The sequence below is a fragment of the Vanessa atalanta genome, chromosome 2 (genome assembly GCF_905147765.1).
Source record: "Vanessa atalanta chromosome 2, ilVanAtal1.2, whole genome shotgun sequence".
Taxonomy (NCBI): Eukaryota; Metazoa; Arthropoda; class Insecta; order Lepidoptera; family Nymphalidae; genus Vanessa; species Vanessa atalanta.
The window spans coordinates 10,873,135-11,161,492 of NC_061872.1; the positions used below are offsets into that span (position 1 = coordinate 10,873,135).

General features: G+C 32.0%; 11 protein-coding genes across 14 annotated transcripts; 4 read left to right on the forward strand and 7 right to left on the reverse strand.

Moving 5' to 3' along the window:
* The first annotated feature begins 5,650 nt into the window (after positions 1 to 5,650).
* Positions 5,651 to 87,803, forward strand: LOC125073417 (GTPase-activating Rap/Ran-GAP domain-like protein 3). Its single transcript, XM_047684241.1, has 24 exons — positions 5,651 to 6,017; positions 48,460 to 48,529; positions 60,409 to 60,501; positions 63,845 to 63,926; positions 70,320 to 70,423; positions 73,526 to 73,657; positions 73,952 to 74,078; positions 75,569 to 75,667; positions 76,486 to 76,589; positions 78,942 to 79,047; positions 80,906 to 81,048; positions 82,431 to 82,553; positions 82,723 to 82,882; positions 83,188 to 83,328; positions 83,502 to 83,768; positions 83,860 to 83,969; positions 84,051 to 84,164; positions 84,235 to 84,346; positions 85,108 to 85,197; positions 86,065 to 86,186; positions 86,465 to 86,613; positions 86,761 to 86,900; positions 87,215 to 87,341; positions 87,654 to 87,803. The coding sequence occupies exons 1-24, from the start codon at positions 5,854 to 5,856 to the stop codon at positions 87,763 to 87,765; spliced, it is 2,991 nt and encodes a 996-aa protein (XP_047540197.1). The 5' UTR covers positions 5,651 to 5,853; the 3' UTR covers positions 87,766 to 87,803.
* Positions 87,804 to 90,925: 3,122 nt separating this feature from the next.
* Positions 90,926 to 94,323, reverse strand: LOC125072648. Its single transcript, XM_047683299.1, has 5 exons — positions 92,625 to 94,323; positions 92,445 to 92,502; positions 92,238 to 92,362; positions 91,671 to 91,888; positions 90,926 to 91,170 (listed from the first exon to the last, which is right to left on the reverse strand). The coding sequence occupies exons 1-5, from the start codon at positions 94,205 to 94,207 to the stop codon at positions 91,079 to 91,081; spliced, it is 2,076 nt and encodes a 691-aa protein (XP_047539255.1). The 5' UTR covers positions 94,208 to 94,323; the 3' UTR covers positions 90,926 to 91,078.
* A 533-nt stretch (positions 94,324 to 94,856) lies between these two features.
* LOC125071118 (39S ribosomal protein L30, mitochondrial) lies at positions 94,857 to 96,142 on the forward strand. Its single transcript, XM_047681213.1, has 3 exons — positions 94,857 to 95,112; positions 95,341 to 95,467; positions 95,792 to 96,142. Exons 1-3 carry the CDS (start codon positions 95,000 to 95,002, stop codon positions 96,086 to 96,088), a joined length of 537 nt encoding a protein of 178 aa, XP_047537169.1. The 5' UTR covers positions 94,857 to 94,999; the 3' UTR covers positions 96,089 to 96,142.
* Positions 96,143 to 96,186: 44 nt separating this feature from the next.
* LOC125071107 lies at positions 96,187 to 97,003 on the reverse strand. The gene has a single exon (XM_047681201.1). It carries the CDS (start codon positions 96,841 to 96,843, stop codon positions 96,211 to 96,213), a length of 633 nt encoding a protein of 210 aa, XP_047537157.1. The 5' UTR covers positions 96,844 to 97,003; the 3' UTR covers positions 96,187 to 96,210.
* Positions 97,004 to 98,309: 1,306 nt separating this feature from the next.
* On the reverse strand, positions 98,310 to 104,730 carry LOC125075262 (cyclic AMP-dependent transcription factor ATF-6 beta). Its single transcript, XM_047686963.1, has 13 exons — positions 104,577 to 104,730; positions 104,109 to 104,292; positions 103,513 to 103,631; positions 102,894 to 102,988; positions 102,746 to 102,809; positions 102,394 to 102,656; positions 102,022 to 102,194; positions 101,761 to 101,911; positions 101,278 to 101,375; positions 101,073 to 101,167; positions 100,757 to 100,957; positions 99,919 to 100,305; positions 98,310 to 99,751 (listed from the first exon to the last, which is right to left on the reverse strand). Exons 1-13 carry the CDS (start codon positions 104,617 to 104,619, stop codon positions 99,372 to 99,374), a joined length of 2,253 nt encoding a protein of 750 aa, XP_047542919.1. The 5' UTR covers positions 104,620 to 104,730; the 3' UTR covers positions 98,310 to 99,371.
* Positions 104,731 to 105,060: 330 nt separating this feature from the next.
* On the forward strand, positions 105,061 to 145,590 carry LOC125075252 (probable E3 ubiquitin-protein ligase HERC2). The gene is made up of 89 exons (XM_047686953.1): positions 105,061 to 105,433; positions 105,519 to 105,693; positions 105,893 to 106,037; positions 106,179 to 106,346; positions 106,785 to 107,054; positions 107,130 to 107,285; positions 107,441 to 107,569; positions 107,755 to 107,875; positions 108,167 to 108,335; positions 108,676 to 108,886; positions 109,817 to 109,965; positions 110,057 to 110,216; positions 110,305 to 110,402; positions 110,498 to 110,653; positions 110,856 to 110,961; positions 111,036 to 111,141; positions 111,554 to 111,776; positions 112,415 to 112,559; positions 112,637 to 112,719; positions 113,051 to 113,130; positions 113,205 to 113,347; positions 113,579 to 113,775; positions 114,084 to 114,300; positions 114,377 to 114,614; positions 115,048 to 115,218; positions 115,391 to 115,624; positions 115,927 to 116,089; positions 116,171 to 116,289; positions 116,389 to 116,561; positions 116,674 to 117,260; positions 117,471 to 117,595; positions 117,671 to 118,038; positions 118,114 to 118,280; positions 118,371 to 118,510; positions 118,586 to 118,769; positions 119,916 to 120,143; positions 120,226 to 120,344; positions 120,525 to 120,723; positions 121,027 to 121,178; positions 121,365 to 121,458; positions 121,566 to 121,717; positions 122,013 to 122,154; positions 122,414 to 122,539; positions 122,711 to 122,881; positions 123,035 to 123,136; positions 123,235 to 123,336; positions 123,487 to 123,719; positions 123,804 to 123,872; positions 123,957 to 124,128; positions 124,407 to 124,502; positions 124,587 to 124,741; positions 124,844 to 125,071; positions 125,182 to 125,301; positions 125,382 to 125,483; positions 125,623 to 125,778; positions 126,013 to 126,174; positions 126,526 to 126,756; positions 126,943 to 127,072; positions 127,153 to 127,271; positions 127,409 to 127,564; positions 127,906 to 128,140; positions 128,439 to 128,578; positions 128,957 to 129,109; positions 129,391 to 129,510; positions 130,485 to 130,620; positions 130,845 to 130,997; positions 131,315 to 131,482; positions 132,115 to 132,212; positions 132,283 to 132,439; positions 132,595 to 132,800; positions 133,183 to 133,472; positions 133,750 to 133,997; positions 134,298 to 134,392; positions 134,686 to 134,792; positions 135,064 to 135,241; positions 135,727 to 135,850; positions 135,920 to 136,049; positions 136,445 to 136,551; positions 136,637 to 136,764; positions 137,262 to 137,411; positions 138,013 to 138,135; positions 139,237 to 139,447; positions 139,980 to 140,174; positions 140,464 to 140,636; positions 141,401 to 141,531; positions 141,869 to 142,032; positions 142,831 to 142,985; positions 143,263 to 143,375; positions 143,460 to 145,590. The coding sequence occupies exons 1-89, from the start codon at positions 105,197 to 105,199 to the stop codon at positions 143,635 to 143,637; spliced, it is 14,595 nt and encodes a 4,864-aa protein (XP_047542909.1). The 5' UTR covers positions 105,061 to 105,196; the 3' UTR covers positions 143,638 to 145,590.
* Positions 145,591 to 145,644: 54 nt separating this feature from the next.
* On the reverse strand, positions 145,645 to 146,492 carry LOC125075266 (ATP synthase membrane subunit K, mitochondrial-like). Its single transcript, XM_047686978.1, has 3 exons — positions 146,338 to 146,492; positions 146,149 to 146,236; positions 145,645 to 145,828 (listed from the first exon to the last, which is right to left on the reverse strand). The coding sequence occupies exons 2-3, from the start codon at positions 146,233 to 146,235 to the stop codon at positions 145,754 to 145,756; spliced, it is 162 nt and encodes a 53-aa protein (XP_047542934.1). The 5' UTR covers position 146,236; positions 146,338 to 146,492; the 3' UTR covers positions 145,645 to 145,753.
* Positions 146,493 to 148,207: 1,715 nt separating this feature from the next.
* Positions 148,208 to 157,363, reverse strand: LOC125072673 (leucine-rich repeat-containing protein 40). Of its 2 annotated transcripts, none has more exons than XM_047683345.1 (4): positions 150,061 to 150,295; positions 149,678 to 149,821; positions 149,187 to 149,354; positions 148,208 to 148,913 (listed from the first exon to the last, which is right to left on the reverse strand). In XM_047683345.1, exons 1-4 carry the CDS (start codon positions 150,122 to 150,124, stop codon positions 148,747 to 148,749), a joined length of 543 nt encoding a protein of 180 aa, XP_047539301.1. In that variant the 5' UTR covers positions 150,125 to 150,295; the 3' UTR covers positions 148,208 to 148,746. The 2 variants fall into 2 exon arrangements, with proteins under 2 accessions (XP_047539301.1, XP_047539292.1); XM_047683336.1 differs by lacking the exon at positions 150,061 to 150,295 and adding an exon at positions 157,037 to 157,363 and having other exon boundaries at positions 148,275 to 148,913.
* Positions 157,364 to 161,187: 3,824 nt separating this feature from the next.
* LOC125071279 (PDZ domain-containing protein 8) lies at positions 161,188 to 180,238 on the reverse strand. Of its 3 annotated transcripts, none has more exons than XM_047681462.1 (15): positions 180,067 to 180,238; positions 177,246 to 177,416; positions 171,680 to 171,862; positions 170,888 to 171,080; positions 169,537 to 169,747; positions 169,234 to 169,399; positions 168,648 to 168,848; positions 168,088 to 168,225; positions 167,278 to 167,906; positions 166,849 to 167,086; positions 166,523 to 166,631; positions 163,812 to 163,940; positions 161,937 to 162,060; positions 161,441 to 161,630; positions 161,188 to 161,367 (listed from the first exon to the last, which is right to left on the reverse strand). In XM_047681462.1, exons 2-15 carry the CDS (start codon positions 177,396 to 177,398, stop codon positions 161,215 to 161,217), a joined length of 2,817 nt encoding a protein of 938 aa, XP_047537418.1. In that variant the 5' UTR covers positions 177,399 to 177,416; positions 180,067 to 180,238; the 3' UTR covers positions 161,188 to 161,214. The 3 variants fall into 3 exon arrangements, 2 of the variants coding, with proteins under 2 accessions (XP_047537418.1, XP_047537409.1); XM_047681453.1 differs by having other exon boundaries at positions 168,028 to 168,225; XR_007119911.1 differs by lacking the exons at positions 161,188 to 161,367; positions 161,441 to 161,630 and adding an exon at positions 163,404 to 163,482 and having other exon boundaries at positions 161,953 to 162,060; positions 168,028 to 168,225.
* A 1,750-nt stretch (positions 180,239 to 181,988) lies between these two features.
* Positions 181,989 to 190,793, reverse strand: LOC125072663 (phosphoglycerate kinase). Its single transcript, XM_047683325.1, has 10 exons — positions 190,632 to 190,793; positions 190,349 to 190,552; positions 189,931 to 190,157; positions 189,569 to 189,686; positions 188,870 to 189,008; positions 188,511 to 188,645; positions 187,978 to 188,099; positions 186,142 to 186,242; positions 185,556 to 185,654; positions 181,989 to 182,041 (listed from the first exon to the last, which is right to left on the reverse strand). Exons 1-10 carry the CDS (start codon positions 190,691 to 190,693, stop codon positions 182,001 to 182,003), a joined length of 1,248 nt encoding a protein of 415 aa, XP_047539281.1. The 5' UTR covers positions 190,694 to 190,793; the 3' UTR covers positions 181,989 to 182,000.
* Positions 190,794 to 191,201: 408 nt separating this feature from the next.
* On the forward strand, positions 191,202 to 199,143 carry LOC125070196 (WD repeat-containing protein 5). Its single transcript, XM_047679946.1, has 8 exons — positions 191,202 to 191,569; positions 191,695 to 191,791; positions 192,605 to 192,750; positions 195,649 to 195,793; positions 197,068 to 197,170; positions 197,640 to 197,871; positions 198,148 to 198,347; positions 198,810 to 199,143. Exons 1-7 carry the CDS (start codon positions 191,441 to 191,443, stop codon positions 198,334 to 198,336), a joined length of 1,041 nt encoding a protein of 346 aa, XP_047535902.1. The 5' UTR covers positions 191,202 to 191,440; the 3' UTR covers positions 198,337 to 198,347; positions 198,810 to 199,143.
* The last annotated feature ends 89,215 nt before the right edge of the window (positions 199,144 to 288,358 follow it).

Genomic DNA, 288,358 nt, shown 5'->3' on the forward strand with positions numbered 1-288,358 from the left:
CATGGTCCGCCCTGACGCCGATCAGGGACGTACCAGGTGCAGTTCCGCGGCATTCTTAGCCGTGGCCAACGAGCAAGCTCAAGCCGGCCCCGTTGCCCAGGGTACACCACGAGGAGGTGACTGACATGTACCCCTTTGTATGAGAGCCTCCCTTAAGTATTTATTTTATTATTTATTATTAAAGTAAAATTACAACTGAGTATTTAATGAATATTTCAAGTATAACAGGTAGGCTGTTGCCACTATTGATATCGAGCAACAAAAAGGCGAAAAAATCGCGTTTTTTGTATCCCCCTCCCCCCTTAAATAGTTATTTTATTTTTAGTATTTGTTGTTATAGCGGCTACAGAAATGCATAATTTGTAAAAATTTCACGTGTGTCTAGCTATCGCGGTTCTTGAGATACAGCCTGGTGACAGATAGCGAAGTTTTAGTAATAGGGTCCCGTTTTTACCCTTTGTGTACGGAACCCTAAAAATGGATGGATGGATGCTTGTTACTCAATCACGCTAAAACGACTAAAGAGATCTGAATGTAATTTGGCACAGAGATTATAGCCTGGAATAGCACTTAGGTTCATTTTATATCTGATGCGCCCGCAAAACCCCCCTTTTCTTTCTCCCTACAAACGCAACACAGGGCGCATAACAGTGTAAAATAAATACATGTGTAAATTAATTCCGTTTAATAGACTTGTCATATAAAATGCAATAATTTAATGATGATATGTAAAGTAAAAAGAAAGTAATTTAATCTGCACCTTCGTGGTTTTTTCTCGTATAGTTTTATATCTTTTGGTATAAATATACAAAGGGCACTGTGGTTTCAATGTGGTCACGTATACTTGTCGCGTTGTCGTTTTCTTGAAGGATATTATTTTTCAAATAATATTTAACAAAATTATTTTCCTTATTTTATTTGAATAATTAAAGTCAAACACTTTTTTTTCTACTTCCTAAATACAAATCTTTAGATTACTATATTTGACTATCTATTATCTTCGTGAAGCGATATTTATAAAATTATTATAAATGCGAAAGTAAAATGCTGCTATCAGTCCGTCCGTATGTCTGTCTGTTATGCAAGACATTGGGTACTTTTTTATACGAAAGACCCACGACCGCATTTCATGGGACAGAAGCATGAAATTTTCAAAAACCACATGAAGTTTAAATAATAATTATTTATGCTACATCGTCCATTTTTTTTTTTCATTTTATTCAGAAAATTAGGTTATGAAATGAACTATATAATAGTTAAGCAGCCTCACAGGGACTAGTAACTCAATGGGAATTACATGCAACTCTTTAAACCATCAATCAATACGGCGACCTACGATGTCAATGTAAATGTCCCTTATGTCTGTAATTACACTGTAATCGAATTCCAATATAAACTTTTGTTGTCATTATATTATAATTAATAATTATCACTATTGAGCTCTTAGTGTTGTTAGTTACTATTTACAATGTATACCTTTTGATTATTACTTTAGTATCCCCAGCATAGACCCTACTCTAACATATCCTTCTAGGCTAATAAACTAATCAAAGACAATGAGATTTTTTTTTTTACTTTTTACTAATCTGATACATTCCTAACAGTTTACGCAACTAAGCAAAGATTTTCTCTTAAAGAGAAAGTAATTAGTTTATTTCAAAATGTTGTTCTAGTGCAAGTTGGTAAAAACAAAAATGGCAGAATTTTACATGATAAATGCAAGTTCCTACAAGAGCCCGAGATGAATCATAAACACAAATGTATGTGAATCGAAATCATCATTCATTCATCTTGGATCTTATATACTTTTAACCACTGATGAATTTGGGCTCTATAAACTATGGCCGAATAAATGTAATAATTGTTGATAACTATGTTTTATTTTCCCTATAAACATGGTTCTATTTGTATTTTTTCTATTTATTATATAATTCTTACACATATCAAAACATTAAATACAATTTAGTGTAAAATAAAACAAAATATTTTTTAGGCATTCGAGTTATCGCATGAAAATGTTCGTGCAAGGTTTTGGCACAAACAAAGCCCATAAAGCGGGCATCGACTTGACCTACGGCTCTACATTCATAGAAGTTTTTATTGAAACTTTTTTGTATCCACATACTTTTAGTATTATGACCGAATCCATGACCGTCTGAGTATAATTCCCGTAGTTAGAAAATTGAAATGTGGTAACGAAATTATTTCTTGCTAATGTTAGTATTATTATTTTTAAATACCTAATTATATAAAAAGTAACACTAGCAATTAATTGACATAACGTTATCTCAGATTTATGTGAATTAGTGGCGAGAATGCTAGAATTACTCAAATTATGTTAATTGATATATTTATTCAAAAACTTTTACATGCTAATTTAAATATCAATTTTAACATAATACAGCATACAGGGAAATTAAAACAAAACGATCACCAAATAGTTTTAAATAGTTTTCATTTAATGTCAAAAATTAATAAATACTTTACCTACCACCACGCTCGTGCAACCCTGTCTGAGTAGGTATTCCAGTATATAGGTATTCTACCGCTAAGCAAAAATACTTATTACTACAACGTAATGTCGTGTTTCTGTTTGAAGGGCGAGTAAGCTATTGTAACTACAGGCACAAGGGACATAACATCTTAGTTTCGAAGGTTAGTGGCGCATTGACGATGTAAGGAATGACTCATACTTCAGACTGCACAATAGTCTATGGACCACCATGACCACTTACCACCAGGCCTATTTGCTTAAAAATAATTATTATTATGAAATATATAATTCATAATATTTTTTTGAGACCTCATTGATGTTAATATTGGTGTTATATGTATATAACGAAGGGTTGGGTATTAATTCGTTATCAGACATATTTATTTCCAAAAAAATAAGTGTCGTCGTTTTTGTTCGTACCTACCTTTGTTTCTTAATGTTCAATCAATCCTGACACTTTTCGATTCTTTTCTTATTAACGTCATACTGACGTTGCCAGCATGTACAATAAAAACAAATAAATCTTAATTAAACTTTTTGATGCTTCGACATATATATAACCGTGACATTGTTGCTACCATCGTTACGGATAATGAGGTTTTAACAAATTTTTCCACATAGGTTAAAATTTACACGCGGTACAATTAATTTGTTTTAACTTCTTATTACTCTAACAAAACCAATTTTTCCCTTTTATTGTACGACATAAATTGATGATTAGAGATAACTCTCGAAGCTGAAAATAGCTCCAAGCGACGAATGAAGTGTCACGTATTTCATTTACGAACCAGTTCCCTTTGAATCACAACAAACACAAATTTATAACAAAGAAAAAAGTAAGGAAACTAATTAAAAGAATAAATAATTATACCAACTCTTTTTTGAAATTATAAAACGTATAAACGCGTCAATGGACTTAATAAAATTTGGAATGATATATTTATCCGATGCGGCATATTCTTCTCTAGATTTTATTTATATTTTACACACTATACGACAAAATTGGCTTAATTCTATTTACTTATCAAGGAAAGAAATTAAGATCTTGCTAATTTAACACTGGTATTATGGTTATAGGTACATGTTAACAATATCGAAAGGGTATTTTCCAATAGGTACAACGTTTTTTATCCCAGCGTCACATTAAGATGGTATCGCGTAAAGTGGACTGAAACAAAATTACAAACTTTGTCTAATAAATAAAAATATATGTTTGTATAGGGTTTAAGAATCCTCTATGCATTCTTTAATGCTTCAACTAATTGACATTAATCTTTAGTGAGTTGTTTAGCGTACGCCCACGAAGGTTCTTAGACAAAAAAAGGGTTGTATTTAGACTGTTTGACTCTTGCTTAGCCCTAACGGCGGCTAGTATATTTTAAAAACGACCCAGCAAAGTTAGGAGTTATATATGTATTGAGATAGTGGCCGTGCATTCCAAATGTTATAAAAGTATTGTCGTCGTGTTGAACATGTAAATAGGTATACTCATAATACCAGTTCATAATCAAAATAAGTAATGCTAGAAATCTCCTTATATGAACGCTGTGTTTTTGTACCGATAAATTTCACTCACTTAGCTCACTAGCTGATTTTAAGGGATGAAATATTTACCTACTTTGGCACTTACTTAGTATAAAATATTCTCGAGTGAAACATCCATATTGTTGTTAAAGTGTTGAGTCCAAACAACATCAACACTATTTCAATAAGAAAATATTTTGGTCACACAACATATAAATGAATATGTAACAGACAAGGATAAAAAAAAACATCCTGAAATTATTCATTAAAGCAGTACATGTTATAAGAATAAATGACAATGTTTTCACTTTTATATATATTTATATTACTATCTTATGTACATCTCTACCTTTCTTAACTCTGTTTCTTTCCTTTACCTTAAGGTTCCTGGAAGATATTGCGATAAGGCCTCTTGTGCGTCTATCTTGAATGTAATTTATGTATGTGTTTATTGGTGTACAATAAAAAGTGATTTACAACTAGTTTCACGAGATATAAGTCTATTACAATTATTGCTGGTAGGCTATTGTGCTACCAGGATTTCGTTTTATTTTAATACTCTATGAGGAAACTTGCTACTAAACTATTTGTTATCTTAATTAATAAATCTGATGTAAAGAGTGCTTAAGGAGCGGCAATGCAATAACAACTTCCTTTAAAATGTTTATGGGAAACAATAACCATTTAGTTTCAGATAGATCGCCTATCCACTTGTTATCCTATAGTAAAAAAACAAATAGACACGATTCACATTTCCTTTCAATAATCGAACTCCACACCAAACCATTGTATTAAAATAATATAAATGTCAAATTAGCCTCTCGTACTATGCAATTATTAATCGTATTAGTAAAATCGTGTAGTTAAAAGTGTTGTGTATTCTTAAATATAAAGCCAGATAAAACATCCTACATTTACAAAGATTGTAGGTCATTGGATAAAGAATACTCATCCTTATATTTTTCTTAACAAGCTCAAATATTTCAATATCTTGTATCTCAAAGATAATACTTATGTATGAATATATATAACACATCGCTGACAAGAGGATGTATTACAATAGCAGTCTTCTAACAAGGCTTAGTCGACTCCATCTATCATACGAAGTTCAAAGAAACCTGACATTGACGTGAAAGTGCGCGCATAATAATACGGTGTAGTAAGGGCAGCTTGAAGGGTGTCATAAGGTTAGGTGTTTGTAGCGCTGACGATACGGCGGGTTTCAGTCGCGAAGTAGCAGTCGGTTCGATCACATCTCGGCGCCGACTCGCCGTAACTCGGAAACGCGGGAAACTAACTACATAAACTCTAACAAACTATATCTTTCGAAATCTTCTCTAGTATTTAATCTTTATCAGGAAACACAAAAAGGATTATTGACGTTGTTTATTCGATCGTCATGCTTTAGGTTCAGATGTGATGTAATGAGTTTGCCCTATTTTCAAATGGGATTGTTTCTAACAGTGGTTTATCAAACTTAACTCGTTACGAGAGTGTCGCATATTTAAGTGTCACGCGATTTGTCAGTGGCTTCTTTTTAAGCTTTTTTTTAAATATTTTTTTTATGTGTAACGAAATAATTAAAGTATATGTTATAGCCTCGAATTAAATTTTCAAAAAATTATTTAAAATATTACATGTGATATTGTTGAATGCAATAATAATGCCCCAGTAAAAAGAAAGATCATTTACTACTGTCTCCAAATATTCTTGAGAGACTAAGTAATCAATGACGAACTTGGTAAAAGTGTAACGGCTGGTCCTCAAATAGGAGTAAGATCTCATCTTTACAAGTGTTACTACCAACATACTAAGATTCCGGTGAAGTCGATCGGATGGTGTGCGATGGTGGCGCCATGCTTTGCTTGGAGTCGCTGATGACGCGGTGGCGCGAGCGAGGGGAGCGCGATGGTCGGCGCGCGCGCTCCCGGAGCCTCTGCTCCTCTGCTGCTGAAGGTAGTCTCTTGCAACTGCTACACAGAAGAGCTAGCAGCGCGATGTAAGTAAAGCAGTCGCAAACTTAGTATCTATACATGAATCTTTTTTCTTTAGGAAAAACATCAAAGGATTTTTGGCGCACTTAAATATTTGTCAAGATATCGACTTTTGAAAGTAATTTCTTCGCACAGCCGAGTATATGCATGAATATTGTATAATTTGGGTACTCTTCAGTGTCCAGATACTCGACGGGAGGATTGAGAGATGGCGAGGGGGCAAGGGGAGTGTTCCCTTATTCCTCTACCGGTTCCGTTGCGTGGCAATGCCCCGTTCTTGAAATATTACAACAAACATAATTACATCGTAATTCAAACTTAACTAAAAGTAGGTTTTATCAACATTTTCGAAATGAAATTGCCTCAGATGCTGCGGGAAGCGCAGACCGTTTGCCTTGCGTAAAATAACAGCATTGCTACAACAGGAGAGAGCTACCCTCTCTCAGTGCCTATGGATTCATAAAAAAATACTCCAGGCGTAAGTAAGTCTTGTAAGACTGATAAGACCACATAAAATCTTTCTTAACTTCTTAGATAATTTTCCTAATAAACATACGCAACATACAGACAGCTAGACATATATATTTTAATTTACTTTCATGTTCAATTAATATTACTCAAACCTCACAAACACGTATGCGTTTTGACATAATTTATCTTAATTTTCGGTACGTTCACTTACTATAAGAGTGGTATTGTTGGGATCAGTAACTAAACCTCTACAATAAACGAACAAACTTTTCCCAAAACACGTGAGCATGTGTATCGTGGGACAAAGTTGAGATATAACACACACGAAAAAAAAAACCGATTTTAGGATTGTGCGAGAAAACTATTTTTAAAATTCAATATCTCGGATGATATTGAAGTGCACCAAAAATCCTATGGAAGAAAGTCTTATAACATCAAAACGAAACTGTGTAAAATTTCAGCTGAAATTTGATATCTAGCTTGTGGAAGTACCTACACCCTTTCGTTATGATATAGATTTATATGATTTTTTATCTCAAAGAAATTTATCCGCCTCGTATTACTTCACTGGATCTCCTTTCTTTATTATTCAAGGAGCATGAAAATAAAATAAATATTTAATTAAAATAACGCGACTAAAATAAAAGACGTCAACTTTCATATGTATATATGACTTATAATTGTGCTTTAATATTACAATCATTCAATAAGTATAGAGAGTCTACTAAAAAATCTGCCACACACAAACATATGGGTAAACTCAAACCATCTTTTTAAACAAACTTTTTATATTCAGTGTAGAATTAGACACGTAAAGTTATATGCATGTTGAGCTTAATTCACAACAAATAATATTTAAGCATGAAACATAATTTAACCAAGCTCATGTTATTCACATCCATCAAATAACATATCACGAAACTTTGAACTTTTTATAGAAGAGAAGCAATAAAACAAAAGCATAGCTATGAACAAATGAAACAAGTATTGTGCACACAAACTGCATTTTCGGATCGATGCGGTCTCGGTGCTGCAACGCATCAGTCTTTGCCATTTTATGAGCTGACCGTAAAACGATATTATACGTGGCATATACCCCCAATGCTATTCAGGGTTGAAACTGCAATGAACATTAACGACCCGATACTTTGCGCTTTGCAGATTTTGTATGCAACATTTCCAAACAAAGTTGATAAAGCTTTATGTAATAGACAAGGGACTGCTTAGACTTCTGCGACGACTCCAACTTCATTAACATTTTATCGTAAAAACATTTAGAGTATTCGCTATTGTCTCAACGTCAAAATCATTTTTTTCTTTATCTAAGTAGGCTCAAAAAAGCACTTTTAAATCGTCATGTTAGTGTTGAATTAAATATAAAGCTACCACCGGTTTGGTAGATAGATTCTACCGAGAAAAATCGGCAATAAACTCAGTAGTTACTCTTTTCGATCATTTTAATTACAGAGTATGTCAGTAAAGAAGAAATAAATGTTTACATATCCTGTCCAGAAATCATTAAATAACTAAGTCCAAGTCCTGTAACAAATACATATAAATGTTCGACCTCTAGAACCTCCCTTATCGTGTATATTTGCTAATTGAAAAGCAACTAACACATTATCATAATTTATACGCTGCTAGTATTTTTGCAAGTGTGAATGAAAATATGTATTTACTGTAGTTTTTTTTTTATATATAGGGTTACTGGCACATGAGGCACCTCATAGTAATTGGCCACCACCGTCCAAAGACATCGTTATCGTTAGAAATATTTACTATTTCTTACATCACCAATACCTTGAGAATTAATGATAGTATAGTGTGTCCCTTATGCCTGTCACACTGGTTCACTCGCCTTTCAAACTGCAATTCAACAACAAAGTATCACCAAACGGTGATAGAATATCTGATAAGTGGGTGGTACCTACCTAGACGGATTTGCACAACGCCCTACCAGCAAATAAATTGATACTGTACATGGTTGAATATAACTCACTATCCTTGCACGCAGACAGCGTGGCACTAAGGGCCTTTGCTTGATTTATGATGGTTATAATTTAGAATAAGCTCGGCAGTCGTGTTTTATTAATCATCAACATGCAGCCGCTATGGAAGCATCTGTTGAAATCGTGGAAAATTTACACGCCGTAAACATGTAAATATACAATAACAAGAAAATATTTTTTAGTAAACCAACTGAAACTTGTGTATACTATATGTATATATCTAAATATTGTGTATGTGTAGGTTAAATAATCATGTATATTGAAATACTTCAATCCTTTAACGTACATATACTATGAATCCGTTGTAAGCAGTAATTATGATCGTTTTAACACGTAGCGATTACGATCTGACCTCTGCAGCTACTCAAAGGCAAAATTGAAACGAAAAACAAACTAAAGATTTAATAGCTTGTCTAATATTGGTATTTTTCATGACTTCGCCAGGTCATTACATTTAAAATAAAAAAATATAATATAAAATATACATAAACTTTTATAACGCCTGGCTTAAAGTAAAACAAAATCATCACAAACATTTTAGAATACTTATTAACAGTTTTGTAACTACCAGAACTGATGTATTCTCCAGATAGACTCACACTCCGGTTTTTAATAAGTGCTTGACCTACGAAAGAATTGAAAGTATTTGCTCACAGGGTATTTTAATACGATCTAATGAAGGTATTTTTTTTTTACATTCGGCTTTTAAAAACTTTTCGTATATTGAATTCAGAATATTTTTTCTGTAATAAATGTGTTTCAAATAATAATAACATTTTCCTTCGATAATATTATTTTCCTACGTTACATTTTTCATATAAGTTCGTAAGCCGTTTAAGAAATATGTAATACCGAGTGTTAGTATAATTATGAGAATAATATTAACATTTATTACATTCATACGTATACAGCAACCCAAACCGCGACCAAAAACAAAAGAACATAATGACATGTCACAATTGTGGCCTACTTTTGAAATAAGGACAAATTGGGTCGTTCCAAAGAGATAGCCAATGAGATGCAACGGACGCTGAACCCTATAGAACGGGAAAATTCTCTTGTAAGAACCATTCGGGTCGTTAATGCTAAGTTATTGTTTTTGAACTGCACGGTTTAAGTGTAAAAGAGTATTATTTGTGATATTATTATTAACATTATATATAATCTATATCTCTTAGATACTATTTCGTACAATATACGTATATAAATACGTATAAATACGTATATATGGAAAATAATGGAATATGTCTGATGGACATTGAAGCATTGAAAATATTGATAATAATAGCTCGAAAATGGCTCTTAATATATTCTTTTTATACTTTCAAACCTTCTGAGATTCTTCTACCGGTTCTTCCCCGGTCATAGTTTTTCTTTTCCGAAACGGTGGTAGTTTTTAATTTGACTCAAATTATAATTTGGGTTTTGATTTGATTTGATTTTCGACTGAATATTTGTCATAATTATAACAGTCAAATGGGTTCTGCAGATATTCCGTAGCTAAAATTGATAATTATTTCTATTACGTTTATAAATTTACTTGTAAAAATTAATTTCGAGATCTACGCGTCATTAGACGCAATTAGTATAGAGAAAAGAGTCTCGATCGTTTTCGCGATATAGAAATAGAAATTTAGTTATCTGAAATTTAATTTCAAGTTCTTTACTTAACTTTTATATTTAATTTCATCTGCTGATTCAATCATAAATCATATTTTGCAACTTTTTACTGATAATTAAATTTAGTTAGAACTGCAATTTTGCACACATTTAATGTCTACTATAATCTCGTATCATGTAGAAAATAACGTAGAGACCTATTATTTAATTATAAGATTTTGAAATTTTCCTTACTTTATTTAGTTTTGTTATTGAAACGTCATTCTTAATTAAGGACTACGATATTTTTTTCTTATTTTAAATTAAAGCGTGTTCTAATTTAACCCCTTTCCACTCTGGCTTGCACTTGACTGGTTTTTAGTGTAATTCTTGAATTTTAAGAACGTATTAACATCGTTTTATCGATGTTTCTTTGACAACAGCTCGTGTTATAGTGCGTCGTATAACGGAGACACCACGATGGGGTAACTATTGAATAGGGCACAAACAGTGACTACCGAGGAGATTCTACGCTATAACTGATGTAGTGGCGATCCATAATATCTGTCACCTAATATATGTTACTCGCATAATAAATGTGCCTCTAAAATATTAGTTTGCCAAAATTACTAGCGTTATGCTTAAATATCTGAGAAATTGTTGTATTGGCATGACGTAATTATTTCTGTTATTACTTTCTGATTTTCCCCTTCGTGTTTTAATTCTAATCGCCAATAATATAAAATATGATTCACTATAAATTCAAATTTTAAATTAAAAGTTAACAAAAAAGATTTGTTAATAATTAAACTTTAATGTTTTGTAAAAAAAAAAAACATTTTATTTAAAAAAGTGTTTGAAATGATATAATAAAATCTAATATATGTTTTGCGAAGAAGAACGTTGGCTGTGAAGTTGGATTTTATAATTTTTACAAATTTTGATATTATAATATTTATCTCTGGTGCGATACTGTATTGCCATTTCCACTTTCATATAACTATAGATATACCTTACCAGTATATCGTATTTTTAAAATAAAAACTAAACTTTGTTTTGTTTAAACTTTGTTTAATAATTATTTTAATGAAATTTTTTAATTGAAGGGCACGATTTATAACTTAATAAATTATTATTACTAAGTGGTATTTGAAAAAAAAACAAAGGACACACAAAAAAAATCTCTATGGCAAAAATACTACATCCGTGTAGCTTTAGAGATAGATTCCTAACTTCTTCAATACATTCAATACCTTCAACTACTTTAGCATATGAATAAATTTACTAAACCGTAACATAAAAACCATATAATCTTTAATTAAACGCTAGTTAAATATTACCAAAATCTTTCTTGTATCGTGGCCTTATTTGACAGGCAGTTTTACACAGCGATTTCCATCTGACCTTTGATATTGAAGGACGCACTTTTTACAAGCAATATGTTAGGGTAGATTAATTGTTCAGCTAATGTTGCAATCTTTCTTTAAGACGTGCCCCAATTCGACTTACCTGTAAAAAAAATTCTTATTGCGAGTCAAGTTACATGGGTAGAATAAGGGTTTACTTAAAACTTTTATATTGAAGGACAAACATACAAAGAAAATTTCTAGTCTTTTTGAGGCCGGAACCTTCCAGAACTTATACTCCAAATTTTCATAACAATAGGATCTTGTTTTGGGAACATTGATGACAATACAAACATTCGGTTTTATTTTTATAAATAGATATAGAATAACAAAACCCTAGTTACTTTTTCAAATTATAATTCGTAAATTTATTTTTATTTTTATTTGTGCAGGCGAACTGTCAAGCAATTCCACCATAGACAATGGTGCTGTAAAAAATATACAATTCCTTTCGACAATGTCTCTTATGCCTGTACTGGCTTTGGCCTTCAAACCGAGACACAACAATACTTAGTACTACTGTCTGGCGGTAGAACATCTGATGAGTGAAGCTTGCACTTGCAGTAAAATACCACTAAGTAATAACTAAAACCAATTTTGATGTCAACTAAAACGTTATAATTTGTTTTTTTTTTTTTCAAGAATATATTTTCAAAAAAGTTATTACTATTTTATTAATATCGTTATTTCATTTCGTTGGTCGTAATGAAATGTCAAAATGAAGGCTACTCTGTCTACTTTGTGTACCGTCATATATGAGAACGCTTTAGATTTATTACACGACGTAACAAGAAAATTGTGTTTGTAAGTTACAACGTACCTATATGAAAATATTATTATTATTATAACAACTCAGTTATTCCTTGATGATATAAAGTTTTCTACATTCATAATCATGAAAAGATTGAAAAGGAAGAATGCTATTAGATAAATCTTTTAAATAGGCAGAGGAGACGCTGTCCTCTTCGTATTCGTCTATGTATAAGATATTTTTCTTATTTTTGGTTGAGCTTGACAAATCAAATAAACTATGTTGTGATTCTCTGTAAACAGGCTTGATTTCATTTGTTATAAATAATATTACCGAACTATAGCATACTAGTACGAGTATCATTGAGGAAAACAGACGCGCAAGCTTCTTACAATAAGCGCGTTAAAAGTAAGACATCATAAAATATTATAAATGACAGCGTAACTTTAGCTCGATGTAACAATAAATACATCTTGAGATTGACGAAAACTCTTTGTTATAAACAGATATCCACGATCTAAACTTTTTTAAATGTATTCAGCGTATTATATGACTGCAGTATCAACCACGTACACTTCTTTTATTTATTTTTGTCTCTTATATATGTTTTAGGCTTCTTTACAGCTATTTCGTATTCTATAGAATAACATAATACGCTACCTCTTGCTTTTTATCTTATTCGAGTTAAGGCTCAAGCAACTGTTTTAAAAAAAATCCTTGCTTCTCTTTGATATTAATATCTGACGTTACCATTGGCTGTTAGTTTAGGTTTAAATTTTCCAATATGTTGAAAGTGTTACAAGGGTTTCATTCGTATTTTTCCTCTGAGTAATTTCCTCATAAAGATTTTGGAAAAGGCCTTAATGCATTCAATACTCCAAAGAAAATAAAATTATTACTTCTTCCGTTTTCTCGCATAGCCTTCACCCATCTCTTCGTTTCATAACATTAACATTCATTTTATGTAACTTTTTGTTTATGCCTTTATTATTAATGAAAATATCTTCTTTTTTAACCTATTCAACCAAGTCGATCACGGTAATTATCATTCACTTTACAATCCGCGTTACTTAAACAAATATGTAAGTCCACTATGAACAATAAATATGTTTTTAATATTGATAACGAATTTTTTATTTTATTTTGATGTTCACTCGGAAACTGTATTTAATCGCGGTAATCAATGGCAACTATAATACCCGAAACTAGCTAAATAGTAACCAAAACCCTCAAATTTACTAAAATTTACTAGAGAAAGTAAGCACGTAGGTACACGGGTGCGTAGCACTGCGATTCGACGACAGAGCGTTGGCGCTCCGTCAATGTCAAACGAATTTCCATGATATGCCACGGTGCGCTGCGTTGTCGGATGGCTTAGGTTATAAATTTATTAACATGTTCACATGTATGCATCATACGTGGATCTAAAAATTTAAGAAAGACATTTTTTTTATGAATATTTCTAATTTAACTCACGGATAAAATTAGAATCCGCTAAATGGTGATGAGATTACAGGACGATAAGTAACGTTTAGTTTAAGTATGCGTTAGGTTATTACGCATACACAGTTAGATTCTCTCTGCGGACCTCAATCCTAACCTAAATCTCTAAACATGAAGTTTCTTAATTATTATGCTTATAAACTACACTAAAGTGAACACGAATTTATCAATAACTATAAATATATTAAAAAAATGTAACATTATTTTCCTCCTAATTCCCAATGGGAATTATTTCCATGAAGACCTTAATTATATACAAATAAAAAATCAAAACAATTATTTGTACAGACAAATCATGACCGTGTCGAATGGTGGTAAGATGGTGGTAAGCTAGCAGCATTTCCACGATGAATCGCAATTCTGAACTACAGGTCCTCCTGTCACAGGACTGGGTTGTTTTTAGATTAGTGAAAGCAATTAGACAATGTTATACTTTTAACAAAGAATTTCAGTGAAAGTTTTTAACGTTTGATTACTAATTATTAATTACTATACTTACTAAAATTTAGGATAAAATTGTATTTTCACCACCACTTTATGCTAGATAAAGATGGCGTTATAATAAAATATTATCACATTAAAACTGTACTCATAACTTTGACCAAGATTGAAATGTCAATCGAAATGATTACTTACACCTAAGGGTATCATTCCGTATAAAACGTCGGGCATGTATAATCGTAAGATCAACTGTAACGGACGATTCGTTTTTTTTGATTTCGGTTGCTGTAGATATACAAAATAACAGAAGCTGAATATATATTTGATTAAATTACGTGACCTGAAGGATCTCTCAATTGATAAAAAAGTAATGTTACCGATTAGTGCGTGAATCAGATGACATTAAGAAAAGTTTAATCGCGACTATGGAGTATGTAAACGCCGTCAAAAGATTTTAAGCATCCACAGCATTAAATATAGACAAAAAGGTGTATTGGAGGTAGACCAGCAAAATTCGTTCACTGGATGGACAAGACTTCATGCACCTAGGTTTCTGCTAAAGACGATTGTTGTCCCAATCAATTCAAGTGATGGCATATCATCACTCTTCTTGTCCGATCTTTCCCAGGTATTCATATCGAAAACTGTGACAATGTTAACTTGTCTCCTTCCTTCTGATGTATCTACGAACGGCACCTTCTAATTCCGGGGTATTATAATGTACAAACATTTGAAGGTAGAAGGTAAACAACAATGTTGTTCAAATGTACCCGACAGCATGCCACGGAAAACTTTTCAAATGATAATGTTAATCCCAAATTCTATATATTAAAGACGAATATTGCTAGTATATTGTTGGGTATCACAATATCATGTTACACGTGGCACTCGCTCAATTGCTTACAGGCGACCTATAAATTGGAATGTTGCATATTTGATACTGGCTTAGATCCACTGACCAATTCCACTCCTAACGCAAGCTAATATCGTAAATTTAAAAGTCGTTCTATATTATATATATATATATATATATATATATATATATATATATATATTCGTTGTATATTATAAGGTGATTTACAATGTAAGAAAAATAACCGAAATAATAAAAAAGTTTACTGAGTGTAAAGTCCTATATCGGTAAATTTTATGAAAGCTCATCTAAAAAAATATAAGAGTGTCATAATATTTCAGAGGTAATCTCTTCGAAACTGGGTTTATTGAAGTAAGTATATGGCCCAAAACCTGGATTTATGAACATTGCAGCGTAAATTGAAATTTCGTAGCGCAGTGTATAAGCTTCATAATAAGGTTTACATAATTAGGAAATTCTTCTAAAATCTGAATGGTTATTAGGGTAATGCAATGTTCCTTGGGATTACCTTACCTAAATTTTATAACAAAGTAATTCATAATACATATTAACGTGCTAGTTAATTATTAAGAAATATAAAATTTATAAGATATCAATCTCTTGATCTTCCTGATTTTGATAAATTATACATCGAAATCGAGAACACTTTCAAAACAATTGCAACACGAAACTAGATTTATTATGACTTTTCAAACGCAAATGGACATATGACCGTAACAGTATTCCGATTTTTTGGATACGTCAAATCTTACTAAAATATTGGACTGATCTTCTTCCAATCTATCTTGCCACATTTTAATACTAACAATTACATCGAAAATTTTAGTAACATTATTTTGACGTTCAATAACATTGTAAGTTAACAATTCAGTTGTACAGATAAAATTGTATAAGTCTTTTGTTTGAAATACATTGTATAAAATCCGATCCTTACATTGTAGCCATTCTTAAGTTTAAATGTAGCTCTTCTTATTTATAACGTTTGTTACATAAAAGAGACAGGTATAGAATTCGTGTTGTTGACCTAAATATTTAAGCGGTTAGACCGTAGAACAACAAAGGTGATTCTATATTAATTCCTACCTCATGCCATTTCTTTGATTATATATTTTGGTAATAGGTCTTAAAAAAAAATTAATTATTTTTACGTTATTTTTTATTTTTTACACGACTACTTGGTAGCAAATGGGCTTGACATTTGTGACAGCTTAATGAAATGCAAGGAGTTGAAAAAAATTAACGACTGTAATAAATGTCCTAGCAAATTTGTATTCCTAGCGGGGAAAGCCACAATTAACACAAGCATTATAAATTCTAAGACAAAACTAGGTTAATGATACTTCTATATGAAGCCTTAGCCTCAGTTTGATTTTTTGTTTTGCTTGTAACCATTTAGTTTTACGACTTTAGTAAGCTAATGTGTCGCAAATTTGACAGAAATTCATATCAGTCATAAATTTAATTAGGCTAATTAATACATTACCTGATTATATTATATAAGCCACAATATTGTTCAATATATTAAAAACTAGCGACCCGCCCCGACTTCGCACGGGTGCAATGCTGATATTAAATATACTACACGATGTCTTCTGTCAGCGTTCACAATTTTTCTGTCGTTAGACGATACAATTGCTGTGTCTCTGCATTTTAAATCTGTAATATCTTCGAAAATATTCATTTAAATTACATTCTGCAAACGGCCATATTGATCTATATTGAATACACAATGTATTTAAGGTACTTAGTTGGATAAGGATTAATGCTGTATCGCTTAAAATTGCTTCGAAAACAAGACCTTATTTCTCGTAAAGAGTAAAGGTAACAAAATAGTTATTGTGGCTTATCCCTAAGATATAAGACCTTTTTAAGGTGTACAATATTGTAGGTACATTATTTTGATCTATCTCTTAGGGTTCAGCTACCGTTAGCAATGTAAGCGCAACAAAATGTGTTTATTTTCAACATCACTTTAGAGACCTCTAAAATTATCAGTTTTCCTCTACTATATTGTGCATGGATTATTATTGAATCAATCTATCTATTTAAAAAAAACGCATCAAAATCCGTTGTGTAATTTTAAAGATCTAAGCATACATAGGGACAGACAGCGGTAAGTGAGTTTGTTTTATACTATGTAATGAATTAACAAGCGGTTCTGTACCAACCAAGTTTGAAAGGCACGATCTTGTTATCTATTTACATATTCTATTTACATTGTATCCTTATTTAGCTAAAGACGCTAAATAGAATTAGTATTACCTTTGTGCTAAAGTCATATAGAGATATTAATGTTTAATACTCAGATTTTTAAAGATATAGTAATGTATAAGACACTGTAACCCTTGCTAGGTTAAAAAAATAAACGGTAAGATTCATTCAATTTTTTGTCGTGCAAAATTAGCTCTTATCGAAATAATTAACGTATTTATTTTAAACGTTTTATCTAATAAAAATTGCATCTAACATTTTTCAATTTGTATATAGGTATTTATATAAAAGCAAAAAGGGGCTAATGAGATAAGGTTAATAATCAGTTCTCTGGACATGTTTGTAATTTATTTTCGATATGTATAATAGAGTGTTCAATTAATAATATTGTCTGTCGGCAAAAGATTGTCTCGTTTGACTTGATACTGACAATATCATATTTATTTAAATGTCATTATTTAAATGAAAATAACGGATGAACATCTATTCTTTTAAGTACAAAGCTGGTACCGTTAGTAGAGTACAATGATAAATATAATTGATATTTATGAAAGCATTTTCACTTAATAGTATGCGATACTATTAAGTGAAAATGCTTTGATATACCATAATATGTGAAAAATTGTACTCATTTTTATAGCCTAATAACTAGTAATAATTCTTTAATCCACCCCAAGTTCAAATCTGGGCTCTGGCAACTACAAAGATTGTCTGTTATCCTGTCAAAAAACGCCAAAGCCGAAATCACAGGAATATCATCTAATTCTCGTATTTATAATAATTTCAAACAAAAATGTTCACTTATTACCAATAATTACTTACTGCAACAAACAAAAGCAATGCTTAATGTAATGCTATATATATCATAATTATTTGTATAATTTTAGAACTAGTAACTCTTTTAGGATACGACTGTTATCGTCTACCTGCAATGCAGATCCTGCAGCTCATACAAAGAGATCTTCGGCAAAAGATAATACATTTATACATTGAAACTAATTCAAATAATCTGTATCTTAAAAGAAGCACTTAGTTAAATAAGATAACATTTAAATTTTATTCCGATAACGGTAAAAGTTTCATTGGTAATACTCGTATAATATTACTGGAAATTCGTATAAATGTATCTCGACCATTCTTTCTTTTTAATAATTGAAAATTATTACTTATGTTGACGGGCAACTGCAATGGGATCAATTGGTGATAACTGGTCACCACCACCACAAATATGCCACAACTGGCAATCATCCTTCTAACCAGAACACAACAATGCTAAGTATTGCTCTTTGGCTTGCAAATCCTTTCAATCTAGTTTCGTAACAGCTATGTTTATAACTATATTGTATTTCTCGATCTTGCATTGCATGTCTCTGAATTTAGTTTCAGAAATAAAAGGAGTTGCAGCAATTAGTTCAAGGCATCGCATGTTTAATTGAAACCACAGTCTAACTTATGACGTTCCTAGAAATGGCACGATTTCAGAATACATCCTGTCAAACGAAAAGAGGAAATAGCACCGGTGATATATAATTTTACTATTGAAATTACGTAACGTAACGTAAAATATGCGTAATCCTACTTCCATCTTTGTTATTAAAGAAGAAATAGGTAGATATTACTTTAGAATGAGAGCAGGTCTTCGCCCAGCAATAATATGGGCTGGTTATGTATTGAAATATAATCTTAAATCAACGTTATGTTGCAGAATAAACTAACCCAACCGGGGGGCTTTGCACAAAGTCCACCAATATTTATTATTTATTAATTAGATAATAGTTATAAGACGACACGAGTGTTTTATTTACATCGTTATATTGATATCACATAAAGTATGGTATGTATATGATGCGAACGTTAGTAATTTTATAAATTGACTCTCTGATCTCACTCTCAGCTTCAAAAAAAAATATCGCCTCTGTAGTTTGCCTTAACTCTTTTTGACGAAGTATACTCACAACACGTATATAGAATAAAATACGATTACACTTGTTCGTGCATAACTTTAATCTTAATGAAAGTAATTTAAAGCTTCTGTTAAATAATATTATAATTACATTTTATTAATCAAGTTAAGAAATTCTGACAACACGGTAAGCAGTCAGCTCTTTATCCAGTTGTTGAATGTCGATAGGATTGAAATGCATTTTATAATAATAGACTAACTAACTAACTAATAAGTAACTGCAAATAAAAAAAATACTGAAGGAAATCTAATTCAACATATCTGTATTTCTTTTAAACTTATTTGATTCAAACCTTTTTTAGATGTTGTCACGTGTAATTAAGCTCACAATAAATAAGTAATGAGGAATCTAGTGCAGATCCGTTTAGGAATCATCATTTGGGCGTTAATTGGGTCTTCTGCTGCTGAATTCCAAAGCCTTTATTTCGTGTTCTCCTATTAAGCTTAAGAATATCAGTGCATAAGCATAATTTATAAATAAATAGTTCTCACTATTTACGTAAGGAATAGCTAAGGTCATTCATAATACTATGTAAGTATGCTGATGGTACATGCGCGTTCTTATTCTATGAATAAATGAATTAAGGTTATGTATTATTTTCTAAATAAATTAAATTCGAAATATCCTTTAACAGAATCATATAAACAGCCTAAGGCCAGCCACATTGTTATAATATTTACAATGAAAGGGTGGCATCGTGACAACGCCCTGAAATTTGATGCCGGCAATTTGACGCCGCGCGACAAAATGACAAATTTGTTCGACCCGCTTGTTGATTCGACATATGAGACGTGGTCAGTTAGGTGAACACGTGTTTATTTTCCAGATTATCAATTGGCTTGAATTGTCAAATTAAAGGGAATCTATAAACTGTAACCTTAGATGTAGTATTTAGTGCTTAATTGTGTAAGTCACTCATGTATACATATTACACATACATAAGTACGTAACCGTATTTAATTATAGGTTAGGAGCAAAACGTTCCATCAAAGATATCTTTATTTTAAATTAAACTAAATTAAGTACATATGTACGCTAGCTACACAAAATAACTCTTCATTGAATTCTAACTAATTTCGTCTAAGGAGAACTTACTAACATATAAAAATTTAAGGAAAAGGCAATTTTGCTACTTCCGACTAACGTCGTCAGTTCAAAAGAAAGTGCAAAACACTTATGCAATAACTTAACGAGTTCACAAGACTCTTGTGTAGTACTTTGTTTATGTAGGAATACTGGATCCATTTCACGTTAATAATATTAAATATTTTAATAAAATATTGAATGTATTTTAAAATTGGTACGAAATATGATCCATAAATATAAGCACGGTCGACGGTATTTGATAGATTTCATTTTAAGAATGTTTATTACACGCAATTCGATCTCTCTTATTCGTTATCTGAAATTGGGAAACTTGGCTTCTCTTGTGAACAGAATAACAACGAAAATTGGACAGATTGAAGATTTAATTGGGGAATTAAGAATAATTTATTATTTTGTTTTCGATATTGAAATTGTGAATTTGATAACAGGATAACACGATAACACGATTTACCAATATTTATATAAATAAAGCAAATATTTTTTTAATAAATAAAATGTAATTGATTCATAATGATAACAATAATTATTGTGAATCAAATAAAAATTTGATTGCGTAATATTCTCATAAATTACAGAGTACATTTAATATCGTTGATTAATTGTAGATGTGTAATCTTATTTACAAACTACAAGTATACATATAATATACTCGTAGTTTGTTAATAAGAAGTCAAGGGTTAATGATATATGCCGCAGTGGCTTTGCTTAACTGCTTAACTTGCTAACTAACCAGATGATATGATATGATGATAGATGATGTACAAGCATGAATGCGTACTTTCTCATTTTATAATCCGTTTTGATGGCATTTCGACACGACTAGGTAGTTCACGCAAAGGATTTCTTTACGTGTTTTCTGTGGCATAGGAGCTCAAACACTGCTGACATCTGAATTTTGTGTTGCTGTTGATAGATTAATTCTTCACAGAAAAGCCCCTACAAAAACACTGAATCATAGGATCTGCAGCCTAAAAAGTAATTACAACGAGACAGGCTAAACAAGCAAAACAATACTATGAGTATTGTGTATTAAACCATCTATATATATAAAAACATAGTTTGATGTACTCGTATAATATATAATTTTGATCGAATAAATGAAACCATGACTGATTATAGTATGCTATGTATATAGTATATGTAGTATGATGATTGTTAAGATATTGTCTTGTACTGCATTTACATGCAGGTGTATTCCACCAACCCGCATTGGAGCAGCGTGGTGGAATATGCTCCAAACCTTCTCCTCAAAGGGAGAGGAGGCCTTAAGCCCAGCAGTGGGAAATTTACAGGCTGCTAATGCTAAAAAAAAAATGCATTTACTAATTAAAAAATTTAACTTATTCAAAATATGTATGCTATAAATACGTATATATATGAGAATAGTGTAAAAAAATACTACCTATTCTTTAGAATAATATGATATTTTGTTTAATCACAACCATTTCATACAAACTGACTTAATAGACATTGAAAGTAATTATTATAAATCCTAATCGATGTAAAATGAATTTAATAACGGTTTTTATTACGATTCCCTGTAATTTATTACCGTGACCTCGCAATTACCAAAAGCAACGCACAAAAGTGAATTGTAAACGAAACGGAAATTAGTACAATGCACGATCACGCACGTCTTGATAATAAACTTAAGGAGTTCCTACGAGTGAATTTCGCGTTCATTAAATTTTTCCAACGAACCACTCCATCCAATTACTTGTTTTAATAAATCTCGCTATCCACCGGACGTGACAGCTTAGTCACGTCGACGTAACATCATTGACAATGCAAATAAAATACTCTTAGACTTGTCTCGTATCACCTTTATTGTCAGCTATTTTTACAAGCTTTTATTTAAACTGCAATGTTTGCTTGATAGTTTATTTAGGTCAAATATTGCAAGCCGAATTAGCCACTTTCTTTTATTCTACGTAGTTGAAATTTTACATTATTTTTTGTGATGATGTTTGTTGTCGTAATTATAATCTGATTCTTTACTTACCGTATTGCTTCCAGTCGATGGAACTCCTCTATAGTTCACAGCATAGAACCGAAATTAAGTAAGGGTTCTTAACTGTTAATTTATTATACAATTGATGCTAAGGTACGCCTCATAATTTTAATTGGATCGCGTAATTTGTGCGTTTAATATCCGATGTAAATGTTATGTTATGTAATTATAAATTACTTTGATTCGTTTCCAGCACATTGTCTTAAAGCTAATTTTATTACGCTTCAGTAAATTAATCAGTTTATGTAAACACCCACATGGCTCCGAAATAGAAAGAGGCATTTCAACTTAGTTAATGGTTCATTGGCGTCGGCTCAGGTCAGTACCGTTTTTACTAGGAGATAGGCGTAGTTTCCATAAATCCTCCTCGGTGCTGACTGCGCACATAAAGACGGAATAGGTATTCTATAAATTGAATTCCGATAACAATTGTAGATTATATGCGTTGCTTTTGTTCTAATCAGAAATATAAAAACTTAATATATTCGTGTCTTGTTAGATGTCATGTAATATATTATATTCCAAAACCAAACCAAACCGACCAAAGGAACCAAACTATGAACATAACTATAACCTAATTATTCCATTCAAAGAAATTAAAAAAAGCGGTATATAATATAATGAATACGTTTTTTATTAATAAACTATTATTAAGTAAACTATGATGATAATCTGATAATCGAAGCGGTAATGAAGGAAAAATCACAAAAAAAAAGGATTAGACGCTTAAAATATCCACGAAACAATTAGTTTTGCTAAGGAATAGTACACTTGTCTACGAGGCATTATTCAAATAACGGTTAGTAGCGTTTATAAAGATAGCAGATTTGCTTATATTCATTTTAATGACAATTCGTTTCTAGAAACATCTCGGTTAATTTAAATAAGAGCGCTTTTTAACCACTCGTATGTATGTACATATAGATGGGTCCAAGTTACAACGAACACAACTTGCGCATATTTAAATTTCAGACCCGTTTAAATATAGTACATAGTTTGTCATTTACTACGTCGTAAAGCGTGGATATACAACTCATATATAAAGTTTACTCTCAACAGGAGAGGTCGGATATGTAGGTCAGTTGAGGAAGTACAAATAGATGTCAAACCCGTCACCGACTCTTTTTTGTGAAATTACTCGAACCTGATTTTAGTCAATTTCATGTGGGCTCTCTCTTTACCGAGATGTACGAGCATCAATTTAATTTAGTTACACCAAAGGCTGTTCGTTTTTATTTAAGAAGAAACATAAATTGTCTATTTTTATTTCTATCAGCAGAATTAGAAAAGAAAACGGAAAATACTACTTCAGTACAATTCAGAGTGAGTTCTACTCTGAATTGCACTGTTAATCGTGTTTGCCATTAGTAACTAACAAGTTTTAAGATGGAAGTTACAATAAAAAGAAACCATATTACTGCTTCCATAATTAAAGCATTTCAAATAAATGAAATATATTTTAATCCGAAACAGTTAATTGTCCCTAAAAAATTTCAATTTCGAATGCTAAATAATATTATAAACGCGAAAGTGAGTTTTTTTTATTCTTAATTTTGCACATACGGTCTAAAAATATAGAAAAGGACATAGGGAACCAAAAAAACGCTGTCCCTTTTTAAACAGAGGTGAAGGCGCGGGTGAAACATAATTTTCAGTTATAAATATATTTTTCTGCAAAAGTTTGCTTTTATTCATATGTACTAAGTTATACACGCTGTTTTTCAAATAGCTATTTTGTACAGTTCATTTTAAAATGCAATTTCCTTTAAAAAATAAAACAACCGATCGCAGAGGTTCGAATAGTTATCATTAGATCTAGGTTGAATGGAATCACTGATTGAGTGCTTTGATCTGTCCGTTGCACACATTATGAGGGCGATATGTTTGTATTGATTCGATTTGTCACTGTATCGATTTTATAAGCCGATTTATGTCAAAACAGACCTTCATAACCATCAACAAAGGTCGTCATTTTAGACACCCTTCAATGCCCTTCGTAACTCTAGAACAAGAAATCTCTTTACTATCATAATCGTATTTTTCTAACTTTTTCATTTTATTATGGCATTTCCTAAACATATATACGTGACTACAATGTTGAGCGAGCTTACTTCTTAAAAGTTTTAACTAAATAATATGTCGTGCCAAATTCTATTTGGTGCCGCGCGAATAGTTCGACAGAATTGCTTATCGTCTGAAGTTCACTTATGCCACGACTTATATCACGTTATGTTTAATTAAAACTACGTGAGGCAAATTTTTGAAGTAAATTTCATATTTTACTTTTCAGAATAACACTTACATCAATTTACAAGTAAAAATGTACTTTTTTGAATATACCAGCCTATTTATGTACCATCGCTGGGCTACACTGACAGGTTTTCTTCCGACGTATTCCCTTGCAGTCGACCACTGATGATGAATTTAAAACGAAAAATATAAACACAATTTAATAAATAAAAAAAGTGTTGCATTCTTAGACTTGAACAGGTTCAATTTCAGATTGCAGGCAATCTTCTGGAGTAACGAAATGTTCTTATTACTTAACCAATCTTTAACTATTCAAAAATAATATAGAACACCAAATATAAATCTTATAAAAAGTAAATAATTGAAACCTAAATAAAACGGAAGTCGGTCAAATTTACGATGACTTCCTTTTATAAAGTTCCATAGTAATTGTGTTTGAAACAATTTATGCAATAGAGAACCGTATCCGTTATCTGTGAGGTAGTCTCCGAACTAACTTCAAGTTGTTCTTAACTCAATAAGGCAGCACTCCGCTGGAACAACAGTGCTGGGAGACGTCGATTGAAACAGAATTCTTTGATTCAATACAAGCTTTTAAAATCTTAAACCATTGTACACTCTATACATCCTTTAGATTGTATTAAATTTATCTACAAAATAAACCAACAAATACTACGAACGAGATTTAAAGTAAACATGCATCAGATAGAAATTAATGTTATCAATGTCAATAATAATCTTGTCACCATTCCACGCGGTCATAGTCGAGACCTTAATGTTAATAATTCTTATTTAAATAAAATTATCTCTACAAATATGTAGTTAAAAATAAATGTTTGTAAATATATATTTTTCAATACAAGCACATAAATACGACAGTCTATAGTCTAAATTTAAAGCGGATGAAACTGCAAAGAACAGCTACTAATAATAGTAAAACGCGGTGTATCTTCCGGCATAAGTTTTATGGATATTGGTATAGTAGATTTTTCAGGGAGGCATTACAATAAAACGCTTCCTAATTTATTAATAAAGATATTTTAAGTAAATTAATGTTATTAACATCATAATCTATCTTCTAAGACAGGACAGTTCATTTTTTACCAAGAATATCAAAATTGCGATTTCAAGGAGAACTGCAGCTGGCGTTCATGCCATCATTCCTTGCGGTCATGATTTGAATAGAACTATTTTGAACTTAATTTTTTAATAACAGTATTTACATAAGTAAATAAATATTGTTTTTTTACTTAATGAGTTATTCACTCAATGAAATAAACTCAATGAAAACCCGTCTGAGTGTGAGGGATTTTTTATTTGCCTCAGACTGCATAGAATCCATTAAGAACTTATGTCCTTGCAATTCATCCTGCACTTAGAGACTTGAATAGGGGAAACTTTCAAAGTTGAAATGTCAGGTATACCGCTACTTATTCATCCAATAAGAACTTATTTCACATGAATACATTTGACAGAGTAGGAGGCGTAGGTAAGTGAATTAATAAACATATAGTTAAGGATAACATTTGTTCTAATGATATAATTTCTTAAACAAAATCAAAATATCCATAACTATAAGACCAACAAATTCGAAAGATATAATTATTTGATTTGACTGTAATGATTCCTGTTCGTGACTAGAAAGCATCCACTTAGCTAAAATAGATGTGGCCTCATTTTGTCTGGAGCAAATTACCTCTCGTTCACTTACCTGGTTAATTATGCTTTAGATCATTTATAAAATTGTGCTATAAAAACATTATAAAAATATCCAAATATATATGGACATTTTCACATTTTTCAATAATTTACATTACTTTTCGACAATTTTTTACCTGAATTATGTGGTCAGGGCTAAGGCAAACGAGGATTTTATCAATGACTAGCTGCCTGTCTTGACTTCGTACGGATAAGTAACATATTGCTTAATAAAGATTTCCTGGAACAGGAACGCAACGCCACCTACTGGATCCAATCTATACCCTCCAGCCACTCAAATACTCATAAAAATCGAAGATACAAGTTAGAATTTAAGAAATATTTAACAAAACAATAATAACATTAATTTATATTATCAATAGATATATTTGAAAAAAAAAAAACAATTATATTAATTGAATTAATTAATATTCTTTATTAATAATTAATGTAATTCTTTGAATCCCAAACCACGAGGATAAATCAATCGGCAACATTTTTATTGATGACTAATCTCGTGAAGGTGACTTTTGTGGATTTTTATACACTTTGTAAGCTTTTCGTTTACATTAAAATATGAATATCTGAAGTTAAACGAAAACACGTTTAATAAAAGATTCTAAAGTATTCAAAATAAATTGATTTAGGAATAGGAAAATGTAAAAATCGCAAATCTTTTGTTAAACGGATGCTTTAACAAGGGCACCATCTCGAAGTTAGCTTTATAATTCTAAAATACTTCAAACACACAAACCACCAGTCGTCATCAACTTAAAATTTTACTGAGCGGGACTAAATTAAATTAAGCTAGCTATAGATATTTATTTCTTTTCTACAAATATCTTTGTTTCTCCTTGCGTCTCCTCACGCGATACCTATTTCGTGTATAAACAAAAAGTATAACTAAACTATTTTTCTAACATAACAGTGAATTTTTACTGAAAATTTTAGCAATTCTTCTTTGTCTACGCTGATTCTTTAGCAAGTCAATACGAATTACACAACATCGTTTTAAATTTTGTTGCTAATATGAGGTGATTACTTTTATTTTATCAAAGATTTTACCCAACTAAAAATTCGAGTTATCCAATGGGGTCTGCCATATCTACTAATGAAATCGTTTTCGCTCCACTGAATAAAAACAAAATTCACAACTAAAAACTACAAATAAATGGGTATACACCGAGAGACCAAGTGTAAAACGTTTAAAAATATCCTTCTGTCCGGATAATCTTCTAATGATCCTTGGCCCAGGCTTGAACTCAGAATGATCGGGTAAGATTCACGTCTTGTAAACACTGGCCTATTGTCTGCTATAAAGAAAATTAACTTAACATTTCTTCGCTAATTTAAAATATGATTCATATTTATGATTTTATACGTTAAACTGTGTTTAATAAGCGTATAGCGCAAATCATAATAAAAATGTTGAACGTTTATGTTCATTTTAAAATACCGTGGTGGAGGATATTTTTAGAAAAACAAGTATTTTCGAGTTATTGTGGAAATGTTTTTTCTAAATCGTTCTACTTATAGGTGTGGCTCCGTTTTTCGTATTGTTGATTTGCGTGTTTGTCATACATGCTAGAACTTGCAGAGTAATACAAGCTTTGCCTGTTTTAGAAACATTTTAGTCTCGAATAACAATGTAACCAAACTTTTATGCAATATAATTCCACGCTATACATTTTAAACGTCGAATATTTTTCGATTGCATCAATTCTCTATTATTTAATTATATTATAAAAAAGGTAATTCGGATGTAAACCCTTATTCATATCATCATCAATATAACTAGTTTTCACTTACTAAGTTAAGTATCGTATGTCCTTGTCCTTGTCTTTACCTACAACGTGTGCAAAATTGCACAGGAGTCGGCTAAATAGTTAATACGTGAAACAATAATAATATCGTCCTGAGCGATTTCAGCCAAAGCGGTTGTCTCATCTCGAGGGAGAACCAACCAGGCAGGACATATTATAGTACACAGGTTGTTTACGCAAACACAGGTGCACTCTCTTTAGCCGCACTCTCACAATCCGATGGGACGTTAAATCCAACATGACCGGAAATATTTTAGGCGCAGGGCCAAAGAACAGAATTGTCTGTACCCAGACAACAAGACTTCCAGACCCAGACAACAAGAACAGACGTCTGTCTGTCAGTCTACAGACTAAGAATTGTTCTATAACAAAACCCGATAACATTTTTATCGGCCTGACTTGGGGTTTGCAACCAGGACCTGAATATGTGCGGCCTTATATCTAGCCACTAGACCTGTGAAATATTATCAAAGAAATAAATGAACTTACTTATCAGATTTATAATATCAATGAGGATATTTATTGAATGTTAATGTAAGGTAAAGCTAAGTAAAAATTAGTTAACGTACGATGTATTATTGGTTTTATTTAGAAATAACATTTTGTTATTTTGCATTGTGTTGAAAGAGTTGTCTCAGGTTGACATTTTATTTATAATAGTTTGCTATAACTAGGTCATGGTCTCAGTTGTCCCCAAGGCTTAGTGACCCACAGAAATATTACTCAATATTCTGAACTTATAAACCACGAACCCAGCCACATGAAATTTAATTACCGGTTTTATTCAGTACCCAACACTTTCATTTATCACTTTGAAACGGGCAGTTAATTATTTTGGACTCTCGCATATATCATTCCTTTGAAATATATTTACTTTTTCAATAAATTAAAGTATGAATACAAAAAGACCATATTGTATATTTTATTTTAAACTTTAGTAATTGGTACTGAATCCCTACTTACGATATCAGTTTACTAAAAACACATATTAAAATTTTCAAGAATTAAATTTTTTACTCTAAAATTACCGACATTTTTTTTTCTTATTCGTACTTTTGGTCACTGCTTATGTTAGACAAATATAATAGAGGACGATCTGCCCCGGACAAATTTTGTCTACAACAGCTTTTTTCAAGGAAGATCAGCAAACTGTATAAGACATAATATCATAGTGCACAAATGTATGCTCAAACAAGTGCACGGATAATCCGACTGGATTAAATTCAAGCGCTTGACCAGCAGCTTTACAGGCACGGGTCTGTAAGTACTGCCAACTTTCAGATTTCGGGCCGCTGATCAGAATTACTTAATGTATCAACCCAGGATTTTGGAATCTGCGACCTACTACACCAATGAGGTAGTTTAAAAAAAGATTAAAGTAATAAGAGACGAAAACATGGAACATTGATAGAACACGTAAATCTTTACCGAAGTAAAATCGGTTAAAATACTCGTTTATATATAAAATACTAGTTGCTGTGTCCGCGACAACGTTCACATTGCGCTTGAATAAAAAGGTAGTTTTTTCGTTGCTCCCGAAGGCCTATTCATTTCCCGAGATAAAAAGTCCTATATGTCGCGGCCTACAATGTTAAATTTAGTGCCACGTGTAAGCATGTACATACGTGCAATGGATTTTATATTTTGAAAATATATGTATTATTATTGAGAAGACCGACAATGTCAACAAATATTATGAGTGTGAGGAAATAGGGAGCTGCACCTGTGCACACATTTGTGCTCGAAATTTGGCACCGTGGCCGAAATCGACCAGACTGACCGATTAAATTAAAAAAAACAATACAAACTCATTTTTATTACATTTTTATACTGATAGGGTTGTCGTTCTACTTTTATATAATGCAGTAATTAGTTTCCGCTAAATTACATCGCAACATGATGTATTTTTATTAGTCTGCTCCGGAGATGATCACGAACACTTAGTGTACACTGATACTAGGTATCGCCCTCGATTTCATCTGCAGGAGATTTGTTTCACTGTATAATAACTGGTATACATTTTATATATTAAATCTTGTTTTTGTTTACTTGTGCGGTGTTCTTGGTTTTATAATTATTTTTTATAGCATCGGTAGGCGGTCTCTTGCTTTGGCAAATAATGTAACGTAATAAAAGATCGAGTACATTTCAACGGAATTATTTTTTAATTTCAAATATAAGCCCTCTCTTCTTTTTTAACTGAAATTAACTGTAAACTGGTTATACATTTCGAGATATTTTATTCTCAGTCGTTCAGCCATGAAATGAGGAAATCACTGAAATATACTAAATATTTATACCACTGGCTGTTAATTTTTCAGAAATAAACATTATCGTGTGAGATTTCGCTTCTTTGTTTTTATAACGTACGTAGCTGGAGACGCAAATGGGCTTCCTGATGGTAAGTGGTTATTATAGTTATAGTATTGGCCTTAGCCATTGGTACGATATAATGTTATGTCCTTTGTGTCTGTTGTTATAGTAGATTACTCGCCCTTCAACCGAAACACAACAATACTTAGTATTAAAGATTGACGGTAGAATATATAATGAGTGACTGGTTTCTTTCCAGACGGGCTTGCACTAAGCTCTACCACCAAGTAATAACGTGCCTTCATAAGTAATCTTCATAAAATCACGTTCCGCCGTTTTAGTGAGAAAAGGAAATTACAGAATTATGCTAAATAGATACCCGACAGCTAATCGCGCACTTTTTCGTGTTATACCATAATCAAAGACTCTTTTTACAGAATAACATTCGAATCCGTTTTAGGAAAAAGGTGTAATTACATAATAATGTCGTGGAATTGTCTCACAAGAACCGTAAATTTTCCGTGATAATCTTTCTATGTAACCCTTCGGTCTGTAAGCTATTCGCAAAAAATCAGGTCGATAGTTGCGTGAAAGAAATACAAACTAACAAACACACTTTCATATGTATAATACTAGTAAGGAGATACATATATGTATGTCATAAACTAATAACATATTTACGGCTGTAAATAAAAATTGCTGTTTATAAGGTGGTTATTTAAACAAATGCTTGATAATGATTAAAGTAACGCTATCTTCTTCTTTCAAAGGTCCACTGAATAATGACGGAAAGAGACAAATCAATCTTTAACAATGCACCGCTAAACAACGTTTATAAGTTAAATCGTTAATATTTTGTAGTTTTAATACTAATAAATTCTTCAACAATGTATACATTTCTTGTTTTTCTTTATATATATAACTGTACTTCTCCCACGAATCTCTAAGATACCTTACGATATTCATATGTCTAAAGGTAAAACAAACCAAAAGTCGTATTCCTCTTAAAATGTTCTTTACCTTGAGAATCGGCTCCGTAGACGAAAAAGTCCTAACATAAATATTTACATAGAAAATGCATTGACATATAAATTGCTCTATTACGTAGAGTGACCTCAATTTGTGGTATAAATACGTCCCTACGCATATAAATGACAATAACTGTATCGCTGTTATGACATAAACTTCTGTGGGTCAAATCTCTGCACGGTTAGTGTTAAGAAGATTAACCCATATCACTGTAGACGCGGATAATGCAGTATCGTATCGAAATAATTTACTTGGTAATAGAGCTCTATGCAAGCTCATCTGGATATACACCATAAATTTATTCTACCGTCAAGCAGTATTACAAAGTATTGTTGTTATTCAATTTGAAGGGTGGTCCAGTCTCACTACAGGCACGAAAATGTAAGGATTGATGACTTTTATTTTTGCCAGCTGTAGTGACCATTGGCCACCATTCATGTGGTCTATTTGTCAGACCGTCCTTAAATAAAAAAAAATTAAACAAGAAATGATATGGTAAATTAAGATTTTAATTTTTCATAACAACTTCAGTTAACATAGATAGAATACACCAATGTTAACCGAGGAACGCGAATTCAACTCCAAATATGCACTCAGTGATACTTTAACATAAATTAAATATCTAGTAACTCAGTAATTTTCAAGAGTTTTGTTTGAGTTTATGATTAATCCCATCAAAAACATAAATGTAAAAATGAGAGCCAAGTTAAATATTATGATATATACCTTGGTTGTTGTCTTCAACGACAAAAGAAGTGAGATCTAAATTTGTGCCAAGTTAAATAGTCCTTTCTGAAATTTATTTATAACTACATAAAATATCATTTCTTCTTATAACTTGAGATAATATATTATTACCTAAGGTCTGCCTTGGCTTAGAACACATATGTGTCTTGCGAGTCTCAATATATGAGCCAAATTTGACACATTTATGTCAAATAGTTTTCGAGTTATGAGGAGGTCAAAAGTGGCTCCAAATGGTTCGTGTAATATTACACACGGTGCTGCTCGCCAGTTCTGTTACTAGAACTTGGCTAGATCTCGTGTTTGATGAAGAAAAACATCAGGTCATAACATGAATGTGTCAAATTAAATTCTCCCACGCGAGTAGCCAACCCACACTGGAGCAGCGTGGTGGAATAAGGTCTCAACATTCTTACGAAAAGTAAACTTTACACAAGGTTTACGGGCTGTTTCTTTAAGTTAATATAAAGCTTTTATTGAACATATTACGGATGCTTAAAATCACTTGTCTATTTTTCTTTATCGCTAGTTATTAATTTTCATAAAAGCCTAAAAACCGTGATGCGTTTTATGATCATTTAAATCTTATGGGAATTTATATTTTTTTTATGTTATTAGGGCAAACGAGCCGGAGGCTCACCTCATGGAAAGTGATTACCACCGCCCATGGACATCTGCAACACCAGGGGGGTTACAGGTGCGTTGCCGGCCTTTGAGAAATAAGTACGCTCTTTTCTTGAAGGTTCCTAAGTCGTATCGGTTCGGAAAAACCGTCGGCGATAGCTGGTTCCACAGAGTGGTTGTGCGAGGCAGAAAATGTCTTAAAAATCGCGCTGTTGTGGATTTTCGGACATCTAGGTGGTGCGGGTGATATTTGGAGTTTTGACGAGATGTCCGAAGGTGAAATTCAGCAGCCAGGATCAATCCGAACATCTCTAGCGATCCAACATCTCTACGCAGAGCCAAAGGATCAAGCAGATTGGAAAGGGCTTGATCGTCGATATTTCGAGCCGCTCTACGTTCGATACGATACTGGGGAGCACCCGCCTAGAGGTGAGAGCAGTATTCCATGTGAGGCCGAATTTGCGCCTTGTATAGTCTTAGACGATGGGCCGACATGAAATACTGTCTTGCCTTGCTGAGCACACCGAGCTTTTTAGATCTTAACTAATTAATATAATAAAATGTTTATAATTAAAGATGAATATTAATATATAGTATGTTTTCTGCAATTTTCAAATTGCTTTTTATCTATTTATAGTTTTAGTGATTTAGTTTTATCTTAAATTCATAAAATATGAACTAAACGCATTTTCATTAAACTTCAATTAATTGAAAGCTCGAAAGCAGACGAAAATTTAACTGTGAAATTCATTACTTAATATTACGATCACGCTTTTGCAAAAACTAAAAATCAATATGACACAGTTTTTATTTTAATTTTATATTATGTAGATACATTAACAATATTAACATACTTTATATGTTAACGAACCGAACTTAAAGCGCACTGGAATTGTATCATGGAATTTTGTTACGCTTGAAAACTGAAATTAAGTATTTAACTCCAATCTATTTTATCCATACGCTTAACAGCGTATATATCGGATATTTGATAGCACCGTTAGTTGGTGTATTTGTAAGCACCAAATTACTTGGTGGTATAATTTTAACAAGCGAGTGAGCCAATCAATTAAAAACAAGGGATATTAGATTAGATAATCGATTATAGATAAGTATATATAACTTCTAAATTCCCTAAGTCCCTAAGACGATGCATTCTTAATATAAGGTCATCATCATCCTCCTGCCCTTATCCCAATTTTACTTGGGGTCGGCGCAGCATGTCTTCTTCTTCCATACTTCTCTGTCAGACGTCATCTCACAAGTAACATTCTTTCTAACCATATCGTCTTTCACACAATCCATCCATCGTTTCTTGGGTCGTCCCCTACCTCTATATCCATCCACATCCATACTCAAAACCTTTCTCACAGCATGGTCCTCATTCCTCCGCATAACATGCCCATACCAAGACAGCCGGTTTCCAGATAGCTTCTCGGTTACCGGTGCCACTTTCAAACTTCCTCTTATGTACTCATTCCTTACTCTATCCATTCGCGTAACACCACACATTGCTCTCAGCATTCTCATCTCCGCCACATGCAATTGTCTCTCAGTCATCCCTTTTATAGCCCAACACTCTGATCCATATAGAATAGCAGGTCTGATAGATCTTCCCCTTAAGTCTAAGGGGAATACGGGGGTCACAAATTGTTCCCGTAACCTGCCGCCATTTCATCCACCCTGTGTTAATCCTGTGCTTTACCGTTCGATCTATTTCGCCATCGCCTTGAATGAGTGAACCGAGATACCGGAAGTCGGAGCAGACTGGAAGGGCTACGCCATCAAGCGCTATGGCTTCAGGACCGGAGAGACCGCCGCATTCTTAATATAAGGAATGGTTGATATTTCTTTCTTCGCCATATGCGGTGACGCCTGATTTGAAATAATCATACTTAACCAGGTTTAAGATTTATAGCCATAATTAGGTAGGTCGAGCAATATGTTGCCTTTTGTTTCGCCTTTCTTATTATGAATTTGAAAAAAAGGTTATTATAAACCTGGCGAGATTGTTAATTGTGAACGGAGTATTAAATTTGCAATATCACTACCAGTTTCAGCCAAATAAAGCTATTTACAATATTTCCTCATATTTTATTAAGATTATTTTTGGCATGGCTGCGTGTTTTGTTTCTAGACAAAATCGCAATCAAAACATACTAACTCAATCCATTCTAAAGGACTATGAATTACCGACAAATATTGCTTATATTGTAATACCACTAAGATCCACTCAAGTAAGTGTTCACTTACGTGTTTGATTTATTGTAGTCAAACGGTATTTTTAATAATTCATAAAATAAATATATTTTTATAGATAAGACAAATTTGTAATTTAATATTGTATGTGCACTTATCAGGAACTATTGAAAGGATTTCAATTAATCTCACTGCGGGACGATAGCTCACGCCCTTAGTCTTTGTCCAACTCTCCAGCTTGGTTATTACAATATCACTTCGATATCCTCGAAGAAGACCAATAAAAATTAAATTTAAATTACGTAATTTTTTAATAAGTGATTTAATAAAATAAAAATAACTAGAGCTGACTGAATCGTGATTTCAATTTTGTCAATAATGGAACACTAACATACTACTTCACATTCAAGCAAGAGATTTTAAGGATTTTAAAATCTCTTGCTTTTTAATTTGATAAGCAGTTTTAACGCTTACAACAACAATTACAAAATAAAAGTTGAAACAAATTCGAATGAAATACGACATTAACGTTTATTTAAAACTTTCCTGTTTTTACGTTCGCATAGAGCACATAATTTGAATAATATATTTGGGTTTTGTGGATGACCTATTTTGATACGTCCAAGTGAGACAGCATAATTTTGTTTTAACGTATTACGGTTAAATATGACTTTAGTTTCTTTTAACGCTGTTACTTTAATTAAAATTCAAGTGCCTTTCTGAACATATAGTAATAACACGTTCCGAAAAACAGTATAAGTAACGTAACAGCTTGTCATTGACCCACAGTTGGGCTAAGGGCTTTCCCTTTGAGAAGAAGGCTTAGAGCGATTTCAACAACGCTGCTCCAATGCGGGTTTTGGATACACATGTACTTGCATTTATTTACAGATAATACGAAATAATTTTGTTATCACTGATATACAAAGATTTTTACCCGAATTATAATTAACTTATGAAATACGCTAGTAGCGTAAGTAGTGAGCTTCCCTTACTATTGTATTATAAATGATCACGTAGACAATATTCAAATGTTTGAATTTGTTTCGAAATGTGAACAGTTGAACGAGGGAAACAATAGGGGAAAATATCGGAAAAGTTAAGAACAATTTACGGAATTATAAATTTTGTTGATATTCCATGTCCTTTTCTGTACCTCTGTAAAAGTGTATGCAAAATTTTATGATGTACGAGAGAAACCAGACAATCTGTCCCCTTATAATATTAATTAGTACATATTTCTATTTTTTTTGTTTCAAAGATTGCCCTGTACTATAGAATCATATTTCAGTTTAACATTTCATAGGAATCATTTTTTGAGATGTAATGTAAACATAGCTGTATTTTCACTGTACCAAATATCTTAAATATAAAAAGTCTTTGTATACGTCGCCGTTAGTAACCAGTAATATTTTTTGTAATCATATATTTTTATAACAAAAGAACATTTCGGTTTTAAATTTAAAATAGTTATAATTAACATATAACATGTGTTTAATTTAAGCTGATTACAGTAACTTATAACAATCAAAAGGCTTAATTTATAATTAAGGCACTCAATTCAAACCTCAAAGCAAATCCTTGATTATATAATACTTCTCTCCCCAGAACTCCCAACAGAATATGCTCCATATATTTGCTTTAACATTAATCTGCGACATAGTCAAGGTTCAGAGGTAATCAACAGTTTCCGTTCGTTGAACAACGAGCTCGTTAACAGCTATAATTCGAGCTATGATTTAGACTGGCGAGTGTGTCAAACATTTGGGTTCAAACAGTGATGCGGTTGTACGCACTGACTGCTCCAACGGTTCGGAATAGAAGCGAATGAAAGCAAACGAACCCCTTTCAAACAAAATATTCGATTAAATGAATCGACAAGAGACGTATAAATTGTAGAATCGATATTAAAACTTCACCAATAGAGTTGATTCATAAAGAGAAACGGCTTAGTAAAATAAACTAAAATAAGCATGACATTAAATTAAACATTTATTTAAATAAGCCATTTTATATGATTACTTTACAAAAGCAAAATCATAATGTACTTGTATCATAGCAGGATATACTGGTATGGAGGCTCTGGAGTGTCTATCATCGCCAATTCGAATCTCGATGGATCGATCTAAAACTTCGTCCAATGTGCCTCTAATTATACAAGCTCGTTACCTTTCAAGTCAGTTGCTCCGATATAATTGATGAATGGACGGTACCTACCCAAAGGTTGGCACAAAGCCCTACTACCAATTACGTGTATTGAACAAAAAAAACGTCCTGTCATTATTTTGTACAAAAAGATAGATAATCGAGATTTTTCAAAAATAACATTTTATCGTAATTGACATTTTTTATTTATGAAAATGGTTTTGTATTTTTTATTATTACGTATGTTTTATTTACACGGACATGCCATTGTTTATATCTATTGAAATTATTATATACAAAGATATCTATTAGGTTGTACTCCCTTTTCTCGGTAAGCATATTTACTAACAAAAATATCAACAGAAGTCTCGAGGCCACAAAACACAAACTACAAAACTCGAACATAACAAACTATCGTATAACTTTAAATTAACGATTTAAAGTAATTTATACGCTCATGAACACATTATTAATACAAATTCTAGATGAACTCGGTTTTGTGTAGTAATTTTAGTACTGAAACAAAGATAATTCAATTGATTTAATCTTTTTTCAGAAACAGTAATCTTATGAAACTTAAAGAAAAAAAGTGTCGATACCTAGTTCTCGATTCAACCTTCGAGGTTTAACATATACCCAAAAATTACAACTCATCCCTGCTTTCCACTCCAATGTCTTAAGTTAGGTTTCAATAGTTCTATAAATTATCAACAACATTGTTTACAATCAGCGAAGATCGAGACTAATATAACATAGTGATCAAGCCCATTCACTACTAGATTTTTTTTCTTAAAATTAAAATATAACTATATACTCGAAACCTTCTCCTCAAGGGAGAGGAGGCCTTAGCCCATCAGTGGGAAATTTACAGGCTGCTAATGTAAAAAAAAAAAAATATTCAATACAAAAAAAATATCTTAAATATTGATTTATATGTGGAATATATACACACCAAAAAAATAAAGCCGAATTGAAAACGTATTTTGCAACTGAATAAATACATAAAATTAAGTCGAGTTGAAAACCTTTTTTGCAGACGGATAAATACTTACAAGTTCTGGACCATAGATAAATTATTATCTTTATAAATTAGATTTAATAAAGTGTTTACTTTTGTGATCTTTTACTCATCGTCCAATAAAAACTAAAGGTCCAAAGCATGAAAAAATTATTTAAAAAATTAGTATGTCAAATTGCTTAAATATTTTATTTTGAATACGATGACAATTGTGTGATGCAAACAGATACCGTAGTATTTTTAAATTTAATATTGGTAACCTAACTGTAAATTTTTGATCTGACTCTACTAAGAGTTTCTATTCTATTTCATTTATAAGATGGAGACGTTATTAAAATCTATAATTTGCCGATACAAAGTAAAGCTGTTATCTGAAAAACACTCGGCACAACGATTTTCTCGCCCCTCTTGTCCCATCGTTGGTATAATAAACCTCAGGCTTAAATCGAAAAAAAAAATCTGAATGAATTTCTCCCACTCTGGTCAACCTAATAATGAATTGAAAATGTTCACTAAAATAGGTGTATCCAGTGAGGGAACTCACTTATAATCTGATTAGATGGCAATCAGAAATGACTGTACAGTGATCAGACGTAGAGCTAACATATTTCATGCTTGCCTCGGCACAGGATGTAACACTTCCAATTTCGTAACGTCAGTCTTAACAAAAAAACTTTTTCATTTGCTCGATCTGGAAATGGGATCTGGGATCTAAAAAAATACAACATACTTGATAGTCCATGAACAACTAGCTCAGTCGATCCTAAGGATGCTCCACAACACTAACGTTTTACTAATAAAACTATTAGGTGCCACTGGTAACCATGTTTAATCAAAAAATTTATAAATGCTATATGCAAACAATTAGCGAATCTTGCCATCGCGATTCAGAATTATCTACAATTTGACATAACGCCATCTAGTATTTACAAGATGAAATATGTACATTAATTACGTATACATACATCGCCCCCCAAGGGCAAAGTGCAACTTTGTCCTTTAACATAACATATATTAATAATAATATTTGATAATAAAACAAACAGAACTAATAAAAAATAATAATGTTAGAATTTTAGTTCTTTGTTACAGGCAAGAAACACAACTTAGATATTGGTCTTTCTAATGTTCCATTTTTAGTTTTAAGACTAACTACTCTGACAATATTGTCTGCACCAGAATGAGTAGCTATGACTCTACCATAGAGCCAGCGACATGGAGGTAAATTATCCTCCTTTACTAAAACGATGTTCCCGATATTAGTTTGAGGATTGTTATTAACAGCCCATTTATAGTGTTGTAAAAACCGATTAAAATACTCTTTTGTCCACTTTCGCCAAAAGGTGTGCAACATTATTTGAGTGTGTTGCCATCTTCTCAGAGTGCTTATAGATATTTCTTATCACACTTTACACTTTTACAGTTTCTAATTCAGTTTAAAAATCTTTTGGCTTATAATTAATGGGTTCACAAGAAATGAATTTCGGCACACGAAACCATAACTCATTATTCACCAGATCAGGTGGTTTAATTTCTCGAGATTCATAATCAGCTGGATTTTCATTCAAAGTCACATGACACCACGTCTGCGGATCTAAGCTACTTAATATTTCAGACACTCGATTTGCTACAAAAACATTCCATCTGCTTGGGTGACTATTTAGCCACGCAAGTACAATTGTGGAGTCGGTCCACGCATGAAGATTGTGTTTTTCAATTTTCAAAACTCTTGCAACTTCGATTATCAACCTTGTAAGCAAAACAGCTCCACACAATTCTAAACGAGGTATTGAGACCTGCTTTACTGGTGCCACCTTTGTTTTAGCAGTAACCAAAGATGTGTTGACCTTTCCTTTAGAATCAATCACACGGACGTACACCGCTGCTGCATATGCTGTTTTGGATGCGTCGCAAAATCCGTGTAATTCAACTAGATTATCATTTGACTTTGTCCCAACCCACCTTGGTAAGCGAATATTACCTAATACAATCTGTTCTTCACGGTAAGTTAACCATTCTTGTAATAAATTTTCTGGAATTTCCTCATCCCAATTAAATCCTGCCAACCACAGCTTTTGTATCATTACCTTTGCTATGATAATGCTTGACCCTACCCACCCAAGTGGATCGTAGAGTCGTGAAATATCAGATATAATTTTTCTTTTCGTTATAGGTTGCTGCAAATGAGGAAGGCTTACTGCATAGCGGAAGGTGTCATCACTGCGGTTCCAAGTAAGTCCCAAAATTTTTGTTATTTCATTTTCTTTTATTTTTATTTCTTCCTTTATATCATTTTCCCTATTTTCCTTTTGATTCATCTCCATTACTAGGCTATCATCATTGCTATTCCACTTTTGTAATGAAAACCCTGCTTTTCCCAATAGTTCGTTCATTTCCACAAATACTTGTTTACCTTCTTCGCAGGTTTGAACTCCCGTCATAAGATCATCTACATAAAAATCGTTGAACACTCTTTCGACTGCCAACGGATAATCAGTACTATGATCATCAGCAACTTGTTGAAGAGCCTTTACTGCTAGATATGGAGCCGAAGATGTGCCAAAAGTAACTCGAGTATGCCTATAATATTTTATAGGTTCGTTTTTAATATTTCTCCACAGTATTCTCTGACAATCTGCATCTTGCCTTTCCACTTTAACTTGCCGATACATCTTTACGATGTCAGCTGACATACAAATTGGTGAACACCTCCACTGCATGATTATATGCCGCAACTCTGGCTGCAAGGTAGGTCCAACCAACAACTGATCATTGAGTGATAGGTTGTTTTTGCCTTTGCAGGATGCATCGTAAACAATTCTGACCTTCGTAGTTTCTTTATCATTTCTGACAACGGCGTGATGTGGTAAGTATATAGCCCTCGGATTATTTATATCTTCTGGTGGTACTTCTTCCATGTGATCCAGTTTAAGATATTCACTTATTACCTCCTGATATTTTGTTTTCAGAATCGGGTCTTTGCTGAACTTGACTTCTAACGATTTAAGACGTTTTTCGGCTATGTCTCTAGATCCTGTGACTTCGGGATATCCATTTTTGAAAGGAAGCCGAACTATATACCGCCCATTGGGATCTCTTTTGGTGGTTTGAGTGAAAATTTGTTCGCAAAGCCTTTCTTCCTCTGAAAACATGCTGGATTTTTGTTTTGGAACGTCTGATTCAAGTTCCCAAAATTTCTTCAATAAATCCTCACTTTCGCAGCAATGCATTACACTTATACGAGATGAGGGCTTGATGTTGCAGCTTACAGTACCGGACAGAATCCAGCCGAGACTGGTTGCTTGTGCTATCAGCGTTCCTTCAGGATTTTTCTTCATACCTTCCTGCAGAATTACTCCATATACGTCCGCACCCAAGAGAAGATCGATATGATTTGAATTGAAGTACTCCGGATCAGCTAGCACTAAACCTTCAAGTTCCTGCCATTCTTTGGCTTCCACTCTTCTAGTTGGCAAGAGAGAGGTTATATTCTTTACCACGTGTGCTTTTATTAAAATTTTAAAATCAGGTTTGTACCGAGACTTTATTTCCACGGTGACCATAGTCTTAGAGACTATTGCCTTATTTCCTCCCAGCCCTGCTATCTGACTGGTGAAAACAGTTTTCTTTAAACCCAAATATTGTACCGTAGATTCGGTTACAAATGAAGCCTGCGACCCCTGGTCTAGGAGCGCCCGAATGCTGTACTCATTACCATTCCTGCATATAGCCTTGACTAAAGCCGTGGCAAGTAGCACTTGTTGTTGTTTCTTACCGGCTGCAACACAAGACATCATAAAGGATGATGGAGAGGCATTCGAAGATGAGGTTGTGGCACCTTCTGAAGAATTAACAACACACTCAGTCTTGTTTTCCTCAGATGAATTAGCATCCTTAGGATGCAATAGCGAATGATGAGTCCGCTTGCAAATACTACACCTAACAGGTGTCCGACACTCCTTGGCAGAGTGATTGCTTCCCAAACAATTGAAGCAAACATTATTGTCATAAACAAATTTACGACGAGATTCAACAGTTTCACTATGGAACATTTTACATTTACTTAATTTATGACCTTCCGGACATAACGGACATGTTACAGAACTTGCAACATGAAGTGTTTTTACTTTACAATTATTTTGAAATTTGTTTTCTGGTTTTGAAACCGGGCCCAAAAACTCGATAGCGCGAAATCTATTTGTTAAAAAATCTTTAAATTGGGTATAGGTGGGAAGTTCGTCTGACGAAATATTTGATGATACACTAAACTCCCACTGACGTCGAGACTCTGAATCCAGTTTCAAAGTAAGGATATGAATTATTAAAACATCCCAGCTATTTACATCTATACCTAGATTTTTGAGAGTAACTAAACAATCATTAGTGGTGTTAACTAGATCTTTTAATGCATTCGCCGACTCGAATGACATATTCTTTTGGCTAAAGAGTCGTTTTAAAACGTGGTGGCAGATGTATTTTTTATTGTTATACCTTTCCTCTAGTAACTGCCAGCACCTTTCAAAATTTGACTCTTGAATTGGCATATGCCTCAAGAGTTGCTCCGCTTCACCCGCAAGATGTCCCTTCAAATAATGTAACTTTTGTACATTGTCTAAAGATACATTTTGAATTATTAAGGATTTGAAAAGATCTTTAAAAGAAGCCCATTCTGAGTAAACTCCTGAAAAGGTAGGAATATAAATTTTGGGTAATTTTACCTGAGCAGCTCTTGTGCTTACATTGTCAGCTCCACTTCCACATTGTGTCATATTAAACTCTACCAACTTAGACTTTAATTCACATTTGTATTCCAAATAAATTTCCTCAGTTTCATTATATTTATCAGACGTTACATAATTTGAAGAATTTAAAATTTTAGGTTCGTAATTTCTCATTAAATCCTTATGACCACATAAGAATTCAAGCCACAATTGATCAATAGCCTCTAACCTTCCTTCTATATAAGCCTTTGTTAACCGGTCTTTAGGGCTTTTCTTAAAATTCAACCTTGATTTACACATACGCAAATATAAATCATATTGAAAGTTGATTAGAGACTCAATTTTAATAAGCTAAAAATAAATTATTTCTAAATGTTTTAGTAATAGCTCAAACTGAAATCGAACATGGATTCCCCGTACTTTCAATTTTTGTAAAATTATTCTAAGTCAAATATACAATTTTTCTAAATTTATTAAATACTAAGAATACTAAAAATACTAAGTAAATTAATAAAATATAATATCTTCTTTTTTCAAATTAATGTAATTTTAAATGTACTCACAGTTTCACTTTTTATATTTACGTCACTCTATCCACAATACATTGGTGTGAATTCCAAACTTCCTGCTTCCCCTTGGAGTAGTAGGGCTCCGATGACCACCACTCACTCCCGGTAGCTAAAATATCTTAACTTACCACCTTGAATCACTGTTCGCAATATTACGACTATTTATAATCTCGCGAGATAGGTATAGGTAGATTTTTACTGTGACAATTACATTAGTACAAACACTAATGGATTCGATTCAATCATATAAACTCATATTAAAATCAAGTTCAGTGTAGAAGTCAGCGTTTGTAAATAATATTATTACTCCAGAACCACAATGGAATAATATGAAATCTGTTAAAGATCTTGATGCACTCCATTATGTTTCTTTCCGCTTGGGCTTGCTTACTAATATATTGTTATGAATGCTGCTATTTATGGATTATGTTATATATATAGATATATATACGAAAAAATTAAAATTCAAATAGGAATAGAAAAAGTTTTAACAATTTTTACATACAAATGAATATCCAGACCTAACTTTAACATCGGTACTTAGACGGCTACTAGCTACTACTGAAATTAAATAACCAAGCGTTGAAGCGTTTTTACGATTTTCGGAAAGAATAATTCATTCCCTTCGGTTGAAGCCGCCCTGACCTGAATAAAGTATGTCAAAACAAAATTCGAAATTTTATCCGAAGTTCATATGAAAAATTTGTTGAGCTATGAAACGTAAAACATCGAGAACCGTACAAAAAGTTACCTACAGACGAGAAACGACGAGTGGTGTTCATATTGAATTGAGTAGTGTCGAGAGCTCCGGCAACTAAGGGCCGCATTGAACGATATCTCAAAAGCGCCACACTCGAAAAGGTCACAGGGGACTTTAATATTAATGGATTTTTTAATAATACGCTCATAAGAAATATATAATATTAAAAACGCACTTATGACATTTATATATTCTTAAAGGCTCAAAACTTGACGAATCAAAGAATTTCCGCTAAATCATTCTCGTTCTTGTATAATAAAATTCTAAATTCTCAATCACTTATGTTGTTAACATTCAATCGCTCACCGGTTCGGTTACGCATGTTCGTTATGGGCACATAGTTTGCTTACAATGTGTGATACCTACATGGCTGTTAGCAATACAATCAAAAGTATCGATTTTTTACCGTGGGTTCAAGGTTCTACTAAATCAAATCGATCGATTACGTCGCTACACTTCTTTGTAATTTATATACTTAAACATTCTTGTAAAACTAACAATTATGAAAATCATTTTAGTTATTAAGAAAAAATCACAATAATTTGTTATAAATACATACATATGTATCTATACATACGAGCACATAACTGTACGATAATATTACTCATTCAATAGTTTGAAATCTATTTTGCTTTATTTTTCGATTTATATGTATATTATTACGAGTAAAGTAACCATTAAATCATTCTTTTCATTCTGTGGAAACCTTCAGAAAGTACCGGGCCTCTTTTGGTAAGCTGAACTACGTGTTGTTTAACTATTGCGTTGGCCTTCTTTAGCAAGAATCCGAGAGACTATGGAATCGCGTCGATATAATTCATCAGCGGCCTCTCTCGTGATGTGTTCCTCTCGAACCTCTTCTCAAGGGCCCTTAAATCATTCAACTGATATTTTCAATTACACCCTGTTTTTTTTTATTAAAAAGTTATCTTTTAATAAGCAATTGTCGTAATTGTAAACGTATATAGATGTTTCAATAAAATGTTATTACTTATTATTTAGTATCGAATGAACGTGACATGAATAATGAATAAGTCGAATTTGTTGACATGACAATATAAACAATTGTATTTACTTTGTTTATATAACGATTTCCTGTATTTATATAAAGAACCTACAACACGCATGGTTTTAATCTTATTAAGCAGTTAATTCAAGTAAAACAAGTTACCGTAAAGTAACTAGCTCTCACGATAATTACGATAAAATAATAAATCATATTACAACATTTTTCATGTTCACTGCTTCATTATGTTACTCATATATAAAGGAAAATCTCCATCTCTATTAGGATAAGCCATTTGTTTTTCTTTTCTTAAGAAGTTACAATAACACAATATAAAAATTATGAGGAACTAAAGCGATACGTCGCAGACGTGGTAACGCTTGCAGTTGACTACCCCACAATAATGGCGGTGTTCAACATTCGCGCCAACCATCGATACGACGCTTCACCAGATTGACTGTCAAATCTTTTTTCCTCCTAATTCAAAAGATGGCGCTAGCGATGCGCCCTCATATACATGTATTATAGAGGAACATGAAGTTCACGCTTGACAGGTCAATAGTCTAAATTTAAAACGGACGAAACTGCGAAGCGTAGATTCTTATAAAATAATATTATATACTAAAACCTCAGTCAGTCAGTTTTATGTGTATTGAATTAATAGTTTTTTCAGTTTCTGGTAATACATAATAAACGTCTCCTATTTTATATATTGCATGCTACCCCGGATTTGCAATATATAAATGATTCAAGGATGTAATTTATTAATAAAGATATTGTTATGATGTAAATATAATTTATACCTAGGGTAGGTATAGCACTCAGGATTAATGTAGTTTTCTACTAGTAATTTTTTTTGCTACCTTTACATAAAAAATAACAAATTTTTAAGAGTAGCATTGATAGATTCAAGATAAGTTAAGATTAATGTAATTTTTATTTATAATTAAGACAATATTTTTACTATTTTCTACCCGTGACTATCCTTCATATGACAAAGACATAGATATGTTTGAAAAATCTATTGAAAAGTCCAACACACTATATTTATTTTTATATGTTCCATATTTATTTATAGAAAAATCTTCAACGATAATTACGCGCTTCAGCCCTCCCTTAAATCGCCAGAATGTTACAATATAAGTATATAGTAAAATGACCTTATTTACGTAACCTTGCTTATGAATAGACATTTTGATTGAATTACCTTCCTGAAATGTTAATTGGGGCCTTTATGAGGTTCTTAGACATAAAAATGTGAGGGAGTAAAGTTGCTGAATTCTCATGATTGGCTTTTAAATGTTTAAAGCGAATGTAAGAAACGTAAAATGATATAATAAATCCATTTATGAAGATAGAAAGTTTTTTTTTTTTTTAAACTATAAACATTTCGTTATCTTTGTCAGCTTGAGCCGAGATAGCTCAGAGGCCTATTTTAGCATACGTGAATTTTAACATTATTGAAGATGTCAGTTCGAATCCGAGCCACTGAAAATTCATGTGCTCATTTTGTGTTTATAATTCATATCATGCTCAACGATGAAGGAATACTTCGTGAGGATGTGTCGAATGAAATTTTTCCACATATGTACATCCACTAACAAGCCATGAAACAGCGAGGTGGAATGAGCTCCAAGCATTCTCCTTATAAACCAGAGAATGGTTTATATTATTCTCGGTGACGATGCCAGCAAAAAGTGAAGTTTACATTTACAGTATGTAAACTTTACTTTTCGCTGGCGTCGTCACCGAGCAAAGGAAAAATCACAACATACTATGTAACTTTAATTTAAAACCGCCATTATCGAAAACACAAAGTAATCAAGGTTCGTTAAATAAATGGCACCCGAAATAAATAAGCACGCAAACGTGTACAAAGGTCACCCGTGGCTTTAGGACGGACAACGAGGCAACCACTAATTTAAATCAATCTGTAAATCTTAATTAGTGAAGCGAAGTTTATGTTACACAGAATGACAGCACTGGTAGAACATCAGTTTTTACAAAAAGAAAAAAGGGAGAATTTTTCGTAAGTTTTCGCGAACTATGGAAGCGTTTTTATTAAATATTAAAACCTATACATTCTTAATGGTACAAAATCACCTCATTGACAAAAAATGAGAGAGAGCCTAACTTCATTTTTCTAGTATAAAACTTCTAAGTTTAAAAGTCATTATTCCTAAAGAAAGTAATGAATTATATATTATTTATTTGATAATTTTAACACTTTGGTTAACTCTGTTTCGTTTTAAAGATTTAACCAGTTTGTTTAGTTTAAAATAGGCAGGCAGACTAGCAAATAGGCCAACTGATGGTAAGTGGTCACCACTGCCAATAACATTGGCACTATAATATCACTAATGGTTCACCAACCCTGAGAACTAAGATGTTTTATCGCTTGTGCTTGTAGTAACACTAGCTCACTTATCCTTCAAACCAGAACACAGCAACACTAAATACTGTTATTTGGCTGTAGAATATGAAATGAATTAGTGGTACCTACCCAAACGGGCTTGCCCAACACCAGCCCAACAACCGAGAGTCTCATCGTAAATACAATCACATTCTTAAATCCCATGGTTAGAGGCGCATTAATGATGTAAGAGGTGGTTTATAGTTATTACACTGTCTTTATTTTTGATGTTATCACCTCTTCATCAAATGACCCATTTGCTCTTTTACCTTTCCAATCTACAAAGGTATATCTATATATATATAAAAGCGAAATACCACTCATTGATTAATCACGAAATCTCATAAATTATAACACCTACGACCTTGTAATTTGGCAGATAGATTCCTTATAGAGTCTTGATATCCACTAAGAACGAATTTTACGAAACTCCACACCCAAGTGGGTAAAACGGATGTTTGAATTTTGTTAAGTCCTATGTTTTTTTAAGTAAGAGACTTGTAATTTAAAATATATGCTCTATAGATGGTGTGGAGGTGTTCTAATAATGTATCTTTAGAAATCCACAACCTTTTGGGGTTAAAACCGGGAATGCTAGTATAAATATATTTTCATGAAATTCTTTCAAGTAATTTTTGTAATAGATTTATTTTGAGCAACTTTATTCTTGAAACCGAAACGCTTAGGATATATTTTTAACTTTTTCATTATACAAAGCCTATGTATATGTAATCGTAAAGTGATTTCTTGGTATAAACTTAATAAATTGCTTTTCTTTTCTTTCGCAGCTCGTCAGCGAGTGAGCTTATATCGAGGCGAGGCGTGTTCTCCCGCAGACAGTATGGCTCCGTTGAACAGGTAAATGTTGAGACGTATTCGTGCTTTGTATACAATTTTATTCCAGATATATTTAAATGTGAAATTATGTTAAAAAAAATTACTTTAACGTTTTACGTTGAATTTAAATGTGATATACATATATCAAAGGATGTTTGAGTAAATGATGGTATAAGCTGAATAAATAATAATGTTGATAAATAATGCTGCTGAATAAAGAGGTCATTTTTATTATTAGAAGTGTATCACAGCCTTAGGTAACTTGATGACCAGTAACTTTTTAGGTGCATCGTTCAATGTTTTAAGGCTCAGTTTTAATTATCTAAGGCGGTCTGGCGATCAAGAGCTTAGCTTATGTACTCGTAGCTGTGGAGGTTTTGCAAATTGATGGTTCAGCTTAACTATTCCACGTTAACTACCAAAATAAGTCAGTTTATAGCAGTCCGACATAACGCAAGCTAACCTAATCCATTCACATTTCATGTTTAGCTTTGGCTTAGTTTTTACTAAGCATTTCAAAAATCTAGCTTAACCATGTTAATTTAATTATCTCAACTTAGTCGTAACGTACCTAAGTTCATGGTTAATGACTCGCTAAAATAAAAAACATAAAATTAAAAATAATTGTATAATAAACACTTGTTATTCTAATTTTTAAATAAGAAATCATAGTATTTACTTTTAAGATCTTGAATAATTGTAGAAAAAAATATTTTTTCTTTTGTTTGTTCCGTTTTCACACAACTAATAATCAATCGAGATAGAGGTCAATACCAATGTTGTGTAAAGAAACTTTTTCGTTCGAGTGCTATCGACGTGATCGCTGTCCAAACTATTACCGATTCAGACAATGTAATTTGTAAATCTCTAAAGTGATGATATGTTGTAATTATTATTATTCGCATAAAAAACTGTAAATCTTTATAAACATAAAGGAACAATTTGAAACGTTTTTTACATACAAACTTTGACAAATTGCAATTTGAACCAGTAGTTTTAGAATAATTGCGAAGCTATAAAAAAAACGCATGAATAAATACGCGAAGCGCATTGTATAGCGTACGAGCGCGGGTGAATAGGTCGGTTGTCGAATGTTTATATCTCATTGGTTAAAAAATAACGAAGGATAAAATCCATATTTCACTCGTGCAAACTCGAGATGTAAGATTAAATATTACAATGAAACTTATGGAATGACTACTTATCCCCGTGGACTCGTCTGATTAAATTTTAATTAATTACTGAGTGCTCACGATGAAAAGATCTTTTCATTAATTTTACCAGCCATCGAGTACTTTTCAGAAGTAGTTTTGTTATTATATTTCAAACTACCATCATCGTAACGAGATAAAATGCACACCCGTTTTTATGAACATCTTTAATATTAAAGTAAAGTAAAAGCCAGTATCTTATTAACAGTAACAGTAAAGTATATGACCCACTGTTGGGATAAGACCTTTCTCCTTTTTTGAGTAGGTGGCTTGGAGCTTTTGAACCACGCTGCTTCAATGCGGGTTTCTCATCCACCAACTACAGTTTTCCTTCTCATGGAAATTCAGTGGCGTTTGTCCGGGTTTGAATTAATAATCATTGGTTTAGATTTGGTCTTCTAACCACTGGGCCGTCATTGCTCATGCTTCATAATTTCGAGTTAGAAAGGGCCTAAGTGCTATTTTAGACTATAATCTCTGTCCCAAATTTCATTCAGATCCGTTCAACCGTTCCGTCATTAGTAACATCCATCCATCCAAACTATTGCATTTATAATATTAGTAATATCAAATAAATATTTTGCTTTTAGGGTAATTAAATAAATATTATTATCATAAATCATTTCATTTTAATTCACAATAGCTCAAATATCACAAAGCCGTTCCCTTTTCCATGAATAATGGCGGCCCATATTTCTATAGAAAGGAAATTATTTATATGGCATGCCATTGGAGTAATGTATTGCAACGTTAAGCAATTTTTTACATAAATTCGTATATTTTAGTTTAGTTTACATAATTTGACATACACCAAGCTACATTTTACTTGATAAAAATAATGCTTATACATAATAATGCTTATATAAAAAAACAAGTGTGAAAATAGCTTGTAAATGTAATATATAATAGTAACACATACATATGTGTATATACATCTAGATGTTGTTAATATAGTATCAGTTAGTAAAAACAATCTAATTGTTTGTAAAACTAAATACTCGAAATTAGAGTTTAGGTATTTATCATATATTTGTTTCTTCGCAAAACTGAGAATACATCACTTTAAGAAAAGAGAAACAATCATGCATGATTTGCGCTTATAATTCTTCTCGTTGAGATGACATCTCGTTGTCATCGGTGCAGGAATCGGTGCGTGAGGAAATCTGTATGTGTGTATCCATATCGAGCATATTGGGAAAGCTCCAAAAGTCTTTAAATGGAGATGAAGCCTTAGCCCGAACGTGGGACATTTAAACACTTCACTTTATTTAACAACATTTTAATATTCATTAATACATATTCTTAATTTTATTGATCGAACCTATCACAAACTATTACACATTACATAAGCATTATTTACATTCTGGACTTAAAAACATCTACACAAAATAAAAAAAATATATAGACGACTAATTTATTATACTTGTTGAAGTATTTCATTAAGAGTTCTCAATCATGGACTTATTGGAATCTGTAAGCTTCGTAAAGAGTGATAATTAAAATTTTTATCGAATCCTAAACTTCTAAGGACTTGAATTAATATTCTGCCACGGATATTAATTCAATCAGTTTCGTATAATTAAAAAACACTCTGAGTTATTCACGGTTTGTAATAGACATCAACTTTACTGATGATATTGTTATTAATATGCTAAAAAAATTATACATGCTCACATAAGTAGCTATATATCTTGGTTTTCATTTCGTTTATGCGAATTATATTCACATTGCTACTTGATTTGTTCTAGTGATATAATAATTGTACAATCATACAACTAATTCTAACATTTTTTACAACCAATTAGATCAAGGAACTTATAAATATATCAAGGAGTTTGTATTAATAAAAAAATGGGACGGTTTTAAATTTGCTCCAAAGTAATACTTGTCCAAGATCAGCTTTCTTGTAATTTAAATGTATAATCTTTGATATATGTATTTGGGCCAAAAATTTCCATTATTCATCACATCGTCTACTGCATATTCAACCTTTTATATACATAAAGAGAGCATTGTTGTTAATTTTCTCTACACTCATGATCCGGGTTTAATGAGAATCAGTAGGAGGATTCTTACTAATAGTTCTTATATTAGAAAATAAACCCTACACACTACGTTTTAAGTTAGAGCATATTAAAAATAAATTTTATCTTCGTTTATTAATTAAGTATAATTCAAATGTCAATTAACAATATAATGTTATTTACAGTAGGTCACTCTCCATTACGTATACGGTATAAAAGATTTCATCCACTCCTCGTACAAAGGAATCATTGTAATCTCCTGAATATGACAGTGGAGAACAATGTCGGAGTACACTTTTATATAAACCTAGACGATGTTTATTATTTCAAACAACATCATGAAATGAAATGTCGCTGACAGTTTAGTGATATCCATACAAACTGACAAAATAATAGAATTTTACGTAACGCTTCCAACGTGGACGTATTTCTGTTTTTGGAAATAATAATATTATGATGGAATAAGTTTAGTTTGTTTCCAGTTTCATGGCGGATATGGACTGTACGACTATGTTTAAATGTTACAATGTCCGAGCGAACGTTACCAAACTAGAACAGAGCCATGAATACATTGTACCTAGAGTTTGTAAATTTCTAAAATTACTACGAAGCAGTAGCAGGAATATTAGCATAGCATAGCATAGCATAGGGGAATAGATGTTGATAATATTATAGCATTTACCTTTTTACTAAATTTTAATTCAAATGATTTGTCATTTACAAGTAAATATAATAGTAACACAGTAAAACCTTTCCATGCAGTTGATAAACACACTGCGCCGTTGCCAAATAAATGTAATAAAAGTAACCTAATATAGTATAATAATTTAATAAATTGAGCGTATATGGAATTCACGAACTAATCACACAGTGAAAAAGAACGTAATTGTGTATGAGAATATAAAACTACAATCTAAGTGTACCTCAAAGTAGTATATTAAGGCCTCTTTTCTTTCTCAGTTATATAAATGAAATACGAGTATAAATCTATAAAACATTAAGTGGCACGTATTGCTTACGATATATCTGTTTTAATGTGTGTGAAATATTTAAACTGCGTTAAGATATTATAATCATCCATTCATCCCAGTCTGAGTATTATAAAGACAAAAACTTGTATTAGTTTTTATCTAATGATTAAATAGTTGTGGAGTCAAGGAATTATATAAATGGTTATGGGTACATTATACGTTTAATTTTATACAGAATTTCATCAATATTTATTTTATTTCATATTTAGAGGGGTCTTTATTGACAAATAATCATGTCTTTTAATTATATTCATCAGTCTAATATAATTAACTCACCAGTAAACTAATATAGATACCGTATATAATCTTAATTTTGATCACTATTAATAAGGAACAAATTGGAAATTAAAAATTTAGAAAACTTAATTAAGTACAATCTGTACGATCCGATAGCACACAATGGTGATACTGCATCGGGTTCACGATATTATTTTCTAGTGGCACTTTACAAACTAGGAAAAGTTTTTAAAAGTCGAAAGAGCTGAGTAAGAGCAGTATATTGTGATGAATCTGATAATATCCGTTAGCTTAAATTACTCAATTTATCAAGTTTCTCATTTTAAACGCTTAGTTTGTGAACATTTTTCCGATCTTTTTTAGAGAAAGGGTGCATACAAGAAATTCAAGATTAAGAATTACAAAACACTATCATCATCCGTTATACAACTTTCTTTTGTTTAAAGATACCTTAACAATATCAAATATATTCACGAAACTGCCAGGTCATTTTAAATTGGTTTTAAAGACACATTTAAACTCTATCCTTATAGCAATCATATTAGAAAACTCCTGACCTTTGCAATAACGCTTTAAATGACAGGTTATAATAATAAATTTAGTTTTAATTTTTTTATTATTATATTAATAATACGTAGCATCCTATTATGTTTACTTATGTAACCAACACGAAAGGTAATGTCTATAATTTAAAATATGTTTCAAATTTTAATATTAATTTATTGGGATTACTTAGTAAGGTAGTAAAGGTGTTTTATTTAACAAATAATATAGGTTTATTTTTTTTTAAATTAAAATTCATATAGTTCTATCTTATACATTAAATCTTATTACGATTTATAAGCAGCATAATTATTTTTTCTAAGAAATACAAATAAATATAAATTTTTGAATACTTTGAGTATCAAGTTTTCCGTCCAAATTAATTATTCGTGCATGTGTCATGTTAAACAAGGCGTGAAGACAGAGAGTATACTAATTGCTTCATTAGCGAATATATCAATCAACGGAGAGGCACACCTCGGCTGACAACAATGGAACACCACAATTCTGTGGGCCGACACACGTAGACATTAATGTGTTGACAATCAATCACGGGTTAGAGTGGCAAGTGCGATACTTATATTAAAATATAGGTTAATTGACCTTAAACTAGATTTATGGACTTCTGTCATTTTTTTCTTTTTCATAGAAACGTCGTGTTTAATAATATTGATAAAACTTAAGTTGATTTATTCATAAACAACATCTTCCTGGAATAATCGAGTCTTGAATAGGTTTAAAAAAAAAAACTTTGCTTTTAATGTAGAAAATTAATTTTAATGTTTTATTCAATGTTTGTAATAATTTAAATATTCTTATTGAGTTTTTACGTCCTACTGATAATACATATTCAAGAAAATTGTTATTCATAAGTTCTTATTGGCCAGTGATGGAATTAAGTTATTCAAGATAGACGATATCGCCTAATAGATAAGTATATCTAATAAAACTTAAACGGAGGCGCGGTTTGAAGTCCGGTCAAGGGTCATTAAGATTTTCCAAGTCACAATAATCAGGGATATTATGGAGCTCCGTAACCGTACCGAAACTATCAAATTTCCTAAATAAAAAATCTATCCGTAATCCAAACCTACAAAAAAATATGTTTATTATATATTATTTTTGATACTTATTTATACTTAAAGAGAGTAGTTATTGTATTTTAAAGCTGTTTATTTTTTTCTGGAATTATATTTAATACTAAATGGCCTACAAATAAAGTCAAATTAATAACTTGTAATTTTTTCTTTTACGATTTCTAAATAATCCAATATCCGTAATTGAAACTATCCGAAACAATCGGATAAACCGAAATAATTTCAAGCAGCAATACTTATTGTTAGTATTGTCCGGGTTTGAAGGGTGAGTGAATCAGAGTAGCACAACAGACATCTTAGTTCCCATACCATCAATGTCTATAGTCATCACTTATTACCAGGTAGCTCATTTGCTCGTCTGCCTAATAATTTTTTTAAAAAAAATTTATTATACCGTGTCTATCACAATCACCGAATTGATTTTAAACTCAACTCTAATACAAATCTTGTACCTGTATTTCACACAATAATAGGTTATTTTTTCTTCAATATTCAAACTCCGCCACCCTTACGGAAAACAACTTCTAGCGAGAAATAACGGTAAGAAAATTAGTTCCGCTTAGTTTCTCTTCTACAATGAGATTAGTATCCTCAATTATAATAAAATCCAAGCATCCTTAGCCAAAAAGTATTTTCTTAGTGAGTGATACCATTTTTTGGCACATTAATTATATTTTATTAAATATGCGTTGTTAACATAGAATATCATAGAAATCTATATAGAAACGTTATCTGTATCTTAAGCAAACGTAAACTAAGTTATACGTTTTTTTTTAATAAATAAAGGGTAATAAAAAAAGCTACTTTTAATAATTTTTGCTCCTTATAGCAATAAATAATAAATGATGTGCTTTCCAACTGGCCTTGTATACGGTCTTTTAATCTTTAACCATCAGAGTTTAGTTGTTTCTAACTTTCCAAACTAGGGTAGAGAAACTGTTACCTACAGCTATAAACTTACAAATTGTACGATTGGCTTTACTTTTTTCCACAATCGATTTTATTTTTCAAGCCCGCTTATTTACTATATATACATTACTTTATACTTTTGTATGTGTATCTAAGTGGTGGTGGAATGGCTTAGATGGCAGCGGCAGATGGTGCCGTGATAAATTTTAAGGATTTTTTTTTAACAAAAACAACTTATTTTGCAACACTTAATCTCACTTTGCCAAAAGCTACATTAACATGATATCCTCCCGATACATGAGTTGGTACCATATGACAGCCAACTCTGGCTAACACCGAGAAGCTCATTGGTCAAAATAAATCGACAGGTCATATTTCCGTCCCATTTCAAGAAAAGCAGTAGTAGTAAGTGAGAGGAAAGATGTTAGACATTAATATTTTTATTTTATATATAATATATATATATACTACTTATGTAAAATTATAAATCACTGCACAATATTTAAACTAATCTACATAATTAATTGCTACCCTAAATGTTAACGATGCATGCATAGTAATGTATATATTCTATTTGGTGAATCGTGATAAATATTATAAATTCCATTAATTAACGAGAATTAAGTAATCTTTTCATATTTCGGTAATATGTTTGTTGTACCGTAATAATTACAGTTAATGATTATTTATTTGTATTTTAATATTAAACTAAGCCTAGTAAATACAATCTTTCACGTTTAAATTGGCTTTAAATATAGACTTTAAATCCACAAACTTCGGTTAAGATTTACGTGGTCTAATCATTATTATTCTCTATATTAAAATGATTCATATAATATATTATATCGAGTTGTCTTAATAATGAATGTCTGAATAGGTCTTGTAAATATATGAATAATAATTATTTGTATTTATCATTATAATGTTTTATTTAATATAATCAAAGTTATTAATCTAAAGGCTTTTGGTTGATTGTGTTTCGACGGAAGTGTTTTCTTTTTCTACTTAGCAATTCACTAGTTCCTAATCCTCATTTCCCAGCGGAAATTAGGTTAATGAACAGTTTGGATCTGTTTCTGAATTATGGAAGTGAAAATTCCATCTGAACGTTTAAATGAGATGAGTTTGAATTCCAGATATTGGAGTACAATTTATTTGTACCGAAAGTAAACAACATATTTAGAATTGAATATAAATTATTAACTTAAGCGTTATATTTATAATGTAATACAAATTTATTATATTATGTAAAAATACCAAAATATTCGAATATTTTTTTGTGAACGACTAGACCGATTCTCATGAAATTTTGTAAAGAAGTCGATTAAGTTATTCAATATGGCACCCTTTGTTTACTTTCATTAATAATCAAAAAAAAGGTCTTGAATAATTAAAACTATTGTCTATGGCTGTCAATAATTTCGAAAAACCCACTCCGATTTCTATTCTAATCTATTTAAAAACCTACAAAACCAAAACCTACACAAAAAATTTTAAAAACCATTCCGACCGTTTAGGAGTTCAGTGACACACCTACATAAAAATGATATATGTATATTACAATTAGTAAAACACAAACACTTTGATAATCTTACTTTAATAACATATAACATAACATATAATCCGCTTATGTGAACGTAGTATCAATCTTTTGGCTGCGGTTACGGATTTTAATATCGCTGTCTATAACAAAGCATTAAACGACGAAATCTTCTGTTGAACATTAATTTTGCAGCTTAATGACTTAAGGAACTGCTGTAATAAAGATCTCTAGCGTGCGATACCATTTTGAAGTTAACTATTAAGCCGTGTCATACTCTTACAAGACAGTCATTCGATTGTAGGTCATCATCCTCAGTCTAACTTGACCTATTTATGTCGAGTCTAGGCATCTTGGAGATTTTAGAATAGAACTTACTGTAGTCTAGTGCTAGGCTCACAGTTTGATCCACGACCATGACTACATTTTCAACCTCGCTGTAAACTTTTCTCACTCTATAATACGATGATCATTAAAAATATTTCAGTGTCCCAACGAACTATACTTCCATGATTTTAGTGTTTTCTTTTATTGAGAATTACGTGTGTTTGTGGCTATTCTTTTATTTTTCTCCTTAGTTATTTTTAATTTATATATATATATATATATCGTTCAATTTATTTTTGCCTTTGCATACGATGTGTCATTGTTAGGTTTCATTTATAAATATTTATTAAAACATTGTATCTCCAAAACTACGTGCTAAATTACTTACCTAAATAAGAAGATAAAAACAGCACCCACCCGCGTAGTAAGCAATAAAATGATATATGTATTTTTCTGTTGAAGCGGCCCACTAAATATAACAAGTGAAACTTTATCAAAAGATTTGGGGCTTAAAATCGGGCAAGCAGCACTGATTTTTCGTGAACTGATATTATGTCACTGATATTATGTCATGTGGACTGCTTCTTTGATCTAGTGCCTAGATCTCAAGAAAAAGGCCGCAGATTCCGAGATCCCGTGTATAAAGCATAGGTCGGTCCGATATAAAATTATGGTGTTTTTCTATCCAAATATCTCAGTAACAGCCCGGAGTCTGGAAAATTATACACTCTCGTTCCTCAAAAAACTATAAATCTTTTGGTCCTGCGCCTGAACTCATTCCAGTCGTGTCGGATTTGCCGCCCCATCGGATTATGAAGGAATAGAGAGTGCGCATGTATTGTACACACACTTGTGCACTTTAGTATATTTTTCGTAGACGGCTGGTGACCCTTGAGATTAGCCACCGTAGATCATCATCATCATCAAAGCTCGCAGGTGAAGGTAAAAAACATCGTAAGAAAACAATCGCCGGATTAAAACTGCAGCCAAGCAATGTCGAATAAGCTTCAACTCGCCACTGCCCAACAGTGGGACGTTGACGGGTCTTTTGCTATACCATGTAACCACAAATATTAGTTCAGTTTAAAAGCTTTTTTTTTTTGATTGATACATATATTACCTTTTCACTCAAATTATAACCTATTTTCAAACACCAACATAAAATAGAGGAACACGAATGAATTTGCTTTCCATGTTCATATATATATTAAAACTTAAAACACTCGTAACATTTTTTTCTATTTCTTAACATTACTACGATAAAATACGTCCCTTTGTTATTTACAAACCTTTGCTGGAATCATTTCCCGCGAACTAAAAGGATTTTCTCGAAGTCCAGACCCTGATATTTGGATTTCTTTTGCTTATATTAGATACAAAGAAATCGAAAAACAGAATACAATACTAACATAATTGTAATAACGAAATAAATCAACAACTTTTAAACTAACAAATTATTAATTACTACGATATTTCCTCGTCTATTTTAACTACCATTACTCGCACTTTATCAACATTATACAGAACTCTAAGTGCTTTCTTGCTCGACTCGCATTAGATCTTTTTTATTATGTGAGGATAACGACTCTCAGAAATTTACTAAACATTTAAAGTGAATTTATAACGAATATTTTATTCAGATAATAATTTTATTTCAGTGATTTTAATATCATTTTAAGTCCTTTATTCGGATAAACGACGTAACGTCGCGTCGCCGTCAATCAAAAAAATTGGATTTCATTCAATATACAAATATCATAAGATGATATTTTCTATATATTTTATTTATAATTTGAACGTTTTTAATAGTAAATTAAACTAAAAATAGTATTAATACAGTACATTACGTTAAGTTACGTTATATATAAAATAAACATAGTACGCAATTTAATCCGTAAAGCGTATTTTCCGAAGAAATAAAACATTTCGCCAATATTACGGAGGCAAATTGAATTTCAGTTCAGGAAATGAGATCTGGTAACAACTTTATTTTTGACAAGCACAACTTAAGTTGAAAATTCATGTAATCTCAATAACCCGAAAATACATATTACGTGGCTGTCATGTCATGTCATGTCAAGATATTATAATATTTTGTATTATGATATATATCCATAGAAAGTTTTATTGGTCGTTCGTGTATTTATTATAAGTTATAAAAATGTATTATATCTTTCTAATTAAGAATCTAATGTAATATCGTTTTGTAACTATGTACTTTTTTATTATAATATAAAATCTTATGATTAATTTTTTAAGGTTTGTATTTGTTTCCAATTAAAAATTATTAAGATAGTTTTCGTGTGAGTACTCATTGCCACGAGACTTCATCGTCATAATATCGCGGATTTATCTTGGATTAACTCCGAAGAGTCCGCTCTACTACTCTGCCGACCTTTTACTTTTCTCTTTTTAATGCAATATAATCCAGCCATTTTTACTATTTATTTTACTAATCTAGCAACTTAGACATTTTATTTACATAATACGTTATAATTATTTGGTCTCAATATTTTTATTTCTATATAGGATTAATGAATGTTATTTAAAGATTCTTTAAAAATATCAATCAATTTACATATTAAGAATTGTCATTATACAACAATTGCAACATAAAGTAATTTTAATAAACTGTTGCGAAAAGATTGAATGATGATTGATGAGAATGATTAAGCTCACGTCTGCTGTTGTAAATTTGCTGAGAACCAACAGTTTCAAAGCTGCTAATGATAGAACTGCTAATTTCTAGACAGCACAAGTAAAGGAACAAAACAATAAGGTCACAACAAAAAGTTCTTAAAGACTTCTTTGTGCAATGCAACAGAGGGAAATCGCGATGTTTATGCAATCTTTGACAAACGAGATTAAAAGTATACCGTCCCTAAATCAACTGCCCCAGTCTGAAGTCTAATCACGGTGTTTATGAATCTACCTCAGCTTATAAAATTAAGATTGTTAGTATAATAAGGTATTTTTTTCAGTTGTCCGCATCGGTTGAGGGAGGCGGTACAGCGGATACGATTATCCGTCGCTATCGTCTCGAAAACGGCAATTCACTTGGTGAAAAAGATGAAGTAAGTCTATAGTATTATATAATTTCATTTTTATTAAGTTACACTTGTATACGAAGACTACTATTTAAGCGTCAGTAGCGCAATGGATTACGATGGCGATGTAAAAAGTCGCAGGATCGATCCTGATCCCTTGGGCTATTGTCGTACCCACTTCACACACAGTTGATAAACTTAAAAGGAGGGGTAAATAGGAATATTATTAATTCCTTAATTAATATGGGGCATTTCTTCTATTCTTTTAAAAAAATTACGATACCAGATATACCTATGAAGAAGCGTCTTATATTTTATATCGTTTTCGTAGCTAGGGACAATTTTAAATCCAATTAAAATAAATGAATAGGATTATTACGAAGCTATTCGAAATAATGCAACATTCGTATATCATTAAGAGTAAACATACATACGTTTTGCCTTGTGGTTAAAAATTAATCCATTCTAGTAATGAATTAGACGAAAAATATATCATGGAAATAAAAAAAATACATGTAGTAATATTGTTTTACTATAAGAATGGCACGATTACCGTTTCAAATTTAATACAATGTTAATTAATCTTCTTGTTATTATTTTATCAAAACAATCTCTCTAAACAGCGCTTTATAACAAGTAAAAAAACAATGAGAAAAAGCATCTTCAAATAACATCTTCTTTACTTCGCGGAACTGTTATGAAATTGATAATTGCGTTATTTCTCTTAGGAAGATCTTGCGTAATAATTATTAAAACACAAATAAAAAGCAATATTAAACAATACAGAAAATGTAGAAAGCATTTTCAATTAATTTCAGTTGCTACTGTGACAGAAATTTCCCGCGAAACAGCTTGAAAAAAAAATATGATTGCATACTTTTATAAAATATTTCAAATAACAGCATTCATCGTTCGCATTTTTCAATATGAATAAAAAAACTAACGTTAAATTTAATAAAAACATGCTTATTTTAAATGCAAACGCGAAAAATAGCTGGCATTGTCCCTCGAGCGCATTAATAAAATCATGACATTTGTGTATATTAAACACTGCATCTGTCAATGGTATTCGTAATGTCTACTTAATAAAATACATAATATATATCACATTCATAGCATAAATACGAAGTTGGGATCTACTATATCAGTTCAAACCGATGCCACAATTTAACTACTAGGTAGATTATAGAATCAACAATTAATATCACAAATGTTATTTTAAGTAAAATATTTGATTTGGAATTTCAGTTATGAAAAACAAGGAATTAATATGAATAAAATCGAATACAGATTCTTCTTACAATGTTTGTTCCCGGAAGAACAGCAGCAGCCAGTCCCACCTTCAAGTTACAAGCCTTTCATTGTTATCCGCAACAAACATACGAACGACATCATAAAACACTCAAGCGAATTGATGGCGCTGTGTCATGAAACGTTTCAAAATATTTAAATTTAAGAAATATGAGTTTATAAAACAATATTCTAAAATCAAATATTTTAAACTCTATCTTAATTGTGTTAATTAAAATGAGGTCGTAGTAATAATGACCTAATTAATATTATGGCGCAATCAACTTTATGTCAAAAGAATGAATAGTTGAATCTACGTTAACCTTTTTACGTAGAATTAAACAATATAAAAAACATATATAACAGTAACGGTATATATGTACCTATATAACCTAAATGTGTATTTGTATATAGACCCAAAAGTTTTTAAATTATAATAAAACTAAGTAGTTTATAACATATATTCAATATCCTACTTAGCGATGTGACCAGCCGGCCTACCCATGTTATCTTACGACACCTCACACGTCTTTCCTTTTATGATATGTTCTTTGAAACCTTAAAGATAAAAATAAAAAATTATAAGATATTATCTATGTATAATATTATAAAATTATATTGAGTATTATTTTAAAGATAAATAACATCAATCATACGCTGTCGTTCGCTTAAATGCTTTCCATGAAATGAGTTTTATGGGTTAGTACATAATAAATTATACAACATATATACATATATAACATATAGTAAATGCAATATGTCTGGGTTATAGTTTATGTCTGCCCAGAAGCTATAAACCATCAAACGTAAAAGTCACATATAAATTGTTATATGGACTCAGGTACTGGGTATCTGTAAATACACAGGTTTTATAGAATTTGTACTAAAAGAATATTGTCAGTAGTTGGGGTAGAAATTTTGGCTACCCAACTAGTTACATGTGTCAGATTAGTCCGTCTGGGTATCTACCCTAAGGATACATGACAAGTGGTTTGTATCTACAGCCCACTCCTCATAAATCCTGACAAGTGGTTTGTATCTACAGCCAACTCCTCATAAATCCTTCCGCCAAACAGCAATATTTGTATTTAACGCTTAGTCGTGTTATACTCCAATTTGAAGGGTGACTGAGTCAATGTAACGTCAGGCTTAGTTTCCAACTTTGATGACACATTGCTGATGTAAGTAATGGTTAATATTTCTTACAGCGCCTATTTCTATGGGCGATAATAACCACATACCATCAGGTGGCCCATTTGCACGTACGCCTACCTATATCGTAAAAATGCTAACTGTCATTTGTGATAAAGGCGTTGCGGTCTGGCTTTGTATATGTTCAAAGCGATATCGTTTTTTTCATAAGCCATACATAAATTTAACATTAACGGTTCAAAGGTAGAATAAAACGTACATCAATTTTAACGGATGTTCAAGCAACACTCTTTTTTTCACGTTCTTAACTGGTTAAAATAATCTTCGTGCTTGATGATGAAGGAAAACATTGTAAGGAAACAAAGTGTCAAAAGCAACCTTATATACATCACTTGTAAATGTGTACACGTCAAATATTGTTATTGTATTCATGTAATGACGTATGTAAAAATAGTATGCTTTATTTCTATATATTTAACCCTTATAATATTCACAATTTCCCCTTACTATTTCTGTAGAAACGAATGTTTAAAATTACTCTTAAGAGTTTAAATGTTTAAATATATGTTCATATCATATCATATGAAAGAGGGGTACAACATGACTCAAAATTATGTAAAAATATTTAAGTGACGAATAAATACATATTTATTTTATTTGTTATGATTAATTTTATCAAACTAAATAAATAAAAAATGTTTATATAAAAATAAATGATTACGAGCTTTTGTAGTTTTCAATTGGGACTTAATTATTTCGTTACGTCCTTTTAACCTAAATAAAGAATTTTCCGGAAATAATGAAAAACTTTTTGTCCAATACTAAAACATTTTCGGATTTTTATTATCTTTACTATATTTAGTAGCGAATAGTTATTAAGTTTTATTTTTTACTTTAATTATCGTTTAAAGTGTGATATCGTTTTCAGTTATTTGGACCGCCCAGCGCACCGGTACTTGAAAATCCGGAATTCCAAACACGATGGTACTTCAAGTATTTCTTAGGAAAAAGTAAGTATTTTTATATAAATAATTCGTTCGGTATCTTTTTCTCCTCCGTTTGTGAACTTGATTTTTTTTTGTTTCGAGACGAGCTTAAGTGTTATCAATTAAACATTTTAGAAACAGCACGTTTATTATTTATTATGTTTGCGTTTAAAACAATCGAGAGAAGTTCATCAATCCTGTAATTTTACTTATGTCGAATTTAATTCAATGAGCGTCAGCCAGTTTAAAATAATCTTAACTTTTTTTTAGAAATTTTGGTTAACTTAAGATCTAGGTCACATGTGTATTGTAGCGATTATACGTTAACTAAATTTAACTTCTACGAATATTATCATTAAATTCAAGGATAGTATATTTTTTTATACAGATAAAATGAAGGAAGCTAAGATTTAATTAATACATCCTACATAAATCTTTTGTTTTATATATCTGTGTCCAGTCTGTGTGGGTAGTGGTTATTTTTATATTATATTAAGTATAGAGCTAAATCTGTAAAGTATTTTATTCAGCGTTTAGAAGCCAGTTCTGTTGTGTGGTTTCCCTAGTTATTCATTATTATTATTCCGACCTATAACGACAACACGCGACCCATTTATTCGACGATGAATGATTTCATTGTTAGATTATATTGACAGATTTCTTTTGCACAGTTACGGCAAAAATAACATATTTGAAATATCTACAACAAACCAACGAAATTATCGTATCGTAAAATAAAACATTGAAAACACATTGTATTCTTACGGATGCTAATTAACAATGCGGGATAAAAATACGTGACTTAATTAAACAATTACTTTTCAATTCAATTATGAGTATTAATTATACGCGTATGCTTCACCAATAAATGTAGCAATGAAATGATATTATTTCCAAAGCTCATATCTATGGAAATAATGTCTATTTTATCAGAAAATGTTTTCGTCGGAGTGCAATCTCTTGTAAACGATTTCCTTTATCGTCACTGAATATTTCGTGTACCTATTGTTACTACTTATTTTCTATGTTATCTTTAATACATATGATACTTGCGTAATAAGGCGATCGGTTTTGGCGTAACATTTAAGATACTTCAGTTCCGTTTCATTTGTTTTTTTAATAGACAAAGTTTATAAATATTGAAAATATGAAACTTTAAAATAGAATGGGAAATTTGAATTAGGAATATATTTTAATATTTTTAAAATAAATAATCACTTAAAGGTTTAATAACTTTTGCAGAAATTTATCATAAAAATTGAAGTTCGATCTTTGTTCATACTATATTCCAATCAAAGGTTTTCTTTACTTATATAATTATTCTGTACGTGTTTATTTTTCTGAACTCCTAAATGGCTGGACCGATTTTGATAAAGTGGATTAGTTTACACACGGCAGGTGGCGCTACGTTCGGATTCAATCCGTCCGGGTATTTTTAACAAGAAAAAATATATAATTAAAATAATGTTTCCCCGTACGACGTCGGGACGAGCAGATAGTAAATACAATATTTTTGTTTGGTAACGTACTATATACGGATTTGTCAGTTTAAATACATATAAAATATACAAGCTAATTATGAATATAATTACATTTACATTCTGAAATTGATTGCGTTTAAAAATAACATTTGATATTTATTAAATTTTCGGCTACACTCTATAACATTGATGATTTCAAATACCAAAGTATAGTACGACACAAACGAGAGGTAGCATCGACAAAATTTAACTTTCATAACACATAAATTTAACAGAGTTTAATTATTACTTAATTACAATTCATACTCGCCCCAGCTTGTTATATTCAGCCAACCATATTGTAATGCACTTGGGAACTCGATGGGTGTTGACAACGTAATTGCCTTTAGGGACAATAGTTTTGTTTGCAAAATGTCTGTTCTAGACAACGAGCTTTACTATATCCGGTGAACGGATAAGTGAATTTTCGTAGCTTACGTCCGACCAGAATACATTTTTTCACTATTCGTATACCTTTATTTTTAACATAAGCTACTTTAAAACCATACAAAATCTAATGTGTTGGTTTTTTAAACAATTTAATTGAAATTAAGTTTATATATAATCATTTTTATGAATTATTCTTACTGCTAAATGTAATATAACTGCTTGTATAATTTATACATTACCTATTATTGATGAATACTATTTTAAGTTTTGGGTCCGAAAGTCTAATCATCGCAATTGTCTAAATCCAGTCTTTCAGAAACATTTCGAGAAAACCTCAATAAATAAAAAAATCGAAACACATTTACTAATAATAAGAACAATGAAAAATTAAACTGAACACAATAAAAATATATTTTAAACCCTCTTATACTATGTGAGATGGCAGTTTTTCCAATAACAAGATACCTTTTCCTTCATATTATCTATGATATTTACCTTTCGTAATAGATATCACGATTGTATAATAATACAACATCAAATTTCTCTATTTTATAAAATATTACTTCAAATAAATCGGCAATGCTTCAAAATTTTCACGAAATGTAGGTTAAATCTTTTCTAATTAAATTTCGAGCGCTTAATAACTAGCGCTCCTTCAACATCACTCTCGAAGTAAAAGATAAGTTAAGTGGTAATATTGCGGAATTTTTGTGTTACTTGAGTGAACTTCACTGCGGAAATTGCTTACACGACTTTTTCTAAACAGCCTCTAAACAGCCTACGCAATTTTGCTTGACGCTTAAAACGTTTACACAGTGAATATATAATTGTATTTTTCATTTTATTATCGATAAAATATTTATGAATGTTAGCTTAGCTGTATGTTATAGGACAATAACCGATAAATAATGATGTAAGTCGATATTTTCAACGTGTTTTCCTTTGTGACCATAACAAAGATAACGACCCTTATGTATACTGTCTGATACTCTTACTCTTCTTCTATAAATATAATATAAAGCGAAGAATAAGACTTACAAATTAAGAATAAACTGTCCTTTTTGTCTAACCGTGAATTTATTTTAATGCCGAATTTCTTGAAATAAATAGTAATATGAAATATATAAGTTCATTAAATGTAAAATATTCTTAAATATTTTTATAAATTAAACTTAATAACTTACGAATTTAATATCGCTGACGCTTGGTAGTAAATTCCACGAATATAACGTACTATTGGTATTTCACGGCGAAACGAAAATTATTCTGCTTATTACTACTTGTCTTATTTCTTCGTGACATTTCTCGGCTTCATTTGTTATAGATACTTACCTGCCTTCATCGTTTCTCTACGTCTATTATGTAATACATCCATTTGTTTTAAAATGTCATGCTTTATATTTCGAAGATTAGACAAACAGCGAATAATAGACAAACATAATGATGTTCATCAATGCACATTTGGGTAGAAATTTTTATTATTTTTAGTATATTTATTATACTTTAAATAGTGTTAACTTCACTCAGACATATATAAATAAAATGACAAAATAAAACTAATTCTCTTTTTATATTTCATACTTTATTATCCCTATTAGCATAATAATTTTTATATAATCTCTTAAAATTTTGTTAATGTTGCGAAAACTTAAGTGACTTTTTATATAAATCTCTCATAAGTAAATCCGTCATCCCCCAGCACAAGAGAAGTTAAGCGTTTTTATTTCAAAGTCAAACAGATTGAATATTCTCATCAGTACTTTGATGTCTTTACGAGAAACAATATCAAATAATTTCTAAAAATTGGAATACTTAAAAGTCTTTGGTTGAGTTCGAGAGAATATTTCATTTTAATTACATGTATTTCAAAAATCGAGTTTCTCATCTTTTCAAATAATTATAAATCTTATTAACATTTAAGTATCGAAGATGCTATAATTTTAATTATTAATTATATTGTGAAAACCCAGCTTCAAATAAACGGGAACACAAAATAATTAATAATATTCAACATAGTTTACAATATTTATATTTTCCAATTTATGGTACAATCATACATTATTTTTTTTTTTTTAGGGAAACAAACAATGACATGACACTTATGGCATAAAAATATACAATATTACATACCTTCCGTTTTTCAACCCAGATTAACAATTCCCATGTCAAATTCAAAAATTTTCTTTTTCTACTTTTATTTATAAAAATGTCAAACCATAAAGTATCCATTAGATTTATAGAATTCTGTGATTGAATATAGCTCAATAGCTAGAAGCTATACAACCTTCAATGATTATTTATAAATAAATTTTATTTAAAATAATTTATAGGCTTACAATTATTATCTAGATTGCAGACACATCAAACTATTTAACTCAGTCAAATAAAAGAAAAATACAAAGCAAAGGCACGAACAACACGTCTTTCAAGAAAACACTTTGCGATTATGCTGCTTATATAAGCCACTTTAAGTGTATGCTTTTAAACAATTTCTTAAATTGTAATATAGTAATAATATTTCGACCATAATATCTCCGCAGCTCATCTCATCAATTCTATCTTACTCTGTTCTGATATCAATAGCAATCGAGTTAGTATAAATATACAGATACATGTCATAGATATCATGGTTGGCAATGCATTTTATAAGGAGTAGCCTATACAATACTGCAAAAAGCATTGGCTTATTCAGAAGATGATGATGATGATGATGCGGATAAATACATGTATTGTGTTACAATAACAATGTATTTTAATTAGAAAATTGTTCATCACTTCTGTTAGATATTCGTATAATAAATATCTCCTTATCTCGTAACTTCGTGTTAATCTGAGCGATGGCACTCGCATGTTCATTGTTAGGCTCAAACTTCCACGACCGGATTTAATAAGAGCGTCGAAGCGAATATTAAATAAGGACGGGTAAATAATGATAGCACTCTAACGTCTACATATATTTCGTGATGTTTTTCGCGTTCATTTTATATATATTTAATACTGATAAAGAGCAATTTTTTCAGGAAACCATGTTTGATTTAATCTTAAAAACATAACGATGCTAAAAATCAAATTAAAAAAAAAAATTATGCAAAGGTTCTATTCATATTATCTATAAAGTAAAATTACCGATATAAGTCACGAAATAAAAAGCTTTATATAGAATTCAACCACACTGGTTAATAAGTCCAACAAAGGCAAGCGAAGAAGCAAAATTGAAAAAAATCTATTAATAACAGTCGAAGGTTTAAAAAAAAACAATTTCCTTAGACGTGCAATGAGAGCTTGAAGTCGCTTCTTATTATCGTGATTGGTACTCGTTTAACGTTACCGATCTTTATGTCATAGCTGTTACCTTGCTAATAGCCTTCTTTCAAGTCACCCAGAACTGCTTACATTTGAATACATTTATAATATACATTTATTTTGTTATTATAATTAATTTTTAAATTGAGAATGAATGCAGAATTAATTATTATATCAAGAAATAGAATAATAAAATTAGTGTTTATACGAACCTTATAGAAGTTTATCTTGAATATAATTTATTCAGTATACCAAATGTAATTCGTCGAATTAAACCTATTTCTAATGATGGTCGTATTAATTTGATGCTTTGTAATTATGTAATTCGGATGAGACAACAATTTAATCAAACTGATCTAATGATGGAGTCAAGAGATGGAAGGTTGAACTCTTCAATAACCCTTGAATTTGCATTTGATTTGCTTCGATGAGTCTAACATATTAATAATCATCAATGGCAATAGATTTTAAACTACAAATATTATTAAAGTATAATAAAACCGTTCTATGTTTATATTTTATGTGTGATTAGTTGTTACATTTAAAAAAAAAACGTACTAGTAATCATGGAAACGATTTTTTCATTATCATTATAATAGTATCGCTTCAGACAAATACATATTTCTTTCTTGTTTTCAGTATAAAAATATTATTTGATTTTAAGTAAATAGATAATATTTTTTCATATTAAATATGTTGTTATATTACTTGTAATATTACATACGTTAATTCATTGAGGAGATACAATTTATTTTTAACTTCGCGTTTTGACGTGTCCGTGCTTTTATTCAGTTTAATTTCTATTGTGCTATTTGATTTCGTAATTTCCTTTTTTACAAGTCGAATTCATAATATGACCAATTTATTATTATTAAAATTAAGTTAAGTCTACACGGGTCAGTCTAATTACAGCATACTAGTTGTCGCTCGCGGCTTCGCTCGGGTTTTAGGGGTAGGTTGTTATGTGTTAGGCAAAAAAACGAAGCCTATGTCCTTCCTTGGAGTTTAAGTTTGCTTTATACTAAATGTAGTCAAATTCGGTTTATTTGTAGGCAATGAAAGATCGACAGACAGACAGACAGACAGAGTTACTTCCACATTTATAATATTATTATTAGTATAGATGAAACTTTTCACAAAACTAAAAAACTCTTAGTCATGAAAATGTATAAGATAACAATTTTAACATGATATGTTATTGTAGTGCATCAAAACTACATCGGGGTGGATGGCGCGAGGGAACCGTACCTCCTCAGCGTTGTGCAAGAGGGTGCGGGACTTTTACGAGCAATTCTCTTCAATAAAATGGTAAGTGCTCGTTATTACAGCTTGTACATTAGTTTTAAAGAAATGTAATACATGGAATCTCGTCTTTAAATAATATACTTGAGTATAACACTTGGAACCGTGCCAACGTAGAAGTATATGACTTCTAGAAGCTCTGACTTTCTTACATAATACCTATTTCTTGGGAGAAGTCACCATTTTTACAATTCACAGTTATTACAGTTTTAGGTAGATTTATTTATGAATTCGTTAAAATAGACTATTAATGACATTTACCTCAAGCCTAGAACATATATGTAATATGCAGTTAAATTAACGAAAATTATATTGTTTTTAGAGGATATTGTGTTTTTTAAAATTACGTAATTTAATTGAGTTACATTAATAATTGAAACTTTAAATGAATGTAATTGCCTATTAATATTTAATATTAAAAAATACACAACAAAACGTATTAAAAGGATAAAAGTAAAAATATACAATACGGCACTTCGCCATTCAACTTTTGCTTAGTAGGTGGTAGTTAGATTAAGTGGAATCTACCCATCGGCGTCTTCTTTGAGCCTCAGCTGCAATAAAATGCGTTTATAGTCGTACAACCCTGTATATTAGCTCAATATAAACTTCACTTGAAAATTGCAATGCCGACAAGAGTATAACAGCTCTTGAACTATAAAGATGATCTTTATAAGTTTATAAAATATGAATATTACGCTTTAAATATATTTTTAATGCTGATGTATTATTAAAACTAGATATAGAAAATATATAGCCAACTGACCTTCTCACAATGACATTATCGCCTACACCATTATTTAAAGATATTTTGAATATAAATAAGGGTAATAGACTATTTTTAACACTGACACATTTTAGCACAAAAGAAAGTTATGTAAATTAATTATACGATAAACTTATAAATAACCTATTATTGATTAGTTACTTTACTAGGATTAGCATTACTTTTTAGAATCTTTTCTAACTTCATTGTATAAAATATGTATAAAAATAAGAACATTTTAAAGACTGTTTTTGAGAAGGAAATTTAGAATTGATTCCACCAGACTGCTTCTATGTCGGTCGGTGTAAACAAATGAGGCAGATCTTTACTTGGTGGTAGAGCTTTGTGCTAGCACGTCTGGGTAGGTACCACCCACTCAACATATATTCTACCGCCAAACAGTAGTACCCAGTGTTGTTGTGTTCCGGTTTGAAGGATGAGTGAGTCAGTATAACTACAGCTACAAGGGACACAACATCTTAGTTCCCAAGGTTGGTGGCACATTGGCGATGTAAGGAATGGTTAATATTTCTTACAGCACCGTTGTCTATGGGTGGTGGTGACCACTTACCATCAGATGGCCCATTTTCTCGTCGGCCTACCTATAATAAACAAAAAAGATTTTCATCCGAAACATGCAGGTTTTCTCACAATTTTTACCCTTAACGTCGAGCACGAGTTGAATGATTGTACAAATGATTGTACGAACAAAAATTGAGCATGAAATTTTAATAGTATTTTTTTATCTTAACTTTAAATGTATACACACGTCACTAACAAATATTTTTCTGATTACTTCTTTGCAAAGAAACACAATGCACGTCTGAGATGTTTACAATCAATTGCACTTCACACTACATTAACTTACAAAAATCGTTCGCTAGTTCAACTCAATGACATTGCACAACGTTAGGTTTTATTTATCTCTAGATATTTTATTTATATTTAATATATGTAAACGAACGTTGAGCTCGAGATCTCTAATACATTTTCTTATTTAAATATGATACTAAGCGGACCTTTTTAATAAGAAAGCCAAATCAAAGAGACCTCCTGATAATGATAAGTGTACACCTGCAGGTATTTAATGGTACTTCAATGTTTAATAACACCTCATACTGCGTATATGTGTCGTCATTTCAATTGTGCATGTTTCACGGGGTCACTCAAACTTCAAACAGGATAACAGGAATACAAAATATTGGTGTTAAGCGATAAATATATAAATGATGACATAGCGATTTGGGCTACCCAGCCTTCAAAATCCCGTTTATCCTTTCTTATTTGAATAAAGAATATTTCATACTAGTTTGTAATATTTACAACGCATTTATCGTGAGAGAAATACTTTATATTACTAAGTAGTACTGATACCTTAAGATGGAATAATTATGTGTGCTATTTTAAATAAATAAAAAAATATATGATAAATGACTGCAAAAAAAGAAGTTTAATATGTCACTAAAAAAGATTATTCTAAAATTTTGTTAAAATATATGAACGCGGAATACGACATGCTATAAAGTAATTAATGATTTTTTGCTACGAGTTTACCGAGCCGGTTCAGAAATTATTCACACATTACAGATACAATATTGTTGTATTTTTATAAAAAACGCAATGACATTAATGACCTCCATCATTAATGTCATTTCGTTCGTTAGCATTAGCAGCCCGTAAATGTCCCACTGCTGGGATAAAGGCCTCCTCTCCCTTTGAGGAGAAGGTTTGGAGCATATTCCACCACGCTGCTCCAATGCGGGTTGGCGGAATACACATGTGGCAGAATTTCGTTGAAATTAGACACATGCAGGTTTCCTCACGATGTTTTCCTTCACCGCCGAGCAAGAGATGAATTATAAACACAAATTAAGCACATGAAATTTCAGCGATGCCTGCCTAGGTTTGAACCCGAAATCATCGGTTAAGATGCACGCGTTCTAACCACTGGGCCATCTCTTGTATCTTGTATCATTTCGTTCGTATCTATATTTTTTAATCTAATTTTTTAATAAACATTTTAGTGAACAAAGAGCTCGTGATATATATGATATATAGATATAATACTTTCTTTGAAGACAAAAAATCTTGGTGCTTAAAACACGGAAATCATACTTTATTACTTTGAAATAAAACTAGCCGATTACTTCAAGAACAGATGCAAAAGTCAAAAGAAAAAAATAAATCATTAGTTACTTTAAAAAAGTGCAATACATAGAGAATTTGTATTAGTTATGTCTTTGTATTAGTTAAATAAAGAAAGAGGTTTATGTACTTTATCTCATCATTGAACCAGTAGAGTTTAATATATCATGCCTTGACAAAATATTGCATTGTTACAGGGAGCTCATAAAATATATCTTCCGGCGAGTGCGTGGAGCGGCAGCGGCGGTCAAGCACCGACCAGACCCACCCTCAAACAGATATTGGCCCAGTTTACAGCCATCGAGCGGATTGACAAAATGCCTAGAGAGGTATTAGTTTCTTTAAATACGTTATGCAGATAAACCTAGTATCACAGCATTTTTTCATACAATTCTGTTTTAATTTAGAAATGAAAGGAACTATTTTATTATATACTAGAAAGCCGCTCGGGCTTCGCATGGATACAATTTATTTTTGTTATAATATAAACAAAAAATATAGATTACTATAATAACATACGATTTTCAAATGAAAACTTAATAACGATTAAATTATTACCATTTATTAAGTTTTTTTTAAGCCTGTCATTATAATTTAATAATATGTCCTTCATATTATTCAAGATAACGTGTCCGGAATTACAAAAGGATGTTTTGCTGCTGGAAGAACAAGAGGGTTCTGTGAATTTCAAAATAGGTGTTATGATAATGAAACCAGGTCAAAGGACGGACGATGAAATGCTTTCAAACGGTAATTATTATTAAATTTTATACAATTTATATAAAATATATAGTATACAATTTAAATATATATATTTGTCGTAGAAGTATCGTATATAAGCCGAAATGATCCAGTGGTTAAAACTCGGGAATCTTAACCGAATATTTAGGGTACAATCCCGCGGAAGCACCAACACAACACGAGTTAAACACATGAGAACTTAATGTTCTCATGTGTTTAACTCGTGTTCAATTTATATCGAAAAACATCGCGATGAAACCTGCATGTGTCGGATATCGGAAATTCTGTCACATGTGTTGTCAACCCGCAATGGTGGCATAAGCTCCAAACCTTCTTCTCAATAGGACAGGAAGCCTTTACGCAGCTATGGGTAAATCTTCTGATTTTCAAGAAAATCATCTACAGATTACATTTTCTGACTCAATATGTAACTTATAGAATAATAGAAATGAAAGTAATATCATTTAATCATTCACCGATTATATAAAACTAAAAGTCAAACTTAAATTAGAATCGTGATTCCTGGTAACTCCTGCGTCAAATTTTGCCGTTCAGGGATTGAAAGCTTCTAAATTCAAAACAACCAATCCAAACATCGTCGTCGACTCTTCACTCATTTATTTTCTGTTATGTAGTATCCTGTTCTCATATGAAAAAATATGTTAAAAGCGAATTGTCAATTTTGCAAATCATCTTCTTTGGCTTGTTTTCAATTATGTGCGAGTTATTTATCTTTACAACTTGTGCCATTAAAAAGGTTGTAAAGACCTACGGTTCGGAAACTTTGGACACAGTTAGTCTACAGCTATTACGACGTGGTCAGCTGCTTTGAAATAAAAGGTCAAACCCAATATCGTGAATGGTTATACCATCGGCAGTTGTTAATGCTCACCAATTGTCAAATTTGAGCCTAGCTAAATCGCACTTAACACTGTTTTCTTAAACGACAATAGTGGAGATTCATAAAGTTCACTTTGTATAGTCCCATAAATATTAGTTTAAACTCGTAGTAAAACACACGACATCTATTCCAAATGCAATATTTACTTACAGTAATGGTTTTAAATGTTTTGCATGTTTATACCCAATTAAAACAGCTTGATTTAGGCTGCATTACAAACTTAAATCATACAAATGCTAATACTTCACTTGGGTTACGAATATGATTAATTATTATTATTATAACATGCATAAGTATTACAGTATTTTTCTTAATCTGTGAAATACAATAATAATATAAAATATATATAATAATATAAAATCCAACTCAGTTGCTATAAATACTAAAATAATAGCTTGTTGGTGGTGGCCAGTCATACGATGCAGAACAATGGTTTCGTCTCCTCTTCAGAATTCTTGAAGCTTTCAACACAAGCAACTTTCCCCAGAATATCTTGTAGAATATATTGTATCAATCAATAAAAAAAGGAATTATCTAAATAGTAACCTTTAAATTGAATTCAAAAAATTTCATTAATTATATAAAGTCTACCTTTCAGAGAAAGGCAACGAGAAATGGGACCGGTTTATTTCACTTTTGGGGGACAAGATTCGATTAAGAGGCTGGAACCGCTTTCGAGGAGGCCTCGACGTTAAAGGTGAGAACTTGAATCTAGAAACTAAACATTTACTTAATTTATTAATAGCCGACTTAAATTTTATTGACTTGCGCAAAAACAGTCTCACGTCTTTGCTTTTGTCGCTTTACACAAATGATTATGGCATTATAACATAGCGAATATTTTACTGAATATTAGATTGATGAACAAATAAATTGATTAATAACTAATAGCACTGGTCATTTAAGATGCCTACATTAGTAAAATACTTATTCAAAAATAGAAATGTATATGTTGTGTTTGTTACTACGTACTGTTCAGAAGTCTCCGAATAGCGGATAGTAAGGAAAATGTATGAAGATGACAGATACTATTGTTACCACTAAACGTTTTTTGGATTAGTGAATCTGAACTGAATATCTAACCTGTAATAAATGTTCGTATAAGCTTGACAGATATCTGACCCGAACAATAATGTAACTCACTATTATGAACGCAGGTGTCATTACCAATAGCAGACCAGTTGTTCGAGAAATCGATACGGAAAAATCATACATTTTCCGTAACGCCTCCAAAGTCTACATAACTTATCAGTATGACTGTCATTCGCTTAATAAATGTTTACATATTTAGTATTTCTAGTTACAATATACAAATAGTTGTATGTAAACATTATTTCTTTAAAAGGTTTTATTTAGCTGAACATGTAGTATGTCTTAATCAAATCTTTTAGGTAGGAACCTAACAGATAGAGCTGAATTTCTTTTTCGTTTCGAAAATATCTGCTGTACTAATTATTATTATTATTGTTAGGTTATGTTATTATAAAGTTTGTTCAATGCTAATATTGTTTACAGGTGACATGACCGGCAGTCATTCTATATACACCATGCACCAAGGACATGAAATAATGTTCCATGTCTCTACAATGTTGCCCTTCTCCAAGGACAACAAACAACAGGTTTGTTTGTAAATATATTTACAACTATTTGCATTTGGTAACATTCAGAGATTGACCTCATTTTAACTGAACGTATTAAAATTTACGGGATTGCCCATTTGAGTCATTCCTCTTTCAAATATTTCTTGTACTTTTTAATATGATTTTAATGTCTTATTTATTGGCGATTATCGGTAATGTTATGTCCACAAAAACTTAGTATATTATAAATAAGAAAGATAACTCAAAATGTATCAAAACATTTAATGTACTATTTCAAAGATTAGTTTTAAAAGAGTCACAGAAAGATGAAAAAACAATTGGAAAACAAAACGAACCATAAACAACTCCATTTTGTTTTTAATCGACGTTGCCTTTTATCTTAGATAAAAATGTTTTCAATTCTAAATGGGACTATACATATATCCAATTTATCTGAACCTTTCGTCGAAAACAACGTCTATCCAAAACAATTTAGTTCATTCACCCATTTCGAAAATAAAAAGACAAATTAAAGGCGTTTTTTACAAGTCACGTCTGATAGAAAATTAAGCCATCCCCGGTGTGAAATTCCCCGTCTGCCTGTTACTAAGGATGTCTTCGTCAACATTATTTACTAAAGTTTCCTATAAGACTTCAATTGCTTTACGTAAATTAAAATATTTTTCAATATATTTTGTATTAAAAACCTATTATGAAATAAGATTATGGTATCAATAAACATTTATAATAAAATTGACTATGACCAGTGAATAAAAGGTGATAAGTAAATTAGTATTCATTGCCATATTAACTGATTCTTTGTAAGGTAGAATAGGCACATCTACACCCAACGTATAAGTGCTGACACTTTAAGATTCAACTAAGAGAAATACTAGTACTATAACAATATATAGGGTAATGGGGAAACAACCCAGCAGCAAAAACATTCCAAGGAGCGCTATCGTCGGCGGTAGAAGTCTGCCAAATCTATTTTTATGTAAATTCAAAGGATAAGGGCAAGTGAATGATAATATTTATGAATAATGTTCAAACTTGATAGCTTTATAAACATGGGTGGTGTTCATCATCACTCCATCCATGTACATCAAGCTATTTTACGTAAACATCAATAGGAGTGGGAGAGGGAATGGGAGTCGGAATGGCAACATTTGTGCTCTTGTCATAATTTAGCAGAAAGTTGAAAGTGCATATTAGTATATCAGTAAATTAAAAAACATTAACAATATTATTGTTATGATGCTCTGAAAATATACACGGAACTAAACCTATAATGGATTCAACTCCAAACTTAATTTAGATAGAATTAGAGTTCTTAATCTAGTTATAATTTCATATTCGTAATATCCTGCGAAACAAGAATCCTGCGAATAAAGATGCACAATAATAATGTCATTTACAATTTTATAGTCAATTTAAAAAAATATATAAAAAAAAAACCGCTACACACAGTTCTGTAACAAAATCATCAAACATATTACAAAAGTTAAAATTGGTTTAATGCAAATTCAAATGAACTGAGCGAAAATTTGCTCTGACTACATAATTCTATAATTTGTGTTTGACCAACTATTTTATAGTGCAAATTTGCTTCTAAAACCCAATCAAACTGGGATTAGTATACAATATGACGTAGTCATCAGGCATTTATGCATTATTTCTTATAATAAAGTTTTCTGAATTGCCAAATTCAAATTCAGGTTAGCTAAAATATGTACTTACAAACAGAGTAACATATATTATACACACATATGGTAAATAGTTTCTTCGATTACTATAGATTCTAAAATTATGTGCAATAGCTATTATACTAACTCATGTTTTAGAAGTAGTACAAATGCGTGTACTTGTCATTACGTTTATGCAATATCTCTTACGATTAAATTAGACTTTTTCCGTTTTTCAATCGCATCATACATATCGAAAAATCAGTCATCTCGGTTCACATGCTTTTTTAAATGTATATAATTACTGTATATATTACCATTTACTTGGCAGATTTTTAAGACCTGCTGTTTTTCTTTTAATATACATTTTTACGTTCTTTGAATAATCAATAAATTCTGACATGATGACGACGTCTGTGGTCGAGTAGTGTATACACTGGTTTTCATGGGTACGCCACTCCGAGGTCCCGGGTTCGATTCCCGGCCAAGTCGATGTAGATAAAGTTCATTAGTTTTCTGTGTTGTCTTGGGTATGGGTGTTTGTGGTACCGTCGTTACTTCTGATATTCCATAATATATGTGTTTTAGCTACTTACATTGGGATTAGCTACTTACATAGAGTTATGTATGTGATGTTGTCCAATTAAATAAAAAAATGATGTTACGATATATCATTACTGCTGACAAATATATAATCTGCAAACAGCTGGAGAGAAAGCGACACATCGGGAACGACATCGTCAACATCGTGTTCACGGAAGACACAGCTCACAACACCTTCAACCCGCAGTGCGTTAAGAGTCATTTCACTCGTATCCTTTACATTGGAAGATAACGCTATGCACCTTGACTTACTAATAATAATTTGCTGTGGTACAACAAGAGATTATCTATTTGCATATTCTTTATTATATCGCAAAATGGTGTTGTATTAATTACAATAAAGATCTATTATTTTAGTATAGTGCAGTTAATTAAGATACCAAAAATCGATTATTCAAGATAACACGTGTATATATATCAAACGGAGTTTCTAAGAAAGCAACTCAATGTTGTTCGAGTTCTTACTCGTAATACGAAACACTTCGTGGTCTTGAGTGCGTTTAACAAAATATCGTAAGGAAACTTGCATTTCTTTAAAGAAGTTCTCCGAGATGTATTCGTATTAGGGCATTCAAATATAGTGGAGAAGTACTGCCACTTTCATTATTATTTATTGATGTATTTATTAACATAAAGTCCCGTCTTTTCACACTAACGAGAATTTATGTTCACTTTTTTTGCTTCATTTTAGTCTTCCGTTCATCCATCTCTCTTTTGTTTTATAATATGAGTCACGATTATATTAAATAACTGAAATAAAAATATTGTGAACTTAAATATTGTGTGAGGTGCTTAAATTAATTTTAGGCTACCTTTAATCAATAGTAATAATAAAATACATGTATTTACATTTTCATTCGAATAGTGATTTATTGGTAAAATATTTTTATGGTTGAAAAAATATGGCCTAACAAAACATTTAAATAATTTAATACTTAATTTTATAAGGAATCTTCCTTTCTTATTCGAAGTCAATCTCTTAAAAAGTAAATAAAAAATCCTGATAGCTGTTTCGACATCTCGACATTTCATATAAGTACTTTCAAAACTTACAACTTAGTAATACGCTACTTATCATAACTCTTAGACGTTGAAGACGCGGACTTCGGAAATAGTTTGACCTTATTCTTTTCCTAAGGATTTAATAGTATGACAATTTAATATACAACATTATAATAAAAATACACTATAAATATATTTCTACAGAATAGTAGATAATAATTCAGTAAAGTCCAGTCGTTTTAATATTGTGTTTATATAAAACAACTAGGTATTACATTTTCCGATACCAAATGAAATGACGTTATAATTCGGAATTGAAATTTCATTAAGCCCTTGTCGAAACGCTGCATAACAGGGAACTGTATGCAAGGCACGTGTAAATGGCAAACGCAAATACTGTGAACGTTACATAATGTTGTGGAAATGAGTGTACCATTTAATTGTACAGGTATACCAATTGTATCCATTTAACAACTTTATGTAATAAAACAACTTATACCGAATTAATAATAATACATATATAATACAGTTTATTTCAGATAAGTAGCATCCATAGTGGGTTAGTAAAAATAATTAATAGGTTACACTCTATGTTAGTAAAATATTTATTATTAATTAATATATCGTCACAAGTTCGTTGCCGGTTATACATAAACGAACAATATGACGCACAATTGGAGAATCATAATATCACTCAGCTACTGTCTTTAGGATGGAGTTAAAAAATTGCGTTGCGATTAAAAAGCAAATCTTTTGTACAATTAGACTTATAGGAAATCTTTGACTTGTAGTTTTTCCTTTCATATTAGTTATAACAACGGCCAGAATGTTGATTCTAAGCGGTGTTATAGAAACTAGAAACCTACTAAATTATAAAGTTAATCTTAGAAACTTACTTAAATTCTATATGAGTAATACGGCGTTACTAATAGTTCTAATTTGACGCCTCCATATCTAAATCTATAAAACATATACATAAAATTATGATCAGAGCTTAAAACATTTGTTGAAATATATTTTTGTTTTGTAAATTAAACGAAAATAAATGTCCTAAGTTTAAATCAGATATATTTGCCGTGGTATCCGAAGTGGAAGGTGAAGGATATAGACTGAGTGTGTACACGGACGACACAGTGCCGCCGTTTGGACCGTCACTACCTTGTCCACCGATTTTTAGTGATCCACAGCTCTTCAGAGAATTTTTGCTTGTAAGTATTATAGCTATAAAGTTCTACAATTATAAATGTATTGTACACTAACGACTGTTCCGTAATAGTTCATGTACATATTGAACCATTTTATTCTTTTAAGTGATACTTAGATACAACGAACACGTACTCATACAAGTATAAAAATGTCTTCTGTCTTGTAAAATAAAAAAATCTTTGTTTATTATTTTTGATTATAGTTATGCGTATTTTTTAATAATCTAATATATAACTTGAGCACATATTTTGACGTATTATAACTCATCATTGATCGCAATAGTAGTTTATAGTCTGCCATAGTAACAGAATCAGAAAACGTCTAAACAGGACAAATATACATTGCAAAGATAAATAGTAAAAAAATTAGTATATGATGTATGTATGTAAAGCGGTACTGTCTTTTTCATTTACTATGTTAGCTATGTTTTCTCGAAATATCCATAAATATGTTTTTATAGTATGTTTAAGGTACATTACAATAAATATTACAACTTCGACGAGTTGGAAATATATAAAGCATTTTATAAAGAGCTCAACAGACCTAACGAAACTCTTTAAGCCTACGGGTCTTTTATAGTTTGCGTGTCTGATGGTCATCGAACTTGCCCGAACTACAAGTTGAATGTTTGAGCCAGGGTATAGTTTTTCCTTAGGGATCGATATAATACAACCCGTTTGAGTTTTTAGTGTTTACTCTCCCTTGCTTTCAAAACACGAGTCTCTACATCAGATCTAACCTTACCTTAAGGCTTACCGTCTCATCGAGTCCTGACCCTATGTCAGGCACAGAGATTGACAGCTTCGGCTGAAATCAGTCACAATGACATAAGCATCATATGTAAACGCATAAATCATAGCTTCTCTTGGCGTTGTTATTTATTTTATCAAATAATTATTTTAACTAGAAAGCAGTTACTGATGCTGCTAATTCTAGGGTAGTATATATAATGATCGATGAAAGCTAAACGTGCTGCAACTTTTGAAATGGCAGTGATTAAAGGGAATAGAACGCTAATGGTTGAACAACTGTTCTAAGGTATAACTTCAGCTTATGAAGTTTCAAAACTTATATACCTGAGTATTGTTATAATTTTATATACGTAGGTACGTCTTTTTATACATCTTCTGAATGCAAAGCGAAATAAAAACCTAAACATTTCTTCACGGCGATTACACAATTATTTTAATGGCTAAGTTCCGTGGAGACTTGGTAACGGTAAGCAAGTTTATTATCGACAGAGGACTTGCTTGCTTTAATAAAATTAGGTCATTAAGGAACGATTGGAAGCGTTGAGTTATTCGTTGAGGGAATTAAAGAGATTTCACTCCATTAGATAAATTGTATGTAGTTCAGTGCAATATATATTTATAATTTTATTTAGGTAAAGCTTATGAATGGTGAAAAAGCTGCATTCCAAACTCCAACATTTGCGCTCAAAAGACAACGAACCCTTGACACGCTCATAAGAGACATATACGCTGAGCATTGCTCCGATCACAAAGTGGTGAGTTTTAAGAAGAATAGTTACAAGTACAATTCTGTAAGCATTAGATGATATTTCATTTAAGTCTACATTTTGGTACATTTCGACTGTATTATGAAATAATTATACATTTATATTTTCATTCTAATTATTATTTTAAATAAAACGTCATTTTCATTGGTTTTTTTAGCCAATGCTGTCACGTCGCGCATTATCAGACGTATGGTCAGGAGGAGCGGGTGCAGGAGGCGCGGGAGCGGCACGCACGGAACGGTTTCTCCACGTAGGTCAAGCGCTAAAGCTTGATGCAGTGCTACGTGGAGACGCACCAACTAGCTTGGTTTCGACTGGTAAAATTAATAAATCTATAAATTAACACTCAGATTTTTATGTGGTTTTTAAATATATAGATAATAAATATTGTTGTTTATCATTATACTTATTACTATATAACATAAAATACCATATGCGTCACCGTTGCTGAAAGTTTAGGGTTACATAAACGAAGGGCGCGGTTTTTTTAATAATATTATAGTGTATACGCTTATTTTCGGGGTTACTTACCTATATAGGATCTACTAAAGACTAGAATATATTATTTATATGAAATAATATTTAAAAAAATGTTAACATATATGTTTACAATCTATTTTAGGTTGTGGTGGATCACGACGCGCTCCTTGGGAAGGACGATTATGGCGCGCTGCGCCACTACCCGCTACACCCATATGTGCAGAACAACTAGCAGAAGGTCGACTGTTACTGTCCACAACATCGAATACATACATTCTAGAAGGTTTGTTTTTGTGTGGAAATCGTTTGTTATAACTTTATTATGACCTTGCTGGTTTAGTGGCTCTATAAAGCCAAAATTCTAAAAATTCTAAAATTCTGGGTCTTCAAACATCTAGTCAAGCCCATAAAAGTTATTCAGTTTAGCTTGCAAAAAACCTCATTTCAAACTTTCAGAGAGCGGGACAACCAAAGTAGTGCTCCGTTGGGAAGGATGCGTTCGTTCAGCTCGTGTGACAGAGCGCGCGGGTCTTTTCCGTGTAGGAGCACGGGTGACGGTAGGCGGCGGGTCGACTACAGGTGGCGCGGGGGGTGCGGGAGTGTACGCGTTGCCACTACCCGCGCTCGCTGCGGGCGCGTGGGCCATGCGTCCGCTGCAAGACTGCAAGCACGCCCGCCTTCCACGCACCAAGACTGCACACTTTTTCGATATACTCGAACAAGGTTTTATAAGAATTCATAGAAAAAATTGATGATAATGATTTTTAAGGCTAGTGTCCTATCAGTTTAAAATTTAATATACCTACAATTTCAGGCGAAAATGGAAAGACATTATTAGCAGTGGCAATTGGTAGAAGAGTTCTTTTACTCTCTGAAGAACTTAATACAGAAAATGAAATGGGCTTCGAATATATGCATATCAAGGTAGAATTTAAACAAATAGCACTTGAAATATTAGTATAATACCTAAATTATATTTACGCTATTAATTTCTCTAAATTTCAGGATATACAACTGAGTGAATCTCCTATATTAATAAAGCTTATGGATGGAGAGTATGGAGTTATGGTTGTGGGCTACAAGCATCACTGGGAGTTACTAGAACTGAGTGCTGGACAGGTAGTAACCAATAATTTATCAAAATAAATCATATTATTTGTCATATTTATAACTGTAAATATGTTTTTAGATTATAAAGAGAGCTGATGGGTCCGAAGATAATGTTCCTCGCCGAGGCGCTCTAGTCAATGCATTACGTATCGGTGACGATAGAGATGGACAAATCATATTATGTTATAATCGTACGTATTGTTTACATCTAATAGGTAATTTGAAGCCGAATCAAAAGCCTAGTCAGTCAGACAGTCAATCTTAGACTGACTGCTTAACAAAATGCAGCCTGCGGCATGTGTAAAAACATGTTTTGCAAAAGATTTTTTTCTTATAGCGTATTTAAGTACAAAAACAAGTTTTTGAAAAGTCATACCCTAAGGGTGTTATTAAATATGGGATGGAAATGCTTGTGGTAGTTCATGATTTCAAAGTTTAGAATATGATAATTGATGCTTATTATTCAGTTTATAAAAAAAAGCAGTTGTGTTAACGTTTTTTTTTTAATGATATCCTCTAAAAAGCCCAATAAAGACTATGAATGTAAGTATGAAATTACGTTATATTTTTAAATTAAAAATAATATGTCAATTAATGGTAAGGTTTGTTCATAGACAAGTAATTTATGACAGTGGATTTAAAAAAATCATTCATTTAGTTAATTTAATAAAAGATGAAAACGCATATGGAAGTTCAGTCTCCATTTGTTTATGTGTTATTATGTATTACCACTGCAACTAGAAACTAAATGAAGGTAAATAAGTAGTAAGGCTCTCTTTTTGGCTCTACCAGAACTCAAAAACTTCTACTATGTGAAAAATGTATTAATGTTGCCCAAGGCTGAAATCTCATCGGCCACTCGGCCGGGCAAAACTTCAATCGAATTATCCTCAAATATGTCAAGATCAGATATTATTTATGATATAGTAAACTTTTATATTATTTCTTTCAGATACGTGCCATTTCGAACGATTAACAAATAAAGGCCTAGAAAGTGACAGTGAATATGACTTTCATTGGACGACTGTTCCCACAGCTGTTGGTGAGAAAACAATATAACAAGCTTTTATAAAATTTATGTACTTAAAACTTAAATTACAATATTTTTTATACTAATTAGTGTTGCCAATAACATCAACAGCCTTTTTTAATCGGTTGATGTTGTCCTACCGAAGGTCAATTATTGGAAGAAGCCGAAGATTTTTTTGCTTTTGCCATAATCTTCGACAAAGCATAGATAACTTTAAAAAATTTAAGTCAAGATTGGCTTAAAGTGATTACAACATAACGAGATTAAAAAATAAAATAAATTCGAAAATAAAAAATCCAATTATAATATTTATTTACTTTAATTTAGCTACGATAAGTTTCAGGTTTCCTCAAGTAGATTGAAACTGTTCTCTACTATTTCTATGCTTTGGTCAATTAAAAAGTTGAGCAAGTTAAAAAAAAATAGTTTTAATACAACTATACATAATTTATCAGTATTTTGCCAACAATAAGTAACAACCATTTAACTTATCATTAGATCACAATTAATGAAGCCGTCTCAAGAACTTTTTGTTTAAAGCTACATTGATTATATAATCAACACTGAAATGTACTGGCGATGGCCAACCTGCGCAACTATGTGTGACTCCCGTCCCCATCTCATCGACTCCTCTTTTGTGATCTCGCGCAATTGTAGCACTTCATTCCATTCCGACGCTTACCAGGAGTTTACTACTTATCCTTCGGCTTTGGCCAATTTTACCAGAAACCCAAGTTTTATCTAAAGCTTGGACGCTATCGATTGGGTAGAACTGGTTTAAAAATCGGTTGCAAGAACCATACTAGCAGATGAATATAAATAAAAACTTGTAAACAACCATTTGCCATTTGATAAATAATATTCTTTATTATTTTTCAGTCTGTGCATTTCCGTACATTATGGCGTTTGCCGAAGACTTGCTAGAAATTAGATTAGTAGCTAATGGATCATTAGTCCACGCTGCTTGTATACCTGGACTAAAAATTCTTTGTGGCCGAAGAGTAAGTAATAATGTCGTTGATACAAGTAGAAAATCATATTAAACATAAACACGTTTGTCTATTACATTAAAAGAATAATTGCAGTTCAAAATCAGACATTTTTTTCATATTAAATTCGACTCTCCGATTTAAAAAAAAATATCATCCATAAATTGTAACATAAATGCGCATACAAAACGTAAACTTATATTACGAAAATTTTGCACGAATATGACAGAAAATTTGCAAATCAACAGCGAAATCACTTTCTCTCATTTAATTTCCCATATTTTCGTCAGGATATATTCTACGTAGCTTGCGCACCCGAATACATCCCACTGAGCCGCGAGATCGACCCGTGCCTCGCATTACACGACAACTACGAGCTCGTGCGCCAAATGAGCAAGTGTGGACCATACTCTATAGATGATGACGATGCGGATAATAAGTAAGAAAAACTTAGGTTATTTCTGACTAATTCTTACCGATTCCATTCCATCTCTACATTCATCTTTTTAAAAAAATATATGGGTATAGATACTATAAAACTCGCAGTATTTTGTAATTGTTTGAGTGTATCGTATCTTTTAACTAGAGCTGAGCCGAGTCAAAATAGCCGAACCCCAGAGAACAATTCGGCATCTAGTCGTAGCAGCTCAATATCATCCGAGCAAGAAAACATCCGCCCTCCTCTGCAGAGAATGACCCCCATCTCGCCGCCGACCTCGCCCCAAGGTAACGGTAGTCTTAGTAAAATATACTGTGTATCATCATAACACCTACATAAAGTAAAAAATGTAGAAATCAAAGGCAAAATCATCTGTTTTCTTACCTTTTATGGAGAAAGCTTTTGAAGATTATTCCAACATGCTTCTCGGCTGGGTGGATATACATTTGGCAGAATTTCATCTAACTTATAAAATTTTCTACGATATGTTTTCCTAGACTAATGAGTACGCGATGAATTATTTCAAAATTTTAATCAACAATCTTCAGCTAAGGTGGCCATGATTCAATTGTACAAAACTAAATGTTTATTTTTATCCCAGTGCTTCCAGAGAACAGCGGGCGCTGTGTACGCATCTACAAAATTCCGCAGAGCAACCTCAGTGCCGCAACCTACCAGAGGCAGTCCGTCTCCGCGGACCAAGTAGTCACCTCTTACTTCTCTGACAGGTATTGTCTTGTCAACACTAATGAGTTTAGTCTTGTTTTAAAGTTCATCTATTAAAAAACTAATAACTAAGATATTTATTACAATTACGATAAAAACGAAGTTTAAAGTCGTTATTTTAATGTCATTATAATTAATAAATGATTGTATGTTTACAAAAGCGATGCTCTGTATCGTCATATATTTTTGGATGAAAGAGGGTCAAAGCTAGATTTTAGATAGATATAGACAATAATACTGTACTACCATTTTTTACATTTTTAAATTATCTTAACAAAGATATCTTAACTTATTTTGGTTTCTTATTTTCACAGACCAAACAGTATTAAGCAAAGACTAGCAGAATTAAGATTAGACAGTAAATCGAGGGGAGGTGGCGAAGAACAATGTTTAGAAAATTCCAATTACTCGTCAACAATGCCATAGATTATATATACGTAAGATACTATCACGTTATAAATGAATTAAAAATATATGTCGTTATGAAAATAATAAATCCAATATTATAATAACACCAAAGTAATTTTCAACGTACTTAGAATACTACAACTAAATATTAGGTAATGTTTATTGCTAAACTCCTTTGACTGAACACATTAAAAAAAACATGTCTACTCTATGTATAGGACAATTAGTTATTCTATTATCACAAATGAAGTTGCTATTTTTTTAAGCGTTTGTTTTAGATTTTCGAAGCGATGTTTTACTTATTTATTTATTTATATTAGCAATATAAAATTAATAACCCCTTAAAAATACAAAAAAATTAAAAGAAAGTCGATTATTTTACAAATGCAACGGTCGGATCTACTAGTAAGGATATTTAGATATTCTGTAACTAAATTACACATTTCTTTCCAAATTAAAGGTAAAGAATCTCAGTCTAAGGATATTATTTCAAAGTATAAATTACCTGAAATCTCCAATTTACTATCTGACGCAATAGGATTACATAAACTACGTTTTTAAATAGTTATAACGAAGATATTTATAAAAGACAAGATAAACTGTATTTATTTTATTAAATGTTGATAAATACTAAAAATTTTATTAAATATTTTATGAAAGAATAATATTATATTTTAAATGTATTTGGTTATTTTAAGGATTATAAGTACAAAGAAAATATTATGAGAATAAAATATTTTATATATTTTAAATATGTCATCGAATCTAATATAAAAAAGAAACATATGCAGATATTAGGTATATACTAAATATTTTGAATACAAAAGACATAAATTCATTTAAACAAAGTAGAAAAATGTTATAATATATGTATATCTGTGAGTAACATGGGTCTAGACAATTTAAAAAAAAAAATGGTTATCACTTTTTATGTATGTATGGGGCCCAGTGTGGGACCGATATGTGAAAACAATTGTTAAATTGTGAACGCATGCATTTAGTAAAGGAATTATATAGTACTTGGATACATAGTGCTAAAAATAATAATTTTAAACGTAAATGTAAGTAATCTTCTATAAATTTTCATTAAAATATATATTAGGCTGTCAACCTTCCCGCATCAATTCTAGATATGATTACAGTTAGTTAATGCTACTTTTTGATGTATTTCATCGACATATATATTAATAACATTTGTTTTTAGCATCGTGTTGTATGTGCTTAATACTTACGTAAATACTTAACTCGATAGTATGAAATCTTCTTTACAATAAACATACGTTTTAAAATGATTATATTATCATTACAATTTTTTCATGATAATAGTCTTATATATCGAAATGTTGACAGCCTTAAAACTTTAGATTAATGATATAATACAGTAGATTATGTATTTGTATACTTTAGAATTATTAATCTAGTCAAACTCGTGGAAACCATGCAAGACATAAAGTGATGTAAAATAGATTTCTTAGATCTAATGATAAAATCATTATGTAATGCATTATTTTATATTTTATTTATGGTTATTGTGCCATCCAATTTCATTGGTTATCATTTTAGATTTAATGTTAAACTAACATTATGCGATGCAAGAGAATTGAAATATTATTTAAGTGATGCAAAGTAACTGTAAATAACATAAATGGTATAGTTTAAGTATTTAATTACATATAACTGTTTAATAACAGACAAAACTTATATTGTGTGTTAGATATTTTAGAAAAAGTGTTTTAGGTGTTGTTGAAAAAAAATCACATTAACCAATGAAGGAACCAAATCTGATAGCTACTAAGTGTGTCAATAGAATAAAAACATAGGCCCACCATAACTTAGTCGACGAAATTATTTCATTTAGTTTTTAGAAAAGAAATAATTGTGTAACCATTATAATACATAGCTATATATAACTAAGGCGAATACTAACTTAAACTTAAATTATTTTTAAGAAAATTTCCATGAATATTTGGTCCTTCAATTGTAATGCCTGAAATATATTTACCATTATAAATAATATAGATATAATGATATTATTTATAACCGTGAGATAAGTGTATATATTATAGGACGTCTTTGGGTGTAAGTATGGATATTTTTTAGATCTAATCGAATGACTTTCATTTGGAATTATATATATATAACTATTTTAATTTGGAATGATTGGTTAGCTGGTTTATTTATTTAATGTTTTAAATGTGATTTAAGTTATGCTTGGTATTTGTTTCATTAAGATTCAGGAATAGATTATACTACATTTATCTTATTCTTATTACCTACGCTTTATTTTGTTAGTTTTCAAACCAAATATCAAGACTGGATTCTTTCAATATTTATAATTTAAAGTACGTAATTATGAAACACTACAAAATAGCGCCGCAGACTGTTGCCAGTGTTTCAAAACATTGTCAAATTTAGTATTTTTCAAACGTAGATCTCACTATTCCGATTACCATTGCGTTGTAATATATTTGTAAACAAAGACACAATAGACATCTAACAGATCTAATCTATTTGGCTGCAAATATGATGGAATAATAGGCAAAGGCCTACGCCTAGGCTGTTATTGTTTCAAAATAGAACAATATTTAATATTTTTTACTAGAGAACTCGACACGTTTGAAGTATTGAGATATAGTCAACATTATTAATTAATCGAGTGTGTATCTTAGGCGAATGCGAAAAACAATTTTTATTAATATATAAATATATGTAGTAATATTTTCAATTTTAAATTATCGGTCGATGTCTTTCGATGTTTATAAAATATAAATGAAATGTTAACCAACACAACGCTCAAAAAAAAATATGTAAATATACATAAATTAAGAATAAAATGCACACCAATAAATAATTATTAAATTTGAAAAATTCGTCTAACTCGTAACTGAAAAGATAAGTCTTAAACATATATGTACCTATAATGATTTTAACACCAGTAGGCTAAGCAAAAATTTAGAATATTTTTGACTAAATATAAACTAATAATAGCATAATATATTTATTAGAAAGTAGTTTGTAAGTTATTTATTATTGCAGAAATATCATATTCACATCAACTGTTCCGAAAATAGATATACAAATATGTTACCAAATATAATAAGGGATTTATCTGTTATTTCCTGTAAAGTTTAAATAAATGTCTGTTCAATAAATAAATGTTTTATTTACAAGTCCGTTACATTATAAAATTCATTTATTCATAATAATAATTAAATACAAAAGTTACACCAAATACAATTAAACAATTATTGTAATTTTCTACAAATATTCAATATAAGATAATATTTTATTAACAAATCCAGATAGTACATGTAGAGTACTAGAAAAACAATTATAAAAATTTTGGCTGTTGCTTCAAAGCTGTTATGTCTAAGAATTTTGGTATCTCCACTTGCCTATGTCCATTTTGATATTTATTATTACCTATAAACAAACCAAACAAAGTAAAAACAATGCAGTATTTTACACAACACAATATTCCTAAAACAGACATACATTATCAGCCTGTAAATTTCCCACTGCTGGGCTAAAGGCCTACTCTCCCTTGAGAAGAAGGTTTGGAGCATATTCCACCACGCTGCACCAAAGCGATTTGGTGGAATACACATGTGGCAGAATTTCATTGAAATTAGACACATGCAGGTTTCCTCACGATGTTTTCCTTCACCGCCGTGCACAAGATTATAAACACAAATTAAGCACATGAAAATTCAGTGGTGCATGCCTGGGTTTGAACCCGAAATCATCGGTTAAGATGAACGCGTTCTAACCACTGGGCCATCTCGGCCTAAAACAGACAAACACGAAATATGGCTTTAGCCAACCACAATTTTTAAACACCCATTGAACAGTGGTTTTTATGCTATTATTTATTTTAAATTCCATACAAAGATCTCACAATAAATTCAGTTTGATCAATTTACCTTGTAAAAGTTTGTGCTTTTCCATGTAGTTCCTTGTTGCTAAAGACATGTCCACAGGAACAGCACCAGGCTTAGGAGATGGACTTTTCAATATCTGTGGTCCATGTCCATTCTTTAAATATTTGGCAGCAAGCTGGTTCATTTTCAAGCTAGTGTCCGTTGTAGGAGCATGTAATTGTGGTTGCTCTATTTGAAAGGGATCATCACCAAATGTTACTCTGAAAATGACCAGTACAATTAAAATTTCAAAATATCTTTATTAATTATATTGTAAATCATTTTCGAAAATGTTTATTCTACAGACAAGATGATACCCTTTATTAACTTGAAATATCAAAATGATTATTATTTAAATTTTTTAGTCAGATTGGATGCAATTCTGGTTTCTACCAAAACAAAACCCTGTGAAATGTCTTAGCATGTTAACATAACATCTGGCTATTTTTGTCTTTGAGTTGCTGAGGGAAATTTTATAAGAGAAATATATACAAGCCACTGAATGTGATAGAGTACAATCTTTAGGTGTGTCAATTAATAATGCAAATGCATAGAAAAATAAAATAATACCTTTTGGCAACACTAATGTTAGTTTTGTCGATTTGCATCTGTAAACACTTTTGTTTATTATTCCTGTATAAAGCACTCGCTGAAGAGGGCATATCAGATTCTTGTAACATGCCATTAACATGTGTCTGCAAAAAAAATACTTTATAAAATAATATATTTATATATATTAAAAAAATATATTTATATTACAATGTACCAACAACTTACCATTACTTTATTATAATATGTCCATCCTACATTGGATTGGTCGTCACTAGTATCAGAACTAAAAAAAAAAAAGTACAATGTTAAACTTTCATATGCTTTTTGATCCAAGCTTTAAGTGTGATTTGAACTAAAACATGGTGCATAAAAAGGCAGGCAGTTTTGTCATCAAATAAAACTCACTCGCTGTAATCTCTCACATCCAAATATAAGCTTTGTTCTGGAGACATTAAAGGTGTAATGGGATTGTCCACTTGCACATTGTATAAACTCATGTCATTCAGTGTTTTATCTACATATCCAGTGTCAGTATTTTTTGTGAGATCACCAATTTCCTGAGCCTGAGTATTCTCATTTATTTTAGGGTCAGACGAATTAGAAACTGGAGCTATGCCGTCAAGGAAATTTAAATTCACTGGATGTGCCTTAGTTACAACCTCCTTTATACTAATTTGGGACCTATTACATTGAATCTGTGCCTCATTTTGCTTGACTATTTCTTTATTAATTATAGTTGAAGTTCTATACATTTCAAAACTTGTCATAACTCCTATTGATATCTTTTCGTCTGTTCCGATAGATTTAACTTCCACATGTTCGGTGACATAATTCTGTAAAGGCTGTGTTACTTTTTGAGGTTCATATGTTTTATTGGCTGATATAAATTTATCTACTTTTTCTTGTAATAACTGTAGTTGCTCATTTTGTAGTTTAATTATTTTAAATAGATCAGCAACAGTAGGTTCTCTTTTCTCTTTGATAATTTTATCCTGTTTCTCAATATCTAAGCAAGTAGGTTTGTTACTTTGTTCATATTTTTCAAGTGTCCAATTTTTTTTAGTCACTCCAGTCTGGGGTGACTTTCCTGGAGTTTTATTGCAGTTACATGAAGGAAAGTATGTGTGGTTCATTGGTGAATAATTATTACATTGGCAATCTGAGGTCCTTTTAAATAAAGGTGAGCTGCAATGGCAGATTTTATAATGATTTTCAGCCATATATTGATGTTTATACTCGTCATTCATTAAATGTTTCATATTGCTTTGTGTATTTAAAATATGAATACAGTGATAACATTTACATAAATGATTCATTTCATTTGATGAGTTAGGCTCAGTAAGTTTAGTATCCAACTTTTTTGAAATAGGAATTCCTAATGTCATTATTTCTGTTTTCTTTAAGAGTGGATTATTTTCTTTATCTAATTGTAAATTATTAAATTGACTTTGTATAGTTTTAAGATCATTTAAGTTATCTCTCCTTAGGAAGAAATCGTCTTTTTTGTTTAAAACATTTGGTGGACTAGCAGCAACATTATTTTCTATGGGAGTCAATATTCGTGTTGATTTATTTTCCATCATAGGATTAACATTAAAATTGCTTTTCAAAGATTGGATTTGGTACGAATTAACAATATTCTGTCTCGGGAGCGTATGTCTCGGTTTATTGTAAGTACTATCAAGCATACTTAAATCTAACTCATTAGATGGAGAACAACTGTGTTTCTCTGTATTTGGATTATGTGTTAAGTAAGTTTTATTAACTACCGGATATGGTGTTGAATCCCCACATTCAAATCTTTGTATAGGATCATTAGTAAAAGGCATTGGTCGATTTTCTAAATAGTTCATTGGAGCTACTGAAGGCGCAGATTGCACTTGCTTCAACATAAAAGGTCGAGGAGAGTGGCATTCTCTCTGAAAGTTTGGATTCATTGCGTTTATTCTTAGAGTTTTAACTGGAGATTCAAAGCGTACCTTCTTCATTAATTAAATTATACACTTCACCAAATAATAATACAATTGATATAAACATTAATCGAAATAATTACAAAAGTTTCGAAACTCTGACTTGAAGTCACTACTAATTTGTTAAAGTGACAGTTTACATTTGAAATATTTGAAATTAAAAAATAGTGATGGTGGTTGGTTTTATATAAATCGTCAAAAATGAGACATGATAAACATTTTAGATATTTTTCTTTTATCTTTCTATAACTTTAAAAATATATCTTGATACTTTATCATAAATAAACATTGATAATTTTTTTATACAACAATTTATGAGAGCACTTAATCTTAAAATAATACCAAATGTATAATTATAAAATGTTATATCTGAGTAAAATAAACATATAAAATGTTGTAAAAAGTTAAAAATAATCGAATTTGTTAACTTTTATCATTAGATCGGGAATAAGGATTGAATTTAAATTAACAATTAACTTTTGTTATTAAACCACTAAAAATATTATTTATATTAAATGCTAAAATGGCGAACAAGTGAAACCATATTTTATTCTAAATACTTAAGAAATTTTTTTTCAGACAATGGTTTATAATAATATGCTTTTGCTATTTCATAAAAACGAAAAAGGTCAAAAATTACATTGACATTTGACAGTCGTCGATTGATTGTCATTGTTGACAAATGACCAAATAACTCGTATTCTGTATAATAATTGATTTGATTTGAATGCAGACTCTCATTTCTAATAAATATAATAATTTTAATACAATTGCATAAACTTATTTTTAAGGTAACCGCTAACCTTCAATATGAACAAACAACTATTAAAATCAAAAACCCCTTTAACATTGTTAGTTCGTTGTAGAGGTTATAAGCATCCAGGAGGAATCCGATACCCAGGGGGAATAACATATTATCCAAGGTACGTTAGTTCACAACATCCCATGGTTGACTATAAATAAAAAAATAACAAATATCAAAAAATCTATTCAGATAATACTCATAACTTTCCCAACTCATATACTATACTTAAAAGCAGTAACCACAACATCGTGTTATCCATAACACAGTTCAGTTCAGTATTTTCTGTACACATAAAATACAAAGGAGAGATGTGTTTTGTATTAAAAATATTTTTTAACCTCTCTAGAAACCCAAATCACAAAGACCCTGAGTACACTCCATCAAAATTATTCAGAGTGGAACAAATTAAAAGTAGTAAACATCACCCATGGTGGGAGAAGAAAGTTTTGAGTGAACTCAAACTTGAAAGAGTTGTAAGTAATATGCCACTATCTATTATACTTTATTGAGTTTTATAGTATACAGCTGATAATCCAAGTACATACTTAATTAGTTTCTAAAACAAACTCTTTTATCTTCCAAAATTTAAATTCCTGTATTTATCCAAACTAAAAAAATATAGTCTTATTATTTTTTTTCGTATTTTATCGAAATAGATTTTATACTTGTTTGTTCTTTCCTATTTATATATCTTATGATTTCTTAATATATCAGATCTCATATGAAACATTTTAGAACTTATTTTTATATAATTATGATCTATATCTATCAGTATTTTAACAAATATTTTATTTTAGAACCAAGTTGCTATTGTGAAGAATATACCTGAAATGAACGCCAAGTTATGGTCTATCAAACATCTGATTAAGGTTACCCCAATAACCTTTCCTTATGGAGAACCAACAGAAGAGGATATTAAACACACAATTCTAAAAGAAAATGGTCAATGTATAGTTACAAAAACTTTACAACCTGAACAAACAAAAATAGAAGCTTTAGAAAAATTTGAAAATGATCCAAAGAAAATGGACTCAACAACAATAAAAAGAGATTCTAGGCTTAAATGGAATAATGCCTTCACTGGAGGCTTCTAAGAAACATTAAGTTATAATGATAGCAATTAGTAATTAAAGATTAAATATAAACTATAGTTTTTTTTAATAATTATTTATTTAGTATTACTAATCAATACAAATTATAAATATCTGTGTAACAACTATTCATTTTTTTTCTTATACATTAAATAATTGAAATATTCTGGTGTTCTAAAATATGTATCAAGTATTATTCCATGTTTCTTTCCAAGTTGAAATCTTGCATCACCCCAAGACACGACAAATGTTGGATTCAACTTCTTAAATTCGTTCAAATGAAATTTATGTTTTAGTATAGAATTAATCCAATGTCCTCTAAAAATAGCTACATATTCATCTCCCTTTTGGTACATACGAACAACAAACTTAGAGATTAGCACCTTGACTGCTACATGCAATAATACAAATGATCCAAGGTAGATTAAACATTCAGATGCATTATTTGCAATGACTAGACTTTCACCTATAATGACTGGATCATTCATTGTATTCACATCAAACACAAATGCAGTATAATAAAGAGTACTAGCAGCGACAATAGCGGTGGATGTCGTTAAATATGCCACAGCATAGTTGAGAGCATTTCCCATTGGAGCTTTATATATTAACTGCCAATTTTTAGACAGGCCGTCCTTTTCTTGCCATTTTTCTTGCTTATCTAAATATTTTAACGGATGCTGTGATACATATTTTACGGAAGTAAAATTAAACGACGGTCGACAACTAATCGGTCTAAGCAAACGCAAACAATTCATATTCTCGCGCTTAATTTGTTATTTTGTTCTCACTTAATTTTACAGTTTTTTAGTTTTCTTGAAGTCCATATAAACTATTTCATGGTATTTAAACAAATATATATATATTGATCATATACTGTTTTTAGGTTAGAAAAAATCCGTCAAAGTCAAAAGTTTATGTCAAATGTCAATTGAACTATGTTAATAAAGAACAGATTATATCAGTCACAGTTCTGTTATTGTATTTAAGTTTTTTATGGTTGATGACTTATGAACTAAAAAGAAATTCAGTCAGCTATCTGACAGCTTGAAGTAATAGACTGCAAAACTTATGGCTTTATTTTTATTTACTTAACACACAAAACTGTTAACGACACGATATTATGATTTACCTGCGCTATGGTTTCAGGAATGGTTTACGGAATATCGGATACAATTAAAAACTTTTTTGGCGATACAATAATTGGCAAATAATATTATAATCTCATTTGGGATAGCAACAATTTAATTGGATTGAACTGCACGTATAGCCCTCTGCAAAACAGCAGCAATAGTCTTCTGCAGCACAAAGATCGTAATGACCTGCATAAAATTAAATAAGTCGGCTGAATTGTGGTATTATTTAATGCAGTCCACTTGTTTTAATTATAAACAGTTCGGTAACGATTATGAAGGAAAAAGGTTTAATGTAACTTCACTGGAGTCTCCATAAATAAACTATAGTAAAAAATGTGCCTGCCACGAGCCGTCAGGTAGGTCATAGGTATGAAACATCCAAAGGAATTAGGGAGCATTGAATCATAAGACAGCGTCATGTCGTTCGCCGTCACGGCCCACGAATAATTTTGCCGTGCTCAAAGATTGGAAACATCAGATCAAAAATCAGGATCTGTAATATTGTACAAAGCGAATCGATTTATTTGACTTATTAGATTGAAGGCTCAGCTCCGCAGCATACGCGATTAGAAAAGTTAGACAACCAACTGATATTGATAGCGCTCATCTAGTATATGTTGGTTATTTTCACAGTATTATGTCATTTGGGGTAAGAAAATGAGTCTGTTTTTATTTTACAAATTTGTATGTGCATAAGGATAAGCTTATAATTTTAAGTTTCCTACTCCGCAAAGTCAATAAATAATTCTTGGGGAAAGGTATCCTTTTCTGTAATAAAATGCCGCAAACTTTTTTAACTTTGCCGTTTCATAAATTCAAATTATTTGTAAAAAAGACATTGGTAAAGAAGGCATATTATTCGATACAGGATTATATAGATGATAAAAAAGCGTAGAGTTATTGCTTGTTGACTTCCAGGCAGGATATATAACATACATACATATATAATTGTATTTAACTAACATGACATTGTATGTTTAGATTTTGAAAAAGAGTAACTCCTGAGTTTTTTGCCGGTTCTTCTCGGTAGAATCTACATTCCGAACCGGTGGTAGCTTAACTTAATTACATTTTTTTTAACACTAATACAATGTTTAAAATACTTTTTAATCCTAGGGAAATGCTTATTTTATAGTAGTACAATTGCATAATAATTTGAAACAAAAACATTACTGATAAGTATAAAATATTTATAAAATAACTTTTGTCACATTTTACCATAATTAACAGAAACAAAACAATAACAAAGCTTTATGGCATAACTACATAATTTTATAATTACATTAACTTTAAATATGCCTTTTTACATGATACAATCTAAATCATATTCAAAGTTGTTCTGCAAGATTTTTTAAATAATTTCATTTAAATTTATAAACATCTGCAAGTAGTGACGGTGGATGTATCAGTATCGTTGCACAACCCCCTTATCATGACTTCAATATAATTCATTAAACCTTATCATAATAATTTGCTTATATTTATAAATACAAATGTGTTGTGTGTATAAATATTATAATAAAATAGACCCTGGTAAAATACTGAAAAATGTTAGAAGTTAACAAAGAGCATACTTGCTTAGCATAATTATTTTTAATTATACCAGAGAGAAATATATGTACTTTTTACGAAAAATATAAATAAATTATGAAAAACGAAAAAATAAAGAAAATATTTTCAAAACTATGTGGATAACATTTTATCTTTCGATATGGTTGGTTTTACATAAACAACACGAAAATTTTTCTTCCTAAAATTAGTCTTTATTATAAAGTCTAATTTTATGAAGGAAAATGTAGTTGAATGTTTAGTGGTTTCATTTAATTTTAATTAATATTGGTGCCGACATCCTTGTACACAATCTCTAAAGTAATTTGACAAGACTAAACTACTTATCGCCAGTTTCTGAAATAATGAGCACAATTTGTAATCTCATCTGTGCTCATTGGTTGCCTATTATGTCTTTTGATGCCATCCATAATGACCATTCATAATAAAGTCAAATTAGGTAATCTGACTTTGATGAGCATTTTAGAAACTGGAACGACGTTCGACTTTAGTAAAATTCGTTTGATTTAAAGAATTTAATATAGCACCAATAAACACGTATATGAAAACTATTATTAATTATACTTGAAACATTTTGTGAATTAATGTGAACTATTAGAAGATTTCTTTACTAGTTCATTACTTAAATTACTTTCATTACCATCACTTGATTTATGAAGCAGGTACTGTGTAAACAAATCATTTTTATTTATTTCATTATCACTACCTACATTAATATTTTTCTTAAAATTATTGGACAAATTATTGCTTGTGTTAAAAACAATTTCGTTTGGACTAGCATCAACTTTAAGTCTCTTTAATCTCCTATTGTCTGGGCTCACACTAACGTGTATTGGTTGACCATCAACATTGGTCTCTCTCAAGCTTTCTGGTAATGTATCTGATTTTAATTTGACTAGAGTTGTATTGACGACAGAGCAATCGATTTGCATGAGTGTTACATGATCATTCATTATAGAATCTGAAAGAAATAAATGTCATAATGTTACTGTTGTCATTATTCAACAAAATTATTAATTGATAAATTTAGTTTAAAATATCTCATCTAACTTTTTAAAAATTCACTAGAATATCTTTGTATTAAGTAGTTTGAACTCATAATTAATATAATTTCGTGTAGTAACTTACCATTGCCGGATCGAGCTGGTAAAATTAGTGCCATTTTTGGTGGTCTCGTTACATTATGTGTTACCGCTGGAAGCAATAAGTGTTGTCCTTTACCAACTCCTACTACATAGAATGTGTCATCCCTCCTGTGAAGAGCTTGAAGTAATGCATTCCATTCTCCAAAATCGTCCATGTTGAACTCATTAGCAGATTTTCTGAGAGGTTTATGATAGAGCCTCTCATAATACATATCACTATCAGGGAATATATCTTTTTCAGTTGGTGCATTCCGTCGTAACCTCCTTCGTGATTTATCTCGAATGTTTTTTACATTCTTATGAGGTATGTCAATAAGGTTACTATCAAGGTTCAATTTATTGAAAAGTCTATAAGTTTCCAATAGTCCACCTGAAACATAATACTGCTGTTTGAACTTTACCCAAATATAGTAAAAATAATAATATGTAGACAGATTTTTTTTGTCATAAATTAGTAACAATCTGCTATTTTTGCAGTTCAATATTTGATATATGGGAGAAATAGCAAGTTTTTACTACTATTTCGTATATATATATATATTCATATATATATTTAATATATTATATATTCGTATATATAAGACGCAGTTGTATTACGAAGTATGTTTTATTTTCTAAACTAATATTATAAATTCAAAATTAACTCTGTCTCTCTGTTACTCTATCACGACCAAACAACTGTACTGAATTTAATGAAATTTAATATGAAGTACTCTTGAACTACAAGGAAGGACATAGGCTACTTCTATGACGACCATATCTAAAAGACGAGCGAAGCCATGGTCGACAACTATCATTTATTATATAAAAAATAAACATACCTGGTAATTGTTTTTCATCCAAATAAACTTTATGCCTTTTTTGTGTGTTTGTCCAATTCAATGTCTTTCCACCGCCAATCCATCGTTTCAGTTCACCTACTATCCTTATACTTTCAGTTTGATTTATGTTGGCAAAATCATTTAATGTTGTGTTCTGACAGTCTATTCCTTCAGCACTGCGATTAGCAAACTGATCATAATCTGTCATATAAAAAGTGGAATATAATAACTAAAAATACAATTATATACTCTTCAATAGCAAAGATAACTCTAGCCTTTTTTATTATTATCAATTCAAATATTAAATAAAAATTACCAGTAGAAAGAACATCTTTATTGTCTTCCGCCCACAAAAGATGTCGCGTGTTTACGTGAGAAGAGGATGGTCCAGAAAATGGTTTGGTGTTCCAGCTGAAATTACAATTCAGTTATATAAATATACATATATATTACTAGTGAATTAGTTGAGATATTTATATTAATAGAAAAAAAACATTCAATTGTTTTTAATTAGAACTTACCCTATAACATTCCAATTTAAAGAAACCATAAAAACCATGGCGAAAATAACAGCAATATTCTTTTTGGGTATCAGTATTGAAGAGTCTAGCCGAGGAATCTGTAAGCACATGCTTTAACTCACTTACATGCATTATAATTGTCACTCAAAAAATACATGAATAAAATATCAACATAATTTATATCGTAGCTGCCATCACCGTCTTACATATTGATTGGCATATGAAAAATAAAAAAATAATATGAAGAAAATATCTTTCTTAAAATAACAAATGTCTTAAGACACCATACAATATCTATATTATGTGAAACCACATACAACCTGACTGTTTTTATTAAGCTCCTCATGATGCTGTCTTAATAATTCATCTAACTTCCTTATGATAAACTAATTGCACAACATAATTAACACAATGATTATCAGCAGGTTAATTAATAACAAGAGGAAAACTTATGTAATATATAACAATATTAATGTAACAAACCTTTCGACTTCGTCCATTTGATTCTAATTGGTCCCTTAATAATCTATTTTCTAATCGGAGTCGCGCAATCTCTTGATGTGCTTCTAACAACTGGTGTTCTAATGCTGTTACATATTCTTTCTTCTTTTGCCGGGACTGACATGCAGATTCCCTTTTAGAGACAAAAAAAGGATCTTTGAATAAAATGTATGTAAAGAAACTTAATGCATAAATTATTGCATAAAATAAAAATAGCACAACATAAATAATTAGGAAACTAACCGATTCTTAATCATTCTCTGTTGCTTTTTCAAAGCTCGTATTTCAGCTTCACTAAACTGAGATATGTCTATGACGGGACTCTTTGGTTCTTCTTTTATACTTTGGTTTATGAGAGCGGTTTGATGTACTTCTGGGTTGGGATTTATCACAATATTATTTATAGGTGGAGGTGTCTGAAATAACATATAAAAATAGATGAACAAATGGTTGTATATCACATTAAATAAACTACACAGTATTTACTATATGAACTTAAGTATTGCTCTATACACATTTAGGATGACATACAGATATAATTTAATTTATATATTATTTAAATTTATATATCATATTTAATTTTTATATAGCTATAATATCAAATTCAATCATCACCTTAACATGGTAACCACTATTATTTGTAACCTGTATTGGCTTGTTCTGAGTGAGTGGGGTGATGGAAATTCTACCATCTTTTGTATTCTCGGCTGGTATCACAATACTTGTTGGTTTTGTTTGTATACTAGTTGTATTTCTTAATATTCTTGGTGTGTTCCTTTCAGCTATCAGATGAATTTGACTATCTTCTTTCTTAACTATATTTTGTGAGTTTTCATTAACAACCTTATAAATGGAATTTTGGCGATGTACACTTGTGACTGAAAGAAAATACATATTATGTATGTTAAATAGCAAACAATAATATTAATAATATGACTAATAAGTAAATCTATTATGCAGTATTTACCTTTTTGATTGTTAAATATTCTATTGATATCATTCTGTTTACATTCATTTTCTTTTTTAACAACCTGAAAAAAGAAACAAATGCTTTGTTTTGTAGAGACAAGGAGTTTATTTTATAAATAGAATAAAATTTTATCATCATACATTACCTTTATCATACCATTTTCGATTGCCATAACAGGACTGCTTTTGTCCGTAATTCTGTAATTGGCTGTTGTTTCTCCAACATTTATTCTAGTTGGAACTACAAACATTTTAAATAACAATATCATTAAAAAATAAGGTACTTATTACTATTTATATAATTATTTAGTATAATCTCTACCGCAAAGGATCTCTGACTTGAAAATAGCCAGTAATTGAATTTAAAAGATATACTCTTTTTGTCTTTTTTAGACATTTTTAACTTTTGTTTCATAGATTCCAGTCATTTATAAAAAATACATTGTTAAAGAAAGCATATTATTTGATACAAGATTATACAGATATATTACATTCAAATATAATTGTATTTTACTAACATGACTGTACTCTTAGATGTTGAAAAACAGTAACTACTGAGTCTCTTGCCAGTTCTTCTCAGTAGAATCTACATTCCGAACCAGTGGTAGCTTTATTTTAAATAGTTTGTTAAATGATGATTCAAAGTGCTTGTAAAAGCCTACATGAATAAAGTATATTTTGATTTTGTTATAGGATGTACTATTAAAAAAAATTGTTCCAAGATGAATAAAATAAATATAAAATTATTAATCATAAATATTTGACCTGATTTTTGAAGGAATAAGTCAACATCTTCTGGCTTTAACTGATTAGTAGGCTCATTGTGGAAAGACCAATCAAGTGGGGACTGTGATGACTGTCTGGCAGATGAAGTATGGGATCCGCTGGAATAAAAAAAATCTCCATATTGTTTTTGCTATAATATATTATTTATATATTACATACAAAATTGATACCTATTGTATCAATTTTATTTCTAATAAATGACAATAATAAAACCTAATGAAAAGTTCATTCTCGTGGTGCACTTAGACATTTTGAAGACAAGGTTTAAATCAACTGCACTGCATGACACTGCTTTACTGGCAGTTGATAGATTGATATGTGGCAATTTTTTTATGAATCGTGCTGGTTTTCTCTCTTGTTATTCTTCACTGCCGAGCATAAGTTTAATAATAAACACAAATTAAGGGGATAAAAATTTTGGGAAAATAGTCAGAAATTAAATGTAAATGCATATGGTGCTGTATTGGTAAATTATAGTTTTACTACTAATTATTTTAAGATTTATGCAAATATGTTCAAATATATATGTTTTACTTTAAAATATATAAATTATGTTCTTTTTAAGTGTTTCTTACTTTTTGGTGTCATCTTCGCTGCCTGAATCTGAGCTGCTACTTTCATTTGGCGAGGACTTAATACTTTGCACTGGTGATATAGCAGGTACGAGCCCCGCATCAGCTAAAATTTCACTAGGAGAAGCATCACTGACATCCAACCATGACAACTCACTGTACTCCTTAGTAAACTGATCTAAGAAATCTAAAACATAAGATAACACACACTTAAAACGTACGCAATATAAATACTAATAACACAATCAGTGGCCTTGTAGGTTGCAATAAAAAAAAGAATGATGACAAACTTAATGAATTAAAATTTACAACAGAAAGTTTATACAAGGATAGCAGATTATAATTTTAGTCTTGCTTCAAAATTGGTAAACAGGAAGGTCAGTAATATCTATTGTTTCGCGATAAATTTGTAAGCATGCACATTGCACTTTGTTTTCGTAATCAGCCGGATCTAATGAAAACGGTACCTACCGTACAAACCCTCCTTATTCTCAACCAGAATGTCCGTATCCATGGAGGTATTTTAAGAAATTATTTGTTAACCATTAAAATTTAAAGTATTATTTATCAAAATACGCCTCATCAAGTCATCAACACGCAGGTTTATTTATGTTTTTTAATAATCTGTGAAGTGTGATCATCATTGTGATTAAGAGATACCGAATTCTATGTTTTTTGTATTTTTTTATTTCACTTGGCAAGGTTAACTTAGTATCATAAAATCGTAACTATGAACTGAATTTTTTTTTTAAATAGTTTAAAGATAATTTGTTCATTAGTTCAATTTAAAAATTAATAATATTTAAATAATTTAAGGTTTTTAATTTCTTGAAAATAAACAACGTGAGTTTGTAAATAGTAATGGAACGCAACTGGTTTTGGTTTGACAAATTGAGTGACACTAGACGGATTGTTTCGGAGTTCGATTGATTGAATCAATCAAGCTTAATTTCTCAAAAATATTCATTCTTAGAAGTGCGACGATGTAATTTGTACAGGTTCCTAAAAGCTAAAGTATGATTTCAAGGTTTTGAAAATATATTTAATGCGGTCATGCTTTTATCACTGTATTAAACTGACCGGTTGCGAAAATGTCTGTCCCTGAAGAACAGGACGACTTCATATTTCGTCCACAACAACATTTAGATTCTAAATGGCTAAACCCTGACTTACAAGAGGCTCTTCATGATCCCGAGGCTCTGTGTTCTATGTTTAATAGCTTGTTACAAGATAGAGAAATACATTTCGATGCTAGAAATGGATTGGTCAATGGTGCTGGAATTACGGCTAAACTTGGCGATAGTGGAAAATATTACTGCGGCCTTAGAGTAAGTCTAAGTAGCTCTGTATCTTGGTTCATTCTATGTTTTTATATACACCTGACTTTTTAGTAACAAGGCACAATTCTTATAGATCTTGACATGTACTTGTTGTGATGGTCTTTGTGGTCCTCATTCGGGTTGTGCATGCGTACCTTGTACCGCTCTTTCTGCTGAAGAAGAACTACGGGCCTCCATTCAATCTAAAATAGTTGCACCATCACCTTCTGTTCAAGTTATAGATGATATTAAATGGAAACTAGATCCAGGTGACCAAAATATTATATTTAATGTAAATAAAATATTTAATTTTATAGACAGCATATTAGTAAAGTAAGGGTAACTATTCAACATTTACTTATTTATTTAACTAAGAAATATGATATATAATGTATTTTCTTTTTTTTTATGTAATCATGTAGGAAATATTAGAATTACAAAGTATTCTGAAAATATTTTTTATGATAGGGCCTGAATGTCTTCAAAGTTTAATGGAAGCACTTGTATGGGAGCAGAGAGTAAGAGCTATTAATACTGCTGTTAGCTGTCCATTTATATCTCAAATAAGGCGTTTGATTGTTCTTTGCCATAGACACCTAGTAGCTGTGATAAGGCAAGTAAAACTAATATAATAATATATTTTTTTAATATTAAAAATATATAAAGAAATAACTGACTACTGGTTATTTTTTTTAATTGTAATATTACAGTAGTAAGGCGTGATCAAACCTTGATAAACAATTTCTCTTTTTAGAGATCAAAATAACCACAAGGAAGTTAAAAAAGTAAAACTTGAGAAAAAGCCTGTTCATGGCGTTAGTAATAGAGCACTTAGTAATGTTGTAAGTGCTTTAAATAAACCAGTTGAACTCTCATCTGATGCTCCAGAAGACAGTGAAGAACAGACTGATGATTCAGAAAGGTAATATATACAAAATATTAGCACTTGAAAAAAGCATTTACAGTCAGTCAATAATGTATAGTGGTTGTTTCGATAAACAACATTTTGTCTTATTTTTATAAATGTCTTCATTTATTGCATTTATATTTATTAGGAAATCCAAAAGCTTTTAGTAAAAATATTTATACTTGTGGAGATGTACAAAAGACAAAATAAGATATACTTTGTGTAACTATTTAATCCTTATTTTTGGTTTATAGCAAGAGTAGTTTAATAATTTGGCTACATAAACATAAATACCTTTGTAGATTTTTACCATATTTTATAGTAAGTTGAGGTTCTTGAATTACTTTCTAATTCCGTGCAGGTAAATAAATAAAGTTGACACTTTAATTGTAGACCATATTTATGTAGTGAAAAAAATAAATTTTATAATATGTTAACATTTATGTTTCTTAGTGCATTCGGTCTAGCCCGAGTAGGCGCTCGTGCGGCCTTACGTCTTGCTCTATCTCTCGTGCGTCGCGCCTGGCGCTGCGGAGAAGATGCAGATGTTTGCTCAGCGTTACTGCGAGACGCGTTAGATGCGGTGCGAGCCTTGCCGGATGCCGCGTTGTATGCTGGAAGTGGGCAAATGAATTCTATTGCACAACAAGCACCACGCTCGCAAAAAATATGGGCAGAGGTTGTTGACAGCGCAGCAAAATTCTTACACCAAGTTGTAGCTGGGTATGAGTGTTATTTTCCTATATTAGAAATATGATATTTGACAAAAAGAACGACATTTAAGTCTTTTAATTACAGGGAAGTAGGTTGTAATGTGCCTCAAGGGGACTGGCGCACATCGTTGTGCGTGTGGGTAGAGCTTTGTGCGCGACGAGCTGAATTACCTGCACTTCTTAAAGCTGCCGACGTACTAGTAACACTACCACCCAAACAGAAGCGACAGCCAGACAACAGGTGTTAATGAATATATATTTTTTAATAGAATATTAATTTTCGTAATGTCTTTGAAGTTAATTTACTATTGGTATAAAATACTTTAGATTGATTATTGATTCCATAAAATCCATTCTTATTAAAATTTAAATTTTTTTGTATTATTGTCATTCCAGAATTGTTTTAGAAGAATGCACTGCACCATTAGGTCCATTTTTGAGACGTATGGCTAAAGTAGCAGCCCCAAACCCGATTGTTAATTCCGAACCAAACACTGAAAGCAATCCAATAGAAACATATCTAAAGTAAGTGGTTTAACAGTAAATTTGATTTCATAATCCAGTGGTAGTAGTTTACATTTATTTCAATATTAACATGACAATTTAAAAGTACTTTTATAAGCCTACTTGAATAAAGAACATTCTAATTTTAACCAAATTACATATTTCAACGAGGAAAATAAAGTCTATTAATTTGTGGGTTGTTGTAGAGAATTGAATATACCAAGTGGTGATGGACTGATGAGTGTGAGAAAGGCCGGTATTGCGTTGCTTTGTCATCTTGACAGACTAGGTGCTCCTTTATTGCCTCCTTTAAAGGGATTTGTTACTGTAAGTATATTTTTATTTTCCATGGAGATTATGAGTGACACATTTTATTATACTAAGTTTAACTTTACTTTGTATATATAAATATTTTTCTGCTGGTGGAAATAAAATGATCTACACCAAACTGTACTAGTACATTGTTGAAATTAAATTTTTTGAAAATAAAGTTAAAAATAAGAGTAAGTATTCTCACATTGTAATCTTATTTTCATGAATGTTTCATAATATGGGTTATTGTGATGGATTATCTCATTCGATTTCCTCATTCATTAAGTATTTGTTATATATTTATAGTGTACAGAATCAGCACAAGAAGTAGTCTCAGTGGGATCTGGACTGTTGCAACTAGGAAGCTTGAGAATTCAACAAATAGCGTGTGCCGAAAAATTAGCTCTTCTATTGACTCATGATGGTGCTGTTTACACTTTGCCTTACGATACTATGACACCGCATCTCGTTCCAGGTACCTAATGTTCTATTTATATACAAATAAGGGCCAAATCTGTTATGAGTTAACAGACAGAAAATTAACTGATCATAATACAATTCGATACGTGTACATTATTTACGGATTTGTAAGACCTTAAATAGTATACATGTGTATTTTGTTTTCAATGATTGAAGATACATGTATGTATGAAGTTAACTTCATAAACTTTAAATTTGTCCACATTTTGGCAGGAGGACTTATTGAAAACGTACAGTTAATGAGTATCAAATAATATCGAATCACACTACCATTCGATTCTTGAAAATCTATCCTCTTTTTCTGCATTTAAACATATAATCGTGATCCATAACAGGTCTAGAGAACAAGATCATAACGCAAGTGTCGTGCCACCCGGCGGGGCGCCACTACCTGTGCCGCTCGTCGTGCGGCGGCGCGTGGTCGTGGGGCGCGGGCGAGGACGGGCGGCTCGGCCACGGCGACACGGCCGCGCGCGACGCGCCGCAGCCGCTGCACCACCTCGCGCACCACGACGCCGTGCGCGTCGCCGCCGGGCCCGCCTGCAGGTGAGCCTCGCCGCGCAGGGCATCGCCCAATCCGGCTAGGTCATAACGCATATCTGGGTTGGGCGATACTGATGAATATCCCCGCGCCGACCTAGACCCCTGTGCCGTGTTAAGAAAAATATAAAGTGAAACAATCGCGATTTGCTTTTATGAATTGCGTAAAAAAATATTATGATAGGTTTATTGCAAAAATAAGCTGAAGGTTCCATTGATGCTGTATTATTCAGTAAACTTACGTCCATAAAAACAGTATTCTAAAAATATCTTCGGAGTAAAAAGTGAATAATAAGTATACAATTTGCGTATTTATTTCTATTAAAAATTTAAAATTACAGCTGAAGCAAATGTTGTAAATGACTTAAACTAACATTTATTTTTAAGATTTTCAATAACAGTTTCCAAGAAAAAAAGTTAATAAGCCAACTCAAATAAGCCCATTTTAGATATACACATATTTTTCATTAAAAACATTATCATATTTGTTATTTACTGTCGCAGCGACTCTCTTACATTATAAATAATATAATATCCTAATATAAATAAAATCGTATAAAATCAGAGTTAAGCAACACTTTCTTGCCACTTAAGTTTAATTTATTTTATATGTATGTATATATATTTTTTTGTATCTATGTAAGTTGAATGTATATATATATTATAGATAATGGTATATATTAATGTATATATTTGTATTTAGTGTGTAATATATTCATTTATCGTTAAGTCTACTTGAATTCTATAATATAAAACTAATTGATATTGTACCTACACCATAAATATGTATTACAAATAATCTCCACTAAATTCAGGGTTTCTGGAAGAGATCTCTTGTTAGAGATAAGTTATCCCTTTGTACACATTTTTCATTTATATAATTTTCTGTATACTCTGTTGGTACATAAATAAATAAATAAATATCCGATGTCGCAGTGCGGTGATCACGTCTCGCGGCGCTCTGTACACGTGGGGTCGCGGCGCTCACGGCCGTCTCGGACACGGTACTATCGAAAACTGCCTAACGCCGCAACCTGTTTCATTTAACGCCCATAACATTGAAAGGATAATTGACGTTGCACTTGGTATGTACTTTTTATATTGAACTACCTTTTTGTCCCTTTTTTGCCAGGTTCTCATAAACCATCCTGATAATGTTGTGTTGTTTTGCTCTAGGCTGGGGTGAGGGTCAAACTCTGTGTTGTACTTGGGAGGGAGCCGTTCAAGTGTTCGGCGATAGTGAGGCGGGGACTCCCCGAGCGTTATCAGCGCTCTCTATGTTCCGAGTGACTCGTGTTTTTACGGGCGAGCATTGGCACGCTGCTCTAACTGACGGGCAAGTTCTTTTGCAATTTTACTTTAGACATGCTTATTTGTATTTATTTTTTTGTTAACATTTAATAGATATATTTATAACACTGTAGGGGGCAAGTCTACACATGGGGTAAGGGTGATGGACATCGATTAGGACATGGGACTGTGGAATCTATTAAAATACCAAAACTCGTCGAAGCGCTTCAAGGTATGCTTTGATTAATTTCATAACACATATAATTTTTAATACCATTACTTCATAGCATTAAAATTAGACTATATGATGTCAAATTATAATTTCAGGAATAAAAATAGTCGATCTATCACTCGGCATATCCCACGGCATCGCACTTTCATCAGAGGGAGTACTCTACGCGTGGGGCACGCAAGAACGTTCGCAAATATCGAATCCTGTTCCACAACCTTTACAAGTGTTTAATCCATCATTTAAAGCTAATGGTAATAGCATTTTTATTACACAAAGAAGTCACATCAATATTGTTTTCCAGTAGACAAAATGAAATTTAAAATATTCGTAATATTTTTGTTAATTGTCAATTTGTGTCAGTTGCGCTCAAAATGTTCGTTGTATAATAAGTGTCAGGTTTGGAAGGATTTTTTTTTTTTAAAAGTAAAGCTATTATTTTTATTGTGATCATAGGCGTGGCAAACGGACCGACTCAAATATTTGCTTGGAGCCAAGAAAACCCAAGAGACCTGCCGTCATCTCTGCCTTTTGTTATAGATTTGTCCGACAACACTTTTAAGTAAGTAGTTCTGCAATTTATATCAAATTAAACTTATTTAACATTCACTATATGTTGAATTTTGTTTGTTTCAGATTTTTAGAAAGACTTTTAAGAATAGTTGTGGAACAAAGCGGTAGTGCTAATATAAACGATAACGAATGTTTAGCAATCTCTTGTTTGAATCTCCTTAGGTTACAAGTAAGTGCTGATGGAATATATTAAAATCTCTCATATTACAAAATGTATTTAACTATGATACTTAGAAGTTATCCTGAAAGCATCTGAAAAGCATGAAAAGCTGATGGTCCCGCACCGGAAGTCTTTTAGGTTATGTCGGACGAGAGTAAGGAATTCAGAGCACTTGTGTTTGAGCATATACTTGAACAGTAATATGTCCTAAGCTGTTGCCTAATCTCCCCTGGACTTTAGTCCATGTGGCTGAAATCGGTCAGAAAGACATCATTATATATTATATTACGTCACTAAGGCAATAATTACAGAAACTCGACATTTAAGATCACTTACTAAGATATTAATTATAATATCCTATTATATTAATTCTAATATAAAAGTTAATATGTATTTTGTTAATTATATTTTCTAATTACAGGTACATGCTTGGCAATGCGCTCGAGGCAATGATATCGTTGAAGCAGACTCTGAAGGTCGATCGTGGTGCAGTGGAGTACACTCTGCGTTGGTGTCGCTCGTGGAGGGCAGGGCGGGGCTGGCCGCGGCGGCCGCCGCCAGGAAGGCGTTGGCCGCCGCTTGGCCCATTTTACTACCCACGCCGCAGATACGGGCTCAGCATCTAATAGCCTTGCTGCCGCAAGGTATTGGATTTAGATATGTACTCTGCTTATCTGAATTTAAGAGAGAATCGTTTTTGCTTAATATCTCGGTATTTTGAATTAAAACTAATTGAGGCTTAAGTTGTTTTAAATTTAATTCTCAACAATTTATCGTCCGATTGATATTAATAAAATTTAACAGAAAAAGCTAACAAATTATAATTATTAAATTATCTCATTATATTATTGATACATAAATATATAAATTTGACTTTAAATTTTTGTGTGTAATTTATTACTCAGTTAATATATTAATTAATATAGTTAATATATGTAAAATAAACTGAATAAAGCTACTTAAATCAAGAATAAATAAAGCCATTTTAAAACATATGTTTTGATTTTTTATATAACATGTGTTGAAGATTATCTAATTAAATCTCAAGATCTCGAGTCGTAGCCTCGTATCGCCTTGGACCGAGCATCATCTGCTCGGCGTTTACTTAGATTGTCAGCGGGGTTACCTATAAGTACAAATTACTCATAAGTAAACACCATCGGAAGAATTTTATTGTCATGAAACGCTATTTGTAGTCTTTATTATCGATACTGATTAATTTAAATTTAGTTTCAAGAGTTTTGTAATTAATTATAGTAAAAATTGTTTTTGTTAAAAATAGGATCAGCACCGGCGAGCACAGGAGCAAGATTTATGACGGAATTGCTCGTTTGGTCGTTATTGGGAGGAGGCGGTCTGCGTGATGCGCTACGAAACGCCCTCCAAACGCACTCTTCCGACTCTTATAATCATTTACAATTGGATGAGTATGTGTTATAATAATGGTTCGATATCTTTTCATTTAATATCAGTACTAAATTTAATTTAAATGATTTTTTTTTAGTGAATATGATCAAATAGATATAGTGACGGGGCAGCGTGGTCCGCCCACAACAACGATGTCTGAAGATAGCGAAAATGTTCAAGGTATTACAAATATTATAAAATTTTATTTATCAATTTATTATAACTTGGTTTAATATTTGACGACCTCCGTGGTCGAGTAGTGTGTTGTACACCGGTTTTCATGGGTACGCCACTCCGAGGTGCCGATTGTTCGATTCCCGGCCGAGTCGATGTAGAAAGAATTCATTAGTTTTCTATGTTGTCTTGTTGTGGGTCTGGGTGTTTGTGGTACCGTTGTTACTTCTGATTTCCATAACACAAGTGCTTTAGCTACTTACATTGGGATCAGAGTAATGTATGTGATGTTGTCCAATATTTAATATTTATATTTATAATAATGGTTTTGTTGCAGCGACTTGTACTGATGAATACCAAATAAGCAATAATGCAAATGTCTGCGAAAACGGTGCTTCTGTTCCTTTAATGCATTTAGTACGTATTTTTTTAATACTTGTGTGTGTTTTATTTCTCAGCTTGAAATATAATTTGTTTTTAATATGTTTTAGGTAAAGCATTTGATTCGCAATACGAGTTGTCAAACTCAAATGCACATAAATTCTATTATGAATGGCGATACAAGTAAGACCGATGATCTTAAAGGACACGATACAGTTAGTCCGAGTTGTGACCTTCTGATAAGGTTTCAAAGGTAGTATTATTGACAGTTCCGATTTCACTTACGTCATTTATAAAATTGAATGAGAAAGAGAATGTAAAATATCTCGATGACGCCAATATGTATAACTGTTCTTTGTTACAAAGCTTACGTCAGCAATTTCTGACATCATCATATAAAATATAATATTAGTAAATTTACAATTATAATATTAGTATATTTAAAGCATATATTCGGTATCACTAACTTCGTCATACATTTTAGGTTACTGTTCAGTGAAGCGATGTGGTCTCGAGGGGGGCGCGGCAGTCGCGGCGGCGTGCGCTCCCTCCTCACGCAGTACACCTCGCTCTTGTCGGAACACGTGCAGTCCACCCTCGGCTACTTCACTCGTGCTGTACACAAAGCGGATAACACACAGCTTATCGCTCTATGCGATCTTATTGGTGCTGATATTGTTGGTTAGTTTTTTTTGTTTTTTTTTTTTTTTTTTTTTCTTAAAGCTGCCAGCAAATGTTGACATGTATTTCCTGGCTTTGGTGGTCGTATAATGTTTCATAGTTTCGGGTTATTACTGTGATAGTATTGTAAGTTATAATTGATTAGTCTTACATATGCAGTATTTTATAATGTATTTACTGTGATACTGTGGTTAAGAATGCTGTTTTTACTAATAAATTATACGTAGTAACTTTTTACATCTAAATAGTCAATTACGCAAACGCAACGATTAAAGTTATTCGTATTGTATTAAAAATGTTCTGACTAGGTCGCGTGATGAGTGAATTAGCTGTGTGGGTCGTTGCGTGTGCGGCTCGATCTGCTATCGCGCTCACCGACTGTACTGCAGCACTCGTGAAGATCGTACGCGCCTGCGACGAAGCGGCTCGTACGTTGCCCTCCGCAGCAAAGTTAGACTCAGATTTGTTAGGATGGCCCGGCCTAGTCTCCAGGAGACATCAGTTGAATAGCAGTATTATTCGGAAGCAAGTATTAAGTGAACATAGAATCTGGAAATTTGTTGTCTAACATAACATAATAATCTTTCAATTATGTGTAAAGGTGTGATCTACAAAACCATACGAAAGAGGGCGGGTCCTGGATAGTTATCGCCGGGCACGTGTTCGACGTGGAGAACTTCGAGTGCGAGAGCGCGAGCACGGTGGAGCTGGTCCGCAAGCTGCGCGGCGCCGACGCCACGGCGGCGCTCAGCGTGGAGCCGCACGCCGCCTACCTGGCGCGCGTCACCGACAAGTGCGTGGGCATGTACGCCAGCCAGATCTACAGCCACAAGTGCAGTGTGAGTGCGTTCAACTGCATCGATACGGATGTGCAATTCAGTTCGAAAAGGATCTTTTAAATGATCGGTTATCAAATTATTATGCAAGTGTTATAACAATGTATTTTGTATAATCACGTCATATTAATGTTAGGCCTTTTTCTCAATTCGTTTACCGCTGAGCTAGTGATTAATAATAAATACAAATTTAGTAAACAAAAACTTAGGCTTGCGCCACTTTGGTCCCGCGATCTTCGGTTAAGATTGACGCGTTCCACCGATTAGATCATAGGATTTAATTAAACAAAAATATTTTATTCAAATGCTCAAAAATAATTTTTAATTGACCGTTTAAATATTAATATTAAAAAATATTTTCTTAAAATAATTTATTGATTTTTTTAATATCTCCTTGTTAATATTTGTCAACTTTATATTGTGGTTTGTTATATAGGAAAGCACATCGAGCCTTCGCGCACATCACATACTCTCTTCGTGTGCGTTCCACTTGGCTCTTGGCTTATCGCAATGCGGACTGCGTTTAGCGCGATCCTTACCCGTACAGCAAGCTGAGAAAGAAGCTGCGCCATACGCTGCTGCTGTATTCCTTAGAGGCGGACTCATGGTTAGTTTACTCTTGTAATGTAATGAACGCTATTTTTTAGGTTCCATAATAGGAAATAAACTTCATCGCAAGATGTCTTATTCACTAACTATGAATCGGCAACCAAGGACTATAATCACGTGGTTTTATTTTTCGTATATGTGTTGTAACTTGTATAAATCATATTTTGTAGACATCTCAACCCGCAAACCCCTTTGAAGAAGAAAAGGCAGAGGCTCGTAGTGGCTCTTCGACGGGCGGCAACAGCCCTGCAAGCGATACGCCGCACGTGTCTTACACGACTCATCTGTCTAACGCGTTACACCCACCTCAAACGCGCGTCACACGAGTGCCGAAGGTGAACGTGACGATGTCGACGGCACGAGCCGACTCTCTGTTGTTTGCTTTGGCTGAACCTAAATTACACGTAAGTTATTTTCGGGTTTTTAAATAAATGAAATTGACAATATTTGCTTAATAAAAATATATCTACCATTCGCTAAAATAATATGACCGTCGCTTAACTGGTGTTTAATTAAACAATTATCTATCTCTTTCTGTCATCATTCATTTGGTATTCGAAAGACAAAGTTTTGAGTAACTAATCAAACTCCAAGCGATATTTATAAGTAAATCTGATAGAATCTAGGCTAAAGAAGTGTACAACATGTTACTGATTTATCTAAAAAAATATGTAAAAGATTAACACACTATCGCATAATCTTTTAGGATCCCTTAGCACTTCATCTATGGTGGGCATGTGAACGCCGCGAAGGCTGTGCTCCCCACTTTCCGCCAGAACATCCTCTTGAAGAATTAAGACGTGCTCTACTGGCAGCCCTTTTGTATCACGCAGGATTAAAAGAGCACGCGTTGGCTACTGCTACTGCTGGTAAACATTATAAATACATTTCAGAAGTCAAGGTAACAATAAATAAAAGAATAAACTAGACTAAATTATTTTGTATTATAGAAATGGAAAAAGGCGAAGTAAAACTGTCTCCTGCGATGTCCGAGATCGTAAAAGCTGTGCAACAGAGCAAATGGACTCTAATGCGGACAAGACAACAGCTGTCTAGGGGTTACAAAGAGGTTCGCGTGCTTTTCAATAATTAATACAATCCTTTGAAGTTTCATCCACAATGTTGCTATTATATTTCAATATCATCTTTTTTTGTAAAATATGATTAGGTATGTGCAGCGCCTTTAGAAAGGGCTAGGTTTCTCTTGCACGAAGTCCGCGCTGCGATTTCGCCAGCAGTGACGGCATTGCAGTTGCGACCGCCATCACGACGTGCGCCAACTGCCAAGAGAATATTCCAGAAGGTGATGCGAATGGCAAAGTCGCCTACCTTTAATAAATGGTAAGTTTTATTGTGAAAAATGATCAGATCAGTATATTTTATTATCAAATATAGATTTTCAAGATTTTTTTATACTAATAAACCAAGTTATATTTTATCTTATGTCTGCTAGTTTTGAAACAACGAAAGATTTGAGGAATAGACAAAATAGCTTAAGCAAAAGTATGCTCAAAGCCACGGGCAGTCTGTTGCAAGGAGATGCGCTGCTTATTAAATCTACGATTGGAAATCAAAGTTGTAAACCAGAAGAAACACAAACAATTATTATTGAACCACCTAAAGTTAACGTTAATTTAGAGTGTGCAGGTGACCTCGGTTCAAAAGATACTTACAATATACAAACTAAAACTAAATTGAAAATCAAAGACAAACTTCTTGAGAAAGACCTAAAAAATGCCTGTAATTATGATGATATGAGACACGAAGGTCGTAGTGATTTAAAGGTAACAGAGAGAGATGACGTGCTAGACAAAGACGACGATAAAACTCCTACGAACGAAATTTCGTTAAGTTCAATTAATGAAATGACGGATAATTCAGTCCTTAAAGAGTCGCTGGAGAGTGAGAAACAAGTATTGCTTTTGGCTGACGATTTAAAGAATGAACTTTTAGTTGCCGATGAAGAAAAAGATGATGATAACTCAGAGAGAAATAAATTTGTAAATGCTTGGGTAGCTAAGCTTGCTTGCGAGGAGAAAGGTAAACATATTAAAATGACATACGAACTATTAATATATCAAAGTAATTAAAGTATTGGCTTATACGTATTTTGTATTAGATGATATTAGACGATAGGTCTGCTTATTTATTCAGTATGGCTGAATCCCTATTTAGTTTTATCGTTTAAGGCAGGTCATTCTCCCATTCGTTAGTGCTTCGAAGTATAAAAATATTTTCTATAATTTTTAGATTTATATTGGATGTTAGAACAAGTGACTCCGGAACAACAAAACTTAACCGCTTCAATAATCGACTTTGTTATGACTGAAGAACCATGTGATATTGATATTTTAAGACGAGCTTTATACTGTCAGGTAACTATAAAAAATATTTTTAAACAAGAATGTATAAATATTAAAGACTGCTTATTTAATATTGACCAATTTCAGGTTCAAAGAGCAGATATAAGAAAAACTGGTTATTCTGTTATTAATAACATTCTTCATTCAACTCAAACTATGTCCGAAAGTATAAAATATGCTGCACTTTCTGGTTTATTGGGAGCATCAATTGCAGATTCCGTGCCGAATGCTCCAATAAAACCTTCGATACCGTTAACTATGCCTCTGAATGGCATTGAATCTGTGATACCCTACTTGAAATACATGGTACTGTTAGAAAGGTCGAAGTTGATGGATTACATTCTTATAGAACTTAAAGCGAGAGTCCTAGAGGGTGAACAAAATCAACCATTGCCCTTGAAAATGAGTGCAAACTATGGAGCACATGCATTATTGAATAGGCCCTCAAGAGCTAGGTATGCAATCAGAAATACTTCAAATTTAACATCAACTTAATACATTGTTATTTATTTTTTTTATTTTTGTTTAAGGTTTTTAATAGCTCTTCTGTCATTACTTATTGAAGGATGTCAAGGCCCAGAATTAGAACAATTAATTAATGGTGGGGCTTTGAGTTCTTGTTTGACTCTTCTGAAACAGATCGGAGGAGATACCTCTCAACATTCTTCTCTTATCTGTAACGGTCTTAGATCCAAATGTAAGTATAAATCTCTTGGAAAAATAATTAAACAGATTTAAGTCTTCAAATAAAAATTAAGATTAATAAGTAACATTTTTTTTTATTAAGCGGATTGTTTGATCATCTATGAGGACGAGAGACTTGGGGCTAGAGCTAGAGGTGCATCATTATCGGGACCAGAACTCGCTTCTCTTATGAAAATTGGTACTCGAGTAGTCCGCGGAAAAGACTGGAAATGGGGAGACCAGGTGAAAATTTTATTATGTGGTAAGCTGTAGCTATTTTCATATAAACGAAAATACTATTCATTTGAATTTTAACAGGATGGAGTACCCGGTGGTGAAGGTCGTGTAATTGGAGAACTCGGAGAAGACGGCTGGGTGCGCGTCGCCTGGGATGCAGGAGGGACCAACTCGTACCGCATGGGCAAGGAGGGCAAATACGATCTCAAACTGGCGCGCTCTCCATCACCCCCGCCATCCGTGGATGAAACCGTGCAAGGAAATGGTATCCGAAAAATTCATGAATTTTCACCTCAAGCGCACTATTTTAAAATTAGAAAATATTTTTTCGGCTGTTTTTATTCCACACATACATAATAAATAAGATTAGTTAAAGTCCCCAAAGGCATTTCTGAACGTAAACATCTCAAGAATCAATCAAATTCTTTAACATGGTAGAGTTTTATTCTAAAGCATCATACCGCGTAAATGTGTAATTTAAAGTTACTTTAACGAACTGTCCCAGTGTAGAAATAAGATAGAAATGATTGAGTTAGACTACATACATTGAATCACCTACCGTCCTTTACGATATACCACATTTTAAGTGAAACATTCACATTAATTCTTAGGTCGTAAGATCTTCGACAAGATTTTTCACACCTTCTGGAAATAACGAGACAAATGCGATTTTTGTCGAAGGCCTGACCTTGAGACTTTTGTTTGCGATAAAGAACGTCAGCTTATTAGAAAACTATGGACTTCTCAACTGAAGAGCAACATATTGTACGACGATACGTACATACTGTAAGACGATATTGTAAGCCCTAATATGTTCGGAAGTATTCGTAAAGGCGATTATTTGGATTCTTCCAGACTTCATATTTTTTAGCATCTTCATTTACGATTACGATTTTACGATTTTTAAATGAGTTTAGGGGCAACTTCATTTCGGTTGTGTGTGCATGAATTCTTTATATGAATAGAAATCTAGCTAAATGATTGCGTCGTTTAAAAACTTCACCGTTTGCTGTGTGACTTTCGCGTCCTTGTGTCATCGCTACAGCCTACATCGTACCCGATAATCCAACTGGTTGCCTCCATTTCTTTAAAAACTTTTTGGCCCTACATAAATGAGTATGTTAATATTTCATTTAGCGTACCGGTAAATAACATATTCTTGTAAACGATCTATCCTGGTTAGCTGCATTTTAAGCTATGGTAGCAATAAGATCTTGATACTTCTTATTCTAAGATTTTAACAAGTAAGACATTGTAAAGTAACCAAAAAAAAACCGATTCATATGTACACCTATACAATATCTGACCCTTTCTATGTTCATTCATTTGTTTTTTGGTACTTAAAATATACAGATGATGATGTTAAATATAATATTATATGTAAATTATATTTTTTATACTTACTTATTAGTGGAGAATACCGTCGAGTGGTGGCCAGTGAGCGAGGTGCGCTCGTCGTGCACGAGCGCGGTGCGCGCTTTGTGTGCGGGCGCGGGCCGCGCGCCGGCGCCGGGAGCGGCCGCGCGGCGCAACGTGGCGGCGCTGCAGCGCAGACTGCTGGCGCTCGCGCACGCACATGTATACCCGCCGCCCACGGCTTTCGCCGCCCACACACATACGGCACTTGCGCTCTTGAGAGGTATTTAGTTACATCACCTTTGGTTGATATTAAGACTTTTGTTTGTTTCCTTTGCCTAAGAAGTATTACTTTAATATTTCAGCGAGTGCCCAGAGCCCTGAAATAAGGATTTCGCTGTGTACAGATTCATGGTTCGAGCTCTGTTACAGTATCATCTCTTCTACGGATAGACCTATTTCGCAGGATCTCGTATACTTACAGGTTGGGTTTTATTTTCTCGTTATTAATATTTCTTCATTTTTATATGGCAACTAATTGATTCCTCGGAATAATTATAACCATCGTGGGTAAAGTCAGCGAGTAATTAAGTTCATATCCTTCTATTGAAAACTCATTTCTTAAGAATGGACTCTTATCAAAATAAATATTTATTTTTTGCAGATTCAGGCACTTTGGCTTTTACGTCGAGTATTAACTGAGCATACTGGTCCCGCGGAGTGGCGTCGTACGGTGGCTGCGCAACTTATAGCATTAGCTGGAAGACTGTGGCTTGAAACCCACGCAGCTGATCCAGCATTGAGAGCTTATACACATTCTGTGACAGTTGGCTGTCCGGCGGCTATTGACGAAGAGGAAGTGGGTATGTATTGAACAGTACTTACAATAATCATCTATATAGTCTTTGCACAAGAGTTAACATTTATCTAATATTAAATGTATAAAGTCCACATTTATGATCGATATTTATATTAATTCGTCAATTTCGCACGTCATTGAGTAAACAAACATCAAAACTTTTATAATAATAATATTAGTAAGATTTAATGAAACAGTTAAAACAGTTTTAATTAGGGATGTAGGATTGATCTTTGTATGTTTCCTTTTCTTTTAATTAATTAATGTGATTCATTGAGTGCGATACTAAAAATATACATATATTCAGATAATAGATGGCGTGCCCCAGCCACGGCGAGCTACACGGGAGCAAATTGTGCCGCCATCATTAATCTCGTCAGGCAGCTGCACGCCGCACCGCAGTGGAACGGACCAATTACAGCGCTTTTGCTGGAAAAATTACAACTAGCCGCACAGATGGTAAACACTTTTTTTAAGTTTATACCAGGAAGGCTGACGGTGAAATACATCGCCAGCATCACCTATATACATGTAGTATATAGTCGTTATGTTATGTAATTTTACTGAACTTCCTTCAATACTGTGCTTTGTAAACTTTTATTTCGGAATATGTTTTCGTAAGAAGTATCTATGCTTTTCTTACAGATTACAAATGATTGGCATTGGTGGCCACATACGAGTCAAGACTTAACACAAACTATTAAACCATCACCTCCATCTTTAAATAGTTGTTTAATAGGTAAGTACGCATAAAATTAAAAAAAAAAATTTTTTTTTCATATTTTAAGAAATTTATTCTTTTTGTATTATAATTTTACTTTACATAATTATGAAATATGTTTTCAGCTGGAGGTCTAGGTGTCATAGGTGGAATGGAATGGCGGATTAGACTGGGTCAGCGAGTTTGTGCGGGCTCTCCACCGCGTAACGCCGTTGTCACTCAGCTGTCGCCTCGAGCGAAGATCACTTTGATCCACGATGATAATACTACTACCAAGGTATATCTATTATGATGATGATTTAGATACAGAAAGTGAAAGTGAAAGTGTTCTATTAAGAATAACTTCTATATGTTATCGGGATGGCATTGACATCATCTAATCTGAATGTCTTAAACAAATTAAAACCTTATTATTCTTTCGCAGTCTATTGTTTATTAATTATCTTGAAACTAAACTGTTAGATAAGTTATGAAAATACTTAAATTTTACGTATTTAAATTACTGTTCCACGTGGTAACTATTACTTTTTTAATAATGTAAAATGTTTAATTCTAAAATTATTTTCTTACAGTGTGATCTGAATAGCATCCAAAGCGTGGAATGTGAGCGTTTAGCTCAAGCGCTCGGTGGTGGCGAGAGCGCTCTGCGTGTGTGCGCAGCCTTACTTGGAGCGGGACCGCAAGCTTCGCCGATGCATCCACATCATTTGCCCGGTATATTTTTTATTATATAACAGTAGTTATAAAAACCAAGTAACAATAAAAAAAAAAAAAAACTAACGGTCTATAGATTTAATCAGTCACGATGATGCGCCCCTCCATTTTCATTATTTTTTTATTAAAATTAACTTAACAAATCTTCGTAACTTCACGATAAGAAAAAACTATTTAATATTTTTTGCTTATTTTAAATTTGGTAATTATTGCTTTATAAATAAATATTGTATAAGTAAAATATGTTTTTTTTTTACAGCTGAAATAGATGTCTATGGCCTTCGACGTCAGCAGATGGAATTACTAACATTGTGTGCTGTAAGAGGATTGCTTACGACACGGACTCGCCTACGCAAAGTTTTAATGCAACCACCGGATAACGGAGGTTAGTGTTTAGACTTGTAAAGGAAGTAAGAAATAAAAACAAATGATATATTAACGACAAACTTTTTACTTAGTAAGATGATTTTATCATTTGTTGTGCCTTTTTTAAATAAATATTCGTTATTATTTTTATGAATAAATTAATTATTATTAAACAATTTCTTTTTAATAGTTGCAGGCTCGTTAGAAAGAGGTTCTAACGTGCTAGGAACAGAAGGCACTTTACTAAGGCGTTTACTTGCACTCGCTACTCGCCCAAGTCCGCTGGCTGCAACCCATTCTCCAAAGGATCTCGCAGCTGCTGCTCTGACGATTGTCCAGCAGTTAGCTGCCCATGTTGCAGGTTAACAACAAATATTTTCTACACACACAAAAATAGTAATTTAATGTCAGTTGTAAAATGTTTTAAGATTTTTATAACTTCTTCTTGTAAAACGTTTTATATTGAGTTGACTTGTACATAAATATTTTTAATTTTGAAAACGGCTAATTACAGGAGATGACAAAGATTACGACTCTCCGCCAGAAATACCTATCATCGATAAGAGTAACGTTATGCAAGTTTCAATGGGACCATCAACAAGTACTGCGTCACTCTGTAAGTAACATTGTTCATAATCTTCTAAAGACAATTTAAAATGTTAACGTTATAATGAAACCTTTTAGATCTAACTTTTAAATATTTATACGTTTTAGCTCGAAAAGATCTCAACACTTGGGCAAACTCAGCCCAAGTCCAACAAGTGATAGAAATGGGATTTTCTAGACATGCTATATATGCAGCTATACAGTCCTTAGGTATGATATTTTCTATATAAATAGATTTTTCTTGTTTGAAAGTTTTTAATTATGATTGAATTGATAATATTCAATTTTGAAATACATTTTATGAACACTACGCCTTTTGGCAAAACACGAATTTCATTTTTCTTTCTCTCATTTTTTTAGGTGGCACAAGTTTACCGTCAGTGGAGTCCCTAGTTGCATACTTATTAGAGCTACCACTACAAGGAATGGATGATACGGTATTCGAGATCAAACCCACAACATCGAAGCAAGAGAAGAAACAGATACCGTACCGCTGGCGAAGTTGCTTTGCGTCGGAAGACGAATACGCTCAGTATCTATCTGATATTATTACGCCCGGTATGACTGTAAGATGTTGCAAGGCATATGAAAATGTAAGATTTTTTTACTATAAGCGTTTATATATTTGAATTGTAACTCTTCTTATATAAAAATATTTAATTATTTTTTTATTGCAGATTGCATTAGGGGACGTTGGACAAGTTCAGAAAGTTGAACGCGATATCAAACAAAACGTGTTTTTGCATGTATGTTTTATATTTGTGGTATGCTGATAATGTGGTATGAGAGTGGTTATACTTCTCGAACTTCATCATCTTCACTTTCATCAGGTGGAGTGGCGCGGGCTGAGTCGCGTGGCGGGCATACGCGCGCTGCACGCCGAGGTGGTGTCGGGCGCGCCGCCCTTCGCGTCCGGGGACCGCGTGCGCGTGCGCGCCGCCGTCACGCAGCCGCGCTACAAGTGGGGCTGCATCGACCACACCAGCGTCGGGACCGTCACTGGTATTTACATTAAAGTATTTACATAAACTTTACTTATATATAAATAACGTCACTGGTATTTGCATATAAGTAAAGCTTATGTACATAAAGACGAAGAAGAAAATTCGAAAGAAAGTTCGATTCGTGTCCGGATTACTCAGCAATGAGTAATTACTATATAATATATATATATAATATTTGTGTTCTGCAGTTACAAAAAACGCCCGTACTAAAGTTGTAAACGTAGAGAAACGTATAGATATTATACAAACAGTAACACATTAATATTCAATTTGCAGCGATATCGAGCAACGGTCGAGACTTGACAGTCGACTTCCCTCAGCAGCCTGGCTGGACTGGGCAAGTCAGCGAGATGGAACTGGTGACCGACCAATGTACGTGCCATACTAACACCGAACACGTCCACGTTCGTCTGATTATACTTAATAGCGAGTTTAACGTGCGGTCTAATCTGTCAGCGGAATGGGGCGAGACGGCGGGCGGCAGTGCAGTGGGCTGGCGCGGCGCCGTGCGGGCCGTGCGGGTGTCGTCGTGCCGACCCGGCGCCGGCGCTCGCCGTCTGTTGGACTCGCAGCCACACACCTACTGGCAGAGCTCCAGTGGCACCGGGCAGGTATGGTCTTGTTGTATATAAAAAACTTCATAAAACCATCTTTTTTGGATAAATAACGCAATCGATTGTCTCTTTTAAAACGTGTGTGTTTAATGCTTTCAGCATTGGATTCGTGTCGAAATGCGTTGCGGTATACGAATCCGTCGGCTCGGTCTGGGCGTGGCGGGTGGCGCTCACGGGCCGGCCGCGCTTTCCGTGCGCGTGGGGGCCAGCTTTGAGGACTCCGCGCTGGCGCCGCTCGCAGCTGTGCCGTGCACGCCCGCCCCGCCCTCTAGGGACCGGCCGCCGACGCACCTTGCGCAGATACAGCTCCTCTCGGACTGTAAACTGGTATGTACCTTTAGTTATTCTTAATGATTACATCTACATACTTAGATTTTACAGATAATATTATCACATTTTTGTAGAATATAAAAACTAATTATAATAATTTCTTACAGTATTATCCGTGTATAGAAATCGGAATAAAACAAAATCGCAATGTAAACGCCGATTGTCGAGTTCACGGTCTGTACATAACAGGATTCAGACCAAACCCAATGTATACAGAGATATTAGCGGTAAGTCATTTACGAAATAACAGCTATTTAAAGAACGTGACAGAAGCCCCTCGATATTGAACGAATATTATTTTTTTTAGAGTATGAATTTCGTAGCTGAAGATTGGATGGAAAAAGATAACCCAACGGCCGCGGTTACTTCTGATAACAACCCCCCGGCACTTCCAAACGACTGCCCCAAGGTATAAAAACACCAGATGAGCGATGTCAGGCTTTACGGTTCTATCATAAATCACATACTCATTGGAGTATGAGAAATACGTTGTAATATTTTAAAATCTAATAACAGCTGCAGATATATCTTGTACGAATTCCTTGCAGGTGTACGTGTGGGGATTAAACGATAAAGATCAACTCGGTGGAGTTAAAGGCTCCAAAGTGAAGGTTCCAGTTTTCTCTCCAGTTTTGAGTGCATTGCGACCACTTCATATTGCAGGCGGTTCAAAGACACTCTTTATTGTATCACATGATGGCAAGGTATGTTCAATAAATATATAATTTTAAACTGATCACAGATATAATCCCATCTAACCTTTATCTTTCTTCTTCTTCTTTAAATACGTCACACACATACAGACAGAAACACACACACACACACACACACACATACACACACACAGACACACAAATAGCTGAATTGCTAAAAAGCAATAACCAAGACTTGTCTTATTACGTAAACTATTTAATTATCTGATAAATTAAATTTTCTAGCTCTACGTTTGTGGTGAAGGTACGAATGGCCGTCTTGGTCTCGGACACAGTAACAATGTGTCGACGCCACGAGCGAATCCTTATCTTTCTCATGTGTTGGTGCGTCGGGTCGCCGTGCACTCTGGTGGAAAACATGCTTTAGCACTTACTGCCGATGGAAAGGTAAAATTTATTTATATTCATAAGTAAATTATGAAAACACTAAGGAAACGAAAACATAATTAAAATAACACAACTATAAAATGTCTATTATGTTGTTGTCTCGCTCTATCGATACGACTGCTTAGCTGTATTATTGATATCATTTGAATCCTTTTTTAAGCTAATATTACCGTAGCATATCGCTGATAGCTATACATATATTTTATTTTGACTAAATATTGACTTTTGATAATTAATCATTTATATACTTCATTTATATAACCATATATAATAAACATTGAAAACGCTTATTAAAAAAAGGTGTATATATATTTTTTTAATAGTGAAAGCACAATATTTTTATATTTATAGGTGTATTCTTGGGGAGAAGGGGAAGATGGTAAATTAGGTCATGGAAACCGGATCACACTTGAAGCACCTCGCCTCATAGAGTCGCTAGCGGGAGAAAGGGTAGTGGGTATCGCATGCGGGTCTGCTCATAGTGCGTGCGTGACCGCGCGCGGGCACTTGTATACTTGGGGTCTAGGGGAGTACGGACGATTGGGTCACGGGGATGACACTACACAGTTGTTACCAAAAATGGTAAGTTTAATGCGTTTATAAAAAAATACGTTTTAAATAAAGATGATCTCTATCTGGTAAAATTGTAATGAAACTTTTGTGTATATATTTTGGTCGTGAGCCACAATTAATTTTATGACATTTTTATTAACATTTTATACATATAAATATATTAAAATAACATCCTAAAATATTATTTTTCCGTAGATTGAAGCATTAGCCAGCTTCCGAGTAATTCAGGTTGCGTGTGGATCTCGCGATGCCCAAACCTTAGCCCTTACTGCTTGCGGGAAAGTATTCTCTTGGGGTGATGGCGACTTTGGTAAATTAGGTAAAGGTAGTTTTCTAAAACATTAATTAATCACTTTTAAATAAAATTGTAAACTTAAGTTTAATAATTGTTTAATCCTCTTGTAGGTCGAGGAGGATCGGATGGATGTGCAGTTCCAATGAATATTGAGAGATTGAACACACTTGGTGTAGTTCAAGTTGAATGTGGTGCTCAGTTTAGTTTAGCATTGACCAGAGATGGAGAGGTAACTAACAAATCATTTATAAACTTTATAATAAAATTTCAAAAGCAAATAGCAATAAAAATACACTTTAATCTTGATAATTGTGCACACGAAATTTCTTCAATAATTATTGATGCTCATAATAATAATTTATCCAGGTATGGACATGGGGTAAAGGCGACTATTTCCGGCTAGGTCACGGCTGCGACTCACACGTGCGTCGCCCGACCATCGTAGAGGCGTTGCGCGACCGTCGCGTTATTCACGTCGCTGTCGGCGCTTTGCATTGCCTAGCCGTCACAAGCGATAATCAGGTGATATTATGAGTTCTAAACGCGATTACTACAAGACACTGATATAATATGACACTTGATTGAATTTTCATTTAATTTGATTAAAATTATTATTTTATTTTCATTAATTCTCAAAAAATACTACATGCTAAATGAAACGGATTATTCTGCAAATTTTTTTTTCGATCTTACATTAATATAATGTACTGCGTATGAAGATTAAACAGATGCAAAGAAACCTTCTCTCAATCAAATTAAATATTTAGTCATAACTAAATATTTTCTTCGCATTGATCTATAATATAATATCAGAAAAAGGAAGTGTGAATTTCTAATCGATTCCGTACCTGTCACAATGGAAGGTCTGGGCATGGGGCGACAACGACCACGGACAGCAGGGCAACGGCACGACGTGCGTGAACCGGCGGCCGGCGCCGGTGGCGGGCGTGGAGGGCGTGCAGCGCGCCGCCGCCGGCTCGTCGCACTCGGCCGCCTGGGCACTGCGCCCCGTCGCGCTGCAGCCCGACGTGCCGGCGCCGCACGTCGCTCCGCTGCCCTTCCCGACGCTGAAAGACCCGCTGGGAGCGCATAGCCTGGGTAATATAAACAATCTACATTATAAATTAGTAACACAGGGTTAGCCAATTATTTTTAAATATCTCTTTTTTTAATTGACATTCCATGAGTTTAATTACTAAATTTTAAAACGGCAAATTTTAAAACAAAATTGAAATTCATAATTTATTTGACATTTTTTCTTTAACTTTTACTAAATGATCTATTTTAACAATTTTAAATATTTCATAGAAGCATTATTAAGCTCAAATTCAATCGCTTTGTCTGTTAAACCAGCTGATACAGAATTTTATACGTTCTAATCATCCGTACCGTGTAGGTCTCTACTCCGACGAAACAGTAGTAGACGAGCCGCAAGGCCCGCGGCCCTCCCTGGCGGCCGCCGCGCTGGCGCTGGAGCCGCCCGTGGCCGTGCAACACGCGCTGTCTCTCATACTCCTGGCATTGCACATCTCGCAGGTAAAATTCACATAGTGAACACTATTGGTGTTTATAGTCCGTATTTCTTAATTCTGATATTATTTATCATTCCGTATTTCATAATTGTGCTTTATATGTGTATACTTGTGAATAAGACTTACTTTACTTCATTGGTGACTTAATATGTCAAAAAGACAGGAGACAGAATAAGTATTTCTAATAATAAATTATTTCTACAAATAATGTTGCCATGTATATTATAAACTTATGAAGCTTAAAACAATTTCAACTTTTGACTTCGTTAACTAATGGTTTTTGGTTAGTATATTTGCATTTGAAATTTAAGAAAGAATCGGTAATTTTGCTTAAATATGTTCTCCGCTCTGGCGTTATTTAATAGATTATATTGTTGTTCAGGCGCGAAGTCTTCTGGTAGAAGCTCTTCGAGCGCACGAGGCGTGCTCGACTGCGGTCCCGGTGGTGGTCGGGCTGGACTCTGAGGATGACGACGTCGAGGCGGACGCACGCACCGGCGGAGGGGAGGCGCCGGCCGATAGGGCTACTTTACCGGTATCTTATAATATTAATACATATTTTCCCGTAACATCAAAAAATGGCAAAAGATGAAAATATATTTAAACGACTCGAAAAAAGGGAGTTCTAGACTGAGATTCATATTTACAATATATTTCTTTTTCATTACTTCATTAGTTTCATTAATAAGCTATCTTTTTTAAGATATTCTAAGCAATTTCACTTTACGTCAATTCTTGATCTTCCTCATGTATAAATTTAAACATATATATGCAATTTGATATAGTGTTGTATAATGTATACTTATTATAACACAGAGCGGTGCTAGCAGTCCTCTCAGCGGATCCATATCATCTCGCCACTCTGCTGTGATGTCCTCCAGCGCGGTGTCCGTGGCGGCGGCCACTATGACTGTACAGCAAGCTGAGGCGCCGAAGGTAATGATCGATTATCTATCTTTTAATACGCCAAGACGAAACCGATCAGTTTCTTCTCAGTTTACCAAGCGATTTTCTTTTTAAGTTGTGTTAGCTTTGTTAGATATTGACGAAATTTAGTGTTATCAACAAAAAAATTAAATAGGGATAGAAATAAATGCTCAAAGCATTCTTTGTTTCATAAATGTTTTCCTTAAATTTTTAACAATGATAAGGATTGAATTTCAACCACTGGCCGTAAACCGTAAATTTAATTCTCCTGAATCCCGCATGTGACTAATTTCAATGAAATTTTGCTAAACGTGTATCCACCAACCCGCGTTTAAGCAGCGTGGTGGAATAAACTCCAGACATTATCCTCAAGGAGAGAGGAGGCATTAGCGCAGCAGTAGGATATTTACAGGCTGTTGTTTTACTTTACTTTGTATTATAAATCCATACAAATAATAAGTTTACGCTCAACACTGAGCATAACAATAACATAACCTATTGAAAAATAAAACAATTGATCTAAAAAACAAAACATTACTTTTGATAACACATGATAGCAAGGAATAATATTAAACCTTTTTTTGTTTAAGTTATGGACAATTCAATATAAATTTTTAATCAAATTATTACAATAAAAATTAAAACCTATTTCATTTTTATTAACATGCGTTATCGAAACGCATATGATTAAGCTTACTTCGGACAACATTGTGTGGACGTACAGGTGTATCTTAAAAAACGAGACAAGACGTTTCGACAAAATTACTGTATTTTCATATTGACACAGTAATTCACTAAACCCTGAGCGTTGGAACACTGAGAAGTAGGCACCTAAGCAGGTAGTGTGACAGCCAACGTTATACTCTATACAACTGTACGGAAAATACTCAGACATGTGCGGCGCTTCCGGTGGTAAACTATAAAGGAAGCCTTACAATGTCCGCCTTAATTTATACGACATATATCTTACTTTTTTTATACAGTTGGCACTAGACGATTTCACGTCTCAGCTGGGTGAATCCGACGCAAGAGCACTTGTCGACCTATTGAAACTTGCTGCAGCAGGCCGTGTCCCTGATTCTAATAATGCGGTTAGAGTTATCACAGATGTTCTAATGGGTGAGATAAAATTTGTTTCTATAAATTATAATGAACTTTATTTTTTTTCTACTATGACTCAATATAGGCGGAAAAGTTTTTTTTTGTAGAATTTTATTGTCTCTGATCATATATAAGAGACACATCAAGTTATAAACCTGTGTGTTAAATTTTTATGCCAATTGGACTTACTCATATAGCAAAGAGTTTCACTTTAAAAATAAATTATATGATTATCTCTGCAGCTCTTTGTGCGAGTAAGCCGGCGGTAGCTGATATGGTTGTGGAAGTGTGCGTGTGCGAGTTAGAAGAAGCGGCCGCGGGAGGGACGCGCGCGCCCCCGCACCCCGTCACCGTGGACAGTCCGCATCCATACGCTGATGATACGGATATATCGGGTAATTTAGAGTTAGCCTATTTACTGTGGTGGGGAAAGTACTTTCAGATCGTTTTATTAGTAAGGCCGAGATATCGTTCTAATGACTTGCAAGCCCACAGATGTCAGTCATAAAAGTATTAACTATTTTCTTACATTACTTACAATACAGATTTTCTTATTAATAGAACTTTAGGCGATTGGCTAAAGTTTTCCGCTAATTAACTCAACCTTAATTCCTTTAGAAATATAAAAAAAAAACTTTTAATATTATGCATTTTGACACTACTTAATATTAATGGTTACGAATTTAACCTTAAACCTACCCTTAATTGGTAGGCGTAGTAAAGATCCCGGGAGCTTCGTCGCTTCGAGTATCATTCGAACAAGGCTGTTCCACCGAAAGAAGAAATGACCCGTTAACGATATCGGACAGCGCTGGAAGAGTCCTAGCGACACGATCGGGCAGAGAACCTGCTGACTGGGCACAGGAGATTGTTGTAAATGGTAAATTTGATGTTCAATATACATATAAAATATATAAACAGTAATTTGTGTTAAAAGTCTTTAGATTCTACTATTCATTTGACAATATTGTTAAAATACCAGTTAGGAATCTTGAAGAGTAAATCCTTTTAGTAAATCATACAATTAAATTTATATAAGCTGTATAATCAACGAATAGGTTTTTTTATCACAAACTAGGTTTTACACTACTACAATTTAACCTTTAACAGAATAATATTAAGAGTTAGTGTTATTGTTTAATAAAAATAATATTTAGTAAAAGCACATTCTCACTCAAAATAAAATATATCAACTCGAAGGTAAATTTTTGATTGCGACAATTGAGTATAATTGATATTTAAATATCATATTCAAATTTGGATTGACACGATATAGCTTGACGATAACTTGTTTTCTACGGTGCCCCAACCAGTCTCTTTAGACTGATGGTCACTTGAGCTATGTTAACCAAAAATATTGCAGCTGCCATTAATAGGAGACTTAATCTTTTGAAATTAAAAAAATTCTTTACACATATTGTATTGCGTGAAAATTATATACACGATATGACACGTAACAATTACTTGTAAGAATAATGAATATTATAATTTAACTTTGTATCTTACTTTAAGGCGACGAATTACGCTGGAGGTTTACCAGTGATAGTTCTGTAAACGGTTGGGGATGGCGGTTTACAGTTCATCCAATTCTACCCTCACACGCACATATGGTGAGTATTTTAATTATTTAGTATAGAATTTCCTTTACATAATATACATTTAATATTTTGTTTGATGTAGGAAAGCGGTACGGATAGATACGTGTTATCATGTCCATCTGTGGAATTAGCGTGGAGGTTGCTAGATGGACCATTGCTGACAGCGATATCCAACGATCACCAGATGGCACCGCGATTAGCACAAGCGCTGGCTATTTGTGCGCAAATGCCGACGCTTTGTGAGTATTTGTCATTAATTATTTATCTTTTAATAATATAAAATAATGTTAGATTTAAATACGTTACTCGTAAATAAATGGAAAGCTTTGAAGAACTTACTATAAAAGACTCAAAAAATCATTTTTGTCACTTAACTCAATGATATCGCTAACAGCGTGGCGCGGTCGCGTGTGGTGCGTGCGCCGCCTCCGCGGCGTGGTGTGCGGCGGCGCGGGGGGCGGCATGGGCGCGAGCGCGGGCGAGGGCGTGGCGCCGCCCACTGCGCTGCAAGCGCTGCCGCAGCTGCTGCACGCGCAGTACGACCACGAGGAACCAGCGCTACGAACTGGCACGCATCTGCTGCATACGCACTATCTCAAGGTATTATCTTAATTAAGTGTGTGTGTACCTTTTTCAGTGTATTTATAATTTTGTGATCAATGGACCGAAGTGTAAAGTATTCCAATTTTAAAAGGAAATACCCAAATAAACAACATTTGACAGCAAATTGACGCGAACTCATTGGTCGAGAGCTAGATGATTAATCTATGATATTTACTATGGATTTGCGAAAAAATGCCGTTTTATTAGCGGTACACAAAATAGCAGATTTATTAGCAAATCGCATGAAATACGTAAATCCAAAGTTTGTTTAGCTTTATTCCTACTTCGATTGGAAAATGTTATACGTTTATTCCTTTATACAGTATTTATTTAATGTAAAAGGGTATTATCTTAACTGCATGTATTTTTATTCTCACAGGAGCTCGCGTGGTTAGCGTGCGGACTCCGCGTCGACTCCCGCGTGTGTAGCGGGCCGGACGCAGCGCGCTGGGCCTGGTTCAAGCGTTACTGCCTGTGCATGCGCACCGCAGACGCGCTCATACGCCGTACGCCGCTACCGACGCCCTTCCTATCCGACGTGCGGAAGCGGCTCATCGATCTGGGCGCGTACAACGCAGACGAGGTCACATCGGATCTACAGAACCCTTGGGAAGATAATACCAAATTTACAAGGCAGCACGACGAGCAACTGCTACATTGGGTGAATAAGTGAGTACTAGACAATTAGTAAAGTACAATAAAAATATCGTAATTGTGTTTAATGTATATTATTATATAAAGTTCGTCTTAGATAATTAGCTATATTTGGTAAGGCTTGGTAAGTCAAGGTAAGCCAAATTAGTTTTTTGTAAATTTTATAAACTTCTTGGAACATGCAATATTTATTCAAAGTTTTCTTTGTTATTATATGAAAAAGGTGACCTTGACCAACAAATGGAAACACACACAGTGGTTATTATTAAGCTAGTGTTTTTTTTCGTATCAGCGATAAGATAGGAATATTTCTTGAAAGGCGACCCGAAGACTGGACGGGCTGGTGGAACTGCGGCTCGCCCGGCTGCGCGGTGTACGGCTGGGGACACAACCACCGCGGGCAGCTGGGCGGCGTGGAGGGCGCCAAGGTGCGCACGCCCACGCCGTGCCACGCGCTCGCCGCGCTCAACCCGCTGCAGCTCGTGGGCGGCGAGCAGACGCTCTTCGCCGTCACGCCCGACGGGAAGGTCTACGCCAGTGGTGAGTATCCGACGCACCCGTGGGTGTAGATGTTTGATGATGATTCTTATAAAATTATAAAAGAAGTACATTATGTCGTTGATTGAAACTCAAACTGTAACTAATTTTCTTTAGTTATCATTTTTATATATTCAAAGCTAAAAAATAATTTACGCTTAGCGTAACTCAAGATTGATGTAGCCATTAATGTTTTTTAGTTGTGTTGTCTAGATGATTAAGAATGCCTTTTTTTAAAGAGTAGCCTTAAAGGCAACAACTAAGGCCTTGAATTTTTATTATAACATTGCAATATGGTCTTAGGTTATGGAGCTGGAGGCCGCTTAGGTATAGGCGGAATCGATTCAGTATCCCAGCCCACATTATTAGCATCCATTCAGCACGTGTCCATTACAAAGGTATGAATGATTATTATTACTATATATATTATAATGGCAGTAAGCGTAAAATTTTCTCAGTAAAGATCTATGAAGGAAAATCTTCAGACCTTTAAAAAATCAAGTCAATCAATCAATCTTGTTTCATCAAGTCAATGCAATATATTTTGACATGGGTAGTTTTCTTCTCAATACAAGCTCTATAGAAATTATTGGCACAAATTCAAAACATGAATTCGATTTTAGGTCTTGTATTAACCACATGGATAGTATAATTAATTTTTTGTTCAATAATTTAATAATAACAATTGTAGGTTGCCTGCAACTCTGGCGGCAAACACTGCTTAGCTTTGTCTGCTGATGGTGAAGTATATAGTTGGGGCGAAGGAGAAGACGGCAAACTTGGTCACGGTAATAGAGTGTAAGTAACAAATATAATTACATATGTTATATGATTTTTTTTTACTTTGACAATTAACAAATGTATCTATGGAAAGATCAAAAGACCAAAGAAAAGCTCCTAAATTAATAATTATTACAGTATATTGTAATTTGAATTCCGTCATCAATAAAATGTATGTTCCCAGAGCTACAAGCCTTACGTATGCGTTTACGATCAAAACTTCATATAAATGAATATCATAACATAATCATATTAATAAATTTGGTTTCCGATTTCCCGTCCACGCCAGGAGCTACGACCGGCCCAAGTTAATAACGGCGCTGTCGGGGCTGGAGGTGGTCGCCATCGCGTGCGGCGGCGCGCACTCGGCCTGCCTCACGGCGCGCGGCCGCGTCTACACGTGGGGCAAGGGCCGCTACGGCCGCCTGGGCCACGGGGACTCCGAGGACCAGCTCGTGCCCAAACTGGTCACTGCCTTAACTATCTCTACCCACGATTGTGCCTTGATTTATAACAAACACACCTGTAAATATTTCACTTGATGGCCGGTCATTTGCTTATCCTTATGCCATATTTGAAGTTTCGATATTAGGTTTTAAGTATTGGGTTTTATATGACCTGCCCGAAAAATCATTTCACTGCTAGCCGGCCCTCCGAAGTGCTAAATGGTGATGTTATTGTTGTAGGTCGTTAACAAAAAAATATATAGTCGAATTTAACGACGCCTACCGTCTTAAGTGGAACATCTATGAACGAGTTAGAACTAAATTATCTAAAGAATCCTCCTTTTTGCTACTTTATTTAACAATATAATACCAATGAACAGAGAATACTTTCTAATGTTTTTAAATTTTTTTGTATTAAAAAATATTCCACATTTCTGTGCTTCTGTGAATTTAATAATATCATTATGATTTAAGTATTAATAGTTATCAATATTATTGTCGTGTAGGTGGAGGCGCTTTCCTCGTACAGAGTCATAGATATTGCTTGCGGGTCGGGCGATGCTCAGACGCTGTGCATCACGGATGATGACAATGTGTGGTCTTGGGGCGACGGCGATTATGGAAAATTAGGTACAACACTTTCACTACAAAATTAAACTTACTATATTCTCTTTCATTACTCATATTGATTATTTTTAGGGCGTGGAGGGTCTGAGGGCTGCAAATTGCCGATGAGGATTGATTGTCTGAAAGGTCTGCGCGTTATAAAAGTTGAATGCGGTTCTCAGTTCTCGGTTGCGTTGTGTCAATGCGGCAGTGTTTATACTTGGTAAGCTTATATATAGTTATCATCAATATAGTTTAATTTTTAAGATATATATATACTTCGATTTCTAACATTTTCTATGTTAATATGGAAGTTCTATGTTAATATGTGAAGAAATCTATTTATTAAAAATAATTAAAAAAAATCAATTACCATGTGAAATATTAAAAATAAGGATTTTACATCGTAATTATCAAAGTATACAAGCATTAAATAAATTATGATGAATAAATAAAATAAAAAATGTTAACAATAGACGTCGTTCCATCACAACTATAATATATTCAAATAATTTTTAATTGTTATGTGACCAGTGTGTTCATACACGTTTTTCGTTTAAAAGTAGAAAGAGTGTTTTTTATTAAAATCGCTAATATTAGAATTGGAATACTTTGTAGGGGTAAAGGCGATTACCACAGACTCGGTCACGGTAGCTACGACCACGTGCGCCGGCCCATGCGGGTCACCGGCATGCAGGGAAAGATGATAGTCTCCATCGCAACAGGTAAATGTTATGAAGTTAAATCACTTAAGGCCGCTGTAGATTTCATAAAGAAAGAGTCCTTATCAAAATATGTTTCTATTATAAGGTAGTCTACACTGTGTGGCGTGTACGGATACCGGCGAGGTGTACACGTGGGGTGATAATGATGAGGGTCAACTGGGTGACGGAACTACACTAGCTGCACAAAGACCGAGGCTACTTATGGCATTACAAGTAAGATAATTTTTTAGTTATTGTTTTTATCGAAACTAATTTAAATTACCGTAATGTTTGTAGTTAGAATATAATTAGTGAGTGTTCGATGTAAATAAATGATAAAGTTTAGTCATCTATAATGTTTCATTATGGCATTGGACATTTACTGTACTTATTCCTTGTTATTTGGTAGTAGGGCTTTTCGCAGGCCTGTTGAGTAGGTACCACCCAGTTATCAACTTGTTGTTGTGTGTGCTATTGTTGTGCTCCTGTTTGAAGGATGAGTGAGCTAGTGCTACTCCAGGCACAACCAACGTAACATATTAGTTCTCAAGGACGATGTAAGGAATAGTTAATATTTCTTACAGCACCAATATATATGTGGTGATAAGAATTTATTAATTTTAAAATATTTTAAGTAGGCTTGGACGCCTACCTATTCAATTATAAAATATATTAGTAACGCAGACCGTTTAGAGCTCGGGCTTATTGTTTGTTCGTTGCGCACGCTTCAGGGCAAGCGCGTGACGCGCGTGGCGTGCGGCAGCGCGCACACGGTGGCGCTGTGCGTGGAGGCGCCGCCCGCGCCGCGCCCGCCGCCCGCCGCGCCGCTCGAGTGCCATCTGCTGAGGGACCTCCCCACGCACCTCATATGCAACAGGCTGGTCTGTATACCATGTGCTCGAGCCATTTATATAAAGGATCACTGCAGGAAGTCAAACTTAAACACAGAACTAAGTGTTACATGGACGTTGTTTTAATCGATACGGAACGTTATCTACGCTAGCAGTTGCGTAAATAACGTCCCTCTTGATACTGTACAAATGTAATATCATAAACACTATTATGACACTCTATAACCTGTAATAACGTGGGCCAAAATATAATTCAATGAGCTATAGCAGACCATAGCAGTTTTTAAGGTCTAATGAGTAAGCACTTTAAAGTTTAAGTCGAACCAATATATCGGGCTAAAAAAAAAGCAGATATTGACTTCATATTGGGATATCATAATTTCTAAAATTTCTAAAGCAGAAAGGGCAATGTGGTCTAATTACTCGTAACTAATGAAATATATGTCAAATATATTTTTATATTGACACAAAGCTGTAAGTTTTGGGATTAAAAGAAAAATCTATTATGTAGTATAAGTGTTATGGTTCTAAGTATGTTTATTGACCGCAACTTGAGTCAACATAACACAATATAAATAATAAAAACAGCTTTTATACCTAAATTACTTTAATTACCTTTTTGACATTTCAGGTGCTTCTACACCAATTTTCAGAATTGGTTTGTCCGAACCTCCCATTGCTCGTCTTAGACGAACCTATGGATCAATTGAGGAGTTTACTGTTTTATAGCGTGAAAGAAGCGGCTTTTAGAAAAGTAAGTCGTGATCATTACTTTGTTTTAATACAGTTAGCAAAAAAATAATAATAAGAACACCGAGTGCTAAAGTAATATGTATGTATAGATGTAGTGAATAATCCTTTCCTATCGGCAAAACTCGGAACAACGATAACACCCGAATGGTGCCGATGTGTCTATGAATTACTGTATTATTAAATTACGTTTAGGTATCAAATAAATCGCATACTTTATTTATCAATGTCAAATGTCAAACTGCCCGTTTGACGTATATTACAATGAGATGTTAAAACCACCACGATTCTATAATATAAAGAATTCGTTAGGTAAACCAAAATATAACTAGTTACCGAGGACGTTTTATTTCAATAAAACGCACTGATAAAAACCAAATTCCGGTTGAGATGATCTAATGATTTTATAAGGATTGGAACCCCAAAAGTCTAACTATAAGTCCAAACTACAGTAGGATTTTGCAGATCTTTTTATAACAATAAATTTTTGTAATTAATTAAAAATACTATGACATAACAAAAAAGACACCTCAACATAAAACAAAAAATACCAGCAGAGAAATTAATATAAATAAATATGATTTGTTAATGTGGATCGAATAAAATCAATGTTTATTATTTACAAAAATGACAGACAAGAGTAAAATGTAAAAAGTATATCAAAATATAGGTGGCCTGCATTAGTACACGAGTCCATGAAGTTTATCACAAAATCTAACATAAATATCAACAAAATATTTCTGTGGTATTAACTACTCTATATAGATACTTCCTCTTGCAATGCGACCGTTCCCTACGTTGTCTCGATGGGTACTGAGTGCGAGTGAAGTAGTAAGACAAAAACGAACATTTCCGAGAAAATACGAAAGGAAAGGATTATTCACTACATCTATACTAGTGTCCGAATGACCTTTCCTGTACCCGTTCCCCGACAATGTGTATGCAAAATTTCATGATGACGTTAACAAACAAAATCTTTTTCACATTTATAATATTACACTTGCATATATAAATTAACATAATCATTATGTGGTGTGTGAAATCTCTGAAAAATAGTACTTTCTTGTATTGCGAAAATCTAAAATGATGTGTCGTCTCGTGTCAGGCGATAATGGCGACGATGGTGCGCGAGCGCCAGCACGGGCCCGTGGTGGAGCTGTCGCGCGTGGCGGCGCGGCGGGCGCGGCGCGGCGGCAGCGGGCTGGCGGGCCCGGCCGGCATGCGCTCCGTGTTCGGCCAGATGGTGGCGCGTCTGCCCGTGCTCACGCAGGACGCGCTCGCGCTGCCGCACCGCGTCTGGAAGGTCAAGTTCGTGGGTGAGTGGTTTGATAATAATCTTTTGCTCTATCGATGAAACAAAATTTTGCGTAGATCAGAAGACATTAAATTGTCGAATAATTGGAAGTCTATCTTTATCAAAAGCAATGACTATCGAAAAAATTCAATAAATAAAAACAGACCAGTCTAACTACAGAAAATATGACGTCAGCTCAGTAAAAGCGGACGCTGAATACTTGTCCACATTATGTGGATGGTAATTTATTATTAGATCTATTCTCTAATGAAGACGCGTCCCCATGTGTTAAATTATCGGATTTTTAATAAAACTTAACGGAAATATAATCCAATTTCAATTTTTTTATTGTTTAACTCTTAGTCATATCACGCAAATTAAGATGTCTCATAAGTACGAGCGTCACTCATTCGTACTAATGCACGCCTATAATTTAACGTGGAAGAGCACGCCTTCGTGAGTGAATACATTCAAAATCATTATTTTAAAACAATTGCAATCAGTTTTTCTAATAATATATAACTTGATATAATTAATTTTAAATGTTGATACAGGTGAGAGCGTAGACGACTGCGGCGGCGGCTACAGCGAGAGCATCGCAGAGATGTGCGAGGAACTCCAGAATGGGTCTCTGCCGCTGCTGATGGCCACTCCCAACGGCCGCGGCGACGCCGGCGCGTCCCGAGACGCCTTCCTCCTCAACCCCACAGCGAACACGCCACTCCATCTCAATTGCTTCCGATTTTTAGGTAACTTCACTAGTCCTATATTGAGAATACACAGTCAAATTATAAGCGACAACCGTTGATCACGTGACTAAAAACGAAGTTAATTTCCATACATTTTGACTTTTCTATAAACGATATCGTTTCTTGAATGTCTATATCTGCAGATGGTTATTGCTTCACTCCATAGAGGCGTAGCTTAAAGTAATGTCTAGAAGTTTTTGTTTTTTTCTTATTATGATTATTTCAGGTTGATTCAGAATTATATTAATTAAAATATTATATTAATTCATTGCTTTGATTTGCTTGCTAGGTGTTTTAATGGGCATCGCGATCAGAACTGGCTCGCCCCTCTCGCTTTCCTTAGCGGAAGGAGTGTGGCGACAATTGGCGGGACAACCGCTACGACCTCAGGACTTGGCTGAGGTCGACAAGGACTTCTTACCTGCATTGTTGTGTATACGAGATATGACGCCGAATAATAAGGTTAGCTTTGTCTTCAGAGCTTTGACCAGAATTAACGAAATGACTACCAAGTTTCTTCTATTTTTAAGGGATTTCATTCAGTGAATTTTTCCACTCGGTTGCTCACTTTTCGTGACAAATGACGATTATATTTAACACATATAGATGGGCGATAAATAAGGCATTTCGGTCTTCTTTTTTTTATAGGATAGGTAGGCGGACTGGAATAATGAGCCACCTGAAGGTAAGTGGTCACTACCGCCCATAGATATTGGCGCTAAGAAATAGTAACAATTACTTACAACGGAAATGCTTCTAACCCATGAACTAGTATGTTATGTCCCTTGTGCCGATAGTTACACTGGCTCACTCACCCTTCTAACCGGAACACAACAATACTGAGTATTGCTGTTTGGCGGTAGAATATGTGATGCACTCATCAGTTGTGGCACTAACCTACCCAGACAGACTTGAAGAAAGCCGTACCATTAGTCTGCTACAATAGATTAATTTAGAAGTTGTGTTCCACACAAACTGTCTCTTTTATGGCAACTTCAGTACGTGGTTCGGACAGTAAAATGTTTTTGGATTTCACTTAAATTAATTCTCAGTTAGCCTGGGAGTTACACTTCTGGCCATAATCAAGCACAGAAGGACGTTGGTTCTGCACCTGAACTCACGATCTCAGTAGAGATTACGATTAAACTTTGACAAGTAAAATATTATTTTGAAGCTACTGTACTGTACGATATAAGTTTAACATTTTTGCTCACGATTCTATCTAGGAACTTCAAAACCTCGAACTTCCGTTTTCAATACCTTCGGCGGCTGGACACGAGGTGCCGCTCTCCACGCGACACAAGAGAGTGACGCCCGATAATAAGGACGAATATGTTCAATTAGCACTTCATTACAGGTTATACATATTTTAAGATAACTTTGGTTACAAAATGTTGACAGCATCCGTGATTTGTGTAATTTAAAAATTGAATGGTCTTATTTATTAATTTTAAATCTGTGTTCCCATGCTTCTTAATAATATGAGAAAATATTTTCCTTAATATCCCTTTCCCCCTTTTTTACATTGTTATTACTCAGAGTCACATTGCTTAGGGAGAGGAGAAATTGAGACATGTTGATACTTGACGTTTGTCGTAATGGATTTGTGACTTCAAATGACTCATTAATATTTGAAATTTTAACCATTATTTTATTGAGAAGGCTTGTTACACACGTGTTTATATTTTTCATAGGCTTCACGAGTTCGACGAGCAAGTACGAGCAGTGAGAGACGGGATGTCACGCGTCGTTCCCGCGCCTCTACTCGCGCTGTTCAACGCCTCTGAGCTAGAAACGTTAGTGTGCGGCTCTCCCGACATTCCAGTTCACGCTTTACGAGCCTCTGCTACTTATAAAGGTAAACTTTTTAGTCATATTAAGGTAATAAAAATGTAATTAATCTTTAAACGGAAGAAGCTCTATATTAAAATATATCTGTACGGAAAATACAACGCCAATTTTTTCTCTTCTTTAACGTTTCTTTGTCTCCGCTAATCTTTGCTTCAAATTCATTTTAAATATTAGCATAACTTTATTCAGGTACTTCATATTATTTATCGTTTTACTGAGCTACTCGAGCACAGCATGAGTTCCTAATTAAGTTCATAACAATAGACTATTTGACTGGTTCTTTAAATCAATTTTATATCAATTAGTAAAGGTTAAGGAACCCAGTAAAAGTTGTTTTTTAATTCTAGTACATATTTTCTGAAAAATATCAAATTAAAAATTCCATATTTAAATAGCGCGCGAAAACGCTACTTTGACAATATGGCGCTGCAAGGGGTCGGTGACGTCACTTGCCTGTATTGTAATCTGTGGCACATATAATCCACAAACAGTAGGCAAACGAGGTTAATAAGAAAGTGACGTCAAATGCATTTTTATTTATGGATTTTTTAATGAATTAATTATTATTTTCAAATTTCGTTAATAAATAACCATTTTTAAACTCATAATAGATACTGGTTACAATAATTGTCACTTCATTTTTCGCATAGCCTATTTACATTACATTATAAAAAAGGGAAAGGGTTAATTAGCGACGCAAAATAGTTTGTTTTTAAGTACAAGTTTGTCATTGAGAAAGTTTTATATTTAAATTGAAATAAAACTTTATTTCCATGTACTACAACTTAACATATTTAATAACCAGGCGTAGAACCCAACGCGCCACTCGTCCAGTGGTTCTGGGAGGTGATGGAGGAGCTGTCGGGGGGCGAGCGCGCGCTGTTCCTGCGCTTCGTGTGGGGGCGCACCCGCCTGCCGCGCGCGCCGCAGGACCCGCGGCAGAGGGACTTCGTGCTGCAGGTCCTTCGCTGAGCTTTTAATTCTAATTTTATTTATAAACATTGGCACTAACCAGCGGTACAAGGAACAGTTTAATTTTTCTATCGTTAGCGGGTTCTGGTAGGTCCTAAAATAAGACGTATATCTTATACCTGTAGGTACATTCATTTGTTTATTGTTCGGAAAATAGTAACAAAAAGTATTTCTGTTGGACGGCAGAATAACTGTCGTACCACCAATTTTAATGTACTTAATACTTGTATAATTCCTAATATATATTATTTATTTTTTAAAATAGGTACTCGATAAGTACCAACCTCCAGACCATTTCCTACCAGAGAGTTACACATGTTTCTTCCTACTCAAAATGCCAAGATATTCCTGCAAATCTGTACTACGAGAGAAACTCAGGTATAATATAACGCATTACAATCGTATAGTTGCATACATACATACGGACGGAATTAAAAATTAAATAATGAACTGAATTCCAAGGTACGCCATCCACTTCTGCAAGAGTATCGACACGGACGAGTACGCGCGCGTGGCGCTGAGCGCGGCCGAGCGCGTGTCGTCCGAGGAGTCCGACTCCGAGGGAGACGGCGCGCCCGTCCCCACCACCGCGCCGCCCCCCGCGCTCTACTCGCTCACCAGAGCGCCCACGTGGCTCTAACCGCTGACGTAACGAACACATAACGTCACGTAACTTTTCTTACTCTAAACTGCGCAGTAGTCTAATTACGAATAAGACACCAAACGCTCAATACCGGATACAGAGAATATTCCGAAATTGACTTTTTTTTAAATAATTATTTGTTTTAATAATTGAATTATTTAATCAAAATTTCAATTTTATTTATCGAATGATTTTAGAGCGGCAAAGTTACATGACGTGAACATTTTGATGTCATCTATGGTCTTGAAATCTAAACATAAGACCTGATCCAATGGAACAAAATTAATCATAATATAGACATATGAATATACTGACGCTCAGATGCTGCCAGCGGAAATATTTTATCGGCAGCCATTTTGTAAGTTGACTGGAAAGTATTTGAATGAATATATTTTAAGAAAACATTGCAAATTTTTTAACGAAATAATATAGATCTTTACATAGAAAACTGTTGAAATGATTAAAAATACTGCAACACTTTAACATATTTCCCTTATTGTAAAGAAGATCAATCTAGCATTATGATAATAATAATATTTGGCACTTTAGTATATTAAAAATTATACACACATAGAGTGGCTTGTGCGTTATGCTTATTTAAAACTTTTCTTCGTTCAAAATAGTACATCTATTGTAGAAAAAAGTGGAAGTTTTAAATACTCATTATAACATTGATATTTATAATAGACTTAAGAATATAATGCAGTAAATGACAAATTTTGGTCATATCATTAATTTTATACAAATTATTTTTATGATGAAAAACATTATGTAGACTTTGCTTACACAATAAAGTGTTAAGTTGTGACGTCCCATTGTGGAATGTTCTTGGGAGTATATGTCAAATGTGTAAAAGTTGGATGAGTTATCATGCTTTTTCTTATATAAGCATTCCATCCATAATATATAAGAAATTGATGCTTGATATGAGTGACACTGAAGTAGCCTTATGATTCTAGTATACGCTTTCTTCTAATTTAATGAATATCAACAACGATAAAGTATTGTCTAATCTATCTCCTCTTTCCTAAAAAATACACAATCTCATTAAGCTTAATATTTTTTATCCTACTTGTTTTTAACTATAAATGAATAATGGAATCTATTTTAATATACTTGTTGTCAAATATATAATTTTATAAGTATGCATTTTCTAATCACGATAGTCTTTTCCTCTATATCTCTTTTGGGATTTTTTATAAAACTTGTGTAATGTTTGACTCTTCTATAGTGTAAAGCTACACATGGAAAGGTGATGAATATAAATGGTATAGGTTTATTTCCCGAAACTTCTTTATAAAATAATGTATTAATTAAGAAATTTTATACATCAGAGCTTTTGATGCTGTGATGATGGAAAATCGATTGTTTAAAGTATATATAAAAGAAAAACATCGACAAGTTGATTTTAAAATTAAACAATTGATAATATTCTAGATGATGAGAGACTGTATTGGAGTTTTGATAGTTAGGAATTATAAAGGATGGTGCATTTTGTAGAGCAAACTAAGCTAGTCATGGTTAGAAATGGGCTTGATATTATTAAACATATTTATAATAATAAATTTTATTACTTGCAGTATTATCAGCTTAAAATTTGCCTTTCAACACATTATTCTGAAAGTTTAGTTAAGGTTTTTGTTGAATTATATTAAGGCCTTTTTATATAATATTTGATATTTTCTTTGTGTAACATTTTGAACATGCAAATAGGTTGGTGCTAGAGCTTTCATTTAGCATTGCAATGTTTACATCAAATTCTCAGTAAGCACAAATCATTATGTACTGTAGTAGATAAATAGTATTAAAAATGACTCAAATTTTAATTCCACCACCAAAGATGGTACAATCCAGTCTCGTTAGGAGTTACAGTAGTGGATCTGCAAATATTATGTTTTATGCTACTTTATTATCTATACCCATTCATTTAAATAAAAGTATTATTTATGATATAAGTATTTTTATTTAACTAAACCTAATGAAAAATTGAAATAATAAACTTTTAATTTTACATGATTTATTACTTGCACTAAATAATTAAAAATTCTTCTGTTGGAACCATTATTACAAGGCTTAACTTAAATTATACTGGAAATCCAAGTGTAACTTGTTATTACTTCTTAGACTTTGGCTTGAGTGTGAAATATAATATAACTACACCAAAGAAGGCATATGTAGCCTTTGCCGTCTGAAAAGAAAACACTTTTTTAATTCACAGCCAGGTAAAAATACCTACATTTCAGTTTATTAGTCTTTCTTTTCCTTGAAAATATTTTTATTAACAAATTATTTTTAAACAAAAATTGATAATTCGCGAAGATAATTATTTTCTCTATTTTTATTTATCAGGGCAAGTGACTGAAAACTACTGTTACGTAGTATTATTAATTTACTCATTTCAATGAATTAAAATTTACAATATAATTTAAAAATTTAGCAGAATGATGTCACGAAATGAGACGAATAATTACAAAAACCTATAGCTCAAATTTTAATATTAATACTTACATTAGCCCTGCCGCGATTTGTCATACTGTTAAAATATTTTGAAAAACCCTTCAATTGGGATTCATCAACGGAATCTCCTCCAGCCATTCTAGAATTATAACAGCACAATGATACAAATTAAATTAAAATATGCAATTACCGATTTCTATTATTTCTAAATTAGGCGCACTTCAAATTATAAAAATGTACCTGTATGTAAAATTCAATCCTTACGTAATTACAACCTCCAAAGAAACTGTATCGGCTGGACGACTGATTGTCAGATAGATGAGAACACGTTTCGTTTCAACCATTTTTTTAATGACACAAGTTGAACATATATTTTTGTAAGTTGTTTGCTTTTACTAAATCTTCTATTTCCAAATATCTTTTAAATAAATCAGAATTTTAATTTAAAAAAATATGGATATCAAAGAAAAAGGATTATTCTAGTTTTGGCTTCTTTTTAGTCTTGAAAAATTTATGATAAATATAATATAACGCTACACCTCCCATTGTTACTTTTGAAACCTGGAAAATACTTTATATTAAAAAGAAAGGTTTTACAAATTTGGTAGATTGGCTAGATTTAGTAATTAGGCTATGTGAATACTTTTTCGAATAGGGATGGTTTTTTTTATTGTATTATTATATTTGGACACGCCTAACATTTCCCAAAAATAATAAAATTATGGGGTTTCGAAGTTCTCACGAAAATATGATAAAATTCAAATATTTCAATCCTTTCTTATGAATTATTCTGTCCTTTGTTGATAGCATTATAATAATCAATGCATTTACCAAATACGGTAGTAGACAGACAACAAGACGTGGCGGAAAGATTTTGCTTTATAAATTGTAGTGATTGTAATAAAAGTTTTGCTTACATTTGCTCGTCCTCTATTAGTTTGACTATTAAAATATCGAGTAAAGCCTTTTAAATTAGGGTCATCATCTGGTCCTGCCATTATTGTTATATTATAATACGTTCTTTAGATACATTAATAAAAATAGGCGTCGTGTTTTTATTTTATGCTAAATGAATTATCATTGTATTATATGACACTGACAGAATACTTGTATCAATTTTTTTTCAGTTCTAGTTGGAACTTTTTACACAAATATGTAATACTGGACGTAACAATCTCCGTTCAATTTCGTGGATTGACAGGGTATCGTGTCGCTGTGTGTAGTGTGTACTTTATTGACGTTTATTTTGATTTAGTTTTAGCATTTTAGTGCATGATATGGGATCTCTCAGGTACACGCACAACATTTTCAGTCTTAAGCATTGTCGTATATGTATACGATAATGTAGTAGTTAGTTGTATACATATGACAATGGTATTAAGAGCGCTTATTCCGTTGTCACATTCACTTTTGAAAGATTGTGAGCCAAATATTTATCAGTTACTTAAACAAAAAATATTGTATAAAAGCTTAGTCTCTTTTTAATAGAATGTATAGAAAATCCTACATAAATATTAATTATATTTAATAAATTATTTTGTATTGATTGGCTTGACTATAGTAGTGCTTATACACGTATACGCTGTTACAGGTGCAAAGCTTAAAAAATAACATACTCAGAATTATAATACAGCATCCTGATAGTATTACATTATTTATTCCATGAAAGTTCCGTCGAAATAATTCCTTTCTTCAATGTTGTATATTTGATAAGGCCTTTTGTATTGAAAACACTAAACCGACGATAAATAAAATTTATTTACATAAAAAATCATTAAAACTCCACAAAAATATTAGAAGCTTTTATTGCTTTTGTAAAGTGCATAATAGTGTAATGGACTGTTGTAATACAATGATCCACAATTTAAAAATAATCAAGGCATTATACAAAACACATTTCAGCATTTTGATTGAATCTTTAAAAAAATTTAAAGTGTATAAAAGTGAAAAAGTAAATTTATATCTAAAAGTAACCGAAAAATATAAACACCAGCACTATTATAGGCTAGGTATTTTAACAAACAATACAAATTTAAATAAATTTTAGAAAAATATTCTTGTTTTAAGTACCAAATACGAATCCATTATTTTAAAGATAATGTAAGATTAAAATCTTCTATTTTTATAAATTCTCTAATACAAATGTAAATTGTTAGAATAATACAAATCATTAATACTTATCTAATTATCATAAACGACTAGCATTCAATAAAAAGAAAGAGATCAACTCATAGTTGATCTAATTGCTTTTATTAAAAGTTATTTTAACATCAAAATATAAAATAATCACAATTTTTAATAAAAAAATTTATATAAAAATATGAATAATCGTAAACATGCTGTACATACATGTCTATGTCATATCTCTTACAGTTTGCTTTACTGAGTACAAAATTCTTGAGCACATAGTGTAACATTTATATTTATGAATATATTCTATATAGAAAATCATATACACTTCATTTTGTTATGCTTATTTAACTACATGCTTAAGAAACTTAATAAAGTTCTCTTTGCACAAGGCTAAATCACAGTTGAGTTAGGACCAGGTTATCATAACCTTCTCGTTGATGCCTAATTGCACCAGTCCCTACACTTCGCTTATCTATTAAGATGAATGTAAGTCTTGTACACAGGAAGTTAAATCTTTTACATGATGAGATCTTCCTCCCAGTCTTCTTTTTCTCTTTCTGAAATAGATATCGAAGGTCGGCTCAGCTGCTTTAATTCCTCATATGTTCGAGGTGGAATAGGATTGTCACTTAGGTCTACATATTCAAGGGCTCGAGATCTTGCTAATCTGTCCACATCGACTTCTGCAATTGAAAAATATATTGATTTTAGTGTGATTGCTTTAAAATTAAGAATCAACATTAGATTAACATATGTAGTATTAATATCTGAAGTTAAATCAGAGCTTATAATTACAATATAAGAAATACAAATTTTAAAAGTAAAAGTTACAAATAGATACAATTAAACTTTGGTTTGATTTGTATTAAGATATTTTTTCAGCACTAAAAAAATATCTTATATCAAATAAGAAAATTACCTTTATTAATATAAAAAAGATAAATGAATTTAGGCACCTATGATTTGATTATGGTGTGCTAATAATGTGTGTAGACTTGGGCACTGGCAGGCAATGGCTGGTAGAGCTACAAATGAGTTGTGCGAGATGTCCAAACGCTGCAAACACGCCAATGTGCAGAGTTCATCCGGTAGCTTGGCTACTTGATTATTTGATAGGTTTAGATCTGAAAATATAAAAAAATGATTTTATAAATGTTTATTTTTTCATTAGTTTATTATATATTATAATAATTTTCATTTAAATAGTAGTTATAGCACAAATATTTCTTTTGCTTTTGTTTAGTTTCATGCTAAATTCTGAAATAATTTATTGGACATTTATCAAAAGAAAATAAAACAGACTTTAATTAATCCAACCCTAAACAATTTTTCTAGTTAAGTCACTAATTCAAAACCAAAATAATGATACTGGTTATCATGACACAATGACATTACATAGTGATAATTATGGATAATTAAAATCTTAATTTATTTTGTGTCATCTTACCTGTGATTAAACTAAATTTAACAGTAAACTTTGGTGGAATCTTTGTAATAACATTCCCACTTAGGTCGCAGCTCTTGAGCTCAGTGTGTCGCATGAGGTGATATACTGCATCAGGTACTTGCATTAGCTGACATTCTGACAGATCTGTAACAATTAATTTTTTTTTAAATATATATGTGAAAAGTAAACATAACTTTCTTGTAATTGATTTTATAAATATATTTACTTATATGATTATAAAATAAAAAATCATAAGTATTTTAATCGAATTAGTAATAATCAAATGAGTTTAAATTTTTATACTTAAAAGACAAACACTAAATATGTTTAATACTGTACTTGTATTGTACTGTACATAATCATTAATTTAAAATTGAGGTTACCTAATTCCTGTGTTTCTTGTGCATTTTCACATCTCAAAATCACTCGTGTGACTGCTAGTGCCATTGTTTATGATTATATTTATTAAGAACACTTTGAAATTAATATGAGTTTTTCGTGATACTTGACCTATTAAAAATTCTAATAACAGAGATATTTAAAACGCAACGAGCGAATGAGTATTTTTAACGCTTTACACTTACAAGCTTCTAGTTTCTCAAGATTCTATTTATAAATGTTTACGAAATGTTATCTGTGTTTTAACTTTTTGTCTAACCTAGAATTTCAAATATATGTAAATATATATATTTTGACGGTTATTTTTGATACTATAATACTATTTGTAGAAACAAGTTATATATTAGTTCTGAGATTGCTTTTTAAGCAATTATATTTATTATTTACAATACTTTTGTGGCATTATTTATAATTATTCTTATTTTGACAGTTGTCAGTGAACATTTGACGTTATCGTGTTAACTGCTGTCAAGTAATTATGACATTTAATTCTTCGAAAATACAAAAATATAGTTCAGAAAATGTAATGTAAATATGTTGTTATAATTGAAAAAATAAATAACTCATTATATTATAATGGCAATTATGCTAATAAATTATACTATAACTGGTGAAATATATTTTACGTAACAACATATTTTTAATTCTACTTCCGGATCATATCGGTCTTAATGTTAAACATCGATAATTTATAATATCGAGCAAAATACTTTTTAGCTAACGTTTGCTTGACATTTGATGCACAACTGTGAGCTTAGGAAACTCTATGATATTTTTAATGCTTTCAATTATTTAGATCATGAAAATAATTTTTATATAAGTAAAAAATATGCTGTAAAGCCTTTAATATAATTGCAGACTGTTATTATATAAAAAAATGTGTTATATGTGTTGTGGGATCTATACTAGAAATAGGTGTTCCACACGGACCAAGTTTTGGCCTTTGTACATATATTTTTCGTATATTTTTACGATTATTTTAATAATCTCCTATCTATGTTAAGGTTAAATTCGATATAACTTATTTGTTTATTCTATTTTATTACTTTTCAATCTAGGCGAAGAAAAAGCTAATTATTACGATATAATTAGTGCATTATCAATTATTATACAAAAATGAAAAAGCGTAGTGTTAACCCTACTTAAAGTAAGAAATCAAAATGTTAGGATAACTGTACGTAAACAATATACATTATGCAATATTGTATACTTAAAATGTTAGTGTCACAATTATCATCCCTACATGAAGACTTAGCTCTGTAGGATAGGTAAAGTTGGACATATGACTGATATTGATACTGATCGGTTTTGTATATCTTTATATAAATATTATTTCATACAACTTATAGCTTACTATAGTATAGTATTATAGATATTTAAATTATTATAATCTTGAGTATTAGAGCTGTACCGAGTACGGAAATAAATACATTTATAATATGTATAATTGTATATCCATCTAGTATAAATTAAAAATGTACCTATTTATTTATATTATTCTATATAAGATATTAAGATAAAAAACTAAATATGGCCACCTGATGGTAAGAGGGCAATTGGACACCACCGTCCGTTACATTGGCGCCGTAAAAAATATAAACCATTCCTCAAAACAAAAATGCGCAACAAACCTTTTGAACTAAGCTAATATATTCCTTATGAGTAGTTACACTAGCTCACTCACCCCTCAAACCGGAACACAACAGAACTGAGTTTTGTTGTTTGGCGGTACAATATTTGAAGAGTGGGTAGTACTTATATAGACGGGTTTGCACAAAACCGTACCATCAAGTTATTAAATAGTAATTAATAAATTATCCTCGTTTATTTTCATTTAATATGTTTGCAGAGAACTATTAGATATATATCTTTATAGTGATATTTTTTATTTAATTTACATGTTTTGTTGTAGTAACTTAGATTTTATTTTATTTTATGCTTCAGATTTTTGCTTTACAAGAAAAAATACTTATAAATAAAAATAATCGAAAAAAATATGTTTATAATATAAATAATAATTAAGGTCTAAATTTAAATAATTCTTAAATAAATAACAATTGTTTGTAGTTGACGCACCTATGCAATTTGATTGGCGGTTGAGAATAGCTGTAATTTTATTTTCGGTTCGGTTCTTCTCGTAAATATTACAAACTAAACTAAATAAAAAAAAAGTCTTTGATTTAAAAAAAAAATCTGAATATAATTAATAATATTGACAACAATAAGCTTAAAGAGATCTGTTGCTTATATAAACATATATATGTATATTTAAATACTTTAAGATTTGAATCTTCTTCAATATTTGTACAATTTTAAATAAGGAATTGTCTCGTTTCCGCAACGACATATGAAAAATATTTATTGTTATGTTATTGGCAAATAAAATTGTGAAAAGTTTTACTTTTTATGTTTCATTGAATCATACCATACACGATTATCCAACACGGAAGTATATTTAACGAGCAGTGACCTCAAGCCGCCAGTTTGGCTATATATGGCAGAAATTGTTCAACTAAGGCCAACGCGTTCTTTCCTAGAGTTCGTGCTTATAAGTCATCGTGTACTGGCCGAGGATGTTCTAAATCGATCAAATCACATGTATGTGTAGACAAGTGCTAAGACATATTCGTATGGAACACGCAATAAATCCATGTGACGCGCGCCTTCCGCATGTTAGAACATTCATTGTGCTCATACGCTTTGTCTTCCGGGAGTTGATATGGATGTAATATAGAATGAGGAAACTCTAAAAAACAGCTTAGATTACATTTAATGAACTAAGCTAAGCGTATCCATCCACTTAAATATGTAAGGTTTTTTCCGATGTAACGATATTAGTCATAGGATTGCGACATTATTAATCGTTTCGATTATTATAAATTAAGTCATTCATCCAATGCAAGGGTCTGGCTTGTATTGAGGGTTTCCTAATACTTAATAATTAATACCAACAATTGATTTTAAGGTAACGAGTTTTGTTTTAATATGATTGCTTTTTAAATCAAAAACGGAACACATCGAAGTCAAGGATTAATAGCACTATTTCTGATTAGGCACACGCAAGCGAAACCGGCGGGTCGCGTGGCTGTCCTTACTCACGCTTACCTACGAGCTACTGCGCACTAGACTCCCTTCTTCAAATACCTAACGTTAAGTAGGTACGTTACACTAATAATAGAGATTACGAACGTCTACAAAAGCTGCCAAATAATTTAATTTAATTTTTAATTAATATTTTGACTATTTATGAGTTAAAATACCACGTCACCCTTAACCACGTCATTATGATCAGTGTAAGGTTGCTTAAAAACTTCTGTATCACCTCACTTGTTTGTGTTTTGTGTTAAAAAATAATCCTAAATATAAGTAAATTCGAGGTCTCAGATCAAGTTACGGTTTAAGCGACGATAGAGCCATGTTAGAACAGCGTTGTGAACTCATAATGTCTTGTTATTACATAAGAGTATTGTTCTCCAAATCGGCTTTATAAATTATTAAAAATTTCTATTTTGTCATCATCTAAATAGCATATACAACAAATTTTAAAAGTATGTGATACGATTTTTAGGCTTATTTATGAGAAAAGTCCATCTCATAAATTAAAAAGTTGTTAATTTAATTAAATAATGATTTCAAAAAATGATTATATTTAGTAACAAAAACATTAAAAATATCGTCGTAGAATTGACCTCGAAAGTTACAAAATTTTTGCGCAATTTTTTTTTTATTTATGAAATGTAGGTTAAAGAGTAACATTAAACTTTGCGTTATATTACTTTTTAATTAAAGATATAATATCTGTGATATGAACAAAGAAATACATTTATATTTTTATTAATATAAATTTCAGACATATACTTAATTAAATGACTTTATTTTATAATAATTAATAATAATATTAATAATGTATGAGTTAAATATTATATAAAATCGAAAGCCCAATTCATTCAATTTCAACACTGTTTTCTCGTGGTTTCTTAACAACGTATTTAACATCCGACAAAAAGTGCCGCTCGTGGAAAGCTGTTACGCGATCGTTAAATGGTAGAGTCATTATGACGCAAAATACGGTAGTTTGGTTAATGTTTATCTACGGGGGAGTTTTTGTTTATAGCATAATTTACTAAATGGTTAAAAATAAATAAATATATTCAATTTACTGTTTTATAACTAAATATTCTGGTGACGTGCTTCGTTGCGTTCGATCTATGATGATGGAAAGTGGAAACCTTAATGGTGCAATTGACTATATTTATCAAAATATGTCAAGCATTCCTCGATAACTATAATTTTCTAAAAAATAATCTCAAAAATAAAATTATCTTTACTAACAAAATCAATATTACGATATTAGCGAATTTCCTAATATTTACGTTAAATTGAATTGGCGGTTTAATATCATATTAAAAATTACATACTATCGGTATACCGTAAATTACTATATTTAAGATGACTAGGGACTAGGGAATATTTCAGTAAAGTGTCAATTGCAGATATATATAAATAATGCAATCAATTGTAATCATTATTATAATACACACCATACACACACCCAAAATATTTTTATGCGTATTTAAATACGCATAAAAATATTTTGGGTAATTTATTTATAGTGTGTAACTAACATATATTAAGTAGAATCTGGGACAAAATTTAAATTTTGATCCAAACGAACGGTTTACATCACAATTAATGACTTGTATGATTATACGGTTTTCGCATTTAGTTGTAATTTAACACAGTGTTACAACATTGTAATACGTAATGTAACGCCATGCTACTATATTAGACGTTACAAGTATAACAAACAATATACAATAAAACGTTAAAATAAAAATCATATAAATATATTAATATATAAAAGAAAGTGGCGTTAGTCACACTACTTAAAACTCAAGAACAGATGAACCGATTTGGCTGAAAATTGGTGGAGAGGTAGCTTAGAACCAGGAGACGGATATAGGACGGACAAACTTACATTGCTAAATGATACCTCTGCTGAAGATTTCTCGGAGCAATTGTTTATTATCGTAATGGTCGAGCACCTGTCGACGAATCGAGCTCTCATTTTCTCAGAATTTCCGTAAATTTGTCTCATCGAAAGATGAACTCATCAACAAAGTATTACTAAGCAATTTTACTAACCACAAAAATAATGAAAGGTTGAAAGAGCGAGAAATTTTGGCGGCTAAGAATAAAGATGTAGATGACTCAAACTACATAATTTCCGATCCATTTTGCATTCGCTACGACCATTAACAAATCACAAGGCCAATCTTTGAAAGCTTGTGGTCTGAATCTAGATAATCCATGTTTTTCCCATGGTCAATTATATGTACCATGTTCACGGGTCGGAAGACCATCTGCGTGATTTGTTCTTGCGCCTGATAATAAAACAAAAAATGTCGTCACTATGTGCTTTAGCGGAGAGTTCAACCTATGCACCAAAAGAATCATTAAAATAATTGTTTTTGTTTTTAATTTATATTTATTCATTCTATTATTGTATCTAAGGCAAAACAAAGTTCGTCGCGTCGTCTAGTTTTCATTAAATATGGAAAGTATAAGAGTTAAGAGTAAGTATTTACAATAACAACAGTTATTGTAAGTACTTGCTGGTATTAAGCTCAATCTAATTTGGCAGATTATGAATTTGCTTTTTAATATTGCTAAAAAAGTAAGGCTAAGTTATATTTTTAGTCTTACTAAATTAGTTTAGTTTCAAGATTATGTACTACAGTCTTGGCACTATCTCGTTGAAAATCATGGTATTCGATTTAATATAAAATTTTAAATTATTTTAGTAAATTTATCGATTTTTCATTTAAGAGTTTTGAGAAAGAATGCCTTTCACATAATAGTTGAGAAATGAAATAGTTTTTTATGAATAGGTAGGCTATTAACAGATAATCTATTTTATAGTTTTTGTTATATGTATATCCAGATATTTATTTTCAACTCTACATTCGAACCTAAATCGTAGTTAAAATTCGAGGTTCGAGCTCGAGGATAAACAAAAAAATATGTTGAACTAAATAGTTAATACCTAATTAATTAGCCTCGATTCGTTTATAAAATTATCTTGATATTGATATTTTTTAAATCAACGACACATGATTTCATGTTCTCATTTAAAAATTGTACATAATAATTTTTATTTTAATAAACAATCTTTAGTGGATTAGTATAATAGTCTCATTTTAATAATAGATAGTGGGTCAAGGTCGTTCACGATCAGTTCATTGACAAGATATTGCTTAATGATTCGACCCACAATACGCAACCTAGTTCAATAACGGTCAGTTTCTTTATAGTCGCATATGATTTTATTTGAGTTTCATACGACGTAGTTGCCAAGATAAGATAATATACTTAGACGTAAATGAAGTAGGTGAACAAAGCGATTAGGCAAATCGTAAACCGTGTTTTTAGGATGGTTTAATGAACCCTATCAAATAATGTTTACGTGAAGATTTATTGTTTTCTTATTGTTATTGTTTTATAAACAAGCGACGATCGAATACTTTTTAAAGTGTATTTTAGTATGTACTGTTGAGTATATATATATTCCTTATTTAATTCGTTGTACTGACTACTGATATTAAGAATATACAGAAAGGAGAATTAAAAAAGTGTGTATAGAAACTTTTAAATAAATGTAGAGCAAATATTACGTAGAACATAATTATAGACTCTAAAGAATTAAAAACAACTATATATTTATTTCAAACCAATGTTTTATTAAAGACAATAACAATGAGTCAGAATTAATCCTTAAATATTTTATAAGGCTCTATTACCTATGTTGTATTTTATTCGAAATTTTGTTTTAATTATTTAAATGTTATTGTTTCAGAATTATATAATATAATAAAGTTTATTGTGGATAGTCTTCATTTATTAATTGTTTCACGACGACAGAAAAATCAAAACAACGCAAGCAAACAAAGATTTACTAACCTAGTTGGCTATTCTCTTGCGCATCCTCACACCTGCCTACAACTCTGATGATAGCTCGTCCAGCCAATCTTGCGCATATCATCATCGCTGGTGCTCTCGGGTCTCCCTCTTCCGCCTCCGCGGGTAACCTCGTACCATCGTAGTCCGTCGGGGGCCTCATCACTGCACTTGAAAACACTGCACTCCTCAGTTTCAGTGATCACTGGTAATATATCACAAACGCCTGACGAGATCCAAGTGGGAGAAATAACACGTATTTATATTTTCTTTATACACCGCTCCGAAACGCAAAAGCGCCTGGGTGAACGGCAACACTTGTAAATTCGAGCGAAGCGTTCCTCCAGCCTTTATATCGTCGCCAAAACAAAGAAGCGTGGCGCGTGAGCTAGATAGCAACAACAACAAACGCCTCTCTCCCTTCCACCGTTTGCGCAGTTGACTCAAGTTCGCTTTCCTCGCGGAAGCACGTGGAAAATGTATGGGAGAAGGATTTATAAATAATCGGACCCTATAAACAAAGGAGACTATTCTTCCTTTTGCTGCGTAAATGTCAAATAAATTGTTACTGCTACTATTATCCTAAAAACAACATTTGCGAGATTAAAAAAATAAGGATATTTAAAAACCATAGAATGAAAAACTTAATTTTCTCTTATTTTGACTTTAGAATGTCATCGTAAGCCGCAAAGAATTGTTATTAAATATTATTATATTATTTATTAGATTGTTGGTAACAACAATGAAAGCGTAAAGGATAGTGTGATTTTTCCTGCTTTTTGTTTTAATAAACTAATTGTCGTTATGAAGGTGAAAGTAAATTTCAAGCGGCGAAGTAATCATTTTATGAAGCGCGGTCAAATCAAAATCGCTTAAATGTGAAAAATTAAAATAATCCGATAAGGTTTTATACCCATAAACTAGTATATTATCTAAATGCGTAGACCTTATTTGTATTTGATTTTGTTTGTCACGTTCTAAAATCGTATTGTGATCTCAAGAACTCAGCAATCAAATGGCCTTTGTATTAACGTAATTGTCGATTGTGTGCAATCGTTGTGAGTTCAATGTGAAAGAATACGGGCTTGTTCGAATAAAAATTTCCAGCCTAATTCTCTGTGCATGTGCATAGCGAACATTGTTGTAACTCATTGCAGAACTTGATTGCTGTAATTTCACTTTGTGTATGATTCATTCTATTATAAAAGTAGGTAAATGTACCTGTATCAAATAAATTATCGTGTTTACATAATCACATACAATATCAATATAAAAAAAATATATGTAATTATTGATTTACTATAGACCTTGATTTATTAACTATCAGTTATCACACAAAGCGATTCAATAAGATAAAGAAGAAGTTCTTTACTTCTTCGAAGGTTTTCACTGCTTTGTTTTGTTTTTACTAAGTGAATGATCAGTGATAAATTTCATTATTATTAGACGATGGCTTAGTATCTTTTCTTTAGTAGGTATTTACACACGAGACTTTTGTCAATTTGTTGGATATTCAAGGATTTGAAAGAATTATATCGATGAAAATAATAAGGGCAAAGATTAATCGTCGATTTCCGTACATAACGTATAATTCAATTGTAGTATACTTACCTAGGCTGGATACCTACCACCCAAACACATCAAATAATTAGTATCGTTATATATCTGTTTGAAGGTTAAATCAGCCATTGTAATTACAAGCACATGGAACAATACATACTCGTACTAGCGATGTATTGATGGTGTGAGAAGACAGGTTTATACTTCATACAGTGTCAGTGTATGGTGACCACTTACCTATCAATTTTATTACCTTATCAGGTACATAGTCTAATCGTTTGTTTACTTTCTTAAATTTATTGACTTGAAATAAAAAAGATAATATTTAAATTTTAGTTTAATATAATAGATAAATTTAATCTTATATACCGCTAAAACATTTTCTTTTGTTTTAGTTATTCATATTTAACAACGAAACTTATTTATTTGCGTCAGTTCGAAGTCTGACGTCGTACCGGCGTCCGTTCAACGCACTGTTTTCATGTCTTGGCCAAACAGAGACGCAAAATTTCAACTTTGGCAACCTTGAATGAATGCCAAGACTATATTCCCGAGTCCCGTGCTACGATTAAAATCTGATTCTATTTATTTTTCGTGAAAGTAAACAAGGCAACACTATGTGGAATTTGTACTATAATTTTGATCTACAATAGGCATTTAGCCTACTTCTCGAAACTGACATAAAAATTCGAAATGATTTTTAGGGTCATATATTATTTATTTGGACTTATATCCTGTATTAGTGGAAGAATTAAAAATACTATCATAAAAATAAATTATGATACACTTATAATTGCAAAGTATTTTATATCTATGCATTCTTGTTATCTTATGGTGAGGAACCTATAGTTTTTTTTTATATTTCAAAGAGTATTTAATAACATTCTTGTTGATTTATAATTTTATATGCTTCTACCGGGTTGCAATATGTGTAGTTAGTATCTATTCCATAATAGTAGTATTTATTAATCAATGTGTGCAGTGTCTAGACTCTAGGTGTTTGTTTATATTTGTAAAGTATTGACTAATTTATATACCAAATAAATGCAAATCATTATCGAACATTCAACAACATGTTACAATAAAATGTAAAGTTTTCAGAACTTGTAACCTCGTATTTATGAAAGTAGCTTCCTCCTCTTACGACCTAGTTCGAGACGAGTGTTTATTTATTAAGAACATAAATATGTACATCGCGGCGAAATTGTTTCGCCACTGCAAAAAGCAGAGCGAAGAGGAATACTTCATGTTGAAATTTCCGCATTAGATTATTTATACTTGGAATGTCAGACGTTACAAATTACGCCAAATTAGACAGAATGAAATATAGACCTTTTGATTGAAATATTAAGTTTCAAAATATTTTTCATGGCCCTGATATCTCTACACTTGTAAAAATCAACCGTCGAATAAAAAAAAAGAGACTATTATAAGTATTACCTAGTATGTAATTAAAACATTTGAGTTTAAATAATTTTTTGTTATCTGTGTAATACGCGTGAAATGAATTAAAAAGATCGTTTACGTCTGTATTAAAATTATGAAGTGTTATTCTTACTGTATATCATCATTTATATTATTAGTATGACAAGATTCGTCACATGCTAGTAGTAACTATGACTACGCTTGTTGTGAGAGTCAGTGTGTATTATAGCTTTACTCTTATGAGTGTGACGCACCAAATTTTCCGCCATAATGCGACCGCTGACATTTCGCAGAAGTTTTTTCATCGCAAAATGTTGAGGTCGATCCTTTGTGCTATTTCAGGAAAAACTGGAAAAGAGCCAATTCTCACTCTAAACGGATATTCGACGCAGTTCAATATGCGCGAGGGTCTTTGCTCTGTGTTTGTGATACAGGAAAATAGCTTCTATGCACTTGGAAGAGATATTGAAATAAGTAGTTCGAGAATTAATTGATTATAAATCTACGAATTTTCTTTGTTTTGGAATATTATCCAGATGGGATATTCGGCCAATCTAAATGATATTTAGTTTGTTTTTATCGTGATCAATATAAATGTTTATATAATTGTCTAGGTTTGGTAGTGTTGTTTATTTCCAACTTTGTAAATCTGTTTTTTTAGTCTATTGCTGTTTATCTCTAGTAACGAAGTACCACAATTTTTAATTGATATAATTCAGCAGGTATTCTTCAGTGGGCATATACAGTATACATGTTGAACTAAAGGCAGATTCTTATAATTTAGTCGTTGAATAGCGGTGGAAGACAAATGGTAAAAATCTTCGTAGCTTCATAGCGAGTGATGTGTGGTGGATCACAATCATTCTCTTTTTGTTAATAAATTTTAAATTTTTAGGTTGTCTTTTAAATTTAATATGAGAAGATACCTTGACCAGTAGCAGTAATTTACGATCTATTTGAAATACATTTTATATTCAAATAGTTTTTACCCGCAACTATTTTTTTCCATACAGTTACGACACATAAGTGATGGATATCGCTAATACCACTACAAAAACAATCATATTATTATAATATATTTGACAGTTGTTTATACCCCAGTCTAGATCTACAACTACGTTTATGACCTTTTAGCCTGGAAAAAGAATAAGCAAAATAAAAGTCACAAATGATAATGACCAATACATTTAATGGTATCAAGTGTTGAGGCCGTCGGCGGCACGTTGCTGTGCGAGCTGTGCTGCGGCGCAGCAGTGCAACATGAGTGCGGTCAGTGCGCACGCACGCCCCTCGCCTCCCTCCTCGCCGCCCGCGTCCACTGACGATAGCTCTTCGCGTACCGCTTGTAGCTGCCATTATAAATTTTAATTTGTTTAAGCTAGAAACTTATTGGGACCTATAATTCCAAGGATGCGTTTGTACCATTTCATGAATTTGTGTAGGGGTGAGCTTGCCGGCGAGGTCGGGCGCAGAGTCGCGTGCAGCGGCGAGAAGCGCATCGGGCGGCAGCGCACTGCGGAGCGCTGGTAGCAGCATCGCTGCGACGCCGCCTTGAGCCAACCAAGTTGCGCCGCATCCGCCGAACGGATTGTTCGATTCTAGTGATTGTTTCCTAGTTGACCGTATATATTTATGTTTTATGCCAAAAAATCTATCAACCATTAATGATAAACCTTATGTTATTGTTAGACTAAGCTCACACAAACCTGACCTTAAAATAATATCTAATAATATTAAAGGATAATCATATTTTAAAAGGTCATTGACGTTACAATGAATCATAAAAACTTAAAAAAAAAACAAACATTGTCTTTTCCTCGTCGAATGAATTCAATAATAAAAAGCATAGTTTAACGATATGAAACGTTGAAGTTAAAATAATAGAAAATGTAAATAAAGAGTAAAACTCATTTTGTACCTAGGAGTATGGCTGGGTGAGGGTGGCAAGGAGCGGGAGGACGCGTTGCTCTTGGGGGCGGATAGGGAGTGCGCAGAGCCTGCGCGTCGTAATCCCGCCATCAATGCACTCATTGCACCCCCACCTTTGTAATGCAACAAAAAACAATGTAACGTATATTAATAATAATAATAATAAATTTATCATAAAAACAAAAAAATAACATATATTTTTCTACGATGATATAAATAATAACTTTGATGTTTTGTAGATTCCGTAATATTTCATATTTGTATATGTTGTCACTAGTACAACAATTTATGTCTTAAGCAATTACAAACATTTCCTCTATTTCAATGTCTAATTAAATTGAAAATAATAAATTTCTTTTCCTTGTGTTAGACGATTAATAATTACTTTTTATAATGTTGTTTGACCAATTAATAAAAATTTAGAATTTCTTCAAATATATGTTAGGTAACTTTTTTATTATATAAAATAATTATAAACACCACTTTGAATAGATATATCATAGACGTAGGAAATGTGTACACTCATTCCGCAGTCTAATAAGTTGAAAACAATAAACTAGTCCTTGCATTATACATCGTTTGGCCCATACGATTAGAAACCATTTTCGTATGAAGTTGTTGTTAATTGGTTAGCTCATCGGGGATCTCGGTAACCTCAACAAGATCGTAGATAACACACAAGAACCATGTTGCATTGTCTTTCAATTACTCAACGTGAGTCATTATCCTTGAAAATAAATTAAACCAGACCGTACATTCTATGATTGTAATACCGAAATTTCTTAATTTGTTAAGAATTTGGAAAAAAAACTTCTGATTGCACAAAAAACAAAGTTGAGTAAAATGGTCGCACTTGAAGGTGTCTAGAAAGGCTCGCTAGAGAGGGTTTTTTAATTGGATGCGCTCGATAAATCAAGCAACTACGGGTAATATTATTTCGAAGTTAATTCACTTTATTTCCTAATAATATTATAAAGGCACAAATAAATCTATTATTTATATTTAGTTTGCAGCAAATAATCGTTCTTAGTTTCCCGTTTAGCGATAAGCGTCTAATTCTATGGACATGCTGTTTCCTTTGTTCTCATTTTGCTAAATATGTAGGTGTATAATTTGTGTTTTCAATTACTTTTCAGTCTTCAAGATATTTTCTATAATACGTATATTTATGACTATGCTGAACTCAAGAATAATATATCAGAAATGATTACGACAAAAACTAAAAAAATAAACAAAAGAATAAAGCACAAATAAAAACATTTCACGCAGCCATAAACCGCAAAATTCTGATAGGGACTAATATATTACTAAACGGTAAATTATCAAGGCATCCATCTAGCATGATGATTAAGGGGATAAATTATTCGTTAAAAGGCGTTTAACACAAACAAATGTTTCTCTGAAATTTTTCGTAAAATCACAAAGATCTGGGGCAAACACTGACAGTGAGAAAAACCTGAACATATTTGTGTTGGAACGTGTCAGAAGAATCCGGGTGAGTTAATAACGTTTTCGTCAGCATTCAAGAAGCTCGTCTGTACAAAGAGAAATTAAATTTAAAATCAAACGTTCGTTATTTAGAAACATTTAAATCTTCGATAATACTCTCAGATGCGATGGACTATTCAGATAACCAATTCATTGAGAGATAACAAATTAATGAAAAATGAAAGCAATCTATAAAACGTTTAGCGTTAGCGTAACTATCTAAGTTATTTTAAATTCTAACTCTGTTATTTATATTTTATGACAAAGATCAAGTTATATTACATAACGTGCCCTGAATGTGTATTAATGATCAGAAAGAGCAAAGAGCATCTCTTCTAATTTGCTTATACTTAGACTATTTTACCACAATTGTTACCTTCTTCATGGACATCCAAAGAATCCTTTCTTTCAGATTTTTCGTCATCGTCGGAATCAGGGTCTATAATGATATCTGGTTCAGTCATAATCAACTCTGGCGGTGGACAACTTCCACCTGCATTCAGATCTGAAAAAAAAAACAAGTGCCCTCCAATAATGTCTATTTTTAATATTATAAATGCGAAAGCTATTTTGTCTGTCTGTCTGTGTCCGTCTGTTACTCTTTAAACTGAACCGAATTTGATGAATTGGAGCAAGTTTGAATACCAAAGGAGGACTTGTATTTGGTCGTAGTGCTTTGTGCAAGCCCGTTTGGGTTTTTAAACCCCACTGATCATATTTTCCACTGCTAAGCAGTAATATTGTTATGTTCCAGTAAATAGTATTGTTGTGTTCCAGTTTGAAGGATAAGTGAGCCAGTGTAACAGTGACATAACATCTCTATTCCCAACGTTGGTGGCGGATCGGTTATGTAAGAAATGATTTATGTAAGAAAAAAAATATACAGCACCTATGTCTATGAGCGGTGACAACTAACACCAACCAGGTAATGATTGGATGCGTAATTAGTTCGATATATTTTTATACTTAAATTATCTTTGAAGATACATTGTAGTCAACAGCAACGAGTGCCTAGTTTGTTTACATTCAGTAAGTAGGCAAACACAAGCTAAAGTAGCAACGAAGAAACGTAGAAATAACCTCGAATATACAACTAAAAATAAAAACACGTATTACCCGTTCCGATTTCGACGAGTACACATTTTTTATCCTCGATTTATTCCCGAATATTATTTCGATTCGATTATTTAATATAAGCAAATACTTTATATAATGCAACCAGTTTCTAAAATTCATTTAAGTCTTGGGTAATAAAAAAATTGTAAAGTTATCACAATTTTAATTTCGTTTGAATATTCCATTGAAATGGAATTTAATTCCACTTTTATTTGACCGTAATTGGCTTATAATTAGTGTTTGTTGCACCGATTATTTTAACACGAGTAATGCTACAATTAGGAATAGTGGCACATAAGGAAACATCGCATCCGCGTTGCTCGCATCTTGCACGTAATATTCACGCAATCGTCTAAACTTTTATTTTATTCGTGACACATCGAAATGCAATTATTAAACTTCATGTAATAACTCTTACAAAGTCTATTACGCAAGATATTTTCTTAATCTGTCTAGTAATTAAGTTTGCAACATGATATTGGGTCAAATATGTTATTAAAATAAAAAATACATATTTTTATGTCAAATATTTAAATAAATTTTATATTGTCTATAGCATTAGCCAAATATTAATTTGGTGCAAGTTATATGCGAGAACAATCGAAAAATTAAAGCTAAGTTTATTAGCTATCATTGAAGATATTTCATTTAATTGTTTACTTAAAATATATTTTGAGCTTGGAATATAAAAGAAAAAAGGATAAGGTCAATGGCCGCATTTTGTCTTTCTTCTCGTTTAATACTTTTGGCGTATTGTCAACTGTGATATTTAAAACGTATTAAGGCCAAGTATCCTTTATGCTCATGTCGTAAAATCAGTTTTGTACATTTACAGGATTAATTTAAAGTAAAAGACGAATTATTATTTCAGTTGTCTAAATAAAAAAAAAATAGATAGTGAGCCAAAAAATGAGTCATAGAAATTTCATAACTGTTTTTGAAGTTAATTTAGTTAATAAATATTCACTAAATATATGACGCAAGACAAGTTAATTTTGTTGTGTTTGATATTTTAGACTATAGGGTTGTATGTTATTTAACTACAGATTAAATAAATTTCTAAACGAGTGTCTTAGATAAGAGTGTCGTTGAAAAGAAATAAATTTAAAAGTAATAAATTATAGTATGTTACCAGAATTGAATAATGGCACATGGAATCTAGTCACCATAATACTAAATCAGGATTTGTATTTGACACTTTTTTGTTTACACGTTGACACTTTAATTACTATTTTCTTTTAAACATCTTTTGGAAGTAATTATTAAACAGACAATTTTGGAACAGTCTGTTGACACGTTGATCATAAATCTTGTCTGAATAACATTTTTATGAATATTTCATCATACAATTATGACGAAATAGTATAATACATTTTCATGGTATTGGTAGGCATTTGATGGTAAGTGGTCACCAATATACATTGACGCCGTAAAATTTCCTACATCACCAATGTAGAGACTCTACCAACCTTGAGAACTGAGAAGCTATGTCTCTTTTGGGTGTTGCACTGGCTCACTTACCCTTCAAACCGAAACATAACAATACTCAGTATTGCTGCTGGCGATATGCCGGTATATTCTATAATAGCATATTATCTGTGTAATTGATTTGTTTAATTAAAAGCTTTCTGAATTTGTGGATCGTTCAAATATAAAATCGTTTGCCCACTTACCCACTTATAATACCCAAATATATAAATTAAAAATAATCTTGATATTGCTAATAAAAAGTCTATATATATATATATATTTTTTTTTTTTTTGGATCGAGTGCCTTTGTATTTATCTTCGATTAAATATGTGCATCTACTTAGTGACGTTACTTGAAACTTTTCGCTAGCTTTTTCAGTTCGACACATTTTTAATCATAAAAACGCAAATTACTAAGTATATATATTTGTCTTGGTGTGTTAAAACGAATGACTGTCGATGGATTTACTCAATATATAACGATGATGTTAAGTTATCTACCTCGATCTTGCCTCGGAACACAAGGAGAAGTTTCTTGACACTTGGTGACACATTTCTTGTGACAGCATAATCCACAATTTCGACACTGCATCGCATCTTTGAGCCATATCTATGAAAAATTGAGCCTATTAATCATTTAAAACGTGGATTTACGTAAATTTGTATTATTTAAGTTGCAATTAAATGTTACACAAAAAATATTTAATTTTTTTTATGCTAATTACCAGTACTTCCACATTTTAATTTCACACATTTTTAATTTTTTTTAACTTCGAGGCTATTAGACGTCAGTACAATTTGGTGGGTGACTTAGCTGAAACACGAACCTTTTTATTGCAAAAATCGCACTGCGTGGACCTATGGAAGTGCGTACGCACAAAGTCATGTACAGTGCGTGCGGAATGTGCAGGTTGCGCGGCGTGCGCGGGACGAGGTGGTGTTTGGCCACGGGCGGGTGCGCGCTGTGCACGGGGGCCTGCGTCCTCCCACTCCCACCATACCAGTGCGTCTCCAAAACACAAGCACGGCTCGAAGCCTGCGTGTGATGCCAACTTGTGGCTTTTGCTTGAATTATATTATAAAATGGCAAATTTTAATGCATAAAACTATAATTTAAAAAAAATTATAACTTTAAATGATCTTTATCGAACTATTTATTTTATCAAGCTTTTACATACGCATTTTGTAAAATTTGTGAAACTTGGGTATTCTCCAAAAAACTATTTCTAAACTAAATTAGCTAGTAATGATATTACCTAAACTTTATGTCTACGTCTGGTGGTAAAAATTGATATCGTTTCATATGATGAGAAACAGTTGAATCTTGGCACTCGCTAAGCAATGCCGCTAAAGGTATATTAAGATATCCTAATAAAACTTCTTCTTTCTCGCCCGGCACCGTGGCCCAGACGTTTATATTCAGGTACTTGTGATTTTCATTCAGTTTAAATTCGGTTTCTTCGTCAAATCGTATTATCGGCTTAATCGATACGGTCTTCGTCCAAAACATTTGACATATCTCTACATGTTCACATTGCCTCGGCCCACCAGTTTCGAACATTTCTTCTTCTTCTAATGTACTATCTATCTTCTCTGATACCTTGCACTCGGATGAATCCATTTTGATAATCGGAATATCTGGGTGTTTCACAGTTTTGTTCGTGGTGACTTGTCGTAGTGGTGTGCTAGCGCCGGAAGCGGGGGGCGTGCTTCCAGCAGAACTGTCAGAGGATTTGTTTTCAACAGAACATCTACGTTTGCGAAGAGCAAAGTTTGCGGGGCCTTCTGATACTTTCGGGATTTGGCGTATAGACTCAGCTTTTTGTTTGACGGTCGTGTCGGCATCATTTTGTTGTTCCGGTGACTTCGACGGAGAATCCGTCTCCTTTAAAAAAATATATATTCTAATAATTACGTCTTATACTAATGTACAAACGCGTCATTACGTTGGACTTAAGATTCAGAATATAATAACCAGTACCACACATAAAGAAAATTAATCATACAGTCAAATTAGTCTTAGAAGCAGCTGAACGCATGCCCTGAAGACGAACTCCTTCCATGACCTCAGATACTCGTCGGAATGAAAAGTTGGTGCGCAATTTTCGAGGTTCGTCTTCTCTACGCGCTGAACCTCCAGAACCCCCTCTTCTCACACGCACTGTTACCGCACGACGCTCTACGCTACGTAAAAGTTTTCCCACCTGCCAACAAATATACACTGTCAAAATATGTTGTATGAACCTGTCTTGAAGGACACAACTTTTTTTACATAGTCGAATTTATTTTCCAAAATATAAAAATCTTTTGATTTCGCTATGAAGTACTTTCGAAATATTCTGTTAATTTAAAAAAAAAAATTATTTGGTCTATCCGTTTTCATTTTACAAAAGATAGCTCATCGATCTCTTTACAATAAAGTATGTATTTTTCGTATCAGTTTTTGATTCTAGACAAGTATGATGATGTTAAACATTAGAATTGAAAAATGTACAAAATGCTCCTTACAGTCAATGCGTCAACTTATAGCACATAGTGTCAATTTTTTTATTTCCATATACGTTAAAATATGCTCATTCTTAAGAAATAATTTTAATTATATTTTATTATTTTAAAGAATCATTACCTGAGCAACATTGTTCACTGGTTTGTTATCAATAGCCAATACTACATCATCACGTCGTAGATCAGCTCTGTAGGCGGGTGACATTGGTACAACCGTGTCTACTAATACTGCTCCTACTCCTTGACAACATACCAGACCTAGTGGCCCGGACACTGCAGGCAGTACTACGTCGAGAACTAATATTCCGCGTCGAAGCGATACCTGCGAAGTATTCTTTTATGATATATAAATAACTGCAATCTCAAAAAAAAGCCATCTGATGGTATATAGCTAGGTATGTATCTTTGAGCATTATTAGGGCAGGGTATATAAAATCAAGATTATACTACCAATGCATCTGGAGCACTCATTTATTTCGTAAGCGTCCTTCTTTATAGTTAATTGCAATTGTTATGTGGTAGACAACTGGTGGGACTTTAAAATACTGTCGTCGAGTTTAAATTTCAGGATTCATTGTGAATTTATTTTTATTGTATTTGCAAAAGAAAATATGACAATTATTTTATACGATTTTGATGGCAATAATGTAAACTAAAAGAAAAAGGCTCCACGTAGTAAGTCTTGACGTATTAACAAAAATAATAACCCATCCATGTGAGTCAACAGCTAAAGCTGCGCGTACGCTTCCATTACTTCCAGACCAGTGTAAGCGAGTTACTTCAACTAGTCGTACAGTCAGTCGACCATGAGGTGTGGGTCCATCTTCTCCGTCCGTACTGCCTGGTTCTGATTTTGGAAAAAAGGGCTTATATCTGTAAATTAAAAAAAAAATTATTATAGCTAACACCATGGTGTGACAACACAGTTATTTTACAAAAATTCAAGTTTAAAATACAATATATTTACTATAAATGTTAATTTAAATTACAATATTGGTCAGTAATCTTACCGAATTTTATAATTTGGTAATGTATGTCTTTGTGCCACGGCTCGTCGTATGTGTGCAGCGACTAATGCAGCAAGCCTCGGTTTGAGCTGTCTCCCTTGGAAACGACCTCGTACTCTAAGTTCCAAGCGAGGTGGCGCCTCGAAGGCGAGCGCCCAGTGCGTGTAAGGTGTACGCCGGAACATTACGCGCACGTTACCGCTTATACTTTCCACTGAAAAAAGCAAGGCACAATTCGAGTATCGGATTTAATATTTAAGCGTGTTGAATTGGCAAAATACCTTTTTATATCATACCAATTACTTATGATGATTAATGAATGTATCCACATATATCCTGGTACCCTTTATAAATCTCAATATAGATAATTATACAAGTTAGGTTGCATTTGCGATATGTTTAGTTAACTTCTTCCTTATTTGGATTTAAGTCTTGACAGATTTCCTTGTTGAGAATATGTCGGAATTAAAATTTTGAAATATTACTTACTACGCAAAGTTCAGTTGAGGAACAGAATTTTTAATTTTATTTTATTTATTAATTTTCGGGAAACAGTACAATAGAACAGTATTATGAATAAACAATAAAATAATGCATAGACCAATCAAGTTTCCACTGATATCTATTACAAATTAGAAGCAGGAAGTAATAAAGACTAGAATAGTTATTTAAAGATATAAAAAAAAAATTACAAAAACAAAATTAATGAATTAATATTAGTAATTAAAAAATTTAAAACATAATAAAATAAACATTAATTACATGAGACAAAAGTAACATTCATTGATTTAACAATTCATTGATGTTCTTTGTAAAACTTAAAAAGAAAATATATCTACAGTACGAATTTTTTTATTATACATGTTACACGACCGAAGGATAAAGTTATTTTGGGCATATTTAGTTTAGTACAGGGCAAATCAAAAAGAGCATATTTTCGCTTACAAAATTTAGACATATTAAAATTTAAACAACCTAATAAATAAGGGCTATCGATAACATTATTTAACAGTTTAAAAAGAAATATTTGATCTCTGAGCATACGTCGACTATGAGAGTTGTAAAACTTGTATTGAACATGATTCATAAATTTTATTTGTATTTTTTCTAGAGAATTTATATAGGTTTTGTATTGAGGGTTCCAGATTGACGAACCAAATTCCAAAAGAGAACGTACCGAGCTATTGTACAAAAGAGTGATGGTATAATAATTTTTGAATTCCTTACCAAATCGTCCAATGTATATGTAGTAAGTAGAAAACCATATTTTTATATTCAAGACACATTAAAAGATATTCTTAACAAAATTGTTGTTAATGGGCAATGTATTTTTTTAAATAAATAATAATCTTACCAGTAATGGAGATATTGGCAATTTTTCCTAACAGCATAACAGCATCAACTTCTATTCTGAAGCTGCCATCATAAGTGAGATCGAATTTTAAATCTAAAGAATGGAGTCTCGCTCCATCTTCTTCTAAATCTCCGTTAACCAGACGAAGGTTAGTGATGCTGGGGAACTCAGTACCTACTTCCAATGAACGGAGCTGCCAATAGAAATAAAAAGGTAAAATTAAAGTACGTTTAAAGCTTATTTTACATCGAGTAAATACTATTGTAGATTTTCAATTGACAAATGCGGGTTTCCTGGCGATGTATTCGCCACCACTGCATGAGATAAATGACAAATGAAGAATAAGATAACTCAGCAGTATTTGGTGCTTAACACGTGATCTTTGATCACGATCCATGTACTCTGTCCTCTGAGCCATTTCAGTTCTCGCTAACGTATTTCATTTCGATCTAACTAAAACAATCTATCAAACAAAAATAATCTACCGTATGTTAGAACATACATTAGTCATATCATTATTTGCGTGAATTAAGCCAGTCACGAACTATGATTACAATTATGATTATTAGGTAAAATACGTATTTTTTTAACATTATTAGTTTCAAGAAAAAGTTAAAGATATGTGTTTGCATAATAGTAATGTCAAAGTCTGTAAGTGTTCTATAGTAAAGTGATGGGCCTCCTTCCAATTTGAGAAGATTTGGAGCTTATTCCACAACTAACACTTTTGTACAATGTATACATATAAACAACATATAATAAGGAACATAGTAAATGTTTTTAAAAACCTACCGTGAGAGATTCAAAGATCTTTCCAGAAGAAGTCTTCGCAAGTAATTCAGCTAGTTCGTTCGCCATGCGCCTGCGCAACCAGCGAGTATCTGCTGTGCTTTGCTGGAAGATGAACTGCAGCATCGCATTGAGGGCTCCCTCTGGCGTGCTTCCAGCACCTCGAGTTAGCTCGTTAAGTATTTCCTATGAAAAGAAAAAAAAAATCAGTTGAAATACGATAGTACACCCTTGCTTTGATGTTTTTAAACAGAACCTTGTTTAAAAATGCTATTGCGTGTATACGACAATTACTCGAAAATAATTTCCAGTAAATAATTAAGACAATTTTAAAAAAACACGGTCGGAAATTTCTTTTTCAAACATAGAACTTCTCAAGGTCGTAATATGTTTTGGACGGTTAGTTCAAAACATATTATGCTAGTTTATTAAAATAATAGTTATATTGTAATGTAAATTAATCCTTTGTTTAAAAATATACTCTTTAGAAAATATATCATGACTCAGTTTCTGTAAATTTTACTCTAACTCTAATTATCAGAATTAGGACTAGCCGAACTTTTTTATGTGTGTTTGAGGTGATAAAAATTAAATATTTACTAAATATGACTTAAGTAAACACAATCAAAATTAAAGACATAAGTTATGGTCATTTTTAAAGTTTTATATTTCTTTGAGTCAGTATTGTCCTTTAATGTCAATGTTGAAAAATTTATAAGAATAAAACAACTAATTTGTAAGCTTGTACAAAATCCATACTTAGTCATTCAATATTTTATTGAAACGTAATTTCTTATGGCATAAATAACAGTAAATATAATATTCATTTAGTAAAAACCCCATCTTTTGAAACGACTTTCGTCTCCGTCCATTTAATTTAGCAAATAAACACAACATTCACAAAATAATAACAGCGAATTACTGAAATTACTTTTTAATAAACATCAAACGAACATTTGTTTGTGTTTACATTTTACGTAAACGAAATTAGGGTAAAGCTAAATAAAGGGCGCTATTAGGGCTGTCGAGTTCTGTTTATAAAATTTGTAAGTACATTCTACGAATCAAAAGTTCTTCTTCGAGTTGTTAAATATTATCTTTTGTTTTAAAAGCGTGGTAATGTTATAAGATACGTTGTAAATATATAAGCTTCATTTCTAAAAATTATGTATATTATATACACTAAAGATTTCAATTTGATTAATTAATAAAGAAATATTTTGTTAGTCGTTATAGGAAAATCATTTTAATGATCTTTAACGTAAAAACATAATTATAAGCCAATTAATATATAGTCTAGATTTAGATATTTAGTTTAATCAAATGAATCGAATCTCCATACAAATAATTGTTTATGTTTCCATTGACTTAATAACTATTATTAAAAAAATAGGATAGCTAGATAAAAAAATTAAAGTCTTATTCTTATAATTTAAAAAGAGTTTGTTAAAAAGAGTAATCAATAAATAATTCTAAGTAACACAATTTCCACTGAAATATTTTCATTATCGCGTCTCCAGTATAATTTTATTTTAATTTAATTTAAAATATAGCATATTTTTTATTTGAGTTAGACACACGTTACATCCCTAGAGTTTTATAGGAAGGGTACAATATGTAACGAATTACCTTAATACTAAAGGAGCAATGGTTATACCCCTATACACCTACAAATTACAAACATTTGTAAGCCGTCAGAACCTTTAAGCTGTGTTCAGATATAAAACGTTTAGTATTGAAAAAAAATTTGAAATATGCCTAGCACCTATTTTCTTCCTTCATTTTTAGGAGAAATGTCTTATACTGTTTGCTTTTACAGAAAAGCAATATTATTCATAATAAGAATTAAGAGCCGAGATGGCTCAGTGGTTAGAACGCGTACATCTTAACCGACGATTGCGGTTTCTAGCCCAGGCAAGCACCACTGAATTTTCATGTGCTTATAATTCATCTCGTATTCGGCGGGGAAGGAAAATATCGTGAGGAAGCCTGAATATGTCTAATTTAAACGAAATTCTGCCACAATCCACTCGTCACATACCGCCAAACATTACGAAACTTTTCTTTGTATTGTGAAATTATCATAATAAAAAGTTCAGAATATAAAAATTCGTAAAAAGTAATATTCTCTATGTCTAAATAGAAATTGTTGACAGAACGACGAAGGCTACATATGCCGGAGGACTCTGTAATAATAATATATGTGTATATATAGTGTAATTAGTAGGTAAATAAGACAACTATTTAATCCCATATGGATTATAATGGATAAAATTATGTTGGTAAAAATGTAATGTATTACCCGCATCGTATCGTGTGTGAAAAATATTAGCTGCTTCGAATGAAATTAACAAGATTTAATTGTGAAGTAGAAATTAAAAAAAGGCTTGTGAAATTAATCCGAAAGAAGACAGCCTAGATGACTAGGTCTGGTAAAGGTTAACCTCCGGTTATTTAAGCCTTATTGGTGCAAACGACACGCCATTGCCTGCAGTCATTCCGCAATGACTGCAGTTTGGAAGTGTTAATACACGAAACGGTACGTAACGAAACATGGGTATATTTTTAAAACAAAACTTCGCTCCATTTTTATTTCGTTTAACTCTCACTAAATAGCCTGTCAATCTTACGAAAAAAAATATGTAATTTTGTGAAGAAACCTGCATATATAATTTCAATAAAATTCTGCCCGTGCCGCATGGGAGCAGCTTGGTGGAATTAGCTCGTAAACCTTTCCCTCAAAGAGAGAGAAGGCTTTAGCCCAGCTGTGGGGCATTTACGGCCTCTTACTTTACTTTATATATTTTTGATAACAAGTGTTTGCTGACATGTTAGTATTAGCATTAAATAATAAATTGTTGTATTGGTATTAGAAATTGGCAGAATTAAATTTCCATTAAAATTTAGAAGATTTATTTTTTTCAGAATTGAAGGCAACCGCGCTACGCACTAATTCATTGATATCTTACTTTTTATATTAATCTATACTGAAATAACATACTACATTAAATAACCATTAATTATAGATTAAATAATATTTATTATAAATATACTTTTTTTAAATAATATTTTAATTCGCAACACTAGAATACGTTTATCGTGAAAAATGTTCTCTTCATCCTACTACTAATATTATAGCGTGAAAGTTTGTATGTGTGGATGGATGTTTGTTACTCTTTCACGCAAAAACTACTGAATGGATTTCGATTAAACTTTCCAATAATATAGCTTATACATCAGAATAACACATAGGCTACAATTTATAAAGATACTAGCTGGTGCCCGCGACTTCGTCTACGCAGGATTAGTATTTGGAGTAGCTAATATTAGCGTGGCGTAGAAAAGAACTAACATTATGACATAAATATTTTTTGAGTCGAATTTGAACGCCTGCAGTTCCCGTTAAAAGTCGCATTTTCAATGACGATCAACAAATCGCAGGATCAAACCTTAAAGGTAGCAGGCATACATTTAGGCATGTTTTTCTCACGGTCAGCTCTATGTGGTTTGCTCACGTGTTTCCAAAGCAAAAAATCTGCATGTTTATGCTGAAGGAAAAAAAATCGTTATATATAGTTAATAAGAGCATACTGCAGTAGCTAGATAACTATAGGCCTATGATCAGGGTTCTGCAGTGCCTAATTACCGTATATTTATTATATTGCCAATTTTCTTATGTTAAAATATTGTCAAGCTGTTTTTCAAATGCAACTCAAAAATATTTATGTCATAATGTTAGTTCTTATCTACGCCACGCTAATATAAGCTACTCCAAATACTAATCCTGCGTAGACGAAGTCGCGGGCACCAGCTAGTATTGAATATGACATCATCGGTAAATAATTCGGAAATAATGAACAAAAAAGATCAAAGGTAATTTTAAAAAGTATAATAAACTATATAAAAGACTAAAAACAATATATTTAGTAAAGCTCTTTTTTTGTATTATTATCAGTATGTGAAAAGGAAATCAATAACACATCGAAGCATGCCTCTCTGGTGATTGGCTTACAGCCCCATATTGCTGTCCACTAACCTGTCGCCTACCGTTAACCACGCAGGTACTTTACATTAGTCATAAAAGTTATAAATATTAGCAATACAAGGATAAACTTTTGATTTTAAATTTTTGATTTCGTAGTAATTTTTTTCCTTATATTTTTATAATTCCGGGAAAACCAAATGAACAGCAATATAACTGATTCATATATTTAAAAGCCACCATACCAAGGTTGGATTGTGAATGCTTTAGATATAGTTTTTTATAAGATGTATACAATTTTTTAATCCTTTGAAGTATTCGTTGCTTTTTTTCGGTTCATTGGCTTGTCATGGCTTTCAGTTATTGGGACAGGAATAGAAGAATAAACAGATTTCGTGGTCATATTTATAAAAAGTGACTGATTGTCACTATTTAATAAATCGCTTTCAGCAATGATATAATTTCCTTCCGCAGTCAGCAACGATGGTCTATCTTAGTAATTAGTGAAGGGAATATAATATAGAGCACAAGTGTGGACGCAAATACATGATTACTCTCTAGTTCATCATTCCCATAGATAGTATCGTAGTGGTACTCAGCTACTACTGATAATTTTTTGACCCGACTGTTTATTTTCGATTAACACTTACATCTATAATAAAATATAAGTAAGGCAAAATTTTAGTAATGTGTTTGTATAAAACAGCACTTTGGTACGTTACCGAACATTCGCTATTTACTTTATAATGCAAGTTATCGTAAAGATCGGGAAAATAAATTACTCCGTTTTACGTTCATTTTATGTGGAAGAATAAAAAGTTGGAGACTATAAAACCTAGAATCCAATAGAATTTCTTTACGTACAGACACCGTAATATTTTTGCTATTTCTATACAATAGACAATCTGGGTCAATTATTTCAAATAGAAATTGGCGAAGAATTCGAATCTTATTTTAAGATTTACAATGGAGACTTGATTGCTTTAATTCGTTTGAAAATATTACTTCAAAATTATTTTACACATTACTTATTAAGAAAATTGATGTGTAATGTTTCTATAAGCCTATCATTGCGAATAAAATTGTCGAAAAGAATCTGTTATAGACTTAATTACAGGTAGATATACCTTATCGAATCGTGAATAACGATAACCTATTAGTACAACCACAAGACTATAAGTTCTAAGTTCTTTGTTTTATATTTATATTTCTTGAGTTCAAATCTAATAACAGCAGATTGTTACGTACCCAGTACCCAATTGTGGCAAGAGACTAACCTAATAACCTAAACCTGTTTCAGTATACTAAAATAATTAAATATTTAATTATTTTCATGGATAATTTTAAAGTTGGTTCAAAGTGCTAGTTTTTAAAACGTACTGTTTGTTAATTCCTCTGAAATGTGTAGTAGATTATATTACTTGGTAATTGATGAGAAAAACTGAACAAAATCCCCGCGGACGACCCTCTTCCATCTAATCGAGTAACTACACTAAAGATTTCATATGTATACTATGAGTGTATTGACCGATTATTATATTTGTTTTATTTTGTACCAAATATGAAAACAATTTGTTTTACGCTTACCGCAGGCAAGGTAACAGGTATACTGAATTCCTCTTCAACAAGTGGCTTCTTTTCAAAAGGGCGGATGTAGTACAGCAGTAGCGCTAATGGCACGGTGAGTGCGGAGGCTGCTCCGAAGAGAGCCGCGAACAGCAGCCACGTCCAGTCCGGCATTGTTTCTAAATTGATTAACTGGCAACATTGTGTTTTAGTAAGTAAAACGTATTAGATTGGGTATATACAAGTAATGATAACGGTGTTCTCCTGACCGATTTCGGTCATGACAAACTCAAGGGAGAGTATCCGATATCCGGCGTTGGAGATAGTACAGAACACAGAACGTGCCAACTTTATTTTTTATGTGTAATAAACACTAAATAAATAAACTTTTAATTGGCCTGACCGAAATCTGTACCTAGAACCATTATAAGCCTTACTAAATCAACGAGACCATTGATTTAAAAACAGATTAAATAATGTAGGTATACTCGTATGATCCTTATTTACATTTAAGTTATTACTATTTAGTGCTAAAAGTAAAACTATATTACTTTTATATTCATTTAAAAAAGAGAAAAGCACAATGACCGCTAAAATATGTCACCAGCACAAAGTGTGAATTTTTTTGCATAAAAAACAAAGAAATTTAAGTGAATAGAAAAGGTATACAAGCTAGGAAAGAGTTAAATGTGCAGTACTTCTAACAGTATTTACTAAGAACAGTATTCTAAAAACAATCATTATTTTGATAAAGAATAACATTAGCAACGATAAAACAAGTCCGTATAGTTTTAAGCTCATATCAACATCTAAGGCTAGAGTGTCGTGATCAGTATTTTACGAATCAATGAGCTAGAAAGAATCGGCGTCGGATACATTTCATTCCATTATTTAGGCTTCTGTGATTAAAAACTAAAATATGTCTGTCTAGTGATATATTTATAAGTTATATCTATCGAGAAATGTGCAATTTTTTATATGAAGTCTAAATTATTCCAGAAATAATTTAAACAATACTAAACTTTAATTTAAGATTTGTATTTTTTCCTGCTTATTTTATATTTAAGATTTTAAATTAACATGGTTATTTTTATTACTAACAGTAGGTACTTAAAACGGGATATTTACCATGTTTTTTATTTTTATTTGGTGGAGCTCGATATTTCGACATTATCTACGAATGTCTTGTTCACGAGACGAATGTCCCGTTTTAAATATTATTTTATATTGTACTTTATTCATTACCCATAATACTTATATAGAGTACATAAGTTTATATAGCTACGCTACGTGTACCTAGTAGCTACTTATATAGTTAAAATGTAATATCATGCAAAATACTTTGATAGATGTAAATAAGCTTGTAGTAAATTATTATCTTTTTAAGGACGTAATATTTTAAATAAATAAAAAAGTGTGTTCGAAATAATATAAAAAGGAATACCTTCGCTATTCTTAAATAAAAAAAAAATGTTATTGAGAATTACATCGCTATCGCAAGGGTATGTTATAATTTATTCTAAGTATAATTGCACTATTCGTGTTCACGGCCATATTCAATTACTGGAACGCTAGAGGTAGTTATACGAAAAACTAAATTATATTGAGCGTGTTTTCATTTTATGAACATAAAATGAGTATCGATACTTGATGCTTCACGTAATTTAAGGCTGTAACGTTTAGTAAACAAATATCTAAAACTTTTTAAGTCTACCGAATTTATTTTAATGAAATTATTAAACACAGATTTTGGAATGGTTTTTAAAATCCTTCGATATTATAATTTGTAATGTTGTTGGTGAAATTTCCAATTAAATATTAAACGTGATAATTGTGTTTGGATTTATTATAGTAGGTATTTATAATAAGATAGTATGCACTTTTTTGTTATAGCTTTTTTTTCACGTGAGAAAGATAGTATTAGTATAAGCCATAGGGTTTGCAGAGTACCTATATGCCGGAAGACTTTATAATATTAAACACGTAAAATATCTACAAAATCCAGAGTAAAGGCTCATAACGATAACAATACAAATGTAATTAGTACCTTTGAAGCGTTAAAACTTCGGATTTCGAAAAAAAATCTTCGGTTACTTGTACCGCATTGAAAGTTTTTAATTTATATATATTTATGATTATTATCTGAACTTAAAGAAAACAATTATATGCCAAATGTTTAGGTGTTAAGTATACAGTGTCCAAGCTAATGAGGATTAGGATTAGTCGTAAGCCTGAGAACGACACCTAAGGGTAAATTAAGGAAATACCATTAAATAATTACATAGGTAGGTACTGACTTAAGATTTTGATTTAGTGCGGCTTGACGGTGGAGGTATTTAAAACGTTTTAACTATAATTTCCTTTCTTCTTCCTTTGTAACATCCCCGGGGAATAAGCTTTAATCAAGACGAGTTTAATGGGAATTTCATCCATGGTTTATATAGATAGAGATAGACAGAGAGAATATTTTATTTTTTTTTATTTTTAAGATTATACTTTTAGCCTTTGTCTAGTTACAATTTTTTTTAACCGTAAAATAAAATAAAAAAAATATATATACATTAATTGCATTTTTATTATGATATGCTTAGAGATTATTTACATAAAGAAATGAATTCAATATTTCATTTACTTCTAGGTTCAGTGACATAAAAAAACCGTTATGATGATTCACATTCGTGTACCCTTTGCACCCTCGTAAACTGACCCATATCTACAGTCAGGGTAGTTTAAAGCTTTCTCATTATAACTGAGGTATCTAATATCTACTAAATTATAAAAATTGTGCATTCTACAAAGCGTATGTTGAAAGAAAATAACAAGCGCCTGTTAAAGAACTCACCTTAAGATTTACCTAAAACAACTTGTCCATTATTAAATTCATATTCACTACACAACAATTGACATTGAATATATAACTTTATTTATCTTATATAAATTTGTATCGAACGAGACCGCGCTATTTGGATAATAATAAAGAATGCATTTTAGCGCCTGCCGGTAAACCGGCAGCAAGCAAGATCTTTTGCGTCACTGACACTTTGCTGGGAAAATATTTTACGAAAGGGCACACAGAGCATGCGCCGATATTGGCCAATTGGACCAAAGTTCACGCAAGGTATTGGTCCCACTACCATCTGATATTGGTGCGATGCACATGCTTTGTTTACTAATGAGACTAACGTTAATTTTCATTAATTATTTTAACGTAGATATCGTAAATAATATAAGTATTATACTCATATTATACTCATATATAGTAGGTGTAATAAGATTATCATATATAGTTAATTTAAATACCGATTTTGGGAAATTACACAGGCCCGATTGACAGGGACGCTTGCGCGAAGGTCAGATCGATAAACGCCATGATATACAATACGAATGTAGGTAACAGGTAGGGTGCAAAAGGGACATTCGAGGCGTTCATTAGTGAGTCAAGGTTCAATAACTGCAGCGGCGGGGAGAACCACTCGATTACAAATCGCAATCTTCTTTCTATCAACGCAAATAAGAAAGAAACTATGTTAATATTACAGAATCGGGTTGCTTGTTTGTTTGATTACGTTTACCTCAAAAACTGCAAGTCTAATTTGCTTTTTTTCAATTGCGAAAAAATATTTTTCGTTATATATACCATTTATTGTGGACGGTTATTTAGATATTTACTGTTATAAATGCAAAAGTAGCTGTCTGTTTGTGACGCCTGACGAGGAAAAATCCTCAACCGATTTTTAAGATTTTTTTTACGAAGCAATCTTACACCTCAAGGGCTGGCATTGGCCTTTTTCACTCTTGAAGGGGCAAATGTTGGCACTTTTATAAACTGAATTGCATGTGGGCGAAGGCGCGGGTTCACTTAGTAGGTTATAAAGCGTCAAGTCACGATGCTATGTATAAGAATAATAACTATAAGTGTCAAAGAATCAAACTGGTATATAAATAAGAATTAATCAAATCAAAATACTCTTTATTGTAAATCAACAAATACATACAGTAATATAATATGTAAATAAAACATACAATAAGTCACTTAGACTTATATATTTATTTATATATTCCAGAAAGATGCACAAAAGGCGGCTTTATTGCTAACCAATCTCTTCCAGATAATCTTAAGTTAGAGGAAAGAAACAGAGCTAAAAAGTAATGAGACTCAATTAGTTATGTACACGTAGTCATTCTATTCTCTTTAGTTATGTAAATGTGTATAGCAGGCATGTATTATATTATGTATGCATTATGTATGAGGGAGAAGCAGTCGTGCACGGTTAATCTGAACGATAAAAAACATTGGTGTGACAAATTTTTAATAATTACAAGACTTGTTTTTGTTGATTTTGTATTCGTAAGATAGTAATTATATTTTATAATAAAACAAAACACATTAATATATGAATTAACATTTATTCTTAACACTCAATAAATACGCTTTTCACAAGACATTATTTTTCCACTTTAATAATATAAATTAAAATTATCATAATTTCACAATATATTGAGTTATAAATGTTTAACATTTAAACTTATTCGATCCAATGTATGCTAATAATTTCTAGTATATAATATAATATTGCTTCTTTTTGAATTGTAATTTATTTAGTAGAATACTATATAGCACATAAAAATCATTATAGTCAAGGATACGCTTGATTTTCATAAATCAGCATTTATTAATTAATTAAATATTTATTAGGAACTAAAATAATATTAACAAAAAGAAGTATTATTATATCTGCTCAAACTAGTTCACATTAGGTAAGGGGTTAATATTAATTAGGCGTCAGATAATGCTGCGACACCTGGAAGGACCTTACCTGGAATATAAATTATAATTTATTAATAAAGACTAATAATATACATTTAACTATGACATTACATAAAAATCATATATTTTATATAAAACTATTAATAGATTCACGTGGTTGTCGTGGCAGATTTAAGTGCTATGACGATTTAAAAGTGCTTCTTAACACTTTCAGACAAGACTGGATAGCTTAGTACTTTCCATGACGTCTTTAAGCGGCTAATGTTCCGGAAAGTATTAAGTCTGACTTGAATAATGTTTATTTGAAAATAAAAAAAATACATTGGATTTTAAAATTAATTTCAACTACAAGTATGAAGAAGCTAACCAATTTATTCCACATTTAAATGTATCTTGCATTTTTTTTTGTATGATATCCGTAAGTGGACGAGCAAATGAGCCACCTGATGGTAAGTATGCCAACGCCCATAGATAATGGCGCTGTAAGAAATATTAACCACTTACATCTAACATCACCAATGCGCTACCAACCTTGGAAACTAAAATGTTACGTCCCTTGTGCCTGTAGTTACACTGGCTCACTCACCCTTCAAACCGGAACACAACAATACTGTGTACTGCTGTTTGGCGGTAGAATACCTGATGAGTGTGTGTTACCTACCCAGAAGGACTTGGACAAAGCCCTACCACCAAGTAAAATTGCATAATATAATTCCTAGAAATATCGGGAAATATTAGAAAGTTTAAGCACGAATTCTGAATCAGAACCCGCGACCTTTTGTTAAGAACGAATTATTGTATCCACTGGGTCATATCTGGAGTAGTTGCTGTTTAAACTTGAAATCAAATTGCAGCAACGCTCAGCATCACTTGATTTAGTATTATAGCTTTTGACATTTGCCGCTTACACAAGTTATCTATAGCACGTGTCATCGACTATAAATTCAATATATTTTATCGGCTGTATGAACAGAAAAGAAAACTCAACCAAACTCTCGTGAGATTTAACATATAAAGTATTGAGAAAATATACTAATCTATTAAGATCGGCCTCGGTATCGGTTAAGATTTCGAAATTACGCCATATAATTGATTGAAACTAAAATTACACCACTGGTTTTTTACTGGATGTTTCGGCACTCGGTTGCCGGAGAGTCATACCACATACCCCCCGCTTCATGTTTGAAAGTGCGTTTTTCCGGCGCAAAAAAACACTGTAAGTACGATAATTGTCTCGGCGCCAATTTTGATGAAAACTAAAACTGAGTTAGTTTAATCTACAATATACCTTTCGCAATATTACCAAATTACAAGAAGATTTAGTAAAAAATATATGGCTAGCTAATTTAAAAAAAGCTTTTTTAAATGAATAATTCAAGATAATCAACATTTCGACTTAACGATTGTACCGACGTGCATTAAGTATCACATCTTGATTTTTATATTTCATCGACCAAAAAAATCGAATGAGACCGTGAAAATTATATGGCACCGAAAACAATTATTACATGACGAATTTCACACAATCCATCCATCGTTTCTTTGGTCGTCCCCTACCTCTATATCCATCCACATCCATTCTCAAAACCTGAAAATTATATGGCATCGAAAACAATTATTACATTATTTGATTGGCTGAAATGCGCAACAAAATATAGGCATAGCTCAATTAAAGTTGAACTGATCGAACAAACAATAAAATCGGGAAAATAGGTTTATGTAACGAAGACATTCATAGATAGAGTGCTCCTTCATTACAATCGTATTCCTAAAGCTTCCGCGCTTACTTAATTGAACCGTTTAAAGCTTGACAAGGAAAAGTGCGTCTTTGTGACTGAAGATTTTAAAAGTATTGCTGAGGCGGGAGACGGACTCTTTAATCTTCGACCCTCTATCGAAATCTTTTATGAGATCAACTTTATTTTTAATGATTATTTTTCTCAGAAAGAATTATTAAAAATTAAAATATCATTCGTTTGTTTAATATGAAAATAAAAAGTACAAGAAATTACGAAAAGTTACTTGAAAACAAATACATTAATATCATTTAATTTTTCCTTATAAGGAATATATGACTCAACGCTATGGTAGTAAAAATATTTGCGAAATCTATCGAATTGTGTCACCTTCCGTATAAGTCAGCGCAATGGGCAACAATATTATACAAGTTCTATTATTTCATTAAGTTCAGCAAGGCGAATAGCAATAAAATTAAATAGCATTTAACGCCTACGAAAATTCTATGAAGCCGGATTTATTTCTGACGTCAAGTTGCTGTTAACTTGAACACTATGACGTAAAATGTCCAAAATGATTTTTCAAAGGAAGCAAAGACTCTTGTTTTTTATCAGTTTTTTTTTTTTTAATTTGCTAACTATTCACGAGCTTATGCGTTTAATGTTATCAATAAAAAAAATGGAAGTAAACGAAAATGTTTGAAACATGCAGAATAAAAAACGTTCAGAAATTTAGAAAACCGTGTAACCAAATGCACAAAAATGTTTAGAATGTTGTTCGAATTATGAAAATCGTCGAATCAAAAAAAAATTGGGTAATCTTTTTTAATTCTCTCTCCCCATTGAACACCTAAATAAACATCTAGCCAATTATAAGAACCTAGTTAATCGAACACGAACACGTGGATCTTATCCGAAGGTCGAGGGTTAAAATCCACTTGATTTAAAATCTTGATATCTGAACGTGTATAAAAAAAATGAGAATGAAATATAAAAATAAAATACAGATCTTAGTTTGACTTAAAATTTAACTTAATTATTCCTTTTGCGACGTAGACGTTTACTATGATTTTTTGGCAATATTATTTTTAAGGAAACCGCGAATGGGAGCTGGAACTTTGTATGAATTGTACCCGTACGAAATCGGGACGACAGTTAGTTCATAGTAAAGCGGTAAGTATCGTGCATTTTTTTGAGGACGACAATAGCCGAAGGGATCAGGATTGTTCCTGCAACTTTTTACATCGCTAGGCGGCTCGTAAACCATTGCGCTATTGGCGCTGAATCGTTTTTAGTATAATAAAACCAGCCAAACCGCACGTACAATTACATAAAAACGGCAAAAATCACGTTTGTTTTATGGGATCATTTTAAATAGTTATTTTATTGTTTTTTTAAATATTTGTTGTTATATCGGCAATAGAAATACATCACCTATGAAAATTTCAACTGTGCTTTGTAAAAGTAGCTTATGGCCTAAAAAATAGTAAGTGTAAGGTAAGTGTCCCTATGTTGGGCCAAGGCCTCCTTTCCCTCTGAGGTGAATGTGTGGATTTTATTCCACCATACTGCGCCGATGAGAGTTAGTGGATACACATATTGCACGGACACATGCATGTTTTCCTTCGACACCGAGCAAGACATGAATTATTAATATCTACAAATCAAGCACAATCATTCACAGATTCCGTTGTGCACGTCTAAATTCGAAATCACTATTTTTAATCCATGCCTTCTAACCACTGGACCATTTTGGCTAGAATATGTCCTGCTGAGACGTAGCTTTTGATTTATGTCGTTTTATTTCTCTAACGTCGTAATATTTACCTTCCAACAGTTCAAGGGAGGCTCCACCGCCGGTAGACACATGAGACACTTTGTCTTCTGTACCCCACTTGGCGCAGCAGGTAGCGGTATCGCCACCACCTGTGATATTACATTGTTTAGTAGATAATTGTAAACAACTTGTTATCGGCCGTAGCTTCGCTCATGTTTTAGTGGTTGGACATCAGCTCTTGAGCATAAAAAGTAGCCTATTTCCTTTTTTGCAGTTCAACCTTCCTTCATACTTAATTTTATAAAATTCGGTACTGTGGTTTGGCCGTGAAGGAGCAAGAGATAGACATACAGAGTTACTTTTTATTCATAATATAATATTACTATAGCACATTCAAACGAAATATTATTTTTTTAATGTCGAAATTAATTATTGTATAGTAGAAAAGAGAGCAATATCAAATAATGAAAATTTTTGTATCGTTTGAATAAAAAAAGTGCTAAAATGAGTCTTAGATTCTCACCCGTCTTTTGTTTTTGATAATATTAAAAAAATCATAAATAATATTGTTATTATATTAATAATTATAATTAAGAACATTTTCTTTTACGTTTATAATAATTATGTAACAATTACCAATAATAGTGACGGTTCCATTAGCAGTAGCCTTCACTACGGCGTCCATGAGAGCCTTGGTGCCGCCCGCAAACTTCTCGAACTCGAACACACCAGGGGGTCTGATGGGGGTAAACAAAAGTACATTTAATGTATATCACACAATGATAAATATAATGTGAATATCCCAATGAGAAGATGTGATAAACATCACAGCCATAAGACAAAAAGTATCGAAAAATAAATAAAGATGATACAATTAGTGGGGCCGGTCCAAACATAGGCTCATACTTCCGTATCCATCACTAAATTAACTCAATACTAAGTTTTTTTTAGCCACCATTAGTCATTTGCACTTACTAATTGATCGACAAAAAAAACATTTACAACCGATTCGGAAAGAAACACGTCAAACCTCGAGGAGGACCGGCGAAAAAAACTCGGCGGTTTTTTTGGTATCAACAATTGTATTTACAAAGGAATTATTTATATTATATATTTAAAACGGCCTGGAGATGATTATTTCGTTGCCAAAGCGTGTCTTCATCTAAGAAGAATAGTTTAATAATATCATTATACAGGTTTATGTTTAAGGATATTATAAAACTATAACTGCGTATGCATGTAAAACCACAACTGCTGTCAATCCAATCGACCTAAAGCATCGTGCTTGTCATGCATGTCTTATTTTCAATTGTATAAATAATAAAATGCCATACGAGTAATTATAAATTACTGTTATAACATATATAACACCAATATATTTGATATACACACAGTTAACATAAAAAAAAAATAGTAAAATATTAAAATCGATTATCACTCATAGAAGCCCTAAACTTTACGGTGTTTTCTGCCGTCAAATAATGTAGTCCAACATTTATATGATACGCCTACAAAAAAAAAATATTACCCTAACCTTTAAGGACCCTAGTAGTCTATTATAGTCTAATTATAAATGACAACTAATTTATACTATAATTATAATTAACGATATGACGATCCCTTTGCGAGTACTTGGTGCGGTAATCAAGTACTTAAACTTTGTAATTGAAGTATTTATTCAGTTAACGATGTAGTTTTGTAGAAATATCTTAAAGTTTGAAGCTGAATATTGTGCTTGGTTTAAGGAATTCAATTTGTTGTCAAAACATTCTAAAGAAGGCAATCTGCTCGTTAATGTCGTATTTGCAGAAATAACTTACAACTCATTATTATGGATCAAAAGCATTCAATTTACACAGAAATTTAAAAATTTATGAAAACATTTATAATTTTTAACAAATATGGTCATGTCATATTTGTCAAATATCAGTAATGTTTATTTTGAATTTTTTCAATTATTTGCATTTTTTTTTTGTGCTTAGAATGTGTGCATCTTAACCGATGATTTCGGGTTCAAACCCAGGCAGGCACCACTGAAATTTCATGTGCTTAATTTGTGTTTATAATTCATCTCGTGCTCAGCGGTGAAGGAAAACATCTTGAGGAAACCTGCATGTGTCTAATTTCAACGAAATTCTGCCACATATGTATTCCGCCAACCCGCATTGGAGCAGCGTGGTGGAATATGCTCCAAACCTTCTCCTCAAAGGGAAAGGAGGCCTTTATCCCAGCAGTGGGACATTAACGGGCTGCTAATACTTAACCATTTTGAACTTTTAAGGGATCTCGTTGTAAAAGCATATATATATAATTACTGCCCACCAAAAGAACTTGTAACCTTGAAGGTAACACTCGCAATTTTATTGTAATACTATTGTATGTACATCACAATTTCTACAAAACATTTTACAAGGTAAACAATTGCCAAAACAAGAGCCATATCCACAAATATAATATCAATAAATGACTCACCCATTCCAAACAATAACTTTAGCTCTTGCAATGGGCTCAGCAAATAGTGCCTGAGTCTTGGGTCCAACGTCAAGACCGAGCCAGCCATCAGGGATACCAGACTCAACATCTGCTAATCCAGCCTGAACAAAAGTATAAATAGTTATTTACTAATTATATTCATTCTAATCAAATTGAAAAATACTAGAAAAGTAAAATGATGCAAGATTATTATCAAAGGTTTGATATTTGTCTATTGAATCATACTTTGGTACAATATCATTTTGGGTTCTCAAACTAGAAATGAAGAAATGAACAGTCATTTTATATAAATATGTTATATAACATGTTTAAAAACATTATTAACTGGTAAACTGACTGTTTCAAATTAAGTTTATTTAAAATCTGCTTAAATTAATTTAAAAATAAGTAATTACTTTTTTATTTGTGTTATTATTTGACTGCTGTCCATTCTCTGTATCATATAATTGTCTAGTAAGAAAATATTAAACAAAAAATAATCATGATAGTGTTTTCATAAATATCTGTAGTACCTGAGCATCTTCACCAAACTTGTCAGCAGTCACAAAGTCCACCGGCAAGTGAACCTTAACATTGTTTTTAGCTGCTTTCTCTAGCAGCTTCGTTACAATTTTGGCTCCCTCTGCATCATATAAAGAATTTCCAATCTGTAATAAATATTTACATTTATATAAGATGTTCTAGGTTTTTCTAGAACTGCATCAAAATTGGGTTGAAATTTGTAGGCTTCATTACAAGTTTAAGTTTGAAACAATAGTATTGACAATTGATTTTATTTAATGAACGAAAATGACAATAGGTTACCCATATATTTAACATTTTTTTAAACAAATTCAGATTATCAGTGATCTATTGTTTTGTGGATACTTACAGCCATGCCCTTGGTTTCTTTAAGGAAAGTGAAAGCCATTCCACCTCCTATGATCATTTCATTAACTTTGTCCAGCAAGTTTTCAATAAGCAAAATTTTATCTGCTACTTTAGCACCACCGAGAATGGCAAGGAATGGCCTGCAATAGAAACTCTTTGTTTTATTATATGTTTTGGTAATACTTCCTATATTTAAATAAACTGAATATGAATATTAGTATGTAATATTCAACTTAAATATAAAATAAAACTTAATTTATAGAAGGAAGGAAGTTCTTGCCATAACAAGTGACCAATAAACATTAATTAATTATTTAGGCAGACAAAAAATTGTCTTTAATATGAATATAAATTTTCAAGTGGTAATGTTATAACGAGCCGAGATGGCCCAGTGGTTAGAACACGTGCATCTTGACCGATGATTTCGGGTTCACACCCAGGCAGGCACCACTGAAATTTCATGTGCTTAATTTGTTTTTATAATTCATCTCGTGCTCGGCGGTGAAGGAAAACATCGTGAGGAAACCTGCATGTGTCTAATTTCAACCAAATTCTGCCACATGTGTATTCCGCCAACCCGCATTGGAGCAGCGTGGTGGAATATGCTCCAAACCTTCTCCTCAAAGGGAGAGGAGGCCTTTATCCCAGCAGTGGGACATTAACGGGCTGCTAATGCAAAAAAAAAAAAGGTTATAATTACCTTTCTGGTTCATGAAGTGCTTTGGCAAAATATTGAAGTTCCTTTTTAAGTAAAAATCCACTAGCTCTCTGCTCAAAGCCTTCTCCCATCATGGAGCTGTGGGCTCTGTGTGCAGTGCCTAAAATGTATAATTTTTTACATATAGAGTTTTCAGAGCTTTTTAATCACTTAAAAGTTTACCATATATAAATAAAGCAATTTAAATGTAAACTTTGTTATGGATAATTTGACCAGCATGCATATAAACCAGCTTAACATTAAATTAATGTATAGTAATGATTCAAGTGTTTATAAGAGTGTTTTAGTATTATGTTTATTTAGATATGACAAAGAATAAATTAATTAAATATTTATTAGTTTACCAAAGGCATCATTTATGTAGATATCACCAAGTTTTCTAAGACTTGCTCTAAATGCCTTTACTTTTTCAGCATCAGCTTTTACTTTAGCTCCACTGGCATCAACACCTTTTCCTTCTTCTTCAATATGGAAACGGAGATTTTCAAGAAGTATAACTGATCCTACAGGGGGATCAGCACAGGCAGCTTCTACTTCTGATCCAACACAATCAGGAAGGAATGTAATATCTCTACAATGCAATATAGAATATTAGAAGTCTATTTTACCAATAGATATACTTTTATTACAAGCTTATCTTGCGTTTTTTTAATCCCATATGATGTACTTTTGAATGATCATTTTGTACATACAAAACAATCATTCAAAAATAAATCAGTTTAATAAACATATGACCTTGAAGTGACAGTGTGTGTGACCTACCTACTCAAGAGTTTCTTAAGTTCTTCAGCAACGGGTTTAAGTGTGTATTTCAAGTTTACTTGTCCATCGGGTCGCCCAAGATGTGACATAAGAACTACAGATTTAGCACCCTTATCTAGAGCATATTTGACGGAATCCAACGCAGCTACAATGCGCTGATTATTGGTGATTACTCCTTCTTTTAGTGGTACATTGAAATCCACCCTAAGAAATATTAAAGTTAATATTAAGGAGATTTATCTAATATACATATACAATATCTAAAATATATTTTAGTACGCACCTCATCAGTACTCTCTTACCACCCAGATTTAGGGCGTCAATACTTAGTTTGTTTAAAGTCATTTTTACTATTTTACAATATTAAAAGTATTATAAATTAAGCAAAAGTATAGAAGCGGCGAAAGTTAAACTTCTATAATAAATTTAAGACAAATTTGACCTTGTCTATGTCAAAAGGGTCAAACTTTCTTACCATATAAAAAAACAAATGTAAGAAGTAGTAATATTATTATACAATTTGGGTAAAAATATTGATAATATACTAAGTAAAATGTAAGTTTGCTAAAAAAATTTAATTGTAATTTTTTTATTAACACAGAAAGTTAACGAACGTATATAAAAAAAATATAACTATAAGCGTAATCACAGTCTCTATTTATACATACTTTAAAAAAGCGGTAAGTAAATTATAGAAATTAAAAAAATGGTTTCGACTGTTACAATTATTTATTATAAACTATGTCAAGTATCCAAATATAGGACAACCACAAAGTCACAGTTCATTATTAAAATAAAAAACTACGATGACGTAATGTTGGTAGGCGGAGGTAGTTAGGAGAACGCGGGAGGTATTTTTAGTTAACTGTATGTTGGTATTATTGCTCGTTCTTCGCGAAATGCACGCATTGGGACGCTCGGATTTAGAATGTTCTTTGAAAATCTACGTTGAATTAAATGAAACTTCGTTAGTGAATGTTAAGTTTTGTGGTCACTGTGTTCAAAAGTTACATTTAAGTTATTGTACAGTGTGTATTAGTGACTGTTTTGGTTGACCAACAAAGTTAAGAGTAGTGCGTCGAAAGTTGAAACATGGTGCCGCTAGGACCCGGGCCAGGCCATCCTACCGCACACCAAACACACGGCGGGCCATCAACTAATCTATCCGGTCCAAATTCGCTATCACAAAGTTCCTCGCAGTCAAATAAGTCTTCAGTAGCGGTAAGTTTTTTGAAACATTGCCTAATATCAAACGGATTTGCATCAATCTGGCGGTTCGCACATGTTTATGTAACTTCTAGTTTGAGCACGTGCGATTTGGCGCTAATTTTAATATTGGTTTTCAGAAGCCGAATTACACACTTAAATTTACTTTAGCTGGACACACAAAGGCGGTGTCGTCTGTAAAATTTAGTCCCAATGGCGAATGGCTGGCAAGCTCCTGTAAGTATCAATAAGATAACATAATCACATACCTGCTTATTTGTTATGAATATTTTAATAATATATTAATTAAATTAAAGATTTCATATACTACTTGTGAAAATAAAAATAGAAGGTCACAACTTTGATTCTACTCAGTGACCACTGGAGTGTTAAAATATAAAATATTCCATGACATAATTGTTGAGTTTCAATTAACATTATTTACATAACTAACAATTTCCCAACTACTTTAGTCGGTTATTACTGGTTATTAGATATTTAATAACTTATATTTATAAATAAAAAAGACAGTTCTTTGTTCTTAATATTTTTACCATAAAAAAATTGAATGAAATAAAATTAAAATAAATGCCTAAAAGTTTGTTAGATGAGAATTTAAAGAAAAACTTCTTGTTTCAATTTATCAGGCTAAAATCAATTAATAATAAATATTATTGAAATTAAATGTATTTAGAAATGTAGTTGTTCACATCCAATTTCTTATTTAACAGGTTGTTGCCTATTTTCTATGTAAACCTATTCACACACTTAACTGGGTCATCCTTTTTGACACAATGTAAAGTGATAATAAGCCAGTTTGAAAAGTCTGTTGCTATGCTAATACAAGGAAAGTGTTACATAAACTAAAAAAATCTTTTAATGTTTATTTTTTAATATAAAAAAAGATATTCCCAGTATTTAAAAAAATATATGTTTTGTTAAAAGTCTATATAGATTTTAAACTGTAATATATTGCTTATTATAATTATCATGACACATTATACATCTGTCTGATTTGCATACTATTTATTTGAATAACTTATGTTTCAGCTGCTGACAAACTCATTAAAGTGTGGGGAGCTTATGATGGCAAATTTGAGAAGACAATATCTGGGCATAAAATGGGCATTAGTGATGTAGCATGGTCATCAGACAGCAGGTTGATTGTCAGTGCCAGTGATGATAAAACTTTAAAGGTAATAATCCTATCTATCCTTATTGACTAATTAGATATACTAACAATAGTTATGAACGAAATGAAGTGTGTTCATTTATAATTTATCTTTCGGATAGCTTGTGTCACGAAGATGATTCTGATATGCTTGATAACATAGTTAACATGAGTATAATTAAAATATATTTAAATTATGCAAAATTTGAGTAATAAGTATAAATATGATGTATTTTAAGAATAATCACAATTGCATAACATTTCACTATACATTATGTAAAACAAAAAAAAATAATATATCTTATATTATTAATAATAGACATGTTGTATGTAATAAAACAAGATATATGTTATTTAGACTAAAAAATAATTAAACAAACTCATCAAAATCTAGGACAGATGCACAAATAAATATTGAAAGTAAATTTTCATTTATAGATTAATTTATCTCATTTGATCTAAATTTTCTCACGGTAATTGAACTCTTTATCTCTAGTTGAGATAATTTATACCCTTTTAAGATTAGAATGTTTACACGCTAAACAGAATTTGATAACTTGAAAAGATAATTCAAACCTCTAGACTAGATGATTACTGACACACATATTAAGTAGTTAGAATTATTCAAAACACTTAGTATCAGTAAAAGTAATTTTATATTTTTTATATGTGTTATTACTTTAAAATTTATTGAAACTATAATTTATATTTATTCGTTAATTAACGCTTGTGTCATACGAGTGTCGCTTCCTAATTTATAGCTATATATGCTATATATGCATAATGAACTTAAATGTTTACTTTATAAGTATACTTAATACATAAAGAAAGACTGAATATCCATTCTTCATCAGTGGTTTTGTGACAAGATTTAGTACTTCCTATAATTAGGCACTAATTATTACAAAATCTTATTCACTTATGTACTTTACTTTAATGTACTTAATAATACAAACTAAGAGAAATCAATAGGCTTGTTTCCACTAATAATAAATCGGATGGCTTTGAGTTTCTAATGATTAACCATGATAATTAGTAAATAAAAAAACAACTTTTCTACAAAAATAATATAAGATTAATAATATTTTTGGAAAATAACATCGACAAAATGAGGCATTTAATCACGTGACATTAAACACCAATCAGAGTCGCGTGACGTCACACCTCGCGAAACAAGCGCGGAACGCTACGTTGTTTCTAGTTTCTAAAGTTTCTATCATTATGGCAGATAAACTGGGGGTACTACTTGGTTCTGGATCTTTCAAACACTCTGCGATTATTGACAAACTTTGTTTTTTCAACATATATCTTCTTGGCATTCGAACTTCGTTGGTATACAACCTGGTTTCATGCGCACTTGTGTCTTTACCCATAATATGATACTCTGTATAATTAGTCATATCATTTGGCAACTAAAAAAATAAGAAGAGTTTGAATTATTTCATTTTATAAAACGAAAATAATATTTTAACTCAAACAAATCATAAAATCCTATTCTAGTCCTAACATTTTATAGGTTATGTGTGATATATTATATTTGCTAAATTCATTTCTTTTACTATACATTTATAAATAGATATATCAAGTTGTATTTAATACTTACATCGAAATGGTCTTCACAGAAATAAATTGTGGAATTAGTTGACAAAGTAAGAGCATCTTACCTCCATGCCATTTAACCACTTTATTCGTATTTATTTATTGTTTGGTACGTATATGAATAATTTGTCTGACGTTTTTATCGTTGTACTTTCACATTGGGGCACCATACAGTATTTATAATACGAGGAATTCATTATTTATTAAAAAACACAATTGACTGTCATACACAAACACGGCTGTTTCGCGAGGTGTGACGTCATTCAAGACGCCATGACAATCTTAGCCTTTTTCGCGGTAATTTCAAGTTCATTTCTAAAAACTCAAAATACTAACATAAAAAACCTATTTTTCTTAAAATATTATATTTTTGGGGTGAAATAGATGCTAAGCTATAGTTTTAAACTAATTTCCAAATTTTGTCAACTAGCCTATTATCATAGAGGAACAAAATAGAATAAAAATATAGTTAAGAGTACACCTTAATGAGGTAAAATTGTATTTTTCACTTTCTTTATATACTTTGTCCATATCATTTGATCATAACAATTTATTCAAATATGGTTCACATATTCTCCAAAACTTAGTATACTTTTTAACTTTTCTATGAAAAATTTCGAGTTCTCTTATCTTTTTTCTCCAAATAAAATATAATGCAATAAAGAGAAATCTGTGTTTTGACATAGTTCTCATGCAGATAGTATGAATTATAAGAACTCCTTTTTTTGTAATTTATGGGGGTTCTTCTACACACTAAATATATCTTAATCTGAGCATCAAAAATCAGGTGCCGGTCTGTACAACAGATTTTCAATTAAACAATCATGACATGATTGTTTAATTATATATATAGGGAACTGTTCAGGCCACAATCATACTACCAACGTCGTAATTTGCTGTGCTATACTATTGTTAAAAGGTTCTTAAGTCAGCAGTGTCGCAAAGATAGAATTTGAAAAGTTAATAAGCAAAATATGAAGGACGGGGTTCATTTACCTATTAGTGATTCCTAAAGTGTTAAATGTTTTAAACAAATTCACCTTATAACACTGTCACATTTCATTGAAATTTTTTATCATCAACTATTGGTTACATGGTATTTTTATATATATTTCTGAAATTATAATAATGAATTTTCTTAGTATTTAGTTTTCCAATATATGATTGTGACTAAAATTGTAATATCAAATTGAATTATGCAACTAACAAAAAACATCTAATTACTTTTTTATCTATATTAATTAAACATTGTGTTACCATACTTTATTGAAATGCTCAAGCTGTGTAAAATAAATATTATTACTAATATAGTATATTCTTTCAGGTCTGGGAACTGAGTTCAGGCAAATGTTTGAAAACATTAAAAGGACACAGCAATTATGTATTTTGTTGTAATTTCAATCCACAAAGTAATCTTATTGTTTCTGGAAGTTTTGACGAAAGTGTGAGAATATGGGATGTAAGAACAGGTAAGAAGTTATTTTGTAAAATTCTTAATTTTTATCTCCAAACATTTATAGATGTTAGTTTTTTTTTAATCTTTGACAAACATTTTATTGAATCTAAATGTAATTTGCATATGTGTATCTAATAACAGCATATCAAACTAATAGCTAGGCAAAATCTTTTTAATACACCTAGTTAATCCCACCTTGTTGTCTTGTGTGTCAATGGTGTAAGAACAGGTGTGTTTAAAGGTTTTTTCATGACATGTTATTTTATGAATAGGCAACAGTTATCATTAGATAAGAGCCTATTTCGATATCCAAAAACATTTTCCATGTGTGTGAATTTGGTCCCTGGATGGTTGATATTTCACCCGATAGATGGTGCCGCGATCAGGAAGTAAATACTATTACTTATTTCATTCGGACGAAGTCGGGATGTTCATTTAGTTGTTTTTTAAATTTTGATATCTCCTTATACGGACAAACATGAAGTTTCATATTACTTGTCTATTTATAGATTTTATAAGTTAAATAAAGAACCGAAAAATTTACTTAAGCAAAAAACTATACAGTTATACCCATAAGTCACCGTATTTCCCGGAACTGCAAGCATTGAGTTACAGATGTTTTCTATTTGTCTGCAAATATGTCCGAGAGAGCGGACTCTGCTATTACTCTGTGTAAACAATGTACGTAGTACAAGAGATTTAGCGCGACATAAGAGAGAGCAAAAAATAGTCGAAGTGTAGACGACGGCAATTGTTCTTGTTAGGCACAAATATAAAGCTTGTCTGTTCAGAACAGTATTAGTAAAATACTGTCCTGAACAGTTAAAATTTTGCTAACAGTAAAAGAAAATCTCTAGCTCGTGTTTAGAGGAAGTGAGGAAGGAATAATATAATAAAATAAGTTTATAATGAGAAATGCTTCTTGTACTATCTCGCGTAAATAGCATGGATTTCACTTAAAATTGCCACTTTCATGTTTGATACGGCCTTGAGGGAGTTTTTAAATCATCGTGTCTTGCGCTAGACAAGGAGAGGAACATAATTCCGATCCATATAAGCTTTACTTTGCTTTACGCAAGAGTTAATTTATTTTGCATCAACTTATGCATATATAGGTCCGAATTCTATACGTTGATATTTGCTATGAGTAAAATAATTAATTATATACGAACCTTGCACATGTGACAATGGTATCGATTTCATTTTCAAGGGAATCACATTATATATATATATATATATATATATATATATAATTTTCTATACCTCGTAATGGTTATGTGTTTTTAGGTAAATGTTTGAAGACGTTACCGGCGCATTCAGATCCAGTCTCAGCGGTGCATTTCAATAGAGACGGAAGCCTTATTGTCTCGTCAAGTTATGATGGTTTATGGTAAGTAAAGTATGTCGTCTTGTATGAAATACTATTTTGTTATCGTTATCGTACCGCCAGTCATAAATAATTAACATTGCAATCAGTATGTTACTAGGCTTAATGGAGTATATTTTTACGACGTAAATACTTACTACCGTGTTATAATACGTCTATTTCAACTACAACGTAGTCATGTAATATGACGTAATATTTCTTTGTACTTCCATTGCGTAAGAACTGTGCGTCACAGTTTCATAATATGATCTTTTATTTATAAATCCCTAAATATTATACATGTTAGGAATAAGGGACTTACATAAAACTTAATTATACTTTATATCTAAGTTTACATAAAACTTTGAGTCCATGTTTAATACTATTCCATAGTAAATCGTTCTATTTATGTATGTAAATATTTCTATTAAAGATTTCAATGGTTAATTATATGTTGTAAGGATAAATTCAGCTTTATTGTTTATTCTTTCAGTCGAATCTGGGATACGGCGTCCGGTCAGTGCCTTAAAACTCTAATAGACGACGACAATCCGCCAGTTTCATTTGTAAAGTTCTCACCCAACGGTAAATACATTTTGGCAGCAACACTCGATAACACACTGAAGCTATGGGATTACAGCAGAGGGAAATGTTTGAAAACATACACAGGCCACAAGAATGAAAAGTACTGTATTTTTGCTAACTTCAGTGTTACTGGTGGAAAGGTAAGTTTAAAAATATTCATATTGTTTGAATTCTTTTTTGAATTGCAGCTTGTTATTAGTTTCTTAAATTCCAACAGAATTGTGTTTAATATGCATCAGTTTTGTAATTACATTTGAACTTTGCGTTTTAACAAGACATAGAAGATCCATGTTATTTAAAATGATGTTGAATTAAAAAAAAAAAATAAACAATTTCATATATAGAATATTATTTTTATACTTAATGCAAAACGTTAAAAATAGAATCCCATATAAAAATAACTTATTTTCTAACAGTGGATAGTATCAGGATCAGAAGACAACCTGGTGTACATATGGAACCTGCAGTCCAAAGAAATAGTTCAGCGGCTGTCGGGACACACCGACACAGTGCTGTGCACGGCGTGCCATCCCACCGAGAACATCATCGCATCCGCTGCGCTAGAAAATGACAAAACCATAAAGCTTTGGAAGAGCGACACGTAATTTTTAAATTGGTGAGTTTCTTGATAATCTGACGCGAAAATTTGCACTTAAATATACTTTTATATAAAATGGTCATAGATTATACTATTCATTAAAGAAGGAGCGCCCCTCTTTGTTGAAGTATATGAATTTTAATATAATAAACTAAACGATTATAATCCAAGTTATATTTTGGCTGACTCTGCTCTAAGTTATCTAACGCACATTGAGACAATTTGTAAGTTCTTATGTGTCACTTCACTTGTACACTTATACTTATGCACGCCAATATATTTGACATTAAATCTACTTATTGTGATTAAACTTTTATTGATTATTATCCAAATATTAACATTTATGGTATTAATTATTATTTATGAAAAATGTTCAAATTAAAATTATATTATTAGGCTTAATATTCTATTATTTATGGTCTAAGAAATAAATATTTATAATTGGTACATTTATATTCATAATTTTAATGTTTATTTCAGGAAAACGCACAGACAGCGACTTATAAATTGTGGCTTCATATTGAGAGCCTGGCCTTTGGCTTGTGAATAGTTTTATATGAATAAGGTTTTACTAGTTTATGGAGTTACGGACAATCAGATTTGGAGCGTATTTCATTTCTATACACAGTCAAAACACAGATGAATGACAGATGTGTGACTTTTCATTTGTTATAAGATATTACATATTTTTGTATCTAAAGTGCAAATGAAAGAAGATTGAAATGTTTTAGCCATTATGTTTTAGTTTATAATGAGTTATTAAGGATCTTGCTTAATAATAACTTGTTGGATGCAATTAAAAATTTAGTAGTTATATTGTGTTTTATTATCTCATAGGTTAAGGTGATTGTTGAACAATTAATAAATATAAATTTGATTTTGTTTTAAAATAATTAGATTAAACGGCCACACTCGACAAGGTAAATCAAGCATTTTATTCAAATTTTAAATTACCATTTTCCTATCCTTTCTATTTTAGTCTTAATAATTCGAGCTGTTAGGATCAAACCTACGACTTTTACTGAGATAGCGCTGTAGCTGAGCTATACCCTGTTCAAGTTAGCTTGATCTTTTTGACAGACGGGCTAGTGATGAGAAACAGAAAGTATAACATATATAACAGTCGATGGAACGATGAAATGCGTAATTCAAATTAGAATTAAATTTTTTTTAACATATTTTTCTAAAAATAGATACCAGCTAAAGATACCTCAACCATTAGCCAGAGACCCCAACCAAAAGCACTTTCGTTCGTAACAATAACCTAACAATGATCTTTAATAAGGGTTTTTTGTAATCGATATTTGTAGCAGTTACTGCCTGTTTAGTATTTCTATTTAGATTACTTTGAAACAATAATATATAATAGAAAAAGTCTTAAAACTTTTGTATTATATGTATATTTTTACAATTTTTAAAATCATTAAATTAAGAAAATAATATTAAAAATATAGTAAGAAAAATTTACATCTGTCAAAAAGATCAAGCTATCTTGTACAGAGAATAACTTAAATCCTATATAGAATAGACGAAATGTACGGATGGGTCATTTATCTGCCGAAACACTGTATGCAGTGACCAATTCTATGTATGAATTAAATTCAAACATGCAATTTATGGCAAGCAGATTTCTTTTGTTATGTGTTTGGTTACCGTCACCCGGTATAATATAGATATTTTTAAGCTTAAAACTACATATTAAAAAATATAAAAAACTTGCCTTTCAATTAAATCGCATTAACAGTAACCTGTGGGAATTCCATATTCTATTAATAATTTTAGTCCGAATTGATAGTAAATGTCACAAATAATTATTTCCTATTTTTCTGATCAATTACCAAATTACATACATACATTAGTTACATAGTAGGGTGCGCAATTTTTTTTGGAATGATATAGTTGTCAAACGTGCAAAAGGCTCACCTGATGGAAAGGTCTACCACCGCTTATGGACATTGCAGATGTCCAATGGGCGGTGGTAGTTACATGTGTGTTGCCAGCCTTTATGGTAAGTGTAGGCTCTTTTCTTGAAGGTAACCGAATAAACCGTCAAACATTTTTAGATTAAACTAAATGATATATCGAGACTCCATTAATAATAGAAAAAATCAAAAACAAATTTAATAATAGAACAATAGTAAAAGATAAAATTATAGACGGGAAAATAAAATTTATACATACGTCTCAAATTCTTGTGTTATTAAAGTTTGAAATTAATTATTTTTGTTTTTTTTTTTTTTCATTTTCTATTTAAATTATTGTTACAAATAGTATTGATTCTATTTGTCTTTTAAACTTAACAAAAGTTTCGAAACAAAATGTGGATACTTCGTCCGAACAAGCCGCTCAAATTGTGACATCGGTTCGGGAAGGCTTAGATCAACGAACGATTGCTAGAAATTTAAATTTAAACTACGGTTGTAAACTACGGTTTCTAGAATATACCGAAAATTTGTAGAGACAGGTTCTTACAAAAAAAGACCCGGTACCGGCTGAACTCGAGCAACCACCCGTTGTGACGACCGTTTTATTGCTTCAACTTCCCTACGAAATTGTTTTCTCACGTCAGTAGGCAACAAAACAGAGCTGGATGAAGTGTGTGGAGTAAGCGTTAGTGCACGAACAATAAGAAAGAGGCTTAAGGAAGCGTAATTATCCCTTTTAGAACAGCGAATGGTCCAAAGCTGTCTGCAGTTCACAGACAAACTCGTTTAAGATTAGCGCGTGAACATCTTAATTGGACTGATGAACTCTACCCCACGCCAATTGCAATCTATAACCTAGGAGCCAAGGAATCTTTGAGGTACAAATTTAAAGAAATTAAGATATTGACTGTTGCTTCTCAATATATATTCTGTAATGTTTTGTATGTACGGAAAAATATTAATGTTTTTATGAGAAAATGTGATTCTCATAACGTTGGTACAAGGAACAAACACAATCTTGTTACTCCTGTTACTCGACTGCATAGAGTCAGTAACTCTTTTGTGGGGCAATGTATACGCTTCTACAACAGGATCCCAGAAAGCGTTCAAAATGCTTCTGTTGCGAAATTTTAAAAAATTGTTAAGGAACGCTTGTGTGGGAAAGGTTACTATACAATTAGTGAGTGTATGTTTGATAGCACACCTTGGAAATGAAACGATCGCCTCCTGGCTGTTTCTACTCATATACAATTATGTATATAATTAATTTGACGTAAAAAAAAAAGTCCCGCTGAGTTTCTTTCGCCGGTTCTTCTCAGGTCAGGGTGTTTTCTTTTTCCGAACCGGTGGTAGTGTTTAACTTGACAATCAATAAGAAAGTGTAATACTTCTATATTGAATAAAGGAATTTGAGTTTGAGTTTGAGTTTGCCGCTGAATACGTACCATGAATTGGTTAGCACGTAGTCCGGATCTTAATCATATTGAGCATGCTTGGAACAGAAAAAACCTGTATACGCAAGCTATTCTGTACCCTCAACAGTGGCGTAAGAAAGGCGATTTCACAAGAAGTGAACAATATTCCGCAAGACCGTTTAATAACCCTAATCAAAACTATTCGGAACCGATTAAAATCTGTAATAAGAGCACGTGGAGGCAAAAAATCTTATTAAAAGAAAAAATCTGTGCTTAAAATTTTTTTTCATTGTAAAAACCAATTTTTCAATAAACCCAATTTTTAACATGTATCGTTTTTGTTAAAAAAATTTAATGTTTCTTTCCAGTGTATACACAAACATTAACCTTAATGATATGATACTACGTAGTGATGAAGTTAGCGAACCAAACTATAGGTTTTAATTAAAATTTATAGAACATGTTTGAATACTTGGTTAAAATGTTTGTTTCAAAGTTTATGAGACCGTCAGTGTATTATATATGTTATATAATGTAATTTTAAAGACACTAGGTAGGTAGTATCCACTAGTTTAAGTGTTGGATCTGATGTTACTATATAGCAGAACCACTTTAACTTTTTAAATAATCACATATTCGCAATATGATATACTAAACTTCGAATTCATTACAAAGAATGATTAAGTACGGTTTGCAAAATTAGTTTTCGTAGTGAAAAGAGGTAGCCGCATGGGTATTAAGTTATTTGTCGCCAATAATTTTATACAGGCCCTATTACTGGAGATAAAGCGGGAAAAATTAGGTCAGTACACCCATGGGATTTTTAAAGGAACGCTTTCATCCTGTCTACTCACATAGATAACATCGTCTAGTTTTTAAGTCACATTAAAGTTGTTATATTGACGATGAATATTCTTATCATGTTAATATTTCAGAGCAATATATATTCTACTTCCTACTAAAAATATTGTAAAACTTTGTAAGAATGTATGGGTGTTAGGTAATCTAACATAAAAAAATCTGAATGGATTGTAATAAAACTTTAATATAGCTTATACATCAGACTAACACAGGATTTAAAGATATTTTGTAAATTGTTAAGTCATTAAAAAAATGTTTGTTAATAAATTATTGCACCCGTGCGAAGCTGAGGCAGGTCCTGTCGGTGACGCCTGCCGAAGAGACGGAGAGGGCACCGCTGGTTTTTAGTGGGTATTCTGGTGTACGCGCACAAGGCGTCCTGGGCACCGGTTAGTTCCGGCATCAAACTTCGGCCTGTTAGGTGCTAATCAGAATTACTTGAACGCAAAACCCAATAAATTTCCACTTTTAATCTTTATACTATTTATAAGCTAGTATCTAGAGTATCATGTCAGTTTTGTTTTATTTTTTTCTTTCATCATTAGAAGTTTACGCATGAGTTATTTACATTGACATCAAAATTAATAACTGCTACTGCATGAATTAAAGAACCGTGATAGCCCAGTGTTTAAAACATACGAATCTTAACCGATGATTGCGCGTTCAATCTAGTTAAGTACTACTTATTTCATGTTTATAATTCAACTCGTCTTAGGCGGTGAAGGAAAACATCGCGAGGAAATGTGTCGGAAACCAATGTGAAACCATGTGTCGGATGGTAAACGTCTATTCACCGACCTGAATCAAACCAATTATTACATATTTTATTAAACATTTACATTTACACATACATACATTTATTGTAATTAAAAGTATTATTAATTAAAATAAATGTACTTATTTTTTGCCATAAATGACATATCTTTTGAATAACAGAATATCCCGGGCAACAGCTTTTTTATTATAATTAAACGACACTGAGTAAACTTGAATTGAAAAAAAATATAAGTATATCACAATTAGTGATTTTTCTCGTAACAATGTTTTCAGGTTTCATACCTGATTGACTGGGAAATTTTTTGGGTACCTATTTTATGTACCTTTAGTCTACTTTGGCAAAATCTATTTTTGAAAAGTAGAGATTTGATTTGTATTAAATATAATTAAACCTTTGCAACGGCATGTAATTAATCTTAATTCCATGCATCAATAAAAGTATAATAATAAAAAATAGTTACTATAGCTGAAATGAGATTAAATTGTTTTTCGATCGTTAAATACACTCTGATGCATCGCATCATGAGTCGTGCAATGAACATCTCAAGACGACAAAATAATAAGAGCGAAGTAGAGATCAAATTAATAATCTGAATTTTAATAAAACTTTGACAAAACATGAAAATCAAAAAGCAAACACAAAATAAGAAAGGATCATTACAAATGACTTCTATAGTTAAGAATATATTAGATGAACTATCAAAGAACTGAATAAATGTTGATCACGTCATTAATTTTATCACTGTTTCAGGTATAATTCTGATTTAAATAAAAACGTACTTTCCACCCCGTCAATTCATTTAATTATTATTAAACCAAGTTGGCACTTCTGCTCCCTGCTGCTTGTGTTTTGTTTGGGCTGTTGATATTATGATACTTGGCATATTAATTCAACTCGAATTGAATCGCTCGGAATATATTAATCAGTGCGCGTAGTGAAGCATTTTGGGAAAAACAATTTTAATGAAGGATATCTGACGCTGTGATATATTATGATTAATTAATTCGTATCAACTGCACGAATCGCTGAAAGCTCATTACGAGATTATTACTGAAACAGAGTGAAACATGATATGAGTGTCTGACGTGTTTCCAATTGATTACCGTCTGTAATAGGGATGGTATGTTGTTTGAATGTTGATAGTGATGTACGGTAATTGGACATATGGATGCATTAGATACTACTCAAGGCGACTGATATCTAGTCAGAAACGTGTAAAGATGTATTCATGGACACATGGGAATATTGATTTTACTTTATTAATATAAAAGAATGCCGTCGTAATGATTTTGAAATCTCGACCGATGACTTTTCATGTCTGTATGACTTGTGTGTGTGACTGTTGTAATTGCGAGCTGGTAAACGCATGTGTACCAGTTTACGTTATATACATATTTTTTAAATTAATCTAGTTCTATTTAAAAGATTGATATTTTTTCTTTAATTACTTTATAATACGTAAGCATTAAGCATTCTGTTTATAATAAATATTATTTAAGTATATCTTTTTTTATTAACAATGGTATAGTATAGAAGATATATGGAAGTGATCTTATCTTATGTAAAAAAATAGAAATGAAATATTCTTACCTCATTTTGTTGGTATAAATGAGGCAGAATTTGATCCGATATAATATGTAGGCTTCCTCACGATATTTGCCTTCGCCGCTGGGTATGAGATTTATTATAAACACAAATTAAGTAAATTAAAATTTAGTGGTATATACTTGCCTTGAACATGCAATCTTGTGTGATAGTATGGTATTATACAAATATTATGATAGTTTTAAGATTCATGCTTTTTAATTTTAATGTAAGTTTGTCCGTTCTTTTCGATAAGATTCTTACAAAAATATAAGATTTTCACATTTATATTTAGTAAGACGTCAGCGTAGATGAAAAGAAAAATGTTGGTCCGAGTAGTTTTCAGAGTAATACTGGCAACACACATGTGTTCAGTACACTTTGTAGATCAAAAATATTTGTTGAAAAATCTCTAGAGATAGTCTCTCTTATTTTTATTTATAAACCATGCTATTTAATAGTTGCACATTAACACTGTTTTATGTTAAATTGAAAAATATCAAGCTTAAGGAGGCAATTATATTTTTTATATTAGTGTGTTTGTTAGTTGGTAAGTTGTAGAAAACTAAAATGACGAGTGAGCCTGTATAACTACAGATTTTTAGATGAAATTTTTCGTATATCGTAATAACCAAATAAAATAAAAACAGTTTAAAATTTAAAGTGGTAGCACACAAAACGGTAATACCAATTAAAAAAGTTATCTGGTTGCCATTTTGACTTTAGACTTCGAGATCTCTTTAAAAATTAAAGCAATTAAATTTCAGAGTCATAAGGTCGTTTTTATAGTTGGTAACTATACTATTTAACAATATGCAGCTATGATGCTACAGAGTAACGAACGTTTATAGAAATATAACAATCTTATTACACGTTCATGTACGTAGTATAACAAAGTCCAAAATGATCCGAGCAATAATAGTATTTCGAGTGAAGATATTTACCGCAAATACCTTCAGATTTGTCCGGCGGGATTTCATCTAATACGGATCAGGGATTTATAAAGCACGGCCCGCTTGTCGATATTATTTTATGCTTCAGTATAAATTTTTATAACAAGGATGATGGAAGTGTCAATGTATTTCAATTTAAATAATTTCCATAATAGATAAATATAAAAATACGGTATGCTGTTAATATATATGGCATATTAACTCCTCCAATATATTTTCTTTCCTCTTATAATAAACAATAAAAAAAATTACTATTTCGAAGGTCTTGTTTGAATAAAAAGTACGGCCCTCTAATCAAAAATTTTATAACCTCTGTTTCCGGATGTCCAACACTTGGATAATACCGAATACTTACATATTTCGGACAAAGGAATTTGTGCTTCCGTCTAGAGCTTTGCCTGATCCTTCGCTAACTTTGGATTTTATATTTTTATTTATGACAACAGTATTTCATATTAAAATAAAATATGTAGGTACCTATAACATAAAAATTATAGCGTCAAAATATAATTTAAACCAAATAGCAATAAACTACTTACATTTCTCGTTACCTAAAATTCTTAAAAGAAGATTTTAAATAATTTCATTTAATTTCATTTCACATCAAGACATAACGTGTACCGGTTTGTTGTATAATCTGATATTTTGAAGATTTCCTTATTATAATTAAGGCAACATAATTGTTATAAGGCACTTTTAATTTATATCGGTACTTCGCCTCACCCAACTGGTTAATTAAGTTCATTGTCTTCGCTTTATGGTAGCTTCAGAACATACCTCGTTATCCTGCGAGAATTAATAGCTTCATATAACTGAGAACGTAATTTTAAAAGGAATATTCACTTATTTCCATTACATAATCTATAAATCTTGATATTTTGATGTTTAATGAGAGATTGTATTCTTTATTTTTATAATATTACTTATTGATTTTAGACGGTTGTTCGTTTTTTTCAAAAGAAGTTTTATTTTTTAGGCGGACGGAAAAATGGGCCAATTGATAGTAGGTTACATTTTAAGTGATGGTTAATATTTCTTAAAGCGTCAATGTCTATGGGCAGTGGTGACCATTTACCATTAGCTAGCCGAATGCCAGACAGCCTAATTATTATAAAAAAATAACTAATAACAATTTAGTAAGCTCTACTCTGACAATCACTAGAGATTTAATAATATGTAGCCGCACCTCGAACGAATATTTGAATCGAATCGTTATTAAACGCGACTTGCACGTGAGTTAGTTTTATGCTAGAACGTTTCGATAGAAGGAATAAACTCACAATTATGTCATCGATTCAATATAGACATCTACTTGATGGCCGAATGTAAATAAAGTAATAGAGCCCGTACGCCACTTCTGTGTGTCAAACAGTGTTTGCCTGTGATTTAATAGTATAGATTAGTATGGCTATTCGTAAGCTACCAAAGTAGAAACTACCATTATTATTTTCTCTCCTTCCCTGTAATTGGGTTATTTTGAAACGGGTGAAAATTAAAAATGTAAATAATTTTATTTCAAGGGAGTCAGTTCAACAAAATCGTTCGGCTAAGTCTATCAAAAGTTATAGAAATTTTAAGTATATTTAGAAGTTCAATGTAATTACTAAAACCGTTTTCAAGACGCTTCACTCCTGCCTTTAATGACATTGTCGCACTCGCTCTTTAATACGAAAAATAGCAATACATTGTACTGTAATATGGTGGTGCCTATCTCGACATTTATGATCAATATCTGTTCTTATTTTTTCGGGTCTAAAAAAAAACTAGGTGTCATAATATAAAGTACTTAAAAATCTATATACATATATGTAGATATCCTCGTATACATTGGACGAACTTTGCATATATTACTAAATTCCTCTAGCGGTTTTTGCGCGATGAATGCATTGGACACAATATTTTCATTTATGTTCTATTTTCAACATCCATATCGACTACAAAGCTCTTCCAGTACGAGTTCTTTATAAAAATGTTTCATACGATCCCATTACAGTTTATATACTTGAAGTTAAATGCCAAGTTTCTAAGCTTACTCGCTAAGTATATTACTTAGGTGAGCGTTCGTCCTTAAGCTATAGAAGTATGCTACGTTTATTTTGGTTCCGTAATTACTAGAAAGATATATAAAGTTTTGGATGTAATTGTCAATTATAGGTTATCCATAATTTTTTAACTTTTTTGGAAGATACACGAACAAACGAACGTCTAGATTGTAAGTCGTTTCTTGAGCCTCTAGACTTTGATAAAATAACCACGTCTTCGGTGTAGATGCGCCACCAAACGTGACATTTAATATGTTATATCCCTTGTGTGTAATAACATTTACTTATCCTTTAAACCGGGACACAGCAATATTGATTTTTGGGAGAATAGCTTTAGAAAGTAATAAGTGAGTTGTACCTAGAGGCCATTAGACGAAGCCCTACGAAATTCGGCTAATACATATATTATAATACATTTATACAATACAATGGTACAAAAATATAGCCATACATCGAAATGATCAGAAAAATCAGTGTTAAGCGATGAAAGTTTTACTTATATCAACATAAAGTGTCTGTCTTCCAGTCTTCTCAATAATTTCAGTAAATAAAAAAAGGCATTGAAAATTGAAAGCAATACAAATCATTCATTTTCAACAAAGTTGTATATAATTTCGAAAAGAAAGATAGATAAAATATAATATTAAAACTATTATAATATTGTACAAAGAAATTAAAAGTGAATGTCCTTACTACTGAAACGGCCTTAAAAAAACGGTGTTGCGCTGTTTACTTACATTTTAATAACTTTTTATACGAATAGCTAGCAATGAAAAATTTATGACAATTGGTATTAATCACTCCACTCCGTTTTACGGTAATCAATATTTTTCACGTTTTATTTATTTAACTAAAGTGTTTTTAAAGTTTTTCTTTGATTTCTAGTTATTTATGCAAATAGGCTTACTTATTTTTTTTGAAAAAGTTGGGATTGAAATTTTACGTCAGTAGACTTTTCAGTAGTAATTAGTGAACACACTTGCTATCATAATAAAATTTATAATTATCTCATTTCATTCTACGAGACTACGGAGAAAACTTAAAATATATTTCATAAATAATATTTTTAAATAAAACGAATACCGTTGAAAATAAATTATAGTTTTGTCGATTTGGTTTAGGTGGTGATTAGTCACCACTAATTAGTTGTATAATATGTATAGGGTTATTTATTAATGGTGTTTTTTTTAATTTATCTCTAGCAATCATCATCATCATCATAATCAGCCTGTATTAGTCCACTGCTGGACATAGACCTCCCCAAAGGTTCGCCACTGAGCCCGATCTTCGGCCTTTCTCATTTACTTTCTACCAGCCACAGTACATCATCGCTCCACCGTGCCAGAGGACGTCCTACACTACGCTTGCTGTTTCGCGGTTTCTACTCTAGAATCTTCTTGCCCCAACGGCTAACGGTTCTTCGGCAGATGTAATCGGCCCACTGCCACTTCAGCTGGCTAATCCTCTGAGATATGCCGACATTCGATCTCTATCGGTTCCGCTCGTTCCCGATTTGATCCTTCTGAGAAACGTCAAGCATATTTCTCTGCATAGCCTGCTGACCGACTTTAAATTTTTGTACCAGCCGCACGGTAAGTTTCCATGTCTCGGCTGCGTAGGTCATCACCGGTATTAGGCACTGGGGTATTGGTGACGTGAAGGCTCGACGTAATTTCCCAAAGGTGCCCAGCCCAGCTGAACCCTTCTATTGGCTCCTCTCGAAGTTATATCGCCAGTCTACCTGGTACCGTTCCAATGACTCTAGAACAGCCCAAGTTTCGATAGAGTCAAAAGCCTTTTCATAGTCCACAAATGCCAAGCACAGGGGCCGATTATACTCCTTGGTATTCTGTATATTCCGCCTCAATGTCCACCTCGAAACCTGGCTTGCTCTACTGACTGAACCCTGTCCCTAACAATAACTGAACATTTTAATATTTATGACATGTAATCTATAGTACAATTGTTTGCCCTTGGTAAAACAAATGGCTGGATGTTGTAAAGCAGCCTATGAGAGTCAATGGATTTACACACGATGACGCTAAATACCGTGCAAATTGGAGTAGGCTTAATAAAAGTTTATATTTAATAAAGAATTAATAAAAAAATCCAGGCAGAGGAAGAGTAGAATACAGTTGCCAGGTCTTTACTTGAATTTTTAGATTACATATGGATTAATCTCTACTATGGAGCGATAAGTGGAGCAATCTGTAACAACTTCTATAAAATACAGCAATTGTTTTAGCAATATTGTTTCTAATTGCCCCATATATTTCATATTGCTCAATGTTGCCGACACGAATTGCCGAAATTACTCTGAGCATGGTAAATTATGTCAATTTTATAATTCTACCTCGCTTGGTCTTATTTATACAGCTTTACTAGCTTTACTTTAGCATAACTACGTCTCTCTTACACGAGGTAAGCGAGGAGGCGAAAGTATGTGCAGCGAATAGTTTTTCAACAACAATTTTAAAATTGCTGGTGTATGAAAATATTGACTAGTTTCTTTGGAATCCAACATATACCTAGTTTAATATTGTTGTTGCTAAATATTTTTTCAAATTGTTGCTTGTAGTCGTAGCTGTAATTTAATTGATATTTTCTAAAGACACAATCAATCAGTATTGCTCATAAATAAGCAAGCTGATGGTAGTACTACGTGATGAACAGCAATCGTTCTAATTTACAAAAATACACGCAAACGCAAAGAATTTGAACAAAAAAAAAACATTATTTTTAATATTTGTGATTTATATACTTTACTTTAAAAGGCAAAGATTATGAGTTTTCCGTTTTATATGATATCGTTTAAATGTTATAACCTACTAGACTAGTAGTATAAGACATAAAATAAAATTTTAATTGTGAGTTTTATAAAAAATATAATGTTAGGGTTTTACTACATATTGTATATTCACGTGCTCTCTGGCTGAGTACGGAATACGAAAGCGCTTAGTGCTGGATTAGTTGACTAGTGTTTACCTAAAATCATAGTTTAAATGAATAATTACAAAATAAACCTTGAATTATTCCCGAAGTCACAGTGGTTCGCTAATAAAGCATTAAAAGAGCTTTCTTTGTTTGCACTCATTTACTTTCGACTTGTGCGGTTTAAAGATATGTCGCTCGACCTATTTTTTTAATGGCCGACCGTAAGTCAGAGAAGCCTGCGTAACCTTATCGCGCAGACCGTGTTATATCGAACCATTTGTTCTATATTGGTAACTTTGCAAACATTATTCTTAGCTAGAAAAAAAACATTCATCTTAAAAAATATAAAAATTGCGTTTTGCAATATTTTTACTGGAATATTTTGAGAACAATTTTTGCACGTTGATATAGTTCGGATTGGAAATTATTCATGAACCATTTATTCTGGTACAAACAATTATAAAGGCTATCCCATTCACCATGTATTGCTATATGCGCAATATTTTTTTTAGTAATATTGATCTTATTTTACTTAGGAAAATAATTAATTTTTTCACGACAAAGTGCGATTTTTTTTCGTCCAGATCGTCTGATACGAATACACCCAGATCACAATCATACAACTATTACTATTACTGCCATGCACAGCTGCTAGTTACACTACTGACAGTTACACTAAGCAAATCAGTTCTTAGTTAAGTGTCACCTCATGATAATTGTTCTTGACCATCTAGCTATGGTTGAACAAACTGTGATTAATAATGACAATAATGAATATAAATTGATTCACGTGGTGCAAATACCAAATAAAGCTTAGTAAACATGTAATGCATAATATACACCATACCGTCCGTAAAACGAAGCTTTGAGGGCTCAGAATTGTCAGAAAAATATTGACCGCCAATGACTACGGTCTTCGCTTTTCATCGACCCTTTAGCTCCAGTTCAAACGATCCAAAGCCTGTGGTTTCACAGTTCTGTACTCAACATGCTATACTAAATCTTCAGATAAATCAATCAGAGGTATTCCACACTCCAAAACCTAACGCTGGAAGGCGTTATATATTAATGTTAAATCTTTGAAATTTTTGCATTTACATTATTATTGTTACCGAACAGTTTGTAATTAATACCACGGTGAATACCCATCAATTATCGATTTAAAAGATACATATAATATGAGCAATACCTCCGTTTCTGAACCATTGTAATAAAATAACTGTATTGGGTTCACTGTAAGTTATAAAAAGTAACTTATCGCCGCAACAATCTTCCAAGTCTCTTAGATTTTAAGAAAATTCTTGTTAAATTGCAGTGAAGTTGTTTTGTCTCTATAAATTAAACTGTTAAAATGATAACTATAAGTTAGTCTGTTAAATGTAATTTTAAGACGTAGTAAGTAATTAAATGACCGAAGTTCATTTACCTCTTGTTGTTTAGGATGGTTATAGGCTTTGTAGCATTGTAATAGCCCCATTGTTAACAGACCAGAACTAATTACAAGCGGGCGAAGCTGCAAACACACTTTGTAGATAAGATCCCGCGTGAACGTTAAACAAGATAGTAATAAACTTTTAGTATGTTGTTATTGTTATTTTTATAAAATATATATGTACTACCTCCACTGGAAGGCTGTTTAATGTTTTTTTCTAGATGATTGGAATTTAAGGAGTTCAAGGATTGGAATTCAATTCTGGCAACCATTACAGGCTGTCATTATAAGTGATGATGAGTATACCTGATCGACTTCCTCGGAAGCCGTTCTCATCAGAGACAGAGAGAGAGAGAACATTTTATATTGCAGAAGTGTGTGTGTGCAAACACAGTAACACTCTCTGTTCCCTCACTCTAATTATCCAATGAACCGACAAATTTGAAACGACTCAAAATAATTCGGGCGCAATGACTGTACGTGCTTTCCAAAGTAGGTAATACACACTGCCAATTTTCAAGTTCAGGCTGGTAACAATTTTATGATTAAAAAACCCAAGATCTCGACCCACCCACTATCTAATAGACCCACGAAGCAGTTAATATCATGATTTGTATAGTAAGTATTTTTGTGTTATAATTGTGATATATGTGATTATAATTGTAGACTGTTTTTATGATTAATATTTTTTATATAAAAACAAAACCATATACAAAGAGGTATTATTAAAAGCACTTTACACGTGCATGGTTTATTGGAAGTTAGTAGCACTCGACTGTAAATGAGATGGTCATCATAAACGCTTGCTTTATGGTCACAAATGGAATGGCTGATTTACGGCTTAAGTGTAGGTGCGGGAACACTTTCAGCAGTAAACGTAGCCACTGACGTTTAACATGCGGCTTTCACATCAAAACAGCGAATGTACGATGAATCATTATTTTTTATAACACACAAACTGCGTAATTAATTTAGTATATAATTTTGACATCCCATAAAAATAATCTGACTTTTGGTTAATAATTGTTTTAGTGAATCTTAATAATATCTATCGGTCAGATCGTCGCTTTTTAATTTTCTTTGTCAGTTGAGCGTGTTAGATTTATTTAAGGTGACTTAACACATTACGTAAGAATATTTTAAGAGTAATTTCTATTTTCTTATTACTTTATAATATTTTAAGGTTAAAAGACAATAAAATATATTAAGCACAAATATTTATATAAGCATTATATCAGCTGTAGTAATTGTAATTTTGTATTAATTAATATTTACATTAACGTTAATTACTTTAATACTAACTTTGTATCTTGATAATAGCAAAAAAAAATCATATATTATCAATAATTTTACAAGCAATAACAATTATACTTTATCACAAAATTAGATCAAACCTTAAATGCTAAGGTCCAGGAAAAAGTGTTCTATAAGGAGCTTCCTTCATTTAAATAAGCCCCATTACAAGTCACATGATTCACAATAATGAACAGAAGAGTCAAAGTAGCGTCTTATTTAATATCAATGTTATCAATACAATTTAAAACGTAATTATTATTATTGCAGAATTGATTTAAACAAACAATAAATATTGTAAGTGATTTTTGTAATAATTTTATGATTTCTTACTTAATCTGTCAAGTGCAAAAAAGTATTTACTCAATTAACTAGTCAAAAAAAATCTTTTTCCTCAGAAAAATATCAGATTATTCACATAGTCACATCGTCATAATTCAATATATCACGACGACGGCATGAATATAATATAATGAGATAAAATATTCCGTTCAGTTATCTAATGTTTAGTTCTGTTTAAAGGAAGTTTATAATTATATTAACCACCCGTAAATCTAATTCAAATAAGTTAAGGTTTTAGGTTGACGTCATTACTCTGCCTGTTCATAGTGAGTTACTTTCCGTGACAATTTTCGGATCACTTTGAACGTATATACGAGTATATGTTCGTACGTATACTATATCGTATATCGTAAATCAGCGAGTACTGATATATTCGTGTATATCAGTATTCGCTCAGACATTAACATACCATTGATTTTGATAAGGGTTAGGTACAATGTGGAAATAACTCTAAGTGGTTGAAGTTACCTAATTTAATTTAATATAAGTTTGTAGACTCATAAAACAATATATTATTATAATCTTATTTGGGTTCAAAGAAAAGAAAAAACGAAACAATTTAAACTATTAAAACTTACTTTTTCAAGTCAACTCTAGCATTTGTCTTTTTTATATTAAATTTTAAAGCTACAACCGATTCAGAATGTTGTTCTATCCAGAAGAACTGGCAAGAAATGCAGTAGATATTCGTTTCCGCCATTCCACGAACATAGGTGTCTTAATAAAATACGATTTTTTTTTAATATAATTTAAATTAAAAAAATTCTCCGCTGAAAATTAACAAAACGAAATTAACCCTTTTTATCATAATATATTTAATATTGTGTTGTTTTATGGCGACAAGAGTAAAAATACCTCTAAATGAATCATTTTTAACACAAACTCACTGTCAAAGTTCTAATTATACAAAACAAACTTATTGCGACCATATTTAGTAAGATAATATTACTAAATATAATAATTAAAGTACTAATTACAAAATCAACAAACCTCTCTCTTGGCAAATTCATATTATTAGTCGGAACACTCGATTTTTCTAGCTTTCAGTTCCAGATATAGAACGAAAGGTAAATTTTCATATCTAAGAACTGCGTCCTTTCATCCGGTTAGGAATAAATATAATAAAATGCGAAGAGAGAGGAATGAAGTCGGAAGTTTTTTCAAATAAAAACCTAAGAATAAGTTTCGCTGCATTCGATTTCATGTTTCTTTAAAGTGATGTTTTATGTTTTTGTTTGTAATTCGTATCTTGCGTATAATTGCTTCGGACGAGCAATTATACGCAATTATACGCCTCTATACTTTACCAAATATACCTTGTTTAAATTCAAGTGAGGTACCGCTCGTGTACTTATTACCAGTACCTACTATAAAACAGTAGTACTTCAGTTTGAGATTTGGTAAGTACGTTTCTTGTGCAAAATTTAATATAAGTATATAAATAATAAATAATATGAACGTATGAAAAAGATGTAAGCTGTAACTCAGTATAGGGTTGTCTCAATAGTAATTGTTCTACATTACAGTATGGTCTAATTACTATTTTAAAAATCATAGGTTATCATTTAATCAGTGCGAGCTACGACGGGTATTATAGAAGATTATGACGATATTAATAAACAATAGCTTGTAGCTAATGAATAATGAACGCGATTAGCATTGTCTCCAAGACTATTCCTTTGTTATCAGTAGGTATCCCTGAAATCGCTGTCATTCTAGTGAAATTAGTTATGATAGTGACTATGATATTTTATAATAATTAATAGGTTATTATATCTATGTATTATATATATATATATATAATATATATATATGTAGAATAAAATGATTCACTGACTTTTTCATCACGAATTGACTGTGGCAATACACTCAATCGAATATTTTTTGGTATATTTTTGTATGTTTTTTGATTGGGCAGTGTAGTTACTACAAACCCTAACCAATCGGGTAATCTGGCAAGTAGAGACTAGCTTATTATGCCACAGATTCAAAGCAGGTTGTAGGACATTCAACAAAGCGGTTCGTATTCAGAAATTTGTAGTGATTACGTACCCATTACCCCCCCTTCAAAAACTACACTTCTCTGGATTTTTTTCCGCTCGTATCATATTTGCTCTCACGATGGAACATATAGTCAGTGTATTGTTTAATGTATCCCATGCTTTATTTATTATTAATTGAAGAAATGCAGCAGTATAATTACTTTCATACCAAATTTTATTAAAATCAGAACCGAGATTGTGCTTAGGATACGTGAATCTTAATGAATTGGTTCGAAAAATATAAAACAAAAAACTGCCACACGTGCATTAGATATCTGTGGTATCTACCAACCCATTGAAGTAGCGTGGCGGAATAAGCTTCAAAAGGTAAGAAGGCCCAGAGGGACATTTTTTAGCAGTTTGAACAATATTAAGAAAAAAAATATATACGTCGTATATATTCGTTATAGAATCGTCGCATTATTCATAATAATGTAATATGAAGACATCTACGTAAAAAAAAATCAGTGATAAAAGTATGATAAGCTTGAATCAAAAACTGAAGAAAACGACGTTTTCCTGAATGCCGTGGTCACCTCATACAATATTCATAAGTTGCGTCTGGAATTTATTAGGTGTTTTCTGTTCGAAGGAATTGTTATTTAATGAATGGTTTTATGAAAGTACGTTTAGATGAAAAATTTTTCCAATACACGAAAACTTCGAAGGGTTCATTTAACAAACAAATTAAAATTCTAAATCACTTGAGTAGATTTGAATAACTTTGTTATAATATTTATTAATAAATTATGGCATTTTTAAAACTAATTGAATACGAATCCAAATAAAATGAAATAATATATCATTAAGAATCTTTATGTGACGTAAATGATTCTTTGAGAAAATGTATATTAATTCAATAACAAGTAAAGTCCTTTACACATTAAAATAATACATATAGACTCTTTTATTTCTTTTTTTATTATGATATAGGTACATAGACGGACAGCCAAATGGGTCACCTAAAGGTAAGTGGTCACTTCTACCCATAGACATTATTGCGCTTTTGGAAATATTCATCATCCCTTACATCACACCAATGCGCCACCAACCTTGGGAGCTAAGATATCATGTCCCTTATGCCTGCAGTTACACTGGCTCACTCACCTTTCAAACTGGAATACAACAATACTAAGTAATGCTGTTTGACGGTATAATGTCTGATGAGCGGTTTCATGATTATTCATATTTATTTATTTAGTATTCTCATTAGGCTTTTCATACAAAGGTTTTGTATATAACACCTATAATGAATGTTAATATTAAGATATTAATGAGTTGTTAATACTTTTACAGTTGAGCCTCAAATATAACACTTATTTAAGAATTTTCTGGGTTAACGTGGAATTCTGAGACGACTTTGAAAGATAGCAGCAAGGAGCTCAAAGAGTGCAGTTCTATGGAGCATTCTTTGAATGGGCTTAAGTTAAGCTACCTATGTAGCGTGGATTTACTTCCGTCAATGCACTTGTTTTCTTTTTATTTCCTACGCTTGCTGCAGGTAAAAATATCTGTTTAAATGCAGTGGTTTCATATGATGTTTCATTGGTCTTTGAATTAGCCCTTCACAAACAATTTAAATTGCGAATACAAAATAAATAAAATAATTTTACTAAATTACATTTGTGTATAATTTTGTGTGTAGTTGTAACGAAATCTTAACAATTTCACGAGTGTATTATAATTATTTTTACTAAGAATTTTATTAATTTTAGTTTTATTTATCGTTGGAAGATATTATTTTTGAAAATATGAAGTCGTGGGCATTTATATGGACAAAGACGAAGCAACTTAAACTAGTAGAAGAAGGCGCATTCGGATTTCATATTATTGAATAAAATGTTGTATACAAGGAAAATGTTAGCATTCTTCGCCATTAAAATAACATCACCATCGCGTCGTTCGCATTTTATAAACGTAGACCGAGAGTAGTTTAATTTTTTCTCTTATGATTCTTTTCATATCTTTTCAGTCAGAGATTTTAATCCAGAACAAAGTTATTCTTTACAGAGATTTACTAAAACAAACGTACAATAAGATATCTCAATTAACATAGTTTACCTTTCTGCTTTTATACTCAAATTAAGAAAGTCAACAACCGTTTTAATCAAGAATTAGTTAATCTTATATTTTTTTACTTTAATATTGTCTACTTAAATAAATTATCTCTAGCGTTTTCTAAAGGCGACTTCGAAATGTGATTATGGCAATATTAATATTATTATTTTACCAATATTGGTTAAAGGGCTTCATAAATCTAAAATATACTGTTTGTCCTAAGCAAACACCGGTGAGGTGCGATCGACCAATACGTTTTTGTTTTATCTCATTCAACCCTCAGTGGCTTTGAGGATATGAATTTTTGAACGGAACCTTTGAACGGATTATGGGTAGTAATAATATATGACGGCATATTTGAATCATTTTAAGGACCAAGATTTGTTGGTGAAGTAATTGAATGATATTCGTATTAATATATAGGATCTTAATAATATTGTAAATATAAATTTATGTCGGAACAAGTTTTGATGAAATTTGCCATATAGCGTATAAAATTAGTACGTAGTACATTTATTTTGAGTTAGTTTCACTTACGATTTTTTTATTGGAACACTTTTGAATTACGTCTCATAGATGATCCTTCTAGGCGTTAACAAAAATGATCTTTTCTTGAATAAGTATAAATAACCAACAATTCGATTATGTCGTCATATAAGGCAAATTTAATTAGAATCTATCTCGATACTGGCGGTTAAGAAAAACATTGTGACGTAAAGTAATATTTTACTCGGTGGTAGGCCTTAATGCAAGCTCGCCTGTTTAGGTACCACCCACTCATTACATATTCTGCCACCAAACATTCAGCGTCAATAGCGAACTGGTTAACGGGCCGCCTTGTAAAAAGTCGCAGGATCTTGGGCTATTATCGTAACCACTCTTAACACAAGTGCTAAGCTTGTGTTAGTATTGGTTACGACTATAGCAATAGGGTATTCAGAATATTAGTAATTCCTAATTCATTTGGAGTATCGCTACTAATCTTTTAACTGGTAACTACAGGCACGAGTGATATAATATCTTAGTTACCAATGTTGATGGTGCATTGCTGTTGTAAGGAATATTCATTATTTCTTACGGCGCCAATGTAATGTAAAGTCATTTGCCAGTTTTTTTAACGATTTTATAAAAAAATCCTGCTTATCACATGATAATCCGCCACATTAATTGGTATATTATCATCGATACTCATCGACATGCTTGCCCGAAACCATCGCCATATGAGAAGACGAGGTCCTAACCCAGAATTGGGACCTTTACGTTTGTCATATTTCGCACGCGTACGATTTATAATATATTCTTGTCTCGTTGTGTGAACTGCACAACTTTAAAGAAAATCTTTTTTCCTATTCAAAGTTTAGAGTTTTGACGTCTTGGGAATTGAGTTATAGAAACTGCTGAATTTCATGTCTCATTATTTTTATTTCGGTAAAATTTAAGACGAGTTTGAAAGAAATTCGGAAAAAAAACTTGTGGACACTTTTAATCCCTTCAGGGTTGAGTTCCGGGAAATACTTTTTTAATGGTTGTATATGTCTCTTGAACCACCTTTGGGAAAAAAGCGAACTCTGCCGATTATGCATATAATGTTTTTAATCATAATTATGTTAATATACGGCTTGACATTGAAATGTTGTTTTGTTTTATCTCATCCGATTCTGTAATCATTGATTTTAATGAATAAGATACAGATTGCTCAAATTCGCACTCCTTAAATGAACTCTATAAGCATAGCTGATGAATAGGAATAAATAGTTTATACCACGATGAATTCGTAAATGAGTAAAGTATACCATAGAATACTTTTTATACATGAAACAAAATCCAACTAAAAATAAACATTTCAATCAAATTATTTTATACTAATTATTTGAATTGATAAGAACCGTTGGTCTACATTCCTTTGAAGGAGCAGGCTAAAAGCTCTTTAGGAGTTCATTCCATCACACTGTGGCATTGCGAGTTGCTAGTTATACATACATGTGAATTCGCAATATTATAAAACTGTGGTCCTAATGTCGTTGATTTAAGCCGGTAAGCTTTGGCTAATATTCCCTTGTTCTACCCTTTAGGACCATAAGGGTATAAATGATAGAGTTATCGAGGCGGAAATACTTTCTTTTGATTTGATTTACAAAGCGATTACGAGAAATTCAATGAGCAACAAAGCGTGATATTGCTTTTCCAAAACAGTTGTAAATGTATAATAGTACTCACGACGTAATTAAATTATAATACATAATGGGACGATTAATATTTGATGTATAATTTTAGAATTGTATTAAACAATATTGAGAAGTAATTAAATTGAACAATTGGTATAATATTCTTTTGCTAGACATCTTTGATTTTATAAAATAAACGCATTAAGTGATTGTTGTAACGAATTCTTTGATTTCTATATTGAAATTAAAAAGTAAAATTAACTATGTTTAATCAATTTATGTTTTACCAAGAACTGGTAATGACATTCGAAATGTATATATACTATATATATTTTAAATATTAAAAATCTCTCGATATGCGACCGGCATAATTTTTAATCTTTAAGGATTCGTAAACATGACGCCTGCGCCGAGCCGACGTTGCCCCTGGCTGTATATGCACGTTATTGTATAAATAGTAAACTAGTGATGGCAGTTGAGAAATATAATAAAACCGATGTAAAGTATAGTAATGTTAATGTTATCGTTTCAAAAGTATTACTCACTCGATGTATAAATAAACGATGGCCCGTACACGTAACATAATTAATGATATTGGGTGCTTCTTGTTATGACAACCAATGACTTGTTCATGCTCGTATGTATTTTGTCATTGATCGTCGATGTACGGTCGGCGATATCATTGATAATTGATGTAGAATTTTTAAAATATGTTTCAATGAGTACAAATATTGTAAGACGTTCTTTGGCGTCAATGTAAAATAAATATTGGCAGGGCAGCTGATGCGATGACGTTGCCGTACATGCGGACTGCATGCGGTTTTCATTCATATAACACTCGTATAATCTTGCCTGGTGGTCCTTGGAGAGCTAAAGATTGGGCTCAATGGCCCAAGTATGAGTATGAGATCTACTTCTCACAGTAAACGAAGGCGAAGACTACTGAAGACGATGTTTTCAAAAAGCTCTCAATATTTATTATATCGTTGCAACATCGGCAAATTAATTTATTGCACATTTAATAGTAAATAGTTTTACCTGAATTATAAAAAAAAAATGTAATAATACAATTATAGAAAAAAAAACACGATGAATTGCTGTGTTAATAAAATTAAACACTAATTTAATTTAGACAATCATAAATATTTTTGATTAACTTATTCGAATTATCATAAATTTACTTGATTTGTGATTAATATAAGTAACGTTATAAAAGAATTGGACAACCAGTTGAACCTAATATAACCTTTTTACATTTGTCTTCAAAGTTATACGGTATGTATACCATGCGGGCATGCGGTACTTTAAGAATAGTTGAGGAGGCACCATTTTTCATTTCTAAGCAAAAATAATCATACCGCTTTTGTATGTACTCGTGTATTTAATATCTAGTTCACGTTTTGTATCAGATATCTAAATATTTGTTATCATAATTCAGCAGTTGTTTTATTATGACTATGTGATTGTAAATTGGCTCTTTGGGGGTCCTTTTTGGAAAAGCAAACCTCCACATTTTGTTGATAAAAATTGCATTTTGTGTTATTAACCAACTACAAAAAGTAATTACATATTGTAAAACATAATACTTAATAAATTGGGAAAGGTTTTAATTAAAAAAATTGCATCTTATAAAATTTTATTTCATAAACTATAACTACGTTTGTTCTGAAGAAAGACATCAACGTTATTTCGAATATCAAATAATAAATCATCATTTATAAATATCAATGTAAAAAAATCAATGAAGTTCACATAATTATCTGAAAAAGGTCGAAAATGTTTTTCAATTCATACGCCGAGCTTAGAAGCAACAGTTTCAGAAAAAAAGGTGTGAGTAAAACTGCGCGGCGACGTCCCAGCCAGTGAGTGACGCGATTTATTATCGTTAGGACGTTTGGCTTTAGCTAAACGGCTTTCGCGCGATTTATATTTAAAAAAAAAACGGTATAACGCTTAATTCGGGATAGGTTTTGATAATGTGAGTTTCGGTTCATTTATAAGTGCTTTATGGTGTGATTGATTTCATATGGAAATGCTAATGGAGTCAATACCTAAGGTATGCATGTATATCATTAAATTGCAAATAAATTTAGTATTTTTAATTTTAAATGATTATTGCATAGAAACAAAAAAAAAATTTTATATCATAATATTTTTAATAATAGATATAAGATTGTTTTATCTTTGAATTTTATCGTGGTTATAATTTTAATTTCATTCATTTTGAAATTTTAATATTTATTAATTAATTTTAATGATGTCTCGGTACAAATACATCGATTTGAGTACTGTTAATAATTTAAATCGTACAAATATTTATTTTTTTTAAAAAAGAAGCCATTTGAGTGCTGTATAATATATATAAATGGTGTACTATTATTATTATTTTATATAATAAACATATAGATATAGTTAAAATTAAAATTGTAGAACAATATGAAAGATTATACGTATAAATCTTCACTCACACGCCTTTGTTTAAGGAAATCCATTAGCAAGTCATTTCGCTCAATTCTTGTTTTAATGTTATTCTTTGCGGCTTTTATGAAATATCGGAATGAGTTTCATTTTTCAAAGAGAATTCGAGGATTATATCAACCTACGCATTGACAATATATACATATAAGATCATTCTCGCGGCGTCATTTACTGAATTCATTTAATTTATTTAATATGAACTTCAATAAATAAATTTTTGAATTGACGCACTCTTCGTCATTATTGTAATAAAACTTGATCGATATGTATATCTTAAACTAATATCTACAGTTCTGAAAGGCCTTTGTAGCGTTTGCGATTATTCTGTTTCGCCTTGTCCCGTCATGTGATTTTTAAGAAAGTTGTAATGGCTGTTCGTGCTTTGACTTGATCAGACTTTAGGTCAAACGTCTTCCATTCTTAACCTTTTTCAAAAGTATTGTGTTTATGTGAATGGGTTGCCGTTGGGCCACTATATAAATTACTTTTTGGTCTAATAGCTTCCCTAAGAGGTTGGTCATTCTGAAATCCTGGGCTTAAATATTGGCTAAGGCCAGTAAGAAGTCGTGGGGAATTATGCAATGGTTACACTTCCTTGCTTTGAAAATCACTATGTGTTGGATTGCCGTCCATGCTATTTGTATAATTTTGAATTATACACGATAGGTTTCTATCCGTTAATTAAAAACTCCTTATTTTATCCAAGTATTACTCACGTAGCTGTAATTGTGAATATTATTCTTGAAGCTATACTGGATGCATCGTACTAATGTCTTTGTGGAGTAGTAGACGTCTGTCGTATGACGAGCCGCCGCCATCTTGCTACTTATAAATAGGAATATATTGAAGGAAAGATATTACTTTAAGTAGCAAATATTACAGGTAAAGGTAACATTCTTGTGCTCGCTTTCGAGAGAATATTGAATATTTGTGTTATTGGAAACTCGGCAGTTATACGCTTGAATTGATATGTGACCCTTTCTTGTATATTTACTCGTTGGTAGGGCTTTGTCCCCGTCTTGGTAGGTACCTCCCACTCATGACATATTCGACCATCAAAGTTGAGTGTGCCAGTGTAACTACAGGCACAAGGGACATAACATCTTAGTTACGAAGGTTAGTAGCGCATTGGGTTTTCAGGAATGTTTGATATTTCTAACGGCACCTATAACTATGGACGATATTGACAACATAATATCAGATAGGCCATTGGCTTGTGTACAGCCTACCAATTTAATAAAAAAAAAGTGACATGTCCTGCATATATATATATATATATATATTTATTTTTATTTTAAAATTTGTATATATACATACATGTAGCATTTTGATTACCTAACATTTTTTTATTTCAAAATTACAACATATTTAGATGCTTAACTTAACTCCTGACTCCCAGTGAAGTGTACACGTAGGCAAATGTTCAATGTTTGTACAAGTAGTATTTTGATTCGTTTTAATTTCAAAGTACAACATATCTACATTTTAACTTAACTCCTGACTTCAAGAAGATGAGGTAAAGTGTACACACAGGCAAATGTTCAGATAAAGTCGGTTCTCATTTTAATTTTATATTATATGCTGTTATAGATACCATTGATTGTGCCTAGTGCTTAGCCCTTGAATGATTTTAAACCGTTCTTTGTAGATTTAACTGTTCATCAATCTTTGTTTTTAAATAATACAATTTGTTAGTGCTTAATTAATTGTTTATGAATAGATTAAATTATTTATATTGTTATTGGAAATACCAGCTAGCCTGGGCTCCGAAATCAGGTAGCTTTGTAGAGCATAATAAGCCTTTTAATAAAAATGTCAATTGACTTATTTTTCACTTTTAAGAGCATGCATTACTTTATGAAAATAGTTATTTTAAAAAAATATTTATATTTCGTGTTCTTGGTATTTTACATAAAAAATAAAAAGAAAATATCTTTAATGCTAATGGAAGAAGAAAAAAAAGTGAAAGGCAAAAGGCAGACCGCTTAACTTATAAAAGGATCTCATTTATGGTCTAATGTATTAGCAATAATCAGATGAGTCCAGAACTATTAAATCAAAATATACTTTAATTATTATTATAATTAGTCATCACGATAAGTTTTGAATTATCATTTTTCAAAGCGAAGTTAAGTTACGGCCTGTTAATGTCCCAGTGCTTGTTAAAGGCCTCACCCTTCCGAGGAGAAATTTGGATCTTACTCCAATACGCTGCTCCAATGCGGGTTGGTGGATAAACGTGGCAGATACTTACATTTGTGCGGGTTTCCTCGCAATGTTTTCCTTCACCTCCGAGCACGAGATAAATTATACATACAAATTAAGTACACGAATGCAGTGGTGCTTGCCCCGAGTTAAAAGTCAGAATCATCGGTTAAGATTAACGTCTTGTAAACATCGACGGTTCAGTTTACAATATTTAATTAAATATAGAGACTGGCTTGGAATGTAGATTCTAAAGAGAAGAACCATCAAGAAACCTATTTCATCAGTCATATAAATGTAATAATCTTATTCAATTAAACTAATGTAACCTTTATGAAAATCAACGAATATTAATGTAGACGGTGATTTACCCACATTATTATAACGTAGGTGAGGTGAATGTAGATAACGTTATTGTTATTTCATTTAAAATCCCAACTATCTCTTGTGGGCGTTCGGAGGTAGTTATCGGTTAAGATTCACACGTTCTAGACATTCGGATCTTTTATCATCTATATTACGGAATTTGTTCATTAATTATTCTTTTAAATTTCCTTTTTATTTATTTATAAATGTTATGTTAATGTATTGTATTAGAAAAAAGAACAATTTCGCTCTTTCTAAAATAAAATAAGAGACTACTTTGCAGACATTCATGCCTCAATCATGAAACACGCCCGTTTAACCACTTACTACGCCACATTGCACAATTGAAGCGTCTTTATGTACGCCAACTTAAATTAAATGGCGTGCGACATAATGTTTAACTATTCATACAAAAATTGTAACTTTTAATTGTACATAAAATGTTTCTATACTATCTTCTTATTTAAAATTTCATATATTAGGCTTTTCAGGATTTTTTTATTCAAAAAAGGACATTTGTTAATTGTTTTGATGTTATAGTAAAGTAAATTCATCTCGTTTATACCTATATGAACGACCTCCGTGGTCGAGTAGTGTGTACACCGGTTTTCATGGGTACGCCACTCCGAGGTCCCGGGTTCGATTCCCGGCCGAGTCGATGTAGAAAAAATCATTAGTTTTATATGTTGTCTTGGGTCTGGGTGTTTGTGGTACCGTCGTTACTTCTGATTTCCATAACACAAGTGCTTTAGCTACTTACATTGGGATCAGAGTAATGTATGTGATGTTGTCCAATATTTATTTATTTATTATTTATTATTTATATGAAGGCATATTATTCGATACAAGAGTATATTGATGATAAAATAGCGTGGAGTTAATGCTTGTTGACTTCCAGACAGGAGACATAACATACATATATAGTTGTATTTAACTAAAATGACTGTATTTTTAGATATTGAAAAAGAGTAACTACTGAGTTTCTTGCCGGATATTCTCGGTAGAATCTACATTCCAAACCGGTGGTAGCTTTACTTTTAATAGTTTGTTAAATGACGATTCAAAAGTGCTTGTAAAAGCCTACTTGAATAAAGTATATTTTGATTTTATTGTTGGACGTGGATACGCTTGGTTCGGCTTCAAAAATAAAATGGACGAAAAGTCAACCTTCGGAATCGTTACATTAGTAATATTAGTTTCTTATAATTCTTATATGATCTTAAATCGTAATCATACTATTCGTAGCGACGTCGACGCGTAGAATCAAGCGTTTATAATTTGGTGAAAAATCACGTAGCGTGGCGGCCAAGGGCATATGTAGCAGCCGATATGAAATATACTTATACATACGATGTAATGTTAATAGGCGTATAAGTATGATTGATTCAAATCAGATAGTATTTTAGTATAGTTTATTGTATAAGACATACGTCTTTATAACAAATTTGATCCTTCATTAAAGTATTTGATATTTTGAATTATTGAATGTTATTTTAATAGCCATACCAAGGTCAGTCAGTAGTCAATTTACTAAATTGTTTAAACGATGATAAATACAGTTTTATAAAAAATAAAAATAAAGATCAAGGCGTTATAGAAAGTGCCACGTCATCTGAATACTTCAATAGTTGAATTACTCCTTAATTTATGAAAATTTAAGTTTTAACAACATGTATGACTTGTTCACTATGAGATATCTATTGAAGCACCTTGTGTAAGACTGATCCATTTGTCGACCGTATGCCGTGACGGCAAACGGCATGAGGCTTTTCCTTTCCATTTCCGTTGCTGCTTTGTGCTTCCACATGTGTGCGTGGCACATCTTGCGTGTACTGCGTACACAGCAAAATTATATTTATTATTTTAATGAATTTTTGTGATTCTTTTTTTCTTTATACTTTACTTTATTTACGAACAATTTTGATGTGTTTTTAATTATTATTAAGATCTAGTATTGATTAATTTTATTTTATACTTAAACAATTTTAAATGGTATTAAAAAGATGATGAAATTGCTTCACGAGAAATTTAATTTAACTTTGGAAACTATAATAAAGCGTCAGACAGACGAAATGACGGGAAAGTTATAGGAGAAATTTGAACATAAAAGTCTTTCATTAAAGTGGATGAAAAAAGCACTACGCTTCCACGCCAATGAAAATTTCAAGGGTCTTCCCTGTTTTTTTATTGGTTGACATGTTCAAATTAACTGAATCAGCCAATAAGAAGTTTAAAAAATTACCAGTTAGTCTTTATACAACTCCAACAGAGAGCGCGAGAATAAGGAACATGCTTCCGAGTTTCCAATAATTTTAAAACAAAACTTTTTAAATGTGTTTACAGAGTTTGCGAGAGACAGTTTTCTTATATTCGATATTGAGTTAGGAGTGATATAAAATATTGACGATTGCGATATGACGTTCGGTAGAAAATGATATCTTATATTAAAATAAAACTGTTTGCTTTTAATATATTCAAGAAATTTTTATTTATATCTTTTCATTTATATAAATAACTTTAATAACCAATCAGTAAAAAGTTATCTAAATTTCAACATTTGTAATTTTATTACTTATCTGTTTTTATTTTTGAGATTTTCAGATAAATGAGTCACCTCATGGTACGGGGTCGTCACATACTATAGCATTGTCATTGTTATCTATACCTACATATAATAAAATTGGAGTGTCTGTTTCCAATATTAAAATAACCGATTTTTACTAAATGCCATACGTATTTAGTAAAAAGCGGTCATTTTAATATTATATGTATACACATATTTGTCTGTCTGTCTTTTTGTTCTTGCTAATTTCTGGAACGGCTAGACTGATTTTGACGGGAATTTTACTATTCGATAGCTGATGTAATAAGGAGTAACTTAGGCTACAACAATAACTTTTTTGTTAAATTCAAAACGGCCCGAAGTCGCGGGCACAGCTAGTTCATACTAACATTCCTTTCAATATAAACGCACTGCCAACTGTGTCAATCAAGACGTTACATACCTTGTGCCTGAATAACACTGATTTACTCACCCTTATAGGGGTGTCACTCCGTGTAGTATAACCTACTACACGGAGTAAATTGATAGTTTTTCGCAGTAGATTTGATGTGTGGAGTACTTGAACAAAGTTCTAATACTATATATAGGTTGTATTTTAATGTTTTTATTCCATCGTGCTCAGTTAAACGGATTCTAAAATAATTCTAAAATAATTTATCTAATCGAATATGATTTGAGTAAAATTAGTAATAGAAGTAATAATAGGTTAGCATAACACACAACCCTATCGGATACCATCATTTTACTGTTTAGGTCCAAACCTTCTCCTTAAAGAGAGAAAAGCCTTTAGCCCAGCAGTGGGCTATTTACGGGCTGTTACTTTTAACATATTATTTATAGAACTTTTGTATTATACATTATTATATCATTTCCATAAACATATTATTAATAAATCATTTATCAACCGTTTACTTTATAGTTTATCAATTGCGTTTATATTAAAAGCATAACTAGCGACCTGGTTTGGACCGAGCGCTGGTTTCGCACGGATGCAATTTATTAATAAAGATAATGATCTCAGGGATAATGTAGCTTTCTACCAGTGGAATTACCCCTCCCCCCTACAAACAAACAAATTTAACTATTTACTATATTAGTATAGATAAATTGTATAGCATATATTTTTTTTATTATCTAGTAACGTCTTATATTGTTATATTTGCGACTAAACTTCACTAATAAAAATACTTAAAAAAAAGTGTATGCCCTATTTGTAAAGCAGAAAAATCATTTTTAAATATACCAAACGCCAAAACTAAAACATGTTCTGCATATGTAAACAATAACAAAAAAAAATTTCGACATCGTTATTAAAAATAGCTGTACGGTATGAAACGTTGTTAGCCAAGCTTTTCTCTGCTTTCCAGTCAAGGAGTTGTCAAACGCAAGTTCTGTTGCGTGCCCTATTATATAGAACATAATAGATACGGCGTTTTATATTTTATATAACACAAATACTTATATTTATATTATTAACTATATAATGTTAATCAACAACATAAAATTATACCTTATCGAGGCTCTTACAAAAAATATTGAATCATTTTCCAAGCTTAGAGAGAAGTTACTAACGATTCGAAATGTGAATATCACCGCGAAGAACCGGCAAAAAGTTCAGCAGTTACTATTTTTCACTAATTAAAGTACTAAAATTAACTAAGAATTAACTTATAACGACTTCATAATCATTAATATTTAACCCTATTTCATTATTTTTGTTATCATAATATTGGATAGAATTATTTTATTTTATTTATTCATATATTTTTTTGCATAAATATGTAATTAATTAGCTGTTCGCCCAGACTTCGCTGGGCTATAATATAGATTCTTAATACATGGTTTTTGCTAAAATTTAACTATTTCGGCAGCAACAGAAGTTCTCAAAAGGAATAATTTTCTACGGTTTTTGCAATATTTTTACCGATTCTCCACTACTATTGGCCGTAGCGTGGTATATCTATAGCCTTCCTTGATAAATAGACTATTTTGCTCTGACTGTTTTTTCAAATCGAACCCGTATTTCCTGAGATTAGCGCGTTCAACGAAAACAAACAAACTTTTCAGCGTTTACAAACAAATATAAAAAATTGGATTCGTAAATTATTGTATTATATATAATTTTTTGGACGATGTATTATTATTTACTATTAGGTTATATGGACTTGTAGTTTAGGTTTAGAGATTTGTATGATAGATCAATATTTACAAAACAACTTGGATGGCTTGTATGACAAACATATTTTACAAAATTCTTGGGATATATTTAAAGCAATCAATATGCTATCTTTTGAATCCTAAGAAAATTTGTATGCTACTTACATCGTATTTCAATATCGAGTCTTATACAAATATCGTCTTATAAATATTTATACGCATGTGACTTTCAGGCTTTCACTAGATACAAGTAAATAGCGATCAAAGAGCGATCCGCTCTAAGCGTTCAAGTGACTACTCGGAAGAGTATTGTGTACTTGAGGAGGATCTTGACGTGTTATTTATATGTATAACGTACAAAATATATCTGTTTGTTTATACTAATATAAGATAAAGCCCTAGTTATATTTATTATTGCTTTAATTTAATCGTATTCACATTTATAAGATAATCTTAGCTGATTTTAACTGGCCACGTTAAAAGACCCTACCCCCCGTGGGTACAAGTACAAGTAATTATTATTATTATTTTTTAATTTACTTAGTTATATTTTTACAATTTTCTTATTTTACGGTAAAATATTATGTGTTCAGATATCAGATTCTATCCGAAAAGCGACCTTTTGAATTAGTCCTTCGAATAATTATCTTTTAAAGGAGGTGGGCGTATGAATACTTCACACTTTATTTAAGTTGGTGAGATGTAAGCATTTATAAATATTTTTATATCGTTTTTTTTCAAGATCAATATTAAAATCAAAACGTACTTCATTCAAGCAGGCTCTTGCGAGCAGTTTTGAAGCGTCAGTAAATGAATAGATTCTACTGAGAAGAAGCGGCTAAAAAAACTAAGTAGTTACTCCTTTCCGACATTCAATTTATACGTATAATACAATTAATACTTATCTTAGGAGATGTTTGCAGGTTCAATTCTAGGCAAGTAACTGCTGTATTTTCATATGTTTAATTTGTATTTATGTTTTATATATTTCTCCATGCAATAATGCTCCATGATGGTTTATCAAAATATAAATGTCCTAATATATATAAATGTTTTTGATCTTTGAAAACGATTTTTTCCGAGTAGTTTCAAGTAAATAAATATCCTAATGAATTATCTTAACGAAATATTGTTACTGCAGCAACAATTTAATTACCGATTAAATAGAGCATCTTTATTTTCTTTGCTCACTATCGTTGAAGATTTTTCACAATTGAAAATATAATTTCGCCTTTTTATATTATCAACGGCATGAATTTACGACGCGATCGAATATAGATACACTGAAATCGGCGCCCGATGAATAGCGTTAGACTCTTACTTCAGACACGCTTGGATGGACGGCTTGTCCTATCTAGCCTCCCTACTTTAAATCAGTGTTATTATTATATACATTTTTAATGATACCCACACATAGTTATTTTTTGTTTAAAATAGGTAGGGGGCCTATCATATGAGTCTACAGATAGTAAGTCACTATCTTTAGACATGATGCGGTAAGAAATATTAACAATTTCTTACATCATGTTACGTATCTTGTTCCGGTAGTTTGACCGTCTAAGGGCGTGGATCCATCTACGGTGCGGCACCGCCGCCGCAAATGGCGCGGCGCCGTGCCGTGCCACGGCGTCGTGTACCGGCACGTGCTCACTATTATTGTGTTATCAGTTCACTAGTGGAAGCACGTCCCGTTCTCTGGGACAAGTCAAAGGAAGATTATAAAAATAAAAATTTAAAAAATGGCACGACGTCGGGATGAGGCACGGCGCTGCGCCGTCTGCCGGTGGCAATGTCGTACCGTTGCATGGCAAACGGTGCCGCACCGTAGACATGGGTCCAGGCCCTAACTCATCCTTTCGAATTGGACAGGAAAACAACTAAGTATTTCTGTTTGGAGGTAAGATATGTTGTGGGTACCCACCCACCTACCTACCCGGTCGAGATTGCACAAATCCCTACCTACAACCTTAACATAACATAATATCACAGTTATTAATGAACAAGTTGAAACAATACAAGCGGCTCTATTCGTAGTTCTAAAAGCGGAGCATCACCTGACTAAGCAAATGAATTCGGGAGGAGACTGTCTTTATTAGAACTTGTTAAACATAGTAGTTATACAACAATGCTCATTGTAAGGAAACTTGTGTTATCTCCTCCGAGATCAAACGAGAATATTACATTGACACAATGTGGAAAGATGAGGTATTTTCCGTAACATCCGTTTGTAGCGATATCTCTCTGAAACAAAACATTTAGAATGACAAATTGGAGACATAAGTTTGTGACGGGGAATGTTATTTATGAATCTTATTCTATACAAGCTGTTCACGTTACTTAGTTCTTTGTTGTTTGATATCGTTTTTGTCGGTAATTACTTGAAAACACTTTTTAAGAGATTCCTGCGTAATTCGTGCACTCACTTTTAATAATGTGATTATTTTTTCTCTCTTAGTTTCCTCTTCATAAAAATTTTGCTCATTTATTTTTTAATATCTTTGCCTCACATGGTTGCAATTTAGTAATAAAGAAATCTATATGATAAAAATAAAATTTATACCTCACGAATACTGTAAATTCTACCAGTTTTTTTTTTTAGATTTATTAGACAATTTCCATTTGTGTTAATGATCAGTAAAATATTATTATAATATTTTTCTTTCGTTGTGTTTGATGACCCCAACTAACAAATAAAACAAAAAAGGCTGGTATTACAGGTTGTCTATGAACCGTCTTCCTAGTGTCGGTATATGTTATCCGTTTCCATACTTTTTTTTTAAATCTTAACTATTTTATTATTAATACTTGTTAACTTCCAGGCAGGATATATTATAAACATACGTATACAATTATGTTAAACTAACATGACTTTGTATTTTTAAATGTTGAAAAAGTGTAACTACTGAGTTTGTTGCCGTTTCTTCGTCTCGGTAGATTCTGCATTGAGTAGCTTAACTTAATATAGTTTGTTAAATGAAGATTGAAAAGTGCTTTTAAAAGCCTAATTGAATAAAGTATATTTTGATTTTGATTATTAACAATTATTACAAAATAGTAAATTGTTTTTATGAACTTATAGTATATTTATGTACAAAATGATTGTCTTATGCTTTTGTTCAAAAACATTTTTTCTATTCTCAACCCTCAATTCTCTTGAGTCAAAAACTTGAACGGGTGTTGAAACGTAGGGGTAGTTCTTGAAAGTTTTATAAAGTCCTGAAACCCCGATATCAACACTTTAGTCACGTACTTTACCCTAATGGTGATTGACGCGGCTGAAACTGGTGTCAATCGAAGTTTTTCGATTAAGTGCCGCAAGTAATAAAGGCCGTATTACTGACACACCTCCGTCGTTCAATACGACAGTAAGTGTTTACACTTACTTCGTTGACTTATATGCTTTCATGTATCAATTCTATAAATATCCCGATGAAAATCATTAATAACAAACCCTATTTCTAGCTGTATTGAGGTTAGCGAATTGAAATTGCGATACCGTTCAATTTAATACAGTCAAAGGTCTTTTTAAAATTATATAGGCCAATAGAACGTTTCAAATTTTTACCTTTTATTTTTAATTACCAAAACTAGTAATATAGTAGTAGTAGTAGATTAATAAAGGATTTGTTTACTATTTAGCTACTTTTTAAACTTATTTATAAAATCTTCATTCCACCCACCAAGCAGCGTGGTGTAATAAAATCAAAACCTAATCTACAAAAGGCGCCGAGCTCTTTGCTCGGTAGTATGATATATATAGCATTTTAATTAATTGCTATCCAATTTGAACACAGCAATATTGTTTTCTGTTCCATACTAAAATTATTATGTTTTTTTTTCATTAACATCCATGCTATAAAATGTGACAAGCATACAAAAAACATCACTAAATGATCAGACAATTTAGTTCTTAATTTTTGTGCATATTTGAAGGCGAAATCAATTTAAACAGAGCATTAGTGGTGGAATACACCGCAGAATATATTAAGTATCGAACGAGTTCTTAAATTCATTTCTAATATTATTACTAGTCACAAATGTTGTTACTAATTTTTTTTTTATGGCATTGGTTGGCGGACTTGCATATGGGCCACCTGATTAGCATACCATTAGGCTTACCATTAGGTGGCCCATATGCTAGGCGGTGGTGACCACTTATGGTCACCACCGCCCATAGACAAAGGCGCTGTAAGAATATTAACCATTCCTTACATCACCTATGCGCCACCAACCTCGGGAACTAAGATGTTATGTCCCTTGTGTCTGTGATTACACTGGCTCACTCACCCTTCTAGCCGGAACACAACAATACAGAGTACTGTTATTTGGCGGTAGAATATCTGATGAGTGGGTGGTACCTACCCAGACGGGCTTGCACAAAGCCAAGTAATTATATTTTTTCTTATTGCATTTTTTTGTTATGGTAGGCTTTGTGAAAGATTGTAGTTTTTGTCTCAGTATCAAAATATTCGTCAATCAAATATCGATTACGTTACCTTTATATAGTGTTAAGAATGGTCACTTTTCACGCTCTAATGTCTATGACTAAAGGTGAATACGTACAATTAACTAGCCCATTTTCCCGTCTGCCTTCTTACGATTAATTAAATAAAAAATACCCTAATATTACCATCCTGTGTAGAAAGTACATTAGGCTGATTTGAGTGATTGGTACCACCATTAATTTAATCTGATAATATATATAAAATATATGTTATAAAATTTGACAGGATAAACCTTACATGCTTTCCAATCCAAGGCTAAGTGTCACATATTAATAAAATTTAGACGTAAATTATATTTATTTATATAAGTTTGAACGATCAGAAGATCCGTTCACGTCACGTTCTACGTCTATCATTATGTTAAAAAAACAAATAAACGAAAATAAAACTAACATTTAACGCAGGAGTAAGATTATTCGCTTCACTATACGACTTATAAGCTTATCTTGCGTTTATTTAAAAGAAAGCTAAAAAGTGTGGGTCAGAGTGAAGGTGAAACTATCAGGGGATGGCGCTAATGATCGCGGGCGGGACACGCAACGGTTAGATTAGATCGGCCCATTTCTTGGGGTGTAATTTCCGCCCTATAGTCCGATAGCCCTTATTCGTAGAGAAAAACTATTTCAATAAAGAAATAAATTATATAGTTGTGATAGTTTTGATTTATATATAGTATTATTTTTGCCAAGTTACTCGAGATTGAAACATGGTTTAAAAGGAATGTACTGACGTATTAACCTATAAATGTTGTTGAGAGGGTGATTGATTAAATAAAGCTGTCTTCTTCTTTTGAATATAAAATCAGTGATGACAGAAAGAGAAAATGTAGAGTTTAAGTAAACAACCGTTAAACAAAGTTTACTAGACCTATTTAGCTATACAAGTAATTTTTTTTTTAAGCAATTACAAAACAGTGGTTAAAAGCCGTTTACCATAACTATATAACCGGTGTATATAATAACATAAATACTTTATTTTCTATAGTCAATGTGATATTTTAAATCTTTATAATTAATAACACACTAAACAACATTTGTTAATATAGAAATGCTGTGGTAAGCTGAAATGTAATGTTCTACTGGTTGGTATGGTGCCTGTGCAAGCTCATTGCAGGTACCATCCAGTCCTCATATATTGTACCAGCTAGTAGCAATTAGAATTGGTGTATTTGAAGGATGAGTGAGACTATGTGACTTCAGGTACGAGAAATATAACATCTATGTTCTCAAGGTTGATGACTCATTGTTGATGTAAGAGGAATCGTTAAAATTTCTTACGGCGTCAATTTCTATTGGCAAAGGAACACTTACTGACAGACGGCAAGATTGAGACAGGGTTTGAATAACAAAAATAAATAAATATATTTATAAAAAAAAAAACAATGAAAAGATAAATCGAAAACAAACTACAAACAAGCAAATGCTACACAAACGTTTAAGTAGAGTAGGAATAGTTTTATGGTAATGCAACGGAAGCCAGGGGGGAGAGTGGGCGATCCGATACCTGCCATGTTTGAATTTCAAGCGCGACCCCCATTATCCCTATTCCTTAATTGTTTTTATGATTAAGATAAATGATAAATACCGTGATGAATACCTATAGAATCTAATGTAAATATTTAATACATTTCAGTATTTAATTTTGAACGGTAAATATTTTTTCAACCGCACTAGCGTTTTGTTCCACGCATTGTATGTGGTGTTTTAACATTATAAATATGGGGTTGACATTCTTGGAACGTATTTATTTTCCTAGAAAGCACTAAAATTATGTAAAATACACATAATATGTCTAATATACAAAATATATTACATAAATAAAATTATATTAAAAAAACATATACTATATTTCACATGCTTAAAGATGATAGAAAAGAACAAGTATGTATTGTAATTTGTATATATAAAAATTCGAATATAGGACCTATATAATTTTTTAGGATCTTAAAATATAAATCTTTTATTAATTTCCTAGACACCGATTGCTATAATCGTAAATTTGACAAACTTCCACAAAACTCTCAACCCAAGTTTCACTCACTTAAGTAATGGTTTTGTCTAAAAAAACTTTAACAACTATCTTTAACTCATCAACAATAGGCCTGAATACTCATTACCATTTTTGTAACGTCAGAAATGATGAATTTACATACAAACACCCTATTCAACTATATTGAAAGAAGAACTTATCTTACGTTTCAGTAAGATTTACTATTCAAAATTTAATCATGTTAGGATAAATTAAGTTTTTTTTTGTATTTATTTGAATCTTATCTTTTTATTTTTGTAACGATACTTTTGTCGCTTACTTCATTTTCTTTTCTCGAAAAATTACATCTCCAGCCGCGTATGACTCTGTTAAGATGAGAGGACCGAGATAAAAATGTGACAGCGCTTTATATTTTATATTCCTCGGAATAATTTGTTAAATATGAATAGCAAGAAAAATATATTAAATATAAAACTGCCGGTCGTTGTAGATAAAAAAAAAAAAATAGAAATGAGATCGCGTACTAAAAGAGAGGGGTGAGGGACGCGCGCGTGAAATCTGAAATTTTGTTTGCTTTAGGCGCGCTCTTAACATGATGTTTCAACAATAACTCGTACCTTTTATGTGTCGAAATTAATGTCTTTATATTAATACAAACAAATGGTCGTACAATTTTTTTTTATTTACTTATTGTTGAGTAATATTTCTTTAATTTAAAACGAAGTAATTTGTGTCACGTCAGAACAAACATTCTACGATTTTGTGACTAACTCATATATCAATTAATTATATATTTGTTTTAATTTTGGCCATTTAGAAACGTCCTGTCATTACACCTACATGATATTATTCTGTCTAAGTTGTGTTCCCATTTTAAACTGCTGGTTCAAATGCTGGCAGACATCACTGAGTTTTCACGCACTTATCCTTGTTTTCGTGCTCAGTAGCGATGGAAAACCGAAGCATCGTAGATAAATTTGCATGTGTTGGAGAAATTCCGCTACATGTTTATTCAATAAGCTAACTAGAAGCAGCGTGGTGAAATAAGCTCCAAGTGCAATACTTTTTTAATTATAATCCTAAAAAAGACGAAGCATAATAACTTCTATTAGATTGTTAGTGAACGTTAAGATTGTAATTTGTAATTAATTATCTACGATGGTCAGGAAAGATTAATCCGGATTGCTCGAGTTAAACAAACGAGCACCAGAGAATATATTTTGATCTGGTTTTGTGCATAATTAACAATAATTGCACGATTACTGCGTGTCTCTTCTTTAATTAATAACAAAGGATTATCCCTTATTTATTATAAACTAGCGACCGGCTCCGGCTTCGCACGGGTGCAATGCTGATACGAAATATACTACAGAATGCCATTTCAGGATGTAAGTACAATACTGTAGAACATTATTTTGATCTATGTCGTATAGGTTTATTCAGCATTTGCAATGTAATCGCAAAAAAGTTTTTTTTATTTTTTAAGTAAAGAGTGTTTATTTACGACATTACTTTAGAAACCTCTAAAATAATCCGTGTTTCTCAACTATATTGTGCATGTAGTATGTTATACATATAAACCTTCCTCTTGAATTAATCTAATTATCGAAAAAAACCGCATCAAAATCCGTTGTGTAATTTTATAGATCAAAGCATACACAGGGACAGACAGTGGTAAGCGACTTTGTTTTATACTATATAATGATTCTTCTTAATCAATCATCAAGGATTTTTAAATTTTACGATTTTCAAATATGAGTCGGCAAGCATCTGCATCCTTTGCAGTAGATGAAAAACCGTTTTTTTAACTTAGTTTTCATCCAATAGCAGTTCAATTTTATTGATATTTTTTACCATTTTGAAATTGGAATATGTTTTTGAACGCTGTCTATATAGAACGTTTTGAAACAGTTTTTATTTATTCAAAGCATAAATAAATCTATATTTATACATGGAAACAGGTTTTTTTTTTAAATTGGTTTCAAGTAATTTTATGAATAAAATAGAGAAAATATTTGTGTTCAAAAGTTATATTAAAACATAAAAAAAGCATATTTAATTTAATTTTATAGCATTGTTCGGCAATATTTATTAATTTGTTGGTCTCTGATCAAGGCGGTATATCTATAAATCGTTTAAACATATAGAAAAAGTAACAGCCCGTAAATATTAAGCTGAACGAAGGTTTAGCTTTTAAGAATAATGATTGAGTTAATTCCAACTGTCTCAATGTGAGTTATAGGATAGAAATATGGCGTTTCTTGTCGGTCGTAAGTCGACAAAAATAAATGTGTTGTTTTTAGTTTCATTGACTACTATAAAACATATTTATAAGTTACGAACTTTTAAATAAATAAAAATTGATATCTTGAATATTTCTATCTAGAAAGAGCTTAACATTTTTTATTATACTTGCATTGCTTGCTTTTTCGAATAGCGTATTTATTTCTCACCAGATAAACATTTAGAGTGAAGTAAAAACACCAATAAGACGCCTACGCTTCAGTAATGTAAATACCTATCTAATGTACCCGATGTAAAAACGTTATCAATCATTATACTCTGTGATGGGTTTATCTTTGTTTTTACGTCTTATTTTTATATTCCTTTAAAATTAGATTCTATATTAAAGTTTCGTGCTATCTGTTTCATGTTTGTCAGTCTCTCTTATAATTTTATATATTCTACTAAATAACACGTCACGACTGTCTTAACAATCGTAATTGATCGCTGCCATTAAGGAACGATTCTGTAAATAAATTTTATAATATTTGTATTCATGAGTATGTAATTTTTTTAACTAGTTTGGTAACTCAGAAAAGACCCTTTTACATAACTCTACGTTCCCGATTCTATACAAAAATATTTTTCAGCTGAATTGAATTCGATTGCGATAAAATTACTTACTTGGTGGTAAGGCTTTGTGCAAGCCCGTCTGGGTAGGTACCACCCACTCATCAGATATTCTACCGCCAAATAACAGTACTCTGTAATGTTGTGTTCCGGTTAGTAGGGTGATTGAGCCAGTGTAATCACAGGCACAAGGGACATAACATCTCAGTTCTCAAAGATGGTGGCGCATGGGTGATTTAAGGAAAGGTGGTGACCACTTAGCATCAGATGGCCCATGCTCGTCCGCTAACCATAAAAAAAAATACATTTTGTTACTATAATGGACACCTGATCTTGCTCTTTATAAATGAGCATAAAAAAAGATAATTTGATAATAATCTGTTTTGGTGATTAGTGCTGTTATTAATTTAAACACGTAGTATCGCGAGAATCGATGAGAGAGTAACGTGCAAAGGAGCAATCAATCAAGGTGTGTTGAACCGATGGAAGTAAATGCGTTATGAAGGCCGACTTGATTGGTGTAAAGTCATAAGTAACACTCCGATTTTGGGGCTGTTTGGAAAGGGAGCGGTGCCGTATGAATAGGTAAAAGCAGTCTTTGTGGATTTCTTTTATGTATATAAAAGGTCAAATTAAAGAAAGCTATTTGTTACTAATACAGTTTGATTTATTTTTAATACGATGTAATTGAATTTTTCGCCTCTTTGATTCCACGTATTTTATTAATTTTACAAAACACATTTTGACTTTATACGTGATGATAAAAGGACGTATGAATAGGCTATGATATCAACCATATATCACAATCAACTATCTCATTGGGTGAGTGATTGAACTGCTTAGCGGCAACTTATGCGGTAACGGGCTTAAATCGGACCAAAATAAATTTCTGAGATCTTCTACTGTCGAGGAATCCCAGTAATAGTCCGTTATAATCTAGTGCTTTGGAAAGTACGTTAATCCGTCTTTTGTCTTTTGGCCGGTGGGCCAATGAGAGATCAGGTCACCACGTCGTGAACAGAGTATGATGGAAAAAATTATGCACCCAAATGGGTTCTCATCCTATCAAGGGAACGTTATTTTCTTATTAGTAAAGTATTATCATCATATTTAAGGGCTACGAGTATTTATACGATTTTTTCTGAACTATAACAAGCATAATTTTATTGCCTTTTAAAACCAATAATTTCAAATAATTAATCTATTCTATTGTTTTAATAAACTTAATAATTTTGCAAGATAGTGTGTACTTGGAGAAAGGGCTTTGTATCCCCCACTCATCAGATATTCTACCGACAAACAAGCCAAATCGACACACAACAATAATAAGTATTCGAAGATGAGTGAGAAAGTGTAACTACAGGAGAAGGGCGGTGGTTACCACTTACCATCAGGTGGGTCATTTGTCCTTCCACCTACTTATATCATACAAATATATATTTGTTTGTCTCGTTGTTTCTTTATTTTATTAAATGTGAATAATTAATTTTTTATATGATGTATTCCAAAATATTGCTTAGTTGTCTTAGATTTTCGCGATTATTACACATTGAAATAAAACTAGTTTTTAACGGATTTAATCGCGTATATTAATTATTTTAACATCCCGACGTTTTGAGCACTTTGCAGTGTTCGTGGTCTGCCCGTGACCCGTGATTAAATAATTAATGTACGCGATTAAATCCGTTAAAAACTAGATTTATTTCAATATTGCTTAGTGTATCGAAATTTAATAATTACTTAAACGTTTCTTAAATAACCGTTGACCGCTATTACATACATATATTAATATGCTGACAAAATTTCCATGAGATAAGAACGAGACAAAAAACATTGTTTTGCTTTGTGTCTCGTTTTTATTATTCTATGTATAATATTAACCGGGTGTGTATAGCCTTGGCGTTGTAATTAGTTTTAAATAAATTTATACCAAACCGATGGAAATAAACACGATATCCAATCCAATTTTGTAACGGAAAACTCAAGTATGTGCTTCTATGACACTTTGTGGATGGAGCGCTTAATATATTAGGGATAAAATGATTAAAATACTATTTATAGCTTAGAATGTGTATGTAATATATATTCATTCAGATCGATGAAGATTCGTAATGTAATAGCTTAAATTGGATGGGATTCATTCGGCTATTGTGAAATTTAAGATAAATAAATAATCTGAAGCCTCTAAAATTTCTTGCTTACATAAGTATTTCAAGAAAGAAAAGAACACTGCGAAAGTAAAAAAAAAACTGTATTGCACACATTCAAACTATTAATCAATATTACATAGAGCTACATCAAATTATTTGTTAAAGCTAAAGGTAAAGTGTGTTTGTGTCAATTAAATGTTTGTCTACTTGGGATTATTTAAAATGTTTCAAAGCTACTTATAAGAGTCTGGTTAAACTGCTTTTTGTAAACGTTCTCAGTAAATGTCTATAATATGTTTATTTTTGATCGTTACAATCTAAATATAATAGTGTTATATCAAACATAATTGCAATGTTGTTGTTTTCGATTTTACAAAGTCAATATTACCTTCCTTTCCGGCTTTCCTTTGAAGTTTTGCGTTACTGTTAAAACATTCCGCAGATGCAAGATAAATTATAATTTATTTTAATTTAAGTAACGTACCTGTGTCAATTAGTGGAAGAGCGCAATCACTGATTTTCTTACCGGTTCTTATAAATAAGAGAATCTACATTCCGAACCGGTTTTAGAGACGACTCAATAATGAGGTGTCTAAACTACTTATTCTTATTTGAATAAAGAATATTTTCATTTTAATTTTCATGTAAATGTAATGTAGCATTAGCAGCCCGTAAATGTCCCACTGCTGGAATAAAGGCCTCCTCTCCTTTGAAGAGAAGGTTTGGAGCATATTCCACCACGCTGCTCCATGCGGGTTGGCGGAATACACATGTGGCAGAATTTCGTTGAAATTAGACACATGCAGGTTTCCTCACGATGTTTTCCTTCACCGCCGAGCACGAGATGAACTATAAACACAAATTAATTAATCAAGTCATGTAATTCTTTCATTTCGGTTATTGATTTCACTTTGTGTTACGTGGCGCTGATGAGAATACTCTCATGCATGCGGAAGAGCAACCTATCAATCGTTCTTGTAAAATTTAAAATGAAACCATTTTGGAAGCATATTTCGTGTTCCATTATGAAAATGAAAAACTGTTCTCACAATTATGTAAAACATGCTTGTTATTATAAATATATTGTGTAATAAATAGAATAAAATTGAATACTTAACGTACGTAACGTATTTAATAATAGAACACTTTAATTCTAAATCCAGAATAGTTATTTATCCAGATTTTCGTAATTCACAAAAATTTTAATATATCTTTTCACTTGTACTGAATAATATTGAAGGTATAGACTAGTACGGAGAGGACCGGCAAAATATTAAGTAGTTGCCTTTTAACTTAAATGACATTTAATAGTTTACTATAGATGAATTTGTCAACTCAATCAGCAGGGCGTGAATAGTCAAATTCTACGAAAAACGGAAAAATAATCTAATGAAGCTCGGGTTCCATTTCGATGTAAATTAAAACTACATCATTAGATTTTTGAAAAAATAATATTTCTACCGAGAAATCGAACACGTTGCTTAAATAAACTATAATCACAGGTATAAGCTTATAATTATAAATGAAAGATACTCAAGTTTTGATATAATCTTAAATAATGTATACCTAAGTTATACCCATCGTTAATTCAATAATATCGAAGTTATTACATGCAATGTTGTCCTCATGCAAATCGTTGCCATATGTGACGACGACGATCATATATTATGAGAACATAGCCTACGAAGACATTACGGCAGAACGTTGCATTTTTACCGACAAGTAGCGGAAAGAGCTATTTTAAAATAAACATTCATCGCTTGTTAAAACATTATCAACAATATTGGAATTCTTGGCAAACTTTTCTATAAACATAAAAATGAATGTGGTTGTGGAGATAGAAAGGAATAAAACGCACATTCATCGTCGTAAAATAGTCCGAGGGTTTTAATCTACCCACACTATAAACTGCTTTAAAACTGTTTGTCGAACTTAGAGAGAATAGAGCAGTTAACTGAATCAAATTAAATTACAACTTAACCGATTATTCATTATGGATTTAGAAATAAATTTGACATATATATACATTAAATACATAATAGCTATATATACAAACAAATATTTCTATACAGTGCAACGACTTAAGTTATTCTAAAAAAATAAATAATATTTTTGTTGCTTTGTTTTTTAGTTGTCTTTTGATAAAGAGCACTGTTTCTTTGTGAGTTTTAATTGTGATGTCGCTCTAATGTTCGACAGGTTACAGTTGTTTTGGAAAATACCTATGTAAGATTGATGAGATCTCTCCCTGCGAATTATTGTGTATACTACACAGGAACACTACACAGGATTATATTATTCGTGCCGAGAACGACCATCGCACTTGTTTTAGTGGGTAAGAATCTTACATAACCCCGAGGGCTCCAAGTCTGAAATATTCCACTGCGAAAAAAAAAATAGTCACTTATCACAGTCACTTACGTATGTATAAAGCAGATCTCAAGGCTTTGGAACAATTAACTGGATCAGACAAATAAAAAAATATCGTTTCCCTCGGAAAGCATGCAGTCTTTAGTATTGGAACCTCTTATAGTCATGTCGAATTTGTCGTTTAAATATAGATCCTGCGTAGTTAGTTAGACTCCTGTAACAATAACCACTAAGATTGGCCAGCAGAACATAAACTAAATAAAAACAAAATCAAAATATACTTTATTCAAATAGGCTTTTACAAGCACTTATCAGTCATTTTACAGAACTATATTAAGTAAAGCTACCTCTGGTATGGAATGTATATTCTGAGAAGAACCAGAAAGAAACTCGTTTCCAATAATTAAAATACAAAGTTATTTTAGTTAAATACAATTATATATATATATTCTGCCTGAAAGTCACTTCTGGCAATTAAATGGCCCTTCAATTTAAGCAATAATTATACTATAGTGTCATAGATGAATATTTGAAATAAAAAAAACGATATTTTAATAATAATTATTATTATTGAAGACAGGGGGTCTTATATCCAGTATATCCTTTTTAATTGTTAGTCTTTTTAATACTCAAAGGCCAATTTACGGCGTAAATGATTTTTTTAATCGTTTATAAAATAAACACATTGGACCAAAGAAGGTTCCATTTCATTCGACGCGAATACTTTTTCCGCGTTTTTCTTTCATTTTGTAGCATACCGTTTTCCAGTAAATTGCGAAAAACATGTTTACTAGTCTATCAGCAATGCACGTTGTTCTCGCGTTTACTTTTATTTATCGATAACGTACAAACCAATTTAAATTATTTATATATAAACTTTTTAATTAAAACCTTTTTTTCCACGCGTTTGATAAAACATTTTTTTTTAAATCAAAGTAGGTTCAACACATAGTTATATTATAGAAATGAATCATATATATTAGTGCTCTTTTGCTATCGGATAGTCCAATTGCCAGTCTGCCTTTATGTTATAAAGAAAAAGGGTATTTTTTAAGTTTCAATTATTATTTAATATAATAAACATAATGCGTTTTATATCTTAGAAATAAGGGATTGATTTGCGTACGAGGTAGAATTCAATCTATTGTTTCAAACACATAAAAATACAATTTCTATTAAGCTCATGTAAAATTGTGGCGTTTAATTATCGTATGAGAACTTTGGAGATAAAAAATTTAAAAGTATCCTCAAGGAATTTTTAATTAACGAAAATGTCAATGCAAAAATGAAAAGAAGTGAAATTGCCGAAGTTTGAGAGTTCAATTAAATTCGAAGTAAAATTATTTCATCATTCAACATTAGCATTACGTAGCTTTAAGCTAAAGATTTTTTTTTATACAAACTACAAGAACACGAAACACACTCTTGTCACGTCAATAGCATCAAGCGGACGAAACTGCGAAGTTATGTAATCTATACAAATATTATAAATGCGAAAGTTTTTTGTCTAGCGTTAATTAATCCCAGCTATTGCCAGTGTCTGCCAAGCTATTATATAATATAATAATAAAAAAATGGTATTATATTTATTTATTTTAAAATAGAACGTTGGTCTAGAAAAAAGTTGTTATCTAGCTGTTTGTATTAGCGTATAAACTTAATTTAAAGGTAAAGTACACCTCAATAAAACTTTGATTGTTACCCGTAAGACGTCAACGCGAGTATCCTTACGTCATGCCATAACTATTAAGAGATCAAATGTGTGGAACGATTTTGAATATATATACATATATATGTTTAATGTATATGTAGAAATATACATTTTCCATGTTTAGGTTATTATTTTATGAGTGACGCAATTAAAAAAAAATTAAAAGGAGACAATGTCTTTATTTCGATACGAAATAGAAATAAATTTTGATACAAAATAACGAATCAAGTGTTTCGATTAAACTCAGCTTTGTCGGATTATATAAATCGACAACCAACGTCGACTTCATATACATAAAACACTTTCTGTAATGAGAAATGAAAAGTTTCCTTAGAAATACTTGAAAACAGTTACTTAGGAGTAATGCAGAGATTATAAAACAAATTACATATAGCGCGTGGAATATTATTGTGAAACAACAAAAACGAGTACAAATTCCTGGTAGTGTCAAATGACGCGTCTTTTTGTTAATATGTCAAAGTGCTGTCACTTTAGTGATCAATTATTATTATTATTATTGTATATTAACTACACACATTGAAGGGAATTTGCATTCACTTTTCAGTTTGTATTCGCTTTTGTTGCTTCAGTATAATTTTCTGTGCGCTCCATTTATCTTCTATTTTATAATCTGTGTGAATATAATAGACGTTACAAGAATTCAATTTGATTAACAACCGAAGACTTTTACTTTTGTTATATAACGCTTTCGTATCATCATCCTCCTGCCCTTATCCCAATTTTACTTGGGGTCGGCGCAGCATGTCTTCTTCTTCCATACTTCTCTGTCAGACGTCATCTCACAAGTAACATTCTTTCTAACCATATCGTCTTTCACACAATCCATCCATCGTTTCTTGGGTCGTCCTCTACCTCTATACGCTTACGTATACGATAAAATATTTTTGTTTACTTAAAGTAATATACTCTATAATACCAATAAATAACAGTAAACAATCACTTATTTTAACATTAAATATTTTATATATAAAACTATTATATTAAGTATAAACAAATAAATAAAAATTTAGCCTTCTAAAGTAATTTCTGAGCTCTATTGCCTAAATACCGAAACTAATATTATGTCAATGAATAAGGCTTAATACGATGTATAATGTTAAACTTCTATTAACATTATACGTCGTATAATTTGAGGAAACAAAAGATTAATTTTATATGTGTCTATAAAAGTAGCAGTTATATAGTGTCCCAGCAGTGGGACATTTACGGGCTGCTAATGCTAATGCTATAAAAGTAATCAACCATAAGAACGGTTTTGAAGGAATACGTCGCTCAGCACATGTAGGCAAACATATCAATATTTATTATTTTTATACTAATATAAATGTTTATTTATCAAGCATGAGAACAGTACAAAAAAAAAACCGCTAATTAAACGGTCGAGGACTGAGCTAGTAGCTGATTTTCAGTCCGCACTTTTACAAATTCTGCCAACACAACGCATAATTTGCATATTTAGAACTAAATACTTACTGATGCTAAAACAATAACAGAAGAGTACTATTGTATGTATTAAATCAGCATCGATTCATCGGAACCGATAATGGAGCACCAGGGAAAGCCATTTTCCAATAGCACGGTCAATGGGAAGTCCTTCTGGAGTATTATTTTTGGCGCGAGCGCGTTCGGGACGCTCGAGCCGGGCAGTGCGGGATGCGACCTGTTGAAGTGAGGTTGCGACGTCACGGCTCCCGGGATAAGCGTTGGATTCAAAATTCGAACGTGCAAATTTATTGTTATATAGGGACAGTTTTTCGCGTGTGTTTTGACACCTTGGATCGGTTTCGTGGAGTGTATGTGAAGGTAAACTTTTTGATGTTATTTTTGTTTTGTTTAAGTATATTAGTCTTCATTTACAGCGTAATTACATAGCTATATGTATGTTTTTATCTCAAATAAATGTAATTCGTACTAAGTTATTGTCTAAAAATTCAAAAAGTAGATTAAATGTTGAACGTAAATTAATTTAATAAATAATGATCTACAAATATGATAGAGTCATTCTAATATTTTACTTATCTGAGTGTTTTAAAAAAAAACGGAAACAAAAATACTTTATTTCGTACACAAAATTGTCTCATGTCAAGACAAACTTGAAAATTATTTTTTGAACTTATTGTTCAATAACTTATACACTAAAAAACCAATTAAGTTTTTTTTTTCTGCACGGAAAAGTAACGATACGTTGTGATTACTTTGATAAGATTATATGTACCTAATATAAAATGGGATGGGGCGTGTATATAGTGTTCGGAATGCGCACGCGCTATTCATTTTTATCTATAACTTTTCGTCCCGACTTTGCTCGGCTATGTAACAGACTCTGACGTAGATCATTTTTGAGAAACTTTAATCGTTTACACAACGCACGCAACGGTAGGTCTCAAAAGTAATAATAATTTCCCCGGTTTTTGGAACATTTTTTATTGTACTCCTAATTTCTTAAATCGGACCAGTAGTCCTTGAGATTAGCGCATTCAACCAAACAAACTCTTCAGCGGTAGAGCTTTGTGCAAGCCCGTCTTGGTAGGTACCACCTACTCATCAGATATTCTACCGCCAAATAATAGTACTCTGTATTGTAGATTGCATGCGTAATTAATTACATTTTGAACTATTTTTTAATGCTGTTTTTTATATTTGGTCTCTTTAATTGGCATTCTCATAAACGTAAATCCGGAGACAACGAATTTTTTATCTATGTATTGTGTGTGTGTGTGTGTGTGTATGCATGTGTGTCCTTTAAAATAAACGTTCGTATTACTACTCTTTTCTACCCGTGAGAAGCCTGGACTAGACTGGTAGCTAGTATACTAACAATTTTAATAATGTGCATCATTTCCTGCGTAAATAGTAAATTAAGTAAATATAAACTGCTAATGGGTTATGCCCATTAAAATGTCTATAACTTTTTACGCGTATATCAATATTTAATTTTACTCTGTGCAAAATATCCATTATGTTTTGTTCACAATTTAAAATACGCAACATAATTTGAAAACTCTGCTAGTTAAACTATTTCGCACTAAAGCCACTTCAAAAATAAAAAAGTTTGTTACGTTAATTAGTGTTTATAACGTTTGAGCAATCAACACAAAATGTTTACTTGCTTTTATATAATTAATAGGGAAATATTAATTTATTGAAAAGAGATCGTATATATTAATTGTTTTTTTTTAATTATGCAAACGCTTAACACTCTTAATTTAAATGATTAAAGAAGGCAATCTATAGTAAATTAATCTATAAGAAATTTTAATGAAATATTACAAAGAAAAATACGGAGATTTTTTTTTTAATTTTTCCATTTATTTTTATTTGTTGACTAATGATTTTGTAATAATGATGATGGTATTTTAATTAAAGGATCTGTTTCTTTACCTATTAAATATTAATAAAAAAATGGATTAAACATTTTTTTGGAATTGATTGCTTAATTTATTAGAGAAATTTTTCAATACGAATTCATATGGCCAGTATTGATTTAAGCTGGCAACGAAAAATTTGTTCAGGTGAGTTTTTCAATAGTAGAGTACAAAATGTTTATACACAATTGTATTCGCGTTTACTAAAAGGTAAAGGTATTCTAACACCGGGAAATTATTTCAGTAAAACTAAAATAAGAGCCTTTAAATGGCGCACCACTTTGCTGAGGTTATTTCTTTTCAGGATGGAGTTTATTGAATACAATGCCTTCAATGCCAATAATGCATCCAATTAAGAAAAATAATAATTATTAAAACGTGGTATTACTTACTTGCACGTATTACGTAAAAACTCGAAATTGTTAATGTGGATAACGAAAGAGTTTTTACAAAAAAGTCAGTATAAAACTTTTTAATTTAACATTGTAATACATAAAACACATTTGTGAATTCTTAATTTAAATCTTAACACTTATATACAGAACATAAAGTTAAATCGAATCGTATCATTCTTATCAATCGAAGTGACGTCAACATTTGCCCTGTGGTATATTCTTCGATTGCTCCTTTGATACTAAACAATATAAAAATCAGTCATGTTTTTAAACATTCAATGAGAACGATGCACGCTGCAGTGTTTCTTAACCTCCTAATAAAAGAAAACTGGAGCTTGAAAATTGAAGTATTATATTGTAGAAACTGAAAATATTTTCTCGTTTAAAATAAGCAGTAAAGTAAACTTAATAGAAAGAGATCGAATTAAAGATTCAATTTCCTAAAACAATAAAGTAATTTTCAGCTTCGTAGCGCTGTACTATAGCTCGAAAATAAAATGTTTCAACTGTTATTCGCTACGTCTTTCCTATTAAAGCACTTCATTTTAATCGGTTCAATTTAAAATAATTGAATTCAGTAATTTTATAATTGACTCAATCGATAATAATATTAAATAATAACAGTTATAAAATATATCATCAGCGCAACTTTTAAACTTAGTTTTACTATGTGTCAGAATAATATAATGAAACGAAAATATTTCGTTAGGTTGGACACAGTGCATCATGCATACATTCATCCGGTAGTGAGTTTGGAAATTGGTTATGTATATTATAAGGACGCATAACTTCGATGCTGCATAAAAGTAGTTTGTTGTTAACAATGTAGTAGGAAATGAAAGGTTGTATATAAACGTAGTACAATATTATCGAAGCCGAGCTTAAGCCCTTTTAATATTAGTTGTGATACTTGATACAAATTTATGAAAAAAAAAGTAATTACGCCTCGATTAAAATTAAATTAACGCTAAACTCCTGCTAGACTTTATAGACGGGTGAATAAAAATCGTTGGGTATTTTCTGAAATTAGTCATAACCTAACTTAGCCGAGATGGCCCAGTGGTTAGAACGCGTGCATTTTAACCGATGATTTCGGGTTCAAACCCAGGCAAGCACCACTGAATTTTCATGTGCTTAATTTGTATTTATAATTAATCTCGTGCTCGGCGGTGAAGGAAAACATCGTGAGGAAACCTGCATGTGTCTAATTCTGACACATGTGTATTCCACCAACCCGCAATGGAGCAGCGTGGTGGAATATGCTCCATACCTTCTCCTCAAAGGGAGAGGAGGCCTTAGCCCAGCAGTGGGAAATTTACAGGCTGTTAATGTATGTAATGTAACACACTTAGAAAGCAAGGGATTCAGTGAGTCAGATAAACAGTATTCAGGGTAACTGAGAAACAATATTTTATTATTGAAAATCGGAATTTGCAACCCTGGTTTGTTCGTGTATTTCAAACCCTTAATTAACTCCAAAACATATACTGATTTTAATGAAAAGCAACAACAAGAAACTGTACATAAAATAAATACATAACAAAAAAAAAATGTATTTACCGTGACAGCATACTCATGTTTCATTTTATTTGCACGTATTACATAAATACTTGAAATTGTTATTATGGAAAACGAAACAGATTTTTCAATTGGAAAATGTATATATATATATCAATATTTAACTTGTAAAGTTAACACCGTGGTACAAAACACACACTTATAAGTTCTTAAATTAAACCTACTTAACAATTATATACAGAACGTTAAGTAGAATCGAATCGCATCATTCTTATTGTTATTGTATTTGAAGTGACGTCCACATTTGCCCGCTTTTGATACAAAATAATAAATAAATCAGTCGTGTTTTAAAACATTAAATGAGATAGAGCCACACGTCAGTGTTTCTTAACCGCCTAATAAAAGAAAACTGGTGTTCGAAAATGAAGTTTCAAATACACTTAGGAAGTGCTAATATGTCGTTATCTTGAGTTCTTATAGACCTGAGAAGAATTGCTGTGATAGTTACGCTGATAGCTACCGGTAAGAAATTAATCGTATCCATTAAAGGTATTGGTGGACTAGGAGGAAGTGGGTGGAAAGAAATACGACGGGGCATTCTTCAATCCTATTATTGGTAGTTTATTTTATGTTATATTGTGCTGTGCTTGTAATTTAACCTCTTTTTAACCAATGATATCAAGTATCATTTTCAATGGAGAATTTGGAAATTATGATTTTGAGATGTACGAAAAACTGTGTTTTGTAAATGAATATATATGACATAAATTCATAATAAAAATTTCTATGTAAATTTATATAAGAGTTTTGAAATATCTTTTGTAGCTTAGTTTTTAAAATAATAATAATAATAATAATCTTTATTGGCTGAATAAATTACACTACTACAGACACAAAATGTATAGTAATTAAAACAGAACAAAAAGACACTTATTCTATGTAATACAAAAATTATACACAAAACAAAAAATGAAAAACAAAAGAGGAAAAAAAATAAAATAAAATAAAATAAAAAATAAATAAAAATAACTTAGAAAAGAAATAGTAGTAGGTATGTATAAGTGCGCAGCAGTGTAATTCAGCCAAAAGGAGACCACTCAGTATACGTAGAAACATGTTAGCTTCTGCACTGATTTTCAGTGGCCTCCTAATGTCATTACTGACAGCCGTTGCAGATAAAAGATATATAAAAGTGTCACAGCCTTTAAAAACTAAGCTACAAAAGACAATTCTGTGCATTATTATATACTAGCTGAACCTGCGGCTTTACCTATGAGAAATTTAGCGGTATATATATCAGTATAGATTTTTTCAATATTAGTATTGAAACTTGTTCAAAAAGAATATTTTTATAACGAATCAAAAATGTACAAAGCTTACTATCTTATCCCGAGCTGATCAGGGACATCGATGTAACAGTAACAGCGCCTGAATATATTACAAGGGCACTTAATATTGAGATAACGTTAATCTATAGAGTGCGTGTCGCGTCGTAATAATAACAGTTATCATTGACGATTCAGATTTTCCCACTTTAATTTTTATTATTAAAGTTATGAAGCTATATGTTTTGTATTAAATTAAACCTCGTCGGTCACGTGGCTAAATTGGGCAGCTATAGATGAATTCTCACTTGTCACAGCTACTTACCTATATTAGTACTTTTTTTATATTGTTAATACTTTATTTAACAATATCGGTGGTGTTATTTTGGGTAAAATTTCAAGGAATTATTTTTGAATATTGATACCTGTCGCTAATTTCGCGGCCTCCAATCAGATCCAAGCGCTTCTGTGTTTTTATGTGCTTAGCATTCACGTTTTTACACGCTCTTTCATTCAAGCATTACACTGTTTAAAAGGAAGGTGCACTATTTTTCATTATTTCATTATGTATTAAAGTAAAACTTTATAGGAAACTAATTTATTACGATAAATGACCGTGTGGATAAGGCGCTGACAGCTGATGTACAGGTCTCCTAGTTCGGTTGCAGATGCTTTGTTTTATTGAATACCTAAGTAAACTCATTAGTGTAAAGAATATTTCTTGTGTACTTATCTCATTGTTGAAAACAAACAATTATTATTATTAATAACCTCGTGTTTCAGGTGCACGATAGCATTTTAAGGACTACGTATACAGTTATTGTTATTTTAATCATTTACATTATTTAATCATTAATATTTTTTTAAGCCTTATTTAGCGACACAGATTCAAAAAAACAAATTAAGATAGCCTAAATTATTATATGTAAATATTTATAATACTAGCTGATAACCACGACTGACGTGACGTGAAACTCTTTCACGTAAATTATAATTTAAATAACATGTCCTGTGAGTCCATGTCAATGTCAAATTTCATTGCGATCAGTTCAGTGATTTAGTCGTAATATGGTAACAGATAAAAATAGTCACTTCTTTAATATATATTATACTCTATTAACGGATATAAAATGCAGAAAGAACGGATGCGTTGAATGACATCTGCATCGATGAATAGGGTAGGTGTTCATGCTATGATACGTTACGTTTTTTTTTGTTTTTTTAATTTTATTTTATAGGTAGCAAACGAGCAGGAGTCTCACCTGATGGAAAGTGATTTCCACCGCCCATGGACAGTTGCAACACCGGGGGGGGGGGAGGGGGGCGTCGGGGCTTGCAAATGCGGTGCCGGCCTTTCAGGAAGGAGTACGCTCTTTTCTTGAAGGTTCCCAAGTCGTATCGGTTCGGATGAGCTGGCGTTATTGTTTATACTTAATACATTACAATTACATAACGTATGTGTGGTGATCGCAAGGCATGAGTGTTAATATTAACAAAGATAAAATAAACAGTCAGTTCTCGAATCACAAAACTTTGTTTATTATAGAAAACATGAAATTCACGTTTTTCACATCAACAGTCTCAATTTAAAGCGGGCGAAACTGCAAAGTGCAGCTACTTGTAAAATAATATGATATGCTTAAACCTTCTACGGAACTGGTTACATATTCTGGTATAGGTTTTAAACGTAACTAAAAAAGACTTCTTACATATTAGTATCCATCATATCCGATGATTGCGGGGTCAAACCCAGGCAGGCACCACTGAATTTTCATTGGAGCAGCGTGGTGGAATATGCTCCGAACCTTTTCCTCAAAGGGAGAGGAGGCCTTAGCCTAGCAGTGGGAAATTTACAGGCTGTTAATGTCAAACTACCGGGAATGGCTTATTTTTATATTCAAAGGATGAGGTTTGGAGCTCTTCAATATTCTGTTTGACGGAGATTAATCTTCAGTAGAGATCTACTCGGGCTATATAATTGATGATCTTGTTAATTTAATTATTGCCTTAAATATCGTTCTTGAAAGTTCAACAAATTAATTTAATCAGAAAACGTTCATGATTTAACCTTCATAACTTTTGGAGGTGAAACGTTAAAAGCAACGAGTAAGTTTCAATCAAATTCATAACATTTTTCATGCACGGTTTTCGACAATTTTGTTAATTAACAGTTTTTTATATTTTGAAATAATGCGAAAGATCACAAAATTTTGTTTTTAATAAACTTTTTGCGTTATTCACTCTATTATCTTAATTGGTGGTAGGGCTTTGTGCAAGCCCGTCTGGGTAGGTACCACCCACTCATCAGATATTCTACCGCCAAATAACAGTACACTGTATTGTTGTGTTCCGGTTAGAAGGGTGAGTGAGCCAGTGTAATCACAGGCACAAGGGACTTAACATCTTAGTTCCCAAGGTTGGTGGCGCATAGGTGATGTAAGGAATGGTTAATATTTCTTACAGTGCCTTTGTCTATGGGCGGTGGTGACCACTTACCATCAGGTGGCCCATATGCTCGTCCGCCAATCAATACCATAAAAAAAAAAATATATTAGTAAATAAAGATTGTATAGCATAGCTCAGATTCAGACTTCCACCAAGAACGTTTTACGATTGCGACGATTTTTTTTTATCTTATAACATTACAAATAGTAACAACATTTTATCGGCTGAGTAGTATTAAAAAATATTTTTACGGAAGATTGAAATATATAAGATATTTGGTTGATATCATACTCGTATTACACGCACCTATTATGATTTATTTATGGTTATACGCCTATATTGTGAAAAAGATGGATAGAGGTCGTCGATCCACTTTTTTATGATTCGTATACATTTTACTTGGTGGTAGGGTTTTGTGCAAGCCCGTTTGGGTAGGTACCACCCACTCATCAGATATTCTACCGCCAAACAACAGTAGTCAGTATTGTTCTGTTCCGGTTTGAAGGGTGAGTGAGCCTGTAGTTACATGGAATATGGGACATAACATCTTAGTTCCCAAATTTGATGGCGCATTGGCGATGTAAGGAATGGTTAATATTTCTGACAGCGCCATTGTCTATGGGCGGTGGTGACCACTTCCCATCAGGTAGCCAATATGCTCGTCCACAAATCTATACCATAAAAAAACTTAATTTATCTCGTAATAATAATTGTCAATTTTCGAAAAATAATCTATAAAATGTATTTTATTCAATTATTGAATAATATTAAAAAAAATATTTGAGAGACTTCAAAGTACGTAGCCTATGAAACGTTGCTAAAATTATTTTAAAATATTTTATTGTTTCAGGCTTAAAGTGCGGTTGCAGTGTGAGTGGGAGTGTTTAGTGCAAGTGGCAGCATGTGGTGAAGTAAAGTGAAGTGAAGTGTTACGAAGGCGGTCGCAGTGATCGCGAGTTTGTTTCGCGTCGCCGGCCGCCGCGGCGGTAGTCATGCCGCCAAGTTGACAACGGCGGCCGGCCGCGCCTCCAGCCGCTCGACCACACACTCCTCAGGTGAGTCTATTAATAACTCTAGACATGTACGATATACATTTTATACATTCGCAGACATGCATTGCGCAGGTACGTCATGAAATACAACTGAAGCTGTAAACTTACTTAACTAGATGCGATTTGGTATGTCGACGCAATAAATTTCTCGTATGAGTTCCGAAAGGACTAAAGATTATTCAAATAAGACTTTTATGAACATTTACATCAATTTTAACTGAAAATGATTAGTTTATGTAAGTGATAAGTATTCTTATATAGTAACTGTCCCTCGTATTTCACTATGTGATAAGTCCTTGTATAAGAACAGTTTGCTAGGTTGATTAACTTTTATCGGTCCCGCTTCTTTCTCTTAATCGTAGCGTGAGTTTTTTACAAATCAACCTGACTTACCTCATTTCTAAGATTACTGCGTATATAAGTTATAACTACAGCAACTAAGCTTTATAATAAAAATGCTTAGAAATAATACATACCTGTAATCAAAAACAAATAAAAAAAAGATTCAACCCTACATCTATATGTCAAAAAATATCAGAACATATAAATACAGAACAGCCGGGTTATTTATATAAAAACTGATGCTTGAAAAAAATACAATTTTCTCTACCGGTATAATTGAATTTAGTATCGTATAACAAGCAACCCACAATAGAGAAACATTGCAGCTTGAGGTCCAGATCGGCTTACTAACTAGAGGCTTGAGTCTCGTAGTAGGATAATATAAACTTAGTTTGAATATAAATATAGTTGACTCTTTCTATCAGGCTAGTTTTACGATTGAAGAATATGAGTAAAAGAGTGCACTATATTTAATCTTATTAAGAAGATGTACTTATTTAAAAAAGTATAAGTTTCGAAATCGGGAACAACAATATTAACATTTTCAAATTTCCTTTTCAAAGACAACATCTTAGTTGCTTCTCTTATAATATGCCCAATTTATATTTTTAGGTAATTTTCTTTAATAATACATTTCAATTTGCCCAGTTTTGAGGATATCTATGTAAAAATATAAAGGAAATCAAAATATTTTTTAAGCAAAATATTAACATTTCCTGTAAATAAATGATATATATTGAATACTCAAATAAAAGTAGACTAAATGTTAAATATAACTATCATTGATTTACCTTATACGACCACAGTTTAATTGTTTGTTTATTAGACCGACCGCGTTTATTACCACACCCATTAAACTACGCAAAAGCTTTACATATCACGGTTAAATTACATATAAATAATGTAGTTTATATTTTGCCAATGAATATTGAAAATCAATGTACCTAAAGCTTTGTTTACAGACGTGTATAATGTATCGAACATTATTTTGGTTTTCTTTTACTGTAAATAAATATATCTTCCTTTAACACCAATTTCTTGTCCTAAACTAGTCAACGGATCTCGATACGGTTTTCACTAATAGAAAGCGTATATACGAGGAGGATTTTATGTAATAGCTATACTTTTTTGTCTTACAAATACTTTTCTTGCTAACATTGGCTAAAACTTAGGATATACATCAAAATGATGTACCAAAAATTGTAGATCTGGTGCCTTCTAAGGTACACTCATAATAACTATTTTTATCCATTTTCTTTAATTAATTATTAATTATTATTCATATATGTTAATTACATTGGACATTTAATATAGATTAAAATAGTAATTTAAACTACAAAACTTACTTAAAAAATATTTCTAGAGATCTGGTTTTCTGATAACTGACTGTAACAATAAAATGTGGTTCTTCGCTTTTAAATTTATCAAAGTATATCTATAAATCGTCGACATTTTGATCTAAGTTCCACAATAAAACTATTATTCTCGTACATCGCTGATGTACTAGGACGCACTAGGCGTCCTAGTACATCAGCGAGCCACTCATATCCCCGTTTCATGTGGGGAAATGCGTGACGATTTTTTCCAGCGAAAACAAAATAAAGGGCACTCGTAATGGATAAAACAGTCACTTTTACATTATTAGAGTAATTTATTAGTTTTAAACTTGAATTAAAAAAAGTTAAAGATACTTTAATGAGGTATATATATATTAAAGAGCTACGGACATTTTGAACAAGTTGAATTTCAGGCGGGATATAGAAAATTTAAGTGTGAATAATTAATTTATATATAACACGTAATAATCCGTATTAATCATAAAACAGTAACAACTGAGTTTATTTATGAGTAAAGAAATAAATTAATTTAATTTTTATTTTTTTTTTGTTTCAAAAGAAACTGACACTTTTGCAATTACTATCTACATTTAATTTAAGCTTCTCGGACTTATAAACATGTTATATCTTAGTTTTGCACTTTAAATACTGAAAAAATCCAATTGAATACTTATAATAGCAACACGAAATAGTATATTAATTATTGATTGTAAAGTGAAATAATGATATACAAGATTTATTGATCAACTTTTAAATACACATGTAGGGTTCAGAGTCGTAGCTACACCGTAGCTATAGCGTAGGTATTGCTACGTCAAATGTAGCATTGACGTAGATCAGACTTGATCGAATTAATACAACGTACACACCTAATGATGGGTAATGTATTATTGTAATCTAATATTATGTAATTAAATATAGAAATATGATATATATTATCATATTGCTTATTATCTTTTACTTACTACGATTTCTTATACCAACTTTTTGGTACGATATTTGAAAATTGAAACGATGAATTGAATAGGCGTAGGTGGTCGATTTAAATAATGAATAAGTAATTTATGTAATGTATTTGAAGGGAACGAATATAACATGTTCTATAATCACTAAAACCTAAAGTTATTTACTGTAGTTATCAAATTCATGTGATGAAGTTTTTAAAAGGGAAAATCAACATGAAATTAATATCAATTTGAAATATATTTGCATCACTGGTAGCAGGCTGTTATTTCGGTTGCGGTTATAACAGTATATAAGTAATTTAGTATTATATAAGTTTAAAACCAATAATTAGTATTCAAAATATCACTCAACAATCTACAAAAGCTGCATTTGTTTGCATATACTTACTCATTTCACCCCAAGGGAAGCTAATTGAAAAAACTTATATGAATATATGCCATTTTATATTATTTGTATTAATTAAATAATAATATGACATATCAAATATTTGTTTTAAATTGACTAAAATAATTAAAAAGAAAACAAAACGAACGATTTATGTATATATTTCTACCAAATGTAATGAGCCGAGATGGCCCAGTGGTTAGAACACGTGCATCTTAACCGATGATTTCGGGTTCAAACCCAGGCAGGCACCACTGAATTTTCATGTGCTTAATTTGTATTTATAATTCATCTCGTGCTCGGCGGTGAAGGAAAACATCGTGAGGAAACCTGCATGTGTCTAATTTCAACGAAATTCTGCCACATGTGCATTCTGCCAACTCGCATTGGAGCAGCGTGGTGGAATATGCTCCAAACCTTCTCCTCAAAGGGAGAGGAGGCCTTTAGCCCAGCAGTGGGAAAATTTACAGGCTGCTAATGCTAAAAAAAAATAATGCTAATTATTTACACATTTAAATACCCGTCTACATTGTTTTGTTGCTTCGTTTTAAGTTCCTTCTTCATTAAATACTTTATTCATAAAAAAAAATCTACCATAATAAATACCTAACTGTTTTAATGAAACGAATATTCTAAATAAAAAACGAGAAATAATTCGAAAAGAGAACGTTAAACCATAAATATATTAGAAGTATTTCATATAAAGCCCGGAGTTTTAACGAAATGAATTTGAAATCCAATTCTAAGCAAATGATTTGCTTCGGAAACCTGAACCAGTAGGTAAAATTTTCCGACAAACGTGAGATGGGACTGAAAAACTTCGGCATATAGCTCCAATGAGTATGTATCACATTGGGGTGAAAACGTTCTGTTCGTCGATATCGATTTAAAGATTATGAACAAACTCGTTATTGACAATATTAATATACGTGTACATAAAGGAAGTCGAATATTGAGGGGTTATAATATATTAATTTGAAATATCACTATATTTAAGATGAAAACGTAAATTTTGCAAAAATATTAAATATATTTTTAATCAATTAATTATCAATTATCTTAAAAAATATACACGAGCGATTATGACGCTTATATTTCATCGTTGCTAAGTACATTGCATGATATTATGCTGGACATAGCGAAACAAGATCAGGTCTCGACGAGGGCTTACATCTCTGGATAGAGTCGAATATTACTTGAATAAACCAAACGTAGAATGAATCATTCTTTGTGATGGAGGTTCAAATATCCGCCCAAATTCAACCCAAATTGTAGCCAAATTATTACTTATTAATTGCTATTTCCGCACCGGAGCCCAATGCGTGTGGCGCATTTACGGATTGCGGATAACACAATCAAAGGCAATACTGTAATGGTGGGGCTGACTAGAGCTGGGAGGATATAATTTTGTACAAATGAAAGTTTATAAGTAAAGGTGCAATAATCATATTAGAAATTTCAATAAACAATTGATAATTACTTAAAACACGTGGCTAGTCTAAATATACAAACCTATGTAAACCTGCTTATATATCTTAGCGATATTGATTGATATATTTTATATATTTATTCGAAGAAATGAGGTCATAAACTAAATAAATACCTATTACGAATCTGTCCCGAGAGTTGCCACACGAACTAGTAATATCCGCATAAACTTGGATCCTACGACAAAGTGAACAGTTAAATACAAAGGAAATCGTTGAATACATGTAGTAACACATGGTTTTGCTTTCACAATAACACAACACAACTTAGCGAGTCTGTGAAGGAATTATGCTTTGTTTGAAACAGAGCTCTGATTAGATTGGAAAATGTTCGACGGAAGAATATTCATGGATTACAGCCAACTACAACAGGACATTTATTTCATAATAAAGGTTAAATACTTTTTTGATTTTTTTAAATATATGAAATAATTGATAAGAGATTAAGATAATTATCACAGTAGGGGTTAAGATAAGTATCACTCTTGTGATGAACTTTCAAATTATTTATGATTAATTAAAAAATATATATAATTATGAAAATAAACATGAAATTCTTAACGATTGATAAATAACATACCAGCAAATATTCAAATCTCGTATGCGATTTGAATATTTACGAAAAGAACATAAAAATCACTACGTATATATTTAAATAAATATTTATACTTACTTTTTATTGCAAGTTTCTGACTCGTTTAACAGTGTACGTGCACTTTTCGATTTTGCAAAAAGACGGATATTACAAATCCTTTTTAGAATAATAATCTATGGAAGCAATTTGTATGGTATAAAAGGGACCTTGTCGTCATCACGTAGATACGTGAGAGAACGATAATTCGTTTGAATAAAATGCAAAATTTTACTAAATTAGCGTATAATATAACTCATAATGGAACACATTTTTGATAATTTGTTTTATTTTTGTAGATTTTATATTGAGAATTTTTAAGATATCTGTACTAATATTATGAATGTGAAAATAACTCATCTGTCTGTCTGTCTATCGCTCTTTCATTGCCAAATCAATTTACCGGATATGCCGAAATTTTGTATGAAGCAAACTTGACCTCCAAGGAAGGACATATTTTTTTGGCTACTTTTTTTGGCTAACACATGACCAACCCCTAAACCGCTACAACTAGAATTTAATAAAGAAAAGATGAAAAATAAACTTCTATCGATAAGCTACGATTCATCTGATGCGAGTATGTCTACTTGAATACAGAACATGTTACTTCTTTAGATCGAAAGGTGGAAGGTTAAAGTATTAGTGTCATGCATGTAGGTGGTAAATAAAGGTCAAATAATTTAAGCTATTTTTAGATGGTACGAAAGTGCCTTTCCTCGTAACGTAAGTACATATATATACATCTACTTTTGTCGTGTACATGTTTATTTTGTTTGATCTGATATAACTATTGGAAAATAATTGTAACCGCTTATTGATTATTGTAAATGTAATTATTTTTAATCTCTCTTATGAGTTCAGAATGGTGTTAATTTTTTTATAATTATTCCAACGTAACGGAAGTAATCATCCGCGATGTTTATGAAGCCTTTAAATTGACATCGGAGTTTTTTTATTACAAAAGGCGTTATTCAAACAAGAGAGAAAGTTAGAAAAATTTAAAGCGAAAATGTTTTTCGAGCTTCTAAAAACAAGGGAACCATATTTTTCTAAAATAAGCAAGAACAAACAAAACGAAACGCAAGTTTTTTTATCGGTTTTTTCGTTTTTAAATTTCGAATTGTTCTTCAAATTTTTTTTATATAAATATTAACGACTAAAGTTTACAAAAAAGAACAGTCTATCTATCAACAGTAGGTAGTTATATAAATGTTAATTTTAATAGTCTTATCAATGTCAACAAGGCAGATGGCCTTCTTGACTAAACATATTAGTAATATTATCACTGTGAGTAATATAATACGAATATAAATGTATACATATCAATATATTCATATTCCTGGTATATGATCTAATAAGTTTTGTCCCTTGATATTATACTGTCTCACTCACGCTCCAACCAGGAACACAGTAATACAGAACACATCAATTATTTTAGAACCCAGCAATGTTTGGCAATAGAATAACCAACGGTGGTGACTACTCAAACAGTCTTGCACAAAGCCTTACAATAAACATTTTATTTAGACGCATTGTACTGTGAGTAAAATGGAATAATATACTTTTATCACAAATCAGGTTATAGTTATTAAATGTACTATACACGATGAATTAAAGACACGTTTAATTTTAGATTTATTGGTTGCGTTGGAAATTATAAGCTTAGTTTTAGTAAAATTGTCTAATAGCAGTGATATAAAGCTGTTACAACGCGGTCGGTGTGTTGGTATCATAAAGCGGTGGATTACATCGAAACGTGACCATATTCTCAATTCTGCTGGAATCGTGAATTGATAGTTGAGACGAATCAAACATTTTAGATCTCGTTCTGTATTAGTATCTATATAAATGGAGCTTCGTGAAAGATCATTTGATAACAATTATGTTGATGCGTTTCAAAGAAAAATATCCGTACTTGAATGTAATGTGTATTTATAATCGCTGATGTCATTTTACACAAATACAAAAATATATAGTAATATTCTGCTTGCTTAGCTAGTGACATTGAGATGACGGTAGATTGATTGTTTCGACTTTCCCTTGTCATCGAGTTGTTGAATAGAACTTTATGAAAGCTTGTACATTAAGAAATTAAATGTAAGAAATCCTTAGCCGTCTCGTTTCATTTATAAATATTTGGTCAATTCCTTTCAGAAAAGTTACTTTTGTAGAGCTCAAAACTTGGACCTTACATGTGAGAATGTTATATGCGACATTGATTGTTATATTATTATAAAATTGATAGGATACACGTACTACAATAGCGTGTCACTGTCAATCGGTTGTTATCGTTTCACGTGTGAGATACGAAGTCATTTTTTACAGAATCGTTTTACTTTGTAAATTGCGGGTTATTTGTTTGATTTTCTATGGTTGTATGTCGAAATAACCTTTGAAAATAAAGTTGAGTAGACTCATCGGTTAAACATTAATAATAATTTAAATCATTAGCTTTATTTTTCTATATTAAGAGTAGATTCCAACTTATCGTGTGACACATTGAATATCTCTGCTATTTTTATATACTTGTCTTTTCTCCAAATGAGTATGTTATGAGATGTACTCATAACATAAATTTATTGCCGTAAATTGGTACTCAACTATCGCTAGTTTTAAATAAATACTTCATGCTTACGATTTATTTTGTTATTAAAATTAAATCGCAAAGGATAATAAACTAATCGCACAGTTAATTTCACTTCAGATTACCACGGATACATGTTCATTCCGAATTCCCAACGCATGTAGGTTCGTCTCTATGTTGTTCGACGCCGGGCTTAAGACAAATTGTAAACAAAAAAAATTAACTCGTGCCTTACTGCAATGACTGGAATGTATTTTTTTTTAAATTTCATATCACATATTACAAAGTTTTATCTCATACCGATTATGGCTTAGCAAAAAAAATAAATTAATTCAAACAAATTGGGATGGTTAATATTTCTAATGTTCTAATGCTAATGTCTTTAGGTGGTGGTAACCACTTGACATCAGGTATTTGCCAATTTACTTAATAATTTTGAATAAAATAATAAAAAAAAAGCAGAGAAAGTCGTGATTAGCTACGGAGAAATGTTTTAGTAAAAAAAAGCGAAAGTGTTTGCGGTAACTGAACAAGGTATTTCAATACGCTTATCGCGTGGTTATACTACACAATTAGTGGATTAATTGTTTGTGGTTGTTTTTACATAAATTTACGTACATCCCAAAGAGCCTAACTTCAGGCCGGTCAACTTATATCGCGCGTATTATCTTTCCTTTTATTGATCACATTTAGAGATCGTATTCGTTCATTGAGTAACTACTGAGTTTCTTGCCGGTTCTTTTCGATAGAATCTACCGGGTTGGAACCCGGTGGTAACTTTACGTATAATACAACTGTGTAAAATGACTATTCAATAGTGGTTATAAAAGCTTACCTATATAATGTATATTATGATTTTGATTTTTTTCGATTATTCTGTTCGTTTTATAGATACAAATACCAAATAAATAATAAAGTGTCTAGACTTATTGTAGGTAATATTTGAATTGCATCATGTATTACAGGTTTACACCAATTTCACCTGTACGTTGTAATGTTCAATTATTCCTTTGAACAGACCTATCTGACCAGTATATATGCAATTCAATCACCATGTAGAAACTCGTACGTTGGAGATTATCAATTGTGTCTCGAACAGCTGCTATATCTAGCAGTATTGCGTAATAGAACTACCAGGGAACTTTATTTTTTATTTTAGAACATCGATTTTTATTTTGCGTTATGATTTATCGAAACCCAATATAATATAGGAATAGGTCAAGTGGAAGAAGTAATGCTTAGTAATTTAGGGCTCTACTAGTCAAATAAAGAAAAAATAAAAAAAGAACAAGTTGGATATAATATACGTGTGAAATATATATATTTTTTATCAATATATTAAAATATCAATTCTATTTTAATATTATATAATAAATATTATTATTAACGTCTGCTACGCTCGTTGGTATTGGATAGTTTGTGCAGCTTCATATCCTGAGGTGACGGTTAGATATTGGACCGGCCAATTATGAGTTTTTGCTTTTTTCTACCAAGAATGGTATTAAATTATTTACATCAAAACAGATAAGGTATTCATTATACTGTCTTTTTTTTGACAAAAACAATTAATTGTAACTGTTCTATAGCTAAGTGTTTATTTTCTCAACATTATTTTATATATCAACAAAAACCTCTTACAATATTATTATATTTAATTAATTTTACTTTCACACATTTTAAAATTAAGTTAAACTGAACTGCTTAGAAGCAAATTACGTATAATCTCGCTCTACTTGTTTTTTAAGAAAAATTATACTATAATTAAAATTTTAAATTTATATAACGTTTCACAAGTTTAATGGGAGGTCTTTTATTTTAAAATAACTGTAATCTCTAAGCGATGCTTGAAAATTTGTAAGGCTTTCGCCCCTTTAATAACAGGCCACGATCAGAGTAAATCGCGTATCCGTGACACAAAAACAGCGTAATTATTTTTAAATATATATTTGAAATGTAAAAAAAAACTTATTATATTAATCACGAACCGAACGAGAAATTTCGACGATCAAGCTTTTCTTTCCGATCTGCTTGATCCTTTGTCTTTGCTAAGAGATGTTGGATCACTCTGCGTCTTCTACCAATTTTTCACGGGAAATGTTCCGAGGAATTGTTTAGATTAATCCCGGTTGCTGAAATTTAATTTAGATGTCCGAAAATCCAATACACCGCGATTTTTAAGACACTTTCTGCCTCGTACAACCACTCTGTTGAACCAGCTTTCGCCGGCTGTTTTTCCAAACCGACTTAACCGACCGAACAACCTTTAAGAAAAGAGTATACTCATTCTTTAAAGGCCGGCAACGCACCTGTAAGCCACCCGGTGTTACAGATGTCCATGGACGTTGGAAATCTCTTTCCATCGGGTGAGCCTCCTGCTCTTTGCTCCCTATAACATAAGAAAAAGAGTAGGTTACCAGGGGGTCCCTGGTAACCTACTCTTTTTCTTAGTATTGGATCGAGTAGGTAAATATTACCCGTCAAACCTGGAAAAGCACCACTGAGAGTGCTTAATTAGCGTTTATAATTTATCCCGTACACTCTGAGTCGGTTCGGGACCATTTTAGTGTGTTACGGTCCCACTTTCTTCCCCCTTGCTATGAGCACATCTATGAGCGCAATTACAGCAAGGTAATATTTCCTAGGATTATAATGTAGTCCCGTCAAAGCTTGCTCTTACACTGGTAATGCAATGACGCGCGTTAAGGTGCATTTCCGAGAAAATTCAATTTGTGTTGCCTTGTGCTAGGAATTGCAATATTAATATTTTATACGCTTAACATTATGAAATGAATTTCAAAAATATGTTTACAACATAATTACGTGTTGCATAAACATGTGCATTTTGTGTTTTATTAATTTACTTATTATATTTATTTTATATGGAAATGGCTACTTTATTGTTATGCGCTTATATTTCTTCTAAAACAATTGATTTGGTAAAAATGAAATGGTGTGTGGTAATATTTATGAAAAGAAATACAAATTAAGTAACAGGCCTTAAACTGTGCACTTATAAATACATGTGTGGCAAAATTTTGTCACAAAGTTTTCCTTTCCAAAACATATGAGCGAAATTCAACTACAGACCGTACGAGTATATAATAATAAGATGTCCAATGCGAACTACTCGGACACACTATATTTCCTCATGTAAGCCGAACAATGGGCTGGTCCCTATTGTGATCCGCTGTGATGCTTACTGACAGATCAATCGAGTCCAATACGTTAAAGCTGCTTGCAGATAATAGGGTGTTTGTCAGATTTTTATATGGGCTAAGTAAACTTCGTAATTGGCTTGGCTAAGTAATTATAAAACCACGGGTACTTGAGTTTTTAGTTATATACTACATTTATTTTTTTTAATTTTTAATGTTTGTTAGCTTAGCCGATTTTGAACCACAATGCATTTTATGGTAAGCATGTCCCGATTCTACACACAAGGTCGGCTCCAGACGAAAGAACTCCTGAACGGTTAGCGGCATACAAAAATATTTTTTATAGGAAAGATATAAAAAAATATTATCTTTTGCCGAACCAGTTGCAAATATTTGACAAATCACACAAGCGTAAGCTCTATGTTGCATAAATAATAAGATTTGATATAAAAACTCATCCCATTGTTTTGTTTCACGTCCTATTTTATGTATGGTGTAGAAAATCGATATTAACAACAAGTGATTTAATAAGTAATTACTTTGATTGGATATGCTGAATAATATTAACGATGCGGCCCAAATTAGTAAAAGTAAATATTCATATTAATATTGTGCATTTTATTGTTCAAAATCAGTTCACTAATGTCAACTCTTTGGTAATATAATCACGAACGTTATATCTTCCATATTATCCTATACAATTATTAGTATAATTACGTTGATTACAATTTATAATTTATTAGGCTAATAAGTTGGAAGGCATAATAGTAAGCGTTTAGCTAGAGCTGATATGTTCCAGAACGCGTGCATCTTTACTTTGTGTTAGGACTCTGTGCAGTCCCGTCTGGGTAGGTACCACCGAATCATTAAAAATTCTACAGCCAAGTAGCATACTTTGTATTGTTATGTTCTGGTTTGAAAAGTGAGTGAGGTAGTGTAGCTACTGGCACAAGTGACATAATAACTTAGTTTCCAAGGTTAGTGGAATAATTACAATTTCTTACAGTGCAGTACATATCTACAGGAGATGATATCTACTAACCTTGCCCCTGTGTGCCCCTTTTGCTCGTTCACGTATCTATTTATTCAATTTAAAAAATCTTACCTGATGACTATGGCCTTTAATCCAGGCAAGCACTACTAAAGCTGTGCTAATTATGCATGTGTGATATCGTTTCTATTGATTGATGATGAAGTTATATTTGGTGAGACTTTGAGATAGGTCGTTGTGGCGTAAATATGGTGTTCTTTGCAGAATTTTATTATATTATTCAACTAGATAAACATTCAGAGTCAAAGTAAATACAATATTTTATTCTCTTAATGTATTCCACAAAATATAATAATAAAATTATCATACTGACATACATTTTCAGAGGCTTTATATATGCTTCACTGATTTTAGAAACAATGTTAAGCGTACTATAATTCTATAAAATGTTAGCTGCCGACTTAGAACGGATAGAATATAATTATTTTCCAAGATTTTTTTCAACTAGTGAGAGATTGTATTTAACATGTTTAATAATACAAAAATATTTAAAAAAAAAATCTATTTGTCAGAAACAGTGACGTCATCAGTATAAAAAATATTTCACAAAGTCGATCCAGTCATTTATGAGGAGAAGAACTACGAGCCACGCACACTGAAATTCTACTAAGACAAAATTAACTCTAAATATGTTGAATTATTTATTTTACCAAAGATTAATAAAAACATGCCTTACTCCAAAATATAAGCCATGATATAATAATAAATGTAATGTGGTCTCGACAGGGAGGCAATAATTAAATTGGTCGAGACGATTTCTCGGATCATCTTGTAGATACTCTGGTCCCGCTCCGGGCACCTGTTGCCTTCCTCCCCTTACCTCCCACTCCCAATTCAATAGTTTCCTCTGAGCGTGGATTAATTTCTAGTTTGGATTTGAGTTGCCGTGAACGTATGGACTGTTCTAGTATTGAATGGAAACTAACAGAATAAATTAGACATAGCGCAGTATACCGCCTCATATCAAATGTATTATTTGTGAATTATTGTTTAAGTTATATAAGGATAATCTTTATTACTTAGGAACTATTTTTTTATGATGCAACGTTTATCATTAACGATTCTTTAATTTTATTTCACACAAAAATTATCATTGCCACGCATGCATATATATTTCTTCTTTGATTTTTGCATATATCGATATGTGATTTGTTTATTTTAATTTTAATAAATGTGCAATAAATAAGATAAACGTCACACCAGGACCGAAGTTTGATATATATTTATTCATGTTGCATTTTGCAAGAACTTTGATTCAGAATATAAATCCGCTCTGTCTATTCAGGCTGAAGTTATATTTGGTTCAGAATGTGATTTCAACTATGAATGGCATGAATTTTATTACTTACTAGACATTTCCGACAGTTTTTATGTTTTTGAAGTGTCCATGTCCCCACTGATCCACTCCTAATGTAATACTGGTAAGTTATGTAGGCTATATAAGTCTAATGCATGAATAATTATTTTATTACTTAATTTGATCACATAGTTCCTAAGATTAGCGGGACCAACTATGCAAAATTCAGTTTATTAATATACCATTTTTATGATATTTTACTTTATTTTATACTTTATCGTACACCACAAAGAGTAAAAAAATACAAAAACTGGATACGGCCCAAATATAAGTAGCATACAGATTTGGCCACTTTATCAAGCTTATATCTCTTCCAGGCAACCAACGGTGTAAGTGGTACTGATAGTATTAGAGATAGGTGGTGCTGTTATAATAAATAAAGTAATATTAAATATTAATCTATAACTAAAACTAATATTCAATATCATTAGCAGCCCGTAAATGTCCCACTGCTGGGATAAAGGCCTCCTCTCCCTTTGAGAAGAAGGTTTGGAGCATATTCCACCACGCTGCTCCAATGCGGGTTGGCGGAATACACATGTGGCAGAATTTCGTTGAAATTAGACACATGCAGGTTTCCTCACGATGTTTTCCTTCACCGCCGAGCACGAGATGAATTATATATAAACACAAATTAAGCACATGAAATTTCAGTAGTGCCTGCCTGGGTTTGAACCCTAAATCATCGGCTAAGATACACGCGTTCTAGCCACTGGGCCATCTCGGCTCTCAACTAAAACTAATAAATAAATGTAAATATAAAATACACATATTATATATGAAAATACAATAAGTACGAATAAAAATGATAAGTCCTCAAAAGTAACAATAAAGAAAAATACACTAAATAAAATAAAATATTAGTATTAAGTCATTTGAGATGTAATATATAAAATCAAACTTAAGTCTTGAATTATTTTAGAACTTGTATTGCACAATAATACTCAGCGACCGAGAGCGAAGCTGTTGTTGACAGAGTAAATGGAAATATTAATTAAATTGTATCAAGAAAATTAACAATATAATTATAAATGAAATTGTTTTGATGAAATCATTATATTACTTCTAAGTGAAAAAGACAAGATTTTTTATATAAATTTGCATTCTTTTCTCTCTCTTCCGGGATTAAAATTCTTTAGAGTTACTATTATCCAAGTTTTATTATATTCTTTCTATATAAAATTATCGTGAGTCCCGAGTACTTAAAAAAAATATGGATCCTGATGCATCAAATCATCAGTGTACGCTGTCTGTCACAGTATGACACTCTTGGTTATTTTAGAATGGACGCGTGAGGTCTCTATTTGTTAATTTTTTTCTGTGACAGTCTTATTAGTACAAGGAGATCAGGTCTTTTTTCTCCGAAGGAAGGTTATATCACTATCACGAGCCACTTGAGTGAACAGCTCTGGTATTCAGAGTAGTTTTAACAGATGTATGACATTATCGCCGTTAGTCGTTCTAAATCGTTTAAACCTCGACGCACTTAATGTTTTGATACGTATATGACCAGCTATAATATATATACGTATATCACCAGCTGTAATTCCCATTGTAAGTTAATTAGAATAGCAACATCAAATATAATTAATAGATTAGCAGCATCGTAAATGTGCAGTCATTCGAATATCCAATCTTTTAGTTTCTGTCAAAGGTGGTACGAAAGTTTAATGCAAGCGAGATTTATCTGCGGCTCGTTGATTGCGGAGTTTATTTCGTTATACTCGTGACATTTGTAATTCCATGCTTGACTTCCACTTCGCAAGTTAGTTTAATAAGCCTTAGTATTATGTTTTAATTATTATGAAATGGATGAAATGAAATTACTTATTATTACTGATTAATCTACAGATATTGAAACTATTTCCATTTTATGCTATTAGAGACTATTGAGTTTCTAGCCAAGTCTTCTGAGTTGACTCTATATTTCTAACCAGTGGTCATTAAACATTGAATATAATCTTGTTAAATTACGACAGCACTCAAAGTATTTGTTAGATGGTTCGATTTTGATGCATTATTTTTTTGTGAGAGATTCTATCACTTCAAGACAATGTTATTTGTTATATTATTCTTACGGTAAAGATACATTTCCGGAAAAGTCAAGTGTGTAACAACCTTTATATCTCTGAGATTTATAAACTTCTGTAATGACTTTATGATAGCGGTCGGTCCCATGGATGTTTAGTTAGTTAAGTCTGCCACTGCTTATTTTGCGTTCCGGTGTTTTAACTTAAGCGAACGGAAACATGGACTTGTATATTCTCAAAGTGCTAATTAGTTTCGAAAGAGTTTAATAAAATTGAAAATAGTATAGAAATTTAATGACCAAACTTAATCAAAGCTACTGGAACTTTGTCAAACGTAATGTAAATAATACAACTTTAAGTATATTTGGCACTCATGATTCCCTGTCACTCCCAATTCTGGTTATTGTGTCGCTGATATTCTTCAATTTCGTGAATTTTCTATTATAATTACTAGTAGTGAGTACGCTCTTTTCTTATTATAATTAGTTTCAATATTTCTAAATCCGGTTTTTTATGAAAATGAACATCAAAACAAGTTGAACTAAATTGCAAGAACGATGCGTGAACACATTTGTTTATACAAATACAAGCATTAAGATTAAAATCCAGCCATATGTTGTATACGAATCGTTATTTTACCACAATAGCCACTAAATATAGGATGGATAGAGGCTGCTGATAAGAAAAAGGTTTGGAGTTTATTTTACGACGCTGCTCCACAGCGTGTTGGTGGTTGTATATTACAGTTTACATAATTTAACCGGACCCAAGATTCTGGTCTATTTTAAAAACGGTTGAGGGAAAATATAATGACGCCCCGATAAGAATCTATAGCTGACATCGACATGATCCATTGGTCCATTTCAGATCACTTTTCTTTTCAATATTAATTTTTTTATCAATGGGCAAGAAATTTATGTTTGTGACGTCAATAGTCTAAATTTAAATAGGGTAAAACTGCGAAGCGCTGCTCTTATATTATAATTATATCTTTCAGTAAAACCTTCTTTAAAACCCGGTGCTTAAGAACCACCGGTTTTTTTTAAGGTGCTATAAGTTTTATGTATATTGCTTGTCCTGTGAGTCACGGTTTTTGTTTAAATATTGTTGTTATTGCTTGCATAGGGAAATATCTAATATAATTTCCTGTTAAGCATTCAAAAACGTCTCCTAAATTATCAATTTAGATATGTATCGTTCACGATTATTTGTTCGTATAGCTCGATGATTTCTGTGACCAAATTGACATACCATGCTAGCGACATTCGAACCTAAAACCTTCTTCAAATTTTCTTCTCTGTTATTTGTAAATTAATGAATGTACATAAAAACTCTTTAACTACTTAAGCTAAATTGAAAAGTTTGAAAAGCATTTTTATATTGAAAACCTTTTTCAATAAATAGTTACGCTTAACTTAAACTAATTCGTACAAAGGGTAGATATGTGCGAGGTGTGTTAAAAAAGAACGTGAATGTTACGGTTTTTGATAAAAATATTTATATATGTTGCCGCCTTCAAATTAGTCCACATTAGATATTATGCAATTCCGCAGCGCTTCTTCCAATCGTCGATAATATCCAATCCTCGTATATAATAATTTATTATTTTTTGATTTTCTTGGAATAATATTTCTAGCGTCTCTCCAATAAAATCCAAGGTTGATGTAATTAACTAAGAGTGGATATATCTCTTAACATAAAAAAATAGCGACATACTAAAATACAGTCTGTGGACTCTCTGTTTTATGTCCAACGAGTCTTTTATTTTTTTAGTAAAAAATTTAACAATCGTCTAAATGATAGTAGTAATTTTTATTTTAATACACGCTGGTAGGATATTGTGCAGGCCCATCTTAGTAGATACCACCCACTCATCACAAATTGTACCGCGAAATAGTAATATTTAGTATTGTCATGTTCCGGTTTGAAGGGTGACGGAGCGAGTGAAACTTCAGGCACAAGGGACATAACATCTTAGTTCTCAAAGTTGAGTGTGTATTGGCAATATAAGGGCAAAAAAATATGACAAATACCTGATGGATGGAGTGATATTAATATGTTGAATAGGTTCCGTGTGCCATTATACATTTCTGGTAATGTAACGGACTGTACTATACTATTTACATAAATACGTGAGAATGAATTATTGTTATTTTAATACATTTTTTTTATAAAAGATAACATCGGTCGCAGCGCCACCTACCGGGTCCAATATAAGCCGTCCGTAGACTCAGTTAAGCACATATTAAAATTTAATCAAAATTGGTCAAATTGTTTTGAAGAGTTTACATACATGCATACATACATACATATATAGAATTATATGTCATATATAGAAACATAAAAACATACATACAAATAAATTCATGAGATTGCATAGTAAATGTATACATATACATGGAATAATAAATTAATGACATTATATCAAGCTTACCTTTTTTCATACGTTTTTGGTGAAATCGTTCGTGTATTCATGGATATGTTCGTGTATTGGCGAAGAAAATGACGTGCCACTTTTTTAAGGAAAAATCTCGGCGCCAGCCTTTTTCCATACAAAATTCTATAGATTTAAGGCTGACCTGTGCCGAATGTCATACTCTCGTGAAAGCATATATAGGGGTATGATGCTTGGCAGCTCGGTTCAAATTGGACGCGTGGAGTGTTGCGCTCGCCGCATCGGCCGCGTGCAATAATGCATATCAAATTACATAATAAGAAATGATACTAGGCGGTGCAGTTGTGCGGGTTATACTGCGAGGCTGCTAGCTATGGTTGATTATTCTGAAATATAGGAGTGGCGCAGATCCGTGTGTCGGTGTAGTGCCTACTCATATATCAATGGTGGATGCATGGCAAAATATAATTATAATGAGAATGTGCTTCGTGCACTTTACCTATAAATAATACAAATGATTATTACAAATGACGGTATGGCAGGCCGTCATATGAATGAGTGTTCTCAATGAGACATCATATTTATTATATAAAAGCGATATAAAGAAGGTCGGGGTTAACCTCGAATAAAATATAATAATGAAATTAATATGATATAGAAACGGTTTGATGGTAGTCGTCTTGCGATAATATCTAAATGAAAAAAAGTATGTACTGGGCGATGCATACTGATAGTAGAGGGCTACCTCGATGACTATTAATTATGAAATTTAAATCAAGTATATTAACAAATAGCAATAAGGCTATAAATAATTATTGAACTTCTTTCAGTAATAATTAATTTGTTTAAAATAACTAAACATATTGCTTGTCAACCTTGTCTTCCATGTTGCAGATTCTTGTAAACCGTAAGCGGAGCAGGTTGTAGCGATATTATATTGTAAAACTGTGACGATCGACGGATGTAAGTTCGTATAGCGGTCGAAATCAATAATCTTCATGTAAAACTGTGACGATCGACGGATGTAAGTTCGTATAGCGGTCGAAATAAATACTCTTCATGTAAAACTGTGTCGATCGACGGACGTAAGTTCGTAAACCGGACGTTCTAAAACTCCACAATTATTATCAGTAAACAGATCCAAGTTTGGTATAACTGTTTGATACGATCACAACGACAACGATCTAATGATGTTGATGTTTTAAGATTTTTATTGTTAAATAACAAAACCTTTATAATATATTTGTACTATGCACATGCAAATGATCGCGCACGAGTACTGTACTGAATATACTCTGGTGGATTCTTGATGATTCGACGCATGGTCTGAGGCTGTGTGGCTCGACCGAGAGTCGCTGCATTAGTGTCCCTCGTGGCGATGTCGTCTTGAATTTGCTTAGGTGATGCAGTTGCGAGGTGTGATGTTACTGTATAACGTCTTCGGCGATACGGTAGTGTCCCTCCTTCTGTTACCAATGAGGCTGCCTACGTGAGATAGTTTCGGGGTTTGAGGTTACTGTATAACGTCTTGGGCGATACGGTAATGTCCCTCACTCTGTCTTACCGGGTTACTAGAGTAGTGTATGTGCTATGTGGTACTGAGCTATGACTGGTTGACGTTACGATGTCGTTATTGATGTCTCTCATCAATCGGTAGTATCAGAATCACGACCGAATGTTGCAGGGCGTTGCGGAGGCTGTAATAATGCTGAAGTGATACGTTCATGCAGTGAAGGACCCAAATAATGGATTTCATCCAGGCTGGCATCACTATACATATATGGCGCACTAATCGCTTTATACGAGAAGTGTCGTTTGTAGCAAAATGTTCGTCCTTTTAGGGACGCCTCCTTAGCCCAGTGTTAAGGATATTATAAGAAATATTGTAGTAGGACACCTAGTTTAGTAATAAGACTGCGTATATCTCTTTGAAGTTAATTATCACGTGCAAATAATGATCTGAGTTCGAAGCTGGTTTAGGTAATCGACTGTCGGGTGTGTGCCTGTTGTAGAGTTAAGTATATCCACTGTATAGTTATAGATTTAAGTAAAACGTGATACGCGAAGCGTTTATAAGGTTTATAAGCTAGTTAAGAAAACGTTCGATTTAGTTTTAAGTCTTAGTTATAAGTCTTAGATATAAGTCTTAGTTATAAGAAAGAATACGATTATACGTTTATGATACATGATATATATATTCATACTTTATAACCTACTACGGTAGAAAATATAGCAAATTATGCTAAATCCACTTAAATGATTCCTACGCGGTAATCTATGAGTTTAATTGAATATTATTCCACTATGTTTGGAATTAATACGTATTATCTTACGATAAAACGACACTCTGCGACAGTGGATATAGCAACGAATAACGTTGTGCTTGCATTAGGCCGCCTGATGGTCGTACACTTGAACTGGTATGAGAAACAGTGATTTAATGAAATGATAATCCAGGGTTAAACCCGTTGACTACAGATTTCCTCAGCTATGACTGATTAACTATTTATGGGACTTTGATCCTTATTTTTATTATTATTGTTGTAGCATTGGCTACTTTATAAACACCGCAGTTACGACTGTGAAAACCACCGGACCACGGTCTAGTTTGTTGATTTATTTATAAGTCTAATCGTCGATTTGAATAACATAGTTATTACTGTGCTATCCGCTGGACTACGGTCTAGTTTTATTTATAAGACTATTAGTCTTTTATACACCTCAGCTACGGCTGTGATACCTGCTGGACTTTACTTCTAGTTCATATATTATTTAACAAAGTGTTGGCACACTATAAAATTGCACTTCCCATGCTCGAGGAAGGTTCGCCGATCTATGGTTGGAATCTACAGTTGATGGCGGGCGCGGGGCCATTTCAACCTCCTCCCCCTTTTATATTTTTCAAAACAGTTAAATATATAAAGATGGGTAGGAGCGACATCCTTCAGCTACTCGTAAGAGGTGTTAAAGGAAATGGGACCGGTATCTCATACATTCGATTATTATTATTCAAATTAATTAAACAAAATATTTATATTAAAAACGCATTTAAAAGATAAACCTTGTTTTATTTGACTCCTCTATAGTCGATTGAATTTATAATCTCTGACGCTCTAAAAGAACACGGTTATTACACAAAGTCAACGTTATATGGATCCTAACTAACAAGACGAAATCACGAGCCAAACCGATATTTAAATATAAGAAATTTAAATGTAAAATTATTTTTATCTAAGCTAGGCAGGGAATAGTCACAGTAACATGTAATAAAATACATTGTTATTTTTTTTATTGCGATAATCAATCTAAAACACTTGTTTAGGAATTTATTTAACCAATAACTTATGTAACAATAACATTCAATTTTTACCATATAGAGTATTGTAAAATATAATTCTCTTGTAAATCTCATCTCTAAATAATTTTCAATCTATTTTGTATTTTTTTATAATGTTCTTTACACATGTTAGGCAACTTTCTGAGAAACGAATTAAGTTGAATACATTTTGGGTTCTTAAAGAAATAGGCTTATGAAACGGTCGGGTGGGTTCGAACCAGTGATCGCTGGATTTATTGTGACGTCAACACAATACATTTTATTTATTCTCGTCCTTTTTCTTTTGACCGGCTTAGACCCAAAAATGTAGAAACTACGCTCTCTAAATTTCTAAAAGACGTATCTTTGGACACTTCGGTTCTCTCGGGGAATCCTTTTTTTCTATTTGACATTAAAATAGAATGAGATTAAATTAAGTAAAATAATATAAATTGTATATTACTATTTAGTACTTGCTTGATATATATTGAACTAACATATGTGCCACAAAGATCCCATAGGCAATATAATTGCAATGCATATATCGCTGAATCTCTTTATTTTACTATTTATATAAAACATATTTCTATATCTTAATATATATATATATATATATATTAAGATATAGGTAGACTATATAGGCCACTTGATGGTAATTGGTCATTACCGACCATAGACAATGACGCTGTATGAAATATCAGCCATTTCTTCTCACCAATGCGCCACCAACCTTGGCTCTGGCTCTGACTCACACATCCAGTGGTACCTACCCAGACAGGCCACTATGGTCTTCCACCAAGTATTTATATAAAAAAATCATTTTAATTATGAAAAGTGCCTAAATGTATTGAAATAAACAACAAACGATAATAGTCCCATTAACTTATTTACCGTTTTACTAGATGTATTTTTGATTGCTTGTCAGCTGTAGACTGTCGGACTTCAATTAATGGTACATCGATTTCTTGTCAAAGCGTGCGGGTGACGAGCTGTTCGTGGTATCTTTCTTCACTTAGTGGATCGATTTACTCGCAAAAGTATGAAATCAGTAAACAAATATTGTGTAAAAATAAAAAAATAATAATGACATCATTCTTTCTTCTCAGTGAAGAATGATATCATAGTTTGTTGGTCAAGAGGCTAGCTTACATAGTTACAAATGCTGATATTCAGGGTTTGAATTCAATAAAAATATACCGTAATTTTTGTCAAGAAAATGTTTGCAGCATCCCAGAGCTTAACAGTGGATATGCACTGGTGCCTCGGAAGACACGTAAGCAAGTTGACTCTGCGCTTGAATTCGCTAGATGTGTCAAAGTGCCGTCCTATCGGCATATGGGAGTATACGAAAACAAAAAGCAACTGCGATTGTTGTACGTATAGAATATAATAAGTACAATATTGGAATGTACACTCCGTTGAGAATGGCCACTTTTCTTTTGCTCATTCTCTTATATTTGCTCAAAAAAACACATTAACAGGAAGTATGGCATAGAATAATATGACAAAATTTAATACTTTCCATAATACTTTTTAAAACAGCAAAAGATCTATGTAATGTAAACGTATTTTAATCATGGCGTAATTAAAATATCTACGTCTTTTGCTATAAAACAGCTGTAAACTAAAGTTTCGGCCTTTTGATGATGTAGTCGTAAAACTGCGTCTTTGAGACGTGACCGGGCGTTGGGCGGCACGATTTTAATATAAAAAGACGCTTTATAGAAATCTCTACGATGGTTCTGTTGTTTGACAAGTTGAGTAAACTGAAAATTGAAAAGAATGTGGATTTCCTAGAACGATTAGTGCAATAAACACTATATACCGCTTGGGATTTGTTGTTCTGGATTTTAATAGTTGGCAGACAGCTAAAGTTTGTTTTATATTATTCTGCCCGCTGTAAAAACAATTACAAAAAGTATCGTTTCGAATCATAGACTGAATAATTTGTTACATTTATCAATTAAAGAGAATTCAGGTACGATACCACATTTATCAATAATTAACAAAAAATTTAATAAAAATATGCACATACATTTATTGGTCGTTAAGCTTTCGTATAAAATCCATTTTATCTATTTTATTTGGTAATTATATATGTTTTTTAACAAGTGCATCAAAACGTCGAACGAAATAATAAAATAGGTACGAACGCGTTTAAAATTCGAATATAATAAAAGATTTATATGTCTGATTTAAAACATACATACAATTACCTAGTGATATTACGTAGCTTCATTAAAAGCCTTCAATATCAATATGGTTGCTGTAAACATTGTTAATTTAACTGAACATTAAAACGGATGTCAAAATAGTTCAGGCCGTAGCCTGTGCATGACTTGTTCCTGCAAAGCTTATTCAGTTGCCTTTGTCAAAAGAAATTTGAAATGTAGAGCGGAAAACAAAGCGAATTGATTGGGTGTGGCTTGAATGAAATTTTCACAAACAATGGTGCATTTTTTACAGTACTTTTTTCAATGACAGGTTATATGATGGGAACTTTAAACAATTACGTTAAACCATTTTTAAATAATAAATGAGCAATCTAGTAACTCTTTAAAGACTAAGAAAAGAAAAATAGATTAAAAAAAGTTTAGAGTTATTTCGATCTTCGTCTCGTTTTTATGAAAAAAAAAAATTTAACTTTGTATTTGACGAACACATACGTAGACGTAGCTTAAAAAACTATTTTCAAAATATGTCGGTATATTATTTTTTGAAAAAATATTCTCACATTTAAAAAATATGTATATGTCAATAATACAACTTTGTTTAATACTAGCATGTTTATACACAGACAGGTTAACCTCTGCTAGATACTTTTAGTATCAATTATCATAGCAAACAGTTGAACGGCGCAAGGTTTAGGTTTTCGTTTTTAGGTTAGAGGTCAAATGCTGTTATATTAGTCTAAAATAGTAAACTTACCTCAACGCATCCATTCTTTAATAAAGTTGTATATATCAACAAAGTTGTATATATCATTTAATATTTATTGAAATTGAAGGAAACCGAGTGATGAGTTTCGTTTATAACTTTTGCGAAGAGTCTATAGCGAGCAGAGAATAATTAAGTTGCAACAGTGTTAAAGGCTTTGTCAGTCCCACGCCTAGCGACCTGTTGCTCACATCCCATCGTTCGATACAAATATCTATTGGGCGAAGATAAAGTGACGATTTCAAGACTTAAAATAGCTTACTTGAATAAAGTATATTTTTATGTAACCGAAGCTTAACATACACGAACCAACTAGTGATGTATATCTCACATACCATCCCACATTGCCTTGGAAATTGTAAGGTAACCATTAGCAACCTGGGAGAGATATGAAAATGTCAGAAATGTTTTCCAAGCAAGCAATTGAAATAGACTTTTTTAAGGAATAATTTAAGAATATCCTGAACTCTACCTGAAGTCTGATTCAAATATAAATATATATTAAAATTCGAGTGCCTGTTTGTAAAATTAAAATAACCGCTTTTAGCTAAATGAATACGTATGTATACACGGTAATATTTTTTGTTTACATTTTTTGTATGTCTGTCTGTTTGTTGTTGATGTAATAATGAGTAACTTAGACTTTTATTTCAGAGTTATGTATAAAATAATAAGAAAGTTTTTATTTTAAGATTTTAAGTATTAAATTCAAACGCGTGCGAAGTCGCGGGCATAGCTAGTATTATAATAAAAATTCCAAAAGCTATCACATGAGACAGTCAATTTTTTTTACGTTGAATGACTACAAAAACTTCAAATATTAAATTTCTGATTGTTTTGTATTGTATTTTTTTATGTGGTACAGGAATTATTTACGCATCATTTCCCTTAATGCTATAAACGTGGGTTCGGTGGTTAGGTACAAATTGTTAGTAACTAGCTAGATATAGTTCTATTTTTGTATTGAGTGGCAAGCGGGCCGTCTGAGTCACCATTGCCCATAAACATTGGCGCTGTAAGATAAATGATACGGTAACCTGGGGAACTAATATGTTATGTCCCTTTTGCCTGTTGTTGGCACCCTTAAAATGTTATTTCATATGCTGTCAAGAAATTTTTAACCCACCTCTGGGCAAATACCTTTTTTCTATGAATAAATAAAACAAAAATGTAAATGGCATTTTGTTATCGTTTTAATAGATCGATCGAGCTGAATTGCGCTACATTATAAGCAGTTTGCGGAACAAACTGACAGTAAAAAAATAAGCATTAAAATTCGTCTCTATTTAAAATTAATATTTTAAAAATTGTTCAAAATATAAAGTCAGCAAAGTGAAAATCTTTTGTAAGATTCATAGAGATGAGTGCTTAATGCTGCCTAAAACGTTGAACTTTTAAAATTTACTCTGAAACCGACTGACTCTCGTTAGTTCTTCGTCCATGTTACAGTTTATTAAACTACCTAGTATACTTTTTGCTTCTATTAAAGTTAATTTAATGGTGTTAGCTTTATTTAAGCCCATTTGGATAAATACCACGTATAAAACAGTTATTATTTTAAATACTTACGTTATTGCAATACCTTAAAATGAATTGACTTATTTAACGAATGTTTTTATCAATTTGAAGGGTCAGCGACAGGCGTATTGATTACGTAAAAAGTATTTTATAATTTTATGATGTCGGGTATGGATTGATTTATACAGCCGAATAGTTATTTTTTTCCCTTCGAATAAAGCTAATTGAATTTCGAACATACTTTGAATTTAATCACACGTTTTATTTTCAAGTATATAATATATTTTCTTAATGAACGTTTAATATTGCTGATTGTCTGTTCATCACAAAACATAATATAATAATATTAAAATAGTCTTACTAAGCTTGCATTATTCTTAGGATATTATATATTTATAACATACATCGATCAATCAACAAAGTACTCTAGCGCTATACTAACTTTTATTTATATTGTTCAGAATAAAGTTATGGACAAACTTTCTCGACGCGGTACTTAGAAACATTGATTTTGTTGTATCGTTTTTGTTATGAATAAGCTTAATTAAGTAAATTGATCCTTTAAGATAGTTATGAAATTACGAGTATAACCATGGTTTATTACTTCCCCGGTGTACTTTGATTGGTGTTGACTGGTAATAAACATAGTTTATTACCAGTCTATATCTACTACGATATGGAAGCTAGTGGATAATAGTAATAACTTCGGCTAAGGCTATTAGAACTAAAGGTAAGTTAATTAAAAAAAAGAAAATTAGGAAAGAGTTTGGGTCAGGTAGAGTCAGATATCAAGGTCAGGTAGAGTCAGATATCAAATTTGCAGGAAATTGACAAAGAGATGGGCAAGGTATGCATGTACTCTACTACTGGTACTCTACTCTTCGACTGTAATAAATGTATTTTTTTTATTTTTGTATAGCAAAATCTAATAACGAATACTGCCATGGGAATTTAAGCTCGTTGCAATCTTAGAAGATAGCCCCTAGGCACCGAGGCTCAGTTAACTAACAAGTAGGTATTAGAAGTACTGATCTTTACCAATTGACTATCGAGCATGAAATTATACGTGCGTATTTCCTATGACTAATTTAATTATACTATTTATACATTTGTTCTAAATGTATTCAATATATTGACATCATCACCTAAACGAGGATGTATTTCACAGATAACTGACTACTAATAGTTACCATACTTGAACTAGTAGCAATAAGTTCATTGAATTAACAAAAATGTTAGTTTCAATTGAATTATGTAGGTAATCGTATGGTAAGACGCAATACCAACATATAATACGTAAACGTATAGCTACACAAACTCAATTCTATGGTTAAAGAGCTAGTTTATTAATGAAGTTATAGGCGGTAACTTCACGCTACGATCCTAAAGAGCGGAACTGTAATTATAAACGCCTACCTACCTAACAAGCTACGAATCAGGCGTGTATAATTTGTATTTGAAATTGGTGCCATAGGGCACAGTTCGTAAAACATATAAGGGAAATAAAGTATAAAAGACGACTAGTAATTTGGTTTAAATTTAATATTTACTTGGTTTGGCTTTGTGCAAATCCGTATGGGTAGGTACCACACACTAATCAGTTATTCTACCGCCAAAGAACATTACTCAGTATTATTTTGTTCCGGTTTGTAGTGTGAGTGAGCCAGAGTAACTACAGGCACAAGGGACATAACATCTCAGTTCCCAAGTTTGATAGCGCATATGCGAAGTAAGGAATGGTTAATATTTCTTACAGCGCCATTGTCTATGGGCGGCAGTGATCACTTACCATCAGGTGGCTCATATGCTCGTCGGCCAACATATGCCATAAAAAAAATCAGATATTTATGATTGACATTACAGGATGACACCTTCTATCGACTTTGGCAATGTATATGGGAAAGAAGTAAAACATATGTATATCGTGTTATTTAAAGTTGTTGTGTATTTTATTAGATAATTTTGATGCTGCTTTTGCATTACGTACAATTAATACATTATATACACAGACATTGATGAAAAACCGGATATAAATGTCAGTTTTTTTTTCTTTCATATAATTTCATTTTTATTTATTTATTAATTCTTTATTGCACCCAAATTTTAAACTAAAAATTACAATTTTGCTACACAAAAGTTGCATGAGGTGCAACAGGCGGCCTTATCGCTAAGCAGCGATCTCTTCCAGGCAACCTCTGGGCAGAGGATCATAATATTTACATATATGGGAAGGGTACAGTAATTTGCTACTTACTACTAAATTCTATGCTGATTAAGCACTGTCTGTATATTCGCATACAAATATCAAACGTACATATACGTATACATATAACGGTAATGAAATATTATGCTTGCCAAAAGAAGTTCTACATAAAATGAATGATTTCATTTTACCGTTGGCTTACTATAAATATTAAAGTGTATAAAGTGTTCGTCTGTCTCATTTCCAAAACAATGTTTCAAGAATATTTAATGCGACGGATAAACAGAGTGGCCGTTTCAATTATGCCACTTAGACTCTCATCAAGCAATTCTGTTATAATATTTCTCGTTATGAAATCTAGAACTTGTGAATTTTTGAAAGAAGAAATAATATTACCAAATCATAAAAAAACAGTCATTTTTTATTTAAATTGATAAGAAAAGAGTTTGGTTTGTTATTAAGTAATTTGTAATACTAGGCTATAGTGGTCTTGCTACAAGTATATAAAATAAAGTACAAATATTTTTGAGACAATTTTAATAAATTTTAGCCAATTGATCCGCATAAGATAAATCTGTAAAATAATACGTATACGCCTAAATAAATTAAACCTATTTAGCTCTCTCTCCGAGATATATATTTTTTAAAGATTGATATTGATTGATAAGATGAAGTATTTTGTTAGAATGATTTACATAAAATTTAACATTTCAAAGTAGGTATATCTGATATGAATTGATTCCCAAAAAACAATCATGATTCCGATATTCAATTTACACGCATTAATATATATATTTAAGCTCATGTTAAAATATGTTAAAATAATCTCGTAATAATTCATGCGTTAAGTAAATTAAATTGTAATACCACAATGACTATTCTGAACAGTAAATGTATCCATACGCTTCGTTAAATACAATAGTTGTTCATGTATACGAGTTTACCTGTAAAAGCTTGTAGAACAAAACATATGAGCGGCTGTCTGCGAGCTTACAATTACCGAGAATTAAATAATATAAAAAAATAATACCGACTCATTCTGTTGGACGAAAATATCTGCTGTTATCAAATGTTCATATGAATTTAGAGTTTGCCCAAAAAAAATTTTTATGGGAGGTACGTTGTAATAATGAACATCAACAATTTTAATAATTGTTCAAAAATATCTTGTTAAGCAACTTGCATATAAGCTATGATTTGATATACCTCATGCAGTCAGTATTCATCATCAATAACTAGAAAGACAATTACTTTTACAACTACAATCAATAATAAAAATCAGTATAATTATGAAATTGTCCTCTAAGATAAATATTACTGAAACATCTCAGAGGAAATTTTAAACGACATCACGCCACATCTCATTGTTTTTCATCTTCACTGTAATAATTATGACGTAATACAAGTCGCCGTAATTTACCGTCATTCAATGCATGTTTCAGCTTTATATATTTCAAGCATATATTTATATATGTTTAGTATTTACAGCGTCTCATTACGTATGAAAGACCGTATAGGGACCTGAATTAACGTACACGTCTATGTGAGCATGCAAAAGGTTAAGCTTTGAATATAAATAGTCATTTTAGTCGAATAGATTGACACGAAAATTAGAAAAAAACAATTTAATTAAGACATTTAATATAGATATGAGCAAGATACATTTACATTCGTCATTAAAACAATGTAAAATAAGGTTTAATTTGATATCTGTTCAATTGAATTATACATAAATTCGATTAAATTAAACGGTGAAGCATCTGAATATTGTCAAAACATTTTCGAAATGAAAAGGAGTATTCGTATCTACGAGACCGTTACTATGGTAAGGAACCTGTTGATACACCCCCCTTTCCCACCCAGTCTGCCCCTACCATCGATCCGATTTCTATTTACTCTCGAAGCTTTATCGAACTTATCCGTAGACAATCAAGTGCGTACAAATAATCCTCCGGCGGTGAATTATAAAGATGCCATCTGAAACCGGATTAAAGCGTTAAATCTATGTTTATGGATCGTGACGATTTCGTTGCGATTTCTCATTACAAAATGATGCAATTAATTTATCGCAAACAAACAACAATACAGTAGTCATTATCGTCATATTTATTTTTAGATACAATATTTTTTTTATTTTTTGTTTAAAATGCTTTATGTTTGTTTATATGCTTTGCTATTTACCAAATATAAGCATATGCAATAAGAAAACAAAATAATGCTACACATGTATTCGTTCTTAACGTAAGTACGTTAATCAAACTTAATAATAAATTACTTGTATTGTAAATAACTAAATTACTAAAGTTATATTTAGCAATATTATTATTTTTATTTAGTGTGATAAAGTTGTGAATACCTGGTTTTAGGGTACGGGTTAGCTCGAACAACATACTGAACGTGATCGCTAGTAGTACGGACATAAACCGCTCATGAAAAAGTTTCGGCAGAGCAGTATACGGTACTAGTAGTTTTGTATTTGAGTTTTATTATTTTTGTTACTATCTATACCGTTTTGTAATTAAGACTATGTTACTTGAATAAATGTATTATAGCCAACATTTTTAAAGGAAATACTATAATTCATATATCAGAAATCATTATCGTCTATTTGTCTTTTTGAGGCAGTAAACATAACAGCATGTATGTCTTTAATTAAAGCAAAAAGGTTTAATCTATATGTTATCTATCTGTACAAGAGTATATACAGGGTGTCCTCACGAGCAATAAGTTGGTTACAAACGTGTTACCAATCTTAGTAATTGGTGTGACAGAATCTAATAAGAACCTCGAATTTACTCTACGCTTATTACGAGACGTCTCTTTCTATAATTGCTAATTTCAATTTACTCGTCGCTGCCAACGTTGAATCTTTCTAAGGGAACTTGGATCAAATGATCCATCTCGAGTTTTATTGGCCGTTTATATCTGGAGAATAGATAAAGCCCCAGAGGGGAAAATTTTGTACGCACATAAAATAGTATCTTTGTAAGTAATAACTGATCGCGATGTATAAAATTTAACGAGCATTTTTCAGAGTTTCGATGGTATTAATATTTGTTTTTTTTTTCACACTTCATTATTTTTTTATTTGAAGGCTTTGCGCAGATTCGTCTTGGTAGCACTCATCATATATTCTACTGACAAGTCTCAAAACTATGTATTGTTGTGTTCCGGTTTGACGGGTGAGTGAGTCAGTAACTAAAGGCACAAGGGTCATACCAATTAAGTTCCCAACGTTCGTGACGCATTGACCTCTGGATCAGGTCATTTGTCCATTCGCCAAATATATAAAAATAATAAAATGAAATTCACGCCTGTTAAATCAATTGTCTAAATTTAAAGCAAGTGTAACTGCGAAGCGCAGCTTAAAGCATAGCATAAAATAATATTATGGTCTGAAACTAAGCTAATTTTTTTCTGAAACGCACTCCATTTTCTGGTACAAGTTTTTAGAGTTCTTCTTCTTCGTGGTACTGATGCTGTTAAAAGTATGGGCCACATTCTTTTTTACACCACATTTCGAGAGCCTCGAAACTTTTTCCAGTGAGCTCAAAGGATTGATTAGGATTCGGAACCGTACAAGAATATTGAGAATACCAAAGATCTAGCGAGTCTGGTCTTGATAGTATTAATTCACTCACTCGTTGCTGTTGTATACTGCGTATGTCACAGAATTATATTTTTCCTTTACGTATTACAAATGAATATCTTCTCATTAATTAGTGTTTATTGATTTTGAAGTGTTTGTTATTACGATAATATTTCATGGAAAAACGTCTTTAAACGTATTATTTGATATACGAATACGTTTTTGTATAAAAAACTAATAAATGTAGTATTTATTTTAGTATTTATATTTATAAAGTTTCATGGAGATTACTATTACTTCTAGAATAGGAATGTTACTCTCAATTATATACTAATTACTTGAAAAGTACTTGGATATCCCTTGCACTTCCATTAACATTTAACAATATTATATATCTGTGATGTGGTAATTTTTGAGACAAGTAAACACTCATATATATATACATATAAACATACATAAGTAACACGACTACAATACCGAAGTTTTTGTCTTTAATCTTTTAAACCGGCAAAAGGCTCCATGTATTCAGCCTAATAATATGATTTTGTTTTTGAATCAAACAAGTGGATGTCTCTTATACATACACAGACACGAGCACTTAAAAACACAATAGTGTGAGTCAGGATTAGTAATTCGATTAAGATCAACGTCCTATCGACCGGCTCGGCTTTTATTTATTAATCTGATAAAATATGGTCTGTTGTGACGTTAACGTCATTAGGAACGTTTGTTCTAGCCTTTTCATGAACCCATAAAGAGTTACTGTTACAAATTACTCATGCCTGTCGTAACTATAACGTGTAACATGTTACAATAACGTTGTCTTATTTATCGCTCGACGTTTTAGCAATAAACAACGTAAAACTAGCTCGTTACATCTATGGAAATGACTGACCTCGAGTAATTTTTGACTTTTGTAGTCATTTATATGATAAACAATTAAACACGACATGAATTATTCGTAATTTTTTTTACACTAAAAATACACGAACATTAGTTTTTTTTTACATTATTGCATTTCTTTGGGGTCAGCACAACGTAAGCTGCACGGAAAAATATTTGACAGATGTTTACGATCGCCGTTTTTTTTACGCCAATACTGGCTGGCAATACTTTTGTTTTTTATATGAACACATTCCATAATTTACACCACTTCAAGATGTGTCACATGTAGTCCAAGTCGATTGATGATCCCTCCTTATCTTTATGATAAAGATAATTTTGATCGGTTGCTTTATTGTACAGAAATGACAATTCAAAAGTTGCCTGTAAATGTCCAGCTGCTGGGCTAAGGCCTCTTCTCCCATTGAGGGGAAGGTTTGGAGCTTTTCCACCACGCTTTCAAATGCGGATTGGTGGATACACATGTGGCAGAATTTCTTTGAAATATAAAATTATGAAACATATGTATAGATTTTGATTTGAACCCACAATCATTGGCTAAGATAGACGCGT

Bases quoted from the DNA above. Each gene is read 5' to 3' on its own strand.
- LOC125073417 (XM_047684241.1), top strand. From the start codon at position 5,854: ATGGTGTGCGATGGTGGCGCCATGCTTTGCTTGGAGTCGCTGATGACG. The intron at 83,970-84,050 runs GTAGAATTTAAA...TCTAAATTTCAG, and splicing joins TCGAATATATGCATATCAAG to GATATACAACTGAGTGAATC. The intron at 84,165-84,234 runs GTAGTAACCAAT...ATATGTTTTTAG, and splicing joins TAGAACTGAGTGCTGGACAG to ATTATAAAGAGAGCTGATGG.
- LOC125072648 (XM_047683299.1), bottom strand. From the start codon at position 94,207: ATGAAGAAGGTACGCTTTGAATCTCCAGTTAAAACTCTAAGAATAAAC. The intron at 91,889-92,237 runs GTATTATTTTAT...GGTCATTTTCAG, and splicing joins AACATTAGTGTTGCCAAAAG to AGTAACATTTGGTGATGATC. The intron at 91,171-91,670 runs GTAAATTGATCA...GTTTGTTTATAG, and splicing joins AAAGCACAAACTTTTACAAG to GTAATAATAAATATCAAAAT.
- LOC125071118 (XM_047681213.1), top strand. From the start codon at position 95,000: ATGAACAAACAACTATTAAAATCAAAAACCCCTTTAACATTGTTAGTT. The intron at 95,113-95,340 runs GTACGTTAGTTC...TAACCTCTCTAG, and splicing joins GGAATAACATATTATCCAAG to AAACCCAAATCACAAAGACC. The intron at 95,468-95,791 runs GTAAGTAATATG...ATTTTATTTTAG, and splicing joins AACTCAAACTTGAAAGAGTT to AACCAAGTTGCTATTGTGAA.
- LOC125071107 (XM_047681201.1), bottom strand. From the start codon at position 96,843: ATGAATTGTTTGCGTTTGCTTAGACCGATTAGTTGTCGACCGTCGTTT.
- LOC125075262 (XM_047686963.1), bottom strand. From the start codon at position 104,619: ATGGATACGGACATTCTGGTTGAGAATAAGGAGGGTTTGTACG. The intron at 104,293-104,576 runs GTAGGTACCGTT...CTTATGTTTTAG, and splicing joins GAATAAGGAGGGTTTGTACG to ATTTCTTAGATCAGTTTACT. The intron at 100,958-101,072 runs GTAATTTTTATT...TTTATATGACAG, and splicing joins TAAAGATGTTCTTTCTACTG to ATTATGATCAGTTTGCTAAT.
- LOC125075252 (XM_047686953.1), top strand. From the start codon at position 105,197: ATGTCTGTCCCTGAAGAACAGGACGACTTCATATTTCGTCCACAACAA. The intron at 128,579-128,956 runs GTAAAATTCACA...ATTGTTGTTCAG, and splicing joins TGGCATTGCACATCTCGCAG to GCGCGAAGTCTTCTGGTAGA. The intron at 136,765-137,261 runs GTAAGATAATTT...CGCACGCTTCAG, and splicing joins GGCTACTTATGGCATTACAA to GGCAAGCGCGTGACGCGCGT.
- LOC125075266 (XM_047686978.1), bottom strand. From the start codon at position 146,235: ATGGCTGGAGGAGATTCCGTTGATGAATCCCAATTGAAGGGTTTTTCA. The intron at 145,829-146,148 runs GTAAGTATTAAT...TTTTCTTTTCAG, and splicing joins CAAATCGCGGCAGGGCTAAT to ACGGCAAAGGCTACATATGC.
- LOC125072673 (XM_047683336.1), bottom strand. From the start codon at position 157,196: ATGAGGCCCCCGACGGACTACGATGGTACGAGGTTACCCGCGGAGGCG. The intron at 149,355-149,677 runs GTAAGATGACAC...TTATATTTTCAG, and splicing joins TAAATTTAGTTTAATCACAG to ATCTAAACCTATCAAATAAT. The intron at 148,914-149,186 runs GTGCCTAAATTC...TTTCAATTGCAG, and splicing joins ACACCATAATCAAATCATAG to AAGTCGATGTGGACAGATTA.
- LOC125071279 (XM_047681453.1), bottom strand. From the start codon at position 177,398: ATGCCGGACTGGACGTGGCTGCTGTTCGCGGCTCTCTTCGGAGCAGCC. The intron at 169,748-170,887 runs GTAAGATTATTA...TGCTTTTTTCAG, and splicing joins TGCCAATATCTCCATTACTG to TGGAAAGTATAAGCGGTAAC. The intron at 167,907-168,027 runs GTATGATTAATT...ATTTTTTTAAAG, and splicing joins CTTCTAAGACTAATTTGACT to GAGACGGATTCTCCGTCGAA.
- LOC125072663 (XM_047683325.1), bottom strand. From the start codon at position 190,693: ATGACTTTAAACAAACTAAGTATTGACGCCCTAAATCTGGGTGGTAAG. The intron at 189,009-189,568 runs GTAATTATAACC...TTTCTATTGCAG, and splicing joins GCACTTCATGAACCAGAAAG to GCCATTCCTTGCCATTCTCG. The intron at 188,100-188,510 runs GTACTACAGATA...ACTTTTGTTCAG, and splicing joins AGTTTGGTGAAGATGCTCAG to GCTGGATTAGCAGATGTTGA.
- LOC125070196 (XM_047679946.1), top strand. From the start codon at position 191,441: ATGGTGCCGCTAGGACCCGGGCCAGGCCATCCTACCGCACACCAAACA. The intron at 197,171-197,639 runs GTAAGTAAAGTA...TTATTCTTTCAG, and splicing joins TCAAGTTATGATGGTTTATG to TCGAATCTGGGATACGGCGT. The intron at 197,872-198,147 runs GTAAGTTTAAAA...ATTTTCTAACAG, and splicing joins TCAGTGTTACTGGTGGAAAG to TGGATAGTATCAGGATCAGA.